This window comes from Scyliorhinus canicula, chromosome 15, assembly GCF_902713615.1.
Source record: "Scyliorhinus canicula chromosome 15, sScyCan1.1, whole genome shotgun sequence".
NCBI classification, from domain to species: Eukaryota; Metazoa; Chordata; class Chondrichthyes; order Carcharhiniformes; family Scyliorhinidae; genus Scyliorhinus; species Scyliorhinus canicula.
Genome location: NC_052160.1, coordinates 96,704,624 through 96,992,981, shown reverse-complemented (window position 1 = coordinate 96,992,981; position 288,358 = coordinate 96,704,624). Strand labels below are relative to the sequence as shown.

The window sequence follows — 288,358 nt, the reverse complement described above, 5'->3', positions numbered from 1 at the left end:
TCTGCGAGGAGCCAAGAAGGTGAGTAGGTAGGTAGCCAATCACACCTTGAAGCATGGACACTGTGCTTGAACACTGTGGGAGGCAACACCACACACGCGACAGCTAACATCCGAATACCCAGGGGATGGGACACAGCTCCGGGACATTCCACATCCGGAGGGTGGGTGAGTGCAATGGGAAGAAGGAGATGCCTGGAGAAATGGGCCAAGGGTTTGGAGGTCAGCCTGCATAGCGGAAGAAAGTGACAGAGGCATCATACTGGTTGTACTCAAGGGTTTTTAATGTGTCACAGGTGTCATACAATTCCCTACTCCTGATGGTGCCACCCCACTCTCCCCACCACCCCCTCAGCCCCTATCTAGCTCCCTCCCCTGGTGCCCTCAGTGATCCTCGATGTGCTTGGCCTTCCTAGCTCTACCATTACGTCTAGGTGTCTCCCCAGGATGCACATCTGAGGTGGAGGCAGCCAGCTGCTTACCTCGTCCCATGGCCTTCAATGCCCCTGGGGGCTCTGGGGCCAGAGGACCCGGTTCACTTGTCGGCGGCATTTACACAGCCTTGCCACCCTGTCCCATGTGCTGACCTCGAGACGCGGCCTCATCAGAGGGATGGAACACGGGAATGCTGGAGGCCACCATTGCCACTTCATGGGAGGGGTCCGGGTTGACACCCAGTGTCCCGTCTTCCCGGTAGGTGCCCATAGGGCCCTGGGGTTCACCATGGGATGGAGGGTTAGGGTTAGCTGGTTCGAGCCCCTGGCTGCCCCTGCAGCACCTGGCTCTGCCAGCCCTGCGGCTCCCCAATGCCTGCACCATCGTGTCAACGCCTTCAGCGATGCTCCTCAGTGACTGGGCCATGCTCTCCAGTGTTTTGACAGTGCTCACCTACGACTGAGACAAGCTCTGCAGCGCCTCGGCTATGCCCATCTGAGAGCGGGACATGTCCTGCAGAACCTCATCAAGGTCTGGTACTGGGTAATATTCTCCAATGAGTTACATGCTGCCTAGACCCTCAGCCATGGTTGCCACCAACTGCGTGATGCCTTGGACACATTTACCCATGATCGGCTGGAGGACCTGCGGGGGAATGGACATATGGTCAGTCGGAGGGATGGGTCAGTCAGTAAAGCAATAACAACTCACGTTTGACAGGTCCTCAGGGTGGGGACTGGCGGTTCCTCACCTCTGCGGCTTCCGCTATCCTCCGAGTTGGTGACTGGCCTGTCCCCGGCTACACCAGTCACCTCCGGGGCAAGCTCCTCGAACGTCGTGAGGGTTCTTAAGTCCAGTCACTGCCAGTCTGGGCCCTCGCCCGATGACTGTGCAAGGACTTCTCCTTCAGGGAGACAGAGAGGGCATCATTAGCCAAACGTGTGGTTCACAGTGGTGTTGGGGGGGGGGGGGGGGGGTAGGGGAGGGGGGGGGGGGGGGTGGCGGTTGTGAAGGAAGGGTTGGGTGGCCTCCACTGCGTGAAGGATCCTAGCCAGGTCCGCATTCTGAATCTTGGGGCACGTCTTTTTGGCATTATGGTTGCGAGCTGACTGGGATTGGCTGTGTAAGAGCTGACTGGGATTGGCTATGTAATAGCTGACTGGGATTGGCTGTGTAAGAGCTGACTGGGATTGGCTGTGTAAGAGCTGACTGGGATTGGCTATGTAATAGCTGACTGGGATTGGCTGTGTAAGAGCTGACTGGGATTGGCTGTGTAAGAGCTGACTGGGATTGGCAGTGTAAGAGCTGACTGGGATTGGCTGTGTAATAGCTGACTGGGATTGGCTGTGTAATAGCTGACTGGGATTGGCTGTGTAAGAGCTGACTGGGATTGGCTGTGTAAGAGCTGACTGGGATTGGCTGTGTAAAATCTTACTGGGATTGGCTGTGTAAGAGCTGACTGGGATTGGCTGTGTAAGAGCTGACTGGGATTGGCTGTGTAAGAGATGACTGGGATTGGCTGTGTAAGAGCTGACTGGGATTGGCTGTGTAATAGCTGACTGGGATTGGCTGTGTAATAGCTGACTGGGATTGGCTGTGTAAGAGCTGACTGGGATTGGCTGTGTAAGAGCTGACTGGGATTGGCAGTGTAAGAGCTGACTGGGATTGGCTGTGTAATAGCTGACTGGGATTGGCTGTGTAAGAGCTGACTGGGATTGGCTGTGTAAGAGCTGACTGGGATTGGCTGTGTAAGAGCTGACTGGGATTGGCTGTGTAAGAGCTGACTGGGATTGGCTGTGTAAGAGCTGACTGGGATTGGCTGTGTAAGAGCTGACTGGGATTGGCTGTGTAAGAGCTGACTGGGATTGGCTGTGTAAGAGCTGACTGGGATTGGCTGTGTAAGAGCTGACTGGGATTGGCTGTGTAAGAGCTGACTGGGATTGGCGGTGTAAGAGCTGACTGGGATTGGCTGTGTAAGAGCTGACTGGAATTGGCTGTGTAAGAGCTGACTGGAATTGGCTGTGTAAGAGCTGACTGGGATTGGCTGTGTAATAGCTGACTGGGATTGGCTGTGTAAGAGCTGACTGGGATTGGCTGTGTAAGAGCTGACTGGGATTGGCTGTGTAAGAGCTGACTGGGATTGGCTGTGTAAGAGCTGACTGGGATTGGCTGTGTAAGAGCTGACTGGGATTGGCTGTGTAAGAGATGACTGGGATTGGCTGTGTAATAGCTGACTGGGATTGGCTGTGTAAGAGCTGACTGGGATTGGCTGTGTAAGAGCTGACTGGGATTGGCTGTGTAAGAGCTGTTTAACTGCTGCTCGACCTTGTTAGTGGGGGGCTGGCGAGCGCGATCTCGGCAAATTGGCTGGCGAGCCTTCATTTGCGCCAAGAAGCCCATGGGGCCTTGTTGAGTGCACCAATTAATGGGGAATAGCATCGCCGGCCTCGCTGGGCCAAGTGCCGGGAAGCTCGCAGCAGTTCCTGCTCGCTACCATACTGTTATAACCTGCCTGCTTACCACTGGCTGGGGACTCATGGCAATCCCCCAATCCTTAGGGAGTATGAGCTTCCCCAATGAGGGGGACGGAGAAATTATTAGCAGGCCCCTGCATAAATAAAGAAGGCCAGTTTGGAACCAGCTAGAGAGGAGTGAGCAGCAAGGGAGTTACTGCTGCTGTTGTATACATATGTTATTGTAAATAATGTTTTCTTTCTGTCCTACAACTTGTGCTGGATTCTTCGTGGCCCTCAAAAAACTGGCGACGAGGACGGGGTGGAGACACAGGACGCCTCAGAGGGGGAATACTCGGTCCCACGGGCCGTGGATGGACAACCGTTACGCCGTTTATCACGGAAGAGCTGTTCTCCATCTTGTTACATGCCACCCGATCCAGCGCCTCATGCAAATGGCGTCTGGCCTGCAGCAAAATGAGTCCGACGCTCTCCATCGCCAGGGTCTTTGGTGGATTCCTTGGACTTTGGGGTGGATGGATGTTATAACCTGCCTGCTTATCACTGGCTGGGGACTAATGGCAATCCCACAATCCTTAGGGAGTAAGAGCTTCCCCAATGAGGGGGACGGAGAAATCATTAGCAGAGTTGCTGCATAAATAGAGCTGGCCAGTATGGAACCAGCTAGAGAGGAGTGAGCAGCAAGGGAGTTACTGCTGCTGTTGTGTATATATATATGTTATTGTAAATAAAGTTTTCTTTCTGTTCTACAAGACGTGCTGGATTCTTCGTGGCCTTCAAAAAACATACTTAGAAAACTTTCCGGAGAATCGCGCCCGATATTATCTGAATCCCTCAATTAGATTACTATCTTGTGATGTAATAACAATTGTTCTAGTCCTGATAGCTGTCATATGAAGAATAAAACTGGAACCTCAGGCTGGATTCTCCATCGGCGAGATCCTTTGCTTCGCTGGCAGCGAACTCAACCGGGAACCCCATTGACTGACGGCCAGGACGGAGGATCCCGCTCCAAGTGGGGGCACGCCGCACCGGAAAACGGGTGCGGCCGGACGGAGTAACCTGCCTTCCATCTTCATACACTTGGAAGCTTTTATATCCTAAATATACACATGCACCCTGAAAACTAACAACCACAGCTTTACTCTGCTCATATAAAGGTGGACAAGTGAATCCTCAGTTAATGGCCATCAACTGCACACAATTATTAACCATCATTTCCCTTTTTGAGGTAGAACTTCTTTTGAAGTTTTTTTCTCTGCACTAGTATTTTTCTAACCGTTCCTCCTGGGGGTCTGGTTAGGGTTGGGATTACGACGGTGATAATTCACTCAAATGTGGACTTGGACAATGAGCATTGGAGCCAATCCAGTCCTTATCTAGTTTCCAGTGGAAATTGTCCAGCATGAATCACTGGATTGGGATCTGGATGTGACTTCTGGTAAGTACTCCACCTCTCAAGGTGGCTGTGGGAGGGAGGGGGTGGGGGGGGGGGAGGTGAAGCCAATTGCAGTCCACCTTTTGATCCTTTGCTTGAGATCAGCGGGCACAACGCTTTGCAGAAATGGTCACTCCTTTCCGGCCATCCTGTGAAATCACTCACCCAGAGGGCTCAAAATGATCCACCCATTTGCTGCACTACTGCAAAATCGATTAGCATAAACAAGGAAGTGTCGGGTCCTCCTGTGGCCTTGTGGTCTCGGCCACCAAACCACAAACCTAGAGCAACGCTCTGGGGTTCCTGGCTCGAGCCCCATTGTGGTAGATGGTAAAAATAGTCCTGTGGCAGGCATGGGCAGGCCAAATTTTTTTTTTAAAGCACTGTTAACACAACAGGGATGTCAGCCAAAAAAGTGACAGGTGGGTTATCAGTGTTAGGGCCCTGGAAAGACCAAGTGCCCAATAATTCTGAGATATTAAAGTCTATCGCACACATACGTTTCACTTTTAATCACCCATAATTACTTCCTTCTGTCTGCCTGGAATGCACAAACTATATTTATTGATACTTCGTCCAGCCCTCTTGCTCCCAACTTCCAAGGTCATTCTGCGGTGCTTTTGTACTGGGCAGAGCCATTAGTAATTGCATGAAGAAGGAAGAGCTGTAAAAAGCCCTGTTAACATGACTGGGATGCCAGCCGGAAAATGCCCACACAGATCCCTCTCACTGCTCATGGTGTTGGCCTACGAACCTGGTCAGATCCTTCCTGCTCTCTGTAGGCTTAGAGAAAGGTAGAAAGGGAAGCAAAAGAGAAAGAGAGCAAAAGAAGGGCAGAAGACATGCACAATGAGATAACACAAATGGAAAGAAAAAACTAGAAGAGACAAAACAGAAAGGATGACAAAAAGGAGATGGTGAAGGAAAGATCAGAGAGAGGGAGGTTGGTGTTAAAGGTGAGAGAACAGGGTAGCTGGCTGTGGACGGCTTTGGGAAAACCAATAGGGTTAAAAAAATACTTACAAGTTCAAAAAACATAACACTCTCATGGGTCGCAGGAGTTTTGGTGAAATTCGTGAAGACAGAAATGCCTAATTTACTAAGACAGAATTTCTCCAGTTCCACAGTTTGTGTTTTCAAGAAACAGTTAGATAAAGCACTTAGGGCGAAGGGGATAAAAGGATATGGGGGTAAACCAGGCTTAGGCTATTGAGTTGGATGATCAGCCATGATCCATAGAAGAACAGGCTCGAAGGGCCAAATAGCCTCCTCCTGCTCCTATTTTCTATAGGCTGGATTCTTCCGCCCCGCCCGGAGCAAGATCGCCACGGGGCGAGACGCGGACAATGGAAAAGTCCATTAACCTCGGGCAGGTTTCTCCGGTCGCCCAGTGGGTGCGGCCGAAGAATCCCGCCCTATGTTTCTATGCTTCTACTTTTGACTTACCTTTTCGGAGCTCCTCATTGATTACAATACCTTGTTAGTGTGTAAATAACGCGGCAATTTATGGCAAGGGAGAGCTACACCGTGAATTCTGAATCACCACAAATGGTTTGACGATTTGCATGACTCCACTGTGAGCCTTGCGAAAACGAGAGTGTGTCCTCATCCTCTCCGTCAGTTTCAAAGAATTTGCTGCCTAAAAGCCTGAGGATGAAATTGTAACCTGTTTTTAATACTTGATTAACAATGCCGATGATTGCATATGTGCTGTTAAAATGTGTTCAGCTCTCTGCATATATTAAAGGCCGACAATTATTGACGTAAGGAACCCTTTTGTAGGATGATTCATGCTTTTGCAATGCTGCAACTTACAGCCTTAAGAACAATTGAAACTGTGCAGTGTCATTTCTGCCTACAGCAAATTGAACCCAAAGGTTTTCAAAATTGCAAATTTAAAAATCTTTTTAATACTTTTTCTTTTTAACTCTCTGTGGTGGTATGAATGTGAGCACTGCCATTGGTGCAGAGCATTGGTTTCCCATTGGCTCTGGCTGGTCATGTGCCTCTCGTCCGATTGGCTGGGACTAGTCATGTGACTGCTCACCAATTAGTCGAGAGGCAAGTAGACCCCACCTCCGAGGCAGGGTATAAGTACCCAGAGTTCCCGGCGGTCGGCCTTTCTCTGTAGTCGACCACCGGGCTAACAACTAGCTGATTAAAGCCACAGTTTGGATCTTCATCGTGTCTCGCGTCCAATTGATGGTACATCAATTTAATCAGCTAGAATTTTGGAATGGAGCTACGCATCAAGCCTGACTCCCTCCGCACCAGCCCGCATGCCTCAAATGTGTCTGCAATCTTTAAACACTGGCAGGCGTGTTTCAACAGTTACCTGACAACTGCAGCCAGCAAGCCCACCAAGGAGCAGAAACTCCACATCCTCCACTCATGCGTGGGCACGGCGATATATTCCATGATTGAGGACAAAAGCGATTATGGTGCAACTATGGAGATTCTCAAAGGACATTTTCTCCGGCCGGTCAACGAAGTATACGCACGGCATCTCCTGACGACTAGACAACAGTTCCCTGGTGAGTCACTTGACGAGTTTTACCAGGCCCTCGCAGCTCTAGGGAGAATGTGCGCCTGTCTCCAAGTTTCTGCGACTGAGCACATGGAACTTTTAATTAGAGACGCTTACGTTGCTGGCATGCAGTCCCCTTCTATCCGCCAACGATTGCTGGAGAAGAACACCCTCAGCCTAGCTGAGGCACGGACCGTTGCAACCTCCTTGGAGGTTGCTGACCTGAACACCCGCGCATACGCCCCCGGCCGCGCAGCAACCCCCTGGGCTTCATGGCATGCGTCACCCCCATCCTCCGTGGACCCCGACCCCTCCCAGGCCTGCGCAGTGGGACGCTCTGACAAGCTAGCGGGGCCCCGCTGCTATTTTTGTGGCCTCTCAAAGCACCCCCGCCCGTGCTGCCCGGCCCGCTCCGCTCTGTGTAAGAGCTGTGGGAAGAAGGGCCACTACGCGGTGGCCTGCCAGACCAAGTCGGTCGCTGCTGTCCTGCGCAGCGACCACAGATCGCCCCCACCCGGGCCCCCCCAGGGCCCCATGTCGCGCACCAACCTCTCCGGCCCGCCTCCCGGCCCCCGCAACGGCCCCACGGTCCTCACGACCCTCGCTCCCAGCCGCCCCGAACAGCCCGCAGACGCCACTGACACTGCCCCCAGCCGCCACGAGGTTCCCACGGGCGCCGCCATCTTGGGCCCCGGACGCCATGTGTGGGCCATGGGTGCCATCATCTTGGGGTCCTGGCTCCACGTGCGGGTCCTGGGCGCCGCCATCTTGGGACCCCGATTCCACGTGTGGGTCGTGGGCACCGCCATCTTGGGCAAACACGGAAGGCCCTGCCAGCGATTACTCTGCCACCGAGATTGATCTGGAACTCTCACCATGACTTGCTTCCATCACACTCGACCAGTCGCGACCACGCACGCTCGCCAAGACTACGACAACGATCCAGCTCAACGGACACAAAACGAGATGCCTGCTGGACTCCGGGAGCACGGAAAGCTTCGTCCACCCCGACACGGTAAGAGGCTGCGCGCTCCCCATCCATCCAGTTAAGCATAAGTTTGAATTGGCCTCGGGTTCGTACTCCATCCAAATCACTGGGTGCTGCATAGCGGACCTCACTGTCCAGGGGAGGATTTTCAAAAACTTCAAACTCCTCATTCTCCCCCATCTATGCGCTCCGGCACTCTTGGGCCTGGACCTCCAGTGCAACCTGCAGAGCTTGACCTTCCAATTCGGCAGCCCTATTCCCCCCCTTACTGTCTGCAGCCTCGCGTCCCTCAAAGTGGACCCCCCTTCCTTGTTTGCTAATCTCACCATAGATTGTAAACCTGTCGCCACTCGGAGCAGACGATACAGTGCCCAGGACCGGACCTTCATCAGGTCCGAGGTCCAGAGGCTCCTGAAGGAAGGAGTTATCGAGGCCAGCAACAGTCCCTGGCGAGCCCAAGTGCTGGTAGTTCGGACTGGGGAGAAAAACCGGATGGTCATTGATTACAGTCAGACCATCAACAGGTTTACGCAGCTGGACGTGTATCCTCTCCCCCGTATTTCGGACCTGGTTAACAGGATCGCGAAATACAAAGTCTTTTCCACGGTGGACCTTAAGTCCGCCTACCACCAGCTCCCCATCTGCGCGAGTGACCGAAAGTACACTGCGTTTGAGGCAGATGGGCACCTCTACCACTTCCTCAGGGTTCCATTCGGTGTCACAAATGGAGTCTCGGTCTTCCAACGGGAGATGGACCGAATGGTCGACAAGCATGGTTTATGGGCCACCTTCCCATATCTCAATAACGTCACCATCTGCGGCCACGACCAGCAGGACCACGACATCAACCTCCAAAAATTCCTCCAAACCACAAAACTCCTTAATTTAACTTACAATAAGCATAAGTGCGTGTTTAGCATCGACTGTCTAGCCATCCTTGGCTATGTAGTGCGTAACGGAGTGATAGGCCCCGATCCCGAACTCATGCACCCCCTGATGAAACTCCCTCTCCCCAACTCCCTCAAATCCCTCAAATGCTGCCTGGGCTTCTCCTCATATTACACCCAATGGGTCCCCAACAACGCCGACAAAGCCCGCCCCCTCATCCAGTCCACCTCCTTTCCCCTGTCGATGGAGGCCCGCCAGGCCTTTAGCCGCATCAAAGCGGATATCGCAAAGGCCACGATGCATGCTATCGACGAGTCCCTCCTATTCCAGGTCGAGAGCGACACGTCTGACGTAGCTCTGGCGGCCACCCTGAACCAAGCGGGCAGACCCGTGGCCTTCTTCTCACGAACCCTCCACGCTCCCGAAATCCGCCATTCCTCGGTGGAAAAGGAGGCACAGGCCATAGTCGAAGCTGTGCAATATTGGAGGCACTATCTGGCCGGCAGGAGGTTTACCCTCCTCACAGACCAACGGTCAGTAGTTTCATGTTCGATAATGCACAGAGGGGCAAGATCAAGAACGACAAGATCTTGCGGTGGCGGATCGAGTTGTCCTCGTACAACTACGATATCTTGTATTGTCCTGGGAAGCTCAACGAGCCTCCCGATGCCCTATCGCGCAGATTGACCGCCTCCGCTCCCACCACACGGACCTCTGCCATCCAAGGGTCACCCGTTTTTACCATATTATTAAGACCCGCAACCTGCCCTACTCCGTTGAGGAGGTCAGTACCGTCACCAGGCACTGCCTCGTCTGCGTCGAGTGCAAACCGCACTTCTACCGCCCTGAACGAGCGCATCTGATCAAGGCATCCCGCCCCTTTGAACGTCTCAGTATAGACTTCAAGGGTCCCCTCCCTTCCAACAACCGTAACACATACTTCTTGAGTGTTATCGACGAATACTCCCGCTTCCCTTTCGCCATTCCCTGTCCCGACATGACCACAACAACCATCATAAAGGCCCTCCTATCCATCTTCTCCCTGTTCGGTTACCCCGCGTACATCCACAGCGACCGGAGGTCCTCCTTTATGAGTGACAAACTGCGCCAATTCCTGCTCAGCAGGGGCATAGCCTCTAGCAGGATGACCAGTTATAACCCCCGGGGTAACGGTCAGGTCGAGCGGGAGAATAGCACCATTTCGAAGACCATCCTGCTGGCCCTACGGTCCAGAGATCTCCCTATCCCCCGTTGGCAAGAGGTCATCCCCAACGCCCTGCATTCAATCCGGTCTCTCCTCTGTACTACCACTAATCAAACACCTCATGAACGTCTTCTTGTTATCCCCAGGAAGTCATCCTCAGGATCCCCTCTCCCGACCTGGCTGGCCACCTTCGGGCCCATCTTGCTCCGGAATCATGTGCGGGTGCACAAGTCCGACCCGTTGGTTGAGCGAGTCCAGTTACTCCACGCCAACCCGCAGTATGCGTACGTGGAGTATCCCGACGGGCGGCAGGATACGGTCTCGCTTCGGGACCTGGCACCCGCCGGCGTGCGGCCTTCTCCCCCTACATCAACACCTCCCCCCCCCCCAACCCCAATTCCCCCCAGCGCCCCCCGCGCCCCCATGACCCAGCGCACATGCCCCCTCTCCCCCGATTACAGCGTCTCCACCACCGGCCCGGGGTACAGAGACACATCTACGACCGACGCTCCCGGAGGCAAGGACGACCATCGGCCCGACGTCACCGGCTCCACTGCGACGGTCCTCCAGAACATCACGGGCACCCGACTGGCTGATATTGTCCATCTGATGCGACCATGGGACATTTTTTTGGACCTTGTTGTTATTCTGTTGCACCTTAGGTTAGTAGGGCAGCACGGTAGCATTGTGGATAGCACAATCGCTTCACAGCTCCAGGGTCCCAGGTTCGATTCCGTCTTGGGTCACTGTCTGTGTGGAGTCTGCACATCCTCCCCGTGTGTGCGTGGGTTTCCTCCGGGTGCTCCGGTTTCCTCCCACAGTCCAAAGATGTGCAGGTTAGGTGGATTGGCCATGATAAATTGCCCTTAGTGTCCAAAGTTTCCCTTAGTGTTGGGTGGGGTTACTGGGTTATGGGGATAGGGTGGAGGTGTTAACCTTGGGTAGGGTGCTCTTTCCAGGAGCCGGTGCAGACTCGATGGGCCGAATGGCCTCCTTCTGCACTGTAAATTATATATGTAGTAGTAGTATTGTTTTTTTGCTACGAGCCAGTGGGCAGCCCACCTTTCTCGATTTTCGCTGCTCATACCACCAGTCCTCGGACCCCCCCTCCCCCCCTCTCTCTTCCACTTACACACATGCCCCCCCCCCGGCCTTCTTTCTCCACAAGGGGTGAATGTGGTGGTATGAATGTGAGCACTGCCATTTGTGCAGAGCATTGGTTTCCCATTGGCTCTGGCTGGTCATGTACCTCTCGTCCGATTGGCTGGGACTAGTCATGTGACTGCTCACCAATTAGTCGAGAGGCAAGTAGACCCCACCTCCGAGGCGGGGTATAAGTACCCAGAGTTCCCGGCGGTCGGCCTTTCTCTGTAGTCGACCACCGGGCTAACAACTAGCTGATTAAAGCCACAGTTTGGATCTTCAACGTGTCTCGAGTCCAATTGATGGTACATCATTCTCTTCTTTCTATCCTTCTGTTTATCACTATTTCTGTATCTAATTATCTTCTAATTCATCTTGCATTCTTCTTTGTTAGTCCTGTTTCTTTTTCTATTCTTGAATATCACTGGTTAAGGAGACAAATTATTTGTCCTGTCATTCATCCAAGTCCCAGAAGTCCTTTAGACAAGGCCATGCCAGCTCACACTCCCCACAACTGGTACCACAAACATCAACCAAGTTGAAGAGTGATGCCCCTCCCCAGAACATTCTGGGCCAATATTGCTGTGCATTCACCCTTTATCAGTACTTTTGCCAGGTGGGAGTGCCCGGGCCAGCAAAATTAGTTGTTGGTGTTAATGATTACATAGGGTGGCATGGTGGTTATCACTGCTACCTCACAGCTCCAGGGTTCAATTCTGGCCTCCGGTGACTGTCTGTGTGGAGTTTGCACTTTCTCCCTGTGTCTGCGTAGGTTTCCTCCGGGTGCTCTGGTTTCCTCCGACTGTCTAAAGATATGCAGGTTAGTGCTGTGTTTGGTCTTCTATACCTTGCTAAGTAGACATGTCCAAACCAGGATCTTTATTGAATCACACGTGGTAAGATAGTGATCTGTTACAGAGCAAGTTATCTTGGAGTTTCTTTGTGGTCCACTGGAACTGCACCTAGCACGACTGTTCACCTGTATGTCTTATGTTAGAAGATGAATTGAGGAGATGGTAATAAGTTATTACCATCTCCTCAATTCATCTTCTAATGATGGCCGGATGTGCCTCCACTTCTATGGGAGTCTCTGGTCACGGTCTCCATAGTCTGGAGATCGCATGCTGTGTCTGCACTGCCACCTACTGGTTGGAGGTCACATGCCATCCATCTGTGATATTGTTTACAGGCATATCACCACAGTTAGGTAGATTGGCCACACTAAATTGCCCCTGAGTGTCCAAAGGGTTATGTGGGGTTACTGGGTAACAGGGATAGGGTGGAGGTGTGGGCTTAAGTAGGGTGTTCTTTCCAAGGGCCGGTGCAGACACAATGGGCTAAATTGGCCTCCTTCTGCACTGTACATTCTATGACTCTATGATTTAATTCCACAGTGTTAAGTAAGATGGAGAGATCCAAATTTTGGAAATGGAGAGACATTGCACTCTCTACAGTTGCTGACAACAACTGGAATGGCTGTGCATATTTCAACACCTTGCTAAATAAATACAAGCTCCATATGGTTAGTGCAACAACTCTTGCGGCACATGCCATTTTATCACACTGCTCATAAAAAATAAACAGAGTGCTAGACATTCTGGCCCTGCAGTAGGTGCTCCTGCTGTTTAACCTCCATATTATCTCCATTTCTTTGGATTCTCCCTTTCCTATTCAGGTAATAGGCCCGTGACCTGCTCATAGGGTCAATGCTTTTTCCCGGTTTGGTTTTGTCAAATGCTATTCTGTGTGAATTTTGCTTCTTCTGGGGAATGGAAACTGTCCAATTTGGATTTCCAAGCATTTCCAATTGAGGATTACTGTTGTGAGCTGCCGGATTAAACGGCCATCACTCTGATCCAGTGTTAGGAGAGCACTGTAGTTTGTTTTTCTCTTTTTTTTAATATAAATTTAGAGTACCCAATTAATTTTCTCCAATTGAGGGGCAATTTAGCGTGACCAATACACCTGGCCTGCACATCTTTGGGTTGTGGGGACGAAACCCACGCAACACGGGGAGAATGTGCAACCTCCACGCGGACTGTGATCTAGAGCCATGACTGAACCTGGGACCTCGGCGCTGTGAGGCAGCAGGGCTAACCCACTGTGCCACCGTGCTGCCCAGGAGGGCACTGTAGTTAAGGTGAATAGTTCAGATGCACGAGGAAGCTAGATAGGTGCATGAGGAGGGGCATGCTGATGACATTAGGCGAAGTAGGACAAGAGGCGCCTCGTGTGAAGCATAAACACCAGGGCCCGAATTCTACCAGCCCTTTGGAGACAGAGTGTGGGGTGGGAAAATTGGGAAAATGGCAATGCATGGCATCAGGAAGAAAGCCCAACCTGTTCTCAAGGCTGGGGGATATTCCCAATAGCGGGAATGGTATTGGTCCTCCAACGGTATTGGTCCTCCACCAATTGGAGGCAGATTTCTAATTAAGGTAATTAATTGGCATATTGACAGCCATTTTACTCGGGCACTGGCATTTCACCAGCTTTGGAATGACACTCAGGCCTGCAACCTGGGGCTGGTTTAGCACAGTGGGCTAAACAGCTGGCTTGTAATACAGAACAAGGCAGCAGTGCAGGTTCAATTCCCGTACCGGCCTCCCCGAACAGGCGCCGTAATGTAGCGACTAGGGGCTTTTCACAGTAAATTCAGTGACGCCAACTTGTGACAACAAACAATTATTATTATAATAGGGAGACCGCCAACCTCCCTGTGGCTTTCTGAGGGAATCTTCCTTTCCAGAGGCTCCATCTCCCAGGGTGGTGCCCACTGGATGGTGAGCAAAGGACAACCAGGAACAGGGAACAGGTGGCACAAATGGGGTGGGGTGACAATGGTGAGAGTAAAACAGATCGATGGAAGAAATTAATTTGTTAGCCCTTTGACACATTGCTCACCTTTGTTGTGCCTTTCACACATTCTAATCTCTTTATGTGCCACTATCAGCACCCTTCTTAACCTTAATCACCCCCATGCACATTCCTTTTATCTTTATGTCCATGACATCTTTGTCAATCTCCACCTATCGCTGGCGCCCTGTTGAGCCCCTCTGCTCCACGCCCCCCGACAACAGTGTAAATCTGACTCTATTTCTAGTTCTCTCTAGTTTTAACAAAGAGTAATTCAGACTTAACCTTAGATCCCTTCTCTCTCCACAGATGCTGCCAGACCTGTTGAGATTGTCCAGTATTTTCTGTTTTTGTTTAAAAATTCAAGCATCCACAGTATTTTGCTTGTATCTTTAATTGGATGCCAGTCTCAAGGTGGCCTCTTCATTGGCTGCCACCAGGAAGACAGCCTTCCTGCAGGTTCTTGAGACTTGGCATTGCTGGCAAGATCCCAGCCTGGAATAAAGCTGTTGGGTTGCATACCTATTTCTGTGCCATTAAAAATTCTATGGACTGTGTGGTAGCACGGCCCCTTTCAGGGGCAATTGTTTGCAGGTCACGTGACCCACCCGGGGCCTATTGCTTGAAAGTGCATGAACCTCGGCCAATGGCAAGAAAACATGCAAGCCCGGGGAGGAAATGGACCCTCCGTGTGAGTGAGGCAGTAAAAGACCTATGTTGTAGTTGCCGTTCCCATATATAGTGTTACCTTGTGTTTGAATAATTCAATTTGTGATTTAAACAGCCTCCACGTTGATCCCTTGCACTATTACAGGCTGGATTATCGTCACCCTACTGGCGTGTTTGTAAGTGGAGTTCTGGTAAATGCAGCATGGTCCCTGCCTGCCACCTTTGTAACTGTGTCTGACCTGCCTCCCATATTATGAGGAGTGGTGGAGGCGCTGGTTGGCCCATCAGCCCGTGGGCCCTTAAGTGGCCAATTAATGGCCCAGCACATCACAGCAGCAGTATTCTGGACCCAAACACCTTCAGTTACTTCAGCAATGACCTTTCCTGTATTATAAGATGACTAATGGTGATTTTTACCGATGGTTGCAGTTTTCAATCCGACTATTGACTCCTCAGATAATGAAGCCATCCATATCTGTTTGCAACAAGACGTGGAGAACATTCAGACTTGTGCTGACAAATGGCCAGTAATATTTGTGCTCCACAGGTGCCAGACAAAGTCCATCTCCAACAAAGAAATAATCTAACAATCAATATCCTGGAGATTACCACTGATCAGAAACTGAACTGGACTAGACGTATAAATACTATGGTTACAAGAGCAAGTAAGAGGCGAGGAATTCTGCAGCGAGTAACTCACCTCCTGGATCCCCAAAACCTCTCTACCATCTACAAGGCACCAATGAGGAGTATGATGGAATACTCCCCACTTGCCTGAATGAGTGCAGCTCCATCAACACTCAAGAATCAACAATCCGTTCATTTGGCACTCCATTCATCAACTTATATATTCACTCCTTCCTTCACCGAACAACAGTGGCATTAGTGTGTGCGATCCACAAGATGAACTGCAGCATCTCATCAAGGCTCCTTCGGCAGCTCCTTCAAAATCCATGACCTCTACCACCTGGAAGGACAAGGGCCGCAGAAACATGGAAACACCACCATTTGTAAGTTCCCCTCCAAGCCGCTCACTCTCCTGACTTGGAACGTTATCACCATTCCCTCAATGTCGTTGGGTCAAAAACCTGGAACTCCCTCCCTTTCAGCACTGTGGGTGTACCTGTACCACATGGAGTTCAGCGATTTAAGAAGGCAGCTCGCCACCATCTCCTCGAGGGCAAGTGGGCAATAATTGGGCAGCCCGGTAGCACAGTGGTTAGCACAGTTGCGATTCCCGGCTTGGGTCACTGGCTGTGCGGAGTCTGCATGTTCTCCCCGTGGGTTTCCTCCGGGTGCTCCGGTTTCCTCCCACAGTCCAAAGATGTGATTTTAGGTGGATTGGCCATTCTAAATTGCCCTTAAGTGTCCAAAAAAGGTTAGGTGGGGTTACGGGGATAGGGTGGAGGTGTGGGGATAGTGTGGAGGTGTGGGCTTAGATAGGGTGTTCTTTCTGAGGGCCGGTGCAGACTCGATGGGCCAAATGGCCTCCTTCTGCACTGTAAATTCTATGAATTGCTGCTCTTGCCAACAATGACCCGATCCCATGAATGAATAAAAAAAGTAAAAAAATGTAATGGATCTAGGGTTGCCAATTGTGATTAAATATATTCCTTGAGGTTTCATCACATGACTTACCCCCCTCCCCCACTCCAGCTGTTAGTCAGCCAACACATCTGTCTTTGTGACTCACTGCCTACCTACACCAACTGGGAAGCAGAGACTCATTACCCAACTGAATGATGTTTGATTGACAGCCAAACAGCCGTTCCCACCAGCCCTCCGACCATTTTCAATTTTTTTGTGCTAGGTTGAGCGAAATGTTCAAAGAAAATCTTTCTTGACATCCCAATGATTTTTCTCCAGGATTGCAGATACCAGTGTCCTGTAGATTGATCTTCAATTCCTGGAGGCTCCTCTGATCGAACCCTGGCTGATTTATGTCTCCGTTTCCATATCTGGGTGCAGCTGGCAATGGTCGCAGCCATATTGCCACACCACAAGCGAGGTATTCAGAAGGGAATTATATTGCTATCTGAAAAGAACGAATTTGCAAGGTTACAGGGACAAGGAAGGGGACTGGGATGAGGTAGAATGCTCTTTAAGAGAGCCAGTACAGACTTGATGGGCCGCATTGTGAAGATTCTGTAATTCTGTGCTCAACTAAATCAACACCTTTTTGGTGTTTTTGACTCAGATCTCTACTGAGTAATATAACAAAGAAATGCGATAATATAACAAAGACTTGCATTTTCATAGCACCTTTCTTGACCTCACGATATCTCTGAGCACTTTACCAAGGAGGTCCCAATGAGCTACATTTGAAGTGTAGTCAATATTGCAAAGAAGGAAATGTGGCAGCCAATTAGTGCATAGCAAATTCCCACAAACAATACTGTGAAAATGATGAAAATCTGTTTTTTATGGTGTCCATTGAGGAATAAATATCGACCAGGACATGGGGGTGTTCCCTCCACCTGCTCTTTGAAATAGTGCTGTGCAATCTCTTACTTTTATCTGAGTGGGCAGAGAGGGCCTTGATTTAGTGTTTCATCCAAAAGGTGGAACCTCTGACAGTGCAAGGCTCCCTCGGCACTGCACCAACATGTCAATCCAGATTAAACACTCAAGTGTCTGGATTGGGGCCTATAATTCCTCTGTCTCAGAGGCGAGAGTGCCGTCATTGAGCGGCAGCTGACACCTTATGTACCACAGGTGTAAGGGGCATTTATCTGCTAGTGCTGGGGAGCTCCTGAATTATTAGAGTTGATTTCACACTTGCTAGATATGAATTCTGAAGTGAAATTATCGATCAGATCCTTAGGAGTCTCATATTTAACACCATGTAAAAAAGAGACAATCGTCGGTCGCAATTCCACCAGCCAGTATCACATCTTACTTTCTCTCAACTCTGCCAGTAGCAAGGGGTCTTATCCAAGCTTTAGCATGCTCAGCAAGCAAGGAGCAGCTCAACTTCACTATGATTAAGAGCAGCTTGCACAGCATAAATTATGATACTTTTATTGAAAACACTGTTAGCATGGAAAGGTTTCTGCTGTCAACCTTTGATTTGTGGCCGAGGTTTTCCTCTGGTTGTTGAAAGGCAAGTTGATGCTCTTCATGGTGGGCAGGCACAGTCCAACCTGCCTGCACCAACGTCAATGTTGGAGAGCTGTAGAGCAGCGTTTTTCCAAACGTTTTTGCCCGGGACCCAGTTTTACCAACCTGCCGTTCTTCGCGACCCACCATTTTGATTACCTTTAATCTGACAGGTGAGCCTGCTTGGTCCTCAGGATCTCACTTGCTTTGTCATTCTATGTTACACCACTGAGAAGGCTACAGCTAATGATTTAAGATCTCACGGAATCCTTTGAAAAAAATTAAGAGGTTTGTCGCGCCATACTTAATCTTGAAATGCCTTTGCAGTTTTGAGGGATTTAATCATTTGCAAGTACTTCCCTACATATAACACATGCGAAATTTGCATCCTGATTTGCAGTAGCACAATTAATAAACCCACACCTCAAGATATCATCTTTATGCTGTTTTGTTCCTGTTTTCAGCTTCTTCTTCCTGGTTGTTCACCAGAGGCCCTGGAGCTCACACCAGCACTACTGGCAGCGAAAGAATGGAGGAATCTCTCTCGTGCCCAGAGCACATGATGTCAACACTCTGCCACCGCTTCTGGAGAGAAGACTGCGTCAATTTATTTTAAAAGAATCTGCTCCTGGGTCAGCGCACTGACATCAGGAGCAGACGGTCTGCCTCGCTGGTCTCCGCGCCTGCGAAGTGTTGAGGGGGGGGGGGGGGGGGGGGGGGGGGGCACGCATGCGTGAGATGGCCAGCATTCTGAAAGCCAGTTGCGGCCGGCATTTCTAAAAGCTGGTAGCTGCCGTTGGGCACTTCTTCCCACGATCGAGAACACTGCGACCAACGGCTCTGTGATCGTCCCGACACTCATCCGCAATCCACCTGCGGGTCGCGATCCTGACTTTGAAAATGACTGCTATGTTTCACAACACTGCATGGGGTTGTCTTTCAGTCTTGTGTAAGATTTTGTGGTAATGTGTGTTGATACTTGTAGTAACTTGGCTCCAGCTGTAATGAACAAACTATGGTATTTATTAACACAACTATTTTCAGGGTGATGCAGATTCAGTGCTCCCAGTCATGTCTCTCAGATCTAATGGAACAACAGCCTCCATTCTGCTTGGGTGATTCCGCATGCTAGTGGCTCATTGGACAGGAGGGTCAATTGACCCTTCAGAAGGTTGTCCCCGTAAAGTGGCTAGTTACTACAATACTGAAAGTCATCACTGGCTAGAACGTACGCAGAGTAAAGTCAAACATAACTTCATCAAGATAAACAATGACCAGCGTTCTCCTGCAAGGATCACTGACCTTTCTTGGAAAGATACCTTCATTTGACCTGAGCCTTTATTTAAATTTTGTGTGCTATTGTTAACCATAGATAGACCAAGTTTCAGTTAGAAATACTTTGGAGCGCAGTGGGTTAGCCTTGTTGCCTCACGGCGCCGAGGTCCCAGGTTCGATCCCGGCTCTGGGTCATTGTCCGTGTGGAGTTTGTACATTCTCCCCGTGTTTGCGTGGGTTTCGCCCCCACAACTGAAAAGATGCGCAGGGTAGGTGGATTGGCCACGCTAATTTGCCCGTTAATTGGAAGAAATTAATTGGGTACTCTAAATTTAAAAAAAATAAATAAATACTTTGGAGCTGGAATTCCCGTATGCTAATTCAGCCAAAATATGGATGTGTCTAGGAGATTGGAGGCAATTCAATATTCACAAACATTGGTGCAGAAAGGGGATTGGATTTCATGCCCAAGGCTGTCGTCCTGTGGTGAACGCTGGAAGTTGGGGAATGCAAGGTGGGGTTCAACCCTTGTTCAGTGTGGTTTGGGACCCAGGACCTCGTTTTGCTGGTGGTAGCCATTGCCGTCCCTATTCAGCAGCTGGCCAAATCTGAGACAACAGCTTAGCAGCACCATTATTTGCAGTGGATATGCAGTGGCTTCAGGGCTAGCAGGGGCCTGGCATGCAAACAGTTAAACACTTGCCAAATTGGCAAGTACATTTGAACAAAATAAAACCTGCTGCAGTCAAACAAGGAGTGGGAAACGAGAGGACCCCCTCCTCATCTGATCGGAACAATTAACACCTTGAATTCTAGAGCTTTAGGTTATTTAGGGTCAGATAGAATCTACGGTGCAGAAGGAGGCCATTCAGCCCATCGAGTCTTCATCTCTGAAAGAGTGCCCCAACTAGGCCACTCCCCTACCCCAACCCCGTAATACCTTTGAACACTAAGGGGCAATTTATCATAGCCAATCCACCTAACCTGCACATCTTTGGACTGTGGGGGGAAACTGGAGCACCCGGAGGAAACCCAAGCAGACACGGGGAGAATGTGAAAACTCCACAAAGACAGTCACGCGAAGTCAGAATTGAACCCAGGTCCCCGCGCTGCGAGGCAGCAGTGCTAACCACAGTGCCACCATGATGATAACGTGCAGCTGTATCCAACTCGGTTTCTACAACAACAGATGACAATAAACAGTGTGGCACGGTAGCACAGTGGTTAGCACTGTGGCTCCACAGCGCCAGAGTCCCAGGTTCGATTCCTGGCTGGGTCACTGTCTTTGTGGAGTCTGCGCACTCTCTCTGTGTCTGCGTGGGTTTCCTCTGGGTGATCCGGTTTCCTCCAAGTCCCAAAAGATGTGCTGTTAGGTAATTTGGACATTCTGAATTCTCCTTCTGTGTACCCAAACCAGGCGTCGGAATGTGGCGACTAGGGGCTTTTCACAGTAACGTCATGTTCTAACCTAACTGATAAATCTGCACTGGAATCTTTCTGAACCCACAGACCCTTTAAACAGGAATCCTTCCTTTGATAGGTATGGGTTGCCGATAGTCCTGCACTCCGCGATTGTCTGGGAAACTCGGAAGAGGGATTCTAATGCTCTGGTTGAGTTAAAGCGCTCCAGCAAAGCCTGCTCCCAGATTGTTTGGGGATTCTTGACCCAATGCCTGTATCCCCACTGTGAGTGGGTCACTTCTGATCAAATCCTGTATCTATCCCTTTTTATCTCATCCATTTTGTTGCTGAGAAAATCCTAATTTTATGCAATAGTAATTCTGAGCTATTAAATTATAAATCTAAAACACAATTACATATAAAATGAAAAAGAATCAACATTTTATCTGTACTCCTGGGTTCAATTCCTGCCTCGGGTCACTGTCTTTATGGAGTTTGCACGTTCTCCCCGTGTCTGCATGGGTTTCCTCCGGGTGCTCTGGTTTCCTCGTACAGTCCAAACATGTGGAGGTTAGATGGTTACAGGGATAGGGTGGGGAGTGGGGCTAGTTAGGGTGATCTTTTAGAGGGTTGGGGCAGACTTGACGGGTTAAATGGCCTTCTTCTGCATTGTAGGGATTCTGTGGATATACCTTAACTAGGAAATGACTGTTCCTCAGAGCAAAATAAATGGATCAATTTGTAAAACCAATTGTAAACTGCTCAAATTTGCATCTCAACGCAAGAGGTCAAAACAGAGAATGCAGCAGAAGACATGCAAAGAATATTTTGGTTGGTTACGCAATATGGAGAGACATTCCAAATAAAAATCTGCATTGATAAAGCAAAGGACACTATCAAGTGAAGCATTTCAGAAAATAATCGTACAATGAAGGCAGATCAGTTCTCAATTCCAAATCGTTAAATTGAGAATCTTACAACGTGTCCCTGTTCTCTGCTGTGTTGTGTGTGTTCGGCTGGAAAACGGAATTAGGAAGATACATACATAGATACATGGACGATAGGAGGAGGAGTTTTGGTCCTTCGAGCCTGCTCTGCCATTCATCACTATCATGGCTGATCAGCTAACTCAATAGCCTAATCCTGCTTTCTCCCCATAGCCTTTGATCCCATTCTCCCCAAGTGCTATATCTATGTTGCCAGGGTTTTAACCAGAAAGACATACATACACAACTTGAAGCTCAACAAGCCCTAGCAGGGGTACGGAAAAACATGGTTCAAATAAAAGACTCAGGCAGGGCAGATGGAATTAGCCCACTAGCTCTCAAGTGCGCCTGCCAACTTTGTGTACAGGGTTAAAATCGCACCCAGACAGCCCTGCTTCAGCAGTCTCCAGGTCATGACCAATATCACATTGCACGATGTCTGCTTTACCATGGGTTTACGGTGCTTTGTGCGTTATTGCCGAAGCTGGCTTTCGAAAAGGCAAAAGGCCTGTAGTCACACATGCACGTTGAGCGCTTCAGAAATAATAATAATAATAATCGCTTATTGTCACAAGTAGGCTTCAATGAAGTTACTGTGAAAAGCCCCAAGTCACCACATTCCGGCGCCTGTTCGGGGAGGCCGGTACGGGAATTGATCCTGCGTTGCTGACATTGCTCTGCATTACAAGCCAGCTGTTTAGCCCACTGTGCTAAACCAGCTCCAGAGCAGAGCAGGGTGATTATTCTATCAGCTCACAGACTTGAAACCAAGCCGTGAGTCAGTGTTCAAGGCTGGGGAAGGGCGCCTTGCAATTTTTTGGCACCTCCTCTCTTTCCTCCCCCCTCACAGATTATCAGTCTATCAGTTTATAGGGAGACGGGTCACGTACTGGTTACATCACAGGATTAGAATCCAGAGGCATAATCCTCTGGGGGAATACGGGTTTGAATCCCACCACGGCAGCCGGTGAGAATTTTAATTCAATGAATAAAATCCGGAATTATGGTGACTGTGAAATTATCGATTGTTGTTAAAAAAAAATCTGGTTCTCTAATGTCCCCTTTAGGGAGGGAAATCTTCCCTCCTTAACCGGTCTGGCCTGTAGTGACTCCAGACCGCACCCCCGACACAGCAATGTGGTTTTAACCACCCCTTGGAAATGACCCGAGTGAGACACTCGGTTCAAGGGCAATTAGGTGTGGCCTTACCCAGCGACACCCCACATTCCCATGAAAGAATGGGAATTAAAAAACCATCGCCCTCTGTGTTATCCATGGGCTAATCACACTCTGCTAAATTACTTTCTCCCTATCCTGTCCATCAGTTTCATTTCAGATCAGTGAAGTAAAGTCACACACACATGGGGATATTCCACACAATGTTTCGAAAGAATGCTGCACCGTCGATTGACAGCATTATAGCAGGCAAATCAATTGGGGTACTCCAGCAGGGCTGACAGATCCCTCTTGCGGTAGGAGCAATGGGCGAGGGGGGTGGGGGGGGGGGGGGGGGGGGAGAGGGTGGGTGGTCATTTGGGAGGTGAAGAGAAGCTACATCAACCTAGTTGGATGCTTGATGGCTGGCACCGACACGATGGGCTAAAGGGCCTCTTTCAGTGCACTTAAGCCGATGACTATGAGGATTCCAAGAAGCAGAATTGATCCTCCACTCTCAGATGTTAGTGTTGTGAAATTATTTACTGGTTCTTCCATAATGCTGACTACCTGTTCCGACAGGTATAAAGGCACTTTGACCTTAGCTTTCACACTGAATAGCCCTGTGTGTCAGCTTTGCTTAGTGGTCCATCTCGACGGTGGAATAGCAAGGCTGTGGGTCCAAGGTCCACTCCTGGATTTGAGCACACAGACAAGGCTGAAATTTCAAGGCAGTGCATGAAAGAATGCAACATTGTCACAGGTGCGGTCCTTTGGAGATGTTATACCAAAATCTTTTTAAGGTGGATATAAAAGATTCAAATGTGCTTTTTGAAGAAGTGTAGCCGTTCTGGCCATCATTAAACCCTCAAACCGCACCATGGAAGCCAGGTTAACTGGATATTTACTTCATTGCTCTTTGTGACCTTGGGTGTACACATTGTCCGTCTTGTTTGCAGTGGTAACGATTCGTCACTATGAAAGTACAAGTGAGTGAAAAAAAAAAATTCTCAATGTGATGGAGTCTTGAGCACTGCAGCAGAATTGGCACTACAACGGGGAGAAAGAGGGAGAGAGGTCAAGAGCATTGACAACATTCAGTCTGCACGGTTTATTGATGCTGGCCACTGTGACACCAGCTAGAGAAGGAGGCAGGGGGGAACAACTGTTGCTGTGTACGTACTGTTGTAAATAAAGTTACTTACTGTTTATCTCTTCAAACTCATGCTGGATTCTTCACGGCCCTCACAAAACCTAACATGCACAATTCACAAGGATAAAGGGGAATATCATAGGAGGAGTGCAAAAGAACAGAGATATGTAGGACAATATCACCGTGCAGACTGATCACAGCCAATTCTTAATTTCTAGAGTGTACATTTCTATAAGGAATATCCTGCTTATCCACCATAACTTACTGACATAACATAAGGTAGGGGATGTTCGCAGCTGGACTAGAAATACACAGGGAATACTGATATTGAGCCTTAACCTTCATTTACCTGAGGCTGAGATGCTGTGGACAAATGCTGGGCACCCTCAGGCAGCTCATTGTTAAATCAACATTGAAATGAAAAATGAAAATGAAAATCGCTTATTGTCACGGGTAGGCTTCAATGAAGTTACTGTGAAAAGCCCCTAGTGGTCACTGTTCGGGGAGGCTAGTACGGGAATTAAACTGTGCTGCTGGCCTGCCTTGGTCTGCATTAAAAGCCAGCGATTCAGCCTATTGGACCCTGTACCCTAAGTTAGATCGTAGAGGCGGGAGGGAATTGTGGGGAAGCAAATGGAAAGGGGGAGGTGACAGCAAAGGGCAGACAGGGAACTATCAATTATCTTTGACAGTGCAATGGAGTAAGCAGGAGCAGGCTCTTCATATTCATATATGTCTTTTAACAAACTTACTTTCTTGGTGGCAACCTCCAGTGGCCCCTTTAAGAAGTGTCTAGCTGGCTGAATTAAGAATAGACCAAGTTTGCAAAGAGGCCGCAGACGGGCATTATTTGCATTTAAGAACATAAAATATAAGATCAGGATGAAGTAATTTGGCTTCTTTGGCCTATTGCACAATTGAATGACTGATCTGATTCTGGCATTAAATCCATTGTGGTGGGCAGGAGAGAGGGGCAAAACTGAACTCCTTTATTCTCTCGTAATTTGTCCATAAGCAAAGGTATTTCTGTTTTAAAATTAGACTGTGGCACTTATTCCAAAACCCATTGTTTGTGTGGTCAATTTTTAAAGTGATTCATGGCAAACTTATAAAGATTAAATCGAAAGTTTAGTTTATTCACACATTCACACCCGAGGCGGGGGCGAGGGGTTGATTCTTCACACACATGCATGTTTACAGTAAGGGGATCGGAAAGAGGGGTTTCATGAATAACTTAACCGTAAAAACAACCACAGAAATGGATATCAGTCCACATGATTGCCAGAATCCCCAAAGTCCAAATCCAGAGGTGGTTCCCTCACAGAGAAGTTCCAGTTCAGGCAGACCTCTGGCTGAAGGCAAGGGTGGATTTATAATGAAACGCACCATGCCCTGGCATGGGCCCCCAAACAACAGAGTGGGGGCGGGGGGCTCAAAATGATGAATAAGTGCTCAAGCGAAGAGTTTATGCAACTGTGCAATGAAGCCTGGTACTGGCTCTCCTGAGGATTCCCCCCAAGAATATCAGCACCCAATGTGTAAAAGAGATCTGAGTTTGTTATGCCGCCCTGTATTTGAATGATCAGTTTTTGCACCGACTCCATTTCAATGAGGAGCCTTTGCAAAAGGCTCCTTTCAATGGCCAGAACTAGAACCTGCAGTGGGACTTTTATCATTGTGAACGAAACTGCGAAAACACAACAGCACAACTCCCCAACCCTAACTTCAATAAATAATATGCAGCAACCTCTTTAAAAAACTTAACACCTCCGAGTAACAGTCTGCAAATAGTGATGCCCTCAATATTCTCAGCAGGATTTTGTTTTCACCAAAGGTCTGAATGGTAGAAGAGGGCCAGTAATATACTGAGCACAGGTTCTCTCTCCACCCTCAACAGCCGTCACTCCACAAGATGGTGAGGACAGATTTCTGCATTTTGCCCTTTGCATCGGCGAGCTGGGCTGACTTGTTCTCCCCATTTTTTGTCCATTCATTTAACCTTTGCAGGGTCTGTGTATCCTCACAACTTGCTTTCCTACTCACCATTCAACACATTTGGCTACCATACACTCGGTCCTTTTACCCAAGTCATTGATATAGAATGAAATCGGTTGAAGACCCAGTACTGACCCCTGTGACATTCCATCAGTTACCATCTGCCAACTTGAAAATGACCCATCTAACACAAGTCTCTGGGTGGAATTTTAACCGTGGCATGCTGTTTGTGATGGCAGAACAGCAGGTGAGCGCCACTTTTACTCTCTTGCTCTTCCCTGTTCCCCAAAGGATTACAATTAAAATTTAAATTGCTGGTGTACACCCGGAAGATGCCTGCAAACACAGGACAGGAGTAGCTATTCAGCAGTGAAACTCCCGGTCAGCTGACAGGTTCAGGCGGATTATAAAAGAGCCTCCTGGACAAACAGGAAGTCTTTGCAACCACGTAATGACATTGCCCAATTGTATTATAAATTTCTAAATGCCCTTCTACTACTTCCTTAATAATGGATTCTAGCATTTTCCCAGTGACGGATGTTAGGCTAACAGGCCTACGGTGTCCTGCTTTCTGTCTCCCTCCTTTCTTGAATATAATTATGCTTTTGCAGTTTTTCAATCCACTGGGACCTTTCCAGAATCTAGGGATTTTCGGAAGACCCCAGGTTGCAGGTTATCAGGTCCTTTAATATCAGCAATTTCTTCAGCGATAATGTTTATTTTAAGCTCCTCCCTTCATTATGCCCTTTCATTTTCTCCTGTGCAAAGCCTAACATTAGCTTTTCTCCCGTCACTAATATGGCGGGCGACACACTCCAGTTCTGAATGGGCACACATGCACCTGATACATTGAACACTTTGGGGAATGTTTTATGTCCATCAGACAGCCAACAACTATCACACCAAGATTTCTGCAGGCTCTTCCACTGAACACTGTGGCCTCACTCATACATGCGTGGCTGAGTGGTGAGGTACTTATCTGCCATTGGAGTATATTGGAAGGTCATACACAGCATGCCTGTGATTTTCCAAGTGTTGGGTGAATGCTGCAGCGAAATATGGAATAGTGATCCTAATGTACGCTCTCTGATACACACACACAAAACCTCTGTGTAGCAAATACAAATTAAGTGAAATATAACAAAATGACGCCTTAAGGGAAAAGGTTAAATGTGAGAGATCTATTGCTACACATAGCTATGGTTACATTGGCAGCCAGCCAAGTAAAATGAGTGTTCACACCAGCTGTTGAATACAAAATTAAATGCGAGTCGAAGTAAATGAATCAATATAAACGATGAGCTATTGTAAATAGGTGGAGCAGCTGTCACCTCTCAAAATAAAAACCCACCTGTTTCACTCACACGCACCTATCTATTCCAGTAATATTCCTGGAATTATATAAAATGAACCTGATTCACGTTCTTGCTAAAAATACCAAAGTTTGTCTATGGGCGTGAGAGTGATTTAATTGAAAAATGTGAGGATCCTGCTAGGCATCATAGATTTTGATACTGCATTTTCTCCTGCAGGACCTGGAATTTTTATATTCATTGAGGGGATGTGAGTATCGCTGGCTTTATTGCTCATCCCTAATTGCCCTTGGTTTGCGAGGGCATTTAAGAGTTAACCACTTTGCTATGTGTCTAGAGTCATATGCAGGCCAGACCACGTACGTGTGGCAGATTTCCTTCCCTCAAGGGATATTAGTGAACCAGATGGGTTTTACCACAATTGACAATGGTTTTGTCGTCATCATTATCCCAGATTTTTATTTTTATCTGCCTTGGTGGCTGTTCGAATCCGGGTCCCCAGAACATTACCCTGGGTGTCTGGGTTACTAGTCCAGTGACAATTAGTGGCAGCACGGTAACATGGTGGTTAGCATAAATGCTTCACAGCACCAGGGTCCCAGGTTCGATTCCCGGCTGGGTCACTGTCTGTGCGGAGTCTACACGTCCTCCCCGTGTGTGCGTGGGTTTCCTCCGGGTGCTCCGGTTTCTTCCCACAGTCCAAAGATGTGCGGGTTAGGTGGATTGGCCATGCTAAATTGCCTGTAGTGTCCTAAAAAAAAGTAAGGTTAAGGGGGGTGGGGTTGTTGGGTTACGGGTATAGGGTGGATATGTGGGTTTGAGTAGGGTGATCATTGCTCGGCACAACATCGAGGGCCGAAGGGCCTGTTCTGTGCTGTACTGTTCTATGTTCTATGTTCTAATACCACTACATCATCACCTCCCCATAACCTGCCATTGACTAAATAGATCCACATTTGTGGGTTGTGATGCGACCATCAATTCACACAAAAGCCATCGTCTGTGGCTTTAATCAACTAGAACAGTGCCTACTTGCGACTGGTCTGTTAGTGGGAGCCGCCTACAGGGCGACTGCTGTTTACACCTCCCCTCAAGGGGTGGAGTCAGGGGCGGAGCCCACACAGGCCCCAACATGCTACATTATAGGTAATACCATACAATGGTCCACAGGTGGAGCCCACATGGGCAACAGCGTAATACAGATAAGCATATGGTGAATTGTTACAGCAATATTCACCACAGGTTGTAAGGGATATAGATTGGGATTACAGTCATAGTTGGACCAAGACACGTGAAAAATTGAAGTGCAACCCCTTTGAATAGACAGGGAGAAACTGTTCCTATTTTTGGCGGAGTTGAGACGAGAAGATACTTTGCAGGATATCTTGCCTCATGAACCTTCAGCTCAATCTAGCCCAGCACCAGGGCGCTAAAGTCTTCGGTGCGTACGCTCCAACACTGGAAGCTACAGATGAATTTTACTTCAGTCCTGAACAATTTTTGGCCCTAGTCCCAAGAGGAGACAAGCGGATCCTACTTGGCAACTTCATCACCAGAGTTGGAAAGGACACAGATCTCTGGGGAGGCGTAATCGCGGAGATAGAGGTAGAGAAATCCAACACTGATGGTACCCTGTTCCTGACAAAGTGCCTCGAACATGTCTTTGTCATAACCAACACGGTGTTCCATCAGACAGACAAGTCCAAGGCCTCATGGCAACACCCTTGCTCCAAATACTGGCACCTGCTCAGCTACGTAATCGTCCGAGCAAGGTAACACAAGGGTGTACGTAACGCTTGCGCCACAACAGAAGCCGATGGACGGCAAGGTGGTACAGTGGTTAGCACTGCTGTTTCACAGCTCCAGGGTCCCAGGTTCAATCTCGGCCTCGGGTGACTGTCTGTGTGGAGTTTGCACTTTCTCCCCATGTCTGCGTGGATTTCCTCCGGGCGCTCCGGTTTCTTCCCATAATCCAAAGATGTGTAGGGTAGGTGGATTGGTCATGCTAAAATTGTCCCTTAGTGTCCAAAAGGGTAGGGTTACGGGGATAGGATGGAGGTGTGGGCTTAAGTAAGGCCCTCCTCCAAGGGCCTGTGCAGACTCGATGGGCCGAATGGCCTCTTCCTGCGTTGTAGGCATTCCATGACTGCTGGATGGACAACTATCGAATCCACTCTGTGATCAACATCAATGTAGCTCCGAAGCAGCGAGACAGCGTAAACAATGCTGCAGGAAAATCAACACTGAGTCCCTCAGAGACTCTGATAGGAGAGCCCTACTCATCCAGCACCTCACAGTGCCAGGTTTGCCCTCAAGACCTCTATAATCAGCACCAGCGTAGAGACGCTTGGTCACGCGGCCAAAAAACATCAAGACTGGTTTGATGAGAGCAACCAAGAATCCCGGAGCTGATAAGTCACAAGTGGAAGGCTTTTCTGAACCTGAAACAGTATACCCAACTCGACAGCAAGAAACCAGCTCTACACACGGCTGAAGGCTGAGGTCCAGCAAAAACCCACGACCTAAAGAACAGATGGTGGGTGGGGAAAGCTAAGGACATCCAATAGTTAGCCAACAACCATGACATGCGAGGTTTCTTTAGTGCAGTCAAGGCCGCCAATGCTCAAGCAGACAGGGCCCCACTCCACTGTTGGCCAACTACAGAGAGGCAGTCAGTGCTCACTGGAAGGAGCACTTTGAAGAGACTATCTTCAACGAGAGTGTCCTCAACTCTATCCCACAGCTTGCTACCCGCCATCATCTCAGCACAACCCCAACCTGACACAAGGTAGAAAAGGCTATCAGAGAGCTGAAGAACAATAAGGAATCAGGAACAACTGGAATCCTCGCCGGAGCAATTAAACATGGTGGAGGAGCACTAATGGTGTGAACACATCATCTCACTTTCCTTATCTGGAAGGAGGAGAGCATGCCAGGAGATCTCAAAGATGCCATAATCGTGACTACCTTCAAGAAAGGTGACAAGTTTGACTGCAGAAACTACAGAGGAATTTCCTTGCTGTTGAACAGGATGTCGTTGCAAGAATCCTTCTTAATTGCCTTCTCCCTGTGAAAATCTCCTCCTCGAGTCACAATGCAGATTCCACCCATTAAGGGGCACAACAGACATGATCTTCATTAGGCAGCAACAACCAGAAAAATTCAGGGAACAGCACCACCCCTTGTACATGGCCTTCGTTGACCTCACAAAGGCCTTTGACATTGTCAACCGCTGGGATTGTACAGCTTCCTCCTCTGTTTCGGCTGTCCCCATCCTCCGCCTGGTCCACAATGACATGCACCCGTGATCCTGATTGACAGATCCACCACAGACCCAATCCGTGTTTGGACTGGGGTCAAGGAAGGCTGCATCATCACACCGATGCTCTTTTCGATCTTCCTTGCTTCAATGATCCATCTCACCCTCAGCAAGCTCCCCACTGGAATGCAGCTTAACAACAGAACAAATAGGAATCTGATCAACGTTCATTGTCTGCAGGCCAGATCCAACGTCGCCCCATCCTCTGTCATTGAACTACAGTATGCCTGAACGACAGAATGCAGATGACGCTTGCGTCACACTTGGAGTCCGAGCTCCAAGCCATCAACAAGAATTTCACGGAGGTATGTGAGAGCATGGGCCTTACACTAAACATCCATAAGGCAAAGGTCCTCTACCAGCTTGCCCTTGCCACATAGCACTGCCCCCCTGCTATCAAAATCCACAGTGAGGCCTTAGACAACATGGACCATTTTCCATAACTTGGGAGCCTACTGTCAACAAGGGCAAATATGGACGACAAGGTGCAACAATACCTTCAGTGTGCCAGAGCAGCCTCTGGTCGCCCGAGGAAGAGGATGTTTGAAGACCAGGACATTAGACCTGGCATCAGGTTCATGGTCTCCAGAGCAAAGTGACAACCACCCTCCTATATGGCCTAGAGATGTGGCCTATGCACAGCAGGTACCTCAAAACTCTGGAGAAGTACCAGCAGCACAGCCTCTGCAAAATCCTGAAAACCTGTGGCAGAATCATAGAATTCATACAGTGCAGAAGGAGGCCATTTGGCACATCGAACCTGCACCGGCTCTTTGAAAGAGCACCATACCTTGGCCCATTCCCCCACCCCATCCCCATAACTCCACCTAACTTGCACATCCCTGGACACTAAGGGGCATTTTTGTTTTAGCATGGCCAATCCAGCTAACCTGCGCATCTTTGGACTGGAGGAGTAAATTGGAGTACCCGGAGGAAACCCATGCATAGACAGGGAGAACGTGCAAAGTTCCACACAGTCACCCGAGGCCAGACTTGAACCAGGATCCCTGGCGCTTTGAGGCAGCAGTGCTAACCACTGTGCTACCACGCTTTGGATAAACACACCAATTTCAGTGTTCTCATTCAGAACAACATCACCATTGAAGCATTGACCACACTAGATCAGTTCTGCTGGTCAGACCACATTGTCTTCATGCCTGACATGAGACTCCTGAAGCTCCACTCGGAGTTTTTAATGGCAAGAGAGCGCCCGGAGGGCAGAGGAAACATTTCAAGGTCACTCTCAAACCCTCCTTGTAAAAGTACAATATCCCCACCGACACCTGGGAAGCCCTGGCCCAAGACCCCCCCCAAAGTGGAGGCAAAGTATCCAGGAAGGAGCGGAACACTCGAGTTTGATCACCGAGACCAAGCTGAAACCAAGTGGCAACAGCGAAAGGAGGAGCGAGTGGCTGTGTTGGCCAGGTTGCCACCCGCTCCTCCAGCCACCTTCTATCCCACCTGTGACAGAGAATGCGGTCGTGTATTGGACTCCTCAGTTACCTGAGAACTAATTTTTAGTGTGGAAGCAAGTCATCCTCAACTCTGAGGGACTGCCTAAGAAGAGGAAGATGAAGAAATATGCAAATTATTATTATTTTCAGTCACAGCACAATTTGGACACATAATCTGGCTCAGAGATGATAGTGCTACTACCGAGCCACAATTACACGACTCTGACTTTGACTTCCAGCTCTGCGTTTTGTTATCTCATTACTTGGTGTAACTATTTTCTGTGCCTAATGTGGGCCAGGGTAGGATTGCTTTATGTCCTGCCTGAGGCAGCGTGGCCCCTTTAGGAAGCGATCCTTCGCAGGCCATGTGACCCACTCAGAGCCTATCGCGCAGGAGCGCACGAACCCTGACCAATGGGGAAAAAGTGCAGGGCCCTGGGAGCAGGGACCCGGGCAGTATGGACCAGGGAATCGTGGAGCAAAGACCTGTACAATATGCCTTTGTGCCTGTATGCAGTTAGACCTCATTGCTGTTTCCAAAAAAACATTTTGTTGTTCAAGAAGCCTCCTCTCACTACAGTGGCGACGAGAGTAACTCAGACGACGATCGCAAGTCTCGAAATTCATGGTGGGATTGGGTTGCATCGGAAATCTCCACGTAATGGAAAAGACGAGGTTGGAATGGGAAACAAAAGTGAAACCTACGGGCACGATCTAACCGAACTGCAACAGAGTCTTGTGTCGAGCGCCGGGTGTTTCCTGGCGATTGCATTGCCAAGACAGATCACAAGATTGCGCTATTGAACGTGACTCTATTGCAACCCGGGGCTCAGCGGAGATTGCCGCATCGAGGCCGCATTTAATCCCGTTTCCTGCACTGAGGAACTCTGCTCGCCAGAACCCCTCAATGCAGGAGGTGATTGGAACACCATTTTTAAACGGTGCCCTCATCTCTCGACCATCCCATGCCAACCCCTGGACCCCTAAATCCCCAACTCAACTACAAGGGGGTCCTCAGGGGGCCTTCCTCGATCCCACCACATGTGGGCCGGGCACCCCCGGGCCTGATCCTTGGCATGGGCACAATGCTAGCCTAGACCCTTGGCACTGCCAGCCTGGCACCATGGCAGTGCCCCAGGTGCCACCCTGTCTGGAGGCCCATCACCCGGAGGCCTCCGATCCTCTGGGAGACCCCCCCCCAAGTACCGTCCTGCCTGAATCCTGTTTCAGGGACCAATACTGAAAGACGAAAGACGTGGAGCCCAATGCCTTGGGTAGATCAGGTGAGCTGCATATTATAAGAACATAAGAACTAGGAGCAGGAGTAGGCCATCTGGTCCCTCGAGCCTGCTCCGACATTCAATTAGATCATGGCTGATCTTTTGTGGACTCAGCTCCACTTTCCGGCCCGAACACCATAACCCTTAATCCCTTTATTCTTCAAAAAACTATCTATCTTTACCTTAAAAACATGTAATGAAGGAGCCTCAACTGCTTCACTGGGCAAGGAATTCCATAGATTCACAACCCTTTGGGTGAAGAGGTTCCTCCTAAACTCAGTCCTAAATCTACTTCCCCTTATTTTGAGGCTATGTCCCCTAGTTCTGCTGTCACCCGCCAGTGGAAACAACCTGCCCGCATCTATCCTATCTATTCCCTTCATAATTTTAAATGTTTCTATAAGATCCCCCCTCATCCTTCTAAATTCCAACGAGTACAGTCCCAGTCTACTCAACCTCTCCTCATAATCCAACCCCTTCAGCTCTGGGACCCTCTGCACACCCTCCAGCGCCAGTACGTCCTTTCTCAAGTAAGGAGACCAAAACGGAACACAATACTCCAGGTGTGGCCGCACTAACACCTTATACAATTGCAACATAACCTCCCTAGTCTTAAACTCCATCCCTCTAGCAATGAAGGACAAAATTCCATTTGCCTTCTTAATCACCTGTTGCACTTGTAAACCAACCTTCTGTGACTCATGCACTAGCACACCCAAGTCTCTCTGAACAGCGGCATGCTTTAATATTTTATCGTTTAAATAATAATCCCGTTTGCTGTTATTCCTACCAAAATGGATAACCTCACATTTGTCAACATTGTATTCCATCTGCCAGACCCGAGCCCATTCACTTAACCTATCCAAATCCCTCTGCAGAATTCCAGTATCCTCTGCACTTTTTGCTTTACCACTCATCTTAGTGTCATCTGCAAACTTGGACACATTGCCCTTGGTCCCCAACTCCAAATCATCTATGTAAATTGTGAACAATTGTGGGCCCAACACGGATCCCTGAGGGACACCACTAGCTACTGATTGCCAACCAGAGAAACACCCATTTATCCCAACTCTTTGCTTTCTATTAATTAACCAATCCTCTATCCATGCTACTACTTTACCCTTAATGCCATGCATCTTTATCTTATGCAGCAACCTTTTGTGTGGCACCTTGTCAAAGGCTTTCTGGAAATCCAGATATACCACATCCATCGGCTCCCCGTTATCTACTGCACTGGTAATGTCCTCAAAAAATTCCACTAAATTAGTTAGGCATGACCTGCCTTTTACGAACCCATGCTGCGTCTGCCCAATGGGACAATTTCTATCCAGATGCCTCGCAATTTCTTCCTTGATGATAGATTCCAGCATCTTCCCTACTACCGAAGTTAAGCTCACTGGCCTATAATTTCCTGCTTTCTGCCTACCTCCTTTTTTAAACAGTGGCGTCACGTTTGCTAATTTCCAATCCACCGGGACCACCCCAGAGTCTAGTGAATTTCGGTAAATTATCACTAGTGCATCTGCAATTTCCCTAGCCATCTCTTTTAGCACTCTGGGATGCATTCCATCAGGGCCAGGAGACTTGTCTACCTTTAGCCCCATTAACTTGCCCATCACTCCCTCCTTAGTGATAACAATCCTCTCAAGGTCCTCACCTGTCATAGCCTCATTTCTATCAGTCGCTGGCATGTTATTTGTGTCTTCCACTGTGAAGACCGACCCAAAAAACCTGTTCAGTTCCTCAGCCATTTCCTCATTTCCCATTATTAAAACTCCCTTCTCATCCTCTAAAGGACCAATATTTACCGTAGCCACTCTTTTTTGTCTTATATATTTGTAAAAACTTTTACTGTCTGTTTTTATATTCTGAGCAAGTTTACTCTCATACTCTATCTTACTCTTCTTTATAGCTTTTTTAGTAGCTTTCTGTTGCCCCCTAAAGATTTCCCAGCCCTCTAATCTCCCAGCAATCTTTGCCACTTTATATGCTTTTTCCTTCAATTTGATACTCTCCCTTATTTCCTTAGATATCCACGGTCGATTTTCCCTCTTTCTTCCGTCCTTCCTTTTTGTTGGTATAAACCTTTGCTGAGCACTGTGAAAAATCGCTTGGAAGGTTCTCCATTGTTCCTCAACTGTTCCACCATAAAATCTTAGCTCCCAGTCTACCTTAGCTAGTTCTTCTCTCATCCCCTTGTAATCTCCTTTGTTTAAACACAAAACACTAGTATTTGATTTTACTTTCTCACCCTCCATCTGTATTTTAAATTCCACCATATTGTGATCGCTCCTTCCGAGAGGATCCCTAACTATGAGATCATGAATCAATCCTGTCTCATTACACAGGACAAGATCTAGGACCGCTTGTTCCCTCGTAGGTTCCATTACATACTGTTCTAGGAAACTATCGTGGATACATTCTATAAACTCCTCCTCAAGGTTGCTTTGACCGACCTGGTTAAACCAATCGACATGTAGATTAAAATCACCCATGATACCTGCTGTACCATTTCTACATGCATCAGTTATTTCTTTGTTTATTGCCTGCCCCACCATATCGTTACTATCTGGTGGCCGATAGACTACTCCTATCAGTGACTTTTTCGCCTTACTATTCCTGATTTCCACCCAAATGGATTCAACCTTATCCTCCATAGCACCGATGTCATCCCTTACTATTGCCCGGATGTCATCCTTAAATAACAGAGCAACACCACCTCCCTTACCATCCACTTTGTCCTTCCGAATAGTTTGATACCCTTGGATATTTAACTCCCAGTCGTGACCATCCTTTAACCATGATCAGTAATGGCCACTAAATCATAGTCATTTACGATGATTTGTGCCATCAACTCATTTACTTTATTCCGAATACTACGAGCATTCAGGTAAAGTACACTTATGTTGGTTTTTTTACCTCTGTTTTGAATCTTAACATCTCCAGTTTTATTCCTTTTGTTATTACTGGGCCTATTCACTGTGCTCCCCTCAGTCACTGTACCTTGTACTGTCACCCTTTTAGATTTTTGACTATGTCTTCTCTGCCTTGCACTTTTCCCCTTACTTCCTTTTGCTTCTGTCCCTGTTTTACTACCTTCCAACTTCCTGCATCGGTTCCCATCCCCCTGCCACATTAGTTTAAACCCTCCCCAACAGCTCTAGAAACCACCCCCCCTAGGACATCGGTTCCAGTCCTGCCCAGGTGCAGACCGTCCGGTTTGTACTGGTCCCACCTCCCCCAGAACTGGTCCCAATGCCCCAGGAATTTGAATCCCTCCCTCTTGCACCATCTCTCGAGCCACGCATTCATCCTATCTATCCTGACATTCCTACTCTGACTAGCTTGTGGCACTGGTAGCAATCCTGAGATTACTACCTTTGAGGTCCTACTTTTTAGTTTAACTCCTAACTCCCTGAATTCCGCTTGTAGGACCTCATCCCGTTTTTTACCTATATCGTTGGTGCCTATGTGCAGCACAACAGCTGGCTGTTCACCCTCCCGCCCCAGAATGTCCTGCAGCCACTCCGAGACATCCTTGACCCTTGCACCAGGGAGGCAACATACCATCCTGGAGTCTCGATTGCGTCCACAGAACCGCCTGTCTATTCCCCTTACGATCGAGTCCCCTATCACTATAGCCCTGCCATTTTTCTTCCTGCCCTGCTGTGCAGCAGAGCCAGCCACGGTGCCATGAACCTGGCTGCTGCTGCCTTCCCCTGGTGAGCCATCTCCCTCAACAGTATCCAAAGCGGTATATCTGTTTTTTTTTTTAGGGAGATGACCGCAGGGGACACCTGCACTGCCTTCCTACTCTTACTCTTTCTTTTGGTCACCCATTTTCTATCTCCCTCAGTAACCTTCACCTGCGGTGTGACCAACTCGCTAAACGTGCTATCCACGACCTCCTCAGCATCGCGGATGCTCCAAAGTGAGTCCATCCGCAGCTCCAGAGCCGTCAAGCGGTCTAACAAGAGCTGCAACTGAACACACTTCTTGCACGTGAAGGAGCCAGGGACAGTGGACGTGTCCCTGAGTTCCCACATCACACACGAGGAGCATGACATGGGTCTGGGATCTCCTGCCATGTCTTAAACCCTTGGTAAACTTAAACAACTAGAATTTCAAAATGAAAATAAATAAATTAGACAATGAAAAGAAAAAGAGAGACTACTTACCAGTCACTTACCAGGGTTAAAAAGCACCTCCTCACACTCTGCACCGAATTACGTCACTGCACCAAATTACCAAGTTTTAATCCCCCACTCTGGATGAGTCTCACTCCGGATGAGTCTCCTGGAAAAGCGCTCGCTTACTGTGTGCGCTGTCTGTCTGTCTTTTATACAGACTTCAGCTAACCGATGACTCAAAAAATACCTTAACTTCAAAGAGAAGAATACAATGTGCCCCTAAACAGGCCTCAGGTGATTGACAGATAACTGCCTCTCAGCAATTAGGGTGGGGGCAGCTTCAACCAATCAGACACTAAGCTCCACACTGCACTTTTAACTGAAAAACAGCAGAATTAGATTTTCCACTTACCTTTGCTGATTTACCTCACTGCACCAAATTACCAAGTTTCAATCCTGAGACTCTGGATGAGTCTCACTCCGGATGTGTCTCCTGGAAAAGTGCTAGCTTTTTAGAGAGAAACCTGCTGCCCACAATGGTCGGGATCCAGATTGCAACGTCTCGCAACATCCCGTTAGATCTTGTGAGACGAGCTGGGTAAATCCCAGAAGAGGTCTCTCTCATTGTGCTCCTATTCGGGAGACTGGAACCAATATATTGGGTGGCTCGGGTATTTTCTTTACTGCCAATGAGATCATGGAGGAAAATAAGCAAAATGTAATTTTGTTAACTGTTTGTGGGCCCCAGACCTACCACCTCATAAGGAATTTAATGTCCCAGAAGGCCCCAGATATGTGCTTGCTTTCAATGAGGAAGATACTGGAAATCTCCCAGATGTAGGGATCCAATGGACTAGGGAGAATGAGGAGTTGAAGGAAATCAGCATAAATAAGAATGTTGTATTGTCGAAATTAATGGGACTGAAAGTTGATAAGTCCCTGGCACCCGATATTATGCATCCCAAAGTGTTGAAAGAGGTTGCTATGGAGATGGTGGCTGTAATGGTGGTCATCTTCCAAAATTCTAATGATTCTGGAATGGTCCCTGAATATTGGAAGGTAGCAAATGTTACCCCACTATTAAAGAAGGGAGGGATTGAGAAAATAGGGAACTACAGATATGTTAGCTTTACATCAGTCATAGGGAAAATGCCAGATAATATTATAAAGGATATAATCAATGAACACTAGGGCAATTATTATTTGATTGGGCATAGTCAGCATGGATTTACGAATGGGAAATCATGTTTGACAAACCTGGGGCGGGATTCTCCGACCCCCCGGGGGGCCCCTAAAGGTGCGGAGAATTCCGCACCATTGGGGTGGCCCGACACCGGAGTGATTCACGCCACTCCATCCCGCCGGGGCCCCCTGCCTCGCCGGGTAGGGGAGAATCCCGGTACTGGAGTTTTTTGAAGATGTTGCCAACAAAATTAATAAGGGAGAGTCAATGAATGTAGTATACTTGGATCATTTGAAGGCTTTTGATTAATACCTTCCCACAGGAGGTTGATCAGCAAAATAAAAGCACATGAAATAGGAAGCAATACACTGTCATGGATTAAGGTTTAGCTAACAGGCAGAAAACAGAGAATAGAAATAAATGGGTCATTGTGTTGCCAGGCTCTGGATGGTGAGGTACTGCAGAGAGCAGTATTTGGGTCCCAATCTTTTAGAATATATACCAATGATTTGAATATGGGGGACCAAATGTAATATCTCCAAGTTCGCGGATGATACATAGCAAGGCGGGAATATGTGTTGTGAGGAAGATGTAAAGCGCTACAGGAGGATTGGACAGTATGTGGGCAAGAACATGGCAGATGGAATAGAATATGGAAAAATGTGAGGTAATCCACTTTGGTAGAAGGGACAGATCACAGATGTACAGAGTATTTCCTAAATGGTAAGAAATTAGAACATGTAGATGTACAAAGAGACCTGAGTGTCCTGTCAATAAGTCATTGAAGGCGAACATGCAGGTGCAGCAAGCTATTAGGAAGGCTAATGTAATAGAACAGTACAGCACAGAACAGGCCCTTCGGTCCTCGATGTTGAGCCGAGCAACTATCGCCCTTCTCAAACCCACGGATCCACCCTATACCCGTAACCCAACAACCCCCGCCCCTACTTTTTTTTTTGTTAGGACACTACGGGCAAGTTATCATGGCCAATCCACCTAACCCGCACATCTTTGGACTGTGGGAGGAAACCGGAGTACCCGGAGGAAACCCACGCACACACGGGGAGGACGTGCAGACTCCGCACAAACAGTGACCCAGCCGGGAACCGAACCTGGGACCCTGGAGCTGTGAAGCATTTATGCTAACCACCATGCTACCATGCTGCCCATTTGCTAGCACATTTATCACAAGAGGGTATGGGCAGCACGGTGGGGCAGTGGTTAGCACTGCTGCATCACGGAGCCAAGGTCCCAGGTTCAATCCCGGCTCTGGGTCACTGTCCATGTGGAGTTTGCACATTCTCCCCGTGTTTGCGTGGGTTTCGCCCCCACAACCCAAAAGATGTGCAGGGTATGTGGATTGGCCACGCTAAATTTCCCCTTAATTGGAAAAAATGAATTGGGAACTCTAAATTTAGAAAAAAAATAAAATCACAAGAGGGTTTGAGTGCAGGAGTAGTGAGGTCTTGCTTCATTTGTATAGAAGCTTTCTTAGGTCAGAGCTGGAGTACTGTGTGCGGTTAGGGTCCCCTTACCTCAGAAAAGATATTATTGCCATAGAGAGAATGCAGCAAAGGTTCACCAGATTTGTTCCAGGGATGCCACAACTGCCTTATGAAGAGAGATTGGAAAAACTGAGTCTGTAGAGTTCTCTAGAGTTTCAAAGAATGAGAGGTAATCTCATTGAAACCTCCTAAATACTTGAAGGTTAAGGCAGGGTAGATGCAGGTCAGATATTTATCTTGGTAGGGCAGTCAATAGCCAGGGGGCACAATTTCAACATAAGGGGGATGCCACTTAGCACCAAGATGGTGAGAAATTTCTTTACAGAGGATTGTGAATCTTTGGAGGGCTATGGGAAGCTCAGTCATTGAGTATGTTTAAGGCAGAGCTTGTAGATTTCTGATTAACAATAATATTAAGTGTTATGGGGATTATGCGTGTAAAATGCAATGAAGTATCCAATCAACCATGATCGTATTGGATGGCGGAGCAGGCTCAATGGGCTGAATGGCCTACTTCTGTTCCTATGTTCCTAGAATGAGGCTGTGTTGATTGTAACCACTGGGCATTATTAACATGCCACTGGTCAACTTTGGGAGCAGCAAGTGGCAGGAAACGTGAATGAATTCAGATACAGCGTGGGATTTGGGTTCTGTGCGGCAATGTTAAATGGAATGGGCAGTGGAGGGCTAAACATTCCTTCTGGGACCAAGTGAGCAACTATACTCCTCCCAGCTACAGGAAGGAAAGGAAGCATAAGGAAGGTCTAGTCTGCTTTCAATGCTCTGCTCTTTAGTCAGTGGGGAAGCCCCAGACAATTCCCCTCTCAGGACACATTTCAAATCACATTTGGAGCCCAATGATATCATCAGATACCAGTATGCAAACTTAAAGAAAGACCCTTCAGACAGGTGCCCATGCTGCCTGCTCGGAAGAGGAGGTCAAAATTAAAGATGGCAGGTGTAATAAACCTCACGAGATCCACGGGAAACCTTAATTGATCTCCCTGTGGGATCCAGATGAGAATATGAGCTCCCTCATTAGTGGCTGAAGGCCTGTCAGCTGGGGCTCGTAGAAATAGCCTCAGAAAAGCCGGCCCGTATTGAGGCCGGCATGGACGCTTGTCCCGTTTGGGACCTTGGGACTTGTAAGCCACGCTGTTAAATTAAACCTCTTTTGGATTTACCTTCTCCGGTCCTCCAAGCTTTCATAGCAGGGCTGGGGCATCAGCAAGTGTGTCAGCTGTTCAACTTTTATAAGTCTCAGGCTGGGAAAATGAAGTTCTATGGAGTTGCAGGCCGAATGTCTCCAGGCTGAAGCTGGAACTTTTCATTACCAAAGAAATAGTTTGCTATTGTTAGATTTTAATTACCTGCCAAAACTGTTCAAGAAATATTTTAATGCACGATTGTCCTTCTTGAACACAAGATTCATATAATTATATCAAAACTATGAAGTGGCTGGTTTTCTAAGGGAACCCTGTGTTCCATCCCATGGAAAAACAATGGAATTATATCCAGGAAAGCAAAACTACAGCACGTACTGACCGGTCGATATGACTTTTACCTGAGCAGTAGTGCTCCAGTAGTTTTTAACAGAAGACGCGAGTTCTGGTGAAGTTCATGAGAAGGAATATCCTAAGAGCAAGCCAAAAAAATGGCATTGAGCCCCGCAAAACACTAAAAAAAAATTTTTAAAGGACATTTTAATATGGCATGTTTTAAAGCTTCCACTATAAGTCAAATTACCAGTCTGACCCGTGACAAAATGCCTCTTGGAAGGTTGAGAGTTTACTTGATTCCTCCATTTTTCCTCACATCGCACCATTGCTAAAAACGCCACGGAACTCAAATAGTCTCAGCCATAAAAGAACTTCACTTCCCCATTCTCCATCCTGTGAACAGAGGCCACAAAGAGTTTTTTTTAAGACATGGCCAATTTTTGGATCCCTTTGTGAAGCTGAACACAGGCTGTCATTGGGGGGGGGCCTGAAACAGGGGGGGGGGGGGGGCAGGAGAAATGTGGGCAAGCAGTATGGTCTTGTAGTCAAAATTAATAGCAGGAGCTTAATGGGGGTAGAAAGGTAGCATTTCTTCCTGGGTTAAAGTTCAACGGCAGGGTTAAAGGACAAAGGGTGATAGTTTCCCTCCAAACCAGGAAATGAATGGTGACATCAGATCTCATCCTTGCCAGATGTTTACATATTTGCATGCTCCAGGAGGTGAGGGGCGCGGGTAGGGTGGCAGTCAGGAGTGAGAAGTCTGATTGATATCATCCGAATTATGGAACCCCTTCTCTTGTTTGGACTGAGATGCACTGACTCAACATAAACCAGTGATTGTGGCTGGGATTTTCCCTGTCCATTAGCTTCACATTTATCCTTTAGTTCTAAGAGATGCTGCTTTGAAATGTTCTCTTCCTTTTGCTGCCAGTTTCCTCGCCTTACCTCCAGATGGCATTAGCTACTTGCTGGGTTATTCATACATTCAGGTCATCTTCTTGTCACCTCACTGCATTCTAGTCCTTCCTTTCTGGCTTGATCACTGAGGCATTGGAGCTCTTGCTGTGGATGAGAAGTTTGAGTCCCATTCCAGCTAGTTGCACTCACTGTCGACGCTAACACTCCAGTGTACTTTCCAAGAGATTGCTGTGTTATCTGAGCTACTCTTCCAAATATGAGTGAAGAAACAATACCTGGTCTGATTATTCAGCAATATAGGAAATACCCCATGACACTACCAACGGAACCTACTCAAGGGAAAAAGAACGAGAAGGATATGTTGATAAATCAATCAATTAGAGTGGGATTAGGCTGGCATGGGACATAAAGATTGGGTGGAATTCTCCAATGCTGCCACCGGCGGGTTCAATGGTGGATGGGGGTGATGGGGGGGGGGGGGGGGGGGGGGGGGGGAAGAATTCAGTGGGATACTCAGAAATTGGTTTAACACCGGTGTGTATTTCCTGCAGGATCTTCCGCTGGTCCCAACATAGCAGACCAGGAAACCCTCTGGTGGCCAGCATGAAACTTATTTGCATCCCGTTAATGGGATGCAGATGGAGGTCCGACCACCCCATGACCAATTCTCTGCAGCACCGGTGGGACAACATGACGGTGCAAAACACGTTTGGAGCAATGTGGTCTTCAAATGTCGGGACTCACCTGAATATTGGCTGGAACTGCCTCCAGAGTTCAAGATGGAGGCCACCCGCAACCCTGGACTCTGGAACAACACAGGTGGACCTTCAAGATTTGGTATCGTGGGACGAGAGGCAACTTCCAGCTGTTCCTGGAGATCCATCATCTGTCTCAGGAGGTCCATCTTTTTTCTTTAATAATGCGTTTGTGATGTTGGGCACTGTTTCAATATGGTGTCTGGATTATGGTGCAAAACAGCTGGATGCATAATTAATGAGGTTGGGGCTGTTGGATTTGGCATGCTTTTCCGCCGGCTTCCATAGCGGAAAGATTCTACGTACCCGTTGTGCCAAGGACCTTAGTTCCAGGATGGGAGAACACCACCCATTGTCTTAGACCAGTTAAGCCGAAGGTCCATTAACATTATGCATGGGTGGTGGGTGCGGCTGGGCCTGGAGGATGAGGGAGTTGGAAAGGCTATTATTGTGGGTCTAGCATCCTGTGAAGGCCAGATCAGGTAAGGATGGCATATTTCCTTCCCTTAAGGGCATTAGTAAACCGGATGGATTTTTAACTACAATTTGGGGATGACTTAACGGTCACTTTTCAATTCCAGATTTATTGATACTATGGAGGCATTTGAACCCATGGCCCCAGAGAATTCACCCGGACTTCTGGATATCTAGCCCAGTGACATTAGCACTGCATCACCATTTGCCTGCTGCTAGTTAATGAGGTAGCTAGAGGAAACTGGTTTTCAACATTTTACTCATTTGGTTTTCAGAATATTAAAACGGGGGATCCTCAGTGTGGCTTGGTCTCCACCCACTGACAGTACAGCAGCAAGCTGGGAATTTGGTACGTGAGGGTTTTTTAAATCTACATATAGACTGGAAATGTCAGATGGCCAAAGGCACTAGATGAGCAATTCATAGAATGTTTTCAGCATAATTTCTCTGTACAGTACTTTCTGGTGCCAACCAGCAGGCTATACTGGACCTGGTATTGCACAATGAGGTAGGTTTAATTAATGGCCTCAAGGCGAAGACGCCCTGAGGTAGCAGTGATTATATGACTGAATTTTACATTTAATTTAAGGACGTCAGGAGTGTGGTAAATTAACAAGATTAACAGTGAATTTGATTGAAAATGAAAAAGCCCAGCAAAGTAAAAAGACCAGCAGGCAGCTACAGGAATAAAGAGATGTGATTTGCCCAGTAACAAGATTATGTAGAGTCTAGAGACAGTGAGGTACGAAAGGCCACATCAGAAACAACGGTTATCAAAGATCAGTGGGCACTAAACTTCTAAAGGCAAGGGCTTTGAGTGAGGTAGACAGCAGAATCCACGGAGGGGAATATCGAAGAGATTGAACATTATTACTGCGATCACCCTCATTGGGGCAGCAGGCTAATTCTTCATATAACAACCAGATAGGCCTGTTGCATCTGTGATCCGAGCCATGGAGGTCTGTTTCAACTAACATTTAAAACCATGGCAGATTGCAGATATTCTCCTTTAAAAACCGCAGTTTCATGCATTCACTGAACCAGGAAGCGATGTTTTCCAAGACCTGGTCACCCAAGTGGTATTGTGTGGTAACCTAGCTGGATTTCACTTGAGTTACAAAAATTGGATGTAGCTTGGGAAAAGGGGGTGTCAGTGAGTTCAGGGAACATGTGTACATTTTGGGAACAAGAGGTAACTTCAAATAAAATGGCGTGTTTAGTTATTCATATACTTAAGTGTCATTTTGTCTGCTAGTCTTTTATCATGTGTTTTTTCTTTTACTTTAATAAATTTTCTTTATTAATTGTTTACAAAACAACTGGTCTGGTTCCTTGTTGTGTTGCACATGGTTTCCCATATGATTCCAAACATAAATACATCACAAAGAACCAGCGTTTCCAAATTGTCCTTCGGGGTTTTGAGACGCTCTCGCAGATAACATCAGCGGGGTTCCTTACAAGGGAGGGAAGAGTGATGTAACATTAATATTTTAAACTTAAATCAGGGCAATTATGAGGACGTGAAAGCAGAGCTCGCTAAAGTGAACTGGCAACTTAAGTTAAGAAATAGGTCAATAAAGATGCAGGGGTAGACACATAAAGGGATACTTCAGAGGAATACACAGAGTAGGTATATTCCAACAAGAAGGAGGACCCACCATCTTAGGTTACTTAAAATAATTAAGAATAGTATCAAACTTAAAGAAAAATCATTTAATTCCACAAAGATGGGCAGAAGGTCAGAAAATTGGATAGAATGTAAATGTAAAAAACAGCAAAGGATTACTAAAAGATTAATATGGATGGAAAAATTAGAGAATGAGAGAAAGCTAGCTGGAAATATAAAGACAAATAGTAAGAGTTTTTAAAAAGATGTTTAAATAAGAAAAGGATGAACAAAGTGCATATTGGTCCATTACAGAGAGTGTCTGGGGAATTCATGATGAAAAATAAGGAGATGGCAGATAAATTGAATAAGTATTTTCAATTGGCCTTCACTGTAGAGGAGACAAGTAATATCCCAGAAATACTTATTCAATTTATCTACCAATCTTACGTCCAATTCAATATATTACCCCCTACACCATGAACTTTTATTTTCTGTAATAATCTTGCACCTTCGCAAAAGCCTTCTGAATGGACTGTAGCTAGATTTCTAGAAGGCAAAGATTATTGCAGAAAACAAAAGCTCATGGTGTAGGGGGTAATATATTGAATTGGATATAAGATTTGGCTACGTAACAGGAAACAGAGTGTAGCCATAAATGGGTCTTTTTCTTGTTGGGATATAACGAGTGTTGTGGCATCGGGATCTGTGCTGGGGCCTCAACATTTTACAATTTATATAAATGACTCAGATGAAGGATCAAAGGTATGGTTTCTAGGTTTGCTGATGACACAAAGATAGGTAGAAAAGTAAGTTCTAAAGAGCACATAAGGAGACTTTAGGCACAAATGTGACTAAAACTCAAAGAGACAATAGGATACAGGGCCTCGGAGACCACGCTATGAGAGGACCTGATCAACACAGACAGTAAAGAAGGGGGATTCTGCGTGAAAATATATGGACATCTACTGGACAAGCCCGAACACCATTAGACGAGGCCAGATGGAAATTGGGGGACGAACTGGGGACAGAAATGGGTTGGGGACTCTGGAGTGAAGCACTGAGCAGGGCCAACTCCACCTCCTCCTGCGCAAGGCTCAGCCTCATGCAGTTCAAAATGGTTCACAGAGCATACCTAACCAGAACCCAAATAAGCAGGTTCTTCCCGGAGGTGGAGGACAAGTGTGAACGGTGCCAGAGGGGCCCGGCCAACCACACCCACATGTAACAATAATAATAATCGCGTATTGTCACAAGTAGGCTTCAATTAAGTTACTGTGAAAAAACCCTCATCGCCACATTCTGGCGCCTGTTCGGGGAGGCCGGTACAGGAATTGAACCCGCGCTGCTGCCTTATTCTGCATTACAAGTCAGCTGTTTAGCCCGCTGTGCTAAACCAGCCCCTAATAATGAGATGGGCATGTCCCAAACTTGCCGGGTTCTGGACAGCCTTCTACGAGGCAATGTCCAAAGTTGTGGGGGTGAGGTTGAAGCCATGCCCAATTGTGGCAATCTTCGGGGTATCGGAGCAGCCAGAGCTACATATGGGGAAGAGGGCCGACATCCAAGCTTTCGCTTCCCTAATTGCACGCCGGAGAATCCTGCTCGACTGGCGATCAGCAGCTGCAGATTGGCAAGCAGACCTGTCCGAATTTCTCCACCTGGAGAAGATCAAATACGTCATTCAAGGGTAGGAGGAAGGCTTCCTTACCCCATGGGGCAATTTGTCGGTCTGTTCCAAAACCTGTTCAAGGCTGGCAACAGCCAGTAGAGTGGGAAACTGGAAAGTAGAAAAAGAGGAACATTTGGGATGCACAACCCGGGGGGAGTGGAAGAGGAAGAAAAGAGAGAGATTGAGAGGGACAAAAGAAACAATGCAGAGGAAGGTGGCAACTCGCCCATCCACAAGGTGGACATGGCCAAAACTGAAGGGGGGGGCGAAAAGAAAGGGGGGGAATGAGGAGAAGGGGGAACACACCCCCAGAACAAGCAGGGAGGGCATCAGGGGAGAGAGGCGAGAGAGGGGAGGAGGAGGGGGCGAGGGAATGGTGGAGGGGGGGATTGTACGCAAGATTAGACAGCGACAAACTATAAATAGAGAAACCTAAGAAAAAAACTTTTGTACTGTACAGTAAACTAAAATGAATGGCAATGTATATAATATTGAAAATGCCACCAAAAAGATTTAAGAAAAACAAATATGATGAAAACTGATTCCACAGACATCTCAACAACCCACCCAGGTGTCATTAACACAGAGTCAACCAATCTCGGTGAAACTCCATCTTAACATGGGTTATGTGCATGGACAAAGATCTAGCAAACGGAGTATAAAGTGGGGAAACATGAAATTATCCAGATTACAGAGCTCTGAGGCTCTGTTTTGGTGCATGAAGCACAAAATACTTGTGTACATATTCAGCAAGCAACTAGGAAGCTAATAAAATGTTCTTGTTTCTTGCTAGGGGAATTGAATATAAAAATAGGGAGATTATGCTTCAACTGCACGGGACACTGGTGGGACCACATCTGGAGTACTGTGTAAAATATTGGTCTCCTTATTTAAGGAAGCGTGTAAATATATTAGAAGAAGTTCAGAGAAGGTTTACTACTCTTACACCAGGAATAGTTGGGTTGTTTAATGAGGAAAGGTTGGACAGGTTGGGCTTGTATCCCCTGGAGTTTAGAAGAGTAAAAGGCAACTTGACTTGAAACCTAAGATCCTGAGGGGGTCTTGTGGGAGAATCTAGAATTAGGAGTCACTGTTCAAGGATTGTCCATTTAAGACAGATGAAAATAATTTTGCCTCTCAGAAGGTTGTGAGTCTTTGGAACTCCCTTCCTCAAAAGCCAGTGCAAGCAGAGACTTTGAATGTTTCCAAGGCAGAGCTAGATAGATTCTTGATAAACAATGGGGTGAAAGGTTATCAGGAGTAGACAGCAGGTTCAGTCAGATCTTCCATTATCTTATTGAATGGCGGAGCAAGTCTGATAGGCCGAGTGAGCGATTCCTGCTCCTAATTCATATGTTCGTATGTAATCGACAAAGCTTGAGATTTGATACTTGCTCAGTGATTCCATGGCTTCAAACAAAAAAATAAATAAACTTTACGATACAAAGTCAGAAAGATAAAACAATTTTCAATACCTCTCTTCTACTCTAACATCCAGGGTTAATGAGAATTAACAGGAAAACTATGGTCAAACACACCATGCTGCACAGTAAATGACAAAACCAATTCCAGCGACTTCTCAACAACCCAACCAGATGTCATTAACACAGAGTCAACCAATCTCACTCAAACTCCATCTTTCTTGAGGGATTCCAATTTTCACCTTTGAAGATATTCCTTTGGAATTCTCTCCAAAGGTTGCTCCAATCAGACGGCATCAACAACGCCCCCCCGCTTGCAGAGTTTTAACCTCTGCCCTCTTTCTTCTGTTCCCTTGGATTCCCGAATAAGCGCTCAAGCAATAGCTCATGAGCACAAAATCAGCTCTTCAGTCATGCCAAGCTCCAATGGATTACTTTTGCCCCACCGACCCACAGCATCAAGTCGCCAACCCTTGGCTGCATTCTTCACTTAAAGTCTGTTTGGAGCTCGTTTTTATGCTCCTGTCTTTTTAATTAAACTGGAACATTTTCCTGTCCCCTCTCTAGGACTGGTCTTTTGGGATATCTCCCTGTCCCCTCTATCTCTCCTCTGCAGGATACTCTTGTCTTCCATGGCGCTCCACCCCCAGTCACTTGACATGAGTTTTTGTGCCATTTTTCTTCTCTATGTTGGCGTATTGGGCCCGTCTTCAGCTCAAAGGGCTTACACTGTTGAACACTGAACTGCGCATATGTCGCCCACTCCCAATCTGCGCATGCGCAGAAAGTCCAAAGTTTGGTAGGAGTTGAATTTCCTAAATGCGCCTCTCAACATTACTTTAAGTTTGACTTTCATAACACAGTGAATGAATGATACTTTATTGAAATACAAAATTACTGTAGATCATGGGTGCTGTTTGAGTGCGATGGTATGTAACATTTGAATAACAGGACCTCAGTATGATCCAGGTTCAACACAAACCATAATCAATGGGCTTGATTTTCAAATTGGGCTTGGAAGCCCAAAGGCCAGATAACTTCAGAGTCCTGACCCTGTGCCACGTCACTTTCACTCACATGACACAATCTTCAAATGTTAATGCCCTAATAATGCCAGAGTCAAGCACAATGAGTGCTGCCGAGCTCTGCAAGGAGGTGAGAGCTGCCAGTTGGAACAGGTGAATCAAAGGCAGATAGCAGCCATGACAGGGCCTGTCACTGCCTTGCACATGAGAGGATGAAGGAATTCAGAGGGCTATAAGCCTCACAGTTAAGAGAATTGGCCAAACGCCCTGCCAAGTGATACTGTGCCTGATCTTGTAGTGAAACCCCTGGTGGCAAAAAAGTCCCCTTTAAAAAAAAACCTTTTTTGCTCCATGTGTTGACATGTATGCACAAATGTGAACCAGGCTGCAGGGGTTTGACAATTGTGGCATTGGAAATTGCCTTCTGGCCCTCACTAGCTCATTAATAAGCTCCTCAGGGAGCTTAATGGGGCATCAATTGGAGGCAAGCAAGTTCCTTTTCCTCCAACTCTTGTCTTTGCTTTGAAAATTGCACCACGTTCCAAAGACATCAGCATCCATTGACACCGTCCGGGACTGCGATTTTCAGAACGGTTTGGGGATTTGACCCCCAACAAGATCCAAATACACCTCCACTTACCAGTTGCAATTCTGGTCTTTGAATAATGGAATGACATTCACTGGAGTGTGTGTCTCATGGCAACAGAACGGCCTCCTACCCTGCCATATTTAACCAGCCTTCAAGGTAAAGGGGGGTGGGGGGGTGGAATTGCAAGTTAGGATAATGGTCTGCATAAAACATCTTTGCCATGGAAACAATCTGCTCAATCTGCTGGATGTAAAAACAGTGGAAAAAATGGTTTAAGAACAGAAAATTCTAGAACTACGCAGCAGGTCTGGCAGCATCAATCAGAACTGATGAAAGATCACTGATCTGAAACAAAAGTTCTTTTTCTCGCTCTACAAATGTTGCTCGACGGGAATGGTAGTATAGAACATAGATATAGTGGCTATTTCACTTCATCAGTAACCCACGGGCTTTGATTATTGAGCCAGGGACATGATTCGACACTTCACACAGGAACTGGGGAGATTAAATTTGACTAATTAAATAAATCAATAATGAGAGGGGCCAATTTAGCTCAGTTGGCTGGATAGCTGGTTTGTGGTGCAGAGTGTGGCTAACACCATAAGTTCAATTCCCATATTGGCTGAGGTTCTCATGAAGGGCCCGCCTTCTCAACCTTGCCCCTCACCTGATCCTCAGGTTAAATCACCACCAGTCAGCTCTACCCCTCAAAGGGGGTCATCTTGGACTATGGCTTCTTTATTATAATGGGAAGCTGGTATTGTGAACCGATCTGGTTCACTAATGTCTTTTAGGGCAGAATATCTGCTGTCCTGTCCCAGTCTGGCCCACATGTGACACCAGACACACAACAACGTGGTTGACTCATTAATGTCTCTGAAATGGCCGAGCAAATTGCTCAGTTGTATCAAGCTGCATCTAAAAAGTATCAAACTCCCAGCTACAGAAGCAGAGCCAGCAAGGGGGGGGGGGGGGGGGGGGGGGGGCAAGGTGGTGGGAAGGAGAAGGGGTAAAGTGGGTTGGGATGGAGGAGGAACCTTGTAAGGGGTCTAGTTTGAGGGCTATGGTGACAGCAGCGCTGCCAATGGCTCTGAGTAGTTATTCAGGGAACCCAGTGGTGCAGTCCACGGTGAAGGTATGGGATCAGCTGAGGTGGCATTTTAGGATGGAAGCAATGTCAGTGCTAACTCTGCTGTGCGAGAATCATGGTTTGAGCCGGGGGTGATGGATAATGTATACAGGAGGTGGAGGGAAGTGGAGCTGGTCAAGGTGAGGGATTTGTATTTGGAGAAAGGGTTCGCCAGTCTGGAGGAGCTCAGAGAGAGGGTAGAGCTGCCGAGGGGAGTGAGTTCAGGTATCTGCATGTTAGGGAATTTGTGCGAAAGGTCTGGAGCGGGTTCCATAGGTTGCCGGGATACACCCTGCTGGAGCGACTGCTGCTTCCGGATGTGGAAGGAGAGGGAAGAATTGGAGATATAAACAAATGGTTGGGGGAGCAGGGAGGTGAGCGGATGTTGAAGATCAAGGAAAAATGGGAAATGGAATTGGGAGGGGAGATCAATTGGAGAGTATGTAGTGAGGCACTGCAAAGGTTAAACGGGACCTTATCTTATGCAAGGATGAGCCTGATACAGTTTAAGGTGGTGCACAGGGTACATATGACTCGGGCGAGAATGAGTGGGTTCTTTCAGGGGGTAGCAGATGAGTGGGAGAGGTGTGGGCGGGGCCAATGAATCACATGTTTTGGGGTGCGAAAAATTGTGTAGATTCTGGGCGGGAGTGTTCGTGGCCTTAGCCAGGATAGTGGAGGAGGAGGTGGACCCGGACCCTTTGGTGGCAACACTTGGAGTTTCAGAGAAGCTGGAGCTCATGGAGAGGAGGAAGGCCGATGTCGTGGGCTTAGCCTCTCTGATTGCACGATGGTGAATTTTGTTGGAGTGGTGGTAGGCATCACCACCGGGGGTGGCAGTATGGTTGGGTGACCTGTGCAACTTCCTGCGGTTAGAGAAGGTAAATTATGAGTTAAGGGGCTCAGCAGGGGAGTTTGAGAAAAGGTGGGGGATGTTTGTGACCATGTTTGAGGAGCTGTTTGTCGCAGGGGGGTGCGGGCTGGGTGATGGGGTTGGGGGGGGGGGGGGGGAGGGTGAAAATCTGTACAGACTGTATAGTTGATTGTTGGGAAGTATGTTTCCCGAGGTGTTTATTTGCTGTGGCCTGCTTTGATACATGTTTGTAATAAAATAAAAAATAAAAAAACATAAAATGTATCAAACTGGGCAAAGCATCCAGCATTGAATTAGGCACCAGAATGACAAAGGTGTGTTGACCCTGCAAGACCCAGTAACAGCTGGGGCCCTATGGCAACATTTCAAAAGTTGTCCCACACAGCAGTCAAACATAATCGCATTCCCAAAATCATACATTGACCTGTGGGTATGTTCAGTCCCAGCAGCAGGATTGGCCCACCTGATCTGGCGATGTACAGGCAGGAGGAAGTGACCTGGGTGTTTCACATGTTGGTCGCATGGCCTATGGCCTATCTTATCTTGAATAACTCTGGCCCAAACTCAGGTAGGTTATTTCTAACTGATTTATTAAAATTGTATATACAAGCTAGATTACAGAGTAGGCACATCTATCTTCAGTACAGACTGTTCCATCAGCTCTACAGTCTCGAGCACAAAATTGCTGATGTCACTGCTCCATCATGATGAAGATCACTAACTCTTTACTATAATTATTAACCCGTATGCTGCACCCGCCACTGAATATATTTCACTTTCTTTCATGACAATGCCAAACTATTTCTATTACATTTACCGCCCCCCCCCCCACCTGCCCCCCAAAGGCCAAAGTTCATAGGTTAAGTCTTTGTGGTGCCTTCCCAGCTCTCCTTGATCGTGTGACCATTGAGTCAGTCCATTGGATGTGTCAGCATTACGTTGACTAATGGATTATTCAGACCTTCATCCCATTAATCAAACATGTGTTCTCATAGGCATCAATGTGAACAGTGCTTTCCTGGCTCTTCTGCAAGTGCCTAATGGGTGAGATAATAATGTGATTGTTCCATTCATTGAAAGATTGTGGCCTCAGAGTTCTGATCCAGGCCTCCTGGCCTGGTTTGAAGATGTCTTAAAATCTTTTGAACTCTTCTTCAACCTGTGATCCAACAAGATTTTAGAATGTGCCAAATTTAGCAGGAGAGCCGAGTAGCATGGGTCCCTGCTGATTCCTTTATCACCAATAAAAGAATCATCAATAAAGGAATCCATATAAACAAATTACTGCGGATGCTGGAATCTGAAACGAAAAAGAAAATGCTGGAAAATCTCAGCAGGTCTCGCAGTGCCAGACCTGGTGCTTTGACAAAGAGTCATCGGACTCGAAACGTTAGCTCTTTTCTCTCCCTACAGATGCTGCCAGACCTACTGAGATTTTCCAGCATTTTCTCTTTCGTTAAAGGAATCCATATACACCACATCGGGCAGTGGATGTGGTATATATGGATTTCAGTAAGGCATTTGATAAGGTTCCCCTTGGTAGACTCATTCAGAAAGTTAGGGGGCATGGGACACAGGGAAATTTGGCTGTCTGGATACAGAATTGGCTGGCCGAAAGAAGACAGCGAGTGGTAGTGGCTGGAAAGTATTCCGCCTGGAGGTCGGTGACCAGTGGTGTCCCACAGGGATCTGTTCTGGGACCTCTGCTCTTCATGGTTTTTATAAATGACTTGGATGAGGAAGTGGAAAGGTCGGTTAGTAAGTTTGCCGATGACATGAAGGTTGGTGGAGTTGTAGATAGTGTTGAGGGCTGTTGCAGGTTACAACAGAACAATGATAGGATGCAGACCTGGGCTGAGAAGTGGCAGATGGAGTTCAACCTCGATAAATGTGAAGTGATTCATTTTGGAAGGTTAAATTTAAATGCTGAATACAGGTAAAAGGCGTGATTCTTGGAAGTGTGGAGGAACAGAGGGATCTTGGGGTCCACGTACATAGAACCGTCAAGTTGATAGGGTTGTTGAGAAGGTGTATGGTGTGTTGGCTTTCATTAACAGGGGGGATTGAGTATAAGAGCCGTGAGGTTTCACTGCAGCTTTATAAAACCCTGGTTAGACCACATTTGGAATATTGTGTCCAGTTCTGGTTGCCTCATTATAGGAAAGATGTGGATGCTTTGGAGAGTGGTACCGAGGAGATTTACCAAGATGCTGCCTGGACTGGAGGGCATGTCTTGTGAAGAAAGGTTGAGGAAGCTCGGGCTTTTCTCACTGGAACAAAGAAGGAAGAAAGGTGACTTGATAGACGTGTACTAGGTGATAAGAGGCATGGATAGAGTGGATAGCCAGAGACTTTTCCCCGGGGTGGAAATGGCTGACACGAGGGGGACATAATTTTCATGTGATTGGAGGAAGTTATAGAGGAGATGTCAGAGGTAGGTTCTTTACACAGAGAGTGGTGGGTGTGTGGAATGCACTGCCAGCGGAGGTGGTGGAGTCAGTCATTAGGGACATTTAAGCGGCTCTTGGACAGGCACATGAACAGCAGTAAATTGAAGCGGTGTAGGCTAGGTTGATCTTAGATTAGGATAAGTGGCCAGCACAACATCATCGGCTGAAGGGCCTGTACTGTGCTGTCCTGTTCTATGTTCTATGTAATCTCTAGTCCATGGCAGAAGGATGTCCGAGAGGCGAAATCAGGATTCGTCCAAGACAGAATCGTGGTGGGTGTCATGGATGATTAGCTCAACAACCTTCCCCAAGCCAAGGAAGACCTCATGCTTGACAAGGCTGTCCAACTAGTCAGGCTGTCCGAGCGGCGAGACCAACATCGGATCATTCTTAGAGGCGAGAGTGCTTCATCGGGCAGAAGCCACATCTCGATCCATCACACCTGGCCACAGAACTGCCGAGTCCATGCAAGCCAGGATAAGCCCTGCCGAATGTCTGTGCCAGCACTGCAGGGTGAAGTGCATCCATAGCAAGGATCGATGTCCAGCCAGTGCTGCTGAATGCTTTCAATGCCTCAAACAGGGGCACAACAGCAAGAAATGCCTGTCAAGCCCTCTGCACTGCGCAAACAATCTGTGAGCCATCCACAAAGCTAAGGTCACTGACCCAGAAAACAAACTGCCCTTCCTCCTGGGTGACATTGGATGGTTGCGTCTCCTCCTTGTGGGAATTTCTAAAAAAACGGCTATCTAACCAATTTCGAGTTAGACTCTGGTGTCAGAGTGATCGCCTTATCGGCCCAAGAACTATAACTCCAAGGTGGCCGAGTTCAAACCATGGACACCCCATTCTAGGATGCAGAGGGGAGTCCAACCCCCGGTCATTGGACTGATTCAAGAGCCATAAGACATGGTGACAAACGTTACACAGAAGTTATGTATGCCGTGAGAAATCGGCCATTTTCATTCCTCAGTAGAGACGCCGGCATTGCTCTCGACCTGCTTCAACTGGCAGAAGATGTGAAGACAACCATGGTCCCCACAAAGTCAGAAGCCAAAAAGCCCAACTTCAAAGCAACAACTCAATGTTGACTCTTCGTTATTTGCAGAGCAGATCTGATCTTTTCAGGTCCCTGAACCGAAACAGGGCTAGACCAGCCCACAGTGCAGGAGGTTACCACAGCAACTTTAGTGGAGGTGATGTCAGAGTGAATTCCAGAAGAGCCTCCACCTCCATCAGTGACTGTGGTGCTGTTGGTTGAGATGACAACCTATACATGGCCGCAGAAACCACCAGCCAGTGTGATGAAACTACAGAGTCCACTGGAATTAGCCAAATACTAGAGTGAGCCATCTCCACACCCTTCTTCCATCCACAGGATGGCTCGCCCTCAACCTCAGAAATATTCCAGTCGCAGGAAAATGCGGAGGAAGATGAAGAAAGAATACAACCAATAATCAGGCAGATACCACTCCCATCCTCCCTGAGCAAAGTGCCCATTGCTCAGGATACCAACCCACTGCAGCAACCTGACCAACCAGATATGATGCAACACTCACCAATGGAAAAAGTGCATGAAGCCATGCCCGCACCCAGCTCCAATCAATAACCCACTACCAAGAACACCAGCGCCAAGATCTTACCACTCGCCAGACTGGACAGCAAATGAGATGGGGCAGGGGTACAGACTATCTCCAAGTTCAAAGACTTAAAGGGGGGAAATGGGGCAGATGGACTCTGTTAATACACACGGTAATGTTAATCATGAAACAGTTTAGAGTTAGAGTAGTTACAGTTGCAACACTGAAGTTAAGTATCCAACACTTATGAGCAACACAAGACTTGAAACAAACTACAAGTATTGTCAGTCTATAACCAAAACATTGGAGGAGGTTCAGAAGAAGGATCCGGTACCTTAAGGGTTAACCTGAGAATCAGTACAGTACCACCCATTGCTGATGTAAAAAGGCACCTAACATGGAGCTTAGATCAGCAATGTCGAGCTTGGTAGCAACATGTAAGGTTATGCCATAGAGTCCCCTCCACACCTGTACCCTCATCTGTAAATATAGTTCGGTAATGCTAATAGAGACTTCTTGATATCTTCTACAAGACAGCGTAATGGTGTTTAAGGGGAACACATGGATAGCAACAACCCAACAAAACAACCACCTTGGATTCTTTGAAGAATCTCCTCCCTCATCGTCTTGAGTATCACCAGGCAGTGGTTGAACACCAGAAGGTAATCCACTATCGTTAGATGCTTATGTTGTTCATGATACTTTTGTAGGAACTGCTACTGTGTGTCGGCGGTGGAGGAAACAAATGTTTGTGGATGAGGTGCCAATCAAGTGGGCTGCTTTGTCCTGGATGGTGTCAAGCTTCTAAAGTGTTGCTTGAGCTGCACTCATCCAGGCAAGTGGGGAATATTCTATTACACCCCTGACTTGTGCCTTGTAGATGGTGGGCAGGCTTTGGGGGGTCAGGAGGTGAGTTACTGCAGGATACCTAGCTTCTGACCTGTTCTTGCAGCCAGAGTATTTGTATGGCTAGTTCAGTTCAGTTTGTGGTCAATGGTAACCCCCAGGATGTTGATACTGGGGGATTCAGTGATATCAATGCCATTGAATGTCAAGCAATGATAGTTTGATTCTCCCTTCATTGCCTGGCACTTGTGTGGTACGAATGTTACCTGCCATTTGTCATCCCAAGCCTAGATATTGTCCAGGTATTGCTGCATTTGCACGCTTCAGTGTCTGAGGAGTCGCGAATGGTGCTGAACATTGTGCAGCTGCAAACATCCCTACATCTGATCCTATGATGGAAGGAAGGTCATTGATGAAGCAGCTGAAGATGGTTGGGCCTAGGACACTAACCTGAGGAACTCCTGCAGTGATGCCCTGGGGCTGAGATGACTGACCTACAACAACCACAACCACCTTCCTTTGTACAGTATTAGGTATCATTCCAACAAGTGGAGAGTTTTCGCCCTGATTCCCATTGACTCCAGTTTTGCTGGAGATCCTTGATGCCAAACTTGGTCAAATGCTGCCTTGACATCAAGGGAAGTCACTCTCACCTCACCTCTGGAGTTGAGCTCTTTTCAAACTCAAACTCAAACTGAGCATCGGTGAGTAGGTTATTGCTAAGTAAGTGCCGCTTGACAGCATTGTTGATGACCCTTCCATCACTTTACTGATAATTGAAAGTAGATTGATAGGGCGGTAATTGGCTGGGTTGGATTTTTTCTGCTTTTTGTACAGGACATATCTGGGCAATTTTCCACATTGCTGGGTCAGTGCCACTGTTGTAGCTGTACTGGATCAGCTTGGCTAGCAGCGCAGTAAGTTCTGGAGCAAAGGTCTTCAGAACTATTGCCGGAATATTGTCAGGACCCATAGCCTTTGCAGTATCCAGTACCTTCAGCCATTTCTGGATACAGAACATTTGAATCAGGGATAGGCCATTCAGCCCCTTCAAGCCTCCACTGCCATTTGCTAAAATCATGGCTGATCATATTAAACCACAACTCCACATTCACTCCCTCCAATAACCTTTGACTCCTTTGTCAGTCAAGAATTTAGCTACTTCTGCTTTACAGTGGCACAATGGTTAGCACTGCTGCCTCACAACGCCAGGGACCCGGGTTCGATTCTGACCTTGGGTGACTGTCTGTCTGGAGTTTGCATGCTCTCCCCATGTCTGCGTGGGTTTTTTCCGGGTGCTCTGGTTTCCTCCCACACTCCAAAGATGTAAGGGGTAGGTCATGCTAAATTGCCCCTTAGTGTCCAAAGTTTAGGTGGGGTTACGGGGCTAGGATCATAGAATAACTGCAGTAAAGAAGGAGACCATTCAGCCCATGGAATCTGCACCGACACTCTGAAAGAACACCCTACCTAGGCCCTATCCTAGTAATCCGGAACACCCGGAGGAAACCCATGCAGACACGGGGAGAACGTGCATTGGTTACTTGTCTGTGAGGCCCTAGAAATGCACCTTTTGTGGAAAAACATGCAGCACATTTAATAGCAATTAGCAGTGGAAAGCCTGGCTGATTTCTTGTCTTTAGTGTCCAGGAACATTTAGGCTGATTGCAGCAGCTGAACAACTGGTGCTTCGACTGAGGTCAGTTTGGGAATTAAGATACAGATCAGTTATGATCTGATTGAATGGCAGAACATGGGGCTGAATGACCTATTCCAGTTCATATCAACCAACTTAAGTGCAGAAATAAAGTTGGTTCCAAGATCTGTCTTATTTAGTTTTGGACTAATCCAGAGACCCAGGCAAATGCTCTGGGGAAACAGGAACAGAAACTACTGGACAATCTCAGCAGGTCTGAAGGGAGATAACGTTTCGAGTCTGGATGACTCTTTGTCAAAGCTAATGCTCTGGGGATATGATTTCAAATCCCACAAAGCAGATGGTGGAATGTGGTTGATTCTTAAGTGCCCACTTAAAATTGCCTAACAAACCACTCAGTTCAAAGGCAATCAGGGAAGGTCACAAAAGCCAGTCTTACCAGTAGATACCACAGCTCACAAAACATATATTTTTTAAATCTGCAATATTGAATATCACTTTAGGTAATGCATTTACCTACTGAACCATGCGGGCAGCTGACAGCACAGCAGGAAGTGCTGTGATATGGAGGGCTGGGGTCAGTCAGTCCTGCGTTCCTGACTACTGGGGTCAGTTAGCTTTTATTGGCAGAGGGATTGTGTTTCGGAGCCATGAGGTCATGTTGCAGTTGTACAAAACTCTGGTGCGGCCTCATTTGGAGTATTGCGTACAGTTCTGATCGCCACATTATAGGAAGGATGTGGAAGCATTGGAAAGAGTACAGAGGAGATTTACCAGAATGTTGCCTGGTATGGAGGGAAGATCTTATGAGGAAAGGCTGAAGGACTTGAGGCTGTTTTCGTTAGAGAGAAGAAGGTTAAGAGGTGACTTAATTGAGGCATACAAGATGATCAGAGGATTAGATAGGATGGACAGTGAGAGCCTTTTTCCTCGGATGGTGATGTCTAGCACGAGCGGACATAGCTTTAAATTGAGGGGAGATAGATATAGGACAGATGTCAGAGGTAGGTTCTTTACTCAGAGAGTAGTAAGGGAGTGGAATGCCCTGCCTACAACAGTAGTGGACTCGCTAACACTAAACGCATTCAGACGGTCATTGGATAGACATATGGACGATAAGGGAATAGTGTAGATGGGCTTCAGATGGTTTCACAGGTCGGCGCAACATCGAGGGCCGAAGGGCCTGTACTGCGCTGTAATGTTCTATGCGTTCCTGAGGACTGGGGTCAGTCCTGCGTTCCTGAGGACTGGGGTCAGTCCTGCGTTCCTGAGGACTGGGGTCAGTCCTGCGTTCCTGAGGACTGGGGTCAGTCCTGCGTTCCGGGGGACTGGGGTCAGTCCTGCGTTCCGGGGGACTGGGGTCAGTCCTGCGTTCCGGGGGACTGGGGTCAGTCCTGCGTTCCTGAGGACTGGGGTCAGTCCTGCGTTCCGGGGGACTGGGGTCAGTCCTGCGTTCCGGGGGACTGGGGTCAGTCCTGCATTCCGGGGGACTGGGTCAGTCCTGCATTCCGGGGGACTGGGGTCAGTCCTGCGTTCCGGGGGACTGGGGTCAGTCCTGCGTTCCGGGGGACTGGGGTCAGTCCTGTGTTCTGGGGGACTGGGGTCAGTCCTGTGTTCCTGAGGACTGCAGGTAAGTCCTGTGTTCCGGGGGACTGGGGTCAGTCCTGCATTCCGGGGGACTGGGGTCAGTCCTGCGTTCTGGGGACTGGGGTCAGTCCTGCGTTCCGGGGGACTGGGGTCAGTCCTGTGTTCCGGGGACTGGGGTCAGTCCTGCGTTCCGGGGGACTGGGGTCAGTCCTGCGTTCCGGGGGACTGGGGTCAGTCCTGTGTTCCTGAGGACTGCAGGTAAGTCCTGCATTCCGGGGGACTGGGGTCAGTCCTGCGTTCTGGGGGACTGGGGTCAGTCCTGCGTTCCGGGGGACTGGGGTCAGTCCTGCGTTCCGGGGGACTGGGGTCAGTCCTGCGTTCCGGGGGACTGGGGTCAGTCCTGCGTTCCGGGGGACTGGGGTCAGTCCTGTGTTCCTGAGGACTGCAGGTAAGTCCTGCATTCCGGGGGACTGGGGTCAGTCCTGCGTTCCGGGGGACTGGGGTCAGTCCTGCGTTCCGGGGGACTGGGGTCAGTCCTGCGTTCCGGGGGACTGGGGTCAGTCCTGTGTTCCTGAGGACTGCAGGTAAGTCCTGTGTTCCGGGGGACTGGGGTCAGTCCTGCATTCCGGGGGACTGGGGTCAGTCCTGCGTTCTGGGGGACTGGGGTCAGTCCTGTGTTCCGGGGGACTGGGGTCAGTCCTGCGTTCCGGGGGACTGGGGTCAGTCCTGCGTTCCGGGGGACTGGGGTCAGTCCTGCGTTCCGGGGGACTGGGGTCAGTCCTGTGTTCCTGAGGGCTGGGGTCAGTCCTGCGTTCCGGGGGCCTGGGGTCAGCCTGTGTTCCTGAGGACTGCAGGTAAGTCCTGTGTTCCTGAGGGCTGGGGTCAGTCCTGTGTTCCAGGGGACTGGGGTCAGTCCTGTGTTCCTGAGGACTGGGGTCAGTCCTGTGTTCCTGAGGACTGGGGTCAGTCCTGTGTTCCTGAGGACTGGGGTCAGTCCTGCGTTCTGGGGGACTGGGGTCAGTCCTGCGTTCCGGGGGACTGGGGTCAGTCCTGTGTTCCTGAGGACTGGGGTCAGTCCTGTGTTCCTGAGGACTGGGGTCAGTCCTGCGTTCTGGGGGACTGGGGTCAGTCCTGCGTTCTGGGGGACTGGGGTCAGTCCTGTGTTCCTGAGGACTGCAGGTAAGTCCTGTGTTCTGGGGGACTGGGGTCAGTCCTGCGTTCCGGGGGACTGGGGTCAGTCCTGCGTTCCTGAGGACTGCAGGTAAGTCCTGTGTTCTGGGGGACTGGGGTCAGTCCTGCGTTCTGGGGGACTGGGGTCAGTCCTGTGTTCCTGAGGACTGCAGGTAAGTCCTGTGTTCTGGGGGACTGGAGTCAGTCCTGTGTTCTGGGGGACTGGGGTCAGTCCTGCGTTCTGGGGGACTGGGGTCAGTCCTGTGTTCCTGAGGACTGCAGGTAAATCCTGTGTTCTGGAGGACTCAGAGCTGTTCAGTCATCTGCATGGCTGGGGCCAGTCCTGAGATCTGGAGGGTTCAGAGCTGTCCTGTTTTCCGGAGGGCTCAGGGGCAGTCCTTCACTACACTTACTATAAAAATTAACTCGCCACATCGATTACATAATTAGGTTCTTTAATAAAGGCATGGGGAGTCTAAGGTAAGTTGGAAAGACTTTATTAACACAGCATTAAACACATGAGGCTCAGCTACAGCTTGCCGGGTCCTCTCTTCTTTCTAGTCAACCTTACACTGGCTGACCTGTTATCACAGTGCTAGTTAGCTATCCCACTCCCAAGGATATGGGGGAGCTTGCACTCCCAATGAACACAGGGAAACAATCTTCCTCAATTGGATATGTCATGTGCAGGTTATTACACTCCTCCCCCCAAAGTCCGAAAGCCCATGAAGGATGATGATGAGGAGGAGTTGACAAAATCGAAAATTTGAAGGAAAATCAGAGGATGAGACCGGCATGGCATCTGTGGTGGTCAGAGGATGGGGAAGAATAAAAATACAAAAGAGTCCTAGTTCTAGCGGGTGCCATGTAACGGACAGCGTACACCCAGCCAAACATTACGTCCATGTAACAGACGGTGTACACCCAGCCAAACATTACGTCCATGTAACGGACAGCATACACCCATCCAAACATTACGTCCATGTAACGGACAGCATACACCCATCCAAACATTACGTCCATGTAACAGACAGCATACACCCATCCAAACATTCCGTCCATGTAACGGACAGCATACACCCATCCAAACATTACGTCCATGTAACGGACAGCGTACACCCAGCCAAACATTACGTCCATGTAACGGACAGCATACACCCATCCAAACATTATGTCCATGTAACGGACAGCATACACCCATCCAAACATTATGTCCATGTAACGGACAGCGTACACCCATCCAAACATTACGTCCATGTAACGGACAGCGTACACCCAGCCAAACATTACGTCCATGTAACGGACAGCATACACCCATCCAAACATTACGTCCATGTAACGGACCGCGTACACCCAGCCAAACATTACGTCTAATCCAACATCCTGCACAGGTCACACCCAGGAGGCAAAGTCGCCAACAGCTAAACCAGGGGACGGCGCGCAACACGACATCTTACTCGTTGATCCATAAATGCCATGGTGTTCCTTGCAAACCCCTCTGGGATCACACAGGGGCAGGGCCCGTCAACATCCCACTCAATTTCCTGAGCGCTCCCAAAAGTGCTAGAGTGGAAAATCAGATCCACGTCACATACCAAAAGCCAAGGAGCTGTCACCCCGAAACGCTTCTTGTACTCCTTTCAGAATCAGATCAAACTGCATTGCAGGAATAAAAAAAACAGCAGGGTCCACCCTACTCTGTCATGTGGCCACATGCCCGTGCGGAATGCACGAGATAACTCGACAGCAATGGTGTCCGTCACAGGCTGAACAGCCAGACAAGAGCTCTCTTCGCCCACAACATGAGGCTCACTGCAACTGCACATCAATTGCCTGCTTCTACAATGTAGAACCCTTCAACAGCTCCATCTGCAAACACCTGTAGTCACATCGTAACCAGCAGCCTTCAGATGGAATATTACTGTCATGTATCCCGCAGACTCATCGGTCACGATACGTTGCTGTCAACAGAGCACCACACTCCCAACTTCCCCGATGAACTAAAGGTCCAACAGAAAATTTGACAGCAGGCTCCCCAGAAAACCACTCCACCGTATCGAACCAGAATCGTAAAACGACGATAGATGGAGTTCGGATCAAAACATTGCGCCATCAATTCCAGACATCCACACCAGGGTCAAAAACATCCAAGCACCCAAACACCAGTAACGTAACACAACGAACCTCATACTTCAGTTCAAAAAAGAAATTTCACGGAACTAGCTGAGCCAGCCAGGTTGCACGAAGACTGCCCCAGTTTCACCCTTGTTGCCAGGTTAATAAAGGCATGGGGAGTCCAAGGCAAGTTGTAGAGACATTTATTAACACAAAATTATTACCATGAGGGCCGGCTACAGCTTACCGGGTCCTTTCTAGTCATCCTCACACTGGCTGACCTTTTATCCCAGTGCTAGTGAGCTTGCACTCTCAATGAGCACAGGGAAATAATCATCCTCAGTTGGATATGTCATGTGCAGGTTATTACATGTTCCAACTTTGATATGTTCCTTGTTCTTTACCGGGTTCTCATTTGGGGCCTGATTTCTGGACTTTAAAAATTAAAGGAAAATGGAATTAGTTTGGGATAGGGGTCAGCCAATCCTGGAGGGGTGAGGATGGGAAGGGGGTGAAGGAGGTTTGAGATTCCAGACCTGTGTCTTTGCGAGGAGTTCACCAAGTTCAGAATTTTTAGCAGTCAGCACAACTGAATTCCAAACGTACTTTTTGAACTCCAGCAAGCTGTTGTGCGAGATGTTTGGCCATGATTAATATAAATATATGAATAGTTTATTCAGACAGAACCAACAAAAGCAGCTCAGACCTGAAGAGGAATGTTTTCCCATATTGGTCTTCACAACATGGCAGGGGTGTTTGTTTTTTTAAAATTGCATTTCATATTTGCTGCCAGGGCCAGGGTTAAATATATGAGGCATTCTTAAAATAAAATCTCACCGGAGTGAACACAATTGGTTCAGCAGTTTGACAGTGGAGTAATCATCATATCCAAACGCTAAAAACGCTACAAAGTGTGCACAAGGATGACTTTGAACCTGCTAATATTAACAATACTCAATATGGACACAACCAGTTACATCAAAGAGAGAATAAAAACGGTTCCCAGGACATATGACATATTCAATGGTGTTTACATTAATGTTAACTTTCAATACTCATTACACATTCAAGCATGTACACTGCTGTTAAATGAGGCTGATTTATCATCACAGATTATATGATGCACCACAGAAATGCTTATTAATCACAGAAGAACTGTTTAACGTAAGTCTCAACATAGCTTTCATCTTTATCTCGCCATCTTAATTACACAACTACTGCTGTCTGACCCTGGTCCTCACAAACATTCCTGGGCCAGCTGTAACTTTCCATGGTTCAAACATAGACAAGACTGAAGTCAACCAGCTCGACTTCCCTCTTAGTCATCCTTCAAATCTCAAACTCATCCACAACTCCACTTATCTTCTTCTGCACTGAAGTCCCTCACATCACCCATAATTCCTTTTTTAAAAAATAATTTTTATTGGAATTTTTTACAGAAAATATGACAACAAACAATGAAAAGCAACAATACAACCCCATAATAACTGTAACACCCCCTAAACCGTATCAACGATGTATCACATCTCCCCCACCCCCCCAAACCCAGTAGACAACAAGAGAACTTAAAAATAAATTAAAATTAAAATTAAATAAGTAAACATAGTCCTTGTCCCCCCCCCCTTTCCCCCCCATATCTTCCCCCCCTCCCCCCCGGGTTGCTGCTGCTGCTGACCCAGTACCCTATCGTTGAGCCAGAAAGTCGAGGAAAGGTTGCCACCGCTTAAAGAACCCTTGTACCGATCCTCAGGGCGAATTTGACCTTCTCTAGCTTAATAAATCCCGCCATGTCGTTGATCCAGGTCTCCACGCTTGGGGGCCTCGCATCCTTCCATTGTAGCAAGATCCTCCGCCGGGCTACTAGGGACGCAAAGGCCAGCACACCGGCCTCTTTCGCCTCCTGCACTCCCGGCTCCACCCCAACCCCAAAAATCACGAGTCCCCAGCCTGGCTTGACCCTGGATCCTACTACCCTCGACACCGTCCTCGCCACCCCCTTCAAGAACTCCTCCAATGCCGGGCATGCCCAGAACATATGGGCATGGTTCGCTGGACTCCCCAAACACCTGACACACCTGTCTTCACCCCCAAAGAACTTACTCATCCTAGACCCGGACATGTGGGCCCGGTGCAGCACCTTGAATTGGATGAGGCTAAGCCGCGCACATGAGGAGGAAGAGTTAACCCTCTCTAGGGCATCAGCTCATGTCCCATCTTCGATCTGTTCCCCCAGTTCCCCCTCCCACTTAGCTTTCAGCTCCTCTACTGACGCCTCCTCCACCTCCTGCATTACCTTGTAGATATCAGATACCTTCCCCCCCCCAACCCAGACCCCCCGAAAGCACCCTGTCACTCACCCCCCTCGCGGGAAGCGAAGGGAATCCCTCCACCTGCCGCCTAGCAAACGCCTTTACCTGCAGATACCTGAACATGTTCCCCGGGGGAGCCCAAATTTCTCCTCCAACTCCCCCAGGCTTGCAAACCTCCCATCAATGAACAGGCCCCTCAGCTGTCTGATGCCCGCTCTGTGCCAACCCTGGAATCCCCCATCAATGTTCCCCGGGACGAACCGATGGTTCCCCTTAACGGAGCCTCCATCGAGCCCCCCACTTCTCCCCTATGTCGCCTCCACTACCCCCAAATCTTGAGGGTAGCCGCCACCACCGGACTCGTGGTATACCTCGTAGGAGGGTGCAGCCATGGCGCCGTTACCAGGGCCCCCAGGCTTGTATCTCCACAGGACGCCCTCTCCATCCATTTCCATGCTGCCCCCTCCCCCTCCATCACCCACTTGCGCACCATCGACACATTGGCCGCCCAATAATACCCCGAGAAATTGGGTAACGCCAGCCCCCCACCATCTCTACCCCGCTCCAAGAAGACCCTCTTCACCCTCGGGGTCCCATGCGCCCAAACAAAGCTCATGATGCTGCTAGTCACCCTCCTAAAAAAGTCCCTAGGGATAAAGATGGGCAAACACTGAAAGAGGAACAAGAACCTCGGGAGAACCGTCATTTTGACGGACTGCACTCTACCCGGCAGCGATAGCGGCACCATGTCCCACCTTTTAAATTCCTCCTCCATCTGCTCCACCAGCCTGGTAAAATTAAGCTTATGGAGAGTCCCCCAACTCCTGGCCACCTGCACCCCCAGGTATCTGAGACTCTTCACTGCCCTCTTAAATGGGAGCCTCCCAATTCCCTCCTCCTGATCACCCGGGTGTACTACAAATACCTCACTCTTGCCTAAATTTAACTTATAGCCCGAGAAGCTCCCAAACTCCGCCAACAGCTCCATCACCCCCGGCATTCCCCCTTCTGGGTCCGCCACATACAACAGCAGGTCGTCCGCATACAGCGACACCCGATGTTCCTCCCCACCCCGCACCAGACCCCTCCACCTCCCTGACTCCCTCAACGCCATAGCCAGAAGTTCAATCGCCAATGCAAAGAGCAAGGGGGACAGGGGGCACCCCTGCCTGGTCCCACGGTAGAGCCTGAAGTACTCCGATCTCCTTCCATTGGTAACTACACTCGCCATCGGAGCCGCGTAGAGCAACCTCACCCATTTGATGAACCCCTCCCTGAATCCGAACCACTCCAGCACCTCCCACAGGTACCCCCACTCAACTCTATCAAACGCTTTCTCTGCATCCAGCGCCACCACTATCTCCGCCTCCCCCTCCACCGCCGGCATCATAATAACATTTAACAATCTCCGCACATTCGTGTTGAGCTGCCGTCCCTTGTCAAATCCTGTCTGATCCTCGTGTATCACCCCTGGCACACAGTCCTCTATCCTGGTGGCCAGGATCTTCGCCAGCAACTTAGCGTCAACATTGAGGAGCGAGATTGGCCTGTATGATCCACACTGCAAGGGGTCCTTATCCCGCTTCAGGATCAGAGAGATCAGCGCCTGCGACATCGTCGGGGGCAAAGCCCCCCCCCTCCCATGCCTCATTGAAGGCTCGCATCAACAGGAGACCCACCAGATCCGCATACTTTTTATAAAATTCCACCGGAAACCCATCCGGCCCCGGCGCCTTACCTGACTGCATTTGTCCAATCCCCCTGACTAGCTCCTCCAACTCTATCGGGGCCCCCAGCCCCTCTACCCGCTCCTCTTGAACCTTTGGGAAACATAGCCTGTTCATGAAGCTCTCCATCTCTCCCCCCCCCCCCCCCCCCCCCCCCATCGGAGGCTCCGACTGGTACAGTTCCTCGTAGAAGTCCCTAAAGACCCTGTTTACCTCTGCCCCCCTCTGCACCACATTCCCACCCTTATCCGTCACTCCACCAATTTCCCTAGCCGCATCTCGCCTACGGAGCTGATGCGCCAACATCCTGCTCGCCTTCTCCCCATACTCATATACCGTGCCCTGCACCCTCCTCCACTGTGTCTCCACCTTTCTGGTGGTCAGCAAGTCGAACTTGGCCTGCAAACTACGCCGTTCCCCCAGCAACCCCTCCTCAGGTGCCTCCACGTACCTCCTATCCACATCCAGGAGCTCTCCCACCAGTCTCTCCCTCTCCCTCCTCTCCCTCCTTTCCCTATGGGCCCGGATGGAGATCAGCTCCCCCCGGATCACTGCTTTCAGAGCGTCCCAGACCATCCCCACCCGGACCTCCCCCGTGTCGTTGGTATCAAGATACCCCTCAATACTTCCCCGGACCCTCCTACACACCTCCTCATCAGCCAGCATCCCCACATCCAGGCGCCATAGCGGGCGCTGGTCCCGTGCCTCCCCCATCTCCAGATCAACCCAGTGCGGAGCATGGTCTGAAATTGCTATGGCCGAATACTCGGCATCCTGCACCTTCGGGATCAATCCCCTGCTCAGGACGAAAAAAATCTATTCGGGAATAAACCCTATGGACGTGAGAGAAAAAGGAATACTCCCGCGCTCTCGGCCTCCCAAACCTCCAGGGATCCACCCCTCCCATCTGGTTCATAAACCCCCTCAGCACTTTGGCCGCCGCCGGTCTCCTACCCGTCCTTGAACTGGACTGGTCCAGTGGGGGATCCAGCACTGTGTTAAAGTCTCCCCCCATGATCAGGCCCCCTGCCTCCAGGTCCGGAATGCGGCCCAACAAGCTCCTCATGAAGCCGGCATCTACCCAATTCGGGGCATATACATTAACCAGCACCACCTTCTCTCCCTGCAGCCTACCCTTCACCATAATATATCTGCCCTCCTTGTCCGACACCACCTCAGCTGCCTCGAACGCCACCCTCTTCCCCACCAGAATCGCCACCCCCCGGTTCTTCGCATCCAATCCTGAGTGAAAAACCTGCCCCACCCACCCCTTCCTCAGACGAACCTGGTCCGCCACCTTCAAGTGGGTCTCATGGAGCATAGCCACGTCCGCCTTCAGCCCCTTCAGATGAGAAAATACCGTAGTTCTCTTAACCGGCCCATTCAGCCCCCTCACATTCCAGGTGATCAGCCGGATCAGAGGGCAACCCGCCCCCCCTACCCCGCCGGCTAGCCACAGCTCATCGACTGCTCGCCCCAGGCCAGCGCGCCCCGTCCGACCCGTTCCCCATGGCGATAACGTCTCTCCTCTACCCCCCCGGCCCACACCAGCTCCTTCCTGGCCATTCCAGCAGCAACCCGGTATCCCCCCGCCCAGGCTAGTACCCCTCCAAGCCGCGACGCACCCTCCATGGTACTTCCGTGAGTCAGCTGACTTCTGCTGACCCGGCAGCTCCTGCCAAAACCCGTCCCCTCCCGACATGGGGTCATCCCCCTCTTACCACACCTCTTTGGCACCGCTTCAGCGCGGGAAAAAAAACCAGTAGAAGCCACGCCCCCACCGCCAGCTCCACCCTCCCGCCCCGCAGCGCGGGAAACCAGAGGAAAGCCCGCGCTTTCACACTGCCACACCCCACCCTTCTGACGCAGCTCCCCAAAATCCAGTTTCACCCCAACCCTCAGCCCCATACAGAAGAGAAAATAAAAAACACAAACTCCCAACATTCCCCACATAACCCAAAACCATACCCAACAGACCCACCCGGAAACAGAGCAAAAAACCAGCATAAAAAACACATGTCAAAATTACAAAACAGCAACAGCAAAAACAGCAACGACCATAGTGTGCCCCCAGACTCTAGTTCGAGTCCAGCTTCTCCGCCTGTACAAAGGCCCACGCCTCCTCCGAGGACTCGAAGTAATGGTGCCGGTACTTATATGTCACCCACAGACGCGCCGGCTGCAGCATTCCAAATTTGACCTGCTTGGCATGCAGCACCGCCTTCGTCCAGTTGAAACCGGCCCGCTGCTTAGCCACCTCTGCACGCCAGTCCTGGTAGATTTGCACTACCGAATTCTCCCACTTGCTGCTCCTCTCTTTCTTGGCCCAGCGCAGCACACACTCCCGGTCACTGAATCGATGGAACCGCACCAGCACCGCCCGCGGGGGTTCATTTGTCTTGGGCCTCCTGGCCAGCACTCTGTGGGCTCCCTCAAGCTCCAGGGGCAAATGGAAGGACCCCGCTCCCATCAACGAGCTCAACATCGTGGTCACATAAGACAGAAGATCCGACCCCTCCAGCCCCTCCGCCAGGCCCAGGATCCTCAAATTCTTTCGCCTCGTGCGAACGTCCAGCTCCTCCAAGCGGTCTTGCCACTTTTTGTGAAGTGCCTCAGGCAACTCCACTTTCCCCACAAGGACCATGGCCTCCTCCTCCCGCTCAGCGGCCTGCTGCTGCAACTCCCGAATGGACACCTCCTGGGCCGCCTGGGTCTCAAGCAGCCTGTCGGTAGTCGCATTCAGTGAGTCCAGCAACTCAGCCTTCAGCTCCGCAAAACAGCGCAGAAGAACAGCTTGCTGCTCCTGCGCCCACTTCCACCAGTCCTCGGGTGTTCTGCCGGCCGCCATTTTGTCCTTCTTCCCCCGCTTTTTTTGGGGAGCAGCTGCAGCCTTTTCCTTTGCCCCACTCCGGGTGAGCACCATACATTTCGGGGAATGCTCCTGCAAACACCTTCCCCCACCGGGATTTGTCGAAACAGCACCGTTTGGGGCCCTCAAATAGGCCCGAAAGTCCTTTAGTAGCGGGAGCTGCCGAACGTGCGGCTTAGCTCCGCATAGCCGCAACCGGAAGTCCATCACCCATGATTCTGTGGTGATGCACTGTGTAATTGTGTGTGTGCCTGTATTAGGGGATGTACAGCAGTACCTGTAATACAGGTTCGCCGGTAGCCCCTGCCGGCTAGCTCCGCCTACAAGGAGCTGTATAATATGTATGAGTTCTCCTGAGCAGCCATTCTACCAGCTGCAGTTGGAGGATAAACATCTAACTGTAATAAAGCCTCTCTTGTACCCATTCGAGTCTTTAGTACAATTGATAGCGCATCAATTTATTACAGTTAGATTTTCCACATCATGGACATCAGGATCAAACCAGATCACTTGCAGCTGGATCCGCAATCGCCGAACGCCAGAAAGGACTTTAATCACTGGCTGGCTTGCTTCGAGGCCTATATCAACTCAGCGACTCCCGAGCCGACGGAAGCTCAGAAAATCCAGGTTCTCTACTCAAGGTTGAGCTCTAGCGTGTTCCCGCTGATACAGGACACTCCAAATTATGCAGTAGACGATCACTCTATTTGCAAGGCTTGTACTCGCCACTCGCGTACAACTACCTGGTGAGTTGATTGAAGACTTCTGGCGGGCCCTTATCCCTCTCGTACGGGACTGCGGCTGCCAAGCCATCACGGCCATGGAACATTCCAATCTCCTCATGCGTGATGCATCCATGACGGGGATTGCATCGGACCCCATCCGGCAACGACTGCTGGAAGGGGCCGTGCTCGATCTAGCGGAGACGAAAGCTTTAGCGCTCTCCATGACAGTCGCATCTCGCAACGTCCAATTCTACCCCGCTCGCCGCACGGCCCACCCCTCCTACCCCTCATGGACCCCGCAACCGACCCCCCTGACTGGGGCCGCTCCTGCACAATATGCCTGCGCTGCCCGCTGCACCACGCACTCTGGGGGTTCCCGCTGCTACTTCTGCGGCCAACAGAAGCGCCCCCGCCAGCGCTGCCCAGCCCGCGCCGCCACCTGCAAATCCTGCGGCAAGAAGGGCCACTTTGTGGCGGTGTGCCAGGCCCGCACAGTTGCCGCTATCGCGCCCAATTTCTCTCCCTTCCCTCAGCCGATCGCACAATGGGCACCGCCATCCTCTGCTCCCAGGGCCACATGCGACCAGTGGGCGCCGCCATCTTGCGCCGCCCCCACAACGTGCGCACCATGGGCGCCGCAATCTTCCCCCCCCCAGGTCCACGTGCGGCCAGTGGGCCCCGCCATCTTGCCCCGCCCCCACAACATGCGCATCATGGGCGCCGCCATCTTGCCCCGCGCCCGCAACGTGCGCTGCATGGGCGCCGTCATCTTCTCCCCCACAGGTTCTTCGGACGCCACCATTTTGTCTCCCCCTCGGGACTGGACCGACTGAATCGCCCGCTGCTCGCCGCCATGACGCTGGACCAGTCCCGTCCTCACAACCTGGCTACCGCTTCCACGACGGTGCTAATCAACGGCCACGCGACCTCCTGCCTACTAGACTCCGGGAGCACCAATAGCTTCATCCACCCGGACACGGAAGTCGGGTGTCGCTCCCGACTTGGCTCGCAGCTCCAGGTCCAGTTCTACTGCGCAGGCATGTCCGACTCCACAAGGTCAACCCCTTGGTGGATAGGGTACACCTGCTCCATGCAAACCCCCAGTATGCCTACGTGGAGTTCCCCGACGACCGCCAGGATACGGTCTCGCTCAGGAACCTGGCTCCCTCGGGTGCCAATCCCACTCCCACACACCTCCCCACCCACGCTCCCAACACCAGCTCCACCAGGTCCATCCCTCCTTCCCCTGCCCACGCTAGAGGACGAGGAAGATTTCGGCATGCTCCCGGAGTCATCCAGCTACTGGCCAGCACCAACACCGCCAGCACCAACACCGCCAGCACCGACGCCGTCGATGCCGCCACCGCCTGTACAGACATCGCCACCACTGTTACGTCGCTCCCAGTGAACCGTCAGATCACCGGACAGACTTAACCTCTGACAAACTACCCGGGTTACAAGATGGACACATAATTGTTTTTCCTCCCCTCTGTAAATAATTCACAATTTTGTATATAGTTCCACGCCACCCCCGCCAGACTCATTTTTAACAGGGGGTGAATGTGGTGATCCACTGTGTAATTGTGTGTGTGCCTGTAATAGGGGATGTACAGCAGTACCTGTAGTACAGGTTCGCCGGTAGCCCCTGCCGGCTAGCTCCGCCTACAAGGAGCCGTATAAATATGTATGAGTTCTCCTGAGCAGCCATTCTACCAGCTGCAGTCGGAGGATAAACATCTAACTGTAATAAAGCCTTTCTTATACCCATTCGAGTCTTTAGTACAATTGATAGCGCATCAATTCCCATCAACTCCCCACTGCCCTGTACCTTGGAAGCGCCCATTCTCATCTTCAAATCCTTCCACCACCACACTGCACCCACCTCTACAATCGTCAGCAGCCTTATATCCAGCAGAGTGCATTCAGGAGCTGGTCTATTTTGCATCCCCCTCATGCTGCTGTGTTATTAGCTGCAGTCAGGAACTCTCTCCCTAAACCCATCTCTAAATAGATTTGCACCATTTTTCTGAGGTTTCTGTGACCCTTCTGCCAATGTTATGTTGAATGAGCAGATGTACGTCTGCTGAAATCCATCCCCAGCGACTCAACTTGCCTTGGTTTACCCGTTTGGTCCACTTTATGTTATGCTCAATACTTCTAGCTTCTCTTTTACTGGCATAGAAGATGTTACCTGGTACCTTCCCACTTCACTGCCATTTTATGCCATCTCTTTCTAAAAGATGCTCACTCATTCTATAGGTGCAGATAGACTAGGAATTGTTAAGTGCTTTCTTGTGTCCAGATTGGACTCCTGATCATGTGGCCAGATAGCAGGCATCAAATTCACAACCATCATTAATAAAAATGGAAAGGGGGAGGGGGAGAGGTCTGCCACAGTTACCGGTACCCTTGATTGGTAGCTTGTTTAATCACGGACATCAATTTTATGTATTGCTAATGGTATTTAAAGGGAGTCTGCACCTCTTAAGTGGAGGTGCATTTTGATGGAAGCTCAGTTTGCTACCCTCTTACCTCTGGGTATTATGTATTTATAATTATATAAATGCATTCCCAATCATTCATAAAGGTTTTGGGTAAACATATTCTGGGTTCAGTTATAAAGATTAGGCACATGTGAACAGATATACATGGATAGAATATTTGAAGACAACAACAGCAGAGCTATGTTTATGTGCTTTGTTCAAATGCAAAACGTGAAACTAAAATCAGATCGCATGGCACACTTCCCTTCTAATGATGTCATGCTTCTATCCCTTAAAGACATATTACAACATCCCCCTTTTTTCTCCCTTCCAAAAAGGTATAATGATTGACAATACATGTTTATGTTAAGTTACCATTACAGAGGCATATGCAACTAATTAATCAATGTGTCTCTAAAGCGTAAAGGTAATATGATGCTACACCCAGATCGGGTGATGGTAACCTTGTTTTGGAGGTTTCTTTAATTGCTCAAAGTGATTTGTGAGATTGTCCTCCTTGAATGCTGTTCCTGGTTGCATTTGCGATCTTGTCCTAGATGCAGTAACAATGTACAGTAGTTGAAGAGCTGGAATAGATCTGATTTCTCCTTGGTTATGCCTCAGTGTTGAACCTTTGTGCGTAATGATTTCATGGGAACTTGATTCTGAACAAATCCTTATAACCTTTGATTTGATTTGATTTATTATTGTCACATGTATTAGTATACAATGAAAAGTATTGTTTCTTGCACGCTGTACAAACAATGCATACCGTACATAGGGAAGGAAGGAGAGACTGCAGAATATAATGTTACAGTTATAGCAAGGTGTAGAGAAAAGATCAACTTAATACGAGGTAGGTCCATTCAAAAGTATGATGGCAGTGGGGAAGAAGCTGTTCTTGAGTCAGTTAGTACATGACCTCAAACTTTGGTATCTTTTTCCTGATGGAAGAAGGTGGAAGAGAGTATGTCCGGGGTGCGTGGGGTCACTAATTATGCTGGCTGCCTTTCCAAGGCAGCGGGAATTGTAGACAGAGTCGATGGATGGGAGGCTGGTTTGGATGGATTGGGTTACATTCACGACCTTTTGTAATTTCCTGCCGTCTTGGGCAGAGCAGGAACCATACCAGGCTGTGATACAACCAGAAAGAATGCTTTCTATGGCGCATCTGTAGAAGTTGGTGAGTGTTGTAGGTGACATGTCAAATTTCCTTAGCCTTCTGAGAGTCATTGGTGGGCTTTCTTAACTATAGTGTCGGCATGGGGGGACCAGGACAGGTTGTTGGGATCTGTACACCTAAAAACGTGAAGCTCTCAACCCTTTCTACTTCGTTCTAATTGATGTAGACAGGGGCATGTTCTCCACTATGCTTCCTGAAGGCGATGACAATCTCCTTCGTTTTGTTGACATTGAGGGAGAGATTATTGTCGTTGCACCAGTTCACCAGATTCTCTACCTCAGAACCTCAGCTGGTTGTGGGATCCTGAATGCAAATTTGTTTTCCCAACTTGGCAACTCTGTACTCACATTTTTATTGAACATGTTTGTCATTTTCTCTTGCAGTTTTAAAGTTGCTTGCTAGATTCTGAGAGAGTAGAATGGGTAAGAGTAGGTACACATCGGTCTGCCAAATATGAGCTCTGCTCGTAATGGGATAGTTCCACTTAAAGCTCTCAGATGTAACATTCCAATGCATAGATCTTGCTTAGTCGTTCTACTTTGGAGAATTAGGGATTTCACTATGTGAATCGTTTGATCAGCTAGGCCATTAGATCTACCTTAATGAGGAGAAGAGGTGGTGTGATCGATATTCCACTTCTTACACATAGCCTCAAATGGCTTATCAATAAATTGCGGACCGTTGTCTATAACGATCTCTCCAGGCACACCATTTAAACAGAAAATAGCACTTAGATTGTGCGCAATAGTTGTGCGCAATGAGCTTAACATATTGTGCAATTGTCGAACAATGGGATACTTGGTAAATTAGTCATCGATAATGATTAGGTCAGCGCCATGGACATGAATGAAGTTAGATGTGACTTTGAATCAAGGATGGGTAGGATCTTCATATGGAGTCAGTGGTTCTTTGTGCTGACTTGGCATATATTCCTGACATGCCTCACACTTTTTGACAACAACTTCAATGTCATAGAACAGTACAGCACAGAACAGGTCATAGTTCATATCTGACCAATAGACTGCCTCTCTTGTTAGTTTCCTCAACCAATCTGTCCATGTGATGGTAATGAGGTTTTTGAAGAATACAAGGTCACAAAGATTCAGGTAGGATAATCTCCCTGCCTTTAAAAATGACTGCCAGGGCATCATGGTGGAGAAAGTGGTTAGCATGGTTGCCTTACGGCGCCAAGGTCCCAGGTTCAATCCCGGCTCTGGGTCACTGTCCATGTGGAGTTTGCACATTCTCTCCGTGTTTGCATGGGTTTCGGCCCCACAACCCAAAAGATGTGCAGGATAGGTGGATTGGCCGTGCTAACTTGCCCCTTAATTAGAAAAAATGAATTGGATACTCTAAATTTATAAAAAAAATTAAAAACAATGACTGCCTGGGAGATGCCCAGCTCTTTCTGGTAAGGCTGACATGGTCTCATGTGCTTGTGGGCTCGCTGAGTTGAATCAGGCCAACCTTTGACGATGGCTTCCCACAGCTTCTGCATTGTGGGATCTTTTGCTGTTTCTTCTTGTAGCTGCTCATATTTGCAATGTACAAAGTGTACCAGATCAATGTACCTGGCGGACGTGCACTCTCCTGTAAATGTAACTTTGCTATTCTCTTGAAACTTCCAATTTTATCGAAACAGTCTGGATAATTTGTGGTTAGGTCTGAGGCAATGATGAGTAGTTTTTGAGGCTTCAATTACTTATCGTAGACGTCTATAGCACATAAATGGTCTACAGCCCATGTGTCTGCACCAGACAAAAACAACCACCCACCTATTCTCATCCCATTGTCCAGCACTTGGCCCATAGCCTTGTATACATTGGCATCTGAATGCTTCTTAAATGTTATGAGGGTCTTGGCCTCCACCATCCTTTCAGGCAATAAGTTCCAGACTGCCACCGCCCTCTGGGTGAAAAAGCTTTCCCCCACATCCCCTCGAAACCTCCTATGCCTTGCGGAGAGGAAGAATCTTTCCTCATCTCTGTCTTAAATGGGAGATACCTGAATGTGTCCCCTAATTCTAGTCTCTGCCACAAGGGGAAACAACCTTTCAGCATCCACCCTGTCAAGTCCCCTCAGGATCTTGGATGTTTCAATAAGGTCACCTCTCAATCTTTTAAACTCAAATAAATACTGGCCCATCCTGTCCAACTTTCCTCATGAGATAACATTACTGTACCCCCCCCCCCCCCCACCCCTAACATCCCAAGAATCAGTCAAATGAACCTAAGTGAGGGTTCAGTGGTAGTCTGTTCCTTACCTGTAGCTGTAAGCGCTCCTGCAATCTTGCTTTTTGCAACCTCTTCTTGCAGTTCTTTGCTGTTGCTCCTCTTATTGATTTGGCAGAGTTGAGGGTAAGTCCAGAACATGCAAACCTCGTGAACATCAAACTTTGTACCTATCTTCCCCCTCTGGAGATGCTGCCTGACTCACTGGGCAGTACCAGAATTTTCTGTATTTATTTCATATTTCCAACATCTGCAGCATTTTGCTTTTTAAGAGGTTTATAGACTATCAGCTGGATTGACTATCCGTGGAGTGTCCATGGCTATGCAGAAGAGACTGTACCACAGAAAGTATAAGAATGTAGGTTGATGAATGCGTTGAGGGAATTCATTTATTTTTACAGCAGTTCAATACATACCTTTCTAAAAGTTGAAATAAAATTTCCTTAAAGAATTTTGCAACTTAGAGGTAGTCTGCACTGTTCTGCTCATGGGTAAAATTTCCAGAGATTCAACCCATTGCTTGCAGCCCACATGCTGCAAGGCTACAGTCAAGGAAAGACCACGCTCTCCCATGCTGGGCCCTTTGTAACCAGGTCAGTTAGGGATTTGCAGAATTTATTTGCAAACTCTTTACATCAAGAAGGCTTACACCTGGAGTAGTCAGCCAGTCATGTGCTAACGTGGCCATGCAGTCACTGATACAAACAATAGTCTTGTGATGTAAATCATTGCAACATAAACCTGATTGAAACAACTACCATCAAATCCAATTTTTTGATCATTGTATTATATTTCAAACAATGTATTTCATTAAATTATGTGTTTTACAGCCTCCCCTCCCCACCCCAAATTGTAAGGATCACATTTTATTCTATCCAATTGTGAGGAAAATACTCAGCAGCCTTTCTTGCTGGTAAATCTGCCATTCAGCTCTGAAAATGACTCACCACACACCCTAATGGGAATTTGCAACTAACAGTAAGTTAAACTGTCCAATTAACATTTCAATTAAATAATGCAAATGTAACTGGCTAAATGTAGAGATAACGGGATGGATTCTCCGCTTTCCCAGTCGCGTGTTTCTCAGCGTCGCGCCGTGCGCAGGAGGACGGGATTCTCTCTTCCCGCCGGTTGTCAATGGGATTTCCCATTGAAGTTGCGCCACGCCGCTGGGAAACCCGTGGGTGGGGCCACGCTGCCAGCGAGAAAAGGGGAAGCTCAACGGTGGAGAATTCCAGGCAACATTTTTGACCGTTATTAATGAGTCGGAGTTGTTATACAGTCTGTAACAATGGGTCAACGGTTGGTATCTCAAAAGTGACTTCTGAACAATGTTTAAGATCTACTTTTATGAGTGAAGGAATTCAGCACATCCAAAAGGACAAGTTTAGATCCCTTAAAAAACCTGAACAAAATTTAGGTATCTTGAGAGGAAACTCAGAATGTGAGAGGAACAACCAGGGATACTAACATTTATGGTAGGAAAATGAGAATGACTGACAAGGGGCGAGTTAGCAAAGACCACCCATTTATAAAAGTCTTTAAAATGCAGTCCGAAGATGGGGAAGACATCGTCCACTCAAGCTCCGATATGTTAATTTTTGACTCATGTGCATGATAGGTGTGAATCACTGTGAAGAAATCTAAGTTACAGATAATGCAGACTTGCGGTGTAGCAGGAAATATTACCTTAAACATCATGCAGCTGCAAGCATATATTCATGAGCTTTGCGAAGCTGTATATTCTCTGGACCAGAGAGAAAAGTTGGTTTAGACCAAAGTCCATTTTTGCGCTTATAAATCCCGACCTAATGTTCCATCTCATGCTCATTTGGGTGAAAATGTTTTGCAGGTACGGGTGGCAAATTATTAGAAGGCAGATGTGGTTCTATGATGCCCAGAAAGCTCAAAAACATCTTTGTTCCCAAACGACGTTTGTCTTCTAAGCCTCATCTGTCTCACCCTCTGCCTTTCTATTTCTACCAAACTGCATTCACTTCCCACTCTGCCCTCCATCTGATGCCCTTGTCAAAACATCTACCATTGGAGTCTTTTTTATTCTGAATTATTATGCCAATGTTAACATCAGAAGAGGAATTGGCCATTCCGCCCCTCAAACCTGTTTATAGAATCATAAAATCCCTACAGTGCAGAAGGAGGCCATTCGGCCCATCGAGTCTGCACCGGTCCTTGGAAAGAGCACCGTACCTAAGCCACACCTCCAACCTATCCTCGTAACCCATTACCCCCATCTAACCATTTGGATACTAAGGGCAATTTAGCACAGCCAATCCACCTAAACTGCACAACTTTGGACTGTGGTGAGGAAACCGGAGCACCCGGAGGAAACCCACGCAGACACGGGGAGAATGTGCAAATTCCACACAGTCACCCAAGGATGGAATTGAACCTGGCACCCTGGAGCTATGAGGCAGCTTTGCTCACCACTGTGCTGCCATTCATCCATTCAATTAAATCATGTTGGATCTGTTTCTTTATTCCATCTACCCACCTTGATTCTGAAACAGTTAATACCCTTGCCTATCAATTTCAATTTTGAAATTTTCAATTGACATAGATTTGAAAGCCTTTTTGAGAAATTAGTTGCAGATTTCCACCTCCCTTTATATGGGCAAATTCCTCATGAACTGTCTAGCTCTAATTTTAAAATTATGACTCCTTGTTATGAACTTCCCTACCAGAAGAAATGGTTTATTTGTATCTATCCTCCCCGTCCTCTCCATGATCCATGAATGCGTCACATCCTCTGTCTGAAGGACACTTTTCTCTATGAAACTCTGATTTTCTTTGTCACTCAGCCCCCTGTTCAGTTCTTTTCAGATTGGTTTCCATTGTGCTTTCAGCACTATCTGTCTCTGATCAAAATCACTTGTGACCACGGTGTGCTATATTTCCTCATCTTTCATTCAGGTTTTGATGGAGTCGATAATTCTATGCTGGTCCATTGCATTTCCTCTTTGGCACACAAGGCGGACAATCTCCGAGAATGACAGATATTTCTGATTAGTACTAATACCCTTGAGTTAATCCATCAATTAACATTTCAGGCAACCATTGTGAAACATTTCCTAAAGGGCTCATCTTTTAGTGAATGACTTTCTGCTGAAAACATGCTCCTTGTGAAAAAAGATTTTAGCCCATTAAAGATGTAACATGAAATAAAAGTTACAAATTCTAACACAGCCAGAAGTCAGTGTTTTTGCTGCCCTTCAGCTTTAAAAAAAATCTTCATCCTAGATGCTGTTAGGAAAATAAGAATAATTTTTAGCGATTTATAATTATATTGGTAAACATTAGAAATAAGGTAATGTTTTAAATGTGTTTAATCTAATGTTTCTGCATCTGGAAGGATAAAACCTATAGTTATATTCACGCTGCACAATGTTGTATGTGTGGTAGGTGGTTTCAAATCCAACAGTGATGTTATTGTGCTTAGAGAGGGTTATGCATGAAGAATAAATAGTGGCAGCAGTCGACGCTTCACAACTGGAGGCCCTTGTAAGGTAGGAAGGCTTTCTGTTCTTAGTTTAGCTGAATGTGTTGGCAACTGGAGACAGGACACCAGGGAATGAGCATTTCTCAATTCTGCCAGGTAAAACTGGACCAGACAAGGGAGTTGTAAAGATGCAGGCTTCCTAAGGAACAAAATACAGTTCAGATAACCAAGGAATTAGGACAGGTCTTAAAATGATTGAAGTGAAGAGAACAGGACCAAAATAGTATTCAGAAGAATTCAAGGAAAAGGAAACAATGTGTTTTGAGTTAAAGAGACAATTTTATTAACCAGATTTAAATTTGGACAGCAGACTTCAGAGGTAAATCAAACATTTGATGCCATTTTTTCTAGAGTCTGAGAATCAAGAGTTAAAACAATTTAATTGTCAGAACCCCCATGGCACAACTCTCATTGGTCTCCCCGTGGGACACATGGAATACGGTCTCCCCAGGAAGGAGCAGAGACCTACAATCTGGGGCTTGTTATGAGCAGAGGTTAAAAATAGGCCCAGACCAGGGCCTGGTGTTATATGTCCTCCCAGCTAGGAGTGCACTGGGAGTGAGATGCTGTGTTATGCAGAACCTTGTAAATATTTGTAAATAAATCTATATCATATTTAACGTCAGCCTTTTCTGCATCATTATACAGGCGACAAAGATTAACCAAAACTCCGGTCGCGCCCATCGGTTTGCTTATCGGCAGACGTCGTTGTGGGAACATCACGTCGTACCGATAGCAATGCCGTTATTTGCGAAACTCGAGGCCTTCGATGCAGGTCTGGAGGATTGGAATTAATATGTGGAACGCATGTGATACTTCTTCCAGGCAAATGGGATATTGGCGGAAGATCGACAGGAGATTCTCCTGCTGACCTAGCCTCTGGGTCCCAGACGTTTGTGATCATAAAGAGTTTGATGTACTTGGCTGCACCGGACTCCAGGTCCTTTGATGAATTGGTAGCTACGGTTGCTACCATTATGATCCCAAGCTTTCCGTTATTATGCTGAGATATCGGTATAACGCGGCTATGCGCTCCCCTGGTGAGTCAGTCAGGGGGTTTTTGACCCGTCTGTGGTGTCTGGCTGAACACTGCGCATTCGGGCTGTCTTTCTTGGAGATTGGAGGGACCAGCTGATGAGTGGTATTAACAATACGGCCTTGCAGAGAAAGCTGTTAGTAGAAACTGCATTGGATTTGAAGCAGGCCATTGAGCTTGCTCTCTCCTGTGAGCGCGGGGAGAAACGTGTGCAGGAGCTGCAGGGCTCCATGGATTTTGGTGTCCACAGTTTGTGCCGCCCTCCTTTTTGGACTCCCTTTCAGTCATGGGACGGTGCGGGACCAGCCAGGCTTTCTCTGAGCAACCCCCAAGGCGGGACTGAGGCAGAGTTCAGGTCTCGTGCCCTGCTGTTGTCCGATGGTGTACACCGCCTGAGGATGAGGGTAAGCAACGACTGCTGTGCCAACACTGTGATTGTGGAACTTGTGAGGGTCTAGTGCGACACAGGGCACGCCATCTGCGACACCCTTTGTGGTCACCACAGGCCAGGGACCTGCATGTGGAGGATGATGATTTTTTGATGCAGTTGAACTGTGTCTCGCCTCCGAGAGTCGCTCTGATCCAGCTCACTTTGCAGGTAAATGGCACCCAGAGCCAATGGAAATGGACACTGGGCAGCTGTCTCCAATGTAGATCTCTGCACGTTTTGGCGGCTTCGCACAGGACTCATGCCACTGAAGTTGCGAGATACCAGAGCGAGGTTGGTTACCTACATGGGAGAACTATTGAAGATCATAGGGAGCACTATGACACCGATGGTGTACGAGTAGCAGTCGGTCCATCTTTCTTTAATGGTAGTGCAAGGACCAGGGCCCAACTGGGTGAGAGTCCTTAAGTTCAACTGGCAGAGGGTCTTTCAGATGGGTACTGGGAGTCTCTACAATGTGTTGGAAAAATACCCCGAGGTGTTCCAGGAAGATCTGGGCAGAATCCTTTTACACAGAGGGTAGTGGGTGCCTGGAACTTGTTGCCGGAAGAGGTGGTGGAAGCAGGAACGATAGTGATGTTTAAGGGGCATCTTGACAAATACATGAATTGGATGGGAATAGAGGAATACGGACCCCGGAAGTGTAGAAGATTTTAGTTTAGATGGGCAGCACGGTCGGTGCAGGCTTGGAGGGCTGAAGGGCCTGTTCCTGTGCTGTACTTTTCTTTGTTCTTTGTTCTAATAAATGACGCTTGAGCCCATATCTATGTGTATCCTGCTGCTCCACCCGAGTAATTCAGGGTAAGGCATGTCCCGCACATGCTGCTCCCAAAGGTTGACATGGAGCTGCACCGCCTGCAGGATCTAGGGATTATCCGCCCTGTTCAGTTCGTAGAATGGGCCACACCTGTGGTGCCGGTGATGAAGCCCAAAAAAACTGTCCAACTTTGTGAGGATTATAAGCTTACCGTTAACAGAACCTTGCGGCTGGACTGGTACCCGATGCCTGGTGTCAAATATTCACGAAGCTAGACATGAGCCATACACACTTGCAGCTGGAGCTCAGCCAAGAATCCAGAAAATATGCCACCATCAATACCCATCGGGGAATGTTCGAATATGCCCGCCTTCCATTTGGGGTTTCATCGGCCCGTCAATTTTTCAGCGAGTAATGGAAAACATCTTGCAGAGCTTGCTGGAAGTGACCGTCGATTTGGACAATGTATTGGTTACCAGGTCCACGGAGCGGGAGCATATGTCAAAGCTCCAGGAAGTGCTCCTGCATTTTGCCCATGCGGGTGCCAGGCTGAAGCGCAGTAAGTGCGGTTTCTGTGCTAAGGCAGCGACCTATTTGGGGTTCCGGGTGGACAGAGGTGGACTGCAACTTGTAGATAAGAAAGTTCACACCATAAAGGGGGCCCCGACCCTGTGGAACGCCACTGAGCTCCGGTCCTTTTGGGTCCTTATTACAGGAAGTTTATCACCAATCTGGCCACTCTACTGGCTCCTCTCGATGAATTGTTAAGGAAGAACCAGGTGTGGTGCTGGGGCACTTCTCAGGACGAGGCAGTTATTCCGTTAAGAGGCGTCTCTCTTCAAAACAACTTTTGACGCACTATGATCCAACCAAGCCTCTCATTTTAACGTGTGATGCTTTCCATTATGGCATCAGGGTGGTGATGGCTTATTAGTGGGACGATGCACGGACCACTCCATTGCCTTCTGCTCGAGGAATCTGGTGGATGCCGAGTGCCAATATGCGCAAATTTAGAAAGGGAAGGTTTGGCTGAGTTTTAGCATTAAAAAGTTGCATAAGTATGTGTATGGGGGCCATTTCATCATCGTAACGGACCACAAGCCATTGCTTGGCCTCTTCAGGGAGAATAAGGCCTTCCCACCAATTGCGTTGGCCAGGATACAGCATTGGGCGCTCGCCATGGCTGTATTTGAATTCTCTTTTCAGCACCGCCTGGGTATTAAGATTGCCCATGTTATCCCTCAGCCACCTGCCATTAGCCGTGAGTGCCCTGTCCCCGCCTGTGATGGATGAGGTTATTGCGACGCTGAAATTTATGGACACCTTGCCGGTGATGGCTGTTCGGGTCCTTGTGTGGACACAGCGAGATCCGAAGTTGACGAAGCTTTGGCTCATGCTGCTGGGATGGTGGAACAAAGGAGACCATCCCGGCTACTCTTTGGCCTTAAGTTCAGAAGTTCTCTGAGCTTAGTTTGGAGGATGAAGTTATATTGTGGGCTGCTTGGGTGGCCGTCCCTCTGCAGGGTCAGGAGGCCCTCCTCCAGGACTTACACAGTGGCCATCCGGGGACATCGAAGACGGAAATGTTGGCCCGGGGTTATGTTTGGTGGCCGGGTATTGATGAGGACATCGAAAGAATTGTGAAAAGCTGCCCGGTGTACCGGGACCTTCAAAGACTCTGACCAGCAGCCTCTACAACCGTGGCAACGGCCAGCTCATCCTTGGCTTCACCTCCATGTGGCCTTTGCAGGACCATTCATGGGTTCTATGTTTCTGGAGCTCGTGGACACTCACTTGAAGTGGCTAGAGGTGTGCAAGCTGTCCTCCAGAACATCCAGGGCCATGATTGAGAAGCTCAGGAGGATCTTCAAAACCCCTTGGATCTCGGAAGTCCTGGTAACGGACAATGCCACGTCTTTCACCATCGAGGGGTTAGCCGTTTTTATGTGGTGAAACGGCATTTGGCATGTTCGGACTGCTCCATATCATCCTTCCGCAATGGGCTAGCCAAATGGGCAGTCCACCCATTTAAACAGGCATTGAAGAAGCAGTTGCTGGGATCTACGGAAATGTGACTGGCACATTTCCCATTTGCTTATCATATGACGCCACAGGCAATGACCGGGATATCACCTAAGGAGCTTTTGATGGGGTTGACGGCAGTGGACATTGCTGAGTCTCCCTTTTCCACGTCTTGGTACCAAGGTTGAGTGGCAACAGGAACGGCAGAAACAACGGCGTGGTTTGAAGCTGCCAGAACGGGCATTTCGCTCCAGGGATTAATATACGTGCAATACTTTGGTGCTGGCACTATGTGGCTGCCGAGGGTAGTCCTGGAAAGGATGGACCTGGTTTCCTGTAAAGTCTGGGTTCAGGGGAAGACCCTCAAGAAACATTTGGACCACGTAACCAGGCATAGCCTGCCAGTCAGGATGCCCGACTGACGGTGATTCCGCCTTCGCCGCATCAGGAACCATCAATCGGGTTGAGGGCCCAGCCATCCGGGGCGTCACCCCTGACCCAGCATGAGGATGATGATTTGGGTTCCGACATGGACACAGACGCATTGGCACCGGAGGGCAACAGCGTGCCTGGCTCCAAGGTCTCAGCTGTTGCTCTTTGAAGGTCAACCACGGAACCGCGGTTGGCTATTTGAAACACTCCACCTGACCCAGAGCTGCCACAGGTGGCGACATAGCGAAATGGCGCAGAAGGCCTCCTCCGTTGGCGGCTGGGGGCGAACTTTCCGACTTTGGGTGGAGGGTGTCATAACCCCCAAGGGGACTAAGAGGAAATAATCATTGATCTCCCCATGGAACTCGTAGAGTACAAGAGCCCAGGTAGGAGGTGGATGCCAGCCACCTGGGGTTCATTATGAGCAGAGGTTGAAAGCAGGCTCAGATCAGGGCCTGGTGATATCTGTCCTCCCAGCTAGGAGTGCACTGGAGTGAGATGCTGTGTTATGCAGAACATTGTAAATACTTGTAAATAGATCTATATCACGTTTACTATCAGTCTTCTTTGCATCATTATATGAACAGCTTGTACAGCAGTCAAGCCACAGAAATCCTAAACCTGGACTGGATTTTTTTTTAAAAGTGGAGTGGAGGCTTTTTTGAAAAGAGTCATTTAGAAAACGTGGTCTGGATTACAGAATGCAAACCGCTGTTGGACAGCATTATTGTGAAAAAAGATTAGAAAGCGTTTTTAGGGAGTGGGGTTTGGAAACCCTTATTCATGTGACAATCATCTGAAGGGATTCTGAGGAGACATTCACAGACATTCACTTGGGGTTCAGAGTGGAAAGTGTCTTTGTCCATAGTCACATTGTGGTGCTTAGAATGGACTTTGTGTTAATGAGACCATTGTAGCTTTAGATGTACTTTGTAATCCATGTTCCTCTTAAAATCTGTGTGTATTTGTTACACTAAGAGGGGGGGAAGTAAAGGAGTATTGCATTATAATCCAATTTTTCCATGTGGAATAAATGTTTTTTCTTCATGTTAAATCTAATTAGCAGTCCTGTGGCTCTGTTTCTCCACATTATTAAAAAAGTAAAAGTTACAGTCTTTTGAGCCAGCATTCCTGTCCAGTTATAACATCAACTGGGATCATTAGAATGCCAATAACTAAATATAATTGAAAGGTGTGCCTTATTGGTAACATAGGCAAAGATCTGCTTATTCACCCTTAACAAGCATTTTGAATTATACCTAATTAGTATTGTAAATGCTAATAATTGTGTTTAGATTGTTGTTTGGTAGTACAGAACTTGAGTATTGCTGAAAAAAAGAGACAATTTGCGTGTTGCACTCGTCAGGACATTTTGCAGGAATGCAAATCAAAGGGAGACAGAACATTTATACTGTATGAGAACAGAGTGCTGTTAGGTTGGCAAATAGACACTGATAGGTAGGGACATTGCCATGGAGAATGCATCAGCTGATTGTGATTTGCCAAGCATTGTTTGAAATTTGAACGAGGCAGCTTCACTCGATTGGTCAAGGCACTACTCTGAGTAATAAACGAGCAAATGACTGTAGCTTATTTTGTTTGGCTGAAACAGGCACAATGTGTGTGCCTGTTCTTTCTGTCTGCTAAGAACCGCCTGGTGTATTAATATTTGCAGCTTCTGGTACATGCAAATGGCTGACAATCTGAAATTGGTTGTCAGCATAATTCTTAGCTCACTGCGGATCATTTAGTAAATATTGTCCGATCCCAGAATCACATCTAATGTTGGACACTGCTTTGAGCTTTGCTAGCATAGGCTGGTTGGGAACGGTTTGTACTTTGCTCATTGCAAACAGCAAAGAGTACATGCTGTTTGATACAATCGACGATCTTTGGGACGTATAGCCTCCATACCTAGTAGCACACTGGCAATAAAATTCATCGACCACATTACTCATCTGTGCAATAGATAGAACTTACTTTTTGGTTTGACGTCAGCACCCTATTAGTGATGAATACAACTCATGTTTCTTCGGTTGCTCAAATATTTGAGATCCCTTGCCTTTTCAAGGTAATCTGAGGTAGACTGGGCACTTGACAGAGTTGAAAGAGATGGCCTTAGGCCCATCCACAAGTTTGCTTTATATACAGTGCAATGTGATCTGACTGGGGTAACCATTATCCCCCAAGTTCCCTTTGATATCTGGTCCTTCAGCATCAAGCTTTCCCGGTGAGCAAATGCCTTGGGCCCTATTTGTCAGTTTGCTGATAAGGCCAATCTAATGGTGCATAGAACTGTAAGAATCCCAAGATTGACATGTGTAGTGAAGGTAGGTGTGTGGGAGATCACAAGACCAGTGGCAGATTTCTCAACTAGTACGCCAAAGAAAGGGAGTTTTTTTGACTGCTCCATTTTAAAGGTGAATTTGAGCGCAGGATGGAGCCATTTAAACATGTAAGGAAGTTATTGCATGCAGCGGCATATTAAATATAGTAAATATATCACCCATGTATCGGAAATATGCAAGGGGTAGGAGGTTAGGTGTCATTCCACCAAATTCCTCAAAGAACCCAACGAAGAGCTGGGCCTAGAGGGGATCTCATGGCAACACCATCTATTTTAGGATACATGGTGTCATTAAAATTGAACTCAACTGTGCAAGTTGCCGTGTTTATTAGTTCAATGGATACTGATTCATGAAATGGGGAAGGGTCTATATCGCAGTGATATAGTGCTGTTGTGCAGAAATTTATGGTTTCCTTAAGTGGAACATTGGTGATTAGGTTGGCAATGTCAAATAAGCACAAGAACCAGGAATTTCTATCGATATGCAATTTAGATATAGAATTTACAGTGCAGAAGGAGGCCATTCGGCCCATCGAGTCTGCACCGGCTCCTGGAAAGAGCACCTTACCCAAGATTAACACCTCCACCCTATCCCCATAACCCAGTAACCCCACCCAACACTTAGGGCAATTTTGGACACTAAGGGCAATTTATCATGGCCAATCCACCTAACCTGCACATCTTTGGACTGTGGGAGGAAACCAGAGCACCCGGAGGAAACCCACGCGCACACGGGGAGGATGTGAAGACTCCGCACAGACAGTGACCCAAGCCGGAATCGAACCTGGGACCCTGGAGCTGTGAAGCGATTGTGATATCCACAATGCTACCGTGCTGCCCCATTTATATATGGTCTTCGCAAATGTGAAGGAATCCTTCACTGTGTATCTGGTAAACCTGCTCAAAACTGGTTGTAACAATTCTCCCGACTATTTGGCTAACTCATGTTGTGCAAAACTGGTCATAGATAAGACAGACGTAAAGGGACTCTGTGTGTGCCTTGGGAAGCCCATATATATATGTGGTCACAGCAAATCAGTGACTAAAACATCGTCTAGGTAGACCATCACTTTTGGGATACCCTGAAGGAGGTTTTCCATGGTACACTGGAAAATGGCGCAGGCTGAGGAAATGCCGAAGATAGCATCATGTACTGAAATAGGCCCTTGTGTGTATTGGTTCGTGGCAAACGCTTAGAATTCCTTGTCTAATTCCAACTGCAGGTTCATGTGGCTGAGGTCCAGCTTGGAGTAGGTAAAGCTTCCCACCAGGTTGACGAAGAGGTCCTCGATTCGGGGAATCAGGTACTTATCAACCTGGCACGCCGGGTTGATGCTGAGTTTGCAGTCTCTACTTCTTCTTATTAATCAGTCTAGCATCAGCACAGGGACTATGCGGGCTGCCCACTCAGAAAATTGCACTGGTTTAATGATTCCCAGTTCCTTAAATCGATTTAGCACAGCTTCGACCTTTTAAGCAGCGGGTAAGGGACTGGTCTGGCCCTAAATAACTTCAGTGATGACTCCAGACCGACATAAGTTTTGATCTTCATGCCCTTGATCCAACTTAACATATTGTGGAACATGTCTTCGTACCTTTGCAGGACGTCTGTTTGAGACTCTACAGATTTCCAGCCAATGTAGTTTAATTTGCTGCAACCAGTCCCTTCCCATCAGGCTTGGTCTGTGGCCCTCGCCGACAATCAATGGCAGCTGGGCTTTAAGTTCTTTGTAAGCTACTGGCATACTGTTGTGAGTCACCCACAGCTTCGCCGGATAGTTCACTCAAAATGTCATGTTGCTACTATACAGGGCCGCCTTCACCCAATCAAAGACTTCCCACATTCTCGCCAGTTCCGCCGTAAGATCTTGGTATGTCCGAAGACCAATGCCTTCCTACTTCGCCTCTCAATTCTGTTTTGCCCATCTCAAGATCTCCTCCTTCACCTGGTAGCTGCGGAAGCAGACTATCACAGCCCTCGGCGGTTCATTCGTCTTTGGCTTCAGCTGGATCAACTGATGGGCCATGTCCAACTCGTAAAGGGAGGTGTTCTCCTCCTCCTCTTAGCGAACATCTCCACAAAGTACTCTGCGTTGGATTCTCTGCCCCGCCGCGCCACATTTCAGTTTCACCCCGCCGGCGGGATGCTCCATTATGCCGTCTAGTCAATGGGGTTTCCCATTGTGGGGCAGTCCCACGCTGACGGAAACCTCTGGGCTGCCGGAAAAATGGAGCATCTCTCCGGTGGAGAATCCAGCCCTCTCTTGGCCTCTGGCGCTCCAACTCTCAGGCAATCCCACGATCCTCAAATTCTGCCTTCGTGACCTGTTCTCCAGGTCCTCCACTGTGGCTCTCAGCTCTTAATTGCTCTCCATCACCCTCCGCAGCTCCTCATACATCGGGGTGAACTGGTCGCTGCGCTGCTACAATGCTTTCTCCACCGCTTCAACACCTCCTTGTTCCTGCACCTCTGTCAACGTCTTCATCAAAGCCTCCTTTATTGGGGCAAGAGCCGCATCGACTCACTCCATGAGTGAGGTCATCGTCTCTTTCCAATGCATGTCGAAGTGCTTGGAGAACAGCCACTCAAACTCTTCCGACACTATTTCAGTTAGCTTTTCCACCATAATGGGAGTGGCCTCTCCAGATAAACTAGCACCAGCTTTGTAGGACTCACAGCAACAGTCACCGACGGATGTTCGCTTGCCCCCTTCCTCCCCTGATTTATCTTCTGGAACTTCAACATTCCACAACCTCCTCAGACCTTCCAACACCTAATTATTCACAAACTCCCCCAAAATCTGGCCTTGAAGGACCAAAATCCAGAAACTCTAGCAGGAGACAACCAACATGCGGTCTCCACCTCCATGCCGCCACCAGAAGTCCCCTTGGTTGGTTTTATTGAACGCATGTCTATCAGTATGATGTTCTTTACTGGCATGCATATGTGCTCAAACCTTTTTAGCAACATTTCAGGATCCTTCTCTTCCTCTGTTTGAAAAACAGAGGACTCATATTTCTCAATCGGCTCGGACCCACTAAATTTAGGAGCATGTACACCGAATACCTTCTCTGATTTGTCCGATAGACTGACACCATGATAGATATGTCATTCTTTTTCAAATTCCATCCAATTATCTGCAGCGATTTTGTCAAACATGAGCACATTGGTGTGACGAAGCCCCTGTGCCATTTTGCCAACTGCTGACACCAAGTAGAATTATTGGGTTGCAATAACTGCCGACCAAGGACTAACAACAGAAGATGTTTATTTACAGTAACTGAGCAGCTCTTACATGCTGTGTCTCTGCTCCAGGAGATCTCCTACGCTCCCAACACGTGACCCCTTTTGTACAATGCCCATGCGGAACTAGCCGAAAGGCTCAGTTTTGTCGTGTGAGATGGAAATTCCTTCTCCGCTCATCACCCAGGTACAAATACATTCATTTATTTTAATTATGGGAAGAGCAAAACCATAAATAAATCATCATTGGTTCTATTTCCCATGCTTCCCCTTTTCACTTGCTCAAAACTCATATTCCTAACTTCTCCCAGTTGAACAGTCACGGACATTAAACATTTGTTTCCCTCTCCAGCGATGCTGTCTGCCCTGCTGAGCATTTCCAGAACTTTCCGTTTTTATTTCAGATTTTCAGCATCCGTAGTATTTTGCTTTTACTGTGTCTATGGCTTGTGAGGAAATCGCTGTCGATTTACCAGGAGAGAGCCACAAAGCACTTGTTTCATTGCTGCTGGGCGCATCTCGTAAAACGTCCTTTAACAAATCTCCTCAGCTACCATTTTTGCTTCTTTCCTGATTCCGCGACACGGCAACACCTCACTTGCAACCGTATAACGTGCTCTGAGCTCTCTACTAGAATTGGTCTCAGCAACCCTGGACAGAAAGGTAGGGTTTCCCAGCTGATCCAGAACAAGAATGGACCTCCGCTCTGGAGTCAATCAACCAGCCAAGCTCACTCATGACAATACCAGGGTGAGGCGGAGGAGGGTTTCAGTACCTGGTGAACTCTTTTTCTTTGTGGATGAGCAACGTGAGGAAAGATTTAAAAAAAAAACTCAAATAATATGCGAGCCCAAAGGAACAAGTTTTAAATTGTTTAAATAGATGAAGGAAATATAACACTTGTTTTCTTTGGACATCCTTTTGTTAGATGATCAGGTTACTTGAAGATAAATTAAAATACACACCTTCTTACTGGCCAAGCAGGCACTGCGTCGAAAATTGGCAACAGCCATGAATATCTTTATTACAATTGATTCCTTGGAACAAGTAAAGCTGCATAATTGCATGTTGTAACTATGACGAAATTACAGACTGCTTAGTCAGTCTTCCACAGTAATCAGTAGTGATCAACGTGTACAGATAATGGAAAAGTTATTTTCCATTATAATGACATTTATTCAATGTTGCTTTGCACGGAAGGTTATTAAAGTTCCTCACATACAATACACAATGCTTTTTAAAGAGGAACCCAAACGTTTTTCACACTATCTATGCATTGCAACTGCAATCTGCTTACTTTTCTTAAGTATGAAACTAATGGGCACAAGATCAAACGAGAAAATAGAAATATACATTTAAATGTCGAATATAACCAACCTGTAACTTCTATGCATTTTTAAGACCTCTGTAAACCATTTTTGTAAAAATGTATTTTTCCAATTATAGGGGCAATTTAGCGTGACCAATCCACCTACCCTGCAGATCTTTGGGTTGTGGGGGTGAGACCCACGCAGACACGGGGAGAATGTGCAAACTCCACACGGACAGTGACCTGGGGCTGGGATCAAACCCGGGTCCTCGGCGCCGCGAGGCAATTGTGCTAATCACTGCGCCACCGTGCTACTCTATGATCTCTGTAACCCTGCATTCATCTTTTCTGCCTATGTCCTTATTCGCTCCTATTACACGCTTCTGTTCCACCATCAGTCTGTGTGCATTAAACCACACCGGCCCAATTTTAAAACTCTCGTCCTTATGTTCAATTCACTCCACGGCTTCCTTCCTCTAAAATCTTCCTCAGCCACACTGTTTTCCGGGAACTGTGCCATCCTCCGATTCTGTCCATTCCCAATTTTTAGTGCACCGCCATTGGCGGCTGTGCCTTTAATTTCCAAGGCTGATGATCTGGAATTTTCTCCTCAAACCTCTCAGCCTCATTAACTCATTCGGCCCCTTTAATACACTCCTTAAAACTTGCCTTTTTGACTAAGCTTTACAGCACTTGCCCTCATATGGTCAGCTGTCAAATTTTGTTTGGTAACTTTCCTGTGAAGCAAACTGGAGCAATGACTGTGCTGAAAACAAATACAAGATGTTGTAGAGGTTGGGAAGATAATGTTGTCCCAGCAAAGACATTGGGGGCGTAACTGCCCTTAGGGTGATGGTTGTGTCTGCTGGAAGGTAAAGTCACACAACACGAAGAGCATGAGGTAAGGGGGATCGGGTGAAGAGGTCAACTCAGGTAGTTAGTTATCTGGTGCCAGCTCATTGATGTGAATGGGCTGTTGGTATCCCGAGGGGGATCCAAATGTACGTGGAAGAAAGCAGTGAAGACAAGCCGCCTGGTCAACTTATATCGTTCCAAGAGTTTAAAGATGTCACTTAAGGACATGCTACAGAGAAAGCAGATCTTTTGGGAGCAGGGAGTGTTTTTCAGGCAAGAGTATTGCCAGGGTAACTTGGATGGATGTTGCTGAAAGAGTTACGGTGTTGCAATGTATTGTGAAATAAAGTGGATCGGGGAAAAAATTACAGGCTATTCAAGTTTGATCAGCAAAGTGTGGGCGGCAGGATTCCCTCATATCTAGTTTGGTGTCACGTTTTCCCTCTTGTAACAGAGTAAATAGGGACAAACTGTTCCCTCTTGTAACAGAGTAAATAGGGACCAACTGTTCCTTCTTGTACAGAGTAACTAGGAAGAAACTGTTCCCGTTTGTAACAGAGTAGATTGGGAGAAACTGTTCCTGCTTGTACAGAGTAAATAGGGACAAACTATTCCGTCTTGTAACAGAGTAAATAGGGACAAACTATTCCTGCTTGTAACAGAGTAAATAGGGAGGCACTGTTCCTGCTTGTAACAGAGTAAATAGGGACAAACTGTTCCTGCTTGTAACAGAGTAAATAGGGAGGCACTGTTCCTGCTTGTAACAGAGTAAATAGGGAGGCACTGTTCCTGCTTGTAACAGAGTAAATAGGGAGGCGCCTGTTCCTGTTTGTAACAGAGTAAATAGGGACAAACTGTTCCTGCTTGTAACAGAGTAAATAGGGAGACACTGTTCCTGCTTGTAACAGAGTAAATAGGGAGACACTGTTCCTGCTTGTAACAGAGTAAATAGGGAGGCACTGTTCCTGCTTGTAACAGAGTAAATAGGGAGGCACTGTTCCTGCTTGTAACAGAGTAAATAGGGAGACACTGTTCCTGCTTGTAACAGAGTAAATAGGGAGACACTGGGCGCAATTCTCCGCACTCACGACGGTGCGGAGAATAGCGGGGGTCGTAAATTTTTACGGCCACGCTAGTCTGATGCCCTCCCGCTATTCTCCCCCCCCCCCCCCCCACGCCCGACACGAATCGCTGCCGCTGTTTTTTTACGGCGAGCAGCGATTCTCAGCTGGCCGATGGGCCGAAGTCCAAGCCCTTTACGGCCGTTTTTACGAACGGCAAACACACCTGGTCTGGCTGTTCGTAAAAACGGCCGTAAAGTTCGGATCTTGGCAACCATGGCACCGATTGGCACGGCAGTACCACGGCCGTGCCAAGGGTGCCATGGGCCCGCGATCGGTGGGCACCGATCGCGGGAAGTGGGTCCGATTCCCGCGCACTCTTTGTCCTTCCGCCGCCCCGCTGTATCAATTCGCGGGGCGGCTGAGGGGCATCCCGGCCCGCGCATGCGCGGGTTTCGCGCAAATGCGCGATGACGTCACCCGCGCATGCGCGGGTTGGAGTCTTCCAATCCGCGCATGCGCGGCTGACGTCATGTGACGCGTCAGCCGTCGCAAACACTGGCAAGCGGGCGTAACAAAATTCATTAAGGCCGCGATGCCGGAGTTCACGGCCGCGGCATGCTAGCCCCGACCGGGGACCAGAATCGGTTCCCGGTCGGGGGGGGGGGGGGGGGGGGGGGGGGCTGGCCCATTTTTGACGCCAGCCTTACGATTTCTTCCTGTTTGGGAGAATCGCGCCCACTGTTCCTGCTTGTAACACAGTAAATAGGGACAAACTGTTCCTGCTTGTAACAGTGTAAATATGGACAAACTGTTTGATGCGACCATCAATCCACACGAGATGGAGAGTTGAAGTGAACTGTGGCTTTAATCAGCTAGAACTGTGCCTGCCTGCGACTGTTCTGCACTGAGAGCCGCCTGCAGGGCAGCAGCTCTATATACCTCCCCTCAAGGGGGCGGAGCCAGGACACAAGGACACCAACATGATACAAAGCGGTGTAATACAATACAATGGTCCATGGGTGGAGCCCACAAGGGCACCAACATAGTACAATGCAATACAGTGGTGAATGGCTGTCTTATGGGCAGCACGGTAGCACAAGTGATTAGCACTGTGGCTTCACAGCACCAGGGTCCCAGGTTCGATTCCCTGCTGGGTCACTGTCTGTGCGGAGTCTGCACGTTCTCCCCGTTTCTGCATGGGTTTCCTCCGGGTGCTCTGGTTTCCTCCCACAGTCCAAAGACTTGCCGGTAAGGTGGATTGGCCATAATAAATTGCTTTTAGGACCAAAAAAGGTTAGGAGGGGTTACTGGGTTACAGGGATAAGGCTTAAGTGGTTCGGTGCAGACTCGATGGGCTGAATGACCTCCTTCTGCACTATATGTTCTATGTTCTATGATACATTCATCACACTGTTCCCGCTTGTACCAGAGTAAATAGGGAGAAGTTGTTCCTGCTCATAACAGAGCAAATAGGGACAAACTGTCCCCGCTCATAACAGAGTTAATAGGGAGAAACTTGTGGTGAATGAGATTCACACGGTATTATAGTTACCAATGTCACTCTGTTCCAAGTATATACAGTTATCAATATTGTAAGTGCAGTTGCACTACCTGACCACCACGGGGAGTAGCTCTGGGAGTACTCGAGAGTTTGTACTGAGCTCCCCCCCTTGGCTCCGCCCAGAACTCCTCCCCCTGGAGCTGCTGTATAAAGATCCGTGCCACAGAGTCAGCCAGCCAGTTCACCGAAAGTTCAACAGCTAACAGGTTGGCTCTGTTGTAAGTATATTAAAACCGCTATTCTAATCCTACAAGCACGTGTCCGTAGAATTGATGGTTCCATCAATTTAATATACTTACGAAACAGTCAAAGTAAATCATGGAAGCAGCCCTCAAGCCCGGACGCCTAGAACCCGACCCGCAGGATGCAGAGGCTAAGGAAATTTTTTCCCACTGGCTAAGATGTTTTAAGGCCTACCTGGCAGAAGCCAGCACCACTGGAACAACGGAGGAACAAAAACTCAGCCTACTGCACGCGAGGGTAAGCCACAGAATCTCACAACAGCTAAACCGGGCCGGTTCTTACACCGCAGCGCTGGCGATATTGGACAAAATATACGTTAGGCCCATTAACGAGGTTTATGCACGCCACGTGTTTACGACTCGCCGTCAGTGGCCTACAGAAACGCTAGCCGAATTTGTACGGGAACTGAACAATCTTTCCAATGACTGTAATTATCAAGCCGTTACCGCGGCTGAACATAGGGAGCTTGCTGTGCGGGACGTTTTCGTAGCGGACCTTAGATCTAACTATGTGCGCCAAAGACTGCTAGAAAAGGGGGCCCAGGACTTAGATACTACTGTGGAGGCTGCTACCACTATGGAAGTCTCCTTCCGCAGCCTCACGTCGTTTCCTGCGGACCCCGCAACCTCATCTTGGACCCCCGACCAACAATCCCCCCAGGGCTGTGCTGCACGGCCCCCCAGCTACCGCGCTGCCAAAGCCAGTTACTCTGCTGCCCCAGCCAGCTACTTAGCTGCCCCAGCCAGCTACTCAGCTGCTCTAGCCAGCTACTCAGCTGCCCCAGCCTGCCATTTCTGTGGCCAAAGCCAGCACCCGCGGCAGCACTGCCCAGCCCGATCCGCGACCTGCAGCAGCTGCGGGAAGAAAGGCCACTCTGCTAGAGTGTGCCTCGCAAAAAGGGCCCCAGTTTTTAACTCCCAGTAGAGAGAACAAATCGTTCCCAACACCAGCGGGCCCGCGGGGCCCGAAACGCTGTGGCCTACGCCCCGACTCCGCCCCCTCCCGCCATGTGCGATCCATGGGGGCCGCCATCTTGGCAAACCCCCACTATGCGGCCGGCCACGTGCGACTCATGGGGGCCGCCATCTTCCTCGCCGCTCACCACGTGCGATCCACAGGCCCCATCTGTATCGGCATGCTCAGAAAGCTCATCTGAAGACTACGACTTCCCCGGGCACTCATCACGCGGCCCGCAACTCAGCGCAGCGATCCTGCATCAAGCTCGCCAGAACGTACCGGCATCTACTCGACCGGACACCCACTGGGAAGACTACGACCTTCCCGGGCACTCATCACGTGGCCCGCAACTCAACGCGGTCACCCTAGATCAATCCCGCCCCAAGCACCTACGAAGTTCGATGGCGGAGGTCCAGATCAACGGGTACAACACGCCATGCCTCTTTGACTCCGGGAGCACCGAGAGCTTTATACACCCAGAGCTGGTAAGACGCTGTTCGCTTCAAACTATTGCCCTCGCTTCAGGCTCCCACTCAGTCCAAATCCAGGGACGCACCGTCGCTACGCTCACAATTCGAGGCGCTAGTTATTCTAAATTTAAACTTTATGTCCTGCCTGACCTCTGCGCGCCACTCTTATTAGGCCTGGATCTCGAGTGCAACCTCAAGAGCCTCACCCTCAGCTTCGGTGGGCCCCTGCCCCCACTCACTATCTGCAGCCTCGCCACGCTGCGCATCGCCCCCCCCCCCCCCCCCGTCCTCTCTTCGCCAATCTCACTCCAGATTGCAAACCAGTAGCTACTCGCAGCAGGCGATACAGCCTACAGGATAGGGTCTTTATCCGATTGGAGGTCCGACGGCTGCTCAGTGAGGGGATCATAGAGGCCAGTAATAGTCCTTGAAGAGCTCAGGTGGTGGTCGTCAAGACCGGGGAAAGGTTTTGCATGGTCGTCGACTATAGCCAGACCATAAATTGCTTTACACTCCTAGACGCTATCCCCTCCCCAGAATTGCAGACATGGTTAACCAGATCGCCCAACATCGGCTATTTTCCACGGTGGATCTGAAGTCTGCATACCACCAGCTCCCAATCCGCCCAGAGGACCGCCACTACACGGCGTTCGAGGCCGATGGCCGCCTCTTCCATTTCCTCCGGGTTCCCTTCGGCGTCACTAACGGGGTTTCGGTGTTCCAACGAGCAATGGACCGAATGGTAGACCAGTACGGGCTGCGGGCCACGTTTCCGTATCTGGACAATGTTACCATCTGCGGCTATGACCAGCAGGACCACGACGCCAACCTCCACCGTTTTCTCCAGACGACACAGAAATTAAACCTCACTTATAACAAGGAGAAATGCGGTTTCTGCACAAACAGACTGGCCATCCTCGGCTACGTCGCGGAGAACGGAGTCCTGGGCCCAGACCCGGACCGCCCCCTCTTAGAACTCCCCCTCCCTCATTGCCCCAAGGCCCTCAAACGGTGCTTGGGGTTCTTTTCATACTACGCCCAGAGGGTCCCTCAATATGCGGACAAAGCCCGCCCACTCTTTAAGGCCAAACAATTTCCCCTGTCTGCTGAGGAACGCCAGGCCTTCAGCTGCATCAAGGAGGACATTCCCAAAGCAGCCATGCGGGCGGTGGATGAATCCACTCCCTTTCAGGTTGAGAGCGACGCCTCAGAGGTAGCTCGAGCAGCCACTTTAAATCAGGCAGGGAGACCCGTTGCATTTTTCTCCCGTACCCTATCTGCTTCAGAACTCCGACACTCCTCAGTCGAGAAGGAAGCACAAGCCATCATGGAGGCTGTTCGTCACTGGAGGCACTACCTCGCAGGTAGGAGGTTCACCCTCATCACCGACCAACGATCGGTTGCCTTTATGTTTGACAACTTGCAAAAGGGCAAAATAAAAAATGATAAAATCCTTCGGTGGAGGATCGAACTCTCCACCTATAGTTACGATATTAAATATCGACAGGTGAAGCTCAATGAGCCCTCGGATGCCCTATCCTGCGGGACATGCACCAGCGTGCAGATCAGCCGTCTGAAAGCCATCCACGTTGACCTCTGCCATCCAGGGGTCACCCGGCTCGCCCACTACATCAGAGCCCGAAACCTGCCTTTCTCCGATGAGGAGGTAAAAGCGGTCACCAGGGACTGCCCGATCTGTGCAGAGTGCAAACCACACTTCTATAGACCAGACAGGGCCCACCTGGTCAAGGCTTCTAGGCCCTTTGAACGTCTCGCGATTGATTTCAAAGGGCCACTCCCCTCCACTAACAAGAACATTTATTTTCTCAACATCATCGATGAGTTCTCCCGATTCCCTTTTGCCATTCCGTGCCCCGACATGACCTCCCACACAGTCATTAGGGCCCTGCATAGTGTCTTCACCCTGTTTGGTTTCCCCAGCTACGTACACAGCGACCGGGGTTCGTCCTTTATGAGCGACGAGCTGCGTCGGTACCTGCTCGACAAGGGCATCGCGTCGATCAGGACTACCAGCTCCAACCCCAGGGGGAACGGGCAGGTGGAGAGGGAGAACGCGACGGTCTGGAAGACCATCCTACTGACCCTCCAGTCTAGAAAACTCCAAGTCTCCCAATGGCAAGAAGTCCTCCCAGACGCGCTCCATGCAATTAGATCCCTCCTCTGTACAGCGACAAATCAAACCCCTCACGAGCAGCTCTTCATTTTTTCTAGGGGCACTACCACGGGGGTCTCACTTCCGGCGTGGCTGAGGACACCAGGCCCAGTCCTCCTGAGGAAGCACGTCAGGGGGCACAAAACTGACCCCCTTGTCTAAAAGGTGCGCCTCCTCCATTCCAACCCCCAGTACGCATTCGTGGAGTTCCCGGACGGTCGCCAGGACACAGTATCCCTTCGGGACCTGGCACCCGTTGGATCCAGCCCTCCCCCTACCCCCACTGAGGAACCCCTTACCCCGTTCCATATGCTGCCGCCCCCTCGCGTCTCCGATTCCGCAAGCTCGCCCCACCTGTTCCACGCGCCAGCACCAGCCCGCCCCCAGCGCCCCCAGTCTCCGCTCGAGCCAGAGGTGTATGAAGTTTGGACGAGACCCACCCCAGAGTCTGCCATCGTACCCCAGCTCTCAACACCCACCCAGCCACCGCAAGTGGCTGCAACCCTGGTGCTCTGCAGATCGAAACGAACAATTCGTCCACCGGACAGACTAACTCTGTGAGCCACCACCCCTGCCGGACTCGATTTTTTTCACAGGGGGTGAATGTGGTGAATGAGATTCACATGGCATTATAGTTACCAATGTCACTCTGTTCCAAGTATATACAGTTATCAATATTGTAAGTGCATTTGCACTACCTGACCACCACGGGGAGTAGCTCTGGGAGTACTCGAGAGTTTGTACTGGGCTCCCCCCTTGGCTCCGCCCAGAACTCCTCCCCCTGGAGCTGCTGTATAAAGATCCGTGCCACAGAGTCAGCCAGCCAGTTCACCGAAAGTTCAACAGCTAACAGGTTGGCTCTGTTGTAAGTATATTAAAACCGCTATTCTAATCCTACAAGCACGTGTCCGTAGAATTGATGGTTCCATCAAAACTGTTTTTGCTTGTAACAGAGTAGATAGGGAAAAACTGTTACTGCTTGGAACAGAGTAAATAGGGAGAAATTATTCCTGCTTGTAACAGAGTAAATAGGGAGAAATTGTTCCCACTTGTAACAGGGTAGATAGGGAGAACCTGTTTCCGCTTGTTACAGAGTAAATAGGGAGAGACTGTACCTTCTTAAAACAGAATAAATAGGGAGAAACTATTCCCGCTTGTAACAGAGTAAATAGGGAGAAACTGTACCTTCTTGTAACAGAGTAAATAGGGAGAAACTGTTTGATCAATTACGAAAAGACGAGAGTAGAATGTAATCGAGGCTTTATTACACAGAGATGTGTGGCCTCCTACAGCAGCTGGCAAAATGTCTGCTGTACGGAGAGCACACATATTTATACTCTGCCTACTGGGCGGAGCCAGTAGGCAGGGATCTACCCCCATACCTGTAGTACAGGGGCCCTACCGTAAAACCCATATTTACAACATAATACATCAGTGGTGACGACCACACTGTTCCCTCTTGTAACAGAGTAAATAGGGAAAAACTGTTCCTTCTTGTAACAGAGTAAATAGGGACAAACTGTTCCCTCTTGTAACAGAGTAAATAGGGATAAACTGTTCCCGTTTGTAACAGAGTAAAAAGGGACAAACTGTTCCCTCTTGTAACAGAGTAAATAGGGACAAACTGTTCCCTCTTGTAACAGAGTAAATAGGGACAAACTGTTCCCTCTTGTACAGAGTAAATAGGGGCAAACTGTTCCCTCTTGTACAGAGTAAATTGGGAGAAACTGTTCCCTCTTGTAACAGAGTAAATAGGGAAAAACTGTTCCCTCTTGTAACAGAGTAAATAGGGAGAAACTGTTCCCTCTTGTAACAGAGTAAATAAGGATAAACTGTTCCCATTTGTAACAGAGTAAATAGGGAGAAACTGTTCCCTCTTGTAACAGAGTAAATAAGGATAAACTGTTCCCATTTGTAACAGAGTGAATAGGGACAAACTGTTCCCTCTGTAATAGAGTGAATAGGGACAAACTGTCCCAAGTCGAATGCACTGCCTGGAATTGTAGTGGAGGCAGGTTCAACTAAGGATTTCATGAGGGCATTCGATGATTATTTGAATAGAAAAAGTGTGCAGAGGTACGGGGAAAAGGCAGGAGAATGGCACTAAGCGATGATGTTGGATTGGAGAGCCATTGCAGACACGAAACCCCATACGGGCATCCAGCGCCCGTTTTTTGACGGCAGCAGGCAGGTGTGTTTGCTGCCATGAAAAAACGGGCGTAAAGGCCCGGCCGCTCGGCCCATCGGCCGCGGAGAATCGTCGCTCGCCGTAAAAAACAGTGAGCGGCGATTCGTGTCGTGGGCCGGGCGAAGGGGGTGGGGTGGAGAATAGCGGGAGGGCGCAAAAAATGTCGGGAGGCCCTCCCGCTATTCTCCCAACTGGCGTGGGGGGTAGAGAATCGCGCCCCAAATGTTCTCATTCTGCGCTGTAAGAATTCTGTGATTCTCTGAAAAATGTTATAAATATGGCCATTCACAGGCTAGTGCCAGATAATTAACTCCAATCTGCCAAACTTCAACTCCCTGTGAAGTGACATTCAGGCTGCACAAAGAATTACTCTAGATGGTAGTAATTCAGCAGGACAAGTAGGAGTGGACAACAAATGTGGCATTGCCAAATTTGCCTGCACCCTGAGATCAAACTGGGGTCTTGGGCTAATTTAAATATCCTTCAGGGTCTTAAGAATCTCAACGCAAACATGGGGGAAACTCAACTAACTGCTTAAGTGGATGGACTGACAGGTGAGTATCTGAGCTAGTGCATAATTGTACGCCCTCCGTAATGAGCGCCTCTGAGGAATTAACCTGATGGGTGTCCTATGCCACATGCTGTGTGTGTGAAAGTCATGCAAGATGATAGAAAGCGGCATGATTTACTCCTGCCAAATTCACAATTGCTATTTTTGCAGACTACAAATGAGTCTGAACTGAGTTAGTAAAAGGAAGACTTGGTTTATTGCAAAGCAATTATATATTTACAATATCTATCAGATCCCAGGTGTGTCTGCTCTGTCGGTTCCATACCTGGCTGACTTTATACAATTCTTAACCATGAATGATCTTGGGTTCCCCAGCCCTTTAGCAGGGGAGCTCATAATCAGCGAAACTCATGGAGCGACTGATTGCCCCAACCCCATAGGTGTCGTACGTTATAACATCCCTCCACCCCAAAATTTGAAGACTCGTCTGACGACTGCAGAGTAGGAGGGTGCTGGACTCTCTTTACATTTGGCTGTGTATCTTGTAGTTACGGTGCTGGATCTGGCGGCGTATATCTGGACAGTGGACGCCGCTTCCGATAGGAACATCATGGTGGATGCACTGCTGAGGCTGCTACACTGCTTATTCCCCATCGGAGACCTCCGACGGCTGGGTTTCTATGGCAGAATCTGTATCCATGACCCCTCTCATTTTGGCATCTTGATTTCCTTGGGATGATGCTCTAGGCTCTTCAGGCGTTGGATTTGGTTTGGCTCTAACCTTCCTCTTCTGATGAACTTTGCGCAGAACTGACAATCTGGACCGTATGTGATCGAGGTGCTTTCTCGTGATGCGACCTTGTTCCTGAACTTGATAAGACACTGACCCTATCTGGTGAACGATTGTCCCGGAGATCCACTGGATCCACTGGAAGTTTTGAATATAGACTGTGACACCAGGCACAAACAGTCTGGTCGGTTTGCAACAAAAAGGTCAACACACTTGCAGCTCCTGGCTGTGGCATACTTTCCTGCCTATATCAGGGAAAACCATACTGAGACAAGTTTGAAGCCTCCGGCGCATTAGCAATTCAGCTGGCGCCACCCTGGTCGTGGCATGCGGAATGGTCCAATAGCAGAACAAAAATCTAGCGAGTTGGTCTTGTGTCCATCAACCCCAAAGTCTTCTTTTCTAGTCCATGTTTGAACGTTTGTATGGCCCTTTCCGCCAGCCCTTTTGAAGCTGGGTGATACAGGGCCGTATGGATGAACCATACCCCATTAGCCTTCAGGAATCCCGAGAACTCTTCACTTGTGAAAGGCGTTCCATTGTCGGTAACCAACACTTCTGGGATACGTTGTGTATTAAACAAAAATGCAATTTTTCAATTGTCACTCTAGAGGTGGTCACTGACATCCTATGGACTTCCAAACGCTTAGAGTGGGCGTCTATAAGGAGTAAGAACATTGAGCCTTGAAATGGGCCGGTAGAGTCAGTGTGTAATCGCATCCACGGTCATCCCGTCCGTTCCCATGTGCGAAGGGGCATGGCTAGCAGAAGCTTCTGGTGCTCCTGACATATGTTGCACTGCTGGACTACTCTGTCTATCTCAGCATCCAGCCCCGGCCACCAACCATACCTACATAGCATTTTCATTTTTGACACCCCTGGGTGCCCGTTGTGCAGGTCCTGGCCCTTGCTTGGGCCAACGATACGCGTACCGCACAACAGGATGTCATCTTATATGCTAAATACGGACATCTTCATCGGGAATGCCTGCAACTTGCCTGGTAACCGCCTATGTTGACCTCTATATAGGACCATATGGTGAACATTCGAAAGGACTGGCTCGGTCTGTGTCCCCTCACAGATTTCACAGAACTATAGAAATTACAGTGCAGTAGGAGGCCAATCAGCCCATCGAGTCTGCACTGGCCCTTGGAAAGAGCACGTTACCTATGCCTCCACCCTATCCTCATAACCCAGTAACTCCACCTAACCTTTTGGACACTAAGGAGCAATTTAGCAGGGCCAACGCACCTAACCTGAACTTCTTTGGACAGTGGGAGGAAACTGGAGCACCCGGAGGAAACTCACGCAGACACGGGGAGAACGTGTAGACTCCGCACAGACAGTGACCCGAGGCCAGAATTGAACCTGGGACCCTGGAGCTGTGAGGCAACAGTGCTAATCACTTTACCACTGTGTAGCCCGGATTTGGGACACCGTCACAGGCAACAAATCCATAAAGTTGAGCGTGGCACTACCTCTTCCTTTCTAGGAGGAGAAGGAGGGTGTGTTGGCAAAGGCAGTTGGCTTAATGCATCCGCATTTGTGATCTGGGTGCCGGGACGATGCTCAAACTAGCACTCATGGGCGGCCAGCAGGAGGGCTCAACGTTGGACCCTGGCGGCGGCGATGGGTGTAATTGCTTTATCTTCTTTAAAAAGGCCGAGCAGTGGCTTGTGGTCCATGATGATCGTGAGATGTCAATCAGAAACATATTGATGGAATTTCTTCACGGCGAAAGACAACTGCCAAATCTTCTTTCTGGATTTGTGCATAATTGCGCCAGTGTCCAGGTGGTGAAAGCGATTGGCCTCTCAACGGTGCCAATACCATACGGTGATGCGTCACATGTGACAATTAGCTGTTTGGTGCCATCATAATGTGTTAACAAACCTGAGGAAGACAATTGTTTTGTTCCTTGCATGAACGCTGCTTCCTGTTGATTTCTCCACGCCCATTCCTGGTCCTTTTTTAAGAGGAGATGTAGGGCAGCTAAGATTGTCATGAAGCCAGGGATGAACTTGCTGTAATAGTTCACCGATCCAAAAGAAGACCCCAGTCTGTGGTGTCTTCATGGGTAGGAGTCTGCTGAATAGCCCATACCTTCATTGCGACCGGGTGTAACCCCACATGGCCCACTCAGTAGCCCAGTACACCATTCCCTTTGCGTGGAAAATGCATTTTTCTCTCTGTAGGCGAACGGCCGTCTCCGAGAAACGACGGAGCACCTCGCGACAGTTACTGAAATGTTCCTGTTCGGTTTCCCCTGTGACCAACAGGTCATCCAGATATACTGCCACTCGCGGCAACCCTCGTAGAATGTTTTCCATTGCCCTCTGGAATATGGCGCAGGCCGACGACACTTCAAAGGGTAGTCTGGTATATGTGTATAGGCCTCAATGTGTGTTTATAGTAACATGTTTACAGGAGGCGGGGTCCAATTCTAACTGCAAATATGCATGGTCCATAGCGAGCTTGGTAAATGCATGTACACTAGCCAATTTTGCGTACAGGTCCTTGATGTGGTTCATCAGGTAACAATCCAACTGGAAGGCCCTGTTGATCATTAACTTATAGTCCCCACACAGTCTGACAGTCTTATCAGGTTTGAACTCATGGACCACAGGTGCCTCCCAATTGGCAAAACGTACCGGCCTGATGATCCCAAGTACTTCGAGCTGGATGAGTCCGGCCTCAACTTACGCTAACAAAGGGTAAGGGGTGGATGAACTCTGGAATATTTTGGTTGTGTGTCTGAGTTGACCTGAATTTTTGCCATGGCCCCCTTTATTTTCCCCACCTCAGGGCATTTTCCTAGTACCACATACAAGCCCCCAGATCCCATTTGGAAGATTTATTGCTTGTCCAGATTTAAGTGCTTTAGCCAATTGCGGCATAGCAGACTGGTGCTGTGTCCCTTGACTATGATCAATTGGAGACCATAGATCATAGATCATAGAATTTACAGTGCAGAAGGAGGCCATTCAGCCCATCGAGTCTGCACCGGCTCCTGGAAAGAGCACCCTACCCAAGGTCAACACCTCCACCCTATCCCCATAACCCAGTAACCCCACCCAACACTAAGGGCAATTTTGGACACTAAGGGCAATTTATCATGTCCAATCCACCTAACTTGCACATCTTTGGACTGTGGGAGGAAACCGGAGCACCCGGAGGAAACCCACGCACACACGGGGAGGATGTGCAGGCTCCGCACAGACAGTGACCCAAGCCGGAATCGAACCTGGGATCCTGGAGCTGTGAAGCGATTGTGCTATCCACAATGCTACCGTGCTGCCCTGATGCACCGACTGTTGTCCCTGCACTGTGATTCCTGCATTGGCTAACAGATCACTGGTCTATGTCGCTAATCTTGCCTCAGCGTCCCGCAGGTCCAACTGCTGACCCAATTGTATCCTGTCAAAAGCCTGCTTTCCAGCAATGGAAACCACAGCTCTCGTGTTTAACTCCATGACTAATCGATCCCCACTAACCTGCACAGTTATCTTGATGGAGGCCATTCAGGGTGCCGTAACAATTCAACTGCATGCCCTCCTCCTCTGGCTGGTCCAGGTGGAAGGTGTAAGCCCTTGTTTGGCACCTGACTCAACCGGGGCACCTGGATCTCTGTTGATTTGTGCCTGGGTCCTTATGCCCTACAACATCCTGGCTCTCCCTCTCTAGACTCCAGGAAGGTGTCCCATCGGGATGACTCCGTCTTTGACCAACAAACCTGCTCCCTACGGTACTTGGTCCAGGGCGGGTATCAGTCTGAGGGGGGGGGGGGGGGGGGGGGAGCACTTGCTGGGAGGGGGCGCGTCCTAGGATGTTTACCTCTATCCCCTGGTTCTCCTTGACGTTTCTCTCAGCACTTTCGTGGGAAAGCAAAATTTGCAACGCCTGCTGAAGGTTTAGGAACGGTTCGGCTACCAAGTTCCTTTGAGTAGCCCTGTTATTTAGGCCTCAAACCAAACAGTTGCGTAGCATTTTGGAAAGGGAAGTTACATATTCACAAAATTCGGCTATTTCCGTAGCCTTGTCAAAAACTTGGGTTACGGACGTTCCAGGAGCCCACTCTGCTGTCTTCAAATGGCATCTCTGCACTATTATGGACGGTTTAGAGTTGAAGTATTGTGCCACTAGGGTGACCAATTGTTCAAAGGTTTTAGTGTCCGGAGCTGCAGGATATGTAAAGCTTTTTATCACTCCGTAGATATGTCCTCCATAAGCAGTCAGCAATGTTACGGTCTGTCGATCATCATCTGTAATAGTGTTCGCCTGGAAAATATAATGCATGCGTACTGTATCCAATCCCCTAAGGTTGCGTCAAACATGTCCAATCTTCCAAACAACAGCATATTTGTAGAAAAAAAAAAATCCAATCTTGGTCCAGCAGAGTAAAGGAGGTGGTTCACCCGACAGTGTAGCAGCATCGACAGTAAACCACTTGTAGCCTTGTTGCCTGTTTTGTATGATGTGGAGATGCCGGCGTTGGACTGGGGTGAGCACAGTAAGAAGTCTGACAACACCAAGTTAAAGTCCAACAGGTTTGATTCAAACACGAGCTTTTGGAGCGCAGCTCCTTCCTCAGGTGAATCTGAGGAAGGAGCTGCGCTCCGAAAGCTCGTGTTTGAATCAAACCTGTTGGACTTTAGCCTGTTTTGTAGACCATAAATGAGTCTGAACAGAGTAAAAGGAAGACTTGGCTTATTTCAAAGCAATTATATTTACAATATACATTAGATCTGACGGTTTACCTGGCCAACTATATACAGATCTTAATCATGAATGATTTTGGACCCACTGCACCCTGAGTGGGGGAGCTCATATTCGGCAAGATTCAAATTGAGACTGATTGCTTCAACCCCATAATTTCCCTGCGGGTTATAAGAGCCATACTCAGCCTTCTCATTGTTCAGTCATTGTTTAACTAAAATGTCTCAGTCATATTTGTAGTTCTGTCACCAGTTATCTACGAGCTCTCTCTCTCTCTCTCCCTCCATCTCTAACTGAGACGGACACAAATGTGTCACTCATCTCCTGATCCCCTCAATTTCCTCTATGGACTGAACTAATTGTGGGCACCCAACTTCAGTCTTGTCCCTCTTCCTTACACTTTGTCCTTTCACTGACAAGGAATTAGAGAACAGAGCTGTGAGGAAGAGAAGGTCAGGTATTCACCGAGTGGATACCATGGCCGGAATTCTCCAGCCATTTGCTGGTGGCGGGATTCTCTGGTTGGTGCCACACAGTGGCGTGCAGAGGTCTGGTGATGCCCGGGGCAAATCTTGATTGTATGCCCCAAAGCCCCACGTAAATATTTCATTAAATATCACCAAAAAACCTATAGAAAACGTAGTTGCACCCGTTCTAGAGCTATTCACTGACCTCTTTATCTATAGAACATAGAACGATACAGCGCAGTACAGGCCCTTCGGCCCTCGATGTTGCACCGACATGGAAAAAAACTAAAGGCCATCTAACCTACACTATGCCATTATCATCCATATGCTTATCCAATAAACTTTTAAATGCCCTCAATGTTGGCGAGTTCACTACTGTTGCAGGTAGGGCATTCCACGGCCTCACCACTCTTTGTGTAAAAAACCCACCTCTGACCTCTGTCCTATATCTATTACCCCTCAATTTAAGGCATTGTCCCCTCGTGCTAGCCACCTCCATCTGCGGGAGAAGGCTCTCGCTGTCCACCCTATCTAACCCTCTGATCATTTTGTATGCCTCTATTAAGTCACCTCTTAACCTTCTTCTCTCTAACGAAAACAACCTCAAGTCCATCAGCCTTTCCTCATAAGATTTTCCCTCCATACCAGGCAACATCCTGGTAAATCTCCTCTGCACCCGTTCCAAAGCTTCCACGTCCTTCCTATAATGAGGCGACCAGAACTGTGCGCAATACTCCAAATGCGGCCGTACTAGAGTTTTGTACAACTGCAACATGACCTTATGGCTCCGGAACTCAATCCCTCTACCAATAAAGGCCATAGGCCTTCTTCACAACCCTATCAACCTGGGTTGCAACTTTCAGGGATCTATGTACATGGACACCGAGATCCCTCTGCTCATCCACACTACCAAGAATTTTACCATTAGCCAAATATTCCGCATTCCTGTTATTCTTTCCAAAGTGAATCACCTCACACTTCTCCACATTAAACTCCATTTGCCACCTCTCAGCCCAGCTCTGCAGCTTATCTATGTCCCTCTGTAACCTGCAACATCCTTCCGCACTGTCTACAACTCCACCGACTTTAGTGTCGTCTGCAAATTTACTCACCCATCCTTCTGCGCCCTCCTCTAGGTCATTTATAAAAATGACAAACAGCAACGGCCCCAGAACAGATCCTTGTGGTACGCCACTCGTAACTGAACTCAATTCTGAATATTTCCCATCAACTACCACTCTCTGTCTTCTTTCAACTAGCCAATTTCTGATCCACATCTCTAAATCACCCTCAATCCCCAGCCTCCGTATTTTCTGCAAAAGCCGACCGTAGGGAACCTTATCAAACGCTTTACTGAAATCCATATACACCACATCAACTGCTCTACCCTCGTCTACCTGTTCAGTCACCTTCTCAAAGAACTCAATAAGGTTTGTGAGGCATGACCTACCCTTCACAAAACCATGCTGACTATCCCTAATCATATTATTCCTATCTAGATGATTATAAATGGTATCTTTTATAATCCTCTCCAAGACTTTACCCACCACAGACGTTAGGCTCACCGGCCTATAGTTACCGGGGTTATCTCTACTCCCCTTCTTGAACAAAGGGACCACATTTGCTATCCTCCAGTCCTCTGGCACTATTCCTGTAGCCAATGATGACATAAAAATCAAAGCCAAAGGCTCAGCAATCTCTTCCCTGGCTTCCCAGAGAATCCTAGGATAAATCCCATCAGGCCCCGGGGGCTTATCTATTTTCATCTTGTCCAGAATTGCCAACACTTCTTCCCTACGCACCTCAATGCCATCTATTCCAATAGCCTGGGTCTCAGCATTCTCCTCCACAATATTATCTTTTTCCTGAGTGAATACTGACGAAAAGTATTCATTTAGTATCTCGCTTATCTCCTCAGCCTCCACACAACTTCCCACCACTGTCCTTGACTGGCCCTACTCTTACCCTAGTCATTCTTTTATTCCTGACATACCTATAGAAAGCTTTTGGGTTTTCCTTGATCCTACCTGCCAAAGACTTCTCATGTCCCCTCCTTGCTCATCTTAGCTCTCTCTTTAGATCCTTCCTCGCTTCCTTGTAACAATCAAGCACCCAACTGAAACTTCACGCCTCATCTTCACATAGGCCTCCTTCTTCCTCTTAACAAGAGATTCCACTTCTTTGGTAAACCACGGTTCCCTCGCTCGACCCCTTCCTCCCTGCCTGACTGGTACGTACTTATCAAGAACATGCAATAGCTGTTCCTTGAACAAGCTCCACATATCCAGTGTGCCCAACACTTGCAGCCTTGTTCTCCAACCTACACATCCTAAGTCATGTCTAATGGCATCATAATTGCCCTTCCCCCAGCTATAACTCTTGCCCTGCGGGGTATACTTATCCCTTTCCATCACTAACGTAAAGGTCACCGAATTGTGGTCACTGTTTCCAAAGTGCTCACCTACCTCCAGATCTAACACCTGGCCTGGTTCATTACCCAAAACCAAATCCAATGTGGCCTCGCCTCTTGTTGGCCTGTCAACATATTGTGTCAGGAAACCCTCCTGCACACATTGTACAAAGAACGACCCATCTAATGTACTCGAACTATATCTTTTCCAGTCAATATTTGGAAAGTTAAAGTCTCCCATAACAACTACCCTGTTACTTTCGCTCTTTTCCAGAATCATCTTCGCCATCCTTTCCTCTACATCCCTAGAACTATTAGGTGGCCTATAGAAAACTCCCAACAGGGTGAGCTCTCCTTTTCTGTTTCTAACCTCAGCCCATATTACCTCGGAAGAAGAGTCCCCATCTAGCATCCTTTCCGCCACCGTAATACTGTCCTTGACATGCAGCGCCACACCTCCCCCTCTTTTGCCCCCTTCTCTGACCTTACTAAAACACCGTAACCCCGGAACCTGCAACAACCATTCCTGTCCCTGCTCTATCCATGTCTCTGAAATGGCCACAACATCGAAGTCCCAGGTACCAACCCATGCTGCCAGTTCCCCTACCTTATTTCGTATACTCCTGGCATTGAAGTAGACACACTTCAAACCACCTACCTGAACACTGGCACCCTCCTGCGAAGTCAAATCTGTGCTCCTGACCTCTATACTCTCAATCTCCCGTACCCCAAAACTACAATCCAGGTTCCCATGCCCCTGCTGAATTAGTTTAAACCCCCCCAAAGAGCACTAACAAATCTCCCTCCCAGGATATTGGTGCCCCTCAGGTTCAGATGTAGACCATCCTGTCTATAGAGGTCCCACCTTCCCCAGAAAGAGCCCCAGTTATCCAGAAATCTGAATCCCTCCCACCTGCACCATCCCTATAGCCACGTGTTTAATTGCTCTCTCTCCCTATTCCTCATCTCACTATCACGTGGCACGGGCAACAACCCAGAGATAACAACTCTGTTTGTTCTCGCTCTGAGCTTCCATCCTAGCTCCCTAAAGGCCTGCCTGACATCCTTGTCCCCTTTCCTACCTATGTCGTTAGTGCCAATGTCGACTACGACTTGGGGCTGCTCCCCCTCCCCCTTAAGGACCCGGAAAACACGATCCGAGACATCATGCACCCTTGCACCTGGGAGGCAACATACTAAACGTGAGTCTCTCTCACTCCCACAAAATCTCCTATCTGTGCCCCTGACTATTGAGTCCCCAATTACTAATGTTCTACTCCTTTCCCCCCTTTCCTTCTGAGCAACAGGGACAGACTCCGTGCCAGGGGCCCGTACCCCATGGCTTACCGCTGGTAAGTCGTCCCCCCCACAAGTATCCAAAACGGTATACTTGTTACTCAGGGGAACGACCGCAGGGGGTCCCTGCACTGACTGCTTCTTCCCAGTCCCTCTTACAGTTACCCATCTATCTCCAGTCTTTGGTGTAACTACTTCCCTGAAGCTCCTATCTATGACCCCCTCTGCCTCCCGAATGATCCGAAGTTCATCCAGCTCAAGCTCCAGGTCCCTAACACGGTTTTTGAGGAGCTGGAGTTGGGTGCACTTCCCACAGATGAAATCAGCAGGGACACTGATGGCGTCCCTCACCTCAAACATTCTGCAAGAGGAGCATTGTACTGCCTTCCCTGACATCACCTCTAGATTTAAAAAAAAACAAGAAGAAAAAGAAACGAAGAGCTTACCTGATATTCCCTCAAACCCTGCTCCCGGTGAAAGGTAAGCAAATTTAAAGGCACTCACTCACCTTCACGACAGGCCCCAAGCTGCCTCTAGGTCATCTCTAAGGTATAGGACGGCTGCCTGAGGTTAAATTGCGCTGTAAGAGTTAGTCAATTTCCCCTTAGCGCTGGGATTCTAGGGATATTGTTCTCTTCTTCAGTCATTTTGCTTTGCAGCAATGGGTGAGATGTTATGTCTCGAAAGTTGTGCCTCCCTCCTCTGCAACCCCCATGGAGAAGGATAAGAGCAGCAACGTCATGGAAATACTGTTATGACCCTTGTGGAAACAAACTACAAACAACCCAACTAAGACCAATATACAAGACTTCACTTTTATATTAGCAATCACACCAAAATCAACATAAATTAAACATGAATTAACAGGAAAATTGCAATAATATGACCGATAAATTACACATAGCAGATACAAAGACATATCTCACACATTTCTCAGTCAGCCCATTCAGCACGTGTCGCATTCATTTCAGCCACAATATTCTTCAAAACGTTGAACTTCTTCAAATCAAATTCCATCTTCATTTCTCTAAAGCTTTAGCACCAAGTCTCATCAAACACCGGCATTACTTCACCCAATTTCCACAAATATAATTTTCACAGTCGACACATTTCCAGATCCCTTCTTCTTCACAAAACCCTGGTCATGTGGGGCCTGTTTGTGCACTATGCCAGTGCATAAAGGGTCCCCAAATCCAGATATAAAGCTCTGTTCAAGATCCGAGCTCCAGCAGCTTGCAGTCAAGTAGAACATAGAACATAGACCAGTACAGCACAGCACAGGCCCTTCAGCCCTCGATGTTATGCCGAGCAATGATCACCCTACTCAAACCCACGTATCCACCCTATACCCGTAACCCAAAACCCCCCCCCCCCCACCCCCACCTACCCCCACCCTACTATTTTAGGACACTACGGGCAATTTAGCATGGCCAATCCACCTAACCCGCACATCTTTGGACTGTGGGAGGAAACCGGAGCACCCGGAGGAAACCCACGCACACACGGGGAGGACGTGCCGACTCCGCACAGACAGTGACCCAGCCGGGAACCGAACCTGGGACCCTGGAGCTGTGAAGCATTTATGCTAACCACCATGCTACCGTGCTGCCCCTGTCTCTGAGAATCTTCCATTTATAGGACCCTGGGCTTTAAGTATAAAGGGTAAGAGGGCAAAAGTTAAGAGGCCATGATGAATCTTCATAAAATACTGGTTCTGTCCCAAATGGGTGCCCCTGGCCCAAATGTGAAATTCTGGGCACGACAGTTTAGTAAGTTGACAGCTACAGAGAGGGTGCAGAGAAGAGTTTTAAAATAGATCAAAAGATAAAGATAAAGAATAAATAAAACTCACCCATGGTGGCATTGCCGTCGATTCTGGAGAATTCGCGCCCTTTCTGCTCCCTCTCCAGCCTCCGAGTCCAAAGCTCCACCCGACTGCGGTGCGCAGGCGTGCTCCACCCGACCGCGGTGCGCAGGCGCGCTCCACCCGACCGCGGTGCGCAGGCGCGCTCCGGCCGACCGCGGTGCGCAGGCGCGCTCCACCCGACCGCGGTGCGCAGGCGCGCTCCGGCCGACCGCGGTGCGCAGGCGCGCTCCACCCGACCGCGGTGCGCAGGCGCGCTCCGGCCAACCGCGGTGCTGCCCCCATCCAATGGCTGCCCGGGGCCAGCGCACCGTCGGTCCCCCCCTCTGCATGCCGCTGGTGCCACACCCCTGCCCGTGGGTTTCCCAGCGCTGTGGAGTTGTTTTAATAGGAAATCCCATTGACGGCAGCGGGCGTAGAGAGTCCCGCCTCCAGTAAACGGCTCACCACCTCCCGGCACTGAGAAACATGCAGCTCAGAGGCCGGAGAATACCACCCCATTTCAGGAACCCGGTATGGGTCTACTGGGTAGTGTACATATCGTGTTGTGGATCTAGCCAGGGATCAGGCTATTTTGGATCTGACAATATGTATTGAGGTAGATTTAATAAACAATCTCAGAGTAAAAGATCCCCAGGAAACAGTGACCATAACGTGGTAAAATTTAGCATTCAGTTTGAGAGTGAGAAACTTACATCAGAACTAACCACGCTGAAGTTAAGTAAGGTTAATGACAAAGAAATGAGTGCAAAGTTAGCTGGAGTGGACAGGGATACGAGTTCTTTTGGTTAAGATGCTAAACCAAGGCCCCATCTGTTTGCTTGGGCGGATGTGGAGAATCCCATGGCATTTTTTCAAAGAAGAACAGCTCAGTTATCTCCAGTGTCCTGACCAATATTTATCCCTCAATCAACATTGTGCAAACTTATTATCTGATCATTGTCTCATTGCTGTCTGTGGGAGCTTGCTGTGCACAAACTGTGCCACGTTTCTGACACTGTAGCAGTGACTACATTATCAAACCAAAATCTGTCTGTAAAGTGCTTTGAGACACCGAGTGGTCTTAAAAAGGCATTATATAAATGTAAGGGGCTGTTTAGCTCACGGCTAAATTGCTGGCTTTGAAAGCAGACTAAGCAGGCCAGCAGCACAGTTCAATTCCCATAACAACCTCCCCGAACAGGCACTGGAGTGTGGTGACTAGGGGCTTTTCACAGTAACTTCATTTGAAGCCTACTCGTGACAATAAGCGATTTTCATTAAGTCTTTCTTTTTTTATGTACATTGAAGCTGTATTGCTTTCCAACAAGATCTGCCAGGTAAAGAGGTAACTGAATTGAAATGTTTTAACTATCTGCTGATATAGGTGATTGATGTTGGGAGGAGGTAAGTTGGTGCTTGAGGTGGAGGCCAGCTACTCACACACTGGGTCGGGGGATCTGCTTGCCCAGTGCCAACCAACTCGTTATCTCTTCCAGCCCCTAAATCTGCCCAATTTCCCCAGCTTCTCCTGTTTCAGCTTGGAAATTGTTTGAGCCTAACAAAGGTGTTTAAGATGATGAAAGGAATGTGATGGTGTCATAATGTACACACAAGTATATGATGGTGCACAGACAGACACTGACTGACATACTGAATGACCAATCAACACACAGAACACAGCAGCCAATCACCAGACAGGACACGGCCACTATAAAGCCAGAGGACACAAGTTTTCCCGCTTTCTTGGGATGCAGCCTCTGAGACAGCCAGAGCCCGTGAGCAGCAACACGAACATCCACCATGTGGCAGTAAGATAGTCTGGTCAGGTTAGCCTCAGGTCTCCAGTCAACTCAGCGTAGTGTCAACCCACAGTTCAAGTATGTTTAACAGTTCATAGTTCAATAAAATAGAGTTGCATTTCTACAAGTGTTGGAAGCCTGTCTCTCTCACTGCTCTGGTAAACGCAGTCTTCGCAGACCCAGCATACCCAACACATCAGATAGGGTAGATCGAGAGCAATTATATACTCTTGTATATAATTGAGCTGTCTGGAAAAAGAGGGTGTAAGCTTAATATTAGAGCCAAACCGTTCATTAGTGATGCCAGAGAGCACTTCTTCACAAAAAAAGGAGGGGAAATCTAAAAAGCACTCCTTGTAAAACTCTGTCCAAACTTTTTAAATTGGAAAGTTCCTGAGCTTTACCAAAGGGAGTTCTGAAAACTGTGAGGAGTTAGGTCCCAAATGCGTCAGATACAAATTATGTGCAATTTGTATTGTATTGGTTACTTGGGCCGGGATTCTCCCCTACCCGGCGTCGGGCCTCCCCAAATGTGCAGAATTCTCCGCACCTTTGGGGTCTAGGCCCGCGCCGGAGTGGTTCGCGCCACGCCGACTGGCGCCAAAACCGGCGCCAACGGCCTTTGATGCCCGCCGGCCGGTGTCGGGGCTGGCCGAAAGGCCTTCGCCGGTTCCCGCATGCGCCAGTGCGTCAGCGGCCGCTGACGTCACCAGCGGCGCATGCGCAGTAGGAGGGTTCTCTTCCACCTCCGCCATGGTGGAGGCCGTGGCGGCGGCGGAAGAAAAAGAGTGCCCCCAAGGCACTGGGCCACCCGCCGATTGGTGGGCCCCGATCGCGGGCCTGACTACCGTGGGGGCACCCCCCGGTGTCCGATTGCCCCTCGCCCCCCCCAGGACCTCAGGGGCCCGCTCGCGCCACCACCAGAGGTGGTTGAAACCACGGCGGCGGGAGAGGCCTCTCAGCGGCGGGACTTTGGCCCACCGCAGGCCAGAGAATCGCCGCAGGGGGCACGCCGATCGGCGCGGCGGGATTTTCGCCGGTCCCGGGCGATTCTCCGACCCTGCGGGGGTTGGAGAATTTCGCCCTTGGTTACTCAGCAATGGCAGATGAGGCCTCAATGGGCCATGGTCCCAGTGAATGATCTCTACACTGTTGGAAATTTGAAAGTCGAATGATAAACTGCCTCATTGTTACAAGCACATGAGGTGGGGTAACAATTCCACACCTGGATGGAACAGCATTTTTTCTTTGTGATTTTAACAAAGGTTTGCTGAACCAATATCCTAGGAGTCCCATTATGTACGCTTTCAAATGATAAAGAATTAGCCAGACAGGTTTTCTGAGTTTAAACAGAGAACAAGATAAGTTTATTGACCCGTGTCAAATGATAAAAAACCGGGGTGAATTGGAAACACAATTCATTCGTCACACATATTGGCACACAGAATAATCTTTATTGTTGTCACAAGTAGGCTTACATTAACACTGCAATAAGCTACTGTGAAAACCCCTAGTCACCACACTCCAGCGCCTGTTTGGGTACACAGAGGGAGACTGCAGAGTGTCCACATTACCTAACAGCGCATCTTTCGGGAGGAAACCGGAGCACCTGGAGGAAACCCACGCAGACGCGGGGAGAATGTGCAGACTCTGGAGACAGTGACCCAAGCCAAGAATTGAACTCGGTTACGCGCTGGTACAAATGGCATAATAAGAAGATTAAGATTTTGGCAGTTCGTGAAGAAGATAAAAAAATCAAAGGAATTTTTAAAAATTCATTAACAGGAGATGGACATTGCTGACCAGCGCTTTTATTGCCTATCCGTATTTACCCTTGAGAAGGTGGTCGTAAGCCACCTTCTTGAGCTCCTGTAGTCCATGTGGTTAACTGTCCTATGTGACAGCCTGTTTTCAATCCATGCTGACACGCTTCCTCCAATTCCATGGGGCGGATTCTCATTGGCTGACGCTGAAATCAAGAAACATGATTGGACAGAGAATAGGTTCCGACAGCAAAATCGCGGCAGGTACCGATTTGACGTCAAATCACAATTCTCTGCCACGTTTACAGTGGCGTCAATGTGCTCTGGAACGCATGTACAGTAGACACCGCTTGCATGTTATTAGCAGGCCTGACCCAGTATTCTCTGGGGCCTCTGTGATTCTCCTCCTCCGATGGGCTGAGTTCCCATCAAACCGGTGTCATGGCTGATGAGGGAGAGAGAGGAGGTAGGACACAGAGGCGCGACTGTGGGCTGCTGGGCCGGACACTGGCCGGGCTGGCTGGGGTGGGGGCAGGCCCTGCCAGGGCCGGGGAGGAGGGTGGCGGGGGAACAGGCCGATTGGACGGGGTGACCACTGTCGTGTCAGGTACACTGATATAACACTGGCTGCAACTGGATGCAGCTTGGATCGAAAAGATACTCCAGACCTTGAAGTTAGTTCAATTAGTTTTTATTGAACTAAAAACACAGTTAGCACAGTTCTCTGTGAGTTCGACTCTCTGCAAACTTAAATGGGGTTACTCTGTCTGACTGAATCAGACTCGCTCTTAGCCACGTGGTGGAGGTGTGAGATTGTAACAACACCCTTGACTGACTCTCTAGATGTTCATCAATGGAAAGAGGCGGAGTGTGGGTGCCTCGTGTCTTTTATAGTCAGATCCCACCCCTGAGTGTCCTGTCTGCTTATTGGTCATGTCCTGTTCTCTGTGTCCATTAGCTGCTTGTTTATGCCTGCCTGTATATATTATGTGTGTGTCTGCAGATCATGACAACCCCCTACGTGACTGGGGTGGTGTCTAGTCATGGACTACCATTAGAGCAACCTGCAAGGCGGCCATCTTGCTGCATACCACCTGACCACCCACCTTGCCGACTGGTTCTGCAGAATGACACCGGCCGTATGGTTCCCCCCAGACCCCACCCTTCGCCACAACCCCCCCTACCCGGCCGCCATCCGCCAGCAGCCCACACAGCGCAACGCACTCAGTAACCAGTATGGGGGCGCCGGGCAGGGGCGGAGGAGCACACCGCTGGCAAGGGAAGTGCCAGCCTACCTCCACCTGCTGTACCGGATCAGCTCTGTGGAGCGCAGATCCCAGGAGCCTCTTTACAAAAGTGCCCAACCGAGGTGAGTGTCTCTGGGATGGTGGAAGGTGTTGGCAACAGCTGTGATGGAAAGTCGGTGTCATCCTCCGACTCGAGCTCCGGAGTCTCTTGAGTCTCAGGCGGAGGGCTGCCGTCCCTGCTGCTCTTGTCACTGCTCGGCTCACAGGGGGGGCTCCGGCTATGGCACTAGCTGGACGCGGGGGGTGGCAGATGAACCCGCCCCATCTCCAGCAGCTCCTGCAAGACACAAGAGAAGACGCGTGATTAGACCACGGGTGGTGGGGGGGGGGGGGGGGGGGGGGTGTGTGTGTGGGTGGTGGTGGGGGGTGGTGAGGGTGGGGGTGATGTGTGGTGAGGATAGTGCGGGGGTGAGGGTGGGGGTGGTGGGGGGCGTGGTGAGGGTGGGGTGGTGTAGGTGAGGGGGTGGGGTGGTGTTGGGTGAGGGTGATTTGAAGGTGGTTTTGGGTTGAGGGTGGCGTGGCAGTGATATGTGGGGGTGGAGGGTGGTGTGGGTATGATGTGTGGTGAGGGTGATGTGGGGGTGGAGGGTGGTGAGGGTGGCCTGGGGGTGATGTGTGGTGAGGGTGATGTGGGGGTGGAGGGTGGTGTAGGGATGGTGTGTGGTGTGGGTGATGTGGGGGCGGTGTGTGGTGAGGGTGATGTGGGGGTGGAGGGTGGTGAGGGTGATGTGGGGGTGGAGGGTGGTGAGGGTGGTGTGGGTATGGTGTGTGCTGTGGGTGATGTGGGGGTGGTTTGTGGTGAGGGTGGTGTAGGGATGGTGTGTGGTGAGGGTGATGTGGGGGTGGTTTGTGGTGTGAGTGGCGTGGGGGTGATGTGTGGTGAGGGTGACGTGGGGGTGATGTGTGGTGAGGGTGATGTGGGGGTGGAGGGTGGTGAGGGTGGTGTGGGTATGGTGTGTGCTGTGGGTGATGTGGGGGTGGTTTGTGGTGAGGGTGGTGTAGGGATGGTGTGTGGTGAGGGTGATGTGGGGGTAGTTTGTGCTGTGGGTGATGTGGGGGCGGTGTGTGGTGAGGGTGGTGTGGGGTGAGGTATCGCAATCAGGATCGCACCCACAATGGGCATGACCAACCTCGCGCATCTAAGTCGGTTTCAAACCCACTTAGGAAGGCTCATCTGGGATCTACCGACCTCGCAGCATCTAATGGCCTCCCGATGGAGTCCTGAGCCGAGTGCTGTTTAGTATTGGTCCATACAAACGTGGACCAGACAGTACGGCACCAGGGGGTCTCCCGGGCCACTGGGGGCCCCTGGGTTGTCATGTACAAGGCAGCATGGCCCCCTGACTGCCCCGGATCGCGGTACCTTGGCATGGCCAGGCTGGCACCTTGGCATGACCAAGCTGGCACCTTAGCATGGCCAGGCTGGCACCTTGGCATGGCCAGGCTGGCACCTTAGCATGGCCAGGCTGGCACCTTGGCATGACCAGGCTGGCACCTTAGCATGGCCAGGCTGGCATCTTGGCATGCCCAAGCTGGCACCTTGGCATGGCACACCCCCTCACCTCCCACACCACCGATCACCCTCACCTCCCACACCCCCTCACCTCCCACACCACCCACACCCTCACCTCCCACACCCCCTCACCTCCCACACCCCCTCACCTCCCACACCACCCACACCCTCACCTCCCACACCACCCACACCCTCCCTACCCACACCACCGAACACCCTCACCACCAAACACCCTCACCTCCCACTCCACCGAACACCCTCACCACCAAACACCCTCACCTCCCACACCACCAAACACCCACACCTCCCCCACCACCAAACCCCCTCACCTCCCACACCACCGAACATCCACACCACCCACTCCACCGAACACCCTCACCACCGAACACCCTCACCTCCCACACCACCAAACCCCCTCACCTCCCACACCACCGAACACCCTCACCTCCCACACCACCGAACACCCTCACCTCCCACACCACCTCACCTCCCACACCCCCTCACCTCCCACACCCCCTCACCTCCCACACCCCCTCACCTCCCACACCCCCTCACCTCCCACACCCCCTCACCTCCCACACCCCCTCACCTCCCACACCCCCTCACCTCCCGCACCCCCTCACCTCCCACACCCCCTCACCTCCCACACCACCAAACCCCCTCACCTCCCACACCACCATACACCCTCACCTCCCACACCCCCTCACCTCCCACACCACCGAACACCCTCACCTCCCACACCACCGAACCCCCTCACCTCCCCCACCACCAAACTCCCTCACCTCCCACACCCCCTCACCACCGAACACCCACACCACCGAACACCCACACCTCCCACACCACCGAACACCCACATCTCCCACACCACCGAACACCCTCACCTCCCACACCACCGAACCCCCTCACCTCCCACACCACCGACCACCCTCACCTCCCACACCACCGAACACCCACACCTCCCACACCACCGAACACCCACACCTCCCACACCCTCACTACCCACACTACCGAACACCCACACCTCCCACACCACTGAACACCCACACCTCCCACACTACCGAACACCCACACCTCCCACACCACTGAACACCCACACCTCCCACACTACCGAACACCCACACCTCCCACACCACCGAACACCCACACCTCCCACACCACCGAACACCCTCACCTCCCACACCACCAAACCCCCTCACCTCCCACACCACTGAACACCCTCACCTCCCACACCCCCTCACCTCCCACACCACCGAACACCCACACCTCCCACACCACCGAACACCCTCACCTCCCACACCACCGAACACCCTCACCTCCCACACCACTGAACACCCTCACCTCCCACACCACCGAACCACCCGCATGCACACCGCCTCCGTTACACATACCTGTGGCGCTACGGGCTGGGGGCATTGGGTTGACAGTGACAGCGGGTCTGATCCATGGGATGGAGGATGATGACAGCCCGCTCTACGATGAGCTCCGTTCCCAACATTGTATGACAACGTCTGACTGCCCACAGTAGCACATTCCACCTGGGTGATCACTGCTTGCGAGCTGCACAGTCCATCGCACTCCCGTCGAATCACTGAGGCAGGGGTGCTGGGGACGGTCGGGATGGGGTGGGGGGGGGGGGGGGGGGCCTGGCCCACCCACTAGGACTTCACTCGTCCCCCACCCCCCCACTCCCACTGGCCAGCACTGACCACCCCACCCCACACCCATCAGACACAGCACAGAGGCAGGATTAAACGGTGTTAACAGCTGTTTAATGTTAAGAGGTATATAGTCTGTGCCCCAGCCTCTATAATTAAACTGTACCCTGAACCCATGCCAACTTAACTGGTGTCTAACTTTCTGGCCTTACGGGCCCTAACACTATGCCTCAGTGGCATGGGCCCCAGCACCTCCTCCTCCCTCGGGGTGACCGATGGCCCCCGGGCTATTCCATGGGACAGGGGTGCCAGTGGAGCCATCTCCCTAGGACCCCCCGCCACCTGGCACTGCCAGTCCTGGAGGCCCGCTCTTGTCTCGACTAGGGTCTGCACGTTCTCGACCATGGAGCACAGAGAGCGGCCCATCAATGTCTGGGACTGCACCGCATCACTATCTGATTGTACCACCACCTTGAGGGTCTGTGCCACATCAGCCAGTGAATGGGCCACATCTCTCTGGGACTGGGTCACATCAGCCAGTGAGTGGGCCGCATTGCTTTGGGGTTGGGCCACGTCCCTCTGGGACTGTGTCTGCGCCGTGCCGGCCTGCACGTGGGCAATGCCGCCGACGCGCTGAGCAGTGACCTGCTGTGACTGGGCCACGCTGAGGAGCACCGCTGCAATCTCCAGCTGGCTCTGGCACATGTCTGTCTGTGAGAGGGCAACCCTGTCCTGGGCCTTGGCCCCCACTTGCACAGGATGCCCCAGGCCTTGCACACGCTGACCCATATCCGACACCGTCGCCCCCATTGGCTCCACCGCAGATGCCTCCCTTGCAGTTTCGGCCTGGGTGGCACGTAGGTGATAGACGGCGGCCATCATCCCCTCCCGTAGGCCCCGGGTCTCTGCCTGCATCTGCACTGTGGCTGGGACTGGATGTTCCAGGAGCCGGGGACCCATCTGGGCGGCAGCTGGTTCCTGGGGCAGCGCTGCACTCCGACTGTCTGGCCCCTCGGCTGCTCCTACCTCCACCTGTTGTACCGGATGCGATGTGTGGTGCGCACCAGATAGTGTCCCAGGAGCCTCTTCACTAGTTTTCCCAACCGAGGTGATAATCTCTGGGATGGTGGAGGGTGTTGGAGACGCTCTGACGGAAAGTCTGTGTCCTCCTCCGACCCGAACTCTAGGATCTCCTGAGTCTCGGGCAGAGGGCTGGTGTTCGGGCAGCTCTCCCCGTCAGCGCTCTGCCGTCCGGGGGGGCACCGGCTCTGGCACTGGCTGGGGGTGGGGGGCCACGGATGGACCGGCCCCATCTCCCGCAGGTCCTGTAAGACACAAGATGGCATGTATGGTTGGACAGCCGTACGAGGGTGAGGGTGAGGGGGGTGGGGGGTGGGGGGTGGAGGGGGGGGTGGGCACACATGTGTCATGAGCACCCGCAACTAGGCAAGGAGTCTCACTTCCTCGCCCGCCGCCGACCTCCGTCTCGGTGACCACCCTCTCCTCTGGGTGGCCGACACTGTCCAGTGCCCTCTGGTCAGGCACGGTGAGGGGCCGCAGGTTTGATGGTCCCCCTCCGGTCTTCGACCGCTCCTGGCGGTTGTGCACGGCCTTGTCCTTGGGTGGGGGGGGGGGGGGGGGGGTGAGGGGCAAACACAAACAACGACACTATTAGACAGTCCAGTGCATGCAACCCAGCGGTTGGGTAGATGATGGTATCAGTGGCCAGGGCACCCGACCATTGCGGCTGGCATGGGTGCAGGCATGTGGGGCAGGGTGGGGGTATGGCCGTCCCCTGGGGGGAGGGTTTGGTGTCAGGGGCACAGCGCTGCCTACTCACCCTGGCCATCCTGAGCAGGTCGTGGAGTTTCTTTCTGCACTGGATGGCAATCCGGGCAACTTCGCCAATGGCGCTGACGGTGTCTGCCACCTGCGCCCAGGCATGGCGAACGGCGGCGCCTGAGGACCTTGCTCCCGGGCCGGGGTACAGGACCTTCCTCCTCTCCTCCAGCGTTCCAGCTCGTGTCTCAGAACCGTGGCTCTGCTCTCCTTCCAGCCATGTTGGCTGCAACGGTGTGTGGCGGGGGGTGGGGGGGGGGGGGTGAATCGCTTTACTGTGACTGCAGCTGTGCAAATCAGTGAATCTGCCTCCGTTTCGCTCGCAAACTGTGGCGCTTCATGTGATGACCGTGCTAGCCCCTTTGGAGTTGGTGAACCGTTGCACCTGTCAAGCTGTTTTTGCCGTGGTAAAAGTCCACACTTAGCGTCGACACTTAGTCTCAGAAACAGAGAATCCAGCCCCACATCTGGAATATTGTGTGCAGAGTTTAGAAGGATGAGAGATCTGGGGCGAAATTCTCCGACCCCCAGCAGGGTAGGAGAATCGCCTGGGGGCGCCTAAAATCCCGCCCCCGCTGTGGCAGAGATTCTCCGCCACCCGGGAAGTGGCGGCGGTGGAATCTCGCCACTCCGATCGGAGAGGCCCCTGCGGTGATTTGGGCCTAAGTCCCGCCGCTGGGAGGCCTCTCCCGCCGCCGAGGTTTAAACCACCTCTGGAACGGCGGGCTCAGCGGTGCGAGCAGGCCCCCGGGGTCCTGGGGGGGCGGGGGGGGCGATCGAACCCCGGGGGGTGCCCCCACGGTGGCCTGGCCCGCGATCGGGGCCCCCCGCTCAGACTCCGGACCAGTGCCCGGGGTGCACTCTTTCTCCTTCCGCGCCGCCACGGCCTCCACCATGGCGGAAGCGGAAGAGAACCCCACATCGCGCATGCGCCGGCAGTGACGTCAGCGGCCGGCTGCCGCTGACATCACTGCCGGTGCATACGCCGACCGGTGAAAGCCTTTCGGCCAGCCCTGCTGCCGGGGGCGCCGGTTTTTTGCGCCAGTCTTCTGGTGCAAACCGCTCCGGCGCGGGGCTGACCCCTAAAGGTGAGAATTCCCCACCTTTGGGAAGGTGCGACCCCTGAGTGGTTGGCGCCACTCCCCTACTCCGGCACCCTCCGTCATGCCGGGTAGGGGAGAATGCCGCCCCTGATTGCAACATATAATATTCTGGGCTGGATTATTCGGCCCCGCCAGCCAAAGATCGCCACGGGTGGGACGCGGACCATGTAAAAGTTCATTGACGTTGAGCAGGAAGTTCCGGTCGCCGGGCGGGCGTGGCTGGAGAATCACGCCCTCTAACAGTGCTGGACAAACTAGATGCAGGGGAGAATGTTTTTCCTGGTTGGGGGACCTGGAGCAAGGGGACACGGTATCAGGATACAGGATAGACCACTTAGGACTGAGATGGGAAAACTTTTCTTCACTCAATGGCTAGTAAACCTGTGGAATTTCCTACCACAGAAGGCTGTGGAGGCCAAGTCACTGAATGTAGTCAAGAAAGAGATAGATTTTTAAAAGATTTTTATGGCAGCAAGAGACAATGGGAATATGACATTGAGATCAAGGGACAGCCATGATCATATTGAATGGCAGAGCAAGCTCAAAGGGCCAAATGGCCTCCTCCTGTTCCTATTTTCTATGTTTCTATGATTCTATGTCCCACCCATTCCAGTGAACAAAACATCATGGCAGCTGATTCAAATGAGTTTGGTCAATTGTTCATCTTACCGCTCTACAAGCCAGTCAATGAACATTTACAATGACAGCCATCCAGGAAACCGGCTGTAACTCCATTGACTCATTTGTATAGAAAACAAGCTTTTTGACTGATACTATCAAAAGATCTGGGGCGGTATCCCCCCCCCCCCCCTCCCCGGGGCGGTATCCCCCCCCCCCACGCCGGGAGGGAGAATCGGCGGGACACCGTGCGAGTTGCGCCACGTCGGCCTGACACCCGCACGCGATTCTCCCACCCCCCCGAAACCAGCACTGCGCGAATTGTGCCGTGCCGCTCGGAGAATCGCCACAAACGACGAGCGGCGATTCTCCGGCCCGGATGGGCCGAGCGGCAGCAAGTAAACAGCCGAGTCCTGCCGGCACCATTCACACCTGGTCGCTGCCGGCGGGTACTCATCGCAAAGGCTTGGGGGGAGCGGCCTGTGGGGAGGGGAGGGGGGCTCCGTTCCCCGGGCGCGGGGGGGGGGGGGGGCGGGGGGCTCCGATGGGGTCTGGCTGCGATCAGGGCTCACCGATCGGCGGGCCAGCCTCTCCCCCCCCCTCCCCCTTCCTTCCATGGCCGGCCCCAGAACCGCAGCGCCTTGTTGGTGAGGTGCCAGAGCGCTCCGCGATGTTACCGCGCATGCGCTAGTTGGTGCCGGCCCAACTGCGCATGCGCGGGACCCAAGGTGCTGCTTCTTTTACCCGGCGTCGGGTCTCTGACGCCACGCCAAAACCCCACCCCCGTAAATCGCGCGTCGCCCCTGCTAGCCCCACGGAGGGGGGAGAATAGGGGTCTGGGAATGGGTTCCGCACCAGAGTGAAACACTCCGGTTTTTACTCCGGCGTCGGCACTTAGACTCCCGTTGGGAGAATCCCGCCCCTAGAACTTCTAAACTAAAGATATGAAAAACTTTGCATTGTACTTGTTAATTGTTTTTCTGCATTTGTCCTCAATTACACCAAAATTATGCCTCTTGCTCAGTTTTTATACTATGGTGAGAGTGTCTGCCCTTGACATGAAGGAGCCCTGCTAAAATTGAAGTCAATCAGAGAGAAAACCCTCCACTGGTAGGATCCATACCTCGCACAAATAAAGATGGTTGTGCTTGTCGGATGCCATTCATATCAGTCCCAGGACACCGCTGCAGGAGTTCCTCAGGGTAGTGTCCTAGACCCAACCATTTTCACCTACTTTATCAATGATCTTGCCTCTATCATTCGGTCGGAAGTGGGATGTTCGCCGATGATTGCACAATGCTCAGCACCTTTTGCAACTCCCCAGATACTGAGTCTGCCTGTGCCTGCCTGCATGCAGCAAGGTCTGGGCAGCATTCCGGCTTGGGTTGATAAGTTTCAAGTAAAATTGTCCAATAGGAGAGAGCGTAACAACCCACCCTTGATAATCAATGGAATTACCATTACCATCCTGTGGCTTACCACTGACCAGAAACTAAACGGAACAAGCCACATAAATACTGTAGCTATAAGAGCAGGCCAAGAATTAGGAGTTCTCTGGACAGTAGAAAATCTCCCAATGTCCCACAAAGCCTGTCCACAATTTACAAGGCAAAAGTCAAGAGTCTGATGGAATACTCTCCGCTTGCCTGAATGAGCGGAGCTCCAACAAGACTCAAGAAGCTCAATACCATCAAGGACAAAGCCGCCTACACGATTGCACCTCATTCAACACATTAAACATTTCAATGAATGGATCTGTTTATTGTCACGTGTACCGAGGTACAGTGAAAAGTATTTTTCTGCAAGCAGCTCAACAGATCATTCAGTACATGGGAAGAAAAGGGAATTAAACAAAATTCAAGAAAATAAAAGAAACTACATAATAGGGAAAAGATTAGAACGAGTATAAGTTAAGTAAAAAGTGGATCTGTTGAGGAGAGCTTGCAGAGAGTCGCTTCGCTCCGGCGCCATCTAACATTTAACATTTACTCCCACCACCACTGGTGCACAGTAGCAACAGTGTGTACTATATACCAGATGCAGTGCGTTGACTCACCAAGGTTTCTTTAACACCTTACGAACCCATGTCCTCTGCTCCCTAGAAGGAGAAGGAACGCCACCACCTTCATGTTCCCATCCAAGCCACTTGGGGAGTCAGGATTCCTAGCTTCTGACCTTCTCTGGTAGAACAGTTTCTGGTCATTGGTAACCCCCAGGATGTTGATAGTGGGGGATTCAGCAATGGTACTGCTGTTGAATGACATGGGGTGATGGTTAGATTCTCTCTTGTTGAAAACGGTAATTGTCTGGCACTTGTGTGGCCCAAATGTTACTTGCCTGGATATTGTCCAATGCTTGTTGCATTTGGACATGAACTGCATCAGTATCTGCAAAGTCATGATTGGTGCTGAACATTGGTCAGGAGCTTAGTGACCCTGGCTTAACCCAAACAGAATGTCCATGAGCAGGCTATTGCTGACTAAGTGCCGCTTGATAGTACTGTTGATGACCCCTTCCATCACTTTACTGATGATCGAGAGTAGACTGATTGGACGGTAATTGGCAGGTTGGATCTGTCCTGTTTCTTGTGTACAGGACATACCTGTGCAAGTTTCCACATTGCCAGGTAGATTCCAGTGTTATAGCTGTACTGGAACAACTTGGCTAGAGGCTCGGCAAGTTCTGGAGAAAAGCCTTCAGTATTATTGCTGGAACATTGTCAGGGCCCATAACATTTGCAGTATCCAGTGCCTTCAGCCGTTTCTTGATATCACATGGATGAATTAAATTTGCTGAATCCTGGCATCTGTGATGCTGGAGACCTCCAGAGGAGGCAAGATGGATCCCCACTCGACACTTCTGGCTGAAGGTTTTACCAAGTGCTTCAGTCTTGTCTTTTGCACTGATGTGCTGGGCTCCTGATCATTGAGATTGGGGATATCTCTGGAGCCTTGAGATCACACCATATAAACCATAAAATTCCTACAATGCAGAAGGAGGTAATTTGGCCCAATCGAATCTCCACTGACCCTCTGAAAGAGCTCCCTACCCAGCCCACTTCCACTCCCTCCCCCTGTCTCCATAACGCTACCTAACCTGCACAGCTTTGGACACCAAGGGGCAATTTAGCATGGCCAATCCACCCATCCTGAACATCTTTGCATTCTGGGAGGAAACTGGAGCACCCGGAGGAAATCCACATAGTCACAAGGAGAACGTGCAAACTCCACACAGAGAGTCATCCAAGGTCGGAATCAAACCCAGGTCCCTGGCGCTGTGAGGCAGCAGTGCTAACCACTGTGCCATTGTGTCACCCACGCATCTTTATGATTATTGTTATTTTATATCTGCATTTGATGTTGATTATTCCACGGCATTCTCAATCAGTTAAGAATAAAGGGAGACAGAAAGAGCCCTAATTACAAGATTTAAACTGTGATAATTAATTACCAGTGAAGTCCCACAACTATCAGCACTGGCTTGAGCAAATCCACTTAATGACTAAGCAGGTGCTGTGTCTTTGTTTGATGCACTATAAATTCACAACATTCCCCGAACTAATGTTTCTTCAGAAATGGGTTTTGCCTATATCCACAGAGGCTATGCTGTAAAATATTGATAACCTTCCGAGAATGTTATTGTAATAACCCAGCAACTTTTTACCAGCTTTTCGTAGCAACTGATAGTGACAGGGAATATGCACTGTACTTGTCTATTGGGAGGGAACCACTGTTGAAAGAATGAGAAGGAAACTTGTATATAGCGCAGTTCATGCTCTCAGTACACCCCAGTGTTCCACAGCCACTCAATGCTTTTTTGAAAGTGTAGTTTTTCTATTGCAGGCTAATGTACCAGCTGCAGCAAGATTGCACAGGCATCAATGAAGTACATGGCCAGTTATTATCTTTTGTAGTGTTGATTTGAAGCTTGATTCTTGGTCAGGATCTTGCAGCAGCCAGGAGCTGCTTTTCTTCAAAAAAAGTATTAGTGGGTTGTTTAAATTGTCATAATGATGTGATGCGTGCATGTGTGATATTCACCTTTAATTTCACTGGCTGTTCAAATATATGTTAAGTTTCTTTCAAAGGATTTTTAAAAAACAAAGACACTGGCTTAAAATGGCTGCCACAGGTCACCTGATACATGTTGTATTACAAATTGCGTCAGTTTCTGGACGTTTACACTGTGGAATACAATTAGAATATACCACAGCAAACCTTCTATGTTAATATCAATAATTACTTAAAAGATAAACTGAAACTTGAAACTATCTCTCCCAATTTGCATCTCTATAAAGTTACATTTCAGGCAGAGACAGAACGATTACCAGGACAATGTCTATATAAAAGGTGCTGAGATGTTCTTCCCAACTCATCACGGGGAAGAATGTCTATTAGGAAATGATGGCTGGGACATTAAATAAATTAATTGCCTAGGCCATAATACAATAGATAAGGGACGGAATTCTCCGAGCCCGCACTGGGTCGGAGAATCGCTGGCGGGGGGGATGGGGCAAAATAATCCCGCCACGCCGCTCCAACGATTCTCCAGCGACCGGAGAATCAGTGCTAATCCCACCCACGTGACCGCCATGGCGCCGGCCAGGGGCCGTTGAAAGCGGCCCCCACGGCGATTCTCTGTGGTCGACAGGCTGAGTGCCCACCGAGTTCCGCCGAGTCCCGCCGGCGTGGTTTACATATGGTCCCACCCAGCAGGACCCCGATATTCTGTCTGCGGGGGCTGTCCTGGTGGGGGGGCGGGGGAGATCCATCTGACTCTGGGGGGGGGGGGCCTCCACGGTGGCCAGGCCCGTAATCGGGGGTGACCAATCGGCGGGTGCGCTCATTCCGGGGGGTGGGCTAGGTTCCTCCGTGCCAGGCCCCTGTAGGGCTCCGCCATGTTGCATGGGGGCCAGCGCAGAGACGGCAACCACGCGCATGCGTTGGCGCGGAGACGGCCGTGGCGCGCATGCGCGGACCCACACCGGCCGTGGCGCACATGCGCGGAGTGTAGGGCTGGCGTTGGTGGCCGGAGCAGCGCACAGCACTCCGGCGCTGCTCTAGAAGGAGGAGAGTTACTGCGCCTGGATGGCTGTTGACACCGGCGTCACTCGCGGCGGTTTTGACGCCGGCATCAACACTTGCCCGCGATATCGGTGAATCCTGGCCAAGGACTGCCCAAACATGAACCATTATCTTCTGTGGAATGCGGATCATGCAGCAAAATGTCATATGACCAGAATCACTATTTTGAAATAACTTTTATTAAAACCGGTTGCCTTTGGGCAGTCAGAAGAAGTCTGCAAATGGACCAGCATCATTATCTCTGTCTCAGCTCTCCTCTCTCAAGTTCATAGCCCTATCTGGAATATTGTGTGCAGTTTTGGTCTCCTTTTCTGAGGAAGGATGTTCTTGCTCTCGAGGGAATACAGCGATGGTTTACCAGACTGATTCCAGGGATGGCGGGACTTTTATATGAGGAGAGATTGACTAGGTTAGGATTGTTCTTGCTGGAGTTCAGAAGAATGAGGGGGGATCACATAGTGAGTTATAAAATTCTAACAGGACTAGACAGGAGAGATGCAGGGAAGATGTTCCCAACGATGGGTATGTCCAGAATTAGAGGTCACAGTCTGAGGATTCAGGGGAAACCATTTCGGACAGAGATGAGGAGACATTTCTTCACCCAAAGAGGGCAGCATGGTAGCACAGTGGTTAGCACAGTTGCTTCACAACTCCAGGGTCCCAGGTTTGATTCCCGGCTTGGGTCACTGTCTGTGTGGAGTCTGCACTTTCTCCTCGTGTCTGCGTGGGTTTCCTCCGGATGCTGCAGTTTCCTCCCACAGTCCAAAGATGTGCAGGTTAGGTGGATTGGCCATGCTAAATTTCCCTTAGTGTCCAAAAAAAAAGGATGGGTGGGGTTACGGACATAGAGTGGAGGTGTGGGTTTATGTAGGGTGCTCTTTCCAAGGGCCAGTGCAGATTTGATGGACCGAATGGCTTCCTTCTGCACTGTAAATTCAATGATTCCATGATTCTATGAGTGGCGAGCCTGTGGAATTCATTACCACAGGAAGTAGTTGATGCTAAACCATTGAATATATTCAAGAGGCGGCTAGATATAGCTCTTGGGGCGAATATGATCAAAGGTTATGGGGAGAAAGCAGGATTAGGCTTGGTGATCAGCCATGATTGTGATAAATGGCGGAGCAGGCTCGAAGGGCGAAAAGGCCTCCTCCTGCTCCTATCTTCTATGTATCTCTATTACATGGCGGAATACTTCACAGGTACAGAGAATTTCAATAGAAAGAAACCTCAGGTACAATGCCATTGGCTCTTGGAAAAGATGGATTATGGTTTGAAAGAGATTGTCTCCAGAAAATACAGTTTACATTGGTCTCAGCCCTCTGGCATTTCAAGACCACCATGGATAAAATTTGCCTCAGCCATGAACAACAGCGGGCGACTCATAAACAGTGAACTCACTATATTTTTGTATTTTATCATTGAATCTTAATTTGGCCAAAAGTTAACCTCCTTTATGGTATAATTAGTAATTTTCCATGCTTATGTGTGTGTGTTGTGCATGTCAGGACAAGATTAAAACATCTTTATATCTTTGCCATGTGAGTTTTTAGCACAACAAAGGTGATATTTTTGTGTTTTAACTCAATAAAACTTGTTGGCATTAGTTCATTGCAATCAGCTCATAAACAGTTAAGTACAGACACTGAATTGATACACTCATTCTTATAAAGGTCAAAAACCCATGTTACGATCATTCAATGAGTGGGAAGGAAATGGCAAGTCCTGATACGTGACATGGTTATAACAGCATCCACTGAAGCAGGCAGACAGGACCCTGGTTTAATGTCTCTTTGAAAGAAAGTTGGCAAAATATTCAATGTACTGAGAGAGCCTAAAACTGTAGTTGTGGTTCTCTCATTTTACAACTTGCCTGCTTTTCACTGCGTTGACTTCAATGAAAATTTAAATTGGGCAGTTTCCACAATGGGCAGTCGATTTTATGCTCTGTTGATCAGTTGAGTACCGATAGTCCCATTGTCCAACTCTGTGATTGCTGCGTCCACTAAACTATGCACGTCTTGGTAATGACCTTGACTCCACGCTATTCTAATGCGTAGATATGAGTGATACCATTGGATCAAGCTGACCTGGCAGGGCAGTGTGGAGTGGATTGGTGGATTACCAATTCGTCATGTGACTTTCTTTGAAAATATTCCAGGAAGCTCTCAGATCTCTACATTTGACCTTAGCAACACAAAGCCAGAGAAAGGAAACATCTGCAGGCGATATTCCTGCTACAGAAGTTCTTGTTGGAAATGTGTGTCTGTGTGCATGTATATACATGTGTGCAAGTGAGTGCACATGTGTATGCAATGTGCATGTGCATTGTGCATGTGCAATGTGCATGGGCGGCAGGGTAGCACAGTGGTTAGCCCTGTTGCTTCACGGCACCAGGGTTCCTGGTTCGAATCCCGGCTTGGGTCACTGTCTGTGCGGAATCAGTACATCCTCCCCATGTCTGCGTGGGTTTCCTCCGGGTGCTCCGGTTTCCTCCCACAAGTCCCGAAAGACGTGCTTGTTAGGTGAATTGGACATTCAGAACTCTCCCTCCGTGTACCCGAACAGGTGCCGGAGTGTGGCGACTAGGGGCTTTTCACAGTAACTTCATTGCAGTGTTAATGTAAGCCTACTTGTGTTTTCATGCACATGTGTATTTGCACACAGATGTGTCTTTATGGGTGTGATTATCCATATGTTGGTGTATGCACTGTGTACGTGAGGGTGCGTGTGTATGGGACATGTACGTGCAAGAGAGGACAAAATCAGAACTGACTACAGCACCTTTGACTGTCCAATAGATTGCTGATGCTCATTGCCAGCACTGGTGTGGAGAGCGATGAGTTGGGAGGTTGATACAGAATCATTCTCAAACAATAAACAGCAGCTTAAGAGGGAAAAAAAGGTGGTAATATATTTGCTGGCAATAAGGCCAACGGGCGATTGATCTTTCCATGCCACTTCCTTTATTGCACATGACAGCTATGTGTTTACATGGCCTTGTTGGGAAGGGGGTGGAGTAGTGTGGATATGGAAAACATTTTTAATTTACTGCAGCTCTATTTTCCATGCTCTGTGAAAAACAATCAGACCATGAAGAGTACTCTGGCCGGACAGTTAAACATTCACATCTGACAATTACTGTCAGGACATATTTATTGCTATCAGTAACACCATTATTATCCACCCAGTGCAAAATGCAGTTATTGGACATGGTGTGAGGTTCTTGTACAGCCTGTGAAGGGTTAAAGTTATAAATGCCATGAGTGTGCAAAAAGCGAGCATAGCAACTGCAGTATTGTGTCAGAGTATTTATACATGAGCAACTTGATCAAGATAACATCAAATGACACTTGCCAGCTGTCTCACAATTTATATAACTATTTAAAGACGGTGAGCTTTACTCACCAACATCATAATATGAGGTTGCTTGCTGAACCTCATTACTGCAATAAAGTGCACTAAACAGTCTGCTTCTCCATTATTGCACTGAAAGAAAACAGGAAGTAGTGTTTGCAGACATGATGGGCCAAATGGCCTCTTTCTGTGATGGAAATGTTGGATCATTCTACAGCACATTTTGCATCCTCAGGAATGTCCAATGCAATTTACAGCCAATATTATAGTCACTGCTGTTGAGTTGTATACAAACAGCATTGAGATAAAAGACCAGATAATCTGTTTCAAACTGATGGTTGATGTACAAATATTGGGCAGCGTACCAATGAGAATTTCCCTAATCCTCGTTGAAGTTGTGCCACATGGAGCTGGATTCTCCGTTTCTGCGGTTAAGTGCCAACACCGGCATGGGAACCGTGGGGCGGTATTCTCCGCCGGCTCCAAAAATCACGGAGGCCGTCGTGAACTCGGCTGAGGTTCACGACGGCCTCGGGGCCCGCTCCCCGCACCTAATTCACCCCCACCCGGGGGGCTAAGAGCGGGCCCCCGTTGTTCCCGGCCGCGACCCCAGCCGCCGGAAATGAGGCCCGAACGGCGCTTCGCGGATGTCATCCGCAGGAACCCGCGCATGACAGCAGCGCACAGACGATGTGAACCCGCGCATGCGCGGTGCCGTCTTTCTCCACCGCCGCCCGGCAAGACGTGGCGGCTTGATCTTGCCGGGCGGCGGAGGGGAAAGAGTGCGTCCGTTTTGGACGCAGGCCCGTCGATCGGTGGGCACCGTTCGCGGGCCTGTCCCCTCCGGAGCACAGTCGCGGTGCTCCCGTCCCAATCGGGCCCCTGGATGCCCCAAACGGGCATCCGACGCCCATTTCACGAATGCAGCGACCAGGTGTGGTTGCTGCCGTGGTGAAACGGGCGTGAAAAACAGCGAGTGCCGATTTTTCCGAAGGGGGGGGGAGAATCGAGGGGGCACCGGGGGGGGGGGGGGGGCGTAAAAAATGTCGGGAGGCCCTCCCACGATTCTCCCACGCCACGTGGGGAGCGGAGAATTCCACCCGTGGTGTTTCACAACCGGCAAATCGGCGTGACCTTTCACCAATTCTGGTACAGGCGAGGGGCTAGCACCGGCGCTGACTGAAACTCCCGCCTCCCAGGCCGAACACGGCCGGAGAATGGCCAGTCCCCGGGCCGCTCATGCGCACAGTTGACGACCTGCAGCGGTCGCGCCGTACAACATGGTGCCTGATGTGCACGGACCCAACCCGCCATCCGCGGCCCCACAGCCCACCCTCTGGCTCTCCCACAAGTCCTCCCAGCCCTCGCAGAAGCCCCCACCCGGCCAGCGGCACAGATCCTGGCCGAGTGTGACGGCGCTGGACACAGTCCGCAGCTGCCACGCCGGGTTCACTATTCATGTGAGCACACGCTTCCCACACCGTCGAGATCACGGCCCATTGGGGGCGGAGCTGCGCAAGTTTTCTGGTTGATGAGGCGCCAATGGCATTGCAACTGCACGCAGCATGTGTCACGATGACGCAATTTCAGGCGGGCGGAGTATGGCTGACCGGCATCAAACTGGTGCCGACCCTGATTTCGGCGTCGGACCCCATTATCCGCCTGATCGGCGAACACGATTTCAGCGTTGGGCAACAGAGAAAGCCCCATACACACACACTCCCCCCACCCCACACAGACACACACACACACACACATTGCAACTTAAGCACCAACATCCTCACATAAAAAATGATTTTGGCTTCTCATGCCACCAACATTTTCCAGCCAAGGTGATGGTGCAGTGGTAATGTCATTGGATCAATACTGCAGCCGGGCGAGAGGGGCAACAGCGGGGCGAGAGGGGCAACAGTGGGGAGAGAGGGGCAACAGTGGGGAGAGAGGGGCAACAGCGGGGCGAGAGGGGCAACAGCGGGGCGAGAGGGCAACAGTGGGGAGAGAGGAGCAGCAGCGGGTAGAGAGGGGAAGCAGTGGGGAGAGGAGCAGCAGCGGGGGGGAGACGAGCAGCAGCGGGTAGAGAGGAGCAGCAGTGGGGAGAGGAGCAGCAGCGGGGGGAGACGAGCAGCAGCGGGTAGAGAGGAGCAGCAGTGGGGAGAGGAGCAGCAGCGGGTAGAGAGGGGCAGCAGTGGGGAGAGAGGAGCAGCAGCAGGGAGAGAGGGGCAACAGTGGGGAGAGAGGAGCAGCAGCGGGTAGAGAGGGGCAGCAGTGGGGAGACGAGCAGCAGCGGGGAGAGAGGAGCAGCAGCGGGGAGAGAGGGGCAGCAGCCGGGGGAGAGGGGCAGCAGCGGGGAGAGAGGAGCAGCAGCGGGGAGAGAGGAGCAGCAGCGGGGAGAGAGGAGCATCAGCGGGGGGAGACGAGCAGCAGCGGGGGGAGAGGAGCAGCAGCGGGGAGAGAAGAGCAGCAGTGGGGAGAGGTGCAGCAGCGGGGAGAGAGGGGCAGCAGCCGGGGGAGAGGGGCAGCAGTGGGGGGAGAGGAGCAGCAGTGGGGAGAGGAGCAGTAGCGGTGAGAGAGGAGCAGCAGCGGGGAGAGAGGGGCAGCAGCCGGGGGAGAGGGGCAGCAGCGGGGGGAGAGGAGCAGCAGTGGGGAGAGGAGCAGTAGCGGTGAGAGAGGAGCAGCAGCGGGGAGAGAGGGGCAGCAGCCGGGAGAGAGGAGCAGCAGAGGAGCACCGTCCATACATTGCCTTCGAGGCAGACGGCCGCCTCTATCACTTCCTCAGGGTTCCCATCGGCGTCACTAACGGGGTCTCGGTCTTCCAAAGGGAGATGGACCAAATGGTCGACCGGTACGGTTTGCGGGCCACCTTCCCATACCTAGACAACGTCACCATCTGCGGCCACGATCAGCAGGACCACGACGTCAACCTTGCCAAATTTCTCCACACTGCCACTCTCCTCAACCTCACCTACAACAAGGAGAAGTGCGTGTTCAGCACAACCCGCTTAACGATCCTCGGCTATGCGGTCCAGAGCCCGATCCCGACTACATGTGCCCCCTCATGGAGCTCCCCCTCCCCCACTGCCCCAAGGCCCTCAAACGCTGTCTGGGGTTCTTTTCCTACTATGCTCAGTGGGTCCCAAACTATGTGAACAAGGCCCGCCCACTCATACAGTCAACCCATTTTCACCTGACGGCCGAGGTACAATAGGCCTTCGCCCGTATCAGAGCCGATATCGCCAAGGCCGGGATGCACGCAGTAGACGAGACACTGCCCTTTCACTACTAACAATGCACCCCATGAACGCCTTTTTGCCTTCCCCACATCCGGGGTGTCATTCCCGACTTGGCTCGCAGCTCCAGGACCCATCCTGCTCCGTAGGCACGTCTGACTCCACAAGGCGGACCCGTTGGTGGAGAGGGTGCAATTGCTCCATGCAAACCCCCAGTATGCCAACGTGGCGTACGCTGACGGCCGCCAGGATACTGTCTCCCTCAGGGACCTGGCACCAGCAGGTTCCCCACACACAGACCCCTCAGGCCCGGCGCCACCATCCCTTCCCACGGCGCTCCCAGCAGCAACTCCCCCAGGACCATCCGTCCTCCCCCTGCCCACGCCCGAGGATGAAGAAGATTTGGGCATCGAGTCACCGAAGATCAGGCCAGCATCGGCATCGCCGCCACCACTGCATCGCTCCCAGCGGCAGATCAAGGCTCCGGACCGGTTAAACCTCTAACTGGTTGTGGTGAATGTGATTCACACGGGATTATAATCTGTATATACATGTGTCTATATTGTAAGGACAGTTGCACGACCTGACCACCAGGGGAGTAGCTCTGGGAATGCTCGAGAGTTGTACTGGGCTTCTCCCTTGGCTCCGCCCAGGACTCCTCCCCCAGGAGCTGCTGTATAAAGATCAGTGCCCCAGGGTCAGCCGGCCAGTTCACTGAAAGTTCAACGGCTAACAGGCTGGCTCTGTTGTAAGTCTATTAAAACTGCTATTCTAATCCTACAAGCACGTGTCCGTAGAATTGTTGGTTCCAACACTGGTCCACTGGACTACAAAAGACATTTTTTTTTCTCTCCAATATTGTAAATGTATAACTCATTTTTTGTATATAGTTCTCCACCACCCCCGCCGGACTGGAGAGGAGCAGCAGCGGGGGAAAGGGGCAGCAGCGAGGGGAGAGGAGCAGCAGCGGGGGGAGAGGAGCAGCAGCGAGGGGAAAGGGGCAGCAGCGAGGGGAGAGGAGCAGCAGTGGGGAGAGGAGCAGCAGCAAGGGGAGAGGAGCAGCAGCAGGGGGAGAGGGGCAGCAGTGGGGAGAGAGGAGCAGCAAGAGGAGCAGCAGCAGGGAGAGAGGAACAGCAGCGGGGGGAGAGGAGCAGCAGCGGGGAGAGAGGAGCAGCAGTGGGGGGGAGAGGAGCAGCAGTGGGGGGAGAGGAGCAGCAGCGGGAGGAGAGGAGCAGCAGCGTGGGAGAGGAGCAGCAGTGGGGAGAGAGGGGTAGCAGTGGGGAGAGAGGAGCAGCAGGGAGAGAGGAGCAGCAGCGGGGGGGGGGAGAGGAGCAGCAGTGGGGGGAGAGGAGCAGCAGCGGGGAGAGAGGAGCAGCAGCGGGGGGGGAGAGGAGCAGCAGTGGGGGGAGAGGAGCAGCAGTGGGGAGAGAGGAGCAGGAGAGAGGAGCAGCAGCGGGGGGAGAGGAGCGGCAGCGGGGGGGAGAGGAGCAGCAGCGGGGGGAGAGGAGCAGCAGCGGGGGGAGAGGAGCAGCAGGGAGGAGAGAGGAGCAGCAGCGGGGAGAGAGGAGCAGCAGTGGGGGAGAGGAGCAGCAGCAGGGAGAGTGGAGCAGCAGCGGGGAGAGAGGGGCAGCAGTGGGGAGAGAGGAGCAGCAGCTGGGGGAGAGGAGCAGCAGCGGGGAGAGAGGAGCAGCAGTGGGGAGAGAGGGGTAGCAGTGGGGAGAGAGGAGCAGCAGCGGGGGGAGAGGAGCAGCAGCGGGGGGAGAGGAGCAGCAGCGGGGGGAGAGAGGAGCAGCAGCGGGGAGAGAGGAGCAGCAGCGGGGGGGGGGAGAGGAGCAGCAGCGGGGGGAGAGGAGCAGCAGTGGGGAGAAAGGAGCAGGAGAGAGGAGCAGCAGCGGGGGAGAGGAGTGGCAGCGGGGAGAGGGGAGCAGCAGCGGGGGGGGAGAGGAGCAGCAGTGGGGGGAGAGGAGCAGCAGCGTGGGAGAGGAGCAGCAGCGGGGAGAGGGGAGCAGCAGCGGGGGGGGAGAGGAGCAGCAGTGGGGGGAGAGGAGCAGCAGCGTGGGAGAGGAGCAGCAGTGGGCAGAGAGGAGCAGCAGCAGGGAGAGAGGAGCAGCAGCGGGGAGAGAGGAGCAGCAGCGGGGAGAGAGGAGCAGCAGCGGGGGGGGAGAGGAGCAGCAGTGGAGGGAGAGGAGCAGCAGCGGGGAGAGAGGAGCAGCAGCGGAGAGAGAGGAGCAGCAGCGGGGAGAGAGGAGCAGCAGCGGGGGGAGAGGTGCAGCAGTGGGGAGAGAGGAGCAGCAGCGGGGAGAGAGGAGCAGCAGTGGGGAGAGAGGAGCAGCAGCGAGGGGAGAGGTGCAGCAGTGGGGAGAGAGGAGCAGCAGCGGAGAGAGAGGAGCAGCAGCGGGGAGAGAGGAGCAGCAGCGGGGGGAGAGGAGCAGCAGCAGGGGAGAGGAGCAGCAGCGGGGAGAGAGGAGCAGCAGTGGGGAGAGAGGAGCAGCAGCGGAGAGAGAGGAGCAGCAGCGGGGAGAGAGGAGCAGCAGTGGGGGGAGAGGAGCAGCGGCGGGGAGAGAGGAGCAGCAGTGGGGGGAGAGGAGCAGCAGCGTGGGAGAGGAGCAGCAGCGGGCAGAGAGGAGCAGCAGAGGGGAGAGAGGAGCAGGAGCGGGGAGAGAGGAGCAGCAGGGAGGAGAGAGGAGCAGCAGCGGGGAGAGAGGAGCAGCAGTGGGGGGGAGAGGAGCAGCAGCGGGGAGAGGAGCAGCAGCGGGGAGAGGAGCAGCAGCGTGGGAGAGAGGAGCAGTAGCGGGGAGAGAGGGGCAGCAGTGGGGGAGAGGAGCAGCAGCGGGGAGAGAGGAGCAGCAGTGGGGAGAGAGGAGCAGCAGCGGGGAGAGAGGAGCAGCAGCTGGGGGAGAGGAGCAGCAGCGGGGAGAGGAGCAGCAGCGTGGGAGAGAGGAGCAGCAGCGTGGGAGAGAGGAGCAGCAGCGGGGAGAGAGGAGCAGCAGCTGGGGGAGAGGAGCAGCAGCGGGGAGAGAGGAGCAGCAGTGGGGAGAGAGGGGTAGCAGTGGGGAGAGAGGAGCAGCAGCGGGGGGAGAGGAGCAGCAGCGGGGGGAGAGGAGCAGCAGCGGGGGGAGAGAGGAGCAGCAGCGGGGAGAGAGGAGCAGCAGCGGGGGGGGGAGAGGAGCAGCAGCGGGGGGAGAGGAGCAGCAGCGGGGGAGAGGAGCGGCAGTGGGGGGAGAGGAGCAGCAGCGTGGGAGAGGAGCAGCAGCGGGGAGAGAGGAGCAGCAGCGGGGGGGGAGAGGAGCAGCAGTGGGGGGAGAGGAGCAGCAGTGGGGGGAGAGGAGCAGCAGCGGGGAGAGAGGAGCAGCAGCGGGGGGGGAGAGGAGCAGCAGTGGGGGGAGAGGAGCAGCAGCGTGGGAGAGGAGCAGCAGTGGGCAGAGAGGAGCAGCAGCAGGGAGAGAGGAGCAGCAGCGGGGAGAGAGGAGCAGCAGCGGGGGAGAGGAGCAGCAGTGGGGAGAGGAGCAGCAGCGGGGAGAGAGGAGCAGCAGCGGGGGGAGAGGTGCAGCAGTGGGGAGAGAGGAGCAGCAGCGGGGAGAGAGGGGCAGCAGTGGGGAGAGAGGAGCAGCAGCGAGGGGAGAGGTGCAGCAGTGGGGAGAGAGGAGCAGCAGCGGAGAGAGAGGAGCAGCAGCGGGGAGAGAGGAGCAGCAGCGGGGGGAGAGGAGCAGCAGCAGGGGAGAGGAGCAGCAGCGGGGAGAGAGGAGCAGCAGTGGGGAGAGAGGAGCAGCAGCGGAGAGAGAGGAGCAGCAGCGGGGAGAGAGGAGCAGCAGCGGGGAGAGGAGCAGCAGTGGGGAGAGGAGCAGCAGCAGGGGGAGAGGAGCAGCAGCGGGCAGAGAGGAGCAGCAGCGGGGAGAGAGGAGCAGCAGCGGGGAGAGAGGAGCAGCAGTGGGGGGGAGAGGAGCAGCAGCGGGGAGAGGAGCAGCAGCGGGGAGAGGAGCAGCAGCGTGGGAGAGAGGAGCAGCAGCGGGGAGAGAGGAGCAGCAGGGAGGAGAGAGGAGCAGCAGCGGGGAGAGAGGAGCAGCAGTGGGGGGGAGAGGAGCAGCAGCGGGGAGAGGAGCAGCAGCGGGGAGCGAGGAGCAGCAGTGGGGAGAGAGGGGTAGCAGTGGGGAGAGAGGAGCAGCAGCGGGGGTAGAGGAGCAGCAGCGGGGAGAGAGGAGCAGCAGCGGGGGTAGAGGAGCAGCAGCGGGGGTAGAGGAGCAGCAGCGGGGGTAGAGGAGCAGCAGCGGGGGTAGAGGAGCAGCAGCGGGGGGAAAGGAGCAGCAGCGGGGGGAAAGGAGCAGCAGCGGGGGTAGAGGAGCAGCAGCGGGGGTAGAGGAGCAGCAGCGAGGGGAGAGGAGCAGCAGCGGGGGGAGAGGAGCAGCAGCTGGGGGAGAGGAGCAGTGCAAGCAGCGGCGAGATTGAAAGGCATGGGGGGAGTGGAAATGAAATGACATTGCACTTTAAATGTGACGTGAGTGCCAGGCAGATGATCAGAGAATGATGGGTGTGTGTTCGTCCCCATAAAAATAAAATATGTTTATTTTTTTATTAAACACAAGAAAAATCGGAGTGACAAAATCAACACACACAGATAATAGAAGTATGCGTGTATGATTAAGTCCTTTGCTTATCTTTAAGGGGTAGATTGGTGAATGTTGCGGCTGTTTGAAGTTAATTTGTTTCCTGCAGAATTCCAGAGTTGACTTGTTGCAAATCTTTAGATTGAAGATACTGCGTTAGCTTCAGAGAGAGAGAGTTCTTCACTGCTCTCTTCCATCAGTGTATTTGTTTAAAAACAGATCTTCTTTGAACTGTTCAATATGTCTATAGTTAGCAGGTGAAGTTGTGGGTACAGCTCACTCAGCCACAGCTTCCTGACATCGTGACAAAGTTACATCATTTACGTGTATAGGAATTTAGCAGTGCAAGGTGTTTTAACTTACAGAGTATAATGTTTCAATGCATTTTTCTGATGAGAAAGGTCCTACAGAACTTAACTACAGCTTTTCCAATGATTATAATGGGGAAATCTGGTTCGCTCAATATTGTTTTGTTAAAAGTTGCACTTTTCAGCAATGCAACCACAACATTAACCAAAGACTTTGTGCATTTCTAAACAGTTTGTGTTTTGCTAGTTATCACCGCGATATGTCGCTAAAGGGGTGATTTTCTCCTGCTGAAGAACAGCAGTGGATTCATGCCCCGTTCTTGGACTTGAGTACATAACTGAGGATGACACATCAGTGCAGTGCTGAAGGAGGGCTGTCTGAAGTATTTGTGTGAGACACTAAACTGAGCATCTCAGGTTGGCACAAAATATCCCATTGCGCTACATTGAAGAAGAAGAACTTCCCCTGTATAATGGCCAATATTCATCTCACTTTATCTACTGGGCATCCTTAATCGAGGGAATAGGGGCCTAGCCTGCCGCCTGGAGAGATAACAAGAGCCCCTCGTCATCTCCTATAGGTTAGGCCTACTGAATAAAGTGCCACTCAGGCACTTAACTGGACAGCGGTGGAACGAAGAACCCCAGGGCAGAAACCATGCCGCCCCACCACTGTGGTAATATGCATGTGCACTTCAATGTGGATGGTTGTTGGTGCGACCTCTGACCAGCCGGTGGCAATGGAGATCCCCCATGTGGCTTGAGGGGTTCGGCAGTTTGTAGTAAGTCGTACAAGAGGATAGTTGTACTAGAAGTAGCTCCAGGAAAATTCATTTAATTCATTTATTTGTTACTGTTTGTATCATAGTTCGTTAGTTATCTTCCCACGTGTTCATCTTGTTAATAAATCATCTTACTAGTCAAAGAGCTAGATGTTCTGTGTTTATCTTTACCACAGCCATAACACAGAACATAACAACCACCAACTTCCCTCATGACCTCCTGAGAGCTTCCAGTCAATCAGTCGCTGGTAGTTCTACTGAGTGGCAGCGCCACTGGGGAGATGGTGGCTGTTGCCGGTATGACACCTACCCGAGGCTTAGGATCTTCGCTAGATCCCAGGCCACAGCTGAGTGATGGGGAAAGGGGGTTGCTGGAGGTGAAGGTGTCTGCAGAAAGGCCTAGGGGAGGACTCTCAGCGGGCCCCAACTTCCTGATGGCAGGTCCCTCAGTCAGGCATTGAGTGCCACTTGACACCATTCTGGGAGCTTGCAAACAGCTGCACACAGCATGGTGAGCCCCCCACTACAATGATTGATTAATTTGTTAATGAATTGATTGGTTGCACATTTAAGGGCCTCAGTTGGCAGCTTGTTATAAAGGCTGTCATTCTGTCTTAGACTTAAATGAGGCAGGAAGGGTCTTCACCTACCCCCTTCGTACCTAGTTAAATGTCCCCCCAACACCTAACCTGCCACAGGGGGAGGTATTAAATTTTCCGTATTGTATGCAAATTGGTGCCAAATTTGACTGTGTAACTATACTTCAACAGTAAACTATTGATTGTAAAGTGCTTTGAAACAAGCTGACACCATAAATGATGCTATATATGCAAATTATTTCATCCTGCATGCACTGACCCAAGAAAAGGCAAAGATAAACTGTATCATTGTTTTTATACATATTGGGCGTGATTCACCTAAACAAATGAGTCAGAGCGAGATCTACCGGTTGCGTTCCACCTGAAAAGCAGCGCGACATGGCTGGTGTATTCCACGAGATCCCACTTACGGGATCCACCCGGCTCGCCACGCCTTGCGAGATCTAACGCAAACTTATGGGATTTCACGATGTGAATCACGATGGGGCAGCACGGTAGCATGGTGGTTAGCATAAATGCTTCACAGCTCCAGGGTCCCAGGTTCGATTCCCGGCTGGGTCACTGTCTGTGCCGAGTCTGCACGTCCTCCCCGTGTGTGCGTGGGTTTCCTCCGGGTGCTCCGGTTTCCTCCCACAGTCCAAAGATGTGCGGGTTAGGTGGATTGGCCATGCTAAATTGCCCATAGTGTCCTAAAAAGTAAGGTTAAGGGGGGGGGGGGGGGTGTTGGGTTACGGGTATAGGGTGGATACGTGGGTTTGAGTAGGGTGATCATTGCTCGGCACAACATCGAGGGCCGAAGGGCCTGTTCTGTGCTGTACTGTTCTATGTTCTATGAATCCCGCCCACTTTCTGGCAAATCTACATCTTATTTTTTTTCAATATTTTTATTAACATCAAATAAAACCACAACCAAGATAAAAAAGATAACCAACAAATTAGAAACAGAAGAACCCAGCATAACTCAATAAACAACCAACAACCCCAACCCGCCCTCTCTACCGTGCCCCCACCCTCTCTACCTCCACCTCTTCTTGTTAACCCTAAACTGCCCAGCCCTCCCCCTGCTGACCTCACTGTCCTGGAACAAGTCAATGAACTGTTTCCATCTCCGTGCGAACCCTACCATCGACTCCCTTGAGGCAAATTTAATTTTCTTCAGCCTAAGGAAATCCGTGAGGTCGCTGACCCATATCCCCAGCTTTGGAGGCTCCGTGACCCTCCACCCTAACAGGATGTGACTCTGGGCTACCAGAGAGGCAAAGGCCAGAACGCCGGCCTCTCTCACCCCCTGGCCTTCTGGGTCTTCTGACACTCCAAACACAGCCAATTCTGAACTGGGGACCACCTTCACCTCCAGTACCTCTGACATCACGCCAGTGAACACCCGCCAAAATCCCTGCACCTTCTGGCAGGCCCAAAACATGTGAACATGATTCGCAGCCCCCCCCCCTCCCCCCTGCCGTGCACCACCCACACCTATCCTCCACCCCCTCAAAGAACCTACTCATTCTATCTGCCGTTATATGCGCTCTGTGGACTACCTTAAACTGAATGAGACTCAACCTGGCACATGAGGAGCACCCATTCAACTTCCTCAAAGCTTCCTCCCATAACCCATTGGGCAGCAAGGTAGCACACATGGCTAGCACTGTGGCTTCACAGCGCCAGGGTCCCCTGTTCTCGACAGCACCTCGTCCTGCAACCCCGGGGGTGGAAGATCAGGAAAGGATGGCACCTGCTTTCTCACATAGTTCCGCACCTGTAGGTACCAGAACCCATTTCCACTGGGCAACTCATACTCCTCCACCATACTCCTCCTATAAGTGCTTTGAAACAAACTGACCCCATAAATGATGCTATGTATGCAAATTATTTCATCCTGCATGCACTGTCCCAAGAAAAGGCAAAGATCTGGAATAATTTAAACTGTATCATTGTTTTTATATATATTGGGCGCGATTCACCTACCGGTTGTGTTACACACGAAAAGCAGCGCGACGTCGCTGGTGAATGCAAGGAGATCCCACTTCCGTGACTTACGCGTTGGGGGAGGGGGGTTCAGCGGTTGCGTCGGGGGCTCGAGATATCGGAACACCATTTAAAAACGCCATCTCGATCTCTCGGAGTACCAGCGATCGGAGCTCCTCAGTGCAGTGAATAGGGCTAAGTGTGGCCCCATTGCAGTGAATGGGGCTATGTGTGGCCCCATTGCAGTGAATGGGGCTAAGTGTGGCCCCATTGCAGTGAATGGGGTTAAGTGTGGCCTCAGTGCAGTGAATGGGGCTAAGTGTGGCCCCATTGCAGTGAATGGGGCTAAGTGTGGCCCAATTGCAGTGAATGGGGCTAAGTGTGGCCCCATTGCAGTGAATGGGGCTCAATGTGGCCCCATTGCAGTGAATGGGGTTAAGTGTGGCCTCAGTGCAGTGAATGGGGCTAAGTGTGGCCCCATTGCAGTGAATGGGGCTAAGTGTGGCCCCATTGCAGTGAATGGGGCTAAGCGTGGCCCCATTGCAGTGAATGGGGCTAAGTGTGGCCTCAGTGCAGTGAATGGGGCTAAGTGTGGCCTCAGTGCAGTGAATGGGGCTAAGTGTGGCCCCATTGCAGTGAATGGGGCTAAGTGTGGCCCCATTGCAGTGAATGGGGCTAAGTGTGGCCTCAGTGCAGTGAATGGGGCTAAGTGTGGCCCCATTGCAGTGAATGGGGCTAAGTGTGGCCCCAGTGCAGTGAATGGGGCTAAGTGTGGCCCCATTGCAGTGAATGGGGCTAAGTGTGGCCCCATTGCAGTAAATGGGGCTAAGTGTGGCCCCAGTGCAGTGAATGGGGCTAAGTGTGGCCCCATTGCAGTGAATGGGGCTAAGTGTGGCCTCATTGCAGTGAATGGGGCTAAGTGTGGCCTCATTGCAGTGAATGGGGCTAAGTGTGGCCCCATTGCAGTGAATGGGGATAAGTGTGGCCCCATTGCAGTGAATGGGGCTAAGTGTGGCCCCATTGCAGTGAATGGGGCTAAGTGTGGCCTCAGTGCAGTGAATGGGGCTAAGTGTGGCCACAGTGCAGTGAATGGGGCTAAGCGTCGCCCCATTGCAGTGAATGGGGCTAAGTTTGGCCCCATTGCAGTGAATGGGGCTAAGTGTGGCCCATTTCAATGAATGGGTCTAAGTGTGGCCCCATTGCAGTGAATGGGGCTAAGTGTGGCCCCATTGCAGTGAATGGGGCTCAATGTGGCCTCAGTGCAGTGAATGGGGTTAAGTGTGGCCCCATTGCAGTGAATGGGGCTAAGTGTGGCCTCAGTGCAGTGAATGGGGCTAAGTGTGGCCCCATTGCAGTGAATGGGGCTAAGTGTGGCCTCAGTGCAGTGAATGGGGCTAAGTGTGGCCCCATTGCAGTGAATGGGGCTAAGTGTGGCCCATTGCAGTGAATGGGGCTCAATGTGGCCTCATTGCAGTGAATGGGGCTAAGTGTGGCCTCAGTGCAGTGAATGGGGCTAAGTGTGGCCCCATTGCAGTGAATGGGGCTAAGTGTGGCCTCAGTGCAGTGAATGGGGCTAAGTGTGGCCTCAGTGCAGTGAATGGTGCTAAGTGTGGCCCCATTGCAGTGAATGGGGCTAAGTGTGGCCCCATTGCAGTGAATGGGGCTAAGTGTGGCCCCATTGCAGTGAATGGGGCTAAGTGTGGCCACAGTGCAGTGAATGGGGTTAAGTGTGGCCCCATTGCAGTGAATGGGGCTAAGTGTGGCCCCATTGCAGTGAATGGGGCTAAGTGTGGCCTCAGTGCAGTGAATGGGGCTAAGTGTGGCCCAATTGCAGTGAATGGGGCTAAGTGTGGCCCCATTGCAGTGAATGGGGCTAAGTGTGGCCCCATTGCAGTGAATGGGGCTAAGTGTGGCCTCAGCGCAGTGAATGGGGCTATGTGTGGCCCCATTGCAGTGAATGGGGCTAAGTGTGGCCCCATTGCAGTGAATGGGGTTAAGTGTGGCCTCAGTGCAGTGAATGGGGCTAAGTGTGGCCCCATTGCAGTGAATGGGGCTAAGTGTGGCCCAATTGCAGTGAATGGGGCTAAGTGTGGCCCCATTGCAGTGAATGGGGCTCAATGTGGCCCCATTGCAGTGAATGGGGTTAAGTGTGGCCTCAGTGCAGTGAATGGGGCTAAGTGTGGCCCCATTGCAGTGAATGGGGCTAAGTGTGGCCCCATTGCAGTGAATGGGGCTAAGTGTGGCCCCATTGCAGTGAATGGGGCTAAGTGTGGCCTCAGTGCAGTGAATGGGGCTAAGTGTGGCCTCAGTGCAGTGAATGGGGCTAAGTGTGGCCTCAGTGCAGTGAATGGGGCTAGGTGTGGCCCCATTGCAGTGAATGGGGCTAAGTGTGGCCCCAGTGCAGTGAATGGGGCTAAGTGTGGCCCCATTGCAGTGAATGGGGCTAAGTGTGGCCCCATTGCAGTGAATGGGGCTAAGTGTGGCCCCAGTGCAGTGAATGGGGCTAAGTGTGGCCCCATTGCAGTGAATGGGGCTAAGTGTGGCCTCATTGCAGTGAATGGGGCTAAGTGTGGCCCCATTGCAGTGAATGGGGATAAGTGTGGCCCCATTGCAGTGAATGGGGCTAAGTGTGGCCCCATTGCAGTGAATGGGGCTAAGTGTGGCCTCAGTGCAGTGAATGGGGCTAAGTGTGGCCACAGTGCAGTGAATGGGGCTAAGCGTCGCCCCATTGCAGTGAATGGGGCTAAGTTTGGCCCCATTGCAGTGAATGGGGCTAAGTGTGGCCCCATTTCAATGAATGGGGCTAAGTGTGGCCCCATTGCAGTGAATGGGGCTAAGTGTGGCTCCATTGCAGTGAATGGGGCTCAATGTGGCCTCAGTGCAGTGAATGGGGTTAAGTGTGGCCCCATTGCAGTGAATGGGGCTAAGTGTGGCCTCAGTGCAGTGAATGGGGCTAAGTGTGGCCCCATTGCAGTGAATGGGGCTAAGTGTGGCCTCAGTGCAGTGAATGGGGCTAAGTGTGGCCCCATTGCAGTGAATGGGGCTAAGTGTGGCCCATTGCAGTGAATGGGGCTCAATGTGGCCTCATTGCAGTGAATGGGGCTAAGTGTGGCCTCAGTGCAGTGAATGGGGCTAAGTGTGGCCCCATTGCAGTGAATGGGGCTAAGTGTGGCCTCAGTGCAGTGAATGGGGCTAAGTGTGGCCTCAGTGCAGTGAATGGTGCTAAGTGTGGCCCCATTGCAGTGAATGGGGCTAAGTGTGGCCCCATTGCAGTGAATGGGGCTAAGTGTGGCCCCATTGCAGTGAATGGGGCTAAGTGTGGCCACAGTGCTGTGAATGGGGTTAAGTGTGGCCCCATTGCAGTGAATGGGGCTAAGTGTGGCCCCATTGCAGTGAATGGGGCTAAGTGTGGCCTCAGTGCAGTGAATGGGGCTAAGTGTGGCCCAATTGCAGTGAATGGGGCTAAGTGTGGCCTCAGCGCAGTGAATGGGGCTAAGTGTGGCCTCATTGGAGTGAATGGGGCTAAGTGTGGCCTCACTACACGGAGAACAACCAAAACGGGGAGGTCTCATCCTCCACGTTCTGGGAAACGCTTAAGGCCGTACTAAGAGGGGAAATCATTGCCTACAAAGCGCAAAGAGATAGGGAGGAAAGGGTGGCTAGGCAGAAGCTGGTCGACTCCATACTGGAGGTAGACCGTAAATACTCCGAGGCCCCGACCGTAGAGCTCCTGGCGGAGAGAAAAGAATTACAAAGGAACTTTGACCTGCTCTCCACCAGGAAAGCAGTACACCAACTCCGCCAGGCACGCGGGGCCCTGTACGAACACGGAGACAAAGCCAGCCGCCTGTTGGCACACCAGCTGAGAAAGCAGGCAGCCAGCAGAGAAATTGCGCAAATCAGAGGTACCAGAGGCACGTTGGAAACGGAACCAGAGAGGATCAACGAAACCTTCAAGGCCTTCTACCAAGAGCTATACACCTCGGAGCCCCCAACGGGGAAGGCTGGGATGAACCGGTTTCTTGATAGACTGGACATACCAGTCGTGGGAGAGGGCAGAAAACGGGATCTGGAAGCACCACTAGCACTGGGAGAGATCATGGAGAGCATTAGCTCCATGCAGGCGGGGAAGGCGCCGGGACCGGACGGATTCCCGGCGGACTTCTACAAAAAATTCGCGACAGCGCTGGCCCCGCACCTGCGGGAGATGTTCACAGACTCGCTAGCTAGGGGCACACTGCCACCCTCGTTAGCACAGGCCTCAATCTCGCTGATACCTAAGAAAGACAAAGACCCAACGGAATGTGGGTCATACAGACCCATATCTCTGCTGAACGCAGACGCCAAAATATTGGCCAAAATCCTAGCCAAAAGGCTAGAAGACTGTGTACCTGAGGTGGTCACAGAGGACCAGACGGGCTTCGTCAAAGGTAGACAGCTTACCGCGAACATCAGGCGCCTGCTGAACGTGATAATGACCCCCTCCGGGGAGAGAACACAAGAGGTGATCGTCTCCCTGGACGCAGAAAAGGCCTTCGACAGAGTCGAATGGAAATACCTCATAGAGGTACTGGAGCGGTTCGGGCTTGGAACAGGGTTCACCGCTTGGGTAAAGCTCCTATACAACGCTCCCATGGCGAGTGTACGGACCAACAATACCAACTCCCAATACTTCCAGCTGCACAGGGGCACCAGACAAGGATGCCCACTGTCCCCGCTGCTGTTCGCACTATCAATCGAACCGCTAGCAATCGCGCTCAGGGCAGCAAAAAATTGGAGGGGGATCCGAAGGGGAGGTAGAGAGCACAGAGTCTCACTCTATGCGGATGATCTGCTCCTCTATATCTCGGACCCACAAAGCAGCATGGACGGAATCATAGCGCTCCTGAAAGAGTTTGGAGCCTTCTCGGGCTACAAACTCAACATGAGCAAAAGTGAGATCTTCCCAGTACACCCGCAGGGAGGGGGGGGGGGGGGGGGGCAGCACTAAAGGGCCTGCCGTTCAAACAAGCCCGAAATAAATTCCGCTACCTGGGGATCCAAATAGCCCATGACTGGAAAGGGATCCACAAATGGAACCTCACCAGCCTGACGGAGGAAGTTAAAAAGGACCTGCAAAGATGGAACACATTCCCGCTCTCCCTCGCGGGGAGAGTCCAGACGATCAAAATGAACGTACTGCCCAGGTTCCTTTTCCTGTTTAGATCCATTCCGATCTACATCCCCAAGGCCTTTTTCAAAGCGCTGGACAAACATATCATGGCGTTCGTATGGGGGGGTAAAAATGCTAGGATCCCAAAGAAGGTCATACAAAAAACAAAATCCAGGGGGGGGCTAGCCCTCCCGAATCTACAATTCTACCACTGGGCGGCAACAGCCGAGCGAGTAAGGGGATGGATCCAGGAGCCAGAAGCCGAGTGGGTGCGTGCGGAGGAGGCCTCCTGCATGGGAACCTCCCTCCGGGCCCTCGCCACGGCAGCACTCCCATCCCCACCCAAAAAACACTCCACCAGCCCAGTGGTGACAGCCACCCTCCAATCCTGGAACCAACTGCGGCAGCAATTTGGCCTGTACAAAATGTCGGACAAGGCTCCCATCTGCAACAACCATAGGTTCAAACCAGCACTGACCGACGCCACCTTCAAAAGGTGGAGGCAGGACGGGGGGACACTGACAGTCAGGGACCTATACACGGACGACAGGATCGCAACACTGGACGAACTGACAGAGAAATTTCAGCTAGCTGGGGGGAACGAGCTACGGTACCTGCAGCTCAAAAACTTCCTACGAAAGGAGACAAGGACGTACCCACAACCGCCACGACAGACACTACTGGAAGACCTACTGGACGCAAGTATCCTAGAGAAAGGGAACTGTAGTGACATGTATGACCGACTGGTAGACAGGGACGACACCGTACTGGACGCAACAAGAAGGAAATGGGAGGACGACCTGGGGATGGAGATAGGGTGGGGACTCTGGAGCGAAGCACTGCATAGGGTCAAATCCACCTCCACGTGCGCAAGGCTCAGCCTGACGCAACTAAAAGTGGTACATAGAGCCCACTTAACGAGAAACCGTATGAGTAGGTTCTTCCCGGAGGTGGAGGACAAATGTGAGCGGTGCCAGAGAGGCCCGGCCAACCACGCCCACATGTTCTGGTCTTGCCCCAGACTTGTGGAGTACTGGACAGCCTTCTTCGAGGCTATGTCCAAAGTGGTGGGGGTGAGGGTGGAGCCATGCCCGATAGTGGCGGTCTTCGGGGTTTCAGACCAGCCAGATCTATTCCTGGGGAGGAGGGCGGACGCCCTTGCCTTTGCCTCCCTGATTGCCCGCCGTAGAATCCTGTTTGGCTGGCGGTCAGCAGCACCACCCAGAGCTGCAGACTGGCTGTCCGACCTCTCGGAATATCTCCAAATGGAGAAAATCAAATTCGCCATCCGAGGGTCGGACGACGGCTTCCACAGAACGTGGGAGCCATTCATGCAACTGTTCCGGGACCTGTTTGTGGCCAACGTACATGAGGAAGAATAGTCGGGTGGCCAAGAACCAGGGGAAAATGGGCGGGAATCGGGGGAAGGTAGCCGGGGGGAGGGGGGGGGGGGGGCTACGGGCTCGGTATGGGGGTCTGATGGCAAGCCAAGGCCCGAAACCAAACTATAAATAAATGCCTATAAACATGTGCCTCGGCCATATTGGGGAATGTAAAATATGTATGCTGGCTAAAGGGGGCGGCCACAATTATTGTTATGAAGATGCTTACCTGTAAATATTCATGTTAAATTTTTGTGTTTTCCTCTTTTTTTTCTCTCTCTCTAATAACTTGTAATTTGTCATATATAAAATATGAAAACTCAATAAAAAAACATTTATATAATAAAAAGTGTGGCCTCAGTGCAGTGAATGGGGCTAAGTGTGGCCTCATTGCAGTGAATGGGGCTAAGTGTGGCCCCATTGCAGTGAATGGGGCTAAGTGTGGCCTCAGTGCAGTGAATGGGGCTAAGTGTGGCCCCATTGCAGTGAATGGGGCTAAGTGTGGCCCCATTTCAGTGAATGGGGCTAAGTGTGGCCCCATTGCAGTGAATGGGGCTAAGTGTGTACCCATTGCAGTGAATGGGGCTAAGTGTGGCCCCATTGCAGTGAATGGGGCTCAGTGTGGCCTCATTGCAGTGAATGGGGCTAAGTGTGGCCCCATTGCAGTGAATGGGGTTAAGTGTGGCCTCATTGCAGTGAATGGGGCTCAGTGTGGCCTCAGTACAGTGAATGGGGCTAAGTGTGGCCCCATTGCAGTGAATGGGGCTAAGTGTGGCCTCAGTGCAGTGAATGGGGCTAAGTGTGGCCCCATTGCAGTGAATGGGGCTAAGTGTGGCCTCATTGCAGTGAATGGGGCTCAGTGTGGCCCCATTGCAGTGAATGGGGCTAAGCGTGGCCCCATTGCAGTGAATGGGGCTAAGTGTGGCCTCATTGCAGTGAATGGGGCTAAGTGTGGCCCCATTGCAGTGAATGGGGCTAAGTGTGGCCTCATTGCAGTGAATGGGGCTAAGTGTGGCCTCAGTGCAGTGAATGGGGCTAAGTGTGGCCTCAGTGCAGTGAATGGGGCTAAGTGTGGCCCCATTGCAGTGAATGGGGCTAAGTGTGGCCCCATTGCAATGAATGGGGCTAAGTGTGGCCCCATTGCAGTAAATGGGGCTAAGTGTGGCCTCAGTGCAGTGAATGGGGCTAAGTGTGGCCTCAGTGCAGTGAATGGGGCTAAGTGTGGCCCCATTGCAGTGAATGGGGCTAAGTGTGGCCTCAGTGCAGTGAATGGGGCTAAGTGTGGCCTCATTGCAGTGAATGGGGCTAAGTGTGGCCTCAGTGCAGTGAATGGGGCTAAGTGTGGCCCCATTGCAGTGAATGGGGCTCAGTGTGGCCTCATTGCAGTGAATGGGGCTAAGTGTGGCCTCAGTGCAGTGAATGGGGCTAAGTGTGGCCTCAGTGCAGTGAATGGGGCTAAGCGTGGCCCCATTGCAGTGAATGGGGCTAAGTGTGGCCCCATTGCAGTGAATGGGGCTTAGTGTGGCCTCAGTGCAGTGAATGGGGCTAAGTGTGGCCTCAGTGCAGTGAATGGGGCTAAGTGTGGCCCCATTGCAGTGAATGGGGCTAAGTGTGGCCCCATTGCAGTGAATGGGGCTAAGTGTGGCCTCATTGCAGTGAATGGGGCTCAGTGTGGCCCCATTGCAGTGAATGGGGCTAAGCGTGGCCCCATTGCAGTGAATGGGGCTAAGTGTGGCCTCATTGCAGTGAATGGGGCTAAGTGTGGCCCCATTGCAGTGAATGGGGCTAAGTGTGGCCTCATTGCAGTGAATGGGGCTAAGTGTGGCCTCAGTGCAGTGAATGGGGCTAAGTGTGGCCTCAGTGCAGTGAATGGGGCTAAGTGTGGCCCCATTGCAGTGAATGGGGCTAAGTGTGGCCCCATTGCAGTGAATGGGGCTAAGTGTGGCCCCATTGCAGTGAATGGGGCTAAGTGTGGCCTCAGTGCAGTGAATGGGGCTAAGTGTGGCCTCAGTGCAGTGAATGGGGCTAAGTGTGGCCCCATTGCAGTGAATGGGGTTAAGTGTGGCCCCATTGCAGTGAATGGGGCTAAGTGTGGCCTCAGTGCAGTGAATGGGGCTAAGTGTGGCCTCATTGCAGTGAATGGGGCTAAGTGTGGCCTCAGTGCAGTAAATGGGGCTAAGTGTGGCCCCATTGCAGTGAATGGGGCTCAGTGTGGCCCCATTGCAGTGAATGGGGCTAAGTGTGGCCTCATTGCAGTGAATGGGGCTAAGTGTGGCCTCAGTGCAGTGAATGGGGCTAAGTGTGGCCCCATTGCAGTGAATGGGGCTAAGTGTGGCCCCATTGCAGTGAATGGGGCTAAGTGTGGCCTCATTGCAGTGAATGGGGCTAAGTGTGGCCCTATTGCAGCGAGTGGGGCTAAGTGTGGCCCTATTGCAGTGAATGGGGCTAAGTGTGGCCCCATTGCAGTGAATGGGGTTAAGTGTGGCCCCATTGCAGTGAATGGGGCTAAGTGTGGCCTCAGTGCAGTGAATGGGGCTAAGTGTGGCCTCATTGCAGTGAATGGGGCTAAGTGTGGCCTCAGTGCAGTAAATGGGGCTAAGTGTGGCCTCATTGCAGTGAATGGGGCTCAGTGTGGCCCCATTGCAGTGAATGGGGCTAAGCGTGGCCCCATTGCAGTGAATGGGGCTAAGTGTGGCCTCATTGCAGTGAATGGGGCTAAGTGTGGCCCCATTGCAGTGAATGGGGCTAAGTGTGGCCTCATTGCAGTGAATGGGGCTAAGTGTGGCCTCAGTGCAGTGAATGGGGCTAAGTGTGGCCTCAGTGCAGTGAATGGGGCTAAGTGTGGCCCCATTGCAGTGAATGGGGCTAAGTGTGGCCCCATTGCAATGAATGGGGCTAAGTGTGGCCCCATTGCAGTGAATGGGGCTAAGTGTGGCCTCAGTGCAGTGAATGGGGCTAAGTGTGGCCTCAGTGCAGTGAATGGGGCTAAGTGTGGCCCCATTGCAGTGAATGGGGTTAAGTGTGGCCCCATTGCAGTGAATGGGGCTAAGTGTGGCCTCAGTGCAGTGAATGGGGCTAAGTGTGGCCTCATTGCAGTGAATGGGGCTAAGTGTGGCCTCAGTGCAGTAAATGGGGCTGTGTGGCCCCATTGCAGTGAATGGGGCTCAGTGTGGCCCCATTGCAGTGAATGGGGCTAAGTGTGGCCTCATTGCAGTGAATGGGGCTAAGTGTGGCCTCAGTGCAGTGAATGGGGCTAAGTGTGGCCCCATTGCAGTGAATGGGGCTAAGTGTGGCCCCATTGCAGTGAATGGGGCTAAGTGTGGCCTCATTGCAGTGAATGGGGCTAAGTGTGGCCCTATTGCAGCGAGTGGGGCTAAGTGTGGCCCTATTGCAGTGAATGGGGCTAAGTGTGGCCCCATTGCAGTGAATGGGGCTAAGTGTGGCCTCAGTGCAGTGAATGGGGCTAAGTGTGGCCACAGTGCAGTGAATGGGGCTCAGTGTGGCCCCATTGCAGTGAATGGGGCTAAGTGTGGCCCCATTGCAGTGAATGAGGCTAAGTGTGGCCCCATTGCAGTGAATGGGGCTAAGTGTGGCCTCATTGCAGTGAATGGGGCTCAGTGTGGCCCCATTGCAGTGAATGGGGCTAAGCGTGGCCCCATTGCAGTGAATGGGGCTAAGTGTGGCCTCATTGCAGTGAATGGGGCTAAGTGTGGCCCCATTGCAGTGAATGGGGCTAAGTGTGGCCCCATTGCAGTGAATGGGGCTAAGTGTGGCCTCATTGCAGTGAATGGGGCTAAGTGTGGCCTCAGTGCAGTGAATGGGGCTAAGTGTGGCCACAGTGCAGTGAATGGGGCTCAGTGTGGCCCCATTGCAGTGAATGGGGCTAAGTGTGGCCCCATTGCAGTGAATGGGGCTAAGTGTGGCCCCATTGCAGTGAATGGGGCTAAGTGTGGCCCCATTGCAGTGAATGGGGCTAAGTGTGGCCCCATTGCAGTGAATGGGGCTAAGTGTGGCCTCAGTGCAGTGAATGGGGCTAAGTGTGGCCCCATTGCAATGAATGGGGCTAAGTGTGGCCTCATTGCAGTGAATAGGGCTAAGTGTGGCCCCATTGCAGTGAATGGGGCTAAGTGTGGCCCCATTGCAGTGAATGGGGCTAAGTGTGGCCCCATTGCAGTGAATGGGGCTAAGTGTGGCCCCATTGCAGTGAATGGGGCTAAGTGTGGCCCCATTGCAGTGAATGGGGCTAAGTGTGGCCTCAGTGCAGTGAATGGGGCTAAGTGTGGCCTCAGTGCAGTGAATGGGGCTAAGTGTGGCCTCACTACACGGAGAACAACCAAAACGGGGAGGTCTCATCCTCCACGTTCTGGGAAGCGCTTAAGGCCGTACTAAGAGGGGAAATCATTGCCTACAAAGCGCAAAGAGATAGGGAGGAAAGGGTGGCTAGGCAGAAGCTGGTCGACTCCATACTGGAGGTAGACCGTAAATACTCCGAGGCCCCGACCGTAGAGCTCCTGGCGGAGAGAAAAGAATTACAAAGGAACTTTGACCTGCTCTCCACCAGGAAAGCAGTACACCAACTCCGCCAGGCACGCGGGGCCCTGTACGAACACGGAGACAAAGCCAGCCGCCTGTTGGCACACCAGCTGAGAAAGCAGGCAGCCAGCAGAGAAATTGCGCAAATCAGAGGTACCAGAGGCACGTTGGAAACGGAACCAGAGAGGATCAACGAAACCTTCAAGGCCTTCTACCAAGAGCTATACACCTCGGAGCCCCCAACGGGGAAGGCTGGGATGAACCGGTTTCTTGATGGACTGGACATACCAGTCGTGGGAGAGGGCAGAAAACGGGATCTGGAAGCACCACTAGCACTGGGAGAGATCATGGAGAGCATTAGCTCTCATATTCAATACGGAGACCTTTTTACAATTCTGATTTCACCAAAGGATTAAGAGATAGTCCTTCATGGCAGAGATCACCAGCAGGGAAGCTCACAGCCACACCCAAGCTTTCTTCAAACTGAAACTAAAAACTCCCAAAAAAAGCAGAAGTGAGCTCAGCTCCACCCACTCTCTGACATCACTATTTTCTTAAAGGTACATTGCTTAAACATCCATTTCTTAAAGGTACTGTCACATGACATACCAAAGACCATCAGTACAGAGCTCTGTCTGTGGTAATATGGTAAAGGTCACCATATTTATTGGCTCGTTGAATGGCACCCTGGGAAATGGTAGGAAATGCATGGGTGGGGAAGGCTTGGGGGACTCGAGGGTCCTGGGATGGAAGCCAGAACTGATAGTCAGTCTCTAACCCTCTCCAGTTCCTTACCGTTATCACATTATGGATGGTATTGTGGACCCCGAAGCAGCTGCCCTCGCAGTGGTGTGGCAGGCCAGGCGGTAAGAAGCTGGAGTAGGCAGTGGCAGCAGCGGCGGCAACGTTGACGCAGGCTCAACGCGGCAGCCCATGTGCAGGGACCCACCCCTCATTCCGAGGACCCGGCCATTAATCAAGCCGGGAAGGGGCCCAGAGGGGGAGGCCAGTGATGGCCCAAGGTGTACAGGCGTCACTGGTCATTTAAGCAGATGTCAGACAGCGCATACCGCAGGAAAGCTCCGCCTTAACAAGGGGACGGTTCGGCACCTGTGTCGTGACCTTGCGGAATTGGCACCACATGGAAATGGAGGATGATGCACTATCAATTATGACGAGATGAGAGTAGAGTGTAATTGAGGCTTTATGTAGCCTCCCACAGCTGTTGCCGAAATGGCTGCAGCTCGGTGAGCACACACATTTATACTCCGCCTACTGGGCGGAGCTAGCAGGCAGGGATCTACTCCCGTACCTGTAGTACAGGTACCTTACCGTAATACACCTCATATGCGATATATATACAACAGTGGTGACTACCACAGAGGACACCCGCCCCCGGTGGCTGTGAAGATCACCACAGCCCTGATATTTTACACTTTGGAGCTCGAGCGGGGATTTGTGCAGCACATCCCAACCTACAGCACACAAGTGCATCCGTGAGATCACGGATGCCCTATTTTCCTGGACAGCTGACTATATAAAGTTTAACCTGTAACAAGCCCATCAAGGTGCCTGGGCAGCAGGATTCTCAGCCATCGCCAGGATGCCCCAGGCCCAGGGTACACATGTTGCCTTGCACACACTGGGCGGTCCAGGAGCACCTTTATTAACAGGAAGAGATTCCATTCCCTGAACACCCTCAACTTGTGTGCGACCACCACCTGAAGATCATGCACTGCTCGCGGGAGTGTGTATGACAGCTGCATCCTGGGGCTGTCGGAGATCATCAGTGCCTTCGAGGGACATCCCAGAATGACCGGTTGGCTCTTAGGGGTTAAGGGATACACTCTGAGGTTCTGGCTAATGACGCCAGTGTGGAGGCCGGAGACCGATGCGGAGACTCGATATAACGAGGCCCATGTGGCCACTTGGGCTGTCATTGATCGGTGCATCAAACTCCTCAAAATGTGGTTTTGATGCCTCGGCCGCTCAGGTACACACTCTGGAGGGCCGCCCACTTTGTGGTCGCCTGCTCTTCCCTCCACAATCTGGCACCTGTGTCGTGACCTTGCGGAATTGGCACCACATGGAGATGGAGGATGATGCACTCCATCACTCCATGATGGGGGTGATGTGGAGGAGGAGGAACATGCAGCGTTGTATGAGAAGGAGGATGAAAAGGAGCCAGACCAGGACGCCCAGGAGCAGCTGAAGGGTGGAGACAGGCGGCGGCAAGGGTCCTGTCAATAAATTTGAAATAAATTTAAAATATTTAACTATATACAGTTCATCACAAATTCAGCCTTTCAGATTTACATCATCGCAGCCTTGTTGATCTTCTGAGTGGTGGCTGAATTTGCGAAGTTGCTTCATCTTCTTTTGTAGTTGTGCGTGCTGCTTGTTGTTCTTCTTCTGTCTTTATCTTGTTGTTGTTGCTCCGTATGCTGCACTCTATCTTCTTCAGCTGTCTTCAGATTGTTACCTACTTCGTCAACAAAAGGTTGCCAAACTTTCAGCAAAGCTCTTCTGTTCCTTCTCCTTCATCCGTGATGATGAGGTACGAGTATGGACCTGCTTGTGGCAGTACCTTCGCATACTTACACCATCCATTCCCTTTGGAATCTTCCAGTCTGACTGTGTCATCTGGCTGCAATGGATCTATCGTAAAATCCCTTTTGCCTCTTTTTTTGAGACATTGGTTGCCTCTCTAATGTATGGTTCACTCGTTTTTGAGGAAAATGGGCAAGGTCGTTCTCAGTTGCCTGTTCATCAACAACTGAGCTGGCAAAAGCCCATTGATTAGTGGTGCGGAACGATAAATTAGGAGCTCGAGATAGGTGTCATCGCGGCTATCTAATGCTGTTTTCCGGAGCTGTTTAACAATATGAACGCCCGTTCGACAGAGGGACCAGAGGACTCGAGGTGACGTGTTTGAAGTCATACGGCTGTGCAAATTCTGTCCACTCATAACTGTGAAAACAGGGACCATTGTCACTCATGACTATATTCGGTATCCCGTGCCGCACAAAAATCTCTTTAACATTCTTAATGACACATCTGCCCATGGAATTTGATTGCTGTGCTATCTCCGAATAGTTACAAAAGTACTCTATGTCCAGGAGGTGTTTCTTTCCATTCAAGTGAAAGAGATCCATGCCAACCTTCTGCCACGGTGCTGTGACTATCTCGCCCACCTACATCAGCTCTTTGCTTTGTTTGTGTTGAAACTTTAGACAGGTTTCGTAGTTATCCATCATTTTAATGTTGTGGTTTATCCCTGGCCTATAAACTGCACTTGCTTAGTCAAACCCAGACAGCTCGCAACAATGGCAACAGGAGACCGGCCCATAGATTCAAGGCTGCAGTTCTGGGGAGGGTCCTAGACTCAGTGAAGGCCAGGAGGGATGTCCTGTCCCCCCAGGGGTCCAGAAGGGTCAGCCACAGGGCAGCCAGTGCTGTCTGGGATGAGGTGACAGCGGTTGTCAGCGGCAGGAGTGTGACCAGGAGGACTGCCCTCCAGTGCTGGAAAAAGGTCAACGCCTGCAACGGGACACACGAGTGAGTAGACACCAATTATCCCTCCCTCCCCCCCGAGATCTTTCCGCCCCCAAGTGAGCATCCACCTCCCCAACTCTTTGTGCGACCCCAACCCTCCCTCCACCCCCCTCTCTCTTTAATCCCCCAACCATTCCTGCACTGTTCCCCCTCTCCCTTCAACACCCCCCCCACCCTTCTTTCACAACCCTTCTTCCCACCACCATGAACCAATGTGCCGCTAATGATGCCCTCTCTGTGTCTCCTCAGGAAAAGGTCACCCACAATCGCCGGGAGAGGGCCCAGATTGGCGGTGGTGTGCCGGACATAAGAATTCTCACCACCTTCAAGGAATGGATCCTAGAGGTGAATGGGGTGGCTGAGGGCAAAGCGGTCAGCAACGCGAAGGCTGGTGGATGCCGCAGAGGTGAGAACCCACCGGGCCCTGCCAAAGGACCTGTCAAACGTGAGTTATTATTGCCTTACTGACTGACTCATCCCTCCCACTGACCACATGTCCATTCTCCCGCAGGTCCTGCAGCCGACGTCGCCAGGTGGCCCCTTTCTCCAGCCTCCCAGGAGGACACCTCAGAGGAGAGCTCCGAGGGAGACATGATCGAGGCATCACAGCTGTCGTCCCCACCCTCCACCAGCACAGATACATGCGCCTCGCTGGTTAATGTTAGTGGTCAGGCTTCTGGGGCACAATCTGGTGAGCATCACACAGCTGCCGATGCACTTGAGGTGGAGGCAGGAACTCCCAGGCGAGACAGCAGTCGGAGGTCTGCTGGATCGAGGATCCAGCTGGGTCAGAGCCTGATGCTGAGCCTGTGGAAGAGATCTTCACGGAGCTGATGGAGACGTTAGGGAGCAGACAAAGGATATGGGTGCATGAGATTTTACTGACAATGCATGGCACCGAAGCCAACACTACTAGGGTGGTGACCGCAGTAGCGAGCCTGTTACATGGCGTTGGCACAATTAGTGAAGGTGTCCAAGGTGCCACGCAGTCGGTGAAGGCTATGGCTGAGGGTTTCACAGAATGTCATACTCGCTGGGGGATGTGACCCAGTACCAGTCTGACCTTGTTGAGGTTCTGCAGGACATGTCCCGCTCTCAGATGGGAATGGCCAAGGCACTGCGGAGATTGTCCCAGTCACTGAGGAGCATCGCTGAGGGCATTGACACCTTGGTGCGGACCATGGGGAACCATCAGGGCTGGCAGAGCCAGATGATGCTCTTTTGTTCTTTGATGCCTATCTGTCCTAAGGTGAACAGGAGGGGGCACTGGGTGCCAACCCAGACCCATCCCATGGAGTGGTGATGGTGGCCACAAGCTCCCCAGAGTTCCATCCTTCAAATGAGGCCTCATCTGTGCATGTGCCGCTGATAAGTGAGCCGGGACCCTCCGGCTCCAGAGCCCCCAGAGGACGCCCGCCAAAGGCATCGAAGGACGCTGGATGAGGTAAACACCTGGCTGCCTCCACCTCTGATGTGCTGTCTGGGGACACACTTGGACGTAGTGGTAGAGCTCTGAAGGCCAAGCACATGGAGGATCATTGAGGGCATTGGGGGACGGGGGATGGGGTGGGGGAAGTAGGTAGGGGGTGAGTGGGGGAATGGGGGAGTGGGGGATTGTTACACACAATAAACACCCTTGTGCACAACTAGTCTGATGCTTATGCCAGTTTCTTCCACAATGCGGGCCGACCTGGGTGGATAGCAACAAGCTTTTTCCAAGAGTGGGGGTGTCAATTATAGGGGGGTCATGATTTCAAGGTGAGAGGGGGAAAGTTTAAGGGAGATGTGCGTGGAAAGTTTTTTACGCAGAGGGTGGTGGGTGACTGGAATGCTTTGCCAGTGGAGGTGGTGGAGGCGGGCACAATAGCATCATTTAAGATGCAACTAGACAGATATAAGAACGGGCGGAAAACAGAGGGAAGTAGATCCTTGGAAAATAGGCGACAGGTTTAGATAAAGGATCTGGATCGGCTCGGGCTGGGAGGGCCGAAGGGCCTGTTCCTGTGCTGTAATTTTCTTTCTTCTTTTGTTCTTTGATCTCCGAACCCTTGGCCCATCTCTCCAGGCATCTCCCCTGATGCACGATCAATTGCACAAAGACTCAGATTGGGTACAACTGTGGCTTTATTGCAGTCAGATGCGTGGCCTCCTACTGCAGCTGACGAAATAGCAGATCGATGGAGGGCACGCATATTTATATAACCCCTAGTGGGCGGAGCTAGCCGGCAGGGGCTACCAGCGAACCTGTAGTACAGGTCCTACCTTCCACCCCTAATACAGGTGCACACAGTGGTTCACCACATTCACCCCCTGTTAAAAATGAGTCCGGCGGGGGTGGTGTGGAACTATATACAATGTTGCGAAATATGTACAGTGTCTTATAAAATGAGTGGGGAAGGAAAAAAATGTCCAATTTTGACGGTCCGGTGCCAGTCAGAGGTTAAACCGATCTGGTGCTTTGACGATTGGTTGGGAGCAATGTAACGGTGGCGGCGATGTCAGTGCTGGCGGTGCTGGTGTCACCGACGTTGGTGCTGGTGCTGGCCTGTAGTCAGATGACCCCGGGAGCGTGCCGAAATCTTCTTTGTCCTCTTGCGTGGGCAGGGGAAGAAGGGATGGACCTGGTGGGGTTAATGTTGGGAGTGCCAGGGGAGGGGAGGGTTTTGCATGGGTGGGCAAGTGTGTTTGGCTGGAACTGGACGGTGCCAGTTCCCTGAGGGAGACGGTATCTTGGCGGCCATCGGGGAACTCCACGTGGGCATACTGGGGGTTGACGTTGAGCAAGTGTACCCTGTCCACCAAGGGGTCCGCCTTGTGCAGTCGGACGTGCCTACGGAGCAGGACCGGTCCTGGAGCTGCCAGCCAAGTCAGGAGCGACACCCTGGATGTGGACTTCCTGGAGAAGGTAAAAACACGCTCATGGGATGTGTTGTTTGTGGCGGTGCACAGTAGAGACCGGATGGAGTGTAGTGCATCAGGGAGGACCTCCTGCCAGCGAGAGGCTGGGAGGTTCCTGGCCCATAGGGCCAGCTGGACGGCCCTCCAAACCGTCCCGTTCTCACTTAATACCTGCCCGTTTTCCCGGGGGTTGTAGCTGGTCATCCTGCTGGAGGCGATACCCCTGCTGACCAGGAACTGACGCAGCTTATCACTCATGAATGAGGATCCCCTGTCACTATGGATGTAGGCGGGGAAACCAAACAGAGCGAAGATTGTGTTGAGGGCCTGGATGACGGTGGCAGACGTCATATCGGGGCATGGGATGGCAAAGGGGAATCTGGAGTACTCATCGACCACACTGAGAATATACGTGTTGAGGTCAGTGGAGGGGAGGGGCCCTTTGAAATCCACGCTGAGGCGTTCAAAGGGGCGGGAAGCCTTCACCAGACGCGCACGGTCCGGCCGGTAGAAGAGCGGCTTGCACTCCGCACAGACTTGGCAGTCCCTGATGACTGTCCTTACTTCCTCGACGGAGTAGGGCAGGTTGCGAGCCTTGACGAGGTGGTACAGTCGTGTGACCCCGGGTGACAAAGGCTGTCGTGCAGGGCCCGGAGTTGGTCTACTTGTGCGCTGGCACATGTACCTCGGGAGAGAGCGTCTGTGGGCTCGTTGAGTTTGCCGGGGCGATACAAAACCTCGTAATTATAGGTGGAGAGCTCGATTCTCCACCGCAAGATTTTATCATTTTTGATCTTGCCCCGCTGCGTGTTGTTGAACATGAAGGCTACCGACCGTTGGTCAGTCAGGAGAGTGAATCTCCTGCCGGCCAGGTAATGCCTCCAATGCCGCACAGCTTCAACGATGGCTTGGGCCTCTTTTTCGACGGATGAGTGCCGAATTTCAGAGGCATGAAGAGTGCGAGAAAAGAATGCCACGGGTCTGCTTGCCTGGTTTAGAGTGGCGGCAAGGGCGACATCTGAAGCTTCACTCTCTACTTGAAAGGGGAGTGTCTCATCTACTGCGTGCATCCCGGCCGTGGCTATGTCTGCTCTAATACGGGCAAATGCATGTTGTGCCTCGGCCGCGAGGGGAAATTGAGTGGACTGTATGTGGGCGGGCCTTGTCTGCATAGTTTGGGACCCACTGGGCGTAGTACGAAAAGAACCCCAGGCAGCGTTTGAGGGTCTTGGGGCAGTGGGGGAGGGGGAGCTCTATGAGGGGGCGTATGCGGTCGGGATCGGGCCCGAGAAGTCCATTTTGGACGACATAGCCGAGGATGGCTAGATGGGTCGTGCGGAACACACACTTCTCCTTGTTGTATGTAAGATTGAGGAGAGTGGCGGTGCGGAGAAATTTAGCGAGATTGGCGTCATGGTCCTGCTGATCATGGCCACAGATGGTGCCATTATCTATGTACGGAAACGTGGCCCGCAAACCGTACCGGTCGACCATTCAGTCCATCTCCCTTTGGAAGACTGAGACCCCGTTAGTGACGCCAAAGAGAACCCTAAGAAAGTGGTAGAGCTGACCGTCCGCCTCGAAGGCAGTGTATGGACGGTCCGATTTACGGATGGGGAGCTGGTGGTAGGCGGATTTCAGGTCAATTGTTGAGAAGACCTGGTACTGTGCAATCTGATTGACCATCTCAGATATGCGTGGGAGGGGGTACGTGTCGAGCTGCGTGTACCGATTGATGGTCTGACTGTCCCCATGGCACTCACCTACCCTCCGGCCGTGGACATGACTCCGGAGCTGTGTCCCAACCCCTGGGTGTTCAGATGTTGGCTGCTGTGTGTGTGTGGTGTTGCCTCCCGCAGTGTTCAAACACAGTGTCCAGGCATCAAGGTGTGATTGGGATGCTGGGCAATGACTCCCAAATGCTACATGGCACGCCCACCCACGGGAATCCACTTAGGTTGAATTAAGTGCTCATTTAACCATGATTGCCAGTTCCCTATTAGCAATAGGCCGCATGGCCATAGGCCTCGGCAGTCGGTGGGGTTATGGGTGATCGGTGGGGAAGTGTTGCCTTACCGGAACGGGTACACACGATCCAGGGGTTGTCATGGTGGTGCTGAGAGCAGTTTCCCCCAGTTGCTCTCCCCAGCGCACCCCCACCCTCAGCCAAGTGTCCCCCACCCCCGCTGAGCACTGGCATGGCAAGCTGAGCCCCTGTGAGCAAAGATGGCTACTCATCGCCTCAGCTCCCCACAGAAGCCCTTCCGCCAGGTTCATGTTTTTCAAAAGGAGTACTAATTGCCGCTGAATGATGGCAGGACATTGGATTTGGGGTGGCTCTCATTAATCATATGGAAATGGCGTTTAAGTGATGATAATTGGATTCTCGCCACGCTACGGGAGATCCTGACTTCGCCTACGGGAGTGGACCGGTTACATCGCAAACTGTTTGGTGCCGGGCGGGGTTCTTGATTTTGGCCTCTCCCGCTATTCACCAGCCTCATTTTGCTTGAGCAAGAGTGAGGTTTGCTATTCAACGCTACTGACAAGGCTGCACATAGTCCCATTTGATACAATGGGGAGATCCGCATGCCAGAACTCCTGTTGTAGTGAGAGATTTTTAAATGGTGTCCCAATCTCCTCGGCTGAACGCAACATGGGAGGGTCCCCTGCACCCCCCCCCCCCCCCCCCCCAACACCCACAGTGGGCAATCCTGGCCCAACCTTGGCAGTGCCAATCTGGCAGTGCTCAGCCAGCTGGCTATGCCACCTGGGCACCTTGGCAATTCCAGGCAGGTGCCCAGGTGGCACCAGCAGCGCCAGGGCACCACCCTGCCCAAAGGGCATGCAGCTGGGGGCCTCCAATCCCCTTGGAGACCCCACGAGTTCCATTCCGTCTGGTCCCCTGAAAGCCATCTCTCTGACACCTCCTTATCCTGGATCACAATCCAACTGCTGAACATCAAGCCACTGTTTCTCAAACTGTCACTGACATCATCTCCTCTGGAGATCCCTCCATGAACTCCAATGACCGGGTTCCCCCAACCATCCACAATCCGTTTCCCTCACAATTCCAGAATCCCCATACCGGCCTTCCCCAGAAGAACATTATTTCAGCCTGTTCCTGCCCCACAGAACATTTTTTTATTTTTTCTAGAACCTCAATTCTATTTTTTCAGTGCCTTCCCACCCACGACCGCAGGTTTTCCAACTCCCTCGGCTATTTTAACAATTCACATTTTCCTGGTCCTAACAGTCTCCACTTCCCATTGGCTGTCCAATTTCTGTGCACCAACATCCCCCATCAGCACAGCCTGAGTCTCAGATTGAACAATTTCTCCTTTGACTGAACTCACTTCAAACATTTTGCGACGGGAATCTGTTTGGATTTAAGCTAGGCATGCCTTTTTGTGGGATATATGGAATATTCTTTCTTACGAAGGTAATCAGGCACCATCCCTCACCTCTTTATCCAGTATTTTGATATCTGGATCGATGCTACTTCCTACTTTTCACCCAAACTGGAAAATGGCATCAACTTAGCTTCCTACTTTCACATGGTTCATCTCCAACCATACCATTCCCAGCCTCAACTTCTCTGTCACCATTTAAGAACATAAGAACATAAGAATTAGGAGCACGAGTAGGCCATCTGGCCCCTCGAGCCTGCTCCGCCATTCAATGAGATCATGGCTGATCTTTTGTGGACTCAGCTCCACTTTCCGGCCCGAACATCATAACCCTTAATCCCTTTATTCTTCAGAAAACTATCTATCTTTCTGGGGATTGACTGTCATTAAATATTTACTATAATCCCCTTGACCCCCCCCCCCCCCCCCCCCCACCCCCGGGCGGGCTACATTGACACTTCCTCAAGCCCTTTTCTTCCATTTCATTCTTGCAGTTTCACTGTCTCCATTGCTTCTGCTTGGATGATGTAACATTCCATATCAGCGTTTCTGATATATCTTCCCTTTTCCTCAATTGAGGATTCACCTCATTTTGGTTGACTGAACCTTCATCCATGTCCATCCTATTTCTTGCACTTCAGCTCTGACCCCTTACACTTCCCCCCAAAACCATGATAGTGTTCTCTTTCTCCTCAACTTCCACCGCACCAGATCATCCTCCGTCATCTCTGCCCCCTCCAGCAAGGTGTCAACAGCAAACACATCTTCCCTTCTCCTTTCAGCATTTCCAAGGGACTTTTCCTCTGCAACACCCTTGTCTACTCCTTAATCACCCCCTCTTCTTCCCATGGAACCTTCCCATGTCAGCACAGCAGATGCAATACCTGCCCTTTCAGCTCTTCCCTTCCCAACGTCCAGGGCCCCCAACATTCCATCCAGGTGAAACAGTGATTTACCTGTGCTTCTTTCAAGTTAGTAATTGTTGCTCATGATGGGGCCTTCTTTACACTAGGGGGGCCGAACATAGATGTAAGGGCGCGATATACCGGCCTCATCTCACCCGACTTGGTGGCACAACGAGGCCGTTGAATCTCGCAACACACCGCGATCTGGATCTCGCCCATTAGCATAATGGTTCACTTAAATATGTCTGTGCCGGATTCTTCTGGCCTTCCGGACCTAACGGCCGTGCCTGGGCAAACTCGCCATGACGCCGTTTAGCACTTGTTTCCACAAATATGGACAAGGCATAATGGCACTTGGGGGGGTCTTCCGGGCCATTAGAGACCCCCGGATGGTAGCACTCTGGGAAGGGTGATACCCTGGCACTCCACTGGCACCCAGGCACCTCAGCACTGCCAGGCTGGGAGGGGAACTGCCAGGGTGCCAGACTAGCAGTACGAAGCTGTCAAGGTGCTAAGTTGCCCATTCCAAGGGTCAGGCCCTGGGTGCCTTGCCCATAAGAGGTGGGGTGAGGGGGGAGCTTGAGGACCCCGTAAGAGGCAGTTTGGGTGCAATGGCGGGGGGACTGAAGGCTGTGGTAAGAAGGCTGAGGAGGTCAAAAGATTAGGGCGAACTTTAAAAACGGCACCCCGACCCACAAACACACTTCCTGCACCGGTGAGCTGAGCCCAGCACAGGAAATGATGTAAATGGGGCCGAGGCGGGGAACAGAAAGCAGCAATGTGCTGTTGAATAGTGGAGTCTTTCTGGGCACTGCAGGCTCTGAAAAACACCCCGCTAAACGCGCCCGAAATGGGAACCTGTTTTTGTCCCGTTGAATCGCGCCCTAAGTACCTACTTTGCGTTATACCTCCTCTTAGATCTCCAGCATGTGGTCGCCTGTCATTTATAATTTTCCACCCCACTCCCACTCTGACCTTTCTGTTCCTGGCATCCTGCGTGGTTCTAATGGAGCTCAACATGAGTTGAGGAACAACACTTCATCTTTTGATGACGCACTCCACAGCCTTCTGGATTCAAAGTTAAGTTCAACAATTTTCGATCCTAATCACTGCCCCTATTTGTTCAGATAGCAGATGGTAGTAACAATTCTGCTACTCCCGCTCACACCTTCTTTTGTTCCTTTACTTCTCCAATCACCTTCTATTTTCTGCCTTGTACCATCATCCCTTTTGCCATTTCATCGCTTCTGCTTTCCACCAGATCCTTCTGCTTATTCTCTCACTCCCTCCGCTCCCTGCCTGTGGACTTGCTTACATCTCTAATGTCTCCCAGTCCTGATGAAAGGTTAGCGAATTGAAGCATTAAACTCCATTTCTCTCTCCACAGATGCTGCCAAACCTCTGGAGTATTTCCAGCATGTTCTATTTTTGGTTCATCCTAACTAGTCGCCGTGCTGTTACTGGGGGCTCATGCCTGCCCAATCTAACAAACAAAAGAAAGACTTGCATTTTCTTTGCGCCCTTTTTACATTCTTCAGAAATATTTACCAAGTGCTTCTCATTTGATGAATTTCTTTACAGTGCAGTGACTCTTTGATATAGAAAAGCTTAATGGCAGCCATTTTTTATCCGGAATATTTTCTGCAGCTGCACCTGGTCACGGAGAAAATTGAGCCTATTCTGTTTTTCAAACAGCCACGCAGCCTCTGCTAGAATCTTAAGTGCCTTTAAAAAACATCCAGGAACACTGTGCACTTCTAACGATCATTACGGGTTTGAGTTATACTTCACGCATGTGAGTTATTATTTCTGCACTTTTCTTTTGCAGTCTCGGTGACATAACAGTACTGTGGCCAACAACAGTAACAATCACACCCATTACATGAAGCAGAGCAGCGAACCAATGCGAGTTCTGTGCCTTATATATAAATCATTCACTAGAGAAGCTGCTCAGTGTTCTTCAGGTTGCCCTACTGCGTGCATCTCAGTTGTACTCTACAGGAGGAAGTTGGTGTTACAATGTACACAGTATGTTTAGGATCTAGGTTGGTGAGAAATCCTTTATCTTTCTTGGAGCTTGCTGGGTTACTGGTTCTTCACCGGTCTCCTGATATAAGTGTGTGGTCACAGAGGTGCACTAGATACACGGAGTCATTGTCAGCTATGGCTCAGAACTAGAACCCTCATCTCAAAAGGTTGTGGGTTCAAGTCACACTCCAGAGACTTTAGCACAGAATTCTCGGCTGACACTCCAGTGCAGCACTGACGGAGTGCTACACTGTCGGAGGTGCTGTCTTTCAGGTGAGACATTAACCTGAGGCCCCATTTGCCTCCCAGGTGGACGTAAAACATCCCATGTCACAATTTTCGACAAAGAGAAGGAGAGTTCGCCCAGTGCCTTGGTCAATATTCATTCCTCAATCAACATCAGAAAAGCAGATTTTCTGATCCCTATCATATTTTGTTTGTGGGAGTTTTCTGTGTACAAATTGACTGCCGCGATTCCTACATGGTAACGGTGAGTACACGTCAAGAAGCTTTACAATTGGCTGTAAGTTTATTAAATGATGAGATAAGCCTGGTTGTTACGCCCCTCGGGTCAAGTAGCCAACACGTAGAGTATGGAAACTTGAACGGATGTCGAGAAGCTTTATATCAGCATTTGACATTGCATTCAGAAGAGGAGGGTGGGAAAAGTGAGATTCCCAAGGGCAGAGAAATATGTGCTCTTTTAAAGTAATACATCCAATTAAGGCAGATAGGAGGGTAATATGACCTGTTCCTATACCCTTGCCAATTTTCCCACTTTCCTGTTGGAATTATCAGGTGAAGGTTGGTTTTACTGCCACCTACCCCACAAAGCTACCTTGGGCTGAATTTTATGGGCGACTTATGGGCAGGAGAAAATGCGGATGGACCTGTAGATCAGGGCTCATGTATTTGGTAGCATGACCACCTCCAGTCACCTTTGGCAGCGGTACGGAGGAGGCATTGGTGGGCCTCCTGCCCATGGCCAAATTGGGGCCCTTGAGTGGGTAATTAATTTGCCCATCACTCCTCCAATTTAATGTTAGAGGGAGAGGCTTGGTCCCAACATGTAGGCTGACAGACTTAACCTTGCAGCTGCTGGTCAGTCAAAAGCGGGGGTGGGGGAGGGGTGTTGGTGCTCCTTCCCATGCCTCATGGGACCATTCGGAGGTCTCCCTACACAGTTTTTCTTCCCCACGGTCTCCCTCCCCACCACCCTGTGCAACATGCACCCCAATGCTCTCACTGGGGCCTGCCAACCTGGCTTTGGTCAGATCCCAGACTAACCTGAGTTTGGGGGAATTCTTGGCTCCTCATCCTCACCAGACTCTGGCTTTACTGACAGTGGCCACCGATCCTATTGTAGCTTAGAGCCACTGGTCTATGATTGGAAGCGGCTCTGTGAGGCGGGACGTTCTTCTTGGAGACGGACAAAAGTTCTGCCTCATGCTTATTAAAGGGCTGTTGTCTGAAAAGTTAAAGCGGAGAGAGTCATCCACGTGGGGGCAGTCTCGCCCCCGACATTTACCCTGGGGTGTGGAAAGCCTGCCCTCAATTTACAATCCAGCCCCTAGTTCCATTCCAATTCCAATTCTCTTCCCACACCTAGTGTTGCACTAAGGCAGACTTTTGTCTGCTTCATTAGCTAGTAATTCCTGGAACAGGTTGCTAGTCTGTCCAGAGACTAATAGCTCGAGGGAACCACACCCCACCAAACGTGGCTGATCAGGAGTCTCTCTCGCTCAGATTGGCGTGTTTGGAAGGATTTTGCAAACTCAACCTCTTTGATCGCACCTTCCTTGGCCATCATGCCCTGGGGTGGGTCTGGAACTCCGAGTTTCTGGTTGAGAGGCAGGGACACTACCCAGTGTGCCACAGGACCTCCACATGCAAGCTCTTTTTATAGAGATTTTGTTTTGTGGAAACCAATATTTCAACACTTCTTCCTCTGGTGGTCTGCTTTCATTCAGATGGATATCACTACGCATATTTGTTGTGAGGAGTGTGATATTTTCAGTGCACAGCTCATTCTCACTGTGCCTGCTGGGAAAACAGTGCAGTGACCCTGTGTGTTAAAGCAGCAAACATGCAGCATCACAATAGCGTTGGTCCCAAGGCTGAGCTCTCTACCTCGGCTGGAAGGTTTTGTAGGGCCACTGAACGCAGGCAAAGAACCCCACTCCTGGACTGGAGTGAAATCTGTTCAGAGGCAGCATTCTGCATTCATGTCTGCCTCAGGTTGGTCCAAGGATAATAGTGGAATCTTTCATGTGGATGATGTGGACATCTGATCACTGGTGGAAGAAATAGTGAGCTTCAAAAATAGGTCATCAAAAAAGATTGCTTCAAAAACCAAACATTATTTGTTTACTTGTCCACAGATATTATCAGCATCTTTCTCTATACTTTGAGCCAGAGGTACATAGAACATACAGTGCAGAAGGAGGCCATTCGGCCCATCACATCTGCACCGACCCACTTAAGCCCTCACTTCCACCCTGTCCCTGTAGCCCAATTTATAATGGTCAATCCACCTAACCTGCATTTCTTTGGACTGTGGGAGGAAACCGGAGCACGGGAGGAAACCCCCGCAGACATGGGGAGAACATGGGGCTGGTTTAGCACAGGGCTAAAGAGCTGGCTTTTAAAGCAGACCAAGGCAGGCCAGCAGCACGGTTCAATTCCCGTACCAACCTGGTAAATGTGGCGACTAGGGGCTTTTCACAGTAACTTCATTTGAAGCCTACTTGCGACAATAAGCGATTTTCACATGCAGACTCCACACAGGCAGTAACCCAGCAGGGAATCGAACCTGGGACCCTGGCGCTGTGAAGCCACAGTGCTCTCCACTTGTGCTACCGTGCTGCCCTGTACTACTGTGAATATAAAACAAATACATTACTGTGGTAAAATAATGATGTGTGCTGTCTTTGCTTGAATGGATCAAATTCCTCTCAAAAAAAGAATCTTTAAAATCATTAGGCTGATCTTCTTTCTGTTCCATGTCCAAGAGTTGATGAGGGAACCATTTTTTCCACAGCTTTGGCTTGTTACTGTAAGAAAGATCTCTTATATGTGGTCTGGGCATTAGCCTCACTCACAACTCTCTTCCAGATGGGCTGGTTAGATGTGGTGGGAGGTGGGTCACCTCTCCCCTCTCATCAGATACAAATGTCCTCCTGGTTGTCAACACAGAAACAAAATCTCTTACCTCTGCTTGGAATGGGGCTGAAGCCTATAACCTTCCCACTTAGGGGAGAACGCTACCTCCCATCAAGGCTTTTCACTTTATTCTTTCATGGCATGTGGGCATCGTTGGCTGGGCCAGCATTTATTACCCATTCCTAATTGCCCTTAAACTGAGTGGCGTGTGAGGCCATTTCAGAGGATAGTTAAGAGTCAACCACATTGCTGTGGGTCATGGAGTCACATGTAGGCCAGATCAGGTAGTGAATGGCAGATTTCCTTCCCTAAAGGACATTAGTGAACCAGATGGGTTTTTACAACAATCGATGATAGTTTCATGGTCACCATTACTGAGACTGGTTTTCAATTCCAAATTAAAATTCCACCAGCTGACATGGTGGGATTTGAACCCATGTCCCCAGAGCATCAGCCTGAGGATGGCTAACGCAGGGACATTACCACGACACCGCCATATGTGATACCTATATTAATACAGAATTACTTTAAAATTACTACATGGAAACAGGTCACTTGGCCCCACCAATCCCTGTTGTGGCCAATTCTTCATACAGGTAAGAATTCAATAAGAATAAGTTACACATCTAAACGACCTGTCATCCCACCAGCACCTTCCAGAGTTTTCCACCAGTGTATTGGTTGACATCCTACATCCTCTTGTGAAGGGTCACTAATATTTTCAAGAGGGAACGCGAGAGGGAGAGACAAGAGGGATAGGTGACATTCACTTTGCTAGTGTACCCAGCCTTTGATATATCGATGGAAATGACCAGCCTCTGCCCAGCAAATTATTTTCCACTGCCATAAGAATAAAAATGTCTGACCTTTCCGGAATTCTCTGGCCGTTGGGATTCTCTGTTCCTGCTGGCAGCACATCCCCACCCACAGATTTCCCGGAGCGTGGGGTGGCTTCAATGGGAAATCCCATTGACAAACGGTGGGAAGAGGGAATCCCGTCATCAGCGAATGGCATCCTGCTGGGAAACGCACGGCTAGGGGACCAGAGAATCCAGCACATAATGTTTTCCTCAGTGAGGAGGAATGCAGATCCATCAGACAGCTGGGTTTGACCTGGGTAGGGAAAGGAAGAAGCTACTGTTGTATAATTACTAAGACACACTATTGCCATTTTATCACTCAAGTTGATTTCCCTTCATTTCGGCGAGAAAAGTGATACTTGCATTTATGCAGCATTTTATCACACCCTTTCTTTAAGTTTATGTTGGTAAATGTATAAATCATTTGGCACACAGCAAGTTCACATAATACAAGGTGAATGACGGTTTAATCTGTTTTTGATGGTGTTGGTCAAGGGAGATATTGGCCAGGAGACTGGAATCTTCCAGGAATCTGGCCGATACGGGGTAGGATTCTCCGTTTCAGCGGCTAAATGTCGGCTCGAACTGAGAAATCGCGGGAGATCTACGACCGAAAAGTCGGCGCCGACCCCTCACCGATTCCGGGACCGGTGAGGGGCTAGCAGCGGCGCCGGGTGAAACCTCCGGCGCCTGCGCTGGAAACGGCTCCTGGCCGGGTCTGTGGCCGCGCACGCCGACGACCTGCAGCGGTCGCACATACAACATGGCGCCGGCCGTGCACGGACCCAACCCGCCATCCGCAGCCCCACAGGCCACATGCTGGCCAATTTGGGCGTCGGACTCAATTCGCCGCCCAATCGCTGATTAGAATATCGGCGTCGGGCAACAGAGAATCCCGTGCATGATCTCAGTTTGACACCTTATTCAAAGGATGGTACCTACAAGAATGTGGTAACCCCTGAGTGGAGCTGTAGTCAGCCCAGGTTAGGCTATAACACTATTTCCAGGCCTCGTGAGCACGAATATTCAGACTTTTGCATGTCACTCGGGTTTACCCCCTGCTGATGACCAGGATGGGAGCCATTACCAAGCAATGCATACAAATTCAGGAAGCAGCAAGGGGGAACTCCAGTCCCTGTAAACAGCCATTTTTGGCATCAATGGTCAGTCCGCACAGGCTGAGTGTCCAGCACAAAATACCCGCCAGATCATCGGCAAAGTCCTGGCAGTATTACTGTCTAATGACCCGTACAAATACAATCAGCAGCCTCGAGCAGATCGAATTCCTGACCCTTTGCACATAATCCCGGCAAGGCAAGCCCTGCGATTGCTGGTGGCAAATAGTAGAATATTGCAAAATCAATAAGCTTGGTGATTTCCTGGTACAAACCATCACGACTGTAAAATAACAAAGCCAAATGTTGCAAATGCTCAGACACAACTATTAGTTATGTTTCCACTTACTTTCAACATTATTGTTTACATGCGATAAAAATAATGGAGAAGGTGGAAGGGGGGCTTTTACACCAATCATCCAAATGTGTAATGATAATTCTGGTCGCTTTTTGATTGGTGCAGGAAGGTGATGCACTGATGACGACCATGTTGGGCAACCAATCACAGAGCGGGGGGGGGGGGGGGGGGGGTGACTGTTAAAGATGAGAAGTCAATGTAGAATTAAAAAGTGGGGAAGTTGTGCTAAATCTATATCAACCCACACTTAGAATACAGCATGCATTTCTGGCTGCCATGTCATGAGAAAGACGTAAAGGCACTGGAAAGAGGCAGAGAAGAATTATTACAAGAATGATATCAGAAATGGGTGGGTACCAGCAACAGATAGTCAGGCTGGGGCACTTAGTTTTTTAAAAATAAATTAAGAGTACCCAATTTTTTTTTTCCAGTTAAGGGGCAATTTAGTGTGGACAATCCACCTAACCTGCACATCTTTGGGTTGTGGGGGTGAAACCCACGCAGACACGGGGAGAATGTGCAAACTCCACACGGACAGTGGCCCAGAGCTGGGGTTTGAACTTGGTCCTCGGTGCTGCAGTCCCAGTGCTAACCACTGTGCCGCGTGCCGAGGGGCACTTCCCTCAGTTGATAAAAGACGGCTAAGGCATTTTAAAGTTAGGAAAAAATCTGGTCCAAAGTAAGTTAAAGAGTACAATTCTTCAGGGGATGCAGGAGCAGAGGGACCTGGGTGTATATGTGCACAAGTCATCGAAGGTGACAGGACAAGCTGAGGGAGTGGTTGATGGAACATACGGCATCCTGGGCTTCATAAATAAGGACACAGCATGAAAGCAAGGAAATTCTGTCAAACCTGAATAAAACAATGGCCTGCGTTTTTGTTCATTGGGAACGCGCATTCGATGGGCCTGGAAGCAGGCGCAAAATGAATTTCTGGCTGCGATCAGTCCCTGAATGCGATTCCACACTGGCTGGCCAATCAACAGGCAGTCAGTGTGAAACACGCACTGGGAAAAGCTCATCGCTGCCCGGGAGGGCAGGAAGAGGGCAGGTGCCAAGGAAAGGGAGAGTGTGGGTTGGCGTATCTAATGTGCTCCTGTAGGGGGGCAGCCACTGCAGAGCTCAATCTCAGGGATCTGTAAATAGCGAAGGGTATCTAAGCAACGTATTCAAACACAAACTCAGTCACCGGACACCTTTTCAATTTTATTTCACCCCCGACAGCTCATCCCACCCTGGGGTTGAAGCTAAAAATAATGGCCGCCTGGCCAATCGGCCGATCCGCCAAGCATAAAAGCAGACAGGAAATGTCAACAATTGCATTCAATTCTCCGCTTAATGGACCAAATTGCCTGCTTGACTGACAGCAGGCACACCTCCGACTCTCATGAAATATTGCTTGAGTGCACGCTGACGTCGGGCTGCACACCCGTGCAATTTCACAGACTTCCGGGTCAGGTGCCCGCACGCCCAAGCAATGTCAAATTCAGGCCAATGATTTGACCTTAACTGGAGTATTGCGTCCAGTTCTGGGCATCACACTAAGGAGGACGTAAAGGCATTAGTGAGAGTGCAGAAAAGATTCATGAGAATGTTTCCCAGGGATGAGAAATTTGAATTCTGTAGATAGATTGGAGGAGCTGGAATGTTTTCCTTGGAGAAGAGAAGGTTGAGAGGAGGTTTGGTAGAGGCATACAAAATCATAAGGTGTCTGGACAGAGTAGATCGGGAGAAACAGTTCCTCTTGGTGGAATGATAAGAACAGATTTAAAGTAATTGGCAAAAGAAGTAATGGCGACATGGGGAAAAACTTTTTTTTAAATTCATTAATGGGATCTGGGTGGGCATCAGTGACTGTCCCACCCCTAACTGCCCTCCATTTCAGAGGGCATTTGAGAGTCAACCCCATTGCTGTGGATCTGGAGTCACATATAGGCCAGGGAAATATTGCAGATTTCCTTTCCTAAAGCACATTAGTGATTGGTTATTTACGACAATGGTTTATAGTCATCATCAGACTTTTAATTCCAGAATTTCACCATCGACCATGGTGGGATTGGAAGCCCGGTCCCTGGATCTTGGTCTAGGTCTCTGGATTACTAGTCCAATGACAATAATACCACGCCACTGACTCCCATTATGCAGCAAGTGGTTAGGATCTGGAATGCAATGCCTGAGTTTGTGATCGAGACATTCAGAAGTGAACAATATCATTACCTGAAAAGGAAAGAAATGCAGGGCTGCAGTGACAGGCAGGGGGTGTCACTGGATGAATTGCTCCTGCAGAGAGCCAGTACAGACAAAATGGGCCGAACAGCCTCTTTCTGTGCTGTAACCATTTTATGAGACAAGACGGGAGGAGAATCAAGTGGAGCATAAACACCAGCATGGGCTAGTTGGGCCAAATGGCCTGTTTCTGAACCTATATCCTGATGGAACTTCCAGGAGTAAGTTAAATTGGAGTTGGCAACTCTAAACTTGAGAGGCTTGTTGACCCCTCCATACTCGCAACCCTTTTTCTAAACTGGACTTGTGACCACTTCCTCTCTCTGCCAGACTCCACCGACCTTCATTAACAACCTTCAGATGCCCCAGTTTCCCCAGGTCTGACTCAAGTGTCAGATTGTACTGTACTCAGCTAATCCGTTTGAATAAACTTCAGTCAAGCGCCTGTTTATTTACATGTGGAGTAATTGGAGTATGTGGGGCAGCAATTTATTATCTGAAATAAAAACATAAAATGCTGGAAACACTTAGCAGTCCTGGCAGCATCTGTGGAGGGGGGGGGGGGGGGGGGGGGAAACAGAGTTAACATTTTAAGTCAATGACCTTTCAACAGAACTAAATTTGTTTTCTGCAGTTTTCTTTTTAAAGCAATCAATAAAGAATAGCTGCTCCGGATTTTATTGCACCTTTATTCCGAAAAATATATGGGGACATTTTGGTCCTGTTATGAGAGGCTGCCCTGCGAAGTTGAGAACTTCTCTCTCCTGTGAGAATTAGGTTATTCAGCGTCATTTGCCATTCAAGCAGGGCACAATAGAAGCTTTTTGTTCTGTTTTTCCTCTTTTTCCCCAGGGTTTTGAAGTGATTTCATGATTTAAAAAAAAATGAAAACTGAGGCTGCCAGGCATAATGCCAAGAAAGATATTTCTGAGCTGTATTATTAAGGTGGGCAAAAATGGAAGGTTAGTTCAAATGGTAGCTCCAGAACCCACAGCGCTAGAGGGGTTAAATGCCTCTTCTCTCACTCGGAGACAAAGGCGAGATTCAAAGGGTGTAAAGAAGAGAAAGCAAGTTAAAAGTCATGAAGAGTTTCTGGCCATGACTGATATGAGGCATTCACTGGACTCCTAAAGCTAGGCTATCAGAACTTTGGCAGGTCAGTAACAATGTCAATCAAAGATGAGCATTATCGAACATCTCAAACGTGACTAAATACCGGGGAGTGAATTTCTGGAAGACTGTGGGCCAACGGGCGCTCTCCCATCAGCTCCCCTGCCTCTATCTATATTCACATTCCGATAAAACCTCTCAGCCACTGAGGGAGAAAAAAAATGGACTCTTTCTCACCTACTTAAATTGGCATAGCAGCGCATGATCTTAAAGTTATCAGGTCATGAATAAAATATGTTTGCCAGCTTTCCCTGGAGGGAGAGGAGCCAGATTGCTACCTTTTCCGACCAAAATAACACGGCATGTTGTATAGGTCACATATTTGCCAAATAAATGTTTTCAGTTACAACAGCACCTTTGCAAAGAAAATGTTTCCAACAGTTTCAGTGAACGTTTGGAGTTATAGCCAGTGAGATTTGGCACACCTCAAACTCCCACACCCATCAACCCCTGCAAGTGTCCCAATGTTTGTTCTAAAGTCAGTACACTTTTTATGGATGTCCACAGGAGAAATTAATGATTCAAAGTTGTCACTAAGCTGTTGTCCCATCGACAGCGAGCCAGCCAATGCGGGCGAACGAAGAGTCCTGAAAATGCACCAGAAGCATTAACCCTATAAAGTAAGGGAATAGAAAGTGCAATTTCTCCCGTGACTGATCTGGCTGAGGTGGATTTTAATTATCGGCTGGTCAATAGTGAAGTAGGTGGTGGGTGGAGTGGGGGTGAGGACTAGAAAGGTCGCCTGGAGATTCATCCTTGTGTAGAGCATTCTTTCTCCTTTTGGCCCTCATGTTTTTTTTGATCTCAGCTTGCACACTGGAAACTGCCTCCTAAAATGTTGTCGAGGGTCCTGCTGACTTTACAGGACCCTGGTTTCCACATGAGAAATGCTCTCAAACTGGTTCCGGCTGCAAAGTGACAGACCCTGGCATGCCGGATCGGAGCCAGGAAAGGGGTCAGGAATTATTTTGTCCATGATTTTCAAGGTGTCTGGTTTCTGCCCATCAAAAACTAGTGAAATTCTCCCTCCCTGTCTCCTCCCTAAATTATTCTACCTCAGGCAGTGTAATTTGTCGAATCCATACCAGTCTGTCTCTTTTTGTTCCTTCGTTCTCTGGTGTTTGTAAAATATCTTCTTGGGCATCATTTAATAGATCCTTTCTGCTGTAAATCATTTCCTCCCCTACTCTTTTAAATCTTGGTACTCCATACTACAGTTTGCCTTCTCTCCATTTAAAAAAAATAAAGGGCGGAATTCTCCGACCCCCCCCGCAGGGTCGGGGAATCGCCCGGGGCCTTCGTAAATCCCGCCCCCATCGTGGCCGGAATTCTCCACCACCCGGGAATCGACAGGGGCAGGAATCGCGCCACGCCGGTCGGCGGGCCCCCCCCCGCAGCGATTCTCCGGCCCGCGATAGGCCAAAGTCCCGCCGCTGTCAGGCCTCTCCCGCCGACATGGTTTAAACCACCTCTGGTGCCGGCGGGAGCATGCGGCGACGGGGTCCTGGGGGGGGGCACGGGGCGATTGGACCCGGGGGGGTGCGCCCACGGTGGCCTGGCCCGCGATCGGGGCCCACTGATCGGCGGGCGGGCCTGAGCTGTGGGGGCACTCTTTTTCTTTCGCCGCCACTACGGCCTCCACCATGGCGGAGACGGAAGAGACCCCCTCCAGTGCGTATGCGCCGCTGGTGACGTCAGCGGCCCCTGACACTCCGGCGCATGCGCGGACTCACGCCGACCTTTCAGGCCTTTCGGCCAGCCCTGACACCGGTCAGCGTGGCGTCAAAGGCCGTTGGCGCCAGTTGGCGGAGCGGGAGCCACTCCGGCATGGGCCTAGCCCCTAAAGGTGCGGAGAATTCTGCACCTTTGGGGAAGCCCGACACCGGAGTGGTGGTTGGCACCACTCCGCTACGCCGGGACCCCCCACCCCGCCGGGTAGGGGAGGATACCACCCCCTGTTTCATCCTTTTCTACATTCTCTTTCAATTCCCCTCTCCCGAAAAGAATCGCCACCCACCCCCCATAAATCCAATCTTTTTCTACCCATAGATTGTGTGTGCCATTACCAGGTAAACATATGGACATAGGGATTAGGAGCGGGGGGAGGCCATTCGGCCCCTCGAACCTGGTCCGCTGCCGTTCAATAAATTCACGGCTGATCTCATTGTGGCCTCAACTTCACATTCTGCCTTCTCCGAGGCAATGTCCAGGGTGTGGGGGTGAAGGTGAAGCCATGCCCAATATTGGCAATCTTTGGGGTATTGGAGCAGCAGGAGTTACACATGGGGAAGGGGGCCAATGCCCTTGCTTTCGCTTCCCTAATCGCACACCGGAGAATCCTGCTCAGATGGCGATCAGCAGCACCACCCAAAGCTGCAGACTGGCTCGCTGACCTCTCGGGATTTCTCCACCTGGAGAAGATTAAGTACACCATCCGAGGGTCAGTGGAAAGCTTCCTGGATACTTGGGGGGCAGTTCGTCGGCCTGTTCTAAAACCTGTTCGAGGCCAGCAACGAGGAGTAAGCCAAGAAAAAAAAAAGATGAAGAACCAAAGGACTGCGCAACCTGGGGGTGGTGGTCGTGGGGGGGGAGGAAAATGGGGAAACCACAAGAGAAGAGGGAGAGTGCTGAAACCAATGGGGAGGGAGGGGGGGAGAGGAAGGGAGGATATCATAGACCGATCCAGAGGACAGCAAAATGTACGTACAGTTTGTCAAATGAAGGACAAAACAAACCTCTCTGTAAAATAAAGCAAATTAGCGCATGCAAGAAAAATGTAATGTATATAAGTAACGACTATTTATAGATATGAGAATAGCCAATAAAAAGATTTTTTAAAAAAGCAGCAATATTATTTCCCGTGCCCACTGCCCTATGGAGCCCATCAGTTGGGGAAAGCCTCAAGCATGTAGGCAGACACAGTGTGCGCCTTCTGCAGGGTCGCACTGGGGTGGGCACGACTATGGAAGCTGGAGGCGCCACCCCACAGACCATGTGCCATCTGAACCTTTAAGCGGCTACCTTTGCCCAGGAACGGTCCCACAAGGAAGCACTCTGAATTGCAATGCCCCATCGCAGGGGAAAAACGTGTTTTGCTCCGACTTGCTTCCTCGAGCTAACTGGGGAATGTGTTGAAGAGTTAATCACTGGCTGGGATACACAAATAGTCAACTGATGCAAGCCTATTGTGTTTGTACAGGTAAACAATGTGTGATTATAAATTCAGCCACTGCCTACAGCTGCTATAACTAAACAGGAAACATCAGTACAAGGTGTATTGTGGAGCTGTACCAGACACAGTCCTCAGCCAAGCAATCTGACGGTGGATACAAAGAATTCTTTTCTTTTTTCAGAAGGAGAAAGGTCCTGAGTGGTGGTGAGTCTGATGTCTATTTGTCAACATTCATTCATGAAAAGCAATAAAATGTATTAAAGCAGCTCTCAATATATCAAAGACCAAAGAGCAATTTTAAAAGCAGTAGCTTAGGAAAGACAGTTAAATTTACTGGTAAAACCTGTTGATTTTTTTCTCTGTATGTTACACTGTTTTATTTAATGGTCTCCTGTCTTTTGTATTGATCAGAATAAATGATATGCAAAACCCAATTTTGTCTTAAAATGCCGAAGAGTAAGTTGGCCGAGTGAAAAGTGTCTATATTTAGAAGTTGCATTAACTAAAAGGAATGTACGATACAGCGTAAAGAGATTTAAGTGGCAATGTGATTATAGAATCATACAGCATTGATGGAGGCCACTCGGTCCACTGTACCAATGCTGTCCCTTTCAAAGAGCTATCCAATTAATCCCACTACGCTGTGTTTCCCTGTGGTCCAGCACTTTATTTTTCCTTTTTGAGTTTATATATAAGTGATATCCCCATACTTGTCAAAACCAAAAGCAGGGAGATTTTGGATGTTGCAAACTGATTGTAACTGGAAAAGCTTGTTTTTCTCCTGTATTTCCTTTTACACAATTGCATCAGATATGCAGAACTGGGTCACGTTCTATTCCCACTCTCTTACACAGATAGAGGAGCCTCACTGACAATATATTGGACTTGGCAAGCCTTCAACGTGGATATTTCCTGCAGGGCAGAAAAGAATATTTGACTTGTCTCTGCCACTTTCAAAGAGGAAGGCCTGTGCTATTCAAAAATAGTGGGCTGCTCGTGTGTGTGTGTGTATATTAGGTAAGCACAGGATTCAGCTTGGCTACAAGGCATCACACAGTAGAATAACCTATTGGCACCTACCATTAGGGCTCATATGTGATGACTGGCCAGTGAAGTGGGGGGTACATAAGCCTGGCTGATAGCCAGAGAGTCAGCACCTTGAGGGGAATAATACTGGGGCAGAACAGGTCTGGTGAAGAAAATCGCTGAGAGTGTTAGCAGGAAATGCTTTCATTGTTGGCCAATTCTGCCTTTTCCCCAAAGTTCTACCTCCAGTTCTTTTTGGAACACAGTTAATAAATACAAATGTTTTGTATTTCATTTAACCATTCTGTTTTTGTTCATTGGTCAGTTAGGGCATCTCGAGTGTATTAGAGAATAATACACTTTCCGATGAGGATATTGTTTCTGTCCAGGGTTCCACAGGGTCAAAATATGACCTAAAATAGGGAGCTGAACTTTCAGAAACATGTAAGTGTTTGAAAAAGTAAATCCAGAAAACTGTTCTAAATTAAACTGAATGATATAGGCATGGGGCACAGGCTCAAACTTGTAACGGACACATTGGAGATTGATAACAGGCAGTTCACCCAAGTCTGACCAACACTCACACTAAGTGTTGAATAGACGAGTGGATACAGGGGTGAGGTGAACACTCCTATAGAGTCCTGGGTGTGGAGGTCAGGGTGGGGAGGTCAGGATGGGTGCACGGATTAGCTGAATGACATATTAATGCTGAACTCAAAACCACTACAACCATAGCAAAGTTCTGAATTATATCCTTGATGTTGGCACCATGTGCCTCTGCCATCTCCAATCAGCAGCAATGGATGTGCAGTTCCCTTCTCTCAGAATCCATCTGTGGGACTGAATTCTGATCGCAAGGCAATTACGGAGAAAGTAGGGCATTTGGCCCATCTTAATTCACCTGCTGCTCCATCCAGGCCACCATCTTTTGGCCTCCCCACCCCCACTGCACAGGTAGCACAGTGGTTAGCACTGTTGCTTCACAGGGTCCCGGGTTCGATTCCCACTTGGGTCACTGTCTGTGCGGAGTCTGCACGTTCTCCCCGTGACTGCTTGGGTTTCTTCCGGGTGCTCCAGTTTCCTCCTCCAAGTTCCGAAAGACGTGCTTGTTAGGGAAATTGGACACTCTGAATTCTCCCTCTGTCTACCCGAACAGGGGCCGGAGTGTGGCGATTAGGGGTTTTTCACAGTAACTTCATTGCAGTGCCAATAACTCGCATATCTTATTGATCAAACACTCCCTTCTCCCCTCTTAGGGACTGCAACTAAAATTAAACCGCTCTTTGTTGTATTAAAATTAGGAACTGAAACTCTCTGGGTGGGCAGGGAGAGGAGAGGGACATTTTCTTTGAATAATGCGTACTCACCCTACACATTGGAATACGCACCACTCATTTTCAGAAATATGTATCTGTGAAATATAAATTGTTAATCTGGATCCAAGGGATTAAGTGAGCGTATAGGATCAATGTGAGCCAGCAGGGAGCCAGGTGAACTGACGGGGTCAATAACTTGGCCTTTGCTGATTTGATATTCAAAGCCCAGTTGTACCCACACTACTAAGCATCTCGTATGTAGCCCATTTGGAATAGATAAAAATCCAAAAATAAGGTGGTGTGTGCATGTGTATTTGAATTGGAAACAGGATTACACACAAGTGTGGTGACTTTAAGGTGCAGCCAAGCACCATCAAGGATCACACTGAAGAATGACTCCTTTCCATAACTGACAGACTACTTTCTTTTGAACCCCATCTGAGTAGGAGACAAACCCACCAAGGGAGATGGGGAATAAACTGTAGGGAAGAAACTGCCGTGGGTGGGTGTGGATTAACAGGTTATGCACATTGATTCCAATTCTCTTTCCACGCCTAGTGATGTGCTGGAGCAGAATTTTGTCTGCTTCCATAGCTAGTAATTCCCAGAACAGGTTGCTAATCTATCGCCAGGGGGTTTATAGCTTGAGGGGCACCACGCCACATTAAACGTGGCTGATCAGGAGTCTCTCCCACTCTTACTACTGGCCATTGGCGTGTTTGGAAGGATTTGCAGGTTGACACTCAACCTGTTTGGCCGCGTTATGAAGGCACCTTCCTTGGCCATCAAGTCCTGGGTGGGACTCAAACCCGGAGCTCCTGACTCAGAGGCAGAGACGCTACCCACTGCCCCACAAGAGCCCCCGATTCATATTGATATGTGATCATTAAAGTCAGGCATTAGAATCAATTTCCACTTTTGGTAACAATGTAAAATAACCAGATGATCAGGTTTGTTTTAGTAGTGGGCACTGTTAGCGGTAAAATCTTGTCTTACATGTTGCTGTTATTCTAACCCACCAATGTATTTATTGGAATGGTCACATTCACCCTGTCACCGTCAGGCAATCAGGGAGAAAGCTCAGAAGATGAAACAATCGCTTGTTAATCTCCAACAGAGTTATCCCTGCATTGGTGCGGTGGCAATCGGATCCCTTTCAACTGAGTTTTGATTTCATTAGATGACATTTATGTAGCTGGAAAGTTTGTTGTTAGAGGAAAATCATCTATTGCTTTAAAGGCGTGAGATGGAATTATTTACTTTAGGCTGTTCCTGGAGCAGGTACACAGTGTTTCACCAGTTATGGCCCTGTCCCAATTAATGCTTTTAAGAGCTCCCATAACTGAATTGTTGCTCTTTCAAGCTTTTTTATAGATAGTTCGGCACAAACTATTTTTTGCGGGTAACGCAACATTGTTTTGAGAAATAATAGTCAGAATCAGCTTGGCACTGCGCTGGGCCATGCCTCATGTTGGAATCGAGGCAGTATGGCAGCTGCAGCTTTCCGTTCGCACCCACATGACCCCATCCCCAGGCGGCTTTTTTGGGGCAATGGCGACAGAGCCTTGAGGCCGCAGTATGGCAAAAAACCCATTCAGAGCACGACCGGGAGACTCACGGACCTGTAGGTACATTACATGGGCCCCAGAATGACAGAATTTGAGGAGAGGATTTACCTTTTGGCCTGGTTCGGATCATCCTTATCCAGTTTTTCTTCATAGATAGAATGTTGGAAATAGAATGACAATCAAATCGTTGCTGGCCCCCAATTCATGGATGGTCTCGTCCCTCAGTTTCTGCCATATGGTCTACATGTGACTGGACAGGCTGATTCTTGGCGTGCAGATCTTTGGACACATGTGGCAGTACACGGGCAATCGGATTGGGGGGGGAGGGTAAACTCGCTTCCTTTTCTTTCCTTCTCTTCCACCATTCAGCCTCATCATGAAGGCACTTTGTCTCAATGTTTGAAGCAGCTTGATGGATGGGTTGTCGCCATTTTGAACAACCGGTTGCAAGCTCCTCCCAGTCGTTAATGCTAATGCTGCCATGCTTCAAAAAGAACCTCAGAGGATCTTTGTCCCGTTTTCTTTGTCCTTCCCCATTAGCGAGTCGAGGAGTCAAGACTTGACAGGGGAGATGCTTTCCGGCCACCCGGACGCAGTGTCCAGTTCATCAGAGTTGATTTGGAAGGGTTGGAAAGGATCTCCAGAGCGCACAGCCTCTCCACCACATCAAGGTGGTGATCCGCGGAGGAAAGTATCAAGTACGAGTGAGTTCAGAGCAACCTAAAATGATTGCAAACGAGAACCTGCAAAAGGTCTTTTCAATCATTCTATTTTTAGAATGCACCAGTTTCCCAGGCTAATTTGAAGGTGCTGCACCCAGTGACAAGAGAGGTGGAGGTGACCCCTCTTCCTTCATCCTCTCCGCTGAAGGAGGTCGCAAACGTAGAAACCAAGGAAATAGACTTCTGAAGTGAAAGCACACAAGCTCCTTTCTAGTTTAGAATCCTCTAAATGCCATTCATTTTCCTTCCAACTTGATCTTCTTCTCTCCTTTCTTTTGAAGGGTGCAAACTGTGACTGGGGTGATCTTCAACATTCACCCCGACAGCGAACAGAGTATGTCCACCAGTTGCTGATCTCTAGGTGTTGATTTGAATAGCGAGTGACAGCATCTGTTCAACTGGGGCACAACAGCTGAGTCCACATGATGGGCACACACAAGTACTCGCCAGCAGGGATAGACTCTAATGGTAATTGGGATGATTGCCCCCTGATTAGTCCAGACCCACAGCAATTGTGCCCCAGCTGTTGAGATCAGTTAACTCAGCGCAGGGACAGAATTAAACCTGCTAAGAAAAAGTTTTATTCATTTACAGGGTGTGGGCGTCGCTGCTTAGGCCAGCATTTAGTGCCCATCCCTATTTGCCTTTCAGAATGCGATGGTGAGCTCCCTTCTTGAATCACTGCAATCCCTGAGGTGTAGGTATACCCACAGTGCTGTTAGGAAGGGAATTCCAGGATTTTGCCCCAGCGACAATGAAGGAACGGCGATATATTTCCAAGTCAGGGTGGTGAGTGACTTGGAAGGGAACCTCAAGGTGGTGGTGCTCCCAGGTATCTGCTGATCTTGTCCTTCTGGATGGTAGTGGTCGTGGGTTTGGAAGGTGTTGTTTAAGGAACCTTGGTGAGTTACTGCAGTGCGTCATGTAGATGGTACACGCGGCTGCCACTGTTTGCTGGTGGTGGAGGGTTTCAATGTTTGTGGGAGGGGGAGCAATCAAGCGGGCTGCTTTGCCCTGGATGGTGTCGAGCTTCTTTAGTGTTGTTGGAGCTGCACTCAACCAGGCAAGTGGAGAGTATTCCATTACATTCCTGACTTGTACCTTGTAGATGATGGACAGACTGTGGGGGCCAGGAAGTGAATTACCTGGCGTAGGATTCCTAACCTTTGACCTGCCCTGGTAGTCACAATATTAATATGGCTAGTCCAGTTCAGTTTCTGATCAAATGTAACCCCTAGGATGTTGGTTGTGGGGGATTCAGTGATAGTCATGTCATTGAATGTCATGGGGCGATGGTTAGATCCTCTATTGTAGGAGGTGGTCAATGCCTGGCACTTATGTGGTGTGAATATAACTCGCCACTTGTCAGCCCAAGTGTGGATATTGTCCAGGTCTTGCTGAATTTGGACATGGTCTGCTTCTTTATCTGAGGAGTCGCGTATGGTGCTGAACATTATGCAGTCATCCACGCGATCCCCACTTCTTACCTAATGATGGAAGGGCGGTGATTGATGAAGCAGCTGAAGATTGTTGGTCCAAGGACATTACCCTGAGGAACTCCTGCAGTGATGTCCTGGAACTGAGGTGATTGACCTTCAACCACCACAACCATCTTCCTTTGTGCCAAGTATGACTCCAACCAGCAGGGAGTTTTTGCCCTGATTCCCATTGACTCCAGTTTAGCTAGAGCTCCTTGATGCCATACTTGGTCAAACGCTGCCTTGATGTCAAGGGCAGTCACTCTCACCTCATCTCTGGCATTCAGCTCTTTTGTCCTGTTTGAACCAAGACTGTAATGAGGTCAGGAGCTGAGTGACCCTGGCGGAATCCAAACTGAGTGTCTGTGAACAGGTTATTGCTAAGTAAGTGCCGCTTGATAGCACTGTTGATGACTCTTCCCATCACTTTGCGGATGATGGAGAGTAGACTGATAGGTTGGTAATTGACTGGGTTGAATTTGCCATGTTTCTTGTGTACAGGACATACTTGGGAAATTTCCACATTGTCGGGTAGATGCCAATGTTGTAGCTGGGACCTCGCAAAACCAATTGTTTTTCAAAGCCAATTTAAAAGCCATTTATGAGTGTAAAGCATGGCTTTGTCTGGGTCATGAAATGTTCTTCAACTTCCTGTAGACGTGTTGTGACAACAACATTTGCATTGATAATATCAAAAGGATTTTCCCCAAGTATGAAATTAAATAACTAACAGGAGGAGATGGCTCCATAAATGTCCCCATCTTCAATGATGGGGAAGCCCAGCACAGCAATACAAAAGACAAGACTGAAACATTTGGAACCATTTTCAACCAGAAGTGCCGAGTGGATAATCCATCTGTGTCTCCTCCAGAGGTCCCCGGCATCACAGATGTCAGTCTTCAACCAATTCAGTTCACTCCATGTGATATCAAGAAATAGCTGAAGGCACTGGATATTGCAAAGACTATTGGCTCTGACAATATTCTGGTAATTGTACTGAAGACTTGTGCTCCAGACCTTGCTGCTCCCCTAGACAAACTGTCCCAGTACAGCCATGACACTGGCATCTACCCAGCAATGTGGAAAATTGCCCAGGTATGTCCTGTACACAAAAAGCAGGACAAATCCAATACGGCCAATAAATCCCATCAGCCTAATCTCCATCATCAGTAAAGTAATGGAAGGTGTTGTCGACAGTGAAACAAAGTGGCACTTACTTAGCAATAACCTGTTTACAGACGCTCAGTTTGGGTTCCAACAGGACCACTCAGCTCCTGACCTCATTATAACCTTGGTCCAAACATGGACAAAATAGCTGAATTCCAGAGGGAGGTGAGGGTGACAGCTCTGGATATCAAGGCAGAATTTTCCAAGTGTAGCATCAAGGAGCCCAAGCAAAACTGGAGTCAATGGGAATCATAGAGACAACTCTCCACTGGTTGGAGTCATACTTGGTACAAATGAAGATGGTTGTGGTTGTTGGTCATCACCCATCTCAGCTCCAGAACATCGCTGCAGGAGTTCCTCAGGGTAGTGTCCTAGGCTTACCCATCTTCAGCTGCTTCATCAATGAACTTCCCTCTATCATAAGGTCTGACGTGGGATGATCGATTATGATCGTGCAATGTACAGCACCATTCATGACTCCTCAGACATTGAAGCAGTCCATGCCCATGCACAGAAAGAGCCCGAATATATCCAGACTTGGGATGACAAGTGCCAAGTAACATTTGTGCCACGCAAATGCCAGGCAACGGACATCACCAATTAGAAATAATCTAACCATTTTCCATTGGCATTCAATGGCATTACAGTCATTATCTTGGGGGTTACCATTGACCAAAAATGGAAATGGACTAGCCATATAGATACTGTGGCTACAAAAGTCAATCAGAGGCTGGGAATTTTGCAGAAAGTAACTCACCTCCTGATTCCCTAAAACCAGCCACCATCTTCAAGACACAAATCAGGATTGTGATGAAAAACTCTCCAGTTGCCTGGATGAATGCAGCTCCAACAACACTCAAGACGTTCGACACCATCCAGGAAAAGACAGCCAGCTTGATTGGCACACCTTCCACACTTTCAACATTCACTCCCTCCAACACCGAGCCAAAGCGGATGCAGTGCGTACCATCTGCAAGATGCACTGCTGCAACTCACCAAGGCTCCTTCAACAGCACCTTCCAAATCCGTGAACTCTATTATCTGGAAAGGCAAGGGCAGTAAATGCACCCAGAAGCTGCCGACCCTCTTGCACCTCTCTTCATGACCCCCACCTTGTGAACCCCACTGCCCAGGCATTGTATCTACCTGTGGCCTAGGTCACTCAGCAATTCTCAGATTCCAGTGCCTGTCCTTCCAGCAGCAGCTACCGCTTTCCCAGTGTCGCTGCTGAGCAGAAGAGCTGCCAGCCTTTGATTGGCTGGTAGCCACCAGTAGGAAAGACTTCTGCCCTTGGTGGGTCTTGATTCCAGGGCAAGGCTCTTGGCCGGGCTGGCCACTGCCTGATTGGCCTGTAGTTCGATTGGCCTTCTCGAAAAGAGGCAGTGTGGGTCTTTTGCTGGCTCTCCAGGTGACAGGCAAGACTCTAATAATATCTTAACAACGAACCGCCTCAGGTCCTGTTTAATATGCAGATACGTTTTGTTACGAATCATTGTCATATAGTTTCACAGTAACTTCATTGCAATGTTAATGTAAGTCGACTTGTGACACAAATAAAGATTATTATTAGTCATAGAACTTTACAACATATTGTGTCTGCATTGGCAATCAAGCACCAATCTATTCTAATCCCATCTTTCAGCACTTGGTCCATAGCCTTGCATGCTGTCTAAATGCTCATCTAACTGCTTCTTTAATGTTGTGAGGGTTCCCAGAGCTACGATCCTTTCAAGCAGTGAGTTCCAGATTCCCACCACCCTTTGAGTGAAAAAGTCTTTCCTCCAATCCCCCCAAAACCTCCTGCCCCTTACCTTAAATCTATGCCTCCTGGTTGTTGACCCCTCTACTAAGGGGAAATGCTTCTTCCTATCTACCCTATCTATATCTCTCATAATTTTGTACACCCCAACCCTTCAGCCTTCTCTGCTCTAAGGAGAACAACCCCGGTCTAACCAGCCTCTCTGAACTGCACACAGTACTCCAGCTGTGGCCTAATGAGCATTTTATACACCCCCTTCATAACCACCCTGCTCTTATATTCTATGGTAAGAAGTCTTGCAACACCAGGTTAAAGTCCAACAGGTTTGTTTCGAATCACTAGCTTTCGGAGCACAGCATCTTCCTCAGGTGAAGGAAGGAGCAGTGCTCCGAAAGCTAGTGATTGGAAACAAACCTGTTGGACTTTAACCTGGTGTTTTAAGACTTCTTACTGTGCCCACCCCAGTCCAACACTGGCATCTCCTTATCATGGCTAATATTCTATGCCTTGATTAATAAAGACAAGTATCCCATATGCCTTCTTAACTGCCTTATCTACCCGTCCTTCTGCCTTCAGAGATCTTTTTATTTTGTGTTCCTTTGCTTTGTTAGCCCTCTCAAAAGGCACCACCTCACACATCTGCCCATGTAGACCAGCCCATCTATATCATCCGTAATCTAAGGCTTTCCTGCTCATTATTTACAACATCACCAATTTCCATGTCATCTGTGAACGTACTGCTCGTACTCCCCCTTTCCCAATGAGACCATTAATGTGCACTACAAAAAGCAAGGGTTCCAGCATCGATGGTACATCGCTGGACACAAGCTTCCAGTCACAAAAACATCCTTTGACCGTTACCCTCTGCCTCCTGCCACCCGGCCAATTTTACTTGATGCTAAAGAATGTTAAAACAACCAAGAGAAAGTAACATTTAAGTAATAAATGAAATCCAGGGCAATAGGAGATAAAGAAAGAAGAGAGACCTTCACAGTTAATTCCATCCATCTGCTGGTATTTTCCTGGAGGGCGGAATTACCTGAGCAAACACCACACACCTATTCATAACGTGTTTTTGGACGTGTGCCAGACCGAGAAGAAAATAATGAGCAAACATGAATCCACCTATTATGCAAAGCAAAGTACCTTCACCTGATGTAACTAATCACCCACAAAGTATTTCTCCCACAGAAAACCCAGCATAAATTTTAACTGGACAATTGCAATTGTATTCAGATTATTTTATTACAATATATAAGGAGCACAGTCCTTGCTAAGCGGAAAGTTGCATGCTTTGAAATTTTAGGAGTCTATTTGTTAAACTGTTGTGTAATGGGGAACGGTTAGATACAATAGTGTTCACCTCCCCTTGTATGTATTGTATGTATATGACTAATGTACTGACTGCTGGTTATTTATTTTACCCACTGTATTCTTAAGAAGATGTTATCCCTCCAGGCTGGTTTTTGAAGCCAAGGGATAATATTTTGTCAAATGTATCAGCAATCATGACAATCCTGTAAAATCTGACTGGTAGACCCAATAAAGCTGATGACTTTAAAAGGGTTCCAAAAACAAGCATACGCCAGGTCGCATGACCTGTACCATTCATCACCCTGAGAGAGAAGGATTGTGGGTCCAAACCCCACTCCAGTGACTTGAACACTAATTCCAGGTGGAGACTCCAGCTCAGTGTTGAAGGAGTGCCAGACTATTGGAAGTGCTGTCTGAACCAAGGCCTCCAACTGCCCTCCTGAGTGTTTGTAACAGATTCCATGAGATAATTTAACAAAGAGCATTGGAGTTCCTTGCCAACATTTATCTAACAACCAAAATGACTAAAATAGATTATCAACTTGTTTCCTGTTCTTTCACGGGATGTAGGCTCCACTGACTAGGCCAGTATTATTTGCCCATCCTTAATTGCCCTTGAGAAGGGGATGGTGAGCTGCCTATTTGAACTACTGCAGGCCCACATGATGTAGGTACACAGTGTTGTTCAGGAAAGAGTTCTAAAATTTTGACCCAACAACAGTGAAGGAACAGCCTAGTCAGGATGGTTAACAGTCCATCCATTTCCTACAGTGCAGAAGGAGGCCATTCGGCCCATTGAGTCTGCACCATCCCTCTGAAAGAGAATCCTGCCCAGTCCCACTCCCCCGCCCTATTCCCATAACACTAGCTAACCTGCACTTCTTTGGACTGTGGGAGGAAACCGGAGCACCCAGAGGAAACCCATGCAGACACAGGGAGCAAGAGCAAATTCCACACAGGCAGTCACCCAAGGCTGGGACTAAACCGGGTCCCTGGTGCTGTGAAGCAGCAGTGCTAACCACTGTGCCACCATGCTGCCAATGGTGCGTAGCTTGGAGCCATTCTTTTTTAAATTAATTTTTATGGGATGTTGGCTCCGCTGGCTGGCCCAGCATTTGTTGTCCATCCCTAATTACCCTTGAGAAGGTGGTGTTGAGCTGCCTACTTGAATTGCTACAGTGCTTGTGGTGTTAGGGAGGGGGGAAGTTCCAGGATTTTGACCCAGTGCCAATGAATGAACGGCGATATATTTCCAAGCTAGGATGGTGAATGACTTGGAGGGGAAATTCCAGGTGATGGTGTTCCTATGTATCAACTGCCCTTACCCTTCTAGATAGCAGTGGTTGTGGGTTTGGGAGGTGCTGCCTAAGGGACCTTGGTGAGTTCTTGCAGTGCATCTTGTAGACGGTACACACGGCTGCTACTGTGCATCGGTGGTGGAGGGAGTGAATGTGTGTGGAAGGGTGCCAAACAAGCAGACAGTTTTGTCCTGGATGGTGTCGAGCTTCTTCACTGTTGTTGGAGCTGCACTCATCCAAGCAATAGGAGAGTACTCCATTACATTCCTGACTTGAGCCTTGTATGTGGTGGACAGGCTTTGGGGAGTCAGGAGGTGAGTTATTCGCCGCAGGATTCCTGGCCTCTGACCTGTTCTGGTTAGTCCAGTTCAGTTTCTGGTCAATGGTAGCCCCCAGAAGTTTGATAGTGGAGGATTCAGTGATGGTAATCACATTGAATATCAAGTGGAGATGGTTAGATTCTCTCTTATTGTAGATGGTCATTGCCTGACACTTGTGTGGCGCGAATGTTACTTGCCGCATGTTAGCCCAAACCTGGATATTATTCAGGTCTTGCTGCATTTGCACGTGGACTGTTTAGTGTCTGAGGAGTTGCGAATGGTGCTGAACATTGTGCAATCATCAGCATACATCCCCACATCTGACCTGATAGAACCATAGAACTTCTACAGTGCAGAAGTAGGTCATTCGACCCATTGGCTCTGCACTGACCCTCTGAAAGAGCACCCTGTCTAGGCCCACTCCCCCGCCCTATTCCCGTAACCTAACCTCTACATCCCTGGACACCAAGAATCAATTTAGCATTGGAAATCCATCTAACCTGCACATCTTTGGACGTTATGTTGGACGGAAGCTCATTGATGAAGTAGCTGAAGATGGTTGGGTCTGGGACAGGGCCCTGAAGAACTCCTACAGAGAAGTCCCAGGACTGTGATGACTGACCTGCAACAATCACAACCATCTTTCTTTATGATAGATATGGCTCCAACCAGTTGAGCGTTTACCCCCTTGATTCCCATTGACTCAATTTTTGCTAGGGTTCCTTGATGCCATTGTTGGTCAAATGTTGCCTTCATGTCAAGAGCAGTAACTCCCTTCTCACCTCTGGAGTTCAGCTCTTTTGTCCATGTTTGAAGCAAGGCTGTATTAAGATTAGGAGCTGAGTGACCCTTGGCGGAACCAAAGGTTCCGAGTGAGTGAGTGCCGTTTGATAGCATTGTTGATGACTCCTTCCATCACTTCACTGATGATAGAGAGTAGACTGATAGGATGGCAATTGGCTGGGTTGGAATTGTCCTGCTTTTTGTGTATGGGACATACCTGGGCAATTTTCCACATTGCCAGGTGGTGCCATTATTGTAGCTATACTGCTGCCCTTGTACTTTGTGGTGGTTGTAGCTGCACATTGGGAAGATGATATTGAAGGAGCCTTGTTGAGTTGCTGCAATGCAGTTTGTAGATTATTAATCTTACCTCTGTATACTAAGCACTTATGGCTGTTTGTGGGAGCTCACTGCACACAAATCGGCTGCGATATGTCCTATGTTACAACAATGGCTACATATTAAAAGTATTTGATTGGCCACATTGCTTTTTTGGGATATCCTAAGGTCATGAATGGTGCTGTAGAAATCTGTCTTGCCTACTATAGACAAGCTGTGCAGCACCAGCTGGTAAATTAAACTACGGGTCCACCAACACTGATAGTTCTCCCACCCTGTTCTCCAGCGCACTTTGGGATCAAAGGTTAAGAGCTGCAGTGTTGAAATTGGGATTATGAATTTGCCCCAAGCAGTTCATCACTTGTATTGGGAAAGCACACCAAATCTGATTTGCCGGCCATCCAATATGAAATTAACGGATGGTAACTCACAACCTGTAACTTCTCCAGATCTGCTCATTCCACTTCCATTTGGCTTCAAGGCCGTGTCATCATCTTTTATAAAAACAGAGAAGGCCGAAGGGATTCAAGTAGTGGTACAGGACTCAAAAGGTGCTCAGCCTTGTTTCAAAGCCCTCCGTGGCCACACCTCTCCCTGTATCTGTAAGCTCCAGACCACAAGCCTTTGAGATCTCTACTCTCCTCCAATTCTGACTCTTGTTCATCACCAATTGTAATCGTTGTACCATTGGCAGCCATGCGTTCAGTTGTCTAGGCTCTAAGCTCTGGTATTCCTTCCCCTACAGGTCTCCACCTCTCCACCACATTTCTTTCTTTTAAGACCCTCCTTCTAACCTAATGCCGCGATTTAACAGGGGGGAAAAAAAAAGAGTCCTGTTTTGGGTGGGTTTAGCAGGGTGTTTCTTGGTGCCTGCAGCTCTGAGAATGGCCCCGATATCAAACGGGACTCTTTTGTTTTGGCCTCAATGAGGAACGGCCCTGCTGAGGCCAAATTTACCTTAATTTCCAGCTCGCCGGTGCAGGAAGAGGTCATGGCGGCATTTTTAAATGCCGCCCCAGTCTCTTGACCCCCCCTCTCAGACTTCCCACTGGGACCTACAGACTCCCCCAATGCGCCAACTTACCTTTTAGGGGGCTCTTGAGCCCCCCCCCCCCCCCTCCCTTCACACCACCTCATAAAGACAGGGCTCACCTGGGCCCAATCCCTGGCACAGGTAACCTGGCACCCGGGCACCTTGGCGCTGCCTGACAGTGCCCCTTCCAACCTGGCAGTGCCCCTTCCAACCTGGAAGTGCCCCTTCCAACCTAACAGTGCCCCTTCCAACCTAACAGTGCCCCTTCCAACCTGGCAGTGCCCCTTCCAACCTGGCAGTGCCCCTTCCACCCTGGCAGTGCCCCTTCCAGCCTGACAGTGCCCCTTCAATCCTGACAGTGCCCCTTCCAACCTGACAGTGCACCTTCCAGTCTGACACTGCCCCTTCCAACCTGACAGTGCCCCTTCCACCCTGACAGTGCCCCTTCCAACCTGGCAGTGCCCCTTCCAGCCTGACAGTGCCCCTTCAATCCTGACAGTGCCCCTTCCAACCTGACAGTGCACCTTCCAGTCTGACACTGCCCCTTCCAACCTGACAGTGCCCCTTCCATCCTGGCAGTGCCCCTTCCAACCTGACAGTGCCCCTTCAACCCTGACAGTGCCCCTCCCACCCTGACAGTGCCCCTTCAACCCTGACAGTGCCCCTTCCAACCTGGCAGTGCCCCTTCCAGCCTGACAGTGCCCCTTCAATCCTGACAGTGCCCCTTCCAACCTGACAGTGCCCCTTCAATCCTGACAGTGCCCCTTCCAACCTGACAGTGCCCCTTCCAGTCTGACACTGCCCCTTCCAACCTGACAGTGCCCCTCCCACCCTGACAGTGCCCCTTCAACCCTGACAGTGCCCCTTCCAACCTGGCAGTGCCCCTTCCAGCCTGACAGTGCCCCTTCAATCCTGACAGTGCCCCTTCCAACCTGACAGTGCACCTTCCAGTCTGACACTGCCCCTTCCAACCTGACAGTGCCCCTTCCACCCTGACAGTGCCCCTTCCAACCTGGCAGTGCCCCTTCCAACCTGACAGTGCCCCTTCAATCCTGACAGTGCCCCTTCCAACCTGACAGTGCACCTTCCAGTCTGACACTGCCCCTTCCAACCTGACAGTGCCCCTTCCAGCCTGGCAGTGCCCCTTCCACCCTGACAGTGCCCCTTCAACCCTGACAGTGCCCCTCCCACCCTGACAGTGCCCCTTCCAACCTGACAGTGCACCTTCCAGCCTGACAGTGCCCCTTCCAACCTGACAGTGCCCCTTCCAACCTGACAGTGCCCCTTCCAGTCTGACACTGCCCCTTCCAACCTGGCAGTGCCCCTTCCAGCCTGACAGTGCCCCTTCCAACCTGGCAGTGCCCCTTCCAACCTGGAAGTGCCCCTTCCAACCTAACAGTGCCCCTTCCAACCTAACAGTACCCCTTCCAACCTGGCAGTGCCCCTTCCAACCTGGCAGTGCCCCTTCCACCCTGGCAGTGCCCCTTCAACCCTGACAGTGCCCCTTCCAACCTGGCAGTGCCCCTTCCAGCCTGACAGTGCCCCTTCAACCCTGACAGTGCCCCTTCCACCCTGACAGTGCCCCTTCAACCCTGACAGTGCCCCTTCCATCCTGGCAGTGCCCCTTCCAACCTGACAGTGCCCCTTCCAGCCTGGCAGTGCCCCTTCCAACCTGACAGTGCCCCTTCCAGCCTGACAGTGCCCCTTCCACCCTGGCAGTGCCCCTTCCAGCCTGACAGTGTCCATTCCACCCTGACAGTGCCCCTTCCAGCCTGACAGTGCCCCTTCCAACCTGGCAGTGCCCCTTCCACTCTGACAGTGCCCCTTCCAGCCTGACAGTGCCCCTTCCAACCTGACAGTGCCCCTTCCAGCCTGACAGTGCCCCTTCCACCCTGACAGTGCCCCTTCCAGCCTGACAGTGCCCCTTCCAACCTGACAGTGCCCCTTCCAGCCTGGCAGTGCCCCTTCCACCCTGACAGTGCCCCTTCCACCCTGACAGTGTCCCTTCCAGCCTGGTAGTACCCCCAGGTACCCTGACAGTGCCAAGATGACAGCAGGAGTGCCAGGGTACCACCCTGCCCAGAGGCAGGGGTTTGCGATGGCGTGGGAGACCCTTGTCCCCAGGTGCCTTTACTCTTGGTCCACTTTTGTGTGACCTGTACTGAATGGTGCCATGTCAAGGTCTCCCAAGCACAGAAGTTTGTTTACCGTCCCCGGGAGCATCGGACACCAACACATTTAAGTGAGCAGTTAACTATGTAAATCTGGATCTCGCCTTCGCTGGGTGAGATTTAAATCATGGCGTCTCGCAAGAACTTGTTGAGATGCCATTCATGAGATTTAACAGCCTCGTCGCGTTACTGAACCGGCTGCAATGAAGCTGTTGGATTGTCCCCATATCTCGTTGACCAAACTACCTAATTATCTGGCTTGGTGGTCAGATTTTGTTTGCTAACCCTCCTATGAAGTACCTTGGGACATGATATGATATTGAAAGTGCTATACAAATGCAAGTTGTTGTTATTTTATTTTTGAAAGCACAAGATTTACTTCCCAGGGAGATCTGGGGCATGTTACCCCAGCCAAATTTGATTTGTGACACTTTATTTGATGCACTTTCCAGATCTTTGAAGTCTACAATGGATCAGATGATTCATGTTTCCCCTCCGCAACCCTCCTGGTTGGTGTGCTGCTATGAATAAATAATCATTATTTAAAACGGCCATTTAAAGTATTAATAACAACAAGAACATTTGATCTCGCTGTTCTCTAATACAAAGAAACAGCCATTAAAGGAATCCAAATGTGTCTTTCATCTGAAACAGGACCAATTTTTAAGACAAATATTTGGAGCTGAATTTTTTGCTAGGGAGGCAGGAAGCAGAGGTTAGGACTCTTTTCGGGTCTCGAACCCACGCCTGGTGGGAAATTAATTATAGTCAAGATTTTCAAGTGGGTGAGTACTTAATTGGCTTGGACGGGTAGCCTGTCCAGTTAGGGGTAAGTGGGTTCTCCATGGTGGGAAACCAGTCAGGAGCCTTCCCCAGCTTCACAGAAGCACTCAACTGCAATAAAAGGTACGTAACTGGGAGGGTGCTTCAACAAAAAGGTGGCTCTTTTTAAAAACTTTAATACAAAGCACAAAACCTAGCTGGGCTAGAATGATAGGAGTTGTTGCGGAGTGGAGGGAGCACCACTCGAGGGCCTTTGGCTCTATCCCTACCCAGGCAGGCAAGAAGGACCTGCACACCGAGCCTTGTGCTGGGTGTTCCCTCCAGGCAGTTAAACTGGTGCCCCTTGCATCAGGAAATTTTAACAAAGCTCTTAATGAGCCTAATTACCTGCCCTCCTTGTGAGGGCAGGCAGCCTTTCGAGATCCTTAATCCATGCTGGCCAAAATGGTCAATATTGGGAATGGGGTTGGGAAAGAGGCACGCCTGCAGAGTGTGATGAACACAGCCCAACGTATCACACAAGCTTGCCACCCTCCCATTGATTCTGTCTACACCTCCCGCTGCCTCAGAAAGGCAGGCAGCATTGCCAGTGACCCCTCACACCCAGGCTTTGCCCTCTTCCAGACCTGCCATCAGGCAGAAAATACAGAAGCCTGAAGACCCACACATGCAAACATAGGAACAGCTTCTTCCCCACAACTACTGGACTCCTCAACGACTCTCCCTCGGATGATCTGTTCCCTGTAAGAACACTATTCACGATGCCCCATGCTGCATCTGCTCATGTATTTGCTTTGTTTGGTCCTAGTTCCTCACTGTAACCAATCACTATTTGTCAATGTACTTTGTCGATTATTCTTTTGGTCTACTGTGTACATACTGTATACGTTCCCTTGGGTGCAGGAAACAGCTTTTCACTGTACTTCGGTACATGTGACAATAAATCAATCAATCAATCAATCTATAGGTCTGGTAATTTTTGGGAACGCCTCTGTTGCCAGCATCGGTGGGGCATGAAAATTTAGCCGCTGATCTACAGCTCACTTTCAAATGCCAAACAATTTCAAAACTTATTATACATTGTGTGCTTTGAACCAAAAGGAGTGGAAGGGTGAAGCACGTTGAGCAGGGAGGCTCCTTATTTCCTCCTGTCATTCTATCAGTACTTGCTGTCTAGGAAGGACCCATAACTCATTTTTCCCTCCAATATGGAACTGTTAGAGGGCAGGAGATACTCCGCTGCACAAGAACATAAAAGCCTAGGAAATAGGAACAACAGTGGATCATAATATCCATTGAGATTGCTTCACCATTCACTAAGGTCATAGCTGAACACCAACTCACCTTTCTCATCATATCCCTACATCCCTCAATTCCCTTTGTGCTCAAAATTTGATCTCAGTTTTGAAGATACTCAACAACTAAACATCCATAACCGCCTGGGGCTGAGAATTTCAAAGATTTGCAACCTGCTTAGCGCCCACATTTCTCTTCTTCTCAGTCCTAAATGATTGAGCCCCTATTCAGAAATGATGAGGTCTGTCAAGCCGTATGTCCTGTCAAGGCTATGGCCTGTCAGGTCCTGTTTATAAGCCTGCTCCACTCAGACTCTCTTCACCCCACTCGCATCCCAGGAATCAATCTAATGAACCCTCACTGCAAACCACCCCCCACCCCATTCCACCCACCTAGGCAAATGTATCCTTCCTTAGGTAAGTAGACCCAACCTGTAAATAGTATTTCAGGTGTGGTGTCACCAAAACCGTACATAATTTCAGCAACAGTTCCTGACCCTTGTCTTCCAACTTCCTGAAATAAGGGCTAACATATGATTTGCTTTTTCCAATTGCTTGCTGCACCTATATGTAAACTTACTGATTCTTCGAGTGTGGCACGGTGGCGCACTGGTTAGCATTGCTGCCTCACGGCGCCGAGGACCCACGTTCGATCCCGGCTCCGGGTCACTGTCCGTGTGGAGTTTGCACATTCTCTCCGTGTCTGCGTGGGACTCACACCCACAACCCAAGGATGTGCTGGGTAAGTGGATTGATAAGGTTAAATTGCCCCTTAAATGGAGAAAAATGAATTGGGTGCTCCAAATTTATTTTTAAAAATTTACTGTGATTCTGTGCAAGGACACCAAGAATCCCTCTTAATCCCAGCATCTACTGGTTTCTGATCTTCGGGAAAATAATCTGCTTTTCCATTGTTCCAGCAGTGTGGATACTTTTACATTATACTTCATTAGTCACCAACTTGCCCAATCACTCAGCTGACACTGCATCCGTCTTCCCCTTCGCACTGACCTGTTCCCCCCCCCCGCTGTGTGTACTCCCTGCCACTGCTTCCTGCATTAGTGTTGAGTGGTCAGATGGTAGCAGTAGTGCTTCAGCGTGTGCCTTGGCTTAGTATTTGTAATCTTGCCTCTCGGTCATAGTAAAGGCTGAAGGTTCAAGACCGACTGCCCTGATGTGGGTGTAAAACCTCGGCTGATCCTCCAGGACAGTCCTGAAGGAGTGCTGCACTGTTGGAGGTGCTGTCTTTTGGGTGAGGCATTACATTCTGCCTCATAGATAAACGTGAAAGAAGATCCCATGGCATGATTTTAAATGATGTTGTTGTTTGTGGAAACTTTCTGTCCTGCCACATTGCTTACAATAGCAAATACACTTCTGAAGTACTTTATTGGTCATAGAGTGTTATGGGATGTCCTGAGGTCACAAAAGGCACTGTATAAATGCAAGTCTATCTTTCTTTAATAAACAGGCGCCTGTCTGGTCCTGGAACATTACTTGGGACAGAACATCCTTTTCCTATAGTGATAACATTATGCCGCTTACACTTCATCTGGCTGAGTTACAGAAGGCTGAAGTTCCATCATTATATTCTCTGTAAAAGTGTCACTTTCCAGTTCTATTTTAATGAATAGCACAGTTTGTCTGTGCTTTAATTTGTATAGTTAACGTTGGCTTTGACACTCTTTTCTGTGATGTGATCCCATTCGCATCACAGCACGGTAGTACAGTAGTTAACACAGTTGCTTCACAGCTCCAGGTCCCAGGATCGATTCCCGGCTTGGGTCACTACCTGTGCGGAGGAGTCTGCACGTTCTCCCCGTGTCTGCGTGGGCTCCCTCCAGGTTCTCTGGTTTACTCCCACAATCCAAAGATGTGCAGGTTAGATGGATTGGCCATGGTAAATTGCCCTTAGTGTCCAAAAAGGTTAGGTGGTTTACTGGGTTCCGGGGGATAGCGTGGAGGCGTGGGCTTAAATAGGGTGCACTTTCCAAGGGCCAGTGCAGACTCAATGGACCAAATGGCCTCCTTCTGCACTGTAAATTCTATGATTCTATAAAAAATTCCATGATTCACACACAGTTCGGCAGACCACATCTCCAACCTTCGGTTTGGTCTAAATTACGTTCATCTGTGCAATGAAATGTCAGCATAGCCAGCTGTGACAATTTCCATTCCAGTGACAGATCTAGTGACAGCAACTTAGCACTCCAGGATCAGATATAGCACAGTTAGATGAAGGATGATGCTTCTTTTGATCAATCTCACATAGATGCCAACCTATAAAACTCACGAAAACTGACAAGCAGGCTGAAACAAATCTGACCGTGCCTGAAAAAAAAAATCAAAAAACATGCACAGGACAACCGAAAATTACACCGTTTATGGTCATGCCCACTACCCTAAGGTAACTAAATATGTTTAGATTATGTTGGCGTTCAGGGCTTTAAATCAGGTTTTGAGGATCCTGATGAAATTTGCTTCCATGTAAACCTCAATGGCCTGACCCTATGATATGTGAAAGAAAATGGTACGAAGTGAAGTGAGATAGGCTAACTTAAATTGTAGCTGAACCCCATGTCCCTAATCAGTTCCGCAGTTGTCTGACGACCCACTGCCGCTGGGCCAACTTCCTGGAAATTCTTCCCCAAGAGCGCTATGGGTTTACCTACACCACACGGACTGCAGCTGTTCAAAGAGGGAGCTTAACACCACCACCTTCTCAAAGGCAATTAGGAATGGGCAATAAAAAAATGTTGGCGCATGAACAAATTTTAAAAAAATTAGTAAATCTTAAAGTATGCAAAAACCTATACCTGCAGAGCAGCTTTGAGCAAACACCCACGATTTTGTAATCCACTTCCTCATTCATACCACTTACATGGCGCCTACTAATAGTTTCACTGACCATGCCTGGCTCTTGTGGTTAGAGTAGGTTTTGGTAATGTGGTTCACCATTGCATGCAATTTTAAAATAACAAATTTTCATGGCGGCTGGAATCCTCCAATGCTCTGAGGTGGGGAATACCCTTTTTGGCTTGGATAATGCATTTCCGTCACTGATAAACAAGGTGGATGAGTTTGCAAATCTGGTGAAAAAAACAATCGCTGTTTCATCCTATCACTGTGGCTTTATATACTTACTGCTTTACCCCATATCCATCCATGTCCCCTGGTTTGATTCACTCGATCTTTTCCCAGAACTTCTGATTATTTTTCCCCCTATGTGCCACACTCTCCTCCATCTCATTCCCCATTAATCAGCAAGCCATAATTGAAATTAAAATGAATTGAATGACTTGGTGCAACATATGTTGGTCCATTAAAGCACATTACAGTACAATGTTAAATGGTAGTTAATGCTGATCAAAGATTTATACAGTTTGAGCATCCCTTGGGGCCCAGTGTGTATCGGATTTTGGAATTTTTCGAATTTCTGAATATAATTTTCGAGGGGGCGAAACGGCCTGTTCCTGTTCTTATGAAGACTGATTTCTTGGGCGGGATTCTCAACTACCCGGTGGGGCGGGGGGTCCCGGCGTAGCAGAGTGGCGCCAACCACTCCGGCGTCGGTCCTCCCCAAAGGTGCGGAATTCTCCGCACCTTTAGGGGCTAGGCCCGTGCCGGAGCGGTTGGCACCACACCGACTGCCGCCCAAACCGGCTCCAGTGGCCTTTGAAGCCCGCCGCCCGGCATCGGGGCTGGCCGAAAGGCCTTCACCGGTTCGCGCATGCGCCGGTGCGTTAGCTGCCGTCAGTCACCACCGGCGCATGTGCGCTGGGGGATTCTCTTCCGCCTCCACCATGGTAGAGGCCGTGGCGGTAGCGGAAGAAAAAGAGTGCCCCCACAGCACTGGCCCGCCCGCCGATTGGTAGGCCCCGATCGCGGGCCTGGCCACCGTGGGGGCACCCCCCCGGGGTCCGATCGCCCCGTGCCCCCCCAGGACCCCGGGGGCCCGCTCGCGCCGCTGATCCCGGCGCCACCAGAGGTGGTTGGAACCACGGCGGCAGGAGAGGCCTCCCAGCGGCTGGACTTTGGCCCATCGCGGGCCGGAGAATTGCTGCAGGGGACTCGCCGATCGGCGGGTGGTGTTTCCCGCCCCCGCCAATTCCCGGGGGGGCGGAGAATTTCTGCCACGGCGGGGGTGGGATTTTCGGCGGCACCGGGCGATTCTCCGACCCTGCGGGGGTCGGAGAATTTCGCCCCTTGTCCCTGACATTTATCAGTCTCACCTATACGATGGCGTTCTGACACATTCAGAAAAAGCCTGGGACCTGTGCATGTGCAGCGTGTTGGGATCTGCGCATGTGCAGCATGTTGGGGCCTGCGCATGTGTGGCGCATTGAGACCAGTGCATCACCCAGGAGTCTTCCTAGAGCCTTGTGGAATTTCCCACTCGTGACGTCACATCGGCGCTCAAACAAAAGTGCGGATTTTGGAATTTTTCGATTTTCAGAATTTTGGATATAAATTCCTGCATAGTAAAAATGTTTGAACAGTTCGATTGCTTTATACGGCAATATTTTGACATTTTAAATGCAAAGCAAGATGGAAAGTTGGGAGCTTTTCCACATGGCCAGAATCTTATGTAGTTTGAGAAGCATGACGTCACCTGACCCGATAGCATGTGAAATTGCGCAAGAAGACATCGGATGTGCATCCCCACACCATCACGCACATGCGCGATATTTCGCTCAACGGGCATGCTCTGGAGTCCGAAGAACAATTGCCAACCAAGAAGCGGCAATTAAGCCCATTAAGGTGTCAAATAAAAATGATTTAAGGCAGTCCATCCACTATTACGGTTGTTGGGCAGGTGAATCAGCCAGGCAGCCTTTAGATTCTTGCTTCAACCTTTCACCAGAGTGGGGTGAAATATCCAGGATGAAGTTTAATGAAGAAAAATGTCTGGGGACTGAATACCTCCGTCAGGTGTTGAACTCTGCTCCATAGACGGGCGCGATTCTCCGCCCCCCACGACGGGTTGGAGAATAGCGAGAGGGCCTTCCCGACATTTTTCCCGACCTCCCGCTATTCTCCCCCCCCATGGCCGCCCCACGACATGAATCGCTGCTCGCCGTTTTTTTACGGCGAGCAGCGATTCTCCCCTATCCGATGGGCCGAGTTCCCAGGCCTTTACGGCCGTTTTCACGAACTCCAACACACCTGCTCTCACAGTTCGTGAAAACGGCTGCAAAGTGCCGTTCTCGAGAACCATGGCACCGATTGGCACGGCCGCACCACGGCCGTGCCAAGGGTGGCATGGGCCCGCGATCGGTGGGCACTGATCGCGGGCAGCGGGTCCGAGCCCCGCGCACTCTTTGTTCCTCCGCCGCCCCGCTGGATCAGTCCGCGGGGCGGCTGAGGGGCATAACGGCCCACGCATGCGTGGGTTTCACGCATATGTGTGATGACGTCATCCGCGCATGCGCGGGCTGGAGCTGTCCAATCCGCACATGCGCGGCTGACGTCATCGTACGCGTCAGCCGCCGTTACCCTTGGCGTGCGGGCTTAGCGAAGTTCGCTAAGCCTGCGATGCCGAGGTTCCCGGGGCCCCGCTGCTAGCCCCAACCGGGGAGCAGAATCGGGTCCTGGGAGGGGGCGCGGAGGCTGCCGTGAAACACGGCCAGTTTCACGGCAGCCTTCACGACTCTCCGCATTTGCGGAGAATCGCGCCCCACAGTTTGATGCATGTTTTTCAACACGTTTGATTTGTAGAGGCCTGTAGCTCCCAGAGTCAGCTCTGCAGCAACAGTCCACCTTGATAGATTCCAATAGAAGTGCCAGCCCGCACCTTCCTCTTCCTCAGTGCGGCCCTCTTCCCATCCTCCCCGTCAGTGCTGGGCATTTCTCAGGGTTAGTCTGCCATTTTGGTCACGAGCAGGTTTCGCAACTGCTTCCGGCTCTGCCCACTATGCAAGCCCAACTCGTATAAACGTCATGATCGGGAACCTCCGATCTCACGGCCAAGTTCTGACGCCGGCGTCAAAAGTGGCACAAGCGACTCAGGCGTCAACGGGCCTCTCCAGGCCCAGGCATTCACCCCTTCCTAGGGGGCTAGTACTGCACCGGAGTGCTGTCTGCTGCTCCGGCACTCGAAAGCGGGTCCGCCATGGCTGGAGCGGGTCCGCGCATGGGTTGCCTTCTCTGCGCCGGCCCCTGGGCAATATGGCAGAGCACTACAGGGGCTTGGCACGGAGGAATATAGGCCCCACCCTGGAATTAGCTCGCCAGCCGATCGGTAGGCCCCGATCACGGGCCTGGCCACGGTGAGCCCCCCCCCCCCCGCCCGGAGTCGGATATCCCGCCTCCACACCAGGACAGCCCCTGAAGCCATAACTCTGAGATCCCGCTGGGTAGGACCATATGTAACCCATGCCGGTGGGACTCAACTGAACTTGGTGGGCATTCGACCTGTCAAGGCGCGGAGAATCGCCGGAGGGGGGCGCTTTCAATGACCCCCGACCGGCACGGCGGTGACCCCGCGGGCGCAATTGCCGCCGATTCTCCAGTTGCCGGAGAGTCAGCGGCCCGGCCTCGGAGCGGCGTGACGCGATTCTCGCGCCCCCCCCTTGCCGATTCTCCAACTAGGCGTGGGATCGGAGAATCCCGGCCCATGCCTATGTGTACATTCTTAAGGAAACCAATAAATTTGCTTCGTCAGGACTGGACAAAGTGATTTATAGGAATGGAAATTTGGATTACAGGCAGATAGATGATTGTATTGAAGTTGAGTCTGAGAGGTAAATGTCCCAGATGCCGTTACACCTTCTCCACGTTTGTGTGGACCAGTACTAAGCGGCTCCATGGTGAGGTCTCCCAGGCAGGGCGTTACTTCCCATGCCTTGGGAGAATACGGCTCTGATATATTTATGTGAGCCTAACTGCTCATTTAAATATGTAAATCTAGATCATTCCCCGCGGGCGAGGTTCAGATCGCGACTTTAATAAGGATGCAGAAAGTCCACACTGAGTAAAAAGAAGAACTAAGTTTACTTACAAATAATATATACACACACTTCCTGCTCGACCCCAACGGACTCCTCCTCAGTCGGTGCCTTACTGGCCGACCTTATGTAGACTGGGTAATTGAGATACCCTGCCTCTGTCAGGGGAGCTCGTCCTCTACAGGAAGGATGGGGAAGACAAGCATTCCCATCCTGTAGGTCCGTGTGGAATATCACAGCGACATCTAGCAAGATCGCATTAGATCTCGCAAAGGAATTCCAAGCATCGTAAGCCTCCCGCGAGATTTAACTGACTCGTTCAGTCACCAGGTCAGGCATGACAAGGCCATTCGATTACACCCTAAATGTTGATGCCGGGACTGAATTGTGTGTGATTCACGTTCCTGTTGGGCGGAAATATTTATGGAGCAATTCAGGACATGCTAACGGGCCAGGCATTAATCTGAGCAATCCCTAACCGCTGGTGCTGGAGTTAGCGTCAATGAGCCCGGCAGCTGGAGTTTTTTAAAAGCGCTCCACCGTGTTTTATGGCAGCAGAGGCGGACACGGCCTACCATCGGCTGGTGGTGAGATCTTCAGGTCCCGATGCTGTCAACGTGGTTTCCCGTTGTTCGAACGCTCCGCTGCCAGAGGACACGCAGTGCGGGGGTTGGGGCAGGGTGGTCACCGTTGGCAGAAACGGCTGGAAAATCACACCCATTATGTGGCTTGGTGTCAAATTTGGTTTGATAGTGCTCCTGTGCACCTCTGATCATAGGCTTTGGGACGTTTTATTACACAAAAGGTGCTATATCAAATACGAGTTGTTGTTGCATAGCCTACAGGTGTCTTTTCTTCCTACTTCGATGATGTGTCTCTGCTCAATGTGCAGATGCCGGAGTTGGACTGGGGTGGGCACAGTAAGAAATCTTATAACACCAGGTTAAAGTCCAACAGATTTATTTGGAACAACTAGCTTTCGGAGCGCAGCTCCTTCATTAGGTTAATGTAAAAGTGAATGTTTTGACCTGATAAAATAAACAGTTCAGTTATCAATAGTTTACAAAAAGCACTAATTAATCAATTTACATCAATATCCAGTCACTAGCTGACCTCAGTCCTTGCCATTAAAATATTTGACTTTTTTTCTCATTTATTACCATTCAATATAGGGACTAGACATATTGCCAAGTGAAGTAATGAAGTAATATATCACTCCCTGACAGGTATTAGTTATTCTTTCAAATGCACATGTATTCTGAAGCTTTGTTATGCTGTGGCACCAGCAGTCTTTACTTGTACTCTTTCCATTGTCTTTTGTATTGTAGTCATGACCCTGTGACCTTTGCAGTGGCTCCAAGCTGCTTTGAAGCCAGCTCCTCACATCCCAGTGAACCCATTTTGTGTGCTTGTCAAAGACTGAAGTCTGTCAGACTGGTGGAAATGCTCGTTCTTATTCTATCCAATTCTATTTTGATTTCTAGCCTGAAGAATTGGGCAATCCTATTTTTTAATATCAGGAAGTAGATTCAGCCGTGCACCCAGAATGCTATTTAGGTCACAGACATTTTGAGTTGTCATTAACCTCAAACATTCCGGCCATTAATTTATTTTCAAACACTTGAGATCAAACCCCAGCTGCGGGGGTTGAAATATCCCATTAGAGAACTGCAAACAATGAAAAGGAAGTTAAATTTCATCAGCAGCAATCGATTCTTTGCTTGCAGTTGAAAAACTAAGCAGAGGCCTGAATTTTCACACAGAGGCTCTCCACACTCCATCTGTGTGAATGTGCCAAGTTCAGAGAATCCGCCCCCAAGCCCGACCTCCACCTGTTTCACGGAAGGAGGGGATGGGATTGAGGCGAGTTCTAAAAGTACACATTCCTGGTTTCCGGAGGCAGCTACCTATGTATATATCAGCAGCTGCCTCCACTCATGTGTGATTTTGCTGAGATAGGGTCTGAAACCTGAAGTGTGCAGATTAGACCAGGTAAGAGCAGGTCTGAACCTTGTCAATTCATATTGTATAACCAGGATACGCTTTAGAGTGTTAAGGTCGCTTTTGTATATGGTTTCAGGATAACTTTGGGAGAGGTAAGGCACACTCTGAGAGAGGTAAGGAATCCTGTGGGGTAAAGTCTTTGTGATCATTAAAAGTAGATATGATTGTGTGTAAATACATTGGAACTGTCCCAGCTGTCAAATTGCTACCAAATCTGTTAAATAATTGTCAAGCTGTCAAAGCTCTCAAACAACTGTCAAAACTCATTGGAACTGTCAAAGCTGTCAGGGGATTTAACTCTGCTGGGCTTTAAATTTACAAAAAATGTGGCTTTTAAAAACAAAGTCCAAGCTTGATATTTCATTCTGTCAGTTGACGTAAGCCTAAGGGTTCTCATTATAAGATTTATGTTGCTGATTTTACAACCTAACATTATCATAATGTGTTGTCTATTAAACGAACAGTTGATGATAGATCCAAGTGGTTATTGAATAAAAGTATTGTTTTCATAATAGATTAGTTGAAGGAATTTTAAAGTATTGATTTTTTTTATCACAGAGAGCGTCTTTTTTAAATAGCAACATCATCCATAGACACATTATTTTATGTCAGCCTGGTTTCTGAGGTTTGCCCATGGTGGATACTAGGTGAGATGGCACAGAGAGGTTAAGGGCAAAGGGTAGCGGGGGGGACATAGGTTGGGATGAATTGGCACTGAGTCAACATAGGGGTTATAAAGGGCCATGGACATGAGTGGGAAAGTGTGGGTTAGCATGGGGGTTATGACAGGCCTTACAGGATAGGTATGGGGCATAAGGTGGCATTGGGGTATGAGGGGAAAATGGGGGTTGGTCAAAGGGCACATGGTGACATGGGTTAGCATGAATTGTTGGGAGTGTGGGAGGGTGAAGGATGAGGGGTGAGGGATGGTGGGCTATTTAGTGTTTTGCTCATTTTTAGAAATAAACTTAACCAAGTGCACAGAGGCAGGCCTTCCGCTGAGTCAGCCTCTGCACCCTGGCAGCCTCCTCACCCGTTCTGGAGGTGGCAGGCCTGGCATCTAACCTGTTACAGCTCCCTGGAGCAGAATTTACACCTTCTGGGCCTCTTTATCCTGGGTCAGCTTCATTGAGACAGGAAATGGCCCATCTCTGCAAACATTTAAGCCAAAGTTCATCATGGATTGAACATTTTGTTCTTGACTTTGCAATGTGTGCCTACTACATTCTCTCCGAGACAGGCTGTCACATATCTTGCCATACTGTGCTCCATGCGACTCCACATTCAGAAAAACACAAGACATTTTGTGTTGATGCAAACCAGCAAACACATTACATGGGCGCAACTAATGTTGTCAAACTGACCTATTAAGTTCAGACTTAAGTGTCAGGAGGTCAATAAGATAGAGCAGGGGAAAATAACCCAAAAAACGATGCCAAAGATAAGGGGGTGAATGGAATGAGATAATAACACTTTATAGATTCCACTACTTAAAGTGATTAAGAATTAAATCAACTTGTTGTAACTGCATGTTTTGTCTGACAGTGTTCCAAACGCCACCTGATACCTCCTTTGACAAAGAGTCATCGGACTCGAAACGTTAGCTCTTTTCTCTCCCTACAGATACTGCCAGACCTGCTGAGGTTTTCTCTTTCGTACCTGATACCTCCAATGGATTCTCAAATCAATCCTGTAATATACTAAGCTCCTGTACATTTTTCTACATAGAGGCCAAAGTAAGATCACAGAAAGGCAATTATATGTGTAACATGGAGTCATGGTATGTTATTACTGTAAGATTAAAAGGAGGTGCAATTGTTAATGTGCTGATGGGTCGTTTGGGGCCAGAGAGCACCCAGGGGCACCAAGACGACCCGTGGCACTAAGCTCAAAGTGGGCGGTTAGCGGCGTGCACAGCTGCATGGCTGCCTTGCCGGATGCGGCAATGATGTTCTGTGCCAGTCCACCCTGACCCACAGCACACCTCCTGGCCACTCCCACTATTCCCCCCGGCCCTGGCAGATGTCCCCTGACCAGCGGTACAACTGTCAGCAAACTGTGGCAATGTTGGACACTTTCCGTACCCCCTCTCTCTCCCTTAGCAGCTGCCACGCCAGTTTCGCTATTTTTGAAAGCACAAGTGAACCGCGGCATCGGGAACTCGGCCCTTCGGAGGCAGAGAACCGTGGAGGCCCCGGTGAATACCAGGGGCGGGATTCTCCGACCCCCCACCAGGTCGGTGAATCACCGGGGGGGGGGGGGGGTGGAGTGAACCCCGCCACGCTGCTCCAGCGCTGGCTGCCGAATTCTCCGGCTCCAGTTTTCGGACGGGGGTGGGGACCGTGCCGCGTTGATCGCGCGCCCTTGGCAGGGTCCCCCCCCCCCCCCCCCCCCACCCCAGCAATTCCCCGGGCCCCAATGGCACCCTCCACCATGGCCAGCGCAGAGAAGAAACCCCCTGCGCATGCACAGAAAACAAGCTGGCTGTTCTGCACATGCGCCAGAACACGACGGCCTTCGGTGCCGGTTGGCGTGGCACGCACCAACCCCTCTGGCGACGGCCTAGCCTCTGGAAGTGCGGAGGACTCCGCAATTTCCGGGCCGCTCAATGCCGGAGTGGTTCGCGCCGCTCTTGGAGCTGGCGTCGGGCTGTCCCGCCAATTGCGGGAGAATCCTGCCCCAGGTCACGCCCACTAATTCCATTCCGGTTCCATTCGGTTCCATTCTGGAATGCATTGACGCCGCTGTCGATGTGCTGGAGCATTGCGATTTGGCGTCAAATCGCTGCCTACCGTGGTTTTGGCATCGGAACCGATTCTCCACCCAAACGCCTTTCCCGATTTTGGAATCGGCAAACGGAGAATCCTGCCCTATGACTCTGGGACGAGTTATCTTGCATCTTGCCCAGGTGATTTTTCTCCATGTAGAAGCTTAGACAGTGAATGACAATATTCTATGAAAATCATTACAGCTGAGTCTCATGCTTGTCCTAGCTGATGTCCACGTGTGTGAACTTTTCAATTGGAGGCACTGGATAGTGGTCAGGAGCTGAAATCCTGGCTGGTATCTTTCCTTCGCTGTGGCAAAGGGGCAGGGAGGTTATCTGAAGAATTTCATCTGTTTTCTGGACTGAGATCAGTTGACTCAGTACAGGCAGCGGTGGATTGAACCCAAGCCTTCATAGTCTGAATGGCACAATCCCACATCAGGCACAAGTTTTACTCGCTGTGCCATCAGGAGAGTTGACAATCCTTTCCTCACAAATATAAGAGACCTACAAGGTTATCAAATTTATCACTTCAGAACACCATGCAATTGGTAGCCAGCTATAAATATAAAGACATAAAGACAGAGTTAAAGTAAGATTTTTATAGATACTATAAAGGAAAAGAGTTAGCAAATTGGGCGTTGACCCTATAGAAAGTCATTCTGGGGAATTAATGCTACAAAATAAGGAGATGGCAGATGAACTGAATAGGTATTTTGCATCGGTCTTCACTATAGAGGATGCATGTAACATCCCTGGAATAGTTGCAAATCAGGAAAAGGAAACAAGGGAGAAACTCTAGAAAATTATAATAACCAGGAAAATGGTACTGAGAGGATAGTTGGATCTGTAGGCTGACAAGTCTCCAGATCCTGATGGACTTCATCCTAGGGTCTTAAAAGAAGTGGCTAGTGAGATAGTTGATAAATTGGTTTTAATTATACAAAATTCCCTTGAGTCGGGGAAGGTTCCATGAGGTTGGAAGGTGGCAAATATAACAGGCGGGATTCTCCAAACCTGTAGGCCAAAATCGAGGGCGGAGAATGGGCGGAGAATGGGCATCAAGCCCGAGATCGGGTCCGATGCCGCACCCACAATTCTCCAGTCCCTGGAGATTCGCCGCCAATCGGGTGTGGACAATCGACGCAGCGCCAGTCAGGAGCCATTGAAAGAGGCCCCTGCAGCGATTCTCCACGTGCAGCTGGCCGAGTTCCCGCCGGCATGGTTCTCTCATGGTTCCACCCTGCGGAGTCAGTCCACGGCCGCCCTGGTCGGGGGGCGGGGGGATCACTCACCGGGGTGGGGGGCATCCAGAACGGCCAGGCTATTAATCGGGAACCACCAATCCATGGGCACGATCTGGGGGGCCTATCTTTTTGGTGCCGGTCCGCGGTGTGGGTCGGCCATGTTGCGTGGGGCGGCCGACACAGGCCACCACCGTAAGCATGCACGGACCCCCAACCGGAAGTGCAGGGCCCCATATCGGCAGCCGGAGCTGTGAGGAGCACTCCGGGGCCCTGCTAGCCCCCTCCAGGTGGGGACATAGCCCCATTATTGGAGAATCCCACCCAACACCTTTATTCAAAAAAGGAGGGGACAGGCTGGGAAACTATAGACCAGTCAGCTCAACATCTGTCACAGGGAAAATGTCAGAGGCTGTTATTAAAGATGTTATAGAATTGAACATCCATAGATTCCTGAAGGCAGCAGAACAGGTAGATAACGTGGTGTAGAAAGCATATGGAGTACTTATCTTTTTTAGCCAAGGCACAGAATATAAGAGCAGGGAGGCTATGATGGAGCTCCGTAAAAGGCTCGATAGACCACAGATGGAGTACTGTGTGCAGTTCTGGTCAGCACACTATAGGAAGCATTTGATTGCACTAGAAACGGTCCAGAGGAGATTGGCCAGATTGTTGCCTGAGTTGGAGCATTTCAGCTAAGAAGAGAAATGGGATAGGCTGGGGTTGTTATCCTTAGAGCAGAGAAAGTTGAAGGGGGGCCTCATTGAAGTGTACAAAATTCTGAAGGATATAGTTGTTGGAACCAACAATTCTACGGACACGTGCTTGCAGGATTAGAATAGCGGTTTTAATATTCTAACAACAGAGCCAGCCTGCTAGCCATTGAACTTTCGGTGAACTGGCCGGCTGACCATGTGGCACTGATCTTTATACAGCAGCTCCAGGAGGAGGAGTCCTGGGCGGAGCCAAGGGAGAAGCCCAGTACAATCCTCGAGCATTCCCAGAGCTACTCCCCCTGGTGGTCAGGTAGTGCAACTGCACTTACAATAGAGACACATGTATATACAGATTATAATCCGGTGTGAATCACATTCCCCACAATATTTAGGGTAGATAGGAAGAAACGTTTCCTCTTAGTAGAGGAGTCAATAACCATGGGGCTTAGGTTTAAGATAAGGGGCAGGAGATTTAGAGGATACTTGTGAGGCGGCAGCCATCACAACATTTAAGAAGCATTTAGATGAGCACTTGAAACACCATAGCAAACAAGGCTACGGAACAAGTACTGGAGAATGGGATTAGAATAGATAGGTGTTTGATAGGCGGCACAATGGCACAGCGGTTAACACTATTTTTGCTACTTTACTACTTTTAAGCTCGTACGTAGTAGGGCGTACAAGGGAGGTGACGGTCCTGGACTTAATTTTCAGTAACAAAGCAGGGCAGGTGGTTGAAGTATCAGTGGGAGAGTAGGCAGTCTAACCTCAATGGTGGGGAAACTATTGGAAGCAATTCTGAAAGTCAGAATTAATCTGCATTTGGAGAGGCGGGGATTAATTACAGACAGTCAGCATGGGTTTGTTAAGGGGAGGTCATGACTGACCAACTTGACTGAGTTTTTCAAAGAGGTGACCAGGTGTGTAGATGAGGGAAGAGCTGTTGACATAGTCTAATTGGACCTCAGCAAGGATTTTGATAAGGTCCCACATGGGAGACTGATAGCGAAGGTCAGAGCCCATGGGACCCAAGGAAATTTGACAAATTGGATCCAAAATTGGCTGAGTGGCGAAGGTCGACTGACTGGAAGCCTGTATCCAGTGGGATCCTGCAGGGATCAGTGTTGGGGCCCTTGCTGTTTGTGGTTTATATTAATGATTTAGATATTAATGTAGGAAAGTTGATCGGTAAGTTTGCGGAAGATACGAAAATTGGTGGGGTGGTAAATAGTGAGGAGGATAGCCTTTGATTACAGGAGGATATAGACGAGCTGGTCAGATGAGCTGATCATTGGCAAATGGAATTCAATCTGGATAAGTGTGAGGTGATGCACTTGGGCAGGACAAACAAGGCAAGTGAATACATGATAAACAGTAGGACCCTGGGAAGCACTGAGGATCATGTGCATGTACAATTGTCTCTTAACATAGCAGAGCAGGGGCATACAGTGGTTAAGAAGGCATATGGTATACTTGCCTTTATTAGCCGAAGCATGGAGTTGCGGAGCAGGGAGGTTTGCTGGAACTGGATAAACCATTGGTTAGGCCACAGCCAGAGTATTGTGTGCAGCTCTGGAATCCATATTATAGAAGGGATGTGATAGCACTGGAAAGGGTGCAGAGGAAATTTACCAGGATGTTGCCTGGGCTGGAGAGTGTTAGCCGGGATAGTCCTTTCCCGGTTTTCCGACGCTGCTACACCTTGTGAGATCCAACCAAATCTCACAAGGCGTTGAAATCTGTATCCCGTCCAATGTGGCATGATGACACTGGTTCTAACTGGCTCCCGGCATCTACCAGCCTCTCCAGGGAGACCCAGCTGGGCACCAGTTAGCACTGGTCCATGCAAACATGGACCAGGTGGAACGGCACCTGGGAGATCTCACATGCCACAGAGGGCCCTGGGTGGTCAGAGTGGCATCCCAGCTTTCCCATGGAACCCAGGCACCTTGGCCCTGCTAGGCTGGTACTGGCAATGTGGCTGAGTGGCACTTCCAGGCTGGCAGGAGCACTGCCAGGGTGACAGGTGCAAGGGTGGCACTGTTAAGTGCCAGGGCCTGAGGGGGGGCCAGACCCATGAAAGGAGGGATGAGGGGGAAGGCCTGAAAAGGGGGGCTCTCAGTGTCCCCATGGTAGGGTTTCCTTACTGGGGGGGGGGGGGGGGGGGGTGATGCCCATGTGTGTGGGGGGTGACACTGCCCATAGATGGGGGGCGGGTGCGGGACCCTGAAGCTCCCTTAGTGATCGGGGCACCCTTTCAAAATGGTGGCTCGCTATCTGAAGACCAGTCTGACCAACGCATTCAGCTCCCCAGTGACGGAAAAAATTCAAACCATGAGCTAGCCGGGAGAGAAACTCCCCAGGGCCCGAATAGGATTAGCCCTAACCCTAACCCTAACCCTAAGTATGGTTTGAAAGCGTTGGGAACACGGCGACAGAGCCAGTGGGAAACACCCAGCCAAACCCACATGAAATTACACTTAGAAACCTTTCTGTTAGACCGCACCGTATGACTCTAAGGGTGCTTGGAAAAAAGGCAGAGTCAATATGGTTTTGTGTGAGAGAAATCATGTTTAATCAATTTGACACCTTTCAAGGAGTCACGTGTGCTGTGGACAAAGGGGTTACTGGTGGATGTACTGTCCTTAGATTTCCAGAAGGCATTTGATAAGGTGCCAAATCACAGGTTATTGTTAAAAGTTCAAGGTGTACGGGATAACATATTGGCATGGATAGAAGATTGGCTAGCTAACAGGAAACAGAGGGTATGATTTTCTGATTGGGAGGATGTGACGGGTGGTGTGCCACAGGAGTCAGTGCTGGGGCCCCAAACTTTTAATTTACAATTTATACAAATGACTTGGATGAAGGGACCACAGGTATGATTGCCAAATTTACTGATAGGTAGGACAGTAATCTCTGAAGAGGAGACAAGGAGGCTACCAAGGGATATAGATAGGTTAAGTGAGCGGGCAAAAACATGGCAAAATCAGTACAATGTGAGAAATTGTGAAATTGTCCATTTTGGTCAGAAAATACTGAAGCAGCATATTATCTAAGTGGTGAGAGATTGCAGAGGTCTGAGAGGCAGAGGGATCTGGGTATCCTAGTGCATGAATTGCAAAAGGCTAGTGTGCAAGAACAGCAAGTAATTAGGAAAGTTAATAGAATGTTATCGTTTATTGCAAAGGGAATTGATTACAGAAGTAGTGAGGTTGTGTTTCAGTTGTGCAGGGCATTGGTGAGACCACATCTGGAGCATTGTGTACAGTATTGGTCTCCTTATTTAAGGAAGGTTTTAATTGCATTGGAAATAGTTCAGAGGAGTTTTACTCCACTAAGAACAGGAATGGGTGGATTGATTTATGAGGAAAGGATGGGTAGGCTCGGCTTGTATCTGCTGGAGTTTAGAAGAGTAAGAGGGGCATGACTGAAACGTTTAAGATGCTGAGGAAGATTGACTGGACTGGCATGAGAAGATGTTTCCTCTTGTGAGAGAATTTATCCCTAGGGCAACAGTTTAAAAATAAAGGGTTACCCAATTTCGGAAGGAGATGAGGAGAAATATTTTCTCTCAAGCGATCATGAATCTTTGGAACTCTGTCCCTCAAAAGGCGGTTGAATATTTTTACGGCAGAGGTAGATAAATTCTTGATGAGCAAGGGGATGAAAGGTTCTCGGTCGTAGTCGGAAATGTGAAGTTGAGGTTGAAATCAGATCAGCTATGATTGAATGTCAGAACAGGTGCGTTGGGTTGAGTGGGCCTGATCCTGCTCCTTGTATGTTGATAATGGTGATTGGTTAGACCCGGGAAATGTCTGGCAACCATTTTGAATATGACAAAAAAATGGAGAAGTAGGCCCATTATTTTCCCATTTTCATTCCCTTGTCCAACAGAAGACACAATTCTCCAGTAAAATGCATACATTCCTGTGGCTACTTAATTGACGACAGGGGACCACCTGTTGTAAAGTTCCGACCATCTGTCATCTTGGACTCAAAGTAGCGCGACTATTTTCAAAATACTTTAAGAGCATAGTCTCCTGAATTTTAGATGATCATACAGTTTAATATTAAAAAGCCTTTTATCAAGTCATTAGGTAACAATTTATCACATCAACCTATCTGTGCACTAGGTTCATTGTACCTTCCTCATATATCTTTACTCAGCTGGCAAGAAATAAAAGATTGCAACCAGTGTTGACAGTTCTTGAAATATGTGGGAATTTTGGTCTTTACATAACCTTCTGCAGTGAGGTGTAATATGTAATGAATTACAACGTAAACCTGTTTCATGCTTCAGCAGCTTTATTCTTCTTGGACTAAATGTAAAAATATCCAGGGCAAAGTGACCACAAACATTCACTCTTTTTGTCTGGATTGGACATGCTGTTATTCACGGGTTCATGCACCTGTGGACTTCAGACACACTTAACTGGCCAGTAAAGCTGAAAGGAGATCTGATCTTCTGACAGTGCTTGGTGCCGCATTGCCTCTGCTGTGAGATTAAAGGAATGAAGAACTTGCATTTACATGGCACCCATCACACCGCCAGCAGTCCCAACGTCCTTCACAGCTGATTAAGTACATTTTTAAAGTTTAATCACTGGTGTAGTATAGCAAACATGGCAGACAATATGTGCAATGCCAATAGGAAAATGAGCAGATTGTCTGTTTTTATTTGGTAATATTGTTTGAGGGAGAATTCATGCTCAGGACGCTGGGGAGCACTGCCCTGTTCATCTGCAAAATCGAGCCATGGGATCTTTTACATTCGCCCGTGATGTGTTAGGCAGGTTGGTTCGATGTGGACTGCACTCGATGCAGGGAAGTTACAAACAGACGTCTAACACTGGAGAAGATCCAACACTGTTTTATTCAACTGTAGAACTGCTATACATATTCAGCTGTGGGTCGACACTATACTGATCTGACTGGTGACCTTGTAGTAGCCTGGCCAGACATGGTGTTTGCACTTGCTAGCTCATGGACTCAGTACTGTCTCAGTAGCTGGGTCCCGAGAGAGCGGGAAACCTAGTGCCCTCTGGCTTTATAGTGGTAGTGTCCTGCCTGGTGATTGGCTGTACTGTGTTGTGTGCTTACTGGTTATCCTGTGTGTCAATCACTGCCTGTCTGCATCTCATTATATACATGAGTGGATATTATGACAGCCCAAGGGCTGACAGGGGCTGTGGTTGAGCTATCTGGAAGCACCTCCCAACAGTGCTGCACTCCACTGGAGTGGAACCTGAACCTATAACCTTCAATCACAGAGGGGAGAGTGCTACCAATGGAGTTATGGTAACACAATTAATGCTTAATGTTTAAGAAAATAATTGATCCCTACTCCAAATACTTGGTGCTAAAACCTTATTGATTCTTGGGGTGTTTTCTTTTGGAGCAATCGAGTTAATGTGGCATTGAAATCTCTCAAACTGAGAACATCCACTCCACACACCCCTACACTCGTCAAGCAAAAGGTTTGATAGTTGTGTGTCTGATCTGAGAGTACAGCCCTGGTCATAGTATTTGAACAAAAGTAGTTATTTTGCTTGTAGTTTGGGTTATTCAAGGAGAAATTATTTAGAGACAGTGATAGGATGCAGTGCTGTGCTGGCTGAAGTGTGCCTTCCAGTGCTGAGTGGAGCTGAATTAAATGCATGGAATTATATAGAAATTACACTGCAAAACTGGCCACTCAACCCTACTAGTCCAGATCACTGTTTATGCTCCATACAAGCCTTCTCTCACCCTAATTCACCTGAACATAACCATCTCTTTGTTTCTCCCTCACAAACATGTCTAACTTCCTCTTAAACACCTCAACTGTTCCATGTGGCAGCAAGTTCCAACGCACGAAGGTTACCTCGATAAAATACTTTCCAAACTATGGTAACAGGATCATAGAAATCCTATTTCACAGGGATCATTCACTGGAGAAAGTTTTTTTTTGATTGATTGCAGTTTTCCATTGTGTAGTTGATACTGTCGTTTGCAGGTTAGGACAGGGAAAAGCCATTGTGACAGGGAGCTGCTGGCTGTGCGATGTTATTTGAAGGGGGTATCTGAGATTGAGTCATCACCTGCAGGGAACCATGTAAATATTTAAAAGGGAGTGCGTTGGGACGGCAGGGTGGCACAGTGGTTCGTACTGCCATCTCACAGTGTCAATGACCAAGGCTCCATTATGATCTTGGCTCACTGTCTGTGTGGTGTTTGCATGATCTCCCAGTGTCTGCGAGGGTTTCCTCTGGATGCTCTGGTATCCTCCCACAGTCCAAAGATATGCAGGTTGGGTGGATTAGTTGTGCTAAATTGCCCCTTAGTGTCCAAAGGTTGAGTGAGGTTATGGGGAGTGGGTCTAGGTAGTGTGCTCTTTCAGAGGATCTGTGCAGACTCAATGGGCCAGATGATGAAACTTCACACAGTCACCCAAGGTCGGAATCGAACCCGGGTCCCTGGTGCTGTGAGGCAGTAGTGCTAACCACTGTGCCACCATAACACCCAGATAGATTTTCTATGAGTAAGGGAATCATGAGTTATGGGGATATACCGGTGACACAGTGGCACAATGGTTAGCACTGGCTCCCAGGTTCTGGTGTCCGTGTTAAAATCATTAATTAAAAAGATTTTAAAAAGAGTCATTGTCATAATGAAATTGTCATTTGTCTCTTCACAAACAAGGAAGAACTTTTTAAAGGTGTGGAAAATATTCCTTTAACACTGTTTATGCAAAAAGGAGAATACCTTCAATATTCAAGGGGGGGAGGCGGAGGCGGTGGCGGACTGGCATTGTCACTGGACTGGCGATCCAGAGGTCCAGAGTTAAATTCTGGGGACCTGGGTTCAAATCCCGCCACAGCAGATGGTGGAAATTGAATCCAATTGTGGTTGAAAAAACCCCCATCTGGGTCACTAATGTCCTTTAGGGAATTAAATCTGCTATCCTTAGTCTCATCTACATGTGTCTCAAGATCCTTAAGTGGCCCAGCAAGCCACTACAATGTATCAAAATTACTACAAATTCAATAAAAAGGAATGAAACTGGGCAGACCGTCCAGCACCGACCTAGGCAACAGCCAAACCCAGCCCTGTTGACCCTGCAAAGTCCTCCTTATTAACATCTGAGGGCTTGTGCCAAAATTGGGAGAGTTGTCTCACAGACTAGTCAAGCAACAGCATGACGGACGGCACGGTGGCGCAGTGGTTAGCATTGCTGCCTAACGTCGTTGAGTACCCGGGATCAATCCCAGCCCGGGGTCACTGTCTGTGTGGATTTTGCACATTCTCCCTGTGTCTGCATGGGTCTCATCCCCACAACCCAAAGACGTGCAGGGCAGGTGGATTGACCGCACTAAATTGCCCCTTAAATGGAAATTGTTTTTAAAAAGCAACAGCTTGACATACTCATAATCACAGGATCACACCTTATAGATAACAACACTATCTCCATTCCTGGTTATGTGTCTTATCGCAGGACAGACCCAGCAGAGGTGGCAGCACAGGGGTATACAGTCAGGAGAGAGTGCCCCGGGAGTCCTCAACATCAACTCTGTACCCCATGAAGTCTCATGGCTTCAGGTCAAACATGGGCAAGGAAACCTCCTGCTGATTATCACACACTGTCCATCGTCAGCATTTCTCTTGGAGCACCTGCAGTAAACACTGAGGGTGGCAAGGGCACAGAATATACTCTGGGTGAGAGGCTTCAAAGTCCATCACCAAGAGTGGCTCAGTAGCACTACTACTGACCGAGCTGGCCAAGTTCTAAAGGATATAACTGCTTGACTGGGTCTGCAACACGTGGTGAGAGAACCAAGAGGGACAAACATACTGGACTTTATCCTCACCAACCTACCTGTCGCAGACATGTCCATGACAGTATCGTGAGGAGTGACCACCGCACAGTCCTTGTGGATATGAAGTCCCGTCTTCACATTGAGGATACCATCCATCGTGTTGCGTGGCACTACCATTGTGTGAAATGTAATAGATTCAGAACAGATCCAGCATCTTAAGACTGGGCATCAATGAAGTGCTGTTGCCCATCAGCAGCAGCAGAATTCTACTCAGCCACAATCTGCATATCACCCACTCTACCATTACCACCAAGCCAGGGGATCAACCCTGCTTCAATGAAGAGTGCAGGAGAGCATGCCAGGAGCAACACCATTCATACCGAAAAATGAGGTGTCAACCTGGTGAAGCTACAACACAGGACTATGCGTGTGCCAAACATCATAAGCAGCAAGTAATTGACAGATATAAGCAATCCCACAACCAACGGATCGGGTCTAAGCTCTGCAGTCTTGCCCCATCCATCTGTGAATGGTGGTGGACAATTAAACAACTCACTGGAGGAGGAGGCTCCACAATAATCCCCATCCTCAATGATTGAGGAGCTCAGCACATCAGTGCAAAAGACAAGGCTGAGGCACTTGCAATAATCTTCAGCCAAAAGTGCTGAGCGGATGATCCATCTCGGTCTCCTCCAGATCTCCCCACCATCACATATGCCAGTCTTAATCAAATCTGATTCACCCTCCATGATATCAAGGCAATGGATACTGCAAAGGCTATGGGCCCTGATATTATTCCAGCAATAGTACTGAAGACCTGTGCTCCAGAATGTGCTGTGACCTAAGCCAAGCTTTTCCAGTACAGCTACAACACTGGCATCTACCTGGCAATGTGGAAAATTGCCCAGATATGTACACAGAAAGCAGGAAAATCAATCCCAGTCAATTATCACCCTATCAGTCCGCTCTCAATCATCAGGAAAGTGATAGAACGGGTCATCAACAGTGCTATCGATTACTCAGCAATAACCTCCTAACTGATGTTCAGTTTAGGTTCCACCAGGGTCACTCATGTCCTGACCTCATTACAGCCTTAGTTCAAATAAGGACAAAAGAGCTGAATGCCATAGGTGAGGTGATAGTGAATGCCCTTGACATCAAGGCAGCATTTGACCGAGTATGGTACCAAGAAGCCCTAGCTAAACTGGAGTCAATGGGAAACTCTCTACTGATTGGAGCCATGCCAACCACAAAGGAAGATGGTTGTGGTTGTTGCAGGTTAGTTAACTCAGTCTCAGGCCATCACTCCAGGAGTTCCTCAGGGTAGTGTTCTAAACCCAACCATCTTCAGTTGCTTTACCAATGGCCTTCCTTCCAACATAAGGTCAGATATGGGGATGTTCGCTGATGATTGCACAATGTTCAGCACCATTCGCAACTCCTCAGACACTGAAGCAGTCCATGTTCAAATGCAGCAAGACCTCGATATATCCAGGCATAGGCTGACAAATAGCATCTAATCGCAGCATGTTAGCGCAGTGGTTAGCACAGTTGCTTCACAGCAAGGAATCGAACTCGGGTCCCTGGCACTGTGAAGCAACAGTGCTAACCACTGTGCTAATTAGGGGTGGACAATAAATGTTGGCCTCGCCAGCGATGCCCACTTCCCGAAAAATTAATTTAAAAAAAAAGCTATTTTAAAATAAATACTCTTTTGGCTTTTAGGTGTTTAGACTTCAAGGTTCAGATGCCACTGCTCCAGAAAAGAATTCCTGATATTCTTCAACTGTGAAGAGGGCAAGATTTAATGGGACTGTGCAATCTTTTATAGAGTTAATCCTTGGTTTATGGCAGCACATTGACATAATTCGTATCACAAAATGTCCTTGCACTGCAAAAGCAATATTGGATGTTATATTGTGTTATTACATAGAACAGTACAGCACAGAACAGGCCCTTCGGCCCTCAATGTTGTGCCGAGCCATGATCACCCTACTCAAACCCACATATCCACCCTATACCCCTAACCCAACAACCACCCCCTTAACCTTACATTTATTAGGACACTACGGGCAATTTAGCATGGCCAATCCACCTAACCCGCACATCTTTGGACTGTGGGAGGAAACCGGAGCACCCGGAGGAAACCCACGCACACAGAGGGAGGATGTGCAGACTCCACACTGACAGTGACCCAGCCGGGAATCGAACCTGGGACCCTGGAGCTGTGAAGCATTTATGCTAACCACCATGCTACCCTGCTGCCCCTAAATTTATTATTCATGTTATTGTGTTTGTATTTTACATTGTGTTATTATGTGTTTGCCTGTTTCATTATCTATTACATAGGAGGATAAGAACAGAAGTAGGCCATTCAGCCCATCGATCCTGCTCTGCCATTCAATACGACCATGGCTGATCAGACATTTCAATGCCTTTTACACACACTACCCCAAACTTTATGATATTTCTAATCAGAAATCTATCAAGCTCTACCATAAACATACTTAGTGGCTAAGATTCTGCAGCCCTTTGGGGTACAGAATTCCAAAGATTTGCAACCCTCAGTGTAAAGACATCTCTCCTAATTTCAATCCTTAGTGACTTTCCCTTTATTTTGAAATTGTGTCCCCTGGTCACAACTTCAATCTAGGCTCCCCAACCAGGGGAAACATCCTACCTGCATCTACCCTGTCTATTCCTTTATGTATCTTGTAGGTTTCAACAAGATCATTTCTCATTCTTTGAAACTCTAGAGAATACAGACCCAGTTCACCCAATATCTCTTCACAAGACAGTCCTACCATCTTCAGAACAAGTCTAGTGAACCTTCGCTGCACTCCCTCTATGGAAATAATATCCTTTCTGAGGCAAGGGAACCAAAACTGCAGATCGTACTCCAGCTGTAACCAAGCTTCTATACAAATGAAGCAAGACCTCACTACTATGTTATTGTATTTTTGTCTGTTTCATTATGTGTTACTGTGTGTTATTGTGTGTTTGTAGGGTACAATATGTTACTTTGCGTTATTGTGTGATTGCATGTTTAATTATGTGTTACTGTGTGTCTGTATGTTTTAATATGTCTTAGCGTGTGTTTGTATGTTCCATTATGTTATTTGTATGTGTGTATGCTACATTGTGTTACTGTGTGTTATTGTGTGTTTGCACATTCTATTCCGTGTTATGGTGTGTTATTGTGTGTCTATGTTCCATTGTGTGTTAATATGTGTTATTCTGTGTTGTATGTTATCTTATGTATTACTGTGTACTAATATGTGTTTATATGTTACATTGTGTCATTGTGTGTTTATATGTTTCATTAGGTGTTACATTATATTTTAAAATACAGTATATTTTACTGTGTGTTATTGTGTGTTTGTATGTTACATTATGTGTTACTGTGTTATTGTGTGTTTGTATGTGTGTATGTTTCATTATGTGTTACTGTGTTATTGTATGTTTGTATGCTACATTATGTTTTACTCTGTGTTATTGTGTGTTTGCATGTTACATTGTGTGTTATTGTGTGTTTGTATATTACATAATGTGTTACTCTGTGTTATTGTGTGTTTGTATGTTTCATTATTTTTACTCTGTGTTATTGTGTGTTTCTTATGTTACGTTATGTTTTACTCTGTGTTATTGTGTGTTGGTCCGTTACATTATACTTTACTGCGTTATTGTGTGTTTTTATGTTACATTATGTGTTACTGTGTGTTATTTTGTGTTTGTATGTTACATTATGATTTACTGCACTATTGTGTGTTTGTATGTTACATTGTGTGTTACTGTGTTATTGTGTGTTTGTATATTAGATTATGTTTTACTATGTGTTATTGTGTGTTTCTATGTCACATTATGTTTTACTGTGTATTATTGTGTGTTTATATGTTTTATTATGGTTAGCAGAAAAGATGCCAGATTCTTCTAGATTGTCTCCATGCAATGGTACCAATCCCACCCAATCTCTTCTAAGCAGAAATTTCTTGAGTTAAATGTTAAGTTTCAGTCTGAAATTGTTCTTCAAGAAATGAAATGCTTAATGCCATAACAGAGCCGCAGAAACTGCAGTAAAAATATCCCAAGGTGCTTCCCAGCACTTTATTAAACACAATTTGACACTGGGAGAAGTGGTCTAATTGAGATTTATTATTATTGTCTTTCTGTTCACAACAATCTTGCTTTTCATTGGTTACTGTTGGGCCAATAGGAATAGTTTTCAGTGTGTCCTGCACTAATGGACAGCCATCAAGCTGCTGCAGGATTTAAAAGAGTAAAACCGCAGGGGTAAATCCTCTAATCACTTAATCCAATCCTGGGCAAATAATGGAAATAAAATCCCCACAGCAACACATTGCCTCCATGTGCAGCAGAAACTATGGCCCGTTAGATGCAACACTGTGAGATCAAACTAAGAGCGACAGCCCACCTTTCAGAAGTATTACTCTCTCAGTTCTCCTGCCCTTTCAAGCACCATGCGCCTGAATAATATCTATAATCTTTAAAGAGATGGCCAAGTTTAGAGATCTCTGCTGGGTTTTATTGAAAAAATATAACTGAGATACTTTTTAATCAATTCCTCAAAGGGTATCAAACAACAGCTGAGTGTTAATTCCAGGCAATATCCACCCTTGCAATACTTGTGTAAATATTCCCCATCCTTTTCAGTCTAGATCTTCTTTATGTTTGTTTTACAGCCAGGAGGATGGAAGCTTTTCTAATTAACCAGTAATTAAGGGAGTGATTATTTCTGTGTTTACGTGGTAGTCATTAACCATATGTCTTGTTCTGGGCACAGTGATAAGTGGGAAGTTGTGGTAATTGTCAAATATCATAGTCTGTGGTTTATTGGAGGCAGTGGTATATCAGAGAGTGTAGTTTATTGGAGGCAGTGGTATATCAGTGAGTGTGGCTTTTGGAGGCAGTGGTATATCAGAGAGTGTGGTTTATTGCAGGCAGTAGTACATCAGAGACTGTGGTTTATTGGAGGCAGTGGTATATCAGAGAGTGTGGTTTATTGGAGGCAGTGGTATATCAGAGAGTGTGGTTTATTGCAGGCAGTAGTACATCAGAGACTGTGGTTTATTGGAGGCAGTGGTATATCAGAGAGTGTGGTTTATTGGAGGCAGTGGTATATCAGAGAGTGTGGTTTATTGGAGGCAGTGGTAAATCAGAGAGTGTGGTTTATTGCAGGCAGTGGTATATCAAAGAGTGTGGTTTATTGGAGGCAGTGGTAAATCAGAGAGTGTAGTTTATTGGAGGCAGTGGTATATCAGAGACTGTGGTTTCTTGGAGGCAGTGGTATATCAGAGAGTGTGGTTTATTGGAGGCAGTGGTATATCAGAGAGTGTGGTTTATTGGAGGCAGTGGTGTATCAGAGAGTGTAGTTTGTTGGAGGCAGTAGTACATCAGAGAGTGTGGTTTATTGGAGGCAGTGGTATATCTGAGAATGTGGTTTATTGGAGGCAGTGGTATATCAGAGAGTGTAGTTTATTGGAGGCAGTAGTATATCAGAGAATGTGGTTTATTGGAGGCAGTGGTATATCAGAGAGTAGTTTATTGGAGGCAGTTGTATATCAGAGAGTGTAGTTTATTGGAGGCAGTGGTATATCAAAGAGTGTAGGTTATTGGATAGTGATATTTCAGAGAGTGTGGTTTATTGGAGGCAGTGGTATATCAGAGAGTGTAGTTTATTGGATAGTGATATTTCAGAGAGTGTGGTTTATTGGAGGCAGTGGTATATCAGAGAGAGGTTTATTGGAGGCAGTAGTACATCAGAGAGTGTGGCTTATTGGAGGCAGTGGTAAATCAGAGTGTGGTTTATTGGAGGCAGTGGTATATCAGAGAGTGTGGCTTATTGGAGGCAGTGGTATATCAGAGAGTGTAGTTTATTGGAGTCAGTGGTACATCAGAGAGTGTGGTTTATTGGAGGCAGTGGTATATCAGAGAGAGGTTTATTGGAGGAAGTAGTACATCAGAGAGTGTGGTTTATTGGAGGCAGTGGTAAATCAGAGAGTGTGGTTTATTGGAGGCAGTGGTATATCAGAGAGTGTGGTTTATTGGAGGCAGTGGTATATCAGAGAGTGTGGCTTATTGGAGGCAGTGGTATATCAGAGAGTGTGGCTTATTGGAGGCAGTGGTATATCAGAGAGTGTGGCTTATTGGAGGCAGTGGTATATCAGAGAGTGTGGTTTATTCGAGGCAGTGGTATATCAGAGAGTGTGGCTTATTGGAGGCAGTGGTATATCAGAGAGTGTGGTTTATTGGAGGCAGTGGTATATCAGAGAGTGTCGCTTATTGGAGGCAGTGGTATATCAGAGAGTGTGGTTTATTGGAGGCAGTGGTATATCAGAGAGTGTAGTTTATTGGAGGCAGTAGTACATCAGAGAGTGTAGTTTATTGGAGGCAGTGGTATATCAGAGAGTGTAGGTTATTGGAGGCAGTGGTATATCAGAGAATGTGGTTTATTGGAGGCAGTGGGTAAATCAGAGAGTGTGGTTTATTGGAGGCAGTGGTATATCAGAGAGTGTAGTTTATTGGAGGCAGTGGTATATCAGAGAATGTGGTTTATTGGAGGCAGTGGTAAATCAGAGAGTGTGGTTTATTGGAGGCAGTGGTATATCAGAGAGTGTGGTTTATTGGAGGCAGTGGTATATCAGAGAGTGTGGTTTATTGGAGGCAGTAGTACATCAGAGAGTGTGGTTTATTGGAGGCAGTGGTATATCAGAGAGTGGTTTATTGGAGGCAGTAGTACGTCAGAGAGTGTAGTTTATTGGAGGCAGTGGTAAATCAGAGAGTGTGGTTTATTGGAGGCAGTGGTATATCAGAAAGTGTGGTTTATTGGAGGCAGTGGTATATCAGAGAGTGTGGTTTATTGGAGTCAGTGATATATCAGAGAGTGTGGTTGATTGGAGGCAGCGGTATATCAGAGAGTGTGGTTTATTGGAGGCAGTGATATATCAGAGAGTGTGGTTGATTGGAGGCAGCGGTATATCAGAGAGCGTGGTTTATTGGAGGCAGTGGTATATCAGAGAGTGTGGCTTATTGGAGGCAGTGATATATCAGAGAGTGTGGTTGATTGGAGGCAGCGGTATATCAGAGAGTGTGGTTTATTGGAGGCAGTGATATTTCAGAGAATCTGGTTTATTGGAGGCAGTGGTATATCAGAGAGTGTAGTTTATTGGAGGCAGTGGTATATCAGAGAGTGTGGTTTATTGGAGGCAGTGGTATATCAGAGAGTGTGGTTTATTGGAGGCAGTGATATTTCAGAGAATCTGGTTTATTGGAGGCAGTGGTATATCAGAGAGTGTAGTTTATTGGAGGCAGTGGTATATCAGAGAGTGAGAGTGAGAGTAATCCTTCTAGAAAATCTATTGCATCTTACTACTCTCTCCAGTAGAATATCCATGTATTGAGCAGCACCCAGGGGGCAGACCAGTTTCTTATATCAATCTTAAATTTACTAATATTAGCTTATCACATTCTTGTAAAGCAATTTTCCAAATTTATTTTTTCATACTGTTAACCATCTCTTATACACCAACCTTCAAGTTCTCCTTTCAATGATGAAAAGACTGGATTCATCCAATGTTACCCCCAGGGATTGTTCAGGTGGTGGGGTAAGTTCCGTGGGAACAAACATCAGGGTTTTTACAATAGTCATCTAGTAGTTAAAAGAGGTTTTAATAATTCTAACCTTCTCAGAATAACTAATAGAACAACCCTGAGGTAACCATCTGAAGTTAGCTATTTAACGTGCTTTGACACTTTTCCCAGTGCAGCACAATTGCCCAGAGGAATTTAGCACATCTGAGCAATTGCCGTGCAAACACTTACCTGTGAAATTCTAAGAGGTTTTCCCCGTGGCATCTTGGAGTCCCCCAAAGTCCGTGCCACGTCAAAGGTTATTGAAGAAAATAAAAGCTCATGTTACAGGGGGTAAATATTGACATGGATAGAAGATTGGCTGGCTAACAGGAAACAGAATAGACATATCTGGGATTTTTTTCAGGTTGGCAAATTGTATCCAATGGTGTGTTACAGGGATCAGTGCTGGGGCCTCAAATGTTTACAATTTATACAAATGACTTGGATGATGGGATGGTTGCCCAATTTGCTGTTGACACAAAGATAGGTGGGGTGTAAGGAGACTATAAAGAGACTACAAAGGGACATAGATAGGTTAAGTGAGTGGGCAAAAATCTGGCAAATGGAGTACATTGTGGGAAAATGTAAAATTGTTCATTTTGACAGGAAGAATACAAAATAAGCATATTATCTAAATGGTGAAACACTGCAGAGCTCTGAAGTGCAGAGGAATCTGGGTGTCCTACTGCATGACACGCAAAAGGCTGGTATGCATGGACAGCAAGTAATTAAGAAAGCTAATAGGATTATTGCGATGGGAATTGAATACAACAGTAGGGAGGTTATGCTTCAATTCTGCAGGGCATTGGTGAGATCACATCTGGAGTACCGTGTACAGTATCAGCCTCCTTATTTAAGGAAGCAGTTCAGAGAAGGTTTACTAGGCTAAAACCTGGAATGGGAGGTTGTCTTGTGTGGAAAGGTTGCACAGGCTAGACTTGTATCTGCTGGAGTTTAGAAGAGTAAGAGGCAAATTGCTTTGAACATATAAGATCCTGAGGGGTCTTGAGTGGGTGGATGTGGAAAGGATGTTCTCTCTTGTGGGTGAATCTAGAACTAGAGTCAATAATTAAAAATAAGAGGTCGCCCATTTAAAAGGGAGACGAGAGAGAAACATTTTTCACTTAGCGGGGTGTCATGAGGCTTTGGAACTCTCTTCCTGAAAAGGCGATGTTTAATAAGCACACTGGGAGTCCACACCGGGTGAAATAAGAAACAAAGTTTTATTTACAACACGATATGTACAGTCCGGTAGATCCCTACTGGGTTCCTGTTCTGGTCGGTATTTCACTGGCCGACCTTTTATACAGAAATTATTAGAGATCCCCCTCCCCTAGTGGGGGAGCTCGTACTCTGAAAGGAGCACGGGAATTCAACCATTCCCACCCCGGAGCTTCTACGCGGACCATTTCCCTTCAGTTTCTGAATCTACGCCATTGATGAAAAATGGCAGTGGTCTCAATTCTACAGCCTGGGGCACATCACTCAGTGCTCCCCACCAATCCCATATAGCTGTGTCTGTTGTTTCTGACCTTTTTGCCAATTTCTTGTCCATTACAAGACCTAATCTTGGTATATTACCTTGGTATATTGGTATATTACCATCCAAAGTCTTATCAAAGATAACTGTCCGGAGCAGTATGTCTGAATGAAGTTAATAAAATAAAGATCAATTAAAACAAAACATTTTGGGATTCCTCCTAAATTCCAGCGTCACTTTAAGTGTATTCAATCTCCTTGATCTCCTCTCGGTTGAGACAGAACAGTCATTACTAGCTTCCAGGGCTTGGAGTGGTTAGTAAAAGAATTATACAGCACAGAAGGAGGCTATTCAGTCCATCATGCCTGTGTCAGTGCTTGGAAAGAAGTGCCCCCAAATGTTCCCCCAAGCTTCACCTTTGCCATTTTTTTATTATCCTGATGGGCTCAAATGTATTCATTCTCGTGACTGTGAAATATTAAATAATTTCCTTCAACTATTTATATCTTTTTAACAACATTCAGTCACTACATATTCTTGGTGGGTCCTGTTTAAATGTAATGCAGTGCTCCTTGACAGACTGTCCCTAGATCAATACGATATTGTGCAGTATAACAGATTGTTCTAGGTTAACGTGAAAAGATCACTGAGTGACCTGCTGTGCACAGTCCCTCCCACAAATGGATTGGCAATGATGGCAGTCTCATTGAAGCTATAATGTCCACGTTTCTATAACCTTAATATCTTGAAGGCACATGGCCGGGGTGTGAATCCAAAATCCCAACAAAGAGAACAAAAATTATTTTTTGATCAGCTGGTCACAGGTGAAGGCATCATTCTGTGCAGCACAATGCCACACAAACCAAAAAGTCTGTGGTTAGATGTTCTCTGCCATTGGCTAGTTGGATGTCCCAAATGCCTCATGGTTTCGGGAGTGTGTGTGTGTGTGTGTGTGTAGAAAGTACCAGTGTTTCTGCTGTTTGCTGTTATCCAATGATCCATGCTTGATGGGGCCAGACTTGACTGTGGTGCCTATAGCAGTACAATAACGTGCACAGCCTCACTGTCAGCATTCACACAACAAGAAATGGCTCTTGGACGATTCCGCCTGTGGGAGGGAAGGGACTGGGAAGGTTTGCAGGCCTTGATGTTCGCAGCTTCCTCCAATCCTCTACTGTAACCATGACAGGAGTTAGTTTGAATCTGAGAGGAATGGGATAAAGGCTTGAAAATGGCGTTACAATGAAAGACCCAGCAGTGACTCTGCAAAAACCTTGGGGTCGTGGTGCTTAAATTACAGAACAACTGCCTGAGCTCTCTCTGATATGTTACCTGTGGGCGAGGAACTAATGTTTTTGTACTAATTGAAAGCTTCACAATTCTTCGAACAGCACCTTGAGACTGCTGGTGTTAAATAGTGAATATTATGATTTTAACATCACCACCCTATTAAATAAAATCTTTACATGAAAATTTCCTTTCAAATTTGAACCGTATACATCTGTCAAGGAGCAGACTGTGACTGCTGCACATCACGCCGCCCCCCCCCCCCCCCCCCCCCCCCCAACTGTGGTCTACACCTATCTATCCAGAGTTCTGGATACTGCCTGAAGAGATAGTTTTACTTCCATGTTGATCACTATAGCAGGCCCAACTTGAGATGCGAAAGCGTTTGAGTCGGGGTGTGCAGACGAATTATATAAAATAAGTACAAAACAATCTTAAAAACTAGGACACATTGAAGCTTAAGAAGGAGTAAACCTCAATATCTAATTCTTGCTCTTCTCAGTGTCATGCAGAATTAAATCCTCTTCACTTGGTAAATGGCAAAAGCGTCGTTGCAAGAAAGAGATGGGCCCTTTTAATTAAAAGTCATGAAAAGAAAGTCAGATGTTGTCTGTTTAAGCAGGAGCTTTTCACTGCAGAAGAAAGGAACTGCAGTTTGAATCCTGTATTTGGACTAACAGCCGCACTTAACGTGATCACCCATTAATACAAACTGACCCATGAGTAAAACGTTCATTAAAGCCCATTCAGGAGTTACTGGGATATTTAAGTGACCAACTGACCCTATAATCCCCTGTTTCTAGCTTACAGCCTCCCAAAGGGTTCAATAAACAGTATTGCTGTGAGGCAGTCAATAGTCGTCAGTCTATGGACAGTAATATGCTATTAAACATTTGCCTCTTCTTGTTTTGCTGTAGACCTGAAGAGTTTACTTGAGGTGATGGGCAGTGCTGGTCGGCGACTGACAATGCTGCAGCAGAACCGGACTGCCTTTGAGGGTGCGTTACTAACCAATCTGGAGAAACCCAGCCATCCAAAGGGGCTTGAGTGGACCGTGGTGGAACCATCCAGTAACCCCTCAACCCCTGAACGGACACTGCCTGTCTACTTGTCCTACTTCGACATGCTGCTAACTGAAGACTGTGCATGGCTATCTAAGGGGCTGGTGGAGCGTCCAGAGATTGACCATGGTTTGAAGACTGAGCCACACAAAGAGCCAGACCAATGCCCGATAGTGGACAGTCAGGAGCTGTGTGTGCCCACAGAGCTGGACTATCAGAACAGTGTCCACTTAGAAGAACGATCCCTAGAACAGGTCCAGACGATGGTGGTTGGGGAAGTTCTCAAGGAGATAGAAACAGCCTGTAAACTACTAAACATTGCAGCAGGTAAATGATACCAAATGGAACTTAAATGTTTGGCTTTAGCAACTAGCCTGATTTAACTTTTTTAAAGTAATGCAAAACTGGGCTCACACTGGCCCTCTATTGTATCAATCCCACAGCTGTTAGCTATGGATTAATCCCTTATAATATTAATGTACTTTCATAAATTTTCACTGAAAAAATGCTCTTGACACCCAATAAATGTGATACAATTAGATTATGACAGACTATTCTGGTCTGGTGTTTTAATAAGAGGTTGCCTGGAGCAATACGATACAGATTGTGTGACATTGCTAGCTGATCAAGATTAATGTGTTGTGATGCAGTAAAATTGCTTGCTTCAGATTAATGAGAAATTGTTAATTGACAGATTGTTCCAGAGAAAGCAACACTGGACAATGGGACAAAGTTCACTGGCTCTGCATTCATGTGGCACCCTATTTTGTTGTACAGTTATGTTACATACAAAAAGAATATAGGAACATAGGAACTTAGGAATGAGGAGCAGAAGTAGGAAATTCAGCCCTTCGAGCCTGCTCCGCCATTCAATCAGATCATGGCTGATCTCTTCCTGGTCTCAAATCTACCTCCATACCTGTTACCCATAGCCCTTTAACCTGTTTACTTATCTGAAATATATCTATCTCCTTCTTGAAACCATTTAATGACTTAGATTCCACCGCACTATAGGGCAACGATTTCCACAAATTCACCACCCTCTGCAAGAAGTAGTTCTTCCTCGTTTAATTTCTAATATCTGTAAGTTGTGTTGTGGTCTCTGACCACTCCATCTCTTCCAGGTGAATTGGTGTGAATCGATCTAGAATGTGCTGTTCTTAATGGTATCTTAATGATCTTAAAACAGTGGGACACATGCACTCTCACTTTGATATTGGACAACACAACAAAGTGCATCTCAATCAGCAAATCTAAAGTGCATCACGTGAGGAAATAAATGTTTTAACTGAGAGCAAAAAAACTGAACCTTACTTGAGCAACTAAGAGATGCACCAATTAATTCACAACCTCAAGATTCTGTGTAAATGAAATGATGATCTGTACAACTTGCCTTTATATCGCGCTCCTCATGGAGAGGATTCCTCGCAACACCTGACAGTAAAAAGAGAAGAGGAATATAGCGGACACTGAGCATGGGTAAGAGAGAGGGAAATGGAGAGGGAACACGAGAGAGCAGGAATAGGGTGGCTGAATAAGCAGTCATTTTGGTGGAGCAGAGGGAGTGAGGACTGAGGAGAAGTTCAGTGAAAGAGGAGTGTGTAGCCACGTAAAATCAATCTCTTACTTCCTTCCTATTTTAAGTCTTTGCTTTCTTTGTTGAGATAGAATAGCACCAGAGTTTGAAGTCTAAAGTGGGCGAAAAAGAGCTCTGACCACCATGGAATTCCTCAACACAGAAGGAGGCCATTCATCCCATTGTGGCTGCACTGGCCCATTGAAGAAGCTATCCAATTAGACCCACCACCCGCGTGTACTTAAACATTTTTCCTTTACAAGTTCATATACAGTTCCCTTTAGAAAATTATGATTGAATCCGTTTCCACCACTTTAAATTGTCCATTCAAGGGCGGCACAGTGGCGCAGTGGTTAGCACTGCTGCCTCATGGTGCCGAGGTCCCAGGTTCGATCCTGGCCCTGGCTCACTGTCCGTGTGGTGTTTGCACATTCTCCCCATGTTTGCTTGGGTCTCACCCCCACAACCCAAAGATGTGTAGTGTAGATGGATTGGCCACGCTAAATTGCCCCTTAATTGGGAATAAAAAAGAATTGGGTAGAGTCATAGAATAGTCATCGAAGTTTACAGCATGGAAACAGGCCCTTCAGCCCAAATTGTCCATGCCGCCCAGTTTTTACCACTCCGCTAGTCTCAATTGCCCACATTTGGCCCATATCCCTCTATCCCCATCTTTCCCATACAACTGTCGTAATGCTTTTTAAAAGACAAAATTGTACCCGCCTCGACTACTGCCTCTGGCAGCTTTGTTCCAGATGCTTACCACCCTATGTGTGAAAAAATTGCCCATCTGGACCCTTTTGTATCCCTCCCCTGTCACCTTGAACCTATCTAGTTTTAGACTCCCTTACCTTTGGGAAAAGATGTTGACTATCTACTTTATCTATTCCCCTCGTTATTTTATAGACCTCGAGAAGATCACCCCTAAGCCTCCGACGCTCCAGGGGAAAAAGTCCCAGTCTATCCAGCCTCTCCTTATAACTCAAACCATCAAGTCCCGGTAGCATCCTAGTAAATCTTTTCTGCACTCTTTCTCGTTTAATAATATCCTTTCTATAATAGGGTGACCAGAACTGTACAGTATTCCAAGTGTGGCCTTTTCAGCAAGACGTGCCAACTTTAAATTTTAAATAAATAAATAAATTGTCCATTCCAGACCACAGTAGCTCTTCACTTCTCTGGATCTCCTGCATCCTCGGGTTACTGCTCCGACCCGTTGGGCCAACTATTTTGAGAAGCTCAGTAGTCACCACATTAAAGCCCTTTTGATTTCAGGCCAAGTCAGGATTTCAATCAGTCGTTCGCACCAGTATAGCCACGGGAGACAGTCATCTGTGGACTGTGGGAGGAAACCGTAGCACCCGGAGAAAACCCACGCCGACACGGGGAGAACGTGCAGACTACGCACAGACAGTCACCGAGGCCAGAATCGAACCAGGCAGCGGTGCTAACCACCAGCATTGCTGCCTCGTCTGTTATCGCAATATTTCCATCTATTTAACATAGAATGGAAAAAAAAAATGCATGTGAACTATTATTGCCTCTGCTTCTGAATATCTGGCAAACTGTCAATTTGATCTCTGAGCAAAGCTCGGTGCCAAGAGGGGAATCTCTGCTGTTCAGGACCGGACAGGAAGCTTCAGGTTAATCGAAACAGTGCGGAACAATTTTCACTTCAATAATCAACAGCTCCCAGATTTGAAGCATATAAAAAGTGCATACTTAACTGAAATTATTATTTCTATCTTTCGGCTAAATTTTACTTCAGCCTGTTACTCAATTCTGCTTTTTGTACACAGACTGGATTGGGTAGAAATTGGGTGGCTGAAACCTCACACATCTTTATAGATCTCCCTCTATTCTGCCTGAGATTCAACCTCGGGGGGGGGGGGTGCACTCCTCAATAGACAAGTGCGAGAATTCTATTCTCCATTCCTAAATAACAGTCTTTTTTCTGCTTTCTGTCAGTTAGCTACCCAATTATTTTACTTCCTTTAGTTTTCACTCTGATCTTGTCCTTTGCCTCTCATGTGGTCACTCTATTGGTATTAATCCTTCTTTACCTCACCTAGACAGTGGTCCGTCAGGCGTCTGGGTGAACAGCAAGAGTTGACAGAATATTCAACCATGCGATGCATCTGTCCATGGCAGGCAAAAGCACAGTCGGCCTTTCCAGCGGGGGTCACTGAACAGTGATCTGCGGAAGGGTGACTTTGGCGGATGTACAGGGCTAATCTACCCTCGGACACTGAGGCCAATTCCAGCGGCATTGCCAAGGCCAAATCCCTCCACAGGTTCCACAGGCGAGTAATCAAAACTGTATGTTCAGTATAGCTGCCCAGATTGTCTACTTGGTTAATGGACCTTGCCCGGAAGCAATAACACAATCCACGTTTTAAAATAGAACATAGAACATAGAACAGTTCCCCGATGTTGTGCGAGCTTTGTCCGAAACCAAGATCAAGCTATCCCACTCCCTGTCATTCTGGTGTGCTCCATGTGCCTATCCAATAACCGCTTGAAAGTTCCTAAAGTGTCCGACTCCACTATCGCAGCAGGCAGTCCATTCCAAACTTGAAACACTCTCTGAGTAAAGAACCTACCTCGGACATTCCTCCGATATCTCCCACCCTGAGCCTTATAGTTATGCCCCCTTGTAACAGGTCCATCCACCCAAGGAAATAGTCTCTGAACGTCCACTCTATCTACCCTCTCAACATCTATTAAGTCGCCTCTCATCCTCCTTCGCTCCAATGAGAAAAGTCCAAGCTCCCTCAACCTTTCCTCGTAAGACCTACCCTCCAATCCAGGCAGAATCCTGATAAATCTCCTTTACACCTTTTCCAATGCTTCCACGTCCTTCCTATAACGAGGTGACCAGAACTGCACATAATAGTCCAAATGTGGTCTCACCAGGGTCCTGTGCAGTTGCAGCATAACCCCACGGCTCTTAAACTCAAGCCCCCTGTTTATAAACGGTAACACACTATAGGCCTTCTTCACGGCTCTATCCACTTGAGTGGCAACCTTCAGAGATCTGTGGACATGAACCCCAAGATCTCTCTGTTCCTCCACGTTCCTCAGAACCCTGCCGTTGACCCTGTAATCCGCATTAAAATTTGTCCTCCCAAAATGAATCACCTCACACTGATCAGTGTTAAACTCCATCTGCCATTTTTGCGGCCCAGCTCTGCATCCTATCAATGTCTTTTTGCAGCCTACGACAGCCCTCCACCTCATCCACTACTCCACCAATCTTGGTGTCATCAGCAAATCTACTGACCCACCCTTCAGCCCCCTCCTCCAAGTCATTTATAAAAGTCACAAATAGCAGAGGACCCAGCACTGATCCCTGTGGTACACCGCTGGTAACTGGTCTCCAGTCTGAACATTTTCCATCCACCACCTATGTGATAGCCAGTTACTTATCCTACACCACCTTACTTTCTTCATGAGCCGACCATGGGGAACCTTATTAAACGCCTTACTAAAATCCATGTATACGACATCAACTGCTCTACCTTCATCTACACACTTAGTTACCTCCTCAAAGAATTCAATCAAATTTGTGAGGCACAGGGCAGCACGGTGACGCAATGGTTAGCATTGCAGCCTCATGGCGCCGAGGACCCAGGTTCGATTCCGGCTCTGGGTCACTGTCCGTGTGGAGTTTGCACATTCTCCCTGTGTTTGCGTGGGTTTCACCCCCACATCCCAAAGATGTGCTGATTAGGTGGATTGGCCATGCTAAATTGCCCCTTAATTGGAAAAAATGAATTGGGTACTCTAAATTTATTTTTAAAAATAATAAATTTGTGAGGCAAGACTATCCAGGATTAAGCTGCATCTTTCCAAATGGTCATTAATTCTATCCCTCAGGACCCTTTCCATTAATTTACCGACCACCGAAGTAAGACTAACCGGCCTATAATTACTAGGGTCATTCCTATTCCCTTTCTTGAACAGAGGAACAACATTCGCCACTCTCCAGTCCTCTGGCACTATCCCCATGGATAGTGAGAACCCAAAGATCAAAGCCAAAGGCTCTGCAATCTCATCCCTTGCCTCCCAAAGAATCCTAGGATATATCCCATCTGGCCCAGGGGACTTGTCGACCCGCAGGTTTTTCAAAACTGCTAATACATCTTCCCTCAGAACATCTACCTCCTCCATCCTACCCGCCTGTATCACACTCTCATCCTCAAAAACATAGCCTGTCTCCTCGGTGAACACTGAAGAAAAGTATTCATTCAACGCCTCTCCTATCTCTTCTGACTCATTGCACATGTTCCCACTACTGTCCTTGACCGGCCCTACCTTCACCTTCGTCATTCTTTTATTTCTCACATAAGAGTAAAAAGCCTTGGGGTTTTCCTTGATCCGACCGTCCAAGGACTTCTCATGCCCCCTCCTAGCTCTCCTAAGCCCTTTTTGTTTTAGCTCATTTCTTGCTACCTTGTAACCCTCAAGCGACCTAACTGAACCTTGTTTTCTCATCCTTATATATGCTTCCTTTCTCCTCTTGACAAGACATTCAACCTCTTTTGTGAACCATGGTTCCCTCACACGGCCATTTCCTCCCTGCCTGACAGGGACATACCTATCAAGGACACGCAGTATTTGTTCCTTGAACAGGCTCCACTTTTCAATTGTGCCTTTCCCTGACAGTTTCTGTTCCCATCTTATGCTCCCTAATTCTTTCCTAATCGCATCATAATTTCCCCTCCCCCAATTATAAACCTTGCCCTGCCGTATGGCCCTATCCCTCTCCATTGCAATAGTGAAAGATACCGAATTGTGGTCACTATCTCCAAAGTGCTCTCCCACAAATAAATCTAACACTTCATAGAATTTCATAGAATTTACAGTGCAGAAGGAGGCCATTCTGCCCATTGAGTCTGCACCGGCTCTTGGTCCAGTTCATTACCCAGTACCAAATCCAATGTGACCCCACCTCTTGTCGGCCTATCCACATATTGTGTCAGGAAACCCTTCTGCACACACTGTACAAAAACTGCCCTATCCAAACTGTTCGACCTATAGAGGTTCCAATCAATATTTGGACAGTTAAAGACACCCATGACAACTACCCTGAGACTTCCACACCTATCCATAATCTGCTTTGCAATTTCTTCCTCCACATCTTTATTACTATTTGTGGGCCTATAGAAAATCCTAACAATGTGACCGCTTCTTTCCTATTTCTTTCAGCCCATATTACCTCAGTAGGCAGATCCCCTTCGAACTGCCTTTCTGCAGCCGTTAAACTATCCTTGATTAACAATGCTACTTCTCTACCTCTTTTACCACCTACCCTGCTCTTACTGAAACATCTATACCCCATAACTTCCAACAACCATTCCTGTCCCTGTTCTAACCATGTCTCCGTAATGGCCACAACATCGTAGTCCCAAGTACCAATCCAGGCTCCAAGTTCATCTACATTATTCCGGATGCTCCTTGCGTTGAAGTAGACACACTTCAACCCACCTTCCTGCCTGCTGGTAAACACCTGTGACCTTGATACCCTCCTCAGTACCTCACTACTCTCAACACTGGCTTCTGGACTACAGCTCGTTTCCCCATCTCCCTGACCAATTAGTTTAAAATCCCCCAAAGAGCCGGAGCAAATTTTCCTCCCAGGATATTGGTGCCCCTCTGGTTCAGGTGCAAACCGTCCTGTTGTACAGGTCCCACCTTCCTCAGAATGTGCTCCCATTATCCACGTAACTGAAACCCTCCCTCCTACACCATCCCTGCAGCCACGTGTTTATCTGCACTCTCTTCCTGTACCTCAACTCACTAGCATGTAGCACCGGCAACAAATCAAAGATGACAACATGGCCTGTCCTTGCTCTCATCTTCCACCCTAGCTCCCTAAATTCCTGTTTTAAATCACCGTCCCTACTCTTACCTATGTCGTTGGTACCGATGTGTACCACAACTTGTGAAGGGGTCCCCCTTCAGGATTCTGAAAACATGGTCCGAGATGTCATGGATCCTGGCACCCGGGAGGCAACATACCATCCGTGAGTATCTTTTGTTGCCACAGAACCGTCTATCTGTCCCTCTAACTACCGGATCCCCAATAACTATTGCTCTCCTGCTCTCCCCCCTTCCCTTCTGAACCACAGGGACGGACTCAGTGCTGGAGATCCGTTCATCCCCCCCCCCCCCCCCCCCCCCCCCCCCCCCGCCACCAGTATCCAAAGCGGTATACTTGTTACTGAGGGGAACGACCACAGGGGATCCCTGTACTGACTGCTTCCTCCCAGCTCCTCTCACCGTCACCCATCGATCTTCATTATTCGGAGTAACTACATCCCTGAAGCTATTATCTATGACCACCTCTGCCTCCCGAATGATCCGAAGTTCATCCAGCTCCAGCTCCAGTTCCCTAACGCGGTTTTTGAGGAGCTGGAGATGGGTGCACTTCCCACAGGTGGAATCACTGACGGCATCCCTCACCTCAAACATTCTGCAGGAGGAACATTGCACTGCCTTCCCTGCCACCCCCCTAGATAACTTGTGGTAAAAACAAGAAAAAATAAGAAAGAGCTTACCTGATATTCACTCACCCCCTTAGGTTAGAGGAGGTGGAAGGGTGGGGGACACTACAAGTGTAGTGTCTCGGATTTAGCAACCACCCAACTTAAATACAGGTAAAAATACAGGTAAAAATAAAACACTTAACGAGCAACCACTGCGTCTCCCGTCTGTCTCTCCTCTCCCGCTGTTTTCACTCTCCCACTGTTTGCTGCATTATCTTCTTGACAGTTGATAGTAAAATTAAACCACAGGCCTGTTGCAGTCAGGTCCGTCCGTTAGTTCCTGGACCTATTGTGAATCTAATGTAAAATTGACGTCCTTGCAAATAACATCACTGCTGGTTTGTGAACAGAGCTATGGATCCACAAACACAAAACTACTTTTACTGTGTCACAAAACAATTTTAGATGCAGCTAAACCTGTTTCTGAACCTTTGAAAGCTTGCTACAGTAGAGAGCAGCTATTATAGTTTATGATATGGAAACATAGGTTGTAGGCCATTCAGCCCCTGGAGCCTGCTCCTCTATTTAGTTAGATCATGACCGATCTGTATCTTACTTGCATTTATCCCGGTTGGTTTCATAACACTTAGTGCAAAGATGTCTAGGTACCAGGTTGTAGATTATTTGAGCCTAAGACAGATGGCAAACAGTACTCTAACTTCCTTCTGAAGTTTTGCAATACATCCCACCCCTTAATAAAGTTTAAATCTGTTTATGCAAGAACAGGCAGGAGGAAGTGTGTTTGTGAAGCAATAAATTCTAGGTGTGGGCTAAAGAACAACCTGCTGTTTCACAAGGTCTGGGGCGTGACCCTATGACCACGCTGTGCTGGGAACACAGCTCGCCGCAGCTCAACGCGACCATTGAAAGTTTGGAGACCCCTCTCCCAGCATCTACCCGTCTCGCAATATCTCGCGCAATTCAACGCAATCTCGCAAGACATTGCAATGTGAATTCAGCAAACAACATTACGTACACGAGGCCTGGTGCACCTCACCGGGTTCCCTCACCTTTCCTGGTCAGCCCCACACTGGCTGAACTTTTATATCAGGGATAATAAGCCACCCCGCCCATTGTGGGGGGGCTCGCAGCACCAATGTACACAGGGAGGGAAACAATCATCCCCAGCAGGATGTGCCCCATGCAAGTTATCACAGCTAGTTTTAAATTTCAGCGTTTCCTTTTGCCAAATTAGTTTAAATTCCACCAGCGGCTGAGGTGGGTTTTGAACTTTTAGCCTGGGTCTCTGGATTACTAGTCCAGTGACATCCCATTACGCCACTACCTTCCCCATCACACTAAATATTATCAAGCAAGTCAGTGAGAGGGACAGCTTGGTGTGTTTACTGCTTCTGTCTTACTTTATTTATTCACGAGTTGGGCGTATTGCTGGAAAGCATTTATGACCCATCATTAATTGCTAATGAGACGTCGGTGAGCTGCCTTCCTGAATCGGGTAAGAATGGCAGATTTCCTTCCTGAAAGCATGGTGGCACAGTGGTTAGCACTGCTGCATCACAGTGCCAGGGACCCGGGTTCAATTCCAGTATTGGGTGATGGTGTGGAGATTGCATGTTCTTCCCGTATCTGTTTTTTGTTTCCTCCCGGAGTTCTGGTTTCCTTACACAGTCCCGAGGGAATCTCGTCCCTCTGACCCGAGGGAATCTCATCCCTCTGAGCCGAGGGAATCTATCCCTCTGACCTGAGGGAATCTATCCCTCTGACCCGAGGGAATCTCGTGCCTCTGAGACGAGGGAATCTATCCCTCTGACCCGAGGGAATCTGTCCCTCTGAGCCGAGGGAATCTGTCCCTCTGACCCGAGGGAATCTGTCCCTCTGACCCGAGGGAATCTGTCCCTCTGACCCGAGGGAATCTGTCCCTCTGACCCGAGGGAATCTGTCCCTCTGTCCCGAGGGAATCTGTTCCTCTGACCCGAGGGAATCTGTTCCTCTGACCCGAGGGAATCTGTCCCTCTGACCCGAGGGAATCTATCCCGAGGGAATCTGTCCCTCTGACCCGAGGGAATCTGTCCCTCTGACCCGAGGGAATCTGTCCCTCTGACCCGAGGGAATCTGTTCCTCTGACCCGAGGGCATCTGTCCCTCTGTCCTGAGGGAATCTGTTCCTCTGATCCGAGGGAATCTATCCCGAGGGAATCTGTCCCTCTGACCCGAGGGAATCTGTCCCTCTGTCCCGAGGGAATCTGTTCCTCTGACCCGTGGGAATCTGTCCCTCTGACCCGAGGGAATCTGTTCCTCTGACCCGAGGGAATCTATCCCTCTGATTTGAGGGAATCTGTCCCTCTGACCCGTGGAAATCTGTCCCTCTGACCCGTGGGAATCTGTCCCGAGGGAATCTGTCCCTCTGACCCGAGGGAATCTGTTCCTCTGTCCCGAGGGAATCTGTTCCTCTAATTTGAGGGAATCTCGTCGCTCTGACCCGAGTGAATCTGTCCCTCTGACCCGTGGGAATCTGTCCCGAGGGAATCTGTCCCGAGGGAATCTGTCCCTCTGACCTGAGGTAATCTGTCCCTCTGACCCGAGGGAATCTGTCCCTCTGACCCGAGGGAATCTGTCCCTCTGACCCGAGGAAATCTGTCCCTCTGACTTGAGGATAGCTCAGGCCCCTAACTTTAGGGTTCAATCTAATCAGCGAGTTTTTCACCAGTTCCCTGGCTTGGCTGTGCCTCGAGGACAAGAGCTGACGACAGAATTCAAGGTGTGGCCTGTCCTGAAGTCTGCACAGCTTCAGTGCAGCAGCTGATGGTCACATTAGCAATATAGAGCAGTATTCTCTTCAAGAACATAGAACATACGGTGCAGAAGGAGGCCATTCAGCCCATCGAGTCTGCACCTACCCACATTAAGCCCTCACTCCCACCCTACCCCGGTAACCCAATAACCCCTCCTACCTTTTTGAACACTAAGGGAAATTTAGCATGGCCAATCCACCTAACCTGCACGTCTTTGGACTGTGGGAAGAAACCGGAGCACCCGGAGGAAACCCACGCAGACACGGGGAGAACATGCAGACTCCGCACAGACAGTGACCCAGCAGGGATCGAACCTGGGACCCTGGCGACGTGATGTCACAGTGCTATCTACTTGTGCTACCGTGCTGCCTTTACTTTGTTGCTTGCTGTCCAGCATTGGCTAATACGGTCAACTTTATTCCTGATTCCTTTTGGGATGAACACTCAGCTCTTTGCAGCCAAATCCAAATATCTGCCTTTGGCTTCTGGGAAATATGACGAGTTCTTAATTTGCTCTGTTTGATAAAGACTATGAATGTAGTCATGAGATACTGTTAGGTTTGCAATCATGGTTTTTATGCTGTATGTTTCCCTGATCTAACCTCCAGTATAATGAATTGGTGTTTTAGTGCAGTGAGACTGTACTCACTAGAAAGGGTGTGGGACAGAGAATTTGGGCTCCAGTCTAGTGAGACTGTGTTCCAGTAACAGCCCAGCTGAATTTGCCTTTTTTTCTCGTGGAACATTATCCATGAACACCAATTGATGTTTGGGAGTGAGCCAGATTCTCTGTGTACACTTGCTCAGGAGTCAGTAACATTGTGGTAATGTGAACCAAAGGCCTGGGCTAATGCTCTGGAGACATGAATTCAAATCCCGTAAATCCAGTAAATCTGAAATGAAAATGCTTGTTTGACTTCTTTGTAGTTGCTGAATGTTTATAAAACCAACTCGTTCGCTAATTCCATTTGGGGAAGGAATCTGCTGTCTTTATTTCATGTGACTCCAGACCCACAGCAATGTGGTTGCCCCTTAACTGCCATCTGAAATGGCCTTAGCAAAGTACTCAGGTGTACGCTGCTCACCATCACTGCTTGAAGGGCCGATAGGGATGGGCTGCAAATGCTGGCCTTGGCAATGATGATGCTCACCTCCCCCCGCCCCCCAAGAATTAATAAAGAAGACAGAATTTCTGTAACCTCTTTACCACCATATAATAATAATAATCTTTATTGTCACAAGTCGGCTTACATTAACAATGCAATGCAGTTACTGTGAAAATCCCCTCGTCGCCACACTCCGGCGTCGGTTCAGGTCCATTGAGTGAGAATTCAAAATGTCCAAATTACCTAACAGCATGTCTTTCAGGACTTGTGGGAGGAATCTGGAGGAAACCCACGCAGACACGGGGAGAACGTGCAGACTCCGCGCAGTGACCTAAGCCGGGAATCGAACCCAGGTCCCTGGAGCTGTGAAACAACAGTGCTAACCACTGTGCTACCGCGCCGTCCACATTGTATTATCATTGTTCCAGGATTTTAATGAACTGTAACTCAAACCTACTGCTATTTTGAAGATGAAACTATATATATATATATATATATATATATAGAGTGTTCTGTTAACAAGAAGTAACCAAATGTTTTCAACCTTTCCAACATAATTTCTCACTTTGGTTCCCCAGGTTCACCCTTATCCCTCATTTCTGACACACCCAGTAACTGAGTGATATGATAAGCTGTCACAATATTGAAAAGTAGGTGCATCGACCAATAACATAGGGTCAGAGGGGTGATCTTCAGGGTCGCCTTGGAAGTAAAAGGTCAGATTGATAACAGATCTCGTCGATTGGATATTTTCAGCGGCTAGCCAATAATCAAACCCGAGCATATTATTCAGCCAATGCAATCTTAGAACAGAGAGCACCAAGGTTGTGTTGACCTGTAAACACTAAATTGGCAATAGAGTTTAAAATGAGTTTCTGCCATTTATGTTTTACTGATTCTACTTTACTTAACAAGTATGTTTTTTTTATAGTGGCAGTCACCTCACTCATCTTAAAGGGGCTACTGCTGGCACAATGGAGAGTTTGCAGCAATTCTAGGAACAGCCTGCTCCAAACTGTCTCTTGAAATGCCACCATGTTGGCTACGGCTACAGGGCGGGTGCACATTACACTAGATCATATCAATTAAATGTGCTGGCCCATTGCTTCCAGCATGGAGCGATTCTAAAACAGTTGGAAATAGGGCTACGCAATGGTGCCAAATCTTCAACCTGAGCTTCCTTGAAGTATGGCACCCTGCTGATCATGCTGGCCGTGTTACCTTTACTGCCCCATTCAAATGCCCACCCTGTTGCCCAGGACAGTGATTACTGGAAGGTTATTCCAACGGGAAAGCTTTGGAGGGCGAGCCAAATTCATTTGCACATACATACTTTCCAGTAAAAGTTGATTTTAGCAAATAGAAGGAAGAACCTCAGACTCAATTTTCCTTTTCTCACCCATTGTACCAGCTGCTCTGCCACCATTATGGAGACAAGCTAAGTTGGCACAGATCTGGTACAGGACTTAGGATCCTGACTCATTGGCACTATTCTTTGGAGGTTGATTTAGTCAAGCCAAATGTGATTAACCATGAAGTAACTCAAGGATGGCTCATCATTCTGACTTCAGGGTAGCTGTGTTATCCTTCGTAGCCTTGAATGCACCTTTTGCTTATGAGCCTGGTGAAGTGTGTTGCCTGGGTTCTGTGCTAAACGACACAGGGAGCTTCGGTGCCTCTCACAAAGGGTGGAGAGTGGGGTAATGGGTTCATAGAATTTACAGTGCAGAAGGAGGCCATTCGGCCCATCGAGTCTGCACCGGCTCCTGGAAAGAGCACCCTACCCAAGGTTAACACCTCCACCCCATCCCCATAACCCAGTAACCCCACCCAACACTAAGGGCAATTTTGGACACTAAGGGCAATTTATCATGTCCAATCCACCTAACTTGCACATCTTTGGACTGTGGGAGGAAACCGGAGCACCCGGAGGAAACCCACGCACACACGGGGAGGATGTGCAGACTCCGCACAGACAGTGACCCAAGCCGGAATCGGACCTGGGACCCTGGAGCAGTGAAGTGATTGTGCTATCCACAATGCTACCGTGCTGCCCCTATTGGGAGCTGTTGGTGACTAAATTGACAAATACGCAAAATTCAACCCCAACCCAGCAGAAATATACCTACTTCCAGTTTAACCGCAGAAGGTTTAGGTATTCGATTAACCTGTTCTAAAACGCTGGGCTTATTGTTTTAATATGTCAATGAGGCCCTATCCCAGGAGGGTGGTGGAGTGGGGAGGGGAGATGAGATGGGATGGGATGGGGGAGGTGGGGGGGAATGGTCAAAGAAGGACCGGAAAATCCCGCCCGGTGTTTCAAGTATAGAGAGAAGCTATTGTTCTGCACCATGCAATGTCAAGTGTAGCAGATAGAAAGTTAGGGCTAACATTGTTAATGTAGTTGGACCTTTTATGCATTGCTCACAGGCAGCTGAAGAATGTGGTGTTTTATAAGGAAACTAATATTTTGTGGTATTGTCTATGAAGGGTGAACAGTTGTGTATTTTCAGAAGGGAAAAGGGGCTAAGGAAGTGAAAAATTGTGGGGGTAATGCATAATTCAGAGAATACAATTTTCAGCTGGAACCAGTGGACACTTGTGGTCAGGGAGTGAACATTGAAGGGGCCATGAATGGGGGCCATATCAGGGCCATGAGCATTTACATAGATGATGAGACCTTGGTCAAGTTAAAAAAAGACTACCCAGTTCAGAGAAAGGGAAACAAAAGGAAGTTATGATTATGTGACACTGAATCGTGTGTTGGCTGTGATTCAGTCAGTATGACTCTCACTTATGAGTTGAAGAACTTTAGATTCAAGACCCTCACCAGGACTGAAGGATTGTTGCACTGTTGGAGGTGTGACATTTGGTTGAGATGTTAAACCAAGGAATTGTTTGCCCTATCAGATGTCAGTAAAAGAACCCATTGCACAAATTTGCAGAAGAGCAGGAGAGTTACTTCCAGTGTCCTCACCAATATTTATCCCCCAATCAACATGACAAAAAGATCAGCTCAGTGTCGCATTGTTGTCTGTGGTAACATCTGTGCAAATTGGCCTTCACTATTACAACAGTGACTACATGTCAAAATGATTCAATTGACCAACCTTGGGAGGTCCTGTAGTCATGAAAGGCGCTATATAAATGCACATTTTTTTTTAAGACTGCAAGAGAAAGGGAAGACACTGGGAAATTGGGACATTGGGTTCCTGGGAAAAACAGCTCCGAGTAAGGTCCTGATTTCAACACAGTGATGATGCAGAAAGGAGAAAGCATGTTTCGAAGCATTAAATCATACAGTACAGAAGGAGACCATTAGGCTCAAGCAGGTTATTTGACAGAATTATCTAATTCACCCCAACAGTCCTGCTCCTTTTCCACTCTACGGCCGCACACTTGCAACATAGGGCGAACAAGGGAATAGAGTTAAGGAGAGCATTAAGGCAGAAAGTGTTGGGAATGCTCAGCAGGTCTGGCAGTACCCGTGAAGAACGAAACAGAGTCAACATTTGAAATTGATCACCTTTCATCAGAATTGGACATAGTTAGAGATGTGACAGGTTTTAAGCAGGGAGGACAAGTGGAGAAGGTAGGAAAAGAGCAAGAGGGGAAAGTTGGTGATTGGGTGTTCGGCTGGAGAGATTAAACAACAAAAGGGAAGATGGTTAAAGAAAAAATGGGGATAGTAATGGGGCAAATAAAGAAACAAAAGGTCTCGAGAGGTGTGGATGAAAATAGCAGGTCATTACCAACAACTACCATCTAAAAACTGCAACAAAGCTTATGATCTGACACTGTTGAAATTAATACTGAAGGCTGTAAAGTTACTAATTGAAAGATGGGTTGCTGTTCCTTGAACTCCAGTGGAGCAGTGTAGGAGGCTGAGAACAGAAAGGTCAGAGTGGGAGTGGAGCAGAGATATACGATAGAAGTAGCCAGACGGTCAGGGTCATGCTTGCAGACTGAACAGAGATGTTCTGCAAAGCAGTCACCGAATCTGCTTTTGGTTTCCCCAGTTTGGAGGAGGCCACATTGTGAGCAGCGAATACAGTAGACCAGATTGTAAGGCATGCAAGTGAACCAGCTTTCATATGGAAGACGTGTTTGTGGCCCTGGATTCTGGGAGGGAGAAGGCCAAATAGCAGGTGTTACATCTGCATTTGCATTGGAAGGCGCCATGGGAAGAGGAGAGAATCTGATCGTGATATAAAGAATGGGCTAGGGTGTCATGGAGGGAACATTCCCTTTAGTATGTGGAAAGGGAAGGAGAAGATGTATTCGATGGTGGAAGTGGCAACCATGATGATCTGTTAAATGCAGAGTTTGGGGGGAATAGAAGGCTGGGACGAGGAAAACCTGATTGTGATTCTGGGAGGAAGGAATCCCACTTGTGGCCTGAACGCAGGTGTTCCGTAAAGAGGTCACACAATCCGTGTTTAGTCTCCCCAAGTCGAGGACCATGACCCCACATCAAACAGCAAGTCAGAGTTTGAGACTGTCACTGACCTCAGGACATCTGAGATCTACACCCACCTTGGTTTCTTTACCTGTCCCACTATTTCCATTTTTCTTTACACCATTGTCCTCTTTGTCATTTAATCTCTCCTGCCTTCCATCCCATAATAATTGTTCCCTTGAGCTTGGTTCTTTATACTCACGTTTATTTCCTCTGTAATTCTGAAAAAACCTGTTACCTCACTGTAAAGACGCATCTTCACAGATGAACACAAAAAGGATTTATTAATAAGAATTGCATAGCAACCTCTTAACTGTAGCTCGCTCCCAAAATCTCTGGTTGCATAGGAGCCTCTCTCACCATGGAATGATTCCGCACTGTGAATCCTGATTGGTCACAGATTCCATGTGACCCTTAATCTGCTGTGTTGCCCCTAAAGCGATAATCACTACACTGTGGTCAGAGCACTTAGAGTTACTCATCCATCAAGGTGATGAATGAAGCAAGGCGAACAGTTGTGTTCATGGAAACTGTCAACCACAGCCACTAAGAGAACTGAATGAATGACTTGCAGCTAAAGAATCTGAGGGGTTTGAACACAGTTCACTGCTTTTCTCTTTCCAGGAATGGACACGTGTGCTTCTTCTGTCTGAACCAGCAGGTGTATGCCCATGTCTCTATGGGGGGGTCTCCTCATCTAGGGGGTCTCTGGGGGGGGGTCTCCCTATCTAGAGGGGTCTTGGGGGTGTGGGCAGTGGGGATGGTCTGGTGGGGGAGGGGTGGGCAGGTTGTGCATTGTGGTAGGGAGGGTGGCCCATAGGTGGTCTTTGGGGGCAAGGGGTTACCCCTTTGGCCCACAGTGAGGTCCACCATGTCAGAGCCACTCTGGTAAATACCAGTAGTTATCCACGCCCACATAATTCCCGGTCCAGCTGACCAGAGAATCGTGAATGCCTGGGCCCACTAAGTGGATGCAACTGGATCATTAGGACACAGTTGCATCCATTAGCCTCCCCCCCCCCCCCCCCCCCCCCCACTCCGCTGGTGTGTGGGCGCAAATCCCAATTCCGCTGCCAGCAGTGGGGCCGGACCATAGCAGATGGTTCGGCGCCCGGCACAAACCTCGATTTCAGCTGGATGCTCATTCCTCCGCCCGATCGCGATCTGCATTACTGGCGTCACGGAGCGCAGAATCCAACCCATAAAATCATAGAATTTCTATAGTGTGGAAGGAGGCCAATTGGCCCATCGAGTCTGCACCGACCCATTGATAGAGCACCTTTACCTAGGCCCGCCTACCCTGTCCCATCCCCATAACCCCACCCAATCCACACATCTTTTGGATACTAAGGGGTAGTTTTACCTTGGCCAATCTGCCTAAACCGCACATCTTTGGAATGTACTGGACAGAGTAAGATGCAGGTAGTCCCATTCAGATCAAGTTGATACAGTTCACTTGAAATGCATGCCTTCACATTCTGGAATGAATTGTCTTGGATTGATATCACACTCAGATACTATAAACCATTAATTCCAATTCTTGTTTGCAGACCCGATAGAGTGGAGTGTGGGCAACGTTCAGAAATGGATTTTGTGGACTGAGCATCAGTATCGACTGCCGCAAATTGGGAAATCTTTCCAGGAGCTCAGTGGGAAGGACCTGTGTTCCATGTCGGAGGACGAGTTCAGACAGCGATCGCCCATGTGTGGTGATATTTTGTACGCACATCTGGACATCTGGAAATCTGGTATGTGCTCAACTCAACAGAGCGAGGCATCATTGGCCCAGACACTAATCCATACCTGTATTTACCAGAACTGTTTTCCATCTCCCCGTTTTGCCCTGCAGCAGTTGATAATAATAATCTTTATTATTGTCACAAGTAGGCTTACATTAACACTGCAATAAAAATTCACCACACTCCGGCGCCTGTTCGGGTACACAGAGGGAGAATTCAGAATGTCCAAATTATCTAACAGCACATCTTTGGGAGGAAACTGGAGCACGCGGAGGAAACCCGCGCAGACTCAGGGAGAACGTGCAGACTCCACACAGTGACCCAAGCCGGCATTCAAACCCGGGTGCCTGACGCTGTGAAGCAACTTTGCTAACCCACTGTGCTACCCAGCCACTCCTTTGGGGTACAATCTCTTCCTTCTCCAACTCTTCCCCCTCCCCAACTCAACCCCCCACGTCCATGCTACCATGAGTTAGCCTGGGGAGCAGAGGGAGGGCAGGGGGCTGGTAGGGAGCAACACAGCATTCATTTAATGGCCAGAGGCTGTGGGTCGAGACTGGGGGAAGCACAGTAGCACAAGTGGATGGGCAGTATGGTAGCACAAGTGGATAGCACTGTGGCTTCACAGTGTCAGGGTCCCAAGTTCGATTCCCCGCTGGGTCACTGTCTGTGCGGAGTCTGCACGTTCTCCCCGTGTCTGCGTTGGTTTCCTCCGGGTGCTCCGGTTTCCTCCCACAGTCCAAAGACGTGCAGGTTAGGTGGATTGTCCATGATAAATTGTCCTTTGTGACCAAAAAGGTTAGGAGGGGTTATTGGGTTACGAGGATAGGGTGTAAGTGAGGGCTTAAGTGGGTCGATGCAGACTCGATGGGCCGAATGGCCTCCTTCTGCACTGTATGTTCTATGACAGTCTATGACTGGGGAAGTTTCAAAGTGTGTTTTTCTCCTTCCCTGCTGACACACGACGGTCGATCTTAGGGTCGGTCACTGCTGACATCTTATCTGAAATCGTCTCACTCAACACAAACCTGGGATTGCACCTGCAATGCGATTGCTCTATTTCTGTTTATCCTGGATACTTTATTTTGATATCTCTCTCCAACTCCCCCCCCCCCCCCCCCCCCCCCCCCCTCCCCAACTCAGTGCCCCTGGAAATTCTGCCCACCTTGTGATTTTGTTGAAGTGTCACGCTGACATTCTGGCAAGTTGAGTGGTTATCCGATGCCAAGCATGATAACCATCCCACCGGGCTCCTTTTCCAAGGCAATGCAGGCGTCACTGCCTGGGTTAATTGTGGTGCCGGCAGGCAGTCCAAACCACTGGTCAAATTATGTCTAAGCAACCGAGTCCACAGTGTAGACAGGACAACTCCGCTCCTTGTCTGGATGGTACCTGGTGTACAATAGCTCGGGGGGTACTAATATGAACGGGAAACTTTAATTTTTATGTCGGTGCTGCTTGGAATTCTTTAATATGAAAACTCATGAGCAGAGCCCCAGTGTGAGCATTTGTGAAGGAGGCTGGATGTCAGATTCAGAACTGATAAAAACTATAAAGGTTGTGGTTATAAAAACAATGCTGGTAAACCTCATTAGTATAAACCCACATTGCAAATATTGCTATTTCAGATGCTCATTATGAACCAGTTTGTTATTACAAATATCAATTCAAATTCTAGAATCGCGGAACTGTCATCCAGCTTACCATACTGGAAAAGGGGCTCTGAAAGATTTATCCACTGTTCAATTTCCAGGCCTGTTTTCTACTTTTAAATAGTTTTGCCTTTTCAATATTTAATCATTTACCCGTTAAAAGATATTCCCTTGCTCATTGTTTCTGCTGGGACACATTCCGTTCTAACAACACTTGCTGAAAAAGAAAATCACCAAAATCTCTCCCTTCAGAAATGATTCAAATTTGTGGCCTTAAGCTAACAACTCAACAAATAGAAATGAAATGAAATGAAAATCGCTTTTTATCACAAGTAGGCTTCAAATGAAGTCACTGTGAAAAGCCCCTAGTCGTCACATTCCGGTGCCTGTTCGGGGAGGGCGGTATGGGAATTGAACCCTGCTGCTGGCCTGAGAATCAGAGAATCCAACAGAGCAAATGGAGACCATTCAGCCCCTCAAGTCTGTCGACCCTTCAAAAGAGCACCCGACCTCGGCCCAATCCCCCACCTTATCCCTGTAACTCCACCCAACCTATGAACACTTAAGGGCAATCTAGAATGACCAATCCACTTAGCCTGCGCATCTTTGGACTGTGGGAGGAAACCGGAGCACCAGGAGGAAACCCATGCAGACACGGAGAGAACATGTAAATTCCACACAGACAGTGACTCGAGGGCGGAATCGAACCCAAGTCCCTGGCGCTGTGAGGCAGCAGTGCTAACCACTGTGCCACTGTGCTGCCATTTATAGGAGAAATGCCTTGTCCCTATTCAGCTCATTAAAACGTCTCACAATTTTAACTTGTTCCCTTGCAGTGAAAAGAGTCTCCGTTCTTCCCGTCGCTCTTCAATTCTGCGACATCATATAATCCTCCTTGCCGGTACGAACTCATGTTATAAACCTCTTCATTATCAGCGGCACTCATTACAATGTTAAAATATTACTATTGTAATGAGTTGCATCAAACCTTTACATTGCAATCCCATTCCTTATTATGCTCTTCATGACAAATTTCAGCAATTTTATGGACATTATTGCAGACACTGATCAAAATCCTGCCCACTGTTATTCAACTCTATTTACAATCTGCATTATTATAGATGGCGCTATTAGAAATCTTGTCCTTATTATAAACTCTGTCATTTATACCTTTTCCATTAGTAGAAATCTTTCCCTTGGTTCCGAGTGAAGTTCCATCATGATGTTTAGAGGACTTCAGTGAAGCTTAGATTACAAAGCCAATTGAGTGGTTCCCACGCATTTTTGCTGTGCTGATCAAGACAGATTGTTTTTTAATTACTTCATCAAAAGATTAAATATTTAAGTAGAACATTGCATTAAATACCCTAAGGTATTGGATGTAATGCTAATGCGAGGATGTAATGAAACAACTCGTAAGACTGGCAACACTCTGTGTCAGATTGACCACGCCATTGTTTTGTAAATCAAGTTACCACAGTGAGAGCTGATGGCACGAGATAATCTCTAATTCAGCAATGAAATAGCAACTGTACCCAGCTGACCACTTAGCTGATCACCTTCAGCAAGTGGTCAGAACCAAGCAAGCAACGCAAATGGCTTCCATCACTACGGAATACTGTAAACCGGACAGATGTGACAGTAAACCAGACAGTGAGTGACTGTAAACCAGACAGTGAGTGACTGTAAACCGGACAGTGAGTGACTGTAAACCGGACAGTGAGTGGCTGTAAACCAGACAGTGAGTGACTGTAAACCAGACAGTGAGTGACTGTAAACCAGACAGTGAGTGACTGTAAACCAGACAGTGAGTGACTGTAAACCAGACAGTGAGTGACTGTAAACCAGACAGTGAGTGACTGTAAACCAGACAGTGAGTGACTGTAAACCGGACAGTGAGTGACTGTAAACCGGACAGTGAGTGGCTGTAAACCAGACAGTGAGTGACTGTAAACCAGATAGTGAGTGACTGTAAACCAGACAGTGAGTGAGTGTAAACCAGACAGTGAGTGACTGTAAACCAGACAGTGAGTGACTGTAAACCAGACAGTGAGTGACTGTAAACCAGACAGTGAGTGACTGTAAACCAGACAGTGAGTGACTGTAAACCAGACAGTGAGTGACTGTAAACCAGACAGTGAGTGACTGTAAACCAGACAGTGGGTGACTGTAAACCAGACAGTGAGTGACTGTAAACCAGACAGTGAGTGACTGTAAACCAGACAGTGAGTGACTTTATACCAGACAGTGTGATAGTGACTTTACACCGGACAGTGTGATGGTGACTTTACACCAGACAGTGAGTGACTGTAAACCAGACAGTGTGATAGTGACTTTACACCAGACAGTGTGATAGTGACTTTATACCAGACAGTGTGATAGTGACTTTACACCAGACAGTGTGATAGTGACTTTACACCAGAGAGTGTGATAGTGACTTTATACCAGACAGTGTGATAGTGACTTTACACCAGAGAGTGTGAGTGACTTTATACCAGAGAGTGTGATAGAGACTTTATACCAGACAGTGTGATAGTGACTTTACACCAGACAGTGTGATAGTGACTTTACACCAGAGAGTGTGAGTGACTTTATACCAGACAGTGTGATAGTGACTTTACACCAGACAGTGTGATAGTGACTTTATACCAGAGAGTGTGATAGAGACTTTATACCAGACAGTGTGATAGTGACTTTACACCAGAGTGTGAGTGACTTTATACCAGAGAGTGTGATAGTGACTTTACATCAGACAGTGTGATAGTGACTTTACACCAGACAGCGTGATAGTGACTTTACACCAGACAGCGTGATAGTGACTTTACACCAGACAGTGTGATAGTGACTTTACACCAGACAGTGTGATAGTGACTTTACACCAGACAGTGTGATAGAGACTTTACACCAGACGGTGTGATAGTGACTTTACACCAGAGAGTGTGAGTCACTTTACATCAGACAGTGTGATACAGACTTTACACCAGACAGTGTGATACAGACTTTACACCAGACAGTGTGATACAGACTTTACACCAGACAGTGTGATAGTGACTTTACACCAGACAGTGTGATAGTGACTTTACACCAGACAATGTGAAAGAGACTTTACACCAGACAATGTGATAGTGACTTTATACCAGAGAGTGTGGGTGACTTTACACCAGACAGTGTGATAGAGACTTTACACCAGACAGTGTGATAGTGACTTTACACTAGACAGTGTGATAGTGACTTTACACCAGCCAGTGTGATAGTGACTTTACACCAGACAGTGTGATAGTGACTTTACACCAGACAGTGTGATAGTGACACTTACACCAGCCAGTGTGATAGTGACTTTACACCAGAGAGTGTGATAGAGACTTTACACCAGCCAGTGTGATAGTGACTTTACACCAGACAGTGTGATAGTGACTTTACACCAGACAGCGTGATAGTGACTTTACACCAGACAGTGTGATAGTGACTTTACACCAGACAGTGTGATAGTGACACTTACACCAGCCAGTGTGATAGTGACTTTACACCAGAGAGTGTGATAGAGACTTTACACCAGCCAGTGTGATAGTGACTTTACACCAGACAGTGTGATAGTGACTTTACACCAGACAGCGTGATAGTGACTTTACACCAGACAGTGTGATAGTGACACTTACACCAGCCAGTGTGATAGTGACTTTACACCAGAGAGTGTGGGTGACTTTACACCAGACAGCGTGATAGTGACTTTACACCAGACAGTGTGATAGTGACACTTACACCAGACAGTGTGATGGTGACTTTACACCAGACAGTGTGATAGTGACTTTACACCAGACAGTGTGATAGAGACTTTACACCAGACAGTGTGATAGTGACTTTACACCAGACAGTGTGATAGTGACTTTACACCAGACAGTGTGATGGTGACTTCACACCGAGTGTGATAGTGACTTTACACCAGACAGTGTGATGGTGACTTCACACCAACGAGGGTGATAGTGACTTTATACCAGACAGTGTGATAGTGACTTTACACCAGACAGTGTGATAGTGACTTTACACCAGACAGTGTGATAGAGACTTTACACCAGCCAGTGTGATAGTGACTTTACACCAAACAGCGTGATAGTGACTTTACACCAGACAGTGTGATAGTGACTTTACACCAGACAGTGTGATAGTGACACTTACACCAGCCAGTGTGATAGTGACTTTACACCAGAGAGTGTGGGTGACTTTACACCAGACAGCCTGATAGTGACTTTACACCAGACAGTGTGATAGTGACACTTACACCAGACAGTGTGATGGTGACTTTACACCAGACAGTGTGATAGTGACTTTACACCAGACAGTGTGATGGTGACTTCACACCAACGAGTGTGATAGTGACTTTACACCAGACAGTGTGATGGTGACTTCACACCAACGAGGGTGATAGTGACTTGATACCAGCGAGTGTGATAGTGGCTTGATACCAGCGAGTGTGATAGTGACTTTACAACAGCGAGTGTGATAGTGACTTTACAACAGCAAGTGTGAGTGAGTTTATGAAGCGAGTCCTGGCAAAGACCCTGGGCCTGGGCACACACTGGCTGATCATGGCAGAGGGGTGGGGTGGAGAGGATTTTAATGTTGTGCTGGATCCTAAGCTGGACAGATTGTGCCCCAGGTCCATGAGGGTGTTGGTAATGGTGAATGAGTTGTTGGAATTTATGGAGCGAATAAGGGTGGCGGACCTGTGGCGGTTTGAGAGGCCGAGGGCGAAGGAATTTCTGTTCTTTTTATATGTCCACAGGAGGTACTCCTGGATTGTTTTTTTTATCCTTTGCAAGTCGCTGTTGGCGAGGGTGGTTGGGATCGAATATTCAGCGATTGTTGTGTCTAACCGTACACCACACTGGGTGGACGTGCGGGTGAAGGGATGCCCGCTCTCCCCATTGCTCTTTGCCCCAGCAATCGAATGGAACTTAGGGCTACAAATGGGTGGCAGGGCATTGAGAAAAGGGTTGGAGCACCAAGTCTCTTTAGTACACTGATGACCTCTTGTTATATATTGTGAACCCGGTTGAAAGTTTTGACAGGGTTACAGGGATCTTGGGAGAGTTCAGTCTTTTTTCAGTGTACATGCTCAACACGGGGAAAAGTGAGGTATTCCCGATCAGCGCCCGGGGACGGGGTGGGGGGTGGTGGGGGGGGGTAGTTTAAGGAGGTTGCTGGTTTGGTTGGTAGCGGCAAGCTTTTGTTATGTTGGGATACATGTGACACAGAGCTGGGCCCAGCTGCACACGTTGAATCTGGCAAAGCTATTGTTTGCTCGTTTCTGTTCTGTACATCTTTGAAAATACCTCCAATAAAATATTTAAAAAAAAACATTTAAGAATGTATCAGACAGATTTATTTAACAGACTAACAGTGTGTGAGAAATTATCTAATAGTGATCATAAACTGACTGAGTTCACCGTAATGTTGGAAAGGGGGAAATGCAAAATAGCTACTGAGGTTCTAGATCAGGTGAAGCCTACGTCACTGTGGTGAGACAACGATTATCCAGAGTAAATTGGACCAATCTGACAACAGTAAAAATAGAACAGATCAGTGTGAGATACTCAAAGGGAATTTACTATGATACAGGGTGAGTTACTATGAGCTCTACCTGCCTAAACGATAGCTTTGAACAACTAACTAGGAAAGACACAACTTAAAATTAAGAGAAAATAAGAGCACAGAAAGGCAAAGAAAAAGAGCACAGATCCTGCAAATGGGGAAAACAGATACAATGAATAGCACAGGGTGAGAAAACAGACAGCAAGAGCTATACAAAGGGAGTATGAAGAGAAACTTGCAAGGATTATCAAAATCAACATTAAAAAATCTTTATAATTATATTACAATAAAGAGAGTGGTCAGGGACAATGAAGGCCCCTTGACAACCCATCATGATAATCTTGTCAAGGAAAATAAGCGGACTTGCTGAATTATTATTTTGCATCAGTATTTACAGCAGCAAAAGAGCTCAGCATGACTGATATTCCAAGGAAATTAATCTTGGATCAGGGACCGGAACTCACCAGTATTAGTATCAGCAAGGTGTTGGACAACCACCCAGAACAAAATGGCTTCCACCCAGCATTTTAAAGCTATTGGGCTGGATTCTCCGCCCCGCCGCGCCACTTTTCAGCCTCGACCCGCCGGCAGGATTCTCCGTTACGCCGGCCGGTCAATGGGGATTCCCATCGTGGGGCAGCCCCACTCTGTCGGGAAACACCCGGGCGCCGGCAAAACGGCGAATCAAGCCGGCGGAGAATCCCGCCCATTAGGTGAGAACATTGCAGATGCCCTAATTATAATATCCCCAAAGTTCTCTCAATTCAGGAATCCTTTAGATTGGAAAATTGAGCATGCCATCTCACTGGTTAAGAAAGGTGACATCGGGAAACCAGGGAATTATAGACCAGTTAGCGCAATATCTGTTGTGTCAAAATTACTCATGTCTATAACTAAGGGTTGCGTGACTGAATATATTGAAAATTCACAACTGATCAGAGCAGGCCGATATGGATTTGTAACCAAACCAAAGCAAGAGGGATTGACTGTAATGTTGTTTATATGGACTTCCAGAAGACATTTGATAAAGCTTCTCAGAAGAAACTGTTAGCTAAAGTGCACGCTTATTGGGGAGGATTTTTCAGATGATCCAAATAGTCAGTAGGGATTGCATCCCTGCCAGTACCAGCTGCCTTGCAGCCATTTAACACTCCAAGCCTGGTAGTCCCAGCAGCGCCAGTAGCAGTACTGGCCAGGACCAGAACTACAAGCAGATTCCAAATTCAAAATGTCAGAGCCTAAGGCCAGGTATGTGTGGGTGATCTCACAGCGAGGCAGGGGGTTGAGCCATGGGGAGGTGGGGAGAGGGGGGGGCAGGTGTCTTGATGGAGAAATCAGGCATGATGGAACATCTATTGGAGCAGACATTTTGGGGAGGGTTAGGGCGGGTGGGGGGTGGGGGGCAGGGGTGGTGTTGTGCAGACACCCCAATGTGGGAAGGAGTAGGCACCCTCTTCCCCCCCAACACACTTCCTACCCAAGACACGATCAGAGTGACTTTCTGGGCTTTTCCCCTGCTCCTGAATTGAGAAACAGCTCCTTAAGTGGTCATTAATTGCCTACTTAAGGGCCTCAATTTGGGTAAGGTGGATGGAGCGGACGTGGCCTCGCCTATCCCCCCGAAAAAGTGCAGACAGCTTGGGAGGCCGATGGGAAGGCCAATGGGGGATTTTACGGGCCCCTCCACCTGCAAACCCTCCAGCAAGGGAACCATAACATTCTGCAGCATGGTCAGCTCTGAAGGTGGCCACCACTTCCACACTGGGTTCCAAACACTGCACAAAGCTTCATGTTAGAGCAAAACTCTTCTATGCCCCTTAACAGCTGTCTGGCAGGCCTGCCAATGTACCCAACATTGGTGTATGTACGTGCATTCACCTTTATCAGAATGCTGCTCCATTGCTTCTCTCAGAAGTACACATTATCTACAAGATTATGAATGGCATGGGCAGAGTGGATAGTCAGATCCTCTTTCCTAGGGTAGGAGAGTCAAGTACTAGGGGACATAGGTTTAAAGTGCGTGGGGAAAAGTTCAGAACAGATGTGCGAGGCAAGTTCTTTACACAGCGGGTGGTAAATATATGGAACGCACTGCCTGGGGAGGTGGTGGGAGCAGGTACGATAGCGGCATTTAAGGGGCATCTAGACAAATATGTGAACAGGGTGGGAATGGAAGGATACGGACTCCGTAAGTGCATGCGGTTTTAGTTTAGGCAGGTACAATGGTTGGCGTAGGCTTGGAGGGCTGACGGGCCTGTCCCCGAGATGTATTGTTCTTTGTTCTTTGAAATCCTCGTCTGAGTCCTCTGTAGCAGATCTCAGGGATGACCTCAGGCTCTGGGGAGCGAGCCCGTATGCTGGCCTTTTCCCCTGGCCTGGTCTCACACATGCCAAGTGACTCAACGGGTGCTGGTCCCGGCCTCTCTGCTTCCCTCTGAAGTGGGTATTGGCAGTGGGGTAGTTGCAGTGGGGTAGTGGTATTGGCAGTGGGGTAGTGGCAGTGGGGTAGTGGCAGTGGGGTAGTGGTATTGGTAGTGGGGTAGTGGTATTGGCAGTGGGGTATTGGCAGTGGGGTAGTGGCAGTGGGGTAGTGGCAGTGGGGTAGTGGCAGTGGGGTAGTGGCAGTGGGGTAGTGGCAGTGGGGTAATGGCAGTGGGGTAGTGGTAGTGGGGTAATGGCAGTGGGGTAGTGGTAGTGGGGTAGTGGCAGTGGGGTAGTGGTATGGGCAGTGGGGTAGTGACAGTGGGGTATTGGCAGTGGGGTAGTGGCAGTGGGGTAGTGGCAGTGGGGTAGTGGCAGTGGGGTAGTGGCAGTGGGGTAGTGGCAGTGGGGTAGTGGCAGTGGGGTAGTGGCAGTGGGGTAGTGGCAGTGGGGTAGTGGCAGTGGGGTAGTGGCAGTGGGGTAGTGGCAGTGGGGTAGTGGCAGTGGGGTAGTGGCAGTGGGGTAGTGGCAGTGGGGTAGTGGCAGTGGGGTAGTGGCAGTGGGGTAGTGATAGTGGGGTAGTGGCAGTGGGGTAGTGGCAGTGGGGTAGTGGCAGTGGGGTAGTGGCAGTGGGGTAGTGGCAGTGGGGTAGTGGCAGTGGGGTAGTGGTAGTGGGGTATTGGCAGTGGGGTAGTGGCAGTGGGGTAGTGGCAGTGGGGTAGTGATAGTGGGGTAGTGGCAGTGGGGTAGTGGGGTATTGGCAGTGGGGTAGTGGCAGTGGGGTAGTGGCAGTGGGGTATTGGCAGTGGGGTATTGGCAGTGGGGTAGTGGCAGTGGGGTAGTGGCAGTGGGGTAGTGGCAGTGGGGTAGTGGCAGTGGGGTAGCGGCAGTGGGGTAGCGGCAGTGGGGCAGTGGCAGTGGGGTAGTGGCAGTGGGGTAGTGGCAGTGGGGTAGTGGCAGTGGGGTAGTGGCAGTGGGGTAGTGGCAGTGGGGTAGCGGCAATGGGATAGCGGCAGTGGGGTAGCGGCAGTGGGGTAGTGGCAGTGGGGTAGTGGCAGTGGGGTAGTGGCAGTGGGGTAGTGGCAGTGGGGTAGTGGTAGTGGCAGCGGGATAGTGGCAGTGGGGTATTGGCAGTGGGGTAGTGGCAGTGGGGTAGTGGGGTAGTGGCAGTGGGGTAGTGGGGTAGTGGCAGTGGGATAGTGGCAGTGGGGTAGTGGCAGTGGGGTATTGGCAGTGGGGTAGTGGCAGTGGGGTATTGGCAGTGGGGTAGTGGCAGTGGGGTAGTGGCAGTGGGGTATTGGCAGTGGGGTAGTGGCAGTGGGGTAGTGGCAGTGGGGTAGTGGCAGTGGGGTATTGGCAGTGGGGTAGTGGTATTGGCAGTGGGGTAGTGGCAGTGGGGTATTGGCAGTGGGGTAGTGGTATTGGCAGTGGGGTATTGGCAGTGGGGTAGTGGCAGTGGGGTAGTGACAGTGGGGTAGTGGCAGTGGGGGTAGTGGCAGTGGGGTAGTGGCAGTGGGTAGTGGCAGTGGGGTAGTGGCAGTGGGGTAGTGGCAGTGGGGTAGTGGCAGTGGGGTAGTGGCAGTGGGGTAGTGGCAGTGGGGTAGTGGCAGTGGGGTAGTGGTAGTGGCAGTGGGGTAGTGGCAGTGGGGGTAGTGGCAGTGGGGTAGTGGCAGTGGGGTAGTGGCAGTGGGGTAGTGGCAGTGGGGTAGTGGCAGTGGGGTAGTGGCAGTGGGATAGTGGCAGTGGGGTAGTGGCAGTGGGATAGTGGCAGTGGGGTAGTGGCAGTGGGTAGTGGCAGTGGGGTAGTGGCAGTGGGGTAGTGGCAGTGGGGTAGTGGGTAGTGGCAGTGGGGTAGTGGCAGTGGGTAGGGCAGTGGGGTAGTGATAGTGGCAGTGGGGTAGTGGCAGTGGGGTAGTGGCAGTGGGGTAGTGGCAGTGGGGTAGTGGTAGTGGCAGTGGGATAGTGGCAGTGGGGTAGTGGCAGTGGGATAGTGGCAGTGGGGTAGTGGCAGTGGGGTAGTGGCAGTGGGGTAGTGGCAGTGGGGTAGTGGCAGTGGGGTAGTGGCAGTGGGGTAGTGGCAGTGGGGTATTGGCAGTGGGGTAGTGGTATTGGTAGTGGGGTAGTGGTATTGGCAGTGGGGTAGTGGCAGTGGGGTAGTGGCAGTGGGGTATTGGCAGTGGGGTAGTGGTATTGGCAGTGGGGTAGTGGCAGTGGGGTAGTGGCAGTGGGGTAGTGGTATTGGCAGTGGGGTAGTGGCAGTGGGGTAGTGGCAGTGGGGTAGTGGCAGTGGGTATTGGCAGTGGGGTAGTGGCAGTGGGGTAGCGGCAGTGGGGTAGCGGCAGTGGTATTGGCAGTGGGGTAGTGGCAGTGGGGTAGTGGTATTGGCAGTGGGATAGTGGTAGTGGTATTGGCAGTGGGGTAGTGGCAGTGGGGTAGTGGTATTGGCAGTGGGATAGTGGTAGTGGTAGTGGCAGTGGGATAGTGGTAGTGGGGTAGTGGTATTGGTAGTGGGGTAGTGGTATTGGCAGTGGGGTAATGGCAGTGGGGTAGTGGCAGTGGGGTAGTGGCAGTGGGGTAGTGGCAGTGGGGTATTGGCAGTGGGGTAGTGGCAGTGGGGTAGTGGCAGTGGGGTAGTGGCAGTGGGGTAGTGGCAGTGGGGTAGTGGCAGTGGGGTAGTGGTATTGGCAGTGGGGTAGTGGCAGTGGGGTAGTGGCAGTGGGGTAGTGGTATTGGCAGTGGGGTAGTGGCAGTGGGGTAGTGGCAGTGGGGTAGTGGTATTGGCAGTGGGGTAGTGGCAGTGGGGTAGTGGCAGTGGGGTAGTGATAGTGGCAGTGGGGTAGTGGCAGTGGGGTAGTGGCAGTGGGGTAGTGGCAGTGGGGTAGTGGCAGTGGGGTAGTGGTATTGGCAGTGGGGTAGTGGCAGTGGGGTAGTGGCAGTGGGGTAGTGATAGTGGCAGTGGGGTAGTGGCAGTGGGGTAGTGGCAGTGGGATAGTGGCAGTGGGGTAGTGGTATTGGCAGTGGGGTAGTGGTATTGGCAGTGGGGTAGTGGCAGTGGGGTAGTGGCAGTGGGGTAGTGGTATTGGCAGTGGGGTACTGGTATTGGCAGTGGGATAGTGGTAGTGGTATTGGTAGTGGGGTAGTGGTATTCTCACTGGACAAGCAATCTAGAGACCAGAGTTCAAATCCCACCACTGTGGATGGTGAAATTCGAATTCACAAAGAATCTGTAATTAAAAGTCTAATGATGACCATGAAACGATTGTTGACAGTTGTAAAAACCCACCTGGTTCACTGATGTCGTTTATGGAAGAAAATTATAGCATTTACAGAGCAGAAGGAGGCCATTCAGCCCATCGAGTCTGCACCGGCTCTTTGAAAGAGCACCCTATCCAAGCCCACACCTCCACCCTATTTCCATAACCCAGTAACCCCACCCAACACTAAGGGCAATTTTGGACACTACGGGCAATTTGGCATGGCCAATCCACCTAACCTGCACATCTTTGGACTTGTGAGAGGAAACCGGAACACCCGGAGGAAACCCAGGCACACACGGTGAGAACATGCAGACTCCACACAGACAGTGACCCAAGCCGGGAATCGAACCTGGGACCCTGGATCTGTGAAGCAATTTTGCTAACCACTATGCTACCGTGCTGCCACCCTTGCCTGGTCTGGCCTACATGTGACTCCAGGCCCACCAAACACTGTCTTGTTCTTAAATTCTGACTCTTATATGCGTTCTGAAATGGCCGAGCAAGACACTCAGTTGAGGGACAATTAGGGATGCTACCACAGCGACGCACACAAATCATGAGTGAATTTTATCAGAAGAGAGTTTGGGATGAGGGGGTAGGGGTGAAAGCGGATGTGAGAAGGTGGATGAGATGGGAACATTCATCCACATCCCTCATTCCCACCACTGTCCTGGTGTCAGTCATTGTCGCACTACTTTCTGGGGGGTGAGAACATGCAGCCGTGCCTGCCTCTTGCCTATTAGATGCTGCTGCTCCCATGCGAGAGAGAGAAGGAAATCTGTTAGTTTGTATGATGAAGCTGTTGCAGTTTATTAGCTGGCATGCCTGCAAGCTATGAGATGACAGCGTGGTGTGTGAGGGTGAGGGGAGGCTGGTGAATGTTGGGTTGGCGTTGATGTACCATCAATAACCACGAGATGAAAATACACAGGCGTCAAGTTTGATCGAGAATTTTAAGAGTTGAGTGATGTGGTCGCCCCAAAGTTGGCGTACTGACCAGTGTGTGAGACTAGTGGCTCAGTTATAAGGATGTGGCATATGAAGATGCATTCACTGACCTTGACCACTCGAGTGAGGTCATTGAACCTTTTGCGGCACTGCATCCACATCCTTGAAGCTAAAGCACTGACACTGGCCAACTGCAGCTTTTAGTGGTGTGAGGCTCACAGGAGTTTGGGTCACCTGCTGAGGCGTGAAGCCATTCAGCAGTGTGTTTAATGTTAGACTCCGTGCCACTATCACTATAATTAGCCAGCAGCACCAAATGTGCATGCTGCCTGCATTACTTCAAGTGGCCCAAGTTAATTGTGTATTGCAATCTGTGCATCCATTTTCAGGGGGCGATGGAATTTTAGCCAAAGGCTGACAGGTTAGATACTGATCTCCACTGTCCAGTTAAACCCCATCATTCTCTTACAGAACCACCAGATGGTGCAACAACCAAGCTTATAATTGTAGGGCATGATCTACCCGAATGGGAACGGAATCCCATAGCGAGCACGTTTAGGCAGGTGTTTCCCGGTGCTCAGAACGCTGAGAACCCCCCCCCCACCCACGCTTTTGAACGCCCACTCAGGTAGATATGGGTCTGAGCGGAGAACACCCCGACGAGGCCACACTTAGTCCCATTTTCTGCTCTGAGGAGCTCTGGTCATCAGAAGCCCTCAGTGCAGAAGGACATTGGGAATGGCGTCCCGATCTCTCAACCCCCCAACGCGACCCACAAAACCCCACAGAGCCCAGCTCACCTGTAAGGGGTCCTCAGGGTCCCCACATCCCCTGCACCTGAGCAGGCAGCGTCCTGGCTGAAGATATGGTTTCTAATGGCAGAGCTGTCCAAACCAGGGATATGCAAGAGACCAGAACTGGAGGTGTGCAGGTACCATGAAGGGTTGGAGTAGATTCTAGAGATCGGGAGGAGTGAGGCTATGGAGCAATCTGAAAATGAGGATGCAAATTTTAAAATCAAAGTACCTGTGGACCTGGAGTCAGTGAGAATGGGGTGATGTGTGAACAGGAATTTGGTGGTGATGGGTGAACAGGACATTGGGGGTGATGGGTGAACAGGACTTTGGACGTGATGGGTGAACAGGACATTGGGGGTGATGGGTGAACAGGACATTGGGGGTGATGGGTGAACAGGACTTTGGGGGTGATGGGTGAACAGGACATTGGGGGTGATGGGTGAACAGGACTTTGGGGGTGATGGGTGAACAGGACATTGGGGGTGATGGGTGAACAGGACATTGGGGGTGATGGGTGAACAGGACATTGGGGGTGATGGGTGAACAGGACATTGGGGGTGATGGGTGAACAGGACTTTGGGGGTGATGGGTGAACAGGACATTGGGGGTGATGGGTGAACAGGACTTTGGGGGTGATGGGTGAACAGGACTTTGGGGGTGATGGGTGAACAGGACATTGGGGGTGATGGGTGAACAGGACTTTGGGGGTGATGGGTGAACAGGACATTGGGGGTGATGGGTGAACAGGAATTTGGGGGTGATGGGTGAACAGGACTTTGGGGGTGATGGGTGAACAGGACATTGGGGGTGATGGGTGAACAGGAATTTGGTGGTGATGGGTGAACAGGAATTTGGTGGTGATGGGTGAACAGGATTTTGGTCCGAGTAAAGGCAGCAGGTATTTGAATAAATTCAACTTTATGGACAGAATAGTCAAATCTAGGTAATAAGAAAGGAATGTAAGAAAGGAATGAATGAAGGTTGTAGCAGCAGATAGGTTGAGACAGGGTCAGAAATAGATAGTGGCATCAAGGCAGCAGTTGGCAATTTTGATTGGTTTGCAATGTTGGAGCAGAGGAGCCTAGAACCGGTCGGAGGTGTTGGAGGGAGAATCCTGGAGGACATCATTCAAATCAGGTGGAGAGATTTGTGGAGCAATTTGAAGACAAGGAATCTTACAAATGCTGTTTAGAACACTCTTTCAGAATGGAAATTACCGATATTTAATCTAGTCAGAATATCCAGTGTTTAAGATATTAAACCTGCGCCTCTGTAGCACTTTTCATGAAGCCCAAAAGTGCTAAATGCAAATGGAATGTTGTTGGAGTGTCGACACTACTGCAATGTGCAGAAACACAGCAGCTAATTTACACAACAGCAAAATCTAAGAAACAGCACTGAGAAATGACTGGGTGTCCTGGAGGAGTCCAGATCGCCGTGGAAGAGGTGTGTCTCCATGAAAATACGTAATATATTGGCACAGATCGAGAATTGGTTCGCAGACAGGAAACAGAGAGCAGGAATAAATGGGTATTTTTCAAAGTGACAGGGAGTGACCAGTGGGGTCCCACAGGGATCTCTGCTTGGGTCCCAGCTATTCACAATGCACATCAATGACTTTTTCCGAGTTTGCTGACGACACAAAACTTGGTGGGAAGGTGAGTGGTGAGGAGGATGTAAGAGGCTTCGCGATGATTTAGCCAAGTTGAGTCGGTGGGCAAATTGATAGAATTTACAGTGCAGAAGGAGGCCATTCGGCCCATCGAGTCTGCACCGGCTCCTGGAAAGAGCACCCTACCCAAGGTCAACACCTCCACCCTATCCCCATAACCCAGTAACACCACCCAACACTATGGGCATTTTTGGACACTAAGGGCAATTTATCATGGCCAATCCACCTAACCTGCACATCTTTGGACTGTGGGAGGAAACCGGAGCACCCGGAGGAAACCCACGCACACACGGGGAGGATGTGCAGACTCCGCACAGACAGTGACCCAAGCCGGAATCGAACCTGGAACACTGGAGCTGTGAAGCAATTGTGCTATCCACAATGCTACCGTGCTCCCCATGGCAGGTTCAGTATAACGTGGATAAATGTGAAGTTATCCACTTAGGACGGAGAAACAGAATGACAATTATTTAAATGCTGTTAGATTCGGAAATGTTAACATACAAAGGGACATGGGTGTGCTAGTACACTGAAAGCAAGCATGCAGGTACAGCAAACAGTTAGGAAGGCAAATGGTATGGTGGTCTTTGTTGCAAGATATCTTGAGTACAGGAACAAGGATTTCTCATTGCAGCTGTACAGGGCCCTGGTGGGACCACATCTGGAGTATTGTGTGCAGTTTTAGTCTCCCTATCTAAGAAAGGATATACTTGCCATAGAGGGAGTGTAACAAAGGTTTACCAGACTGATTCCTGGGATGGCAGGATTGTATGAGGAGACATTGGGTTGACTGGGCCTGTATTCACTGGAATTTAGAAGAATGAGAGAGGATCTCATTGAAACATATAAAATGATGACAGGGCTGGACAGATTGGTTGCAAGGATGGTGTGTCCTTTGGCTGAGGGTTTAGGACAAGGGGTAACAGCGTAAGGATATGGGGTAGACCATTTAAGACTGGGATGAGGAGAAACTTCTTCACTCAGAGGATGGTGAACCTGTGGAATTCTCCACCACAGAAGGGTGCGGAGGAAAAATCACTGAATATATTTAAGAAGGAAGTAGATGGATTTCTAGACTCTAAAGGCATCAAAGGGTGTGGGGAGAGCGCGGGGCATTGACGTAGAGGATCAGCCATTGAAAGACGGAGCAGGCTCGATGGGCCGAATGGCCTAATCCTGCTCCTATTTGCTATGTTTTATGAAAACTGGAATGTAACATCAGCATCTGAGATGCAGCAAATCCGGATCCTGACCTAGATATCAGCCACTCTGGCAAGCTCTCACCGATAGAGAGCACAGAGGATGAACACGACAACAGCGAGGAAGTTTTCATCCCCTGACTTCTTCGAACACCTTAACTAATAAAACATATCTTCCTTATAACTCATTTATCCAAAGCCCCTCTCCAGAGCAAACTCCTTTATTTCAATAACGATCTATAAAACAGAAACTTTATACCACTCTCACTGGTAACACATAACACTCTGTCCTATAACATTCACTTCAATATAACATTCTAATATAACACAGCCCCTATAATTCCTCATTGATGGAGAGAATCACCTCCCTCAACTCCAACTTTAACACTGATCCTTGGCTCCCTTCCGAAGGTGATTCAGTCATTTTAGTCTATCTGTAAAAAAGTGTATATATTTCTGTATTTGCTACAGAACAATGATGGTTACATTTCAAATATACCTCGTTGGCCATACAACGCTTTGGAACATCTTAAGGTCATGAAATACACTTTATTAAAATAAATCCTTTCTCTGTTTCTCTAAGAGGGGGAAGGGAAGATGTTGAACAATGAATATTAAAGGGATGAGGGATGCTGGAGCAGAAGGGGAGTGGGGAAGTTAAGCCACCGATATTTAGGAGATGGGGCGGTGTTGAGACGTGGATGTTAACACAAAGTACTTTCCTCTTCCAGCTGCCTGGATGAAAGAGAAGTCATCACCTGGCGATAACAGATATAATGGTAACATGCTGCTCACAACATCTGAACCTTCCATCTGTATGTAACCTCTCTTTATACTAAATTGATGTGTTCAATTCACTGGTAGCTGTGCTGATATACTTGTAGGGAGGCCATGGCCAGTGCTGCATCAATAAAAGTAACTAGTACCAAAACAATAGCGCACCAAATGCAACAACCACCAGCTGATCAGTTTTGTTTCAGTTTGCTCCGCAGAGGATTCTAATCCTTACCCAGCCGTGTCTTGTGACAGCAGCAAAGATTCAGGGTCCTCTGTGGGAGGGGTCTGTGCGGGAAGTGTTACAGCAAGGAGCCGTGTACAATTTTTAAAAAAAATCTTGTCATTTGAGTTGGAAGCAAACAGATTTGCCAAACCATTTCGAGTGAAGAGTGTCCCTCTGAGCATGTTCCATGCATACATAGAGATAGTTCGCGACCCGACCATAATCCTATTGAATGGCAAGCAGGCTGAAGGGGCCAAATGGTCTCCTCCTCGTCCTACGTTCTTGCGCTATAGGAAGAGATCTGAATTGCAATGTCCCAACACAATAACTATTAAGAAAGGTCTATGTACTTAGCACTGCTGCCTCATAGTGCTGAGGACCTGCGTTCAATCCCAGCCCCGGGTCACTGGCCATGTGGAGTTTGCACATTCTCTCCGTGTCTGCTTGGGTCTTACCCCACACAACCAAAAAGGATGTGCAGGGTAGGTGAATTGGTCACACTAAATTGCCCCTTAATTGGAAAAAAATAATTGGGTACTCTAAATTATTTTAAAAAATAATTTTTAAAACATTTTTTTAAAAACGAAAGGCCTGTGTACAAGACAGACATTGGGTGGAGCAGAACCTTCCTCTCGAAAATTAAATCTTTACTTGAAACATGAATATACTCAGTAGGAAACGCCTGTTGAGTTTGAATGCAGCAGATGACCTGAATGGATTGATGCAGAAGGATTTGATTAAAGCAGTTTGTGGCCTCCCTGCAATTTATGTCAAGATTTCACATTTTGTGCTGCAGTTAAATCACACTTTTGAAGAATGTGCTGTGCAATGCATTCATATACGCTCCTTAAGCTTGGTGTAAACATTGGCATATACAAAACTGTACCACTAATCTCTTTCCTCCAGTTATTCTAACAACCCAACTACAACTACTCAATACAATTATTAAAAATCAAATAGTGCTCTGCTGCCTCTTGGACCTGTGGTGTCTCTTGGACCAGATGATGTGGTGGCCAGTCACATATTGATGGATTGTATGATCCGTGCCAACACCTTTGCCAGTGCTGTTCGAATTGGTCATTGGTGGGCGTACAAAAGTAGCATCTCATGATAGGCTGACCTTCCTTTCTTCCCTCCTTATTGTTATGTTCCAAACCTTTACTTGCTGCCTTACTTTCCTCACAAGGCCAGCAACAGGAACTCAACAACTCCATGCCCATGGGCCTTTGAGCACTAATATGTATATCAATGCCCTGCTCCCTCTCTAATGTCCATTGACTGGAGAGGTTTCACATGTACTTACTATGCCACACACCTCTGGATCTTATCCATCTGCCCGCCCTCCAGCAACATAATCAAGAACAACATTCATACCACCCATGTTGGCAGCTCCCTTGATCCTGTTGCTCCTTGGAAAGAGATGAGTTTGTTCACATAAAGAGAAGTCTCTCTTTAAGCAAACACTTGAAACCTCAAACTATCACAAAAAGCTAGAATTAACCTATATAAGTCTTTTTTCTGTTTGCTTTCATTGATTTTTAAAGGGAGATATATTTATTTAGGTAATGAAAGTTCATGGTTTTTTCGGGATACCTGGGTGGAAGGAGCTCGTCATCTTCCTTCTACGGCTACTGAAAACAGTTCCAACTTCAATGTTCAATACTGAACAACAAACAACGCACAGCTGTGTCTGAAGGCACCAGGACCCACATCCAGAGATGTTTTCCCTCAGAATCCTCCTAAGACAGCAATTCCCACAGATAGAGGCAGCTATCTTGTTTACACTGAGGAAAGTGGAGTGCTCAGGATGCCAGTTCCATAAGACCATAAGACATAAGAGCAGAATTAAGCCATTTGGACCATCAAGTCTGCTCCATCATTCAATCATGGCTGATATGTTTCTCATCCCCATAGCCTCTGATCTCCTTATTAGTCAAGAAACTACCTATCTCTGTCTTAAAGACATTCAGTGATTTGGCCTCCACAGCCTTCTGCAGCAATCTGATCCACAGATTCACTTCCCTCTGGCTGAAGAAATTTCTCCTCACCTCAGTTTTAAAGGATCGTCCCTTCACTCTGAGGCTGTGCCCTTGGGTTCTAGTTTTTCCTACTAGTGGAAACATCCGCTCCACGTCTACTCTATCTCGGCCTCTCAGTATCCTACTAGTTTCAATAAGATCCCCCCCGCATCTTTCTAAACCAACAGTACACTTTTCCCTTTGCAGATGTGCGAGTTCTCCCACTGCTAAAACAACACTCCAATCTCCCGAAACCCCTGGAATCTCCCCCGCCAGGCCCTGGCGGCCAGGGAGAGTTTGACAAATGGAAAAAAAGGCACAAATTATAAATGACTGCTCTGAAACCCTCTCCTTAAACCTTCCATTTTTCTACCCTTCTCCTCTAATTCTATTCTCACGATCACTCAGCATTTGCCTCTGCAAAGTAGTTTTAAATGGTCAAGGCACAATATAAATACAAAGACAAAACAATGTGGGGCAATTGAACTCACCCTACATCACCAAGAGGATCCTAATCCATTGCCTAACACATACCATATTTATAAGACTAGTTGAAGAATTAGTTATTCAAAGTAAAGAGACAATCCGTCAAGATACTGAATCCACACAAGTACATACCATTGGTAGCAAAGTGCATGGTTCCCTCTAAATTGGACTCAGTGGAGGGATTTTCCACTCACCCCCGTGGTATGTTTCTTGGCGGCAGGAGGCGGCCTGCTGTTGGCCCCAGTGAGATCTTCTGGTCCCACTGCTGTCAATGGGATTTCCCATTGAATCCACCCCTTGCTGCCGAGGAACCCGTGGTTGGTGTTCGGCGGGACCGAAAGATCCCGCTGGCAAGCACCGCCGGAAAATCCCATCTCTCTTACCATCTACATCACCAACCCATATCACCAAAGCCACAATGTCCATCAGAAAATAAGGTGCCGGATGGGTATTGGAATGGGTACCGGTGGAAAGGCTCTCTCCGCTTATCATATTGAAATAACCTTTAAACATTGGCTGCACAGTTTAATTGGAAAAAAGGCATCTGTTTAATAGAAATTCTTTATCTTAATTGTATTCCCAAATACAGCCTCGGAACTACATAGAAGTTACTATTCAGTTTCACAAGTATGAACTACTTTCCTTTTGAGCAAATGTCTTAATTACACTGAACCACATTTTTACTGTTCCTCTTCATTTCCTTCCATCAATTATCCAATCTAAGCTTGAATGTAGACATAGTTGAAAGAGAAACTATTAACTCTGGACATTAACACCACATCCTCAAAACTCTCAGTGTGAAGATATTTCTCCTGTCCCTCTATACTCAGATCACTTACAATTCATTTTGGATTAATGGTCTCTTTCTCAGGTTAAGCATTGTCCACTGTAAGGTAAAGTGACGTGACAAATTGTGGTTCCTCTCAACAGGCAGTGACGAAGGATGGATGGACACAGAGGCTGACTCCTCCTGCTCTGGACAACCAATTCACCTTTGGCAATTTCTGAAGGAACTATTGCTGAAACCACACAACTACGGTCGATTCATCCGCTGGCTGAATAAAGAGAAAGGTCAGTCTCTTAGGCCAGGGTTTTACGGCCCCTCCTGCCCAGTGGGATATTACAGTTCCACTGCATCCGGCAGTAGCGGAATTCTCTGTTCCTGCCTCAACAATAGGATTTCCCATTGAAGACACCCCACGCCGCCGTGAAGCACACGGACAGGGGTGCACTGCCGGCAGGAACAGAGAGTCCCAATGGCCGGAGAATTCCGGCCTCCATTCTGGTTATAATTCAATGCTCATTCCCTCAGCAAAGGAAGAAAGCTAAAGTCAGTCTTTCTTTAACATAAGTCGATTCGCAAAGCCCCCAAAAAATAGAGTTAGGCTCTCTTTTCTTCCCACCAAGTGGAAATCAGTTCGCAGCACATAGAATTACATAGAATTTACAGTGCAGAAGGAGGCCATTCAGCCCATCGAGTCTGCACCGGCTCTTGGAAAGAGCACCCTACACAAGGTCAACAGCTCCACCCTATCCCCATAAACCAGTAACCCCACCTAACACTAAGGGCAATTTTGGACACTAAGGGCAATTTATCATGGCCAATCCACCTAACCTGCACATCTTTGGACTGTGGGAGGAAACCGGAGCACCCGGAGGAAACCCACGCACACACGGGGAGGATGTGCAGACTCCACACAGACAGTGACCCAAGCTGGAATCGAACCTGGGACCCTGGAGCTGTGAAGCAATTATGCTATCCACAATGCTACCGTGCTGCCCATGGTGCAGTTCAAGAAAGCAGTTGACCACGAACTTCTCAAGGGAAATTAGGAGATGGATTACACATGCTGCCTTGATGCCCCCATCCATTAAGTAAGAAAAAAACTCCTAGAAAACCCTGGGCATATTAAAGGCGATTACACAGACCCAACTTCAGCCCCAACTGAATTCAGTCAGAGTTAGATTTCAGCTTTATCATGGATTGAAAGGAAAGCACTTCAACCCACCTTAGTCTTGTTCCAAGTACTTACATAATTAGTAACCACTAACAAGCAGGAACTATTTTCATCTTATCTTTCTCCAGGTATATTTAAGATTGAAGATTCTGCACAGGTTGCCAGGTTATGGGGAATCCGGAAGAATCGGCCAGCAATGAACTATGATAAGCTAAGCCGTTCTATCCGGCAATATTATAAAAAGGGCATTATCCGGAAGCCTGATGTATCGCAGCGTTTGGTGTACCAGTTCGTACACCCTGTATGAGGGGAGGAACGGAAGCTTCAGAGACTTAGTGATGCTCACATCCTAGAACGGGTGATTTGAAGGAAATGTCTGAACATTGAAAGCCCAAAGTCTGCCTGAAGTTTCAGGATGTGTTTTGAATACACACTGCCTGCCTGCTCTACCTGTATTTGCATTTCACAAACTCTTTCAGATTGGTTTTCAATTTACTACAGTGGCCAAAATATTTTAGCCACCAGATTGGGCTCACTATTTATGAAATTTGGTAGCCCAGCAAAACCCTGAGGTCATGTGATTACAACTAAACCTTATTTGCTTTTTTTTCTGCTCTACCTAAAAACTGTTTTATGATTTGAAAGACAGTTGTCCAATTAACATTTCAGTAGCCCAATTAGTGTTCCAGTAGCCTGGGACTGCACTATGGCTATGAATTGTGTTAATATTTCTGCCTTTAATAACGATACTGCATTATTTCAAACATAATCTCAATCAAGATTTGTGCCATTTTATTGGTTACCAGTAGGGTAAGGGCTGGCGACCCAGCAGGCTGAGGATCAATGGAGAGGATGAGAGGGGAGCAAATAGGTAGATGCCTCTCCTCACATGAAAGCCTTTAAAGATTTCCTGACAACCAAATATTTCAGCAACATAGCCTCCTGAACTAAAATTCCTCTGATGCATCATCAATGGGATGTAGTAGCTCATAACCTATATTGCATCTTTTTCTCTCCCTATTTCTATCAGTGAGAAACATCAACAATATACGTTGCAGATTCTCAATGGCTAGAACTGAATATGTGCCCAGGCAGAATGATTTTGACTTTGTGTAAATGAGTGGGTTAGAATCGAATCTATAGGGTCGTCAACCATTTGGCCCAACCAGACCATGTCAATGTTTCGTCCCTGCACAAAAGCCTTTCCCACACTAATTATTTAACCTTGTCAACATATCCTTCTATTCCTTTCCCTCGAGTTTAACAAGCTTTCTTTTAAATACATCAATGCCAATCACCTCAACTTGGTGACAGCATGTTCGCACCACTCTTTGGGTGAAGAACTTTCACCTAGACTCCCTGTTGAGAATTTATTTGTGACCATCATATTTATTTCTAACACCTACTGTTGGATTCCCGAGAAGTAGAAACACGTGTGTCCTGCCATCATAACATTTTCTAGCCACAAAACCTCTTAAGATATCTGCACTCATTGAAATCTAGCCTCTTGAACATCCCACCGTTGGTAAACATTTCTTCCGTTGCCTCGGCCCTAAGCTCTGGAATTTCCACCTTAAAATCTCTCTGCCTCTCTAGCACTCTTTCCTCCTTCACCTATCTCTTTGACTAAGATTTGGGCCATCCGGCTTATTATTGCCTTCTGTAGCTTGGCATCACATTTTGCATTATAACCTTCCCATGATGCATCCTTGGGACGTATTCTCATGTTAAAGATGATACCTACACACAAGCTGTTTTTGAAAGACCCATTCCTAGCTGAACAATTGCCTGCTGTCAGATAGTCACAAAGCAATGTGGCTAAGCAAACATCCACAAATGAGCCATTCCCATCTTTTCTGCTGTTAGGAGAGGTACAAGTATGAAAATTGAGAAAGAATATATACCCAATGAAAAATAACATTGCGAGCAGGCAAATTGTATAGAAATATGAAATGGTTAAAATGGTCAATATCCAAAATTAAGGCCCGAAGCAAAATTTACAAAGCTTGGTTGGATGCATCCATCTTAGATTAAGCCCTTGTCAGGGGCATCTCTCAGTATAAAAATATCCCTCCATTGGTTGGCACATCAGATGGAAACCTCAAAATATTGCAACAGCGCATTGATGGGGGCTAGTTTATGTCTCAATGCTCCATGTGCGGAGTTTCTAATCACAGCAGCGTGGAAGCGAAGCACAGATGTCAGGTTCTTCACTAGATGCCGTGACTGAATGTCAGAGAACAGTCATCCCAATAACTCCTATAGTTCTCAGATTCAGAGTAACATTGGTGCTGCCCTGGAGCAGGTTGACTGTAAGACCTGTTGGCAGGGGGTGGGTACAACATGGATGGGAGGTTGGGGGAAGATGGGCAGCCTGCAGACGGAGTATTTGATGCTGAACAGGAATTCTCCAATCCTACATGAAGTGGTATATTCAAACAGATAGAGTATAACTCTCCAGCATGAGGCATACTAGAGGGCACCCTTTCTTAAAATCTTTGTCAGATGACAGTATTTATTCCAAAATTCCATTATCTCGTGCCAATGTGGAGTACCATAGATTAGCAGGAAATGCTCAACGTATCATGTTGTTGATGGTATTGTATATTATCATAAAGAAGGCATGACGATGGATTAAAACCCAATAGTGTCTGGAGTTGATGCTAGTGAAACTGTTCATAACACCCTCCGAACGTGCGGCACACAACACCCGCCCCTCCTCCCCATTTTTACTTGCTTAACTCAGACGTTATCGACATCATCATTTGCACTGACTAACAGCAGAATCAGGACCCCATGCGTTGCATGTTCACCTCCCTTCCAGCTGGAGACCAAATTGCAAGAGCTGTTTCCACAACTGAATCACCAGCAAGTTAGATCCCTAACTGAAAAACAACTTTCAAACAATCAAATCAAGACACGCCAGGAAAATCTGGGATTATAACCCAAACTCATTATCGATGAGATGGAGCTTCATGACCTTAAGAACAGTGTGGGAACAGCCATGGTCTCTGCACAGACATCTACTTTAAGTCACAGCTTGGTCAATAATTGGCCAATTCATTCCAATTCACCACTTCCTCTGAATTATTTTAGTAGTTTTCTCTGCTTTGATACAGTTCACTTAAAAACCCGGACCAAGATTCCTTTTAGCTGTATCAGTCAATTGAGCAGACCCATAGAATCTTATTTTGACCAAAATATAAATTCATATTTGAGTCCTAATGGAGTTCAAGGTGGTTAATAAATTGAGAATGGCTTCTGTTTGAATTTGAGCTGAGTGACCTTTGGATTTTACTGAGCTCCCCCTAACTCTTGGCAACATTAACCGACCCTGAGCTAAAGAGAGAAAATGATTAAATGGGAGAAATGACAAAAGGTGCTATCATACTTGTAAGGATAATGGAATATAATTTGTCTTTTACCAGCACAGACTTAGACATCATTGCACCCTATTCATTTTTGCTGGATACCTTGGTCAAGGTCTGTCAAAGGGATCTACAACTGAACTTGCCATGTTAAATTGTAGAGGCAACTTGTCCACGTGCTGGGTGGAGTTACTGTTCACATTGCCAAAATAATGTTTTAAAAAAACCAGGGTTAATGTCTTGTTGAAAAAGACACTCACCATTCCTCTTGTACTTTTTTCCACGTCAGACATGGACACTGTAAGTTGCACACTGCTTTCATTTATGTGGTTTTAACCAAAGATAACTTTTGTGTCATTTTAGATAAATTCAGCTCAAGGTGATTATTAATTTCTTTCCTGGATTGTACTGGGTGGGTTTATAGGGGAGGACATGCAGTGTCTGGTGTGAATCAGCAGAAAATAAATGTTTACAGAAATTTGAGGCCAACTTTCAAATGCTTTCTGAATTAATATCCGGTGATAATGAAATAGAATTCGAGGGTAGAGTGAATTGAACCTAATCTACGGTTAATATTTCCACTGAGGGCAAAATGTGCAAGAGACCCTCATAACGTCTCACCTTCTCCAGAATTATCATCCCACTCCTAACTCTGCTTCAGTTTTTGCCTTGAGCGAGGGTGCACTGCCTCTTAATGGCCAAAATGGCCAAACCCATTCCAATATTGTTTTATAGAAGTTGGTCACACCAATCATAATGAACCATCTTTATCCTTGTAAACAGCAACATTAAGCTGTAAAAATTTAATTATTTAGCTCCTTCTTTCAACTTGCTTCAGACAAGGAGTTTGGATTGCTGCCTCTCTGTTTACTGTACATTGTGTTTGTTTACATGCCGCTGTTGGCCTCTGACTCTTTTGGAAATACATAAACAAATGTGCCCTGGTGGAACAGTATAAATATTCCCAGAAGGAAAACATATCTGATTAAAAAATCTTTTGTCATCAATGACGCTGTTCTTTGGGATGAACCTGCCTGAGAAGTACCTAAAAGCAGTGGCCATCCAGAGTGGCAGGGGGAATGACCATATTGCTTTAACCTGCGTCAGTATTGATTAGACCAATGGTTTCAGGTGGGGAAGGTAGATACTACAGAAGTTAAGTGGGGATTTTCTGGATTGGTGACAAATTACAAAATTTAATCTGAATAATTCCATTATTTCCCTTTCACCCACTGAGACTTGTAGACAGGTTCAATTTGCATTCATAAAAGTATTCATAACTACAATGGGGTGACATGATGGCACAGTGGTTAGCGCTGCTGTCTCACAGCGGCAGGGATCTGGGTTCGATTCTGGCCTTGGGTGACTGTGTGGAGTTTGCACATTTTCCCCCTTTCTGCATGGGTTTCCTCCGGGTGCTCCGGTTTCCTCCCACAGTCCAAAGATGTGCAGGTTAGGTGGATTGGCTCTGCTAAATTGCCCCTTACTGTCCAAAAGATGTGCAGGTTAGGTGAATTGGCTCTGCTAAATTGCCCCTTAGTGTCCAAAAGATGTGCAGGTTAGGTGGGCTTACAAGGATAAAGCAAGTGAGTGGGCCTAGGTAGGGTGCTTTTTCAGAGGGTCAATGCAGACTCGATGGGCCAAATGGCCTCCTTCTGCAGTATAGGGATTCTATGATTCTATTCTATGGTTCTAACTTGCAGGACTGCTTAGGCCACTGGCATTGTAGGGCAGCTGCCAATATTGAAAATGCTTTTAGAAGTTGCCATCAGAGTCAAAATTTGACCATCTGGTATTACTGAAGGATTTTTAGCAGGTTTATTACATTATGGTGTGCTAGAGTATTAGCCTAATGGACAATAAATTAAATCTTTTCACCTGATGGGCACTAGATTTGTGCAATAAGTTACCAAGGAAGGTCTAATGAAGCTGACACTACATTGGATGAAAGGGAAATTAAACACATTCGCAGAGAATGCAAGGATTAATAAATGAACTCCAGTGAGACTGGAGAAGTTGATTTGTGAAGCAGAAATATTGGGCTGGATTGTCTGTACCCTGATGACGAAATCGCAGCCGGCGCCAGGGCGGAGAATCTAGTTTGACGCAGAAATCGGGACCGGCGCCGGTTCACCGGGCACCAAAAAGCGGCGTCCCCGGGGAGTATGCTACGCCACCTGTGGCCACTGCCAGAGGCCCTCTCCGACATACTCCGCCCCCCAACCGGCCGTAGTCCCGAAGGCATAGAACTAACCTAGTCCAGCCGGTCGGATACTCGCGTGGCGGCTGCGGGCGCTGGTCATGGGCGGGCGGATCGGAGGTCAGGGGGGTCCTTATAGACTGCCGGGGGATGTTTGTGGGGGGTTTGTCTGCCGTGCAGATTTGTGGGTCTACCTCTGTGGTCTAGGTCCACCATGGAGCACTGCGCGGCCGCTGGAGGACACCGGCGTGCACCTGCACGGCCTCTGACCCGGAAATGCGGGGCCCGTATCTGCAGCATAAGCTGCGAGACTTACTCCGGGTCCCTGCTAGCCCCCTGCAGGGCTATGAATTAGTGGTCCTTTCACGCCAGTTTTTCTGGTGTGAAACTCCACCGTTTTGATGCCGGCGTCAGCACTTAGTGTCAAAATAGGCGAATCCAGCCCATTGTGTTTGATTTAAGCACTTTCTCCTAAAAAGGTTTTTACATGGAATTTCCATGGCAGTTTATCTAATTTCTAGCTTCGATGTTGGTGGAAGGTTGTCATAAATGCTGGAAAGATAGTTGTCTGTCGTTTCTGTAGAGTTTCTGAGTTAGGGTAGGAGACCGGAAGAAACCTGACCAAAATTCAACACGTCATGTTCACTTTAAAAAAACATTATCCTCAATAATTCCCTTTCTAATCCTGTACTCCCTCTTTTAGGCAGAAGAGGGGGATAGTGAGAGCTCTGGGAGGTTCCCCTTCCTTTTAAAGGAGCCAGTGTCAAAAGACTGGCTGGTCATTCGCCTTCCACCAAACACTCCCTCTCTCCCCATCTAGTGGCTGCCCTTCCGCCCGCAGAACATTTATGTGCAGACAGAAGGTGCTGAAGAATGTCAGCCTGAAATATTTTACACCAAAAAAAAATTCCATTCAACAGTTTAGCACTCAAAATCTGGTAAAGATTCCACATCAAGGCACAATGAGGTTATCTCGCTGCAAAATGGATACTTGTGAAATGGAACTGGGCCCCAAGTCAATGAATGGGGAATGGTATCAATTTTAAAGCGAGGTTTGATGAATTTTAGATTTGTAATACTTGTCAGTTTTTTTTTTGTTTGATACTAGAGTTGTAAAAGTAAATGGAAAAACTGTGAAATACATTAATTAAAACTACACGTTGAAGTTCCCAAGTTAATTTGTTTTTAATTTCAGCGAATCCTCTTGCCTTGGGTATAAAGATGTCTTTCATTGACAGTAGAGCCAAACTTCTTCACAATGGAATTAGGGTACTCATATCAATCAGGAAAGATTCAAGTTGGATTGGATTTTGTTTATTGTCACATGTACTGAGACACAGTGAAAAGTAATGGAAGCGGGAATGAATGAAAGGAGAAAGAGCCAAGATTAGAAAAGATCAACATTTATATTTTAGAAAAGGTGGGGAACATGAACAAATTACATGAAAGAAAATATGATATATATATATAATATATATATGTAAAATCCAGATCATTAATGTAATGTACACTAGAAAAGCAGGATATTAATGGAAAGGAGTAAAAAGTAAACTTTATACTGCATCTGAGGGCATGCCTCGGGAGTAATTGGGATAACAGTTTAATTGAAACAAAATAGCTGGATTCTACTTTTGTGAGACAGTGGGCAGGATACTCGGTCCCGCCGCACCCGTTTTCTGGTGCAGGGCGCCCCTGCCAGCAGCGGATCCTCCATCCCGGCAGCTAGCCAATGTCGCTTCCCATTGTGGGCACCCCCACGCTGTCGGGAAATCCGCGGGCATGAGTGCGCCGCTGACCTAGCGGAAGATCCCACTGACGGAGAATCCAGCCTTGTGTTCCTGCCGGGACTGAATAGCGTGTGTTTCATGTTTCCGTTGGAAATGCTTTTTATTCCGCGATTCAGGACGTGTAAATGGTCCAGCACTCAGCTGGCGGGAATTGAAGCAATTCCCAGCCAGCAGGGTTGTAACCACTGGGCCTGGAGTTAGTGCTAAAGAGCCTGGCAGCTGGAGCTGTTCAGAAGCACACTCATTGCACCCACGAAGCTGGCTCAGAGAAGACCTGCCCCTCGATTTCAGGAGTCCGAGATCGACACACAGCTCAGTGCCACTGAGGAGGAGGGACATCGTCTTCCCCAGGGTGGGCTGGAGACTTAAGCCTGCAGTCCTGAACAGTGCCTGGTGGCAGAGGCAGTCAATGCTGCCAGCCTCACCAGGAAGAGTCAGCTGGCAATCCTTAGGGGTGGGGTCACTTGAGAGAGCCAGAGAACCAGGGAGAGCTCCAAAGGCTATGGTGCAGATGCCCTTTCATTGAGGTGAGCTCTGCTGATTCCCCTCTTTCCTGTGGCAACACCTGGTGGGCCACTGATTGAGCTTGGCCATGCCCATCCCCTTGATGACACTGCTGGGGTATGAGGGCGTCCACAGGGGCTTGAGTGGGCACCCTCATCACCAGAGGCTCTCTGACCATTCACAGGACACAGGGAGCAGTCAGCAGTGTGAGCAGCCAGGAGCCTGAAATTAGCCTCAAAAGGGTGTGTTTAAATAACATACTGAAGCAATGACGGTCTGAGCCTCCACCCTGATCCAGAGGGGTCACACTGATACCCGGGCAGCCACACCCCAGCAAGCCTGACAATCTTTGAGGGTTTTATAGTTTTTTTGGCGTGTGCTCTCCCTCAGCAACCAATGCCTCCAGGCTCCTCTTGTAGATACTTGCACCACGCATCCAATACGCACCCAGAAGACCTCTCCCAAAGAGGGGGTGGAGCATCATGGAGGGGTGGAGCATGAAGTGTCCAAGCTGCTAATGATAGTTAAATCCATGAAAATGCATGGAGGGATGTAAACTTTGATAATGCTTCCCACAAGGGACCAGAGCATGGCAGTAGAATCGGCGCCAGGCGCAACACGGCAATTTTTTATTGCGTGCTATTTTCTGCTTGATTGCAATTCTCGATGCCAGTGTCGCGAAGCCAAGAATTCAGCTCAACGTGGTTGGAAGACAAGATTAGAGAGTTAGGATACGAGGAGATGAGTATTCTCTCAGTATTTTATGTACTGGAACAATAGAGAAATTCCCAATATTTTAGTATAGCATTAAGGGACTTGGCAGTGGGCTCCAGCTAGTACAGGTCCTCTGACATTTTTGATTGAAGGAGCCCTTTTTGATTGGCAGAGTAATCATGGATCCCAATCTACACTATAACCTCCTTACACATTTACACTTCTGGATGCAAAGTTTATCAGCATCCTATTAAAGGGGCTGGCATTATTCTAGGGCTGTCTGATATAGTGAACATTGATGACATTGGTGATGTGAAAAGTTATGTCTTCCATGAATGATAACTCCACAGGTTCGGTAACATGCCTGCTAAATACTTCACCGCATAACAGCATCCCTGATCTTCCTGGAGTGGGATTAGACGTGCTGGCTCCCACTGTGAACACTGGCACCATTACGGGTTAAATCCTCCACTGCCCGCCCACTCAGTGCCCAGCTTTGTCAGTTTTCTTTCTTCTATTTAGCAGCCTATGTACAGGGGAATATCACTGACATACATTGGGACACTGTCAGTAATTGGGGCCACACTTTGATCTGGGGCCAGTCACAGTTCCAGCTGCTGTACACAGTGAACAAAGCTCAGCTTGATAGTCATTCCAGGCAACTGGACAAGGCTGATAACCTCCCCCATTTCCTGCCTTATGAATACATTCTCTGTGGCTTCTCATTAGGGTTGCCAACTGTGTTTAAATATATTCCTGGAGGTTTCATCAGAATTGCCCCCACACTCCAGCCAACACATCCATCCTTGTGATGCACTGCCTACCTACACCAATTGGAAAGTAAAAAGACCCATCAACTACTTGGATAATGCTTACTGTCAGCCAAATGGCCATTTATCTCTCCCATTTCAATATTTCTGTATCTGGTAAAGAGAAATGTTCAAAGCAAAAGACAAAAATAAATATCTTTTCATGTCCTCAGGATTTTTCTGCACACAGCAGTATTCTGGAGATTGATCTTTAATTGCTGTAAACTCCAGGCCAATCCTGGAGGGTTGGCAAGCGTACTCCTCATCTCCTCTCTCAGTTCAGTCCGAGACGCTGCAAATTCAGAGATGCCTTTGTCTCAGGATGGTGATTGCTCACCAGTGTGCAAGTACACAAGCCACCCCGCCCAGCCCACCCCCCCCCCCACCCACTTTCCCCCTCACCCCTTCATCCCCCACTTTCCCCTTCCCCCCCACTTCCCCCTCACCCCCACTCGCCCTCACTTACCCCCTCCTCCCCCACCACTCCTCCCTCCACCCACCGGATCTGACATCGAACACTGTGATGCTTAAGATCATGACTGTGCTGCTCAAGTGGATGAAGAAAATCAAAACAATGGCGGGTACCCGACCTGTACCAGATCTGCTAGATCCCACAGATTCCACTTACATGACGATGCTTGGAAAGTCTCTATGGGTCCCCAGGGATACATGCACTGCAGTTTGAGAAGCATTGACCTAGTAATTCCTAATCTCAGTCACACCAAAGTACAGTGGCCCTGAGCAAAGAACAGCTGCTGATTTAGATGTGAGACTCAGCTCAGTAGTAACCCTCACTTACCCCAGAATCAGAAGGTTGCAGGTTCAAGGCCCACTCCAGAGACCTGATGCAGTACTGAGTAAGCGAGAGTTCTCATGTTTATATGAAATGCTAAATGGAGGCTCAATGCTGCCTCTCAGGCAAATGTAAAAGAGGAACAGGGGCCAACATACAACTCAATCAAAGTCATCTGCAGGAACATCTTGGTTATCCGACACGCTCTGGTAATGGGATGAGCCATTTAATCCAAAATGCCGGTGAACTAAGATGCAAGTCGGGTTCCGCGTTTTCATCCGATCAGGAACCTTTGGGGTGATCAGAGAGGTATTGACGTCTTGCGAGTAGTGGGGTGGGGGGTGAATTGAGAGAGTGATGCTGAGGGAACATGGTGCTGCAGAACAGCGGGAGATTGAAACTGGAGCAAAGACAGCACCCCCCCCCCCTCCCCCCCCCACCCAATAGCAGCTATCAATGAATGGTCCATTCAAAATGAAGAACCAACAGCAGAACTCCAGCCAATAGAGAATTGAAATTGGTAGCATGCCGGATAACAGGAATGTTACTGGAAAACACAATTCTGGTTATAGGATCTCCTTGCTGTTTGTATGCTGGCTGGCTGCTGAATTTTGTTACATTACACACTTAAAAAGCTAGATGTGCTTTCTGTCATTCAGAAATCATGAAGGACACTATATAAATACAATCTCATTCATTACCTGGGAGAGAAAATGGGGAACAAATCACACATACTCCAATTTACGAGAACAGAGAGCACAGCAGATCCCTGCTTTCCAGAGACAGTGATCGGCTCCCACATTCCCAGCACCGGCTAACAAACAAAAGCCAGATTGTTAAATAACTAAATAGAAGCGGCTTTTCAAACAACATTAACTGTTTGTGTATAATGTCCTTAAAGTAATAAAACATCTCAAAGTGCTTCAAAAGTCCATTATAAAACAAAATGTGAGACCGAGGCACATAAGGAGGCATTAGGTCCGATAACCTAGGAAGGAATTTAGTGGAGGGGTCAATAACCACGGGACACAGATTTAAGGTAAGGGGCAGAGATTGAGAGGGGATGTGAGGAAAAACATTTCCACCCAGCGGAAATCACTGCCTGAAAGCGTGGTGGAGGCAGGAACCCTCACAACATTTAAGAAGTATTTTGATGATCATTTAAAGTATTTAGCATACAAAGCTACAGGCCAAGTGCTGGAAAATTGGATTAGAGTAGTGATGCGACCATCAATTCACTCGAGACGGGAGTAGAAGTAAACCGTGGCTTTAATCAACTTAGAACAGTGCCTGCCTGCAACTGATGCAATACTGAGAACTACCTACAGGTCAACTGCTCATTATACCTCCCTTCAAGGGGAGGAGCCATGGGCGGAGCCCATACAGGCCCCAACATGTTCTCCTATGGATAATGCCATACAATGGCCCATAGGAGGAGCCCACAAGGGCAACAGCATAGCACAGATACAAATACAATGGTGGATTATTGGCATAATACATTACTACAAGTAGATAGATGCTTGACTGCCGGCACAGTTACGATGGGCCAAAGGGCCTCTTGCTCTGTTGGAAAACTCTAGGACTCTGACCAAAAGCTTGATCAAAGAGGTAGGTTTTAGGAGGTTTCTCAAATGAGGTATATGGAGCGGTGCAGATTTAAAGGGAGGTTAGCGGCCTGGGAAACTCAGAGTGTGGCCACCAATATTGGAGCGATAAAATGAAGGCACCAAAATAAGAGGTGCAGATATCTCTGTAAGTTCCGGGGCTGGAGATGATCACAGAACTAGGGAGGGGTGGGACCATAGACAGATTTATAAACAAGGATAACAACATTGCAAACAGACAAACAGATGGAGTCAGTTATATGGGAATGGAGCTCGGAATGGGGAAAAAAAGAATAGTTTCTGTCTTCCTGATGTTCAATTGGAGGGAATTTTGGCCCATCCAGTACTGGAGATCAATAAACATTTTGATAATTTAGCAACAATGGAGGAGTTGAGAGAGGTCGTGGTGGGGTGGAGATAGGGGTCATCTGCGTATATTTGAACAGTACTTCTGTGCTTTTGGATGATGTTGCTGAGAGGCAGCATGTGGACAGAGTCAGGGATTGTGCCTTGGGGGATATGTAATCACGATGCAAGGTGCATTGCCAGTGATTCTTGAAGTGAGTGAATTCCAGAAATCCCTACACAACAACCACCTGTATTTATATAGCCCCTTAAATATGCTAAAACACTCCAAGCGGCTTCACGGGAACATTATCAAACACAATTTAACACTGAGTGACACAAGGATTAAAAGAGTTATGTTTTAAGGAGTATCTTAGAGGAACGAGAACTAAAGAGGCGAGGCTTAGGGAATTCTAGAACTTTGGGTCCAGGCAACGGAAGGCACATGCAATGATGGAATAATTAAAATCAGAGGTGCATAAGATGGCAGAATGGAGGAGTGCAAAAATCTCAGAGGGTTGTAGGGCCGGAGGAAAATAGAAGTAGGAATGGGCGAGACCATGGGGGGATTTGAACACAAGCGGTAGAATTTTAAAATTGACACATTGCTGGAAAGGGAGCTGAAGTAGATATGGAATACAAAGGAGATAGGTGTACAGGACTTTGTGCAAGTTAGGATACTGACAGTAGATGAGCTCCAGTTTGCAGAGGGTGGAAAATGGAAGAGTGGCCAGGAGGGTAGTGGAATCGTCAAGGGGAGGAGTAAAAAAGACATGGATAGTGACTTCGACAACAGATGAGGCTGGTGGAATTCAAATTCAAATTAATGAAAAAGATATCCCCTTAAAATGGCCTAATAACCAATTTAGTCCAAAGTGGGAAACAAATGTTGGCTTTGGCAGCAACATCCAATCCCGTGAAAAAAAAATGATGTGGAGATGCCGGCGTTGGACTGGGGTGAGCACAGTAAGAAGTCTTACAGGTTAAAGTCCAACAGGTTTGTTTTGAATCACTAGCTTTCGGAGCACTGCTCCTTCCTCAGGAGAATGGAGAGGTAGGTTCCAGAAACATTTATATAGACAAAGTCAAAGATGCAAGACATTACTTTGAATGCGAGCATTTGCAGGTAATTCTTTACAGAGCCAGAGAGAGGGGTAACCCAGGTTATAGAGGTGTAAATTGTCTCAAGCCAGGACAGTTGGTAGGATTTCGCAAATCCAAGCCAGATGGTAGGGGGGGTGAATGTAATGCGACATGAATTCAACGTCCCGGTTGAACACATGAGTATGGCCTCAACCGGGACCTTGGATTACCTGCAAATGGTTGCCACCTCCTGAAAAACCCCTGCACCGATCCCCTTAGGGCAAATTTCACCCTCTCCAATTTAATGAACCTCACCATATCGTTGATCCAGGTCTCCACGCCCGGGGGCCGCGCATCCTTCCACTGACGAAGAACCGTACGCCAGGCTACCAGGGACGCAAAAGCCAGAACACCGGCCTCTTTCGCCTCCTGCACTCCCGGCTCCTCTGCAACCCCAAATATTGCGAGCCCCCAGCCTGGATTGACCCTGGATCCTACCACCCTCGAGACCGTCCTTGCTACACCCTTCCAAAATTCCTCCAGCGCTGGGCATGCCCAGAACATATGGGCATGGTTTGCTGGGCTCCCTGAGCACCAAACACACCTGTCCTCACTCCCAAAAAACAAGCTCATCCTTGTCCCGGTCATGTGAGCCCTATGCAGCACCTTAAATTGTATGAGGCTGATCCTCGGGCAAGAAGAGGAGGAGTTCAACCTCCCGAGGGCGTCCATCCACGTCCCCCCCCTCGATCTCCTCACCCAACTCCTCCTCCCACTTACCCTTCAGCTCCTCCACCGAGGCCTCATCTACCTCCTGCATCACTTGGTACGTTGCCGAGATCCTCCCCTCTCCAACCCACACCCCCGAGAGCACCCTGTCCTGGACCCCGCGCGGCGGCAACAGAGGTAACCCTGCCACCTGCCGCCTGACAAACGCCCTTGCCTGCATCTATTTGAAGGTGTTCCCCGGGGGGAGTCCGAACCTCTCCTCCAACTCACCTAGGCTCGCAAACTTCCCATCCACAAACAGGTACCTTCCCTGATACCTTCCCTGTGCCAACTCAGGAACCCGCCGCCAATTCTCCCCCCGGGACAAACCGGTGGTGCCCCCGTATCCGGGACCCCACCGAGGCCCCCACCTCCCCCCTGTGCCGTCTCCGTTGCCCCCAAATTTTGAGGGTAGCCGCCACCACCGGGCTTGTGGTATATCTCGTTGGAGGGAGCGGCACCAGCGCCGTTACCAGCGCCTCCAGGCTCGTGCCCACACAGGACGCCACCTCCATCCTCTTCCATGCTGTCCCTTCCCCCTCCATCACCCACTTACGCACCATCGCCGCATTGGCAGCCCAGTAATACCCACAGAGGTTGGGCAGCGCCAGCCCCCATCCCTTCCCCGCTCCAGGAACACCCTTCTCGTGCGCCCACACAAACCCCGTAATGCTCCTATTAACCTGCCTAAAGAAGGCTTTTGGGATAAGGATGGGGAGGCACTGGAACAGGAACAGAAATCTTGGGAGCACCGTCATCTTGACTGATTGCACCCTACCCGCCAGAGACAGCGGCAGCATGTCCCACCTCTTAAACTCCTCCTCCATTTGCTCCACCAGCCTCGTGAGGTTAAGCTTATGCAAGGCCCCCCAGCACCTGGCCACTTGGACCCTGTGGTGATATGAGTGGAAGCACTGCCATTGGTGCAGAGCATTGATTTCCCATTGGCTCTGGCTGGTCATGTGCCTCTCATCTGATTGGCTGGGACTAGTCATGTGACTGCTCAC

At 49.0% G+C, this 288,358-nt stretch overlaps 1 protein-coding gene across 7 annotated transcripts; it reads left to right on the top strand.

Moving 5' to 3' along the window:
* The first annotated feature begins 167,549 nt into the window (after positions 1–167,549).
* LOC119978443 (SAM pointed domain-containing Ets transcription factor) lies at positions 167,550–277,751 on the top strand. Of its 7 annotated transcripts, none has more exons than XM_038820090.1 (7): positions 167,550–167,857; positions 180,897–181,073; positions 232,053–232,523; positions 250,191–250,388; positions 268,646–268,729; positions 272,349–272,489; positions 273,505–277,751. In XM_038820090.1, exons 3-7 carry the CDS (start codon positions 232,076–232,078, stop codon positions 273,681–273,683), a joined length of 1,050 nt encoding a protein of 349 aa, XP_038676018.1. In that variant the 5' UTR covers positions 167,550–167,857; positions 180,897–181,073; positions 232,053–232,075; the 3' UTR covers positions 273,684–277,751. The 7 variants fall into 7 exon arrangements, with proteins under 7 accessions (XP_038676018.1, XP_038676016.1, XP_038676017.1 ...); XM_038820088.1 differs by having other exon boundaries at positions 167,550–168,573; XM_038820089.1 differs by having other exon boundaries at positions 167,550–169,296.
* The last annotated feature ends 10,607 nt before the right edge of the window (positions 277,752–288,358 follow it).

Bases quoted from the DNA above. Each gene is read 5' to 3' on its own strand.
- LOC119978443 (XM_038820090.1), top strand. From the start codon at position 232,076: ATGGGCAGTGCTGGTCGGCGACTGACAATGCTGCAGCAGAACCGGACT. The intron at 232,524-250,190 runs GTAAATGATACC...TCTTGTTTGCAG, and splicing joins ACTACTAAACATTGCAGCAG to ACCCGATAGAGTGGAGTGTG. The intron at 268,730-272,348 runs GTATGTAACCTC...TCCTCTCAACAG, and splicing joins AACATCTGAACCTTCCATCT to GCAGTGACGAAGGATGGATG.